Source organism: Papio anubis, chromosome 18 (assembly GCF_008728515.1).
Source record: "Papio anubis isolate 15944 chromosome 18, Panubis1.0, whole genome shotgun sequence".
NCBI lineage: Eukaryota > Metazoa > Chordata > Mammalia > Primates > Cercopithecidae > Papio > Papio anubis.
Genome location: NC_044993.1, coordinates 17,823,119 through 18,104,824, shown reverse-complemented (window position 1 = coordinate 18,104,824; position 281,706 = coordinate 17,823,119). Strand labels below are relative to the sequence as shown.

Here is a 281,706-nt window from a genome sequence, read left to right as displayed (position 1 = left end):
CAGAGCTTGCAGTGAGCCGAGATCAGGCCACTGCACTCCAGCCTGGGAGCACAGCGAGACTCCGTCTCAAAAAAAAAAAAAAAAGAAGTTTTTAAGTTACTAATTAAGTTTCTTGTTATACGTAGCTATTTGATGTTCTATTTTTTTCTTAATTCAGTTTCCAGAAGGAATAGTTTGTGTCTTTCTAGGGATTTTTCCATTTCATTCAAATTATCTAATTAGTTGGTATATAATTATTCGTAGTATTTCCTTCTAATCCTTTCTGTTTCTGTATGGTCAATAGTGATGCATCATGTTTTATTCCTGATTTTAGTAACTTAAGTCCCCTGTCATTTTTGTTTTTGTTGTTGTCATGGTGGTGGTGGGTTCTGTTTTTGTTTTGTGGGGTTTTTTGTTTTGTTTTGGTTTGGTTTGGTTTTTTGTTGTCGTTGTTTTGTTTTTGCTATGGACTCTCACTCTGTCACCCAGGCTGGAGTGTAGTGGTACAATCATGGCTCACTGCAACCCCTGCCTCCCAGGCTCAAGGGATCCTCCCATGTCAACCTCCCAAGCAGCTGGGACCACAGGCCGACGCCACCACACCTGGCTAATTTTTTGTGTTTTTTTTTAATAGAGACAGGATTTCGCCATGTTGCTCAGTCTGGTCTCGAACTTAGGAGCTCAGGCGATCCACCTGCCTCAGCCTCCCAAAATGCTGGGATTATAGGCATGAGCCACCGTGCCCCACCTCCTGTTTTGTTTTTTTCCTGGTCAGTCTAGCTGAAGTTTTGCCAATTTTGTTGCTCCTCTTAAAGAAGCAACCTTTGGTTTTGTTAATTTTGTCCGATTTTTTTCTATTTCTATTAATTTGGTTAATTTTTAATCTTTTTTATTTCATTTTTTTTGCTTGCTTTAGGTTTAGTTTCCTCTTTTTTCTTGAGTCTTAATGCAGAAGTTTGACTTACTGATTTGAGATCTTTTTTCTTATTTAATATAGGCTTCATAGCTATATACTTGGTATTTTTAGTTATATCCCATACATTTTGCTCTTTTTTAAATTTTTCTTAAAGTATTTTCTAATTTCTTTTGTTATTTTGTTTTTAATTAATTGCCTAAGAGTATGTTGTTATTTTGCATGTATTTGCATATTTCCCAAGTTTGCTTCTGTTACCTGTTTCTAATTTCAATTTACTGTATATGACTTCAGTCGTTTTAAATTTATTGAGACTTATTTTATGGCCTGATATATGTCCTATTCTGGAGAATGTTTCATGTGCACTTAAGAAGAATGTGTATGCTGCTGTGGGCTAGAGTGTTATATAGATGTCTGTTAGTTCCCTTTTTCTTTCTTCTTTTGAGACGGAGTCTCCCTCTGTTGCCCAGGCTGGAATGCAGTGGCGCGATCTCAGCTCAATGCAAGCTCCGCCTCCGGGTTCAAGGCGTTCTCCTGCTTCAGCCTCTCCGAGTAGCTGGGACTACAGGCGCCCGCCACCGCGCCTGGCTAATTTTTTTTTTTTTTTTTTTTTGTATTTTTAGTAGAGACGGGGTTTCACCGTGTTAGCCAGCATGGTCTCGATCTCCTGACCTTATGATCCGCCCACCTTGGCCTCCCAAAGTGCTGGGAGCCACTGCGCCCGGCTGGTTCCTGTTAATTGATGGTGTTGTTCAAGTGTTCTGTTTCCTTGTTGATCTTCTTCCTGGCTGTTTTCTCCATTACTGAAAGTGGGATACCGAAGTCTCTTAACTATTATTTTTAAATTATATATTTTTCCCTTCCATTTTGTCAGTTTTTTCTTCATACATTTTGTGGCTCTGTTGTTAAGAGCACATATGTTTAAAATTGTTAAATCTTTTTACTGGATTTACTTTTTTACTATTATAAAATGTTCCTCTTCATCTCTAGGAAATTTTTTTTTGTTTTAAAGTCCATTTTGTCTGGTATTAATATAGCCATTCCAGCTTTCTTATGGTTGCTGTGTGAATGATTTATCTTTTTTTTCCATTGTTTTACTTTCAGTCTATTTAAAATATGTCTCCTATAGACAGCATATAATTGAATCTTTAAAAAAATCTAGTTTGACAATCTCTGCATTATCATGGTTTATAATAATACAATTGTGTTATAAATTGTTGGTTGCACTTCATTGCCTAAGTAAACCTTCAAAGTACAGTGATGCTCATGGAAGCTTCATACTGAGTACTTACGGAATTTCTTTTCCTTGTCCGTATTCCTCATTATCAATGCTGCCATTGTTACAGACCAAAGCCAGTATGCCTCATATTAGGTAGGTTGACTGATTAATAAAATAAGTAGGTTATCTAATTAGCTTTGAAACCGGGGAGTTTAGTGTTGGTGGTTGTTGAGTCATAGTCTTTTGAGTCAGTAAAGTCTAGCCATATGTATTAGAATTCAGAAGAACTTTTTTCCTGTAGTAGAAATATCTTTCTTCTACTCCCAGCAATGTTAAAGTTACAGTTTTGGCTTTAGGGTTGCCAAGAATAACTGCTTTGCGTAGATAATTAACCAGATTGAGTAAAAGAGCAAAAATGAAACAAACAAACAAACATAATTTATTTCTACACTGTGGTAATAATAGTTACCATTTTTGGAGCTCCACATTATTTCTATTATTGTATATGTCTTAATAAGGGAACGGCTTCCTCTCACTAACTTTTAAGTCACACCAAGAAACCTGCTTCTTCCTGAAGAAGTTATAACTTATTTCTAAGCTAAATAATTTTTTAACACAGGATGTTTAGATACCTATTTTCCTTCAGACTGTAATCTAGAATTCGTTGGTAGAAAAACAAAGTGCACAATATATGCTTTTGTAGATACAGTGTTTTTCAGTCTAAACTGTTCATTGAGATATGCTATTTCTCATTTCTGTTTTCTTCCCTATACTCTGAAAATCATAATTATGGACACCATAACTATGAGGTAACCTCCATGTTATACCCTGCTTATATCATGCTTGCTTAAGTTTATACCCTGCTTGTTTAAAATTGGGAATTTTGGCAAGGAGAAGATACTAGAAAAGATGAGTAAAATATAATTAAAAGAATTTTATAGCCCAGACTTCTTTGTAGTGACATTTATAAATAAAACTAGGAAAGGGGTTTTGAGTAATATTTCTAGGTTTCTACTTAATTTTTGGTTGGAAATATTCAGTGTTCCATCCGTTTCTTTGCTTTCCTTAAATAAACAGGACAAAGAGTTCAAATTGTAACCGTTGAGAGTGTTTGTAACTTATATATTACTCTGGAATGTACTTACTTGGTGTAGATTCACAAGAATTTTAAAGCAAAATTAAAAGAGCACTGAACATTAAATTGTTTCTTAAGCAGTTTCTGCCCTTTTTATTTATGTTGAAAAACTATTTAGCTTAAGGGAGAAAATAACATCTCATGGCAATTATTTCATTTTATCTGTTCTGTCTTGGTAATCATTTTATCTTTTTCAGATAGAATATGGCAACTTCCACATGATCTCATTTTAACAATTTTTGTTGGTTGAACCTAATCATCTTTAATGGTTTTATGTCAATTATATTTTCAAAATGGGAATGCCTCATAAAAGTTTTCCTTCCACGTTCCAAATCACTAACACATTTCATTTGAGACTAGAAGGCATCACTCACTGTCCATTCATTAGCTGATGTTTGTTCCTTATCTGCCATCTTTTTGAAATCATATGTTGGTATCCACTGTGAAAGGAACTGGAAGCCACCTTGTCAGTAATATCCTCACTCTGTTGCCTGGGCTGGAGTGCAATGGTATGATCAGGGCTTACTGCAGCCTCTCCCTCCTGGACTCAAGAGATCTTCCTACCTCAGCTTCCTAAGTAGCTGGGACTATAGGCACGTGCTACCGTGTTCGGCTAATTTTTATTTTACCTTTTGTAGAGACCGTGTCTCCCTATGTTGCCCAGGCTGGTCTTGGATTCCTGACCTCAAGGGATCCTCCCACCTTGGCTTCCCAAAGTGCTGGGATTATAGGTGTGAGCCACTACACCTGGCCTAAAAAACATTTTTTTGAAATTTTTACTTATTTAGAGATGTGATCTCACTCTTTTGCCTGGGTAGAGTGTAGTGGTATGATCATAGCTCACTGCAGCCTCAGACTCAGACTCAAGTGATCCTCCCACTTCAGCCTCCAAAGTAGTTAGGAATACAGGCATGCGCCACCACATGTGACTAGTTTTTAAGTTTCTCTCATCTTGTAGAGATGAGATTTTGCTGTGTTGTCCAGGCTGGTCTTGCACTTCTGGCCTCAAGTGATCCTCCTACCTCAGCCTCCCAAAGCACTGGCATTATAGGCATTAGCTACCATGCCTGGCCATCTACTATACATTTTGGAGGTATAATTTACAAATAGTTAAAAGCATAAATTTTAAATATACATACAATGAGTTTTGACAAATGTATACCCAAATGTAAATACTATCCCCAGTTTTAGTATAGAATACTTTCATCACATCGGGAAGTTCCCTTTTGCCACTTGTCAGTCAGCAAGGAAGTGAATGCTTTAGTTACAAACCTGATCTGAATGCCTACTTTCTTGTATCACTGCTACTAATAACTGCCCCAGGCTGGGTCCCCCAGAATGTGGACTCCAAAAGGGAGTTTAGCTTGCAGAGTATTAAGGAATGCCCTTAGGGTCAACACCTATGGAAGACAAGGGAGGAAAGCAAGGGTGGGCAGAGGGAGAAATCAAGCTGCATGAAGGCCAAATGCCAGCCTGGACTCACCCTTCAGGGAACTCTGGGGCTTGACTGGCTTCACAGAATTGTCTGCAGTTGGGGCAAGGGGTCAAGCCTTTATATTTCCATATTTATCAGTCATTGGATGTAGGGTACCCAGAAATGGGACCTGAGGCCATTGTAGAAGGGCCTATCATATGATAGGTATAAACTGACCACTCTCCTGACATCTAGGAAACAAATCCTTCATCTAAGGGGAATCTGGAAAGTTCTTCACATTGTCGCCCACATCATGGTTAAGGAAATTCAAGCTGCTTAGAAGCACAGGTATTCAAGTCTGGAAGGAGGAAACAAGAATTGGAATAAATAATCATTGATAGGTAAATACTAGAAAATTTATAATTACATGTATTTATTTAAAACTTGCTCTAATAATATTCAATTTATTTTAGGATTTATTCATTGAAAAATGTTTGAGAGCTTATATAAATAGAGCCATTTATCTTGTATTTTGGCCACCTGGTTGCTGAATCTTCTATATGGGAAATCCTCTGTATAAGGCCAAGCTCAACTAGCATTATAGAGGCTGAAAATGGAAGCCACTTGCTTTCCCAACCTCCCTGAATGGGATGCAGGCCCATAGCCTCAATTCTGCCAAGCCCATAAAGTTTTGAATCAGACCTGGTGATATGAAAGACTTTAAAAAAAGGTTTTTTTCAAAAAAGCGTTCTCATTTTATTTTTACTTTTTAGGTTTGAGGTTTAGGGATACATGTTCAGGTTTGTTATATAGGTGAACTCGTGTCTTGAGGGTTTGGTATACAGATTAGTTTGTCACCCAGGTACTAAGCATAGTACCCAATAGTTGTTTTTCTGATCCTCTCCCTCCTCCCACTCTCCAGTGTCTGTCCCTCTCCCTCCTCCCACTCTCCAGTGTCTGTCCCTCTCCCTCCTCCCACTCAGTGTCTGTCCCTCTCCCTCCTCCCACTCAGCTCCTGTCCCCTCCCTCCTCCCACTCAGTCTGTTCCTCTCCCTCCTCCCACTCTCCAGTGTCTGTCTCTCTCCCTCCTCCCACTCTTCGAGGCCGATGCCGATCTTGATCTGTTCTGAGATTGTTTTTCCGGAGATTGAAGGCCTGAGATTAGCCGATCTGATGAAATGAAATCTTTATTGACGCCTGATGAAGGCCGACTTGATTTTCGACGACTTTTTATCGATCTTCATGATTTCGAGTCGAAATTTTTCTTTGATCGTTCGATTTCTTCGAGTCGAAATCTAAACTGATGTCGATACTGTTTGATTGAATGACGTTTGATTTTTCTGATTGAAATGCCGATGACACATTTTTCGAGGCTGATGAATGATCTGATTTTGTTTGATTTTCGCCTGATTTTTCTTTTTTCGATCTCGTTTGATTTCGAATGTCGGAAATGTCTTTCTTTCGGATGAATGAAATGCCTTCTTTCCGGATTGGCTGAAATCGACTTTCTTCCGATATCGAGAAACGCCTGACGCGAGTCGAGAGTCTCTTTTCTTCTTCACGATGAACTTTTCCTTCCGACGAGCCGAGTTCTTTTCCGATTTCTTCGAAATGATCTTTCTCGACGAAATGAACTCTTTTTCCCGATTTAGAAACGGATTGTTTTGTTCGAAAACGAGCGATTTTAGTTTGTTCTGACCCTTTACTTTAGGAACATGAGGTATTTGGTTTTCTGTGCTTGTATTATTTGTTGAGATAATGGCCAATTTTAGTTCCACCAAAGTCTTGCACATGATCCTGTTAAGAAAGTATGGTACATTTCGGTGTATATGCACCACATTTTCTTTATTCAGTCTACTGTTGATGTGCATTTAGGTTGACGCCATGTCTTTGCTATTGTGAATAGTGCTGCAACGAACATATGCACGTATGTGTCTTATAATAGAACAATTTATATTCCTCTGGGTATATCCCCAGTAATGGGATTGCTGGGTCAAATGGTAGTTCTGTTTTTAGCTCTTTAAGGAATCACCACACTGCTTTCCACAATGGTTGAACTAATTTACATTCCCTGCAGCAGTGTATAAGCGTTCTTTGTTCTCCACAACCTCACCAGCACTTGTTAGTTTTTGACTTTTTAATAATAGCCATTCTGACTGGTGTGAGATGGTGTCTCATTGTGGTTTGATGGGTTATGGCAGTAGAAACAGTTAAGGACCAACATCCACTTTACAGAGACAGCAGCGTTTGTATCCCCAGACTCCACTTTAGTGGTGTCAACAGTGTAAACACCCAGAGCCAAAGACAAGTTTCCTCAGTCTGTAGAGTGCTTGTTTCTTCCAGTTTCTGACTGGGCAGCCTATCTGCTGAATTACCTGGGATAGGTATCTGTTGTTTCCTCTCCCAAATCCCTAATATAGCCTACCTGGTAACAAATGTTCTAGGCTCTAGGATTATTATGGTGAAAAGGAAGATGAGGTTTAGTGGGAAGAGACTAATGGTGAACACAAAGACAAGTAGACAGTACAATTCCAGAACGTGATAAGTGGCATGAAAGAAATAAACAGGGCAACGTGATAATGGGGGAGTGGTGCTGGAGGTGGTGGGCATTGGCTCCTTAAGGAAGACTAAGAAAGTAAAACAATTGTGCTGAGACCAGTAACTAAGAAGAGTGATTACAAGTGAAGCAGGGAAAGGGTGTGATAAAAAAGAATTTTACAGCCAAAGAAAATAATAATTGCAAAGGTGGTGAAAATCAACTTGACTTACTATTAAAGGAACCAAAAGGAGCAAAGTTGTGAATTATGTTTGTTTAGCCATTTTAATAGTTTTTCTTTTTTAAACAAAAATATATTTTAATATGGAAGCCTATGCTATAATTGATGTCTGTCAGTTAACTTAGTGGTAAGCAACACTGTTTAAACTCAAAAATGTGTCTGATTGACTGCATTAGAATCACCAGGGAAGTTTTCTGTATATACAGATGTATGAGTCCTGCTTATAGAGAATATAATCAGTCACATTTTAAAATCGCTAGTGTTACACTATAATGTCGTATAAGCAGTAGCATTCAGTTTCAGGTAAAGCACACAGGAGTAAGAGTTCAGGACAGTTAGTCTGCATATGCTATGCATAGGTTGTACATGTAAGATTGGTACATGCCCCTTTACTTGACAGACATAAAGTTTTCATCTGACTAAAAACAAAACAAGGCAAAATCAGTTTTTTTTTAATTGTTATTTATTGATTGATTGCTTGTCTTGCTCTGTCACTCAGGCTGGAGTGGTGTCGTGATCACGGCTCAATGCAACTTCCACCTCTTGGGTTCAAGCAGTCCTTCCACCTGAGCCTCCCAAGCAGCTGGGGCTACAGGCACATACCACCACATCTGGCTAATGTTTGTATTTTTTTATAGAGATGGGTTTGGCCATGTTGACCAGGCTGGTCTCAAACTTTTGGCCTCAGGGGATCCTCCCACCTCAGCCTCCCAAAATACTGGGACTACAGGCATGAGCCACCACTCCTGTCTAAAATCAGTTTTTGTTTTTCCACTAAATTTTGCCTTTTTAGGCAGAGGCCTATGCTAGTTGTATTCTACAAGGCAAAAAAAAAAAAAAATTAATTGGAAGTCCAGTTGCTAGGTATATCTTATAAGGCAAAAATTCTAGTAATTCTTAGTAGCTAATAGCCTGAATTCTGGTCTGAGGCTATTGGTAATAAAAGATCAAAGACTTTTTCTTTCATCTGTAAGACATGCCTTTTCTCCAGAGCCTTCATGGATACTATGGATTAACTTCAGGTTTGGCTAATTTGAAGGAAACTCCAGTCCAGCTTTTTATTAACAGATACCATACCAAATAGTTCCTACCAAAGGGTCAATCTAGTTGGATAACTCTGAGTGGAAGGCAAACTATGTTTAAATTATGAAACCATTGATGATTTAGAGTTCTAGGTGAGGACCAGTGAATCTTGGTAGAATGTATGGAGAACATTTTCCCTGCTCTGCTTGTTCTGATTACAATTAGACAATTTTGTCTTCCCGTGTGTAAAATTTTACCAGAAGAAACAAAACCCATACAACATAATATTCAAATGTGAGAAAACTATTTTCCCAGGCCCTGTGCTTCTCAAACTGGTGTCTAGATATCATTACCACACTTCATTCCTCTTAACTGAGGATAAACATTCCACTTCCTAAGAGCATCACTTTCCCTTGATACTTGTAATGTAAAACTTTATTTTCATCTGGAAACAAAAATGCATATATCTTATAGTAGAAAAAATTCTTACATAAAAATATGCTGTTAATATGCGATGATTTTTTTATTGTTTTAAAATAATTTAGTAAATGTTTTAATTTTTTGTTTTAATTATTATTATTATACTATTAATTGTTATAACCACACAAGCAAGCTCTTTGGAGTCCTGAATACTTTCTAAAAGCATAAAGAGGTACTGAAATCATAAAGTTAGACAACTGCTAGAAAAAGACTACTCCCTATCAACTAAACTGGCATTTAAAAAAATTCTCACAACCTTGTTCATGGACAATATCTGTAACTTCTTTTTTCAGTTTGATTTTTATGGCCGGGTGCAGTAGCTCATGCCTATCATCCTAGCACTTTGGGAGGCCTAGGTGGGCGGATCTCTTGAGCCTAGGAGTTCAAGACCAGCCTGGGCAACATGGTGAAACCCCCATCTCTACAAAAAAATACAAAAATTAGCCATGCATGGTGGCATGTGCCTGTGGTTCCAGCTACTCAGGAGGCTAAGGCAGGAAGATTGCTCGAACCCAGGAGGTAGAGGTTGCAGTGAGCCAAGACTGTGCCACTGTACTCCAGGCTGGGTGACAGAGTGAGACCCTGTCTCCAAAACAAGAAAAATCTTAACTAATTTTCACTTTTTATTTTCTTTCAGTTCTGCACAGAGTTCAGATAAAACAAAGACCTAGATTGGGAATGGAAAATAAGGAAACAAATGAGCATACTTCCATTATAAGGGTGTAATGAAAAGTATTAGGAAATCTCAGAGAATATCTTTTGTTTCTATGATTCTGACTTAAAGAAGTAGGATTTTAAGCTTAATATATGTTGAACATTGTTTTTCTTTAAAAACATTTACTTTTTCTTTTTCCTTTTTTTTTTTAAGATGGATTTTTACTCTGTCGCCCAGGCTGGAGTGCAGCAGTGTGATCTCGGCTCACTGCAACCTTCGCCTGCTGGGTTCAAATTATTCTCCTGCCTCAGCCTCCTGAGTAGCTGGGATTACAGGCATGTGCCACCACACCTGGCTAATTTTTGTATTTTTAGTAGTGATGAGGTTTCACTATGTTGCCAGGCTGGTCTTGAACTCCTGACCTCAGGTGATCCATCTGAGTGTTGGGATTACAGCAGGTGTGAGCCACCACTCCCAGCATTTGTTTGTTTGTTTGTTTGAGACACGGTCTCACTTTGTTACCCAGGTTGGAGTGCAGTGGTACAGTCATGGCTCACTGAAGCCTCAACCTCCTGGGTTCAAGTGATCTTCCTGCCTCAGACTCCTGAGTGGCTGAGACTGCAGGTGTGCACCACCATGCCTTGCTAATTTAGATTTTGTAGAGATGGGCGTCTCACTATGTTGCTCAGGCTGGTCTCGAACTCCTGGTCTTAAGCAATACTCCCACCTCAACCTCCCGAATTGCTGAGATTACAGATGTGAGCCACCACGCCCAGCCTACTTTTTTTAAATAATTTTTTTCCCTTTCTTTTTTTAATGCTAATGCATTTCCAGTCTTTAATAGATGTCATGGGGAAATTATTTTGCTTATAATAGAAGTCATGGGGAAATTATTTTGCTTATATTTACTTTGCTTCTAACGCTTCAGGGATGATATTTTATATATAAACATATACATAAATATGTATATATTTAAATATATTTGTTATTTTTTGGAGGGTAGAGACAGAGTCTGCTGTGTTGCTCAGGCTGGTCTCAGACTCCTGGTCTCAAGTGATTCCCCTGCCTTGGCCTCCCAAAGTGCTGGGATTACAGGCATGAGCCACTGTGCCTGGCCCTATATATATATTTTAAAGTGAGGTAAGTACTCTGATTATATTAAAACTTCTATTCAAACTTTCTGATATTATAAAAGAGGAAAGATTGTTTTTGAGAATGAATACCCATTTCATTTTTTCTGAAAGAAAAAATCATTGCTAGTTGCAAGAATAAATATCTCACTAAACCTCTCATGATTCCATGTAGACACTTGGCATTTATTCCACCATTAATTGGGAAATTGTCTGTGGATGCATTTCTTTGCATTTCAAGGTCATGAGTTTTGTTTGTTTTGTTTTTGTTTTTAGGGACTGGGTCTTGCTCTGTCACCCAGACTGGAGTGCAGTGGCTCAGTTATAGCTCACTCCAGCCTCAAACTTCTGTATTCAAATTATCCTCCTGCTTCAGCCTCCCAAGTAGCTAGAACTGCAGGTGCACACCACCAAACTTGTCTAATTTTTAAATTTTTTTGTAGAGATAGGATCTTACTGTGTTGCTCAAGCTGGTGTCAAACGCCGAGCTTCAAATGATCCTCCTGCCTTGGCCTCCCAAAGCGCTGGGATTGTAGGCGGGAGGCACTGCACCTGGCCAAGATGAATATTTTATATTTTAGCTAAGCCGCCATTTTATTCATGAATATTAGGTTTAGGGCATCAGAACATCTGGAAACTGGAGTTAGCTTTTGAATAAGGCCATTTCCAGAATCAGTACCTTAACGTTTTTCCCATTTGTGAAAATGGGAGTCACCACAAAAAAATGCCAGTGTCAATGAGTACTAGTTGGGAGAAGAACAGAGTGGAGGGAAAGTATAAGAGGGTGTAAAAGAAAAAGAAAAAGTCAGGAGTAGTGATGGTAGAGTCTTTTAGTAACATGCATTGAGAATATTTAAAATAATTTAGGGCCAGTATAGGCTTCAGGAGCTAACCAACAAGGCCAGCAAATAAGGCCAGCACATCCCTACTGTGATTTGTTGGTTAACTGGTTAGTCCCTTAAGGCAACATCACCAGAATGCTAGTGGGTAGTGTTGAGAAGAGAGTGAGAGAATATTTGTTGATCATACTAGCCATATCAGATGCTGGTTTGAGTGCTTTGCTTAACTCGGGGTCTTGCTCTGTTACCCAGACGGGAATGTAGTGGCACAATCTTGGCTCACTGCAGCCTTGAGCTCCTGGGCTCAAGCAATCCTCCCACCTTAGCCTCCCCAGCAGCTGGAACTACATGCATGCACTACCACACCCAGCTAATTTTTGTATTTTTTGTAGTGACGGGGCTTTGCCATGTTGCCAAGGCCAGTCTCAAACCCCAGAGCTCAAGCGATCCACCCACCTCAACCTCCCAAAGTGCTGAGATTACAGGCATGAGCCACCATGCCTGACTGGCTTAATTTAAAAAAAAAAAAAAAATCTTGTAAATTTTGGAATAAGTTTATGGAGTTACAGAAAAGTCGCAAAGATAATATAGAGAGTCCCCATGTACCCCTTACCCCATTTCATTGCCCCCCCACATTATCACTGTACAGTATTACACTATACAGTACTGCTTGGTTGCTTTTAATCCTCACAAACAACACTTGAAAGAAGCTACTCACTTTCTAGAGATGGGGTTTCACTATGTTTCCCAGATTGGTCACAAATTTGTTTTTCACAAGAAGAAACTTAAGCCACATTGTGAGGAATAATTTATTTGTTCTTTCAACAAGTATTTGAGTTGAATGGTGGGCATGATTTTGGGGTGGCCATGGGAATACACTGGTAAGTTAGATGGCACGCCTGCTTTCACGGAGTTGTAATATTTATATAATTTATTCTGTGTAATACTTCATTTAGTTTCCTTTTTGTTTCTCTAGGTAGTCATTATAGGAAAAAATGCTGAAATGTTTTATCTTATGTGTAAAGTAATATTGAATATCCCTTGTCCTCACCATTACCCCTGCCCCCATAAGACATGCTTCCTCAAAATTTTGAGCTCTAGTTAACTCTATATCTCTATGCTTAGAGATCTGTACAAAATGCTTTGTAATGTTAACAACGCCAGTTTGCATTTCTGATCATCTGTTTGCCCAGTTATATTTGTTGCTGTTTATATGTCATCCTCCAAACATCCTTTGTAATCTTTTTTTTCTTTTTTTTTTTGAGACGGAGTCTTGCTCTGTTGCCCAGGCTGGAGTGCAGTGGCATGATCTTGGCTCAGTACAAATTCCGCCTCCAAGGTTCACACCATTCTCCTGCCTCAGCCTCCTGAGTAGCTGGGACTACAGGCGCCTGCCACCACGCCTGGCTAATTTTTGTGTTTTTGGTAGAGGCAGAGTTTCACTGTGTTAGCCAGGATGGTCTTGATCTCCTGACCTCGTGATCTGCCCACCTCGGCCTCCCAAAGTGCTGGGATTACAGGCGCGAGCCACTGTGCCCGGCCTGTAATCTTACAACTTATGCTGTATGGGCTCTGTACCTAGTACAGGTTATATGAAAATATAGTTTTCAGCATCAAAAGAACTCTGGGTTGGAATTTTCAGTGAAATAGCCTGTAACTCCTGTTAACAGTAATGGGAGTCCCATGACTACCTCACCACACCCCTTGCTGAAAATGCTACTATTGCTGAGGGAGTCACTGACCTTTGCATCTATTGTAGAGGTATGGGAGGAGCAAGGTGGGAGAAATACCTTAAAAGTAAAAGGTTTGCCACACAGAGACAAAAGAATAATCAGAGCACTTAGAAGCTGGAGGAATCTTATGAAAGAATGGGGAAAAAAGTGAGCTTCTTGTACCAGGGATCCCTGCTGTTCTCTATTTTCAGTGTGGGCAAGCAAACCAGGCCCCTATGGACTCTAATCCTAAAGAATGAATTATAGACTTGAATAGTAATGTGGTAGGGCTAATGATTTCATCAGTGACCACGGTCCTTGTCATTGCTTTTTAGATGTGTGTGTGTTTGGGGGTGCTAATGTATTAAATAACTTATTTGTTTTAAAACATAAATTGTGTTTTTTAATAAATACTCAAGATGAATTTGGCAGTATGAGAAATGCACTTTTATATATATATTTTTGCAGTCGTAGTGACGGAATAATCAAGTAGGTTACATCATTAATTTTTGCAGTCATCTCATGTACTATCCCTCTTAGTTTGGTCCTTTTCCATCAGTCTTTTAGACCTTTCCTCAAATTATTATATTTAAAAAAAGGAATTTTTTTAAATGCTAAGTAATGATATTTATAAAAAGTTACTTTATTCCACTTTTTTTTTTTTTTAAGTTGTTTTGTTTTGTTTTGTTTCTAAGAGTCAGTCTCTCTTTGTTGCCCAGGCTGGTCTCCTCCCACCTCAGCCTCTCAAGTAGCTGGAACTACAGGCCTGCACCACCGCACCTGGCTAAAAACACTGATTTTTTTTTTTACTTTTCTCTCCAAACTTGTTTTTCCATTTTTCTTCCAGCCTCTTGTAGTTCATTTTCATATATTAGTTTTGATTACTTTGTAAAGGCATTCAGATTTCTTTTTGTTCTAATTTATATTTTTTCAGAAATTAGATTTTAATCTTGATATTTTTTAGTTTTGTTTAATGCCTACCTATTATAAATTAGAGATTTATATGCCTTACTTGTCAATGGGAAATGTTATACCACTATTAAGATTAAAAAGCATAGTAATGAATATTTTTACAGATGTATTTGTTGTTCCTCCAGACCAATATCTAAGCTTCAATCCAAAGCTCAGTTTGATTTTAGAAATATTTCACATGTTCTCATACTTCCTTATCCAAACTTTCTGAAGAGTTTCTATGCTTTTCATGTTCTCTGTCTCTGAACTGTACTTTTATAACATTAATGTCCTTAGAGTTGTAGTGTTGGACTAGTTTTCTGGAATCTCATGGTCTTTTTAAACCTTCTTTTGATTCCATACTGTTAGCTTTAGATTTTTCCCAAGTTCATTAAATGGGATCCTTCAGGGAGGTGAAATTGTAGTTCGTGGGAAAATCACAAGACATTATTCAGTCTGTGCTTAAGTATGCGACATGGGCCGGCATTTTGGTGAGGACAAATGAAATATCTCTTAGCTTTAAGGTAAAAACTCACCTCATTCTCTTGATATTCCAGTAAATACCAAGCTACAAACAACCAGACACCACAAGGAAATGTAGATATTGTACTACACTATGAGAAAAGTTCAAAGATGGGCTATTGTCTTTAATTTACATGAAGATTTATGTAAGAGAAATGTATCTGGAGGAGATGGACATCCTCCAAAGAGTGTGTCTTCTACCTAAGAATACCGTTTGCCATTGACAGTAAATAGCAACTTTGACCTAGTTGTGTGTGGCCCAACATGAAACAGAGAATTAGTAATTATCTGTAAATCTGGATTGTCATCTGGATCACTTGTGGTATCAGTCTATATTTTATTCTCCTGCCACTGGGGCATGACCCTTGTGCAGGTGACAGGATTTGCATTTTTGTTAAGCTTGTGACTTCTAAGAAATCCCCTTTTTTACAAAGGGAAAATTTAAGGTCTCCCATATTGTCTTATATGCTGAATACTGCTCCTTGAGTTTAGACTGCCAATTTTGGCCTAATGGTTTTATCTTCCAGAGATCTCAAAAGCAAATAATTCTGCTGCCATTTTTCTTAAATGCCTTTCAAATATTTGGTTGGAAACAGAAGACTGCTCCTATCTTACTCATCTGGGTAAAACTCATTTACTGTTTTTCCTTTTAAACTGTTAGCTCAAGTGACCTTACACACGAGTCCCAGCTGTGCATTAGCATTGCTTGGGGATGTGTTTGTATCTTTTGTCTAAAAATACCCAGCCGGTAGGATTCATGATCCATGAAAGCTAATTGAAACAATTTCTCTTCAAGTTTTGGCAAGCGAAGCATGCATTATAAGCATTAATATCTATAAATTGAATTGTTAATGAATCTAGACACTAATAATGAATGCAATTTTGCAGGCTTAACTAGAAACACTAAAATTATCAGGATCTGGAGCAGAATTTTCAATCATTTTTGCTTATTAAATAGCAAAGCTATGCTTTTAATAAGCTAATCATTTTTATTTGACCCCATAGGAATAGCTCAGTTGATTAGAAACAGGTTTCCTAGTGCAAAACAATGTTGTTTTTCTCTTACTGTTTTAACCACCAAAGCACTGAAATTTTAAGACAGATATTTCATCTCATACTCTGTGTCTTTTAATCACATTTGTACTTGTACGCAATGTTTCCAGAGATATTTACTTACTCCATTTCTCCTCTATTATGCTGTATCTCTCATTCATATATATGTATATAGAGATAGATAGATATTGAAGTTTTTAAAATAATGTCACAATCATTTTTAAAATGGCCTCAATAGGCCGGGTGCGGTGGCTCACACTTGTAATCCCAGTACTTTGGGAGGCCAAGACCAGCGGATCACCTGAGGTCAGGAGTTCAAGACCAGCCTGGCCAACATGGTGAAACACCATCTCTACTAAAAATACAAAAAAATTAGCCAGGTGTGTGGCTAATCCCAGCTACTTGGGAGGCTGAGTCATGAGAATTGCTTAAACCCGGGAGGCAGATGTTGCAGTAAGCTGAGATTGCACCACTGCACTCCAGCCTGGGCAACAGAGTGAGACTCTGTCTCAAAAAAATAAAAAATGAAAAATAAATGGTCTTATTTCACATGTAACATTTTAAAAATTACATCATCAAGGTAATACAGTTTTGAGCTTTATGGTTGCCTTTCTGACTCCATTATTTTCTGAGACTTAGGAAAGGATATATATTTCCATTTGAATATCATCTTCTGAAATTTTTGCATAACACTAGTTTATAGAGCAGCAACATTCCAACATTAAACAACAATGGAATGTTTTCTCCCTAGTGCTTGAGTGACTTTGAGATCCTAAGCCATGCACTTAGAGGCACACTTAGTGCATAGTAGCTGTGTACCAAGTAGTTGCCAAGTTGCCTGAGAGAGTTAATGCACCTTTCTGTGTCCTTTCTCTTACTACCCAGGAATGACTTAAGCACTAGGGAGAATGAAACAGTAATAACTGGGAATATATGGCATCTCTGTATATATTCTCATGGAGGTGCCTGAAATTGGAATTCAAAGTACCTTATCTGATTGCATCTTTCCCAACAAATCTTAAGGATAGTGACAATTATCTGGACTTCAACTATGGGAAACTAAAATGCTGAAGTCTAGAAGTTGAGTCTGATAGTAAGTATGGGTTTTTGCTTTGAAGGTTATGGGTTGGAACTTTCATGGAAGGGTAAAAGGAAAGGGTTGTTAGGATTCTTTGGTATGTTTATTTTTCTTCAATATTGTTGCATATTTCTTTTGACTACCAGGCTGGAGAATCTATAATTCATTTAAGGGAATGAATTCAGGAATTCATACTCATGCGGAATTCCTTAGGTATATAGAGTATATTCATTGCATTACCATTTATATATACCACTTTCAGGATTTGTCAACCAGCATAGATGTGATAATTATAGATATGCACATTTGTTTCTGATAGCTATTCACTTTACTGAACTGAAGCTTCTACTTTGATTCTCTTATAAATGGCTTCATCAAAATGGCAACTGAATGCTTTTAGAGCATTTTGTACTGCATTTCTCAAAATGACTGAATAGGAAAAGCTGCCTCTTTCCCCAAAACCTTCAGAGAACACTCATTTCTTACATATTAAGCTTTTACTACTTTCTGAGATTTTCAATCAAGATTTTAAAGTGTTTTTAAATTGAATTTAGTCTTTTTTTTTTTACCCTGCTATTAATAAAATTTGTGTTGATGAGTTGACTTTTTAAAAAAATCTATAAATCTGATGAAATGAGTCCTTATATTACAGTCTTCCCTGGATTTAACTACCTACTTTTATTGCAAGGATATGTAATTTTTTTTCAAGAGACAGGATCTTGCTCTGTTGCCCTAACTGTAGTGCAGTGGTGCAATCATAGTTCACTGTAACCTCAGTCTCCTGGGCTCAAGCCATCTGCCTGTCTCAGCCTCCCATGTTGCTGGGATAACAAGTATGAACCACTATGCCCAGCCCAAGGATATGTAATAATCTAAGTTCTATCATCAAAAAATATCACCAGAATTGCCTCAGTCACTTGGCAATCATTTTACATGACTTTTTGAAGTACAGAAATAATATATGCTTCTGAATAAGCAAGAGGTTTTTGTTTTTTATTTGCCATTATCTGATCAATTTCATGAAAGTTAATTCCATAGGAAAGTCTTATTAATAGCCTGCCTCAGTCTCCCAAAATGCTGGGACTACAGGCATGAGCCACCAAGCCCACTGCAAAAACCCACTTCTACAAAAATAAAAAAAAAAATTAGCCCTGCTGGGTGATGCTCCTATAGTCCTGGCTATTCTGCAGGCTGAAGCAGGAAGATCACTTGAGCCTAGGTGTTTAAGGCTACAGTGAGCTACAATTGAGCCAGTGCTGTACATCAACCTGGGTGACAGGGTGAAACCTTGTCTCTTAAAAAATAAATACATAAAAAGCAATCGATCAAACATGAATATAAGAACAATTCTTACCGGGTGAAGAGGCTCATGCCTGTTATCCCAGCACTCTGGGAGGCCGAGGCAGGAGGATCACTTGAGCACAGGAGTTCCAGTCCAGCCCTGACAACATAGCAAGACCCTGTATCTACAAAAAATTAAAATATTGGCCTGGCACGACTGGCTCAGGCCTGTAATACCATCACTTTGGGAGGCCGAGACTGGCGGATCACAAGGTCAGGAGATTGAGACCATCCTGGCTAACACGGTGAAACCCCGTCTCTACTAAAAATACAAAAAATTAGCCAGGCATGGTTGTGGGCACCTGTAGTCCCAGCTACTGGAGAGGTTGGAGCAGGAGAATGGCCTGAACCTGGGAGGCGGAGCTTGCAGTGAGCCGAGATCGCGCCACTGCCCTCCAGCCTGGGCAACAGAGCGAGACTCCATCTCAAAATAAATAAATAAATAAATAAACAAACAAATATTGGCCAGGCGCGGTGACTCACACTTGTAATCCCAGCACTTTGAATGGCCAAGGTGTGTGGATCACCTAAGGTCAGGAGTTCGAGACCAGCCTGGCCAACATGATAAAACCCTGTCTCTATTAAAAATACAAAAATTAGCCAGGCATGGTGATGGCTGCCTGTAATCCCAGCTACTCAGGAAGCTGAGACAGGATAATGGCTTGAACCCAGGAGGCAGAGGTTGCAGTGAGCTGAGATCCTGCCACTGCACTCCAGCCTGGGCCACAAGAACAAAACTTCATCTCAAAACAACAACAGATTAGCTGGGCGTGATGGCACATGTTTGTAGTCCCAGCTACTTGGAAGTGGCTGAGGTGGGAGGTTGGCTTGAGCCTGCAAGGTTGAGGCTACAGTGAATCGTGATTGCGCCAGTGCTGTCCATCCTGGGCAACAAAATGAGACCCTGTCTCAAAAAAACAAAATCCAAAAGAACAGTTCTTATTGCAAACTTAATTCTTGACCATCATCTTAAAATATTCCTTTCGTTAAAATAACAATATTTAAGCCTCGTTAGTTTTAAAAGTCTATTCTGTAATTCTCACTGTAAAACTGCAACAACAGGAATGATTTTATGCCAACTCCCAAGCTAATACCTAAAAGTCATATGATTAGACATAACCAAGAATCAGAATTACTCTCTTTAAATCTGCCCTATGCTTCTTACAGTATCTTCCTACACTTGTGTAAGACAAGAGATCAATGGAAGCATTCACATTGATGAGAAACCCAGCCATCCAAACACGTACTAAGATGGCTAAATTATGGGTCTTTGAAATTATGGTTACTTGTTAATATCATCTATTCTTAGAAGTTAACTTAGAAGTGCCTTGAGAGCATTATGTTTCTTGTGTCACCTTTTTTCTGTCATCATGACCACCCATTAGCCTCTTTTGCGTTATGTTGCAGGATTTTAATGTGGGTCCTAAGACTATATCAGTTACAACTTCATCTTAACTACTGTGGATTAATGTAATATTTTATTATTAAACAAGTAGTTCAGCACTAATTAGCTAAAGTCATCAAGGACCCAATTTCTCTCTTACAGCTTCCTGTTTTTCTATCTTTAATGTGTAACTTTTGTTCTTCTAGCCAAAAAAATGGTTGCTCCAACTGCAGCCATTACATCCACATCTCAGGTAATAAGGAGGGAAAAATAACAAAGACAAAAGGCAAAAATCTTCTTGCTAAGCTATATGTTTACTAGGAAAGAGAAACCCTCCTCAAGGACTTTCATTTATTTCTCATTAACTAAAATACTGTTACCTGGTCATCTTTGTGAGGGAATATGAGATGGCAAAATTAAAAAAATATATATTTTTTACGTGTTTTTTTAGTAGCCAATACATTCTTAGGCTTAAAATATCAGAGTGTAAAAGAGTTTAAGATCTCACTTTTGTATCCACATCCCTCTCATTCTGTATCTTGCCCTACCCACCCTCCTCACAACAAATTACCACTGGTATTAATCTCTTTTTTAATCCTTCTAGAGATTTAAAAATGTATATGCCTGCAGATCAAATATGTATTCTTCCCCCCTACTTTTTTTTTTTTTTTTTTTTAACATAAATGGTATATACAGTGAGTATCTTTAACTGGGCACAGAGCAGCCTCAATCAGAACAAACCGAACAAGAGTTTGTTTTCTGTGTTTTTTTGTTGTTGTTATTGTTGTTCTTATTGTTTTTTTTGAGATGGAGTTTTGCCCTTGTTGCCCAGGCTGAAGTACAATGGCGCAATCTTGGCTCACTGCAGCCCCTCTTGGGTTCAAGTGATTCTCCTGCCTCAGCCTCCCAAGTAGCTGGTATTACAGGCATGCGCCACCATGCCTTGCTAATTGTATATTTTCAGTAGAGACAGGGTTTGACCATGTTGGTCAGGCTGGACTTGAACTCCCAACCTCGGGTGATCCACCCCCTGCAGCCTCCCAAAGTGCTGGGATTACAGATGTGAGCCACCGCCCCCAGACTTTTTTTCCTTTTTAAACAGGATCTCACTCTGTTGCCCAGGCTTGGGTGCAGTGGCAGGATCTCAATTCACTGCAACCTCCGCCTCCTGGTCTCAAGCAATCCTGCTGAATAGCTGATACCACAGGCATGCACCACCACTCCAGGCTAATTTTTTACTTTTTTTGTAAAGATGAGGTCTCACTATGTTGCCCAGGCTTGTCTCGAACTTCTGGGCTCAAGCGATCCTACCACCTTGACCTCCCAAAGTGCTGGGATTATAGGTATGAGCCACCACAGCTGGCAAGAGATTTTTAATAAGGAGGAAAGGAGGCTGAATATTGGGAAGACAACTAATAATATCTGTCTGTCATGGACTGTTTTGTTTTTGGTTTTGTTTTGGTTTGACTTTAGTCCAATTGTATCCAGACAGCAGTGAAACCATTGATTCTACTTAGCAATTGACAAAAGCTTAATGTTCTTTAAAACAGATACCTGTGAGTTCTATGTAACACAGTGCCTTGTATAGAGAAACAGATCAATAAGTGTACAAAATGGAGCCCATTTTGTACATACAAAATGGAGTCCCTTCCCCCTTAACTGCTCATCTTCAACTCAATTAATGAAACTACTGTTTGATAAGTTATTCAGACAGAAATTAAGAGGCTATTCTTGATTCCAATCACTTCAGCCTCCAGATGCTTCTCCTTTTCTCATACAACACATCTCTTCAATCAGCAAGTCCTATTGGCTCTACTTTCAAAAGATATCCTCAGCAGCTCACCCGGCTCCACCACTACCTCAGTCCTGGGCCTGGTTGTCATACTCACTTGCCCATACTCTTGCAGTAGCTCCTTTACTTATCTCCCTACTTCCCTTGTTGCCCCCTACAGTCAATCTAACAAACAAAATGACCTTAAAAACATATCATTTCCCTACATAAGACCCTCAAAGGCTCCCAACTGTAATTAGAATAAAACCCAAAGACCCCACTGTGGCCCATGAGGCCCTTGGTAATCAGATGTTTGTCTGCTTCTTCATCTCTTACTACTATAGGCGCTCTTTCTGTTTTTGAACAGCAAGCTTGTTCCTGCCCTAGTGTCATTACATTTTCAGTTCTCTTTGCCTAGAATGGCCTCCCATATGCATATAAGACCCTGTATTCAGAATTCAGCTTATTTGATACCCCCTCATGGCAACTTTAAAAAAAAATCACCTATACAACTCTTCCTGTTTATACTTTATCGTTTTCTATTTCATCACTGTTTTTTCCTTATAACACTCATAACTAATGATGATTATGTGTATACTTGTTAATTTCTGTCTTTCCTCACTAAAATGTAAGTTCTGTGAGTATGAGGACTTTGGCGTTTTTCTTTAAATTATTCAACAAATGTTTACTGAACACTTGGTATGTGCCAAATGCTAGTCTTGGTGCAGGAGTGATAACAATAAACAAAAGAAGCAAAAACAACTTTGGAGCTTTTATTTGTGTGTGGATGTGTGTGTGTTGAGGGATAGAAAATAAAGTTGTAAAATACATAGTATCTTTTTTTAAAATTTTTTTTTATACTTTAAGTTCTAGGGTACATGTGCACAAGGTGAAGATTTGTTACATATGTATACATGTGCCATGTTGGTGTGCTGCACCCATTAACTCATCATTTACATTAGGTATATCTCCTAATGCTATCCCTCCCGCCTCCCCCCACCCCATGACAGGCCCCGGTGTGTGATGTTCCCCTTCCTGTGTCCTAGTGTTCTCATTGTTCAGTTCCCACCTATGAGTGAGAACATGCGGTGTTTGGTTTTCTGTTCTTGCAATAGTTTGCTGAGAATGATGGTTTCCAGCTACATCCATTACCTATAAAGGACATTAACTCATCCTTTTTTATGACTGCATAGTATTCCATGGTGTATATGTGCCACATGTGCTTTGAAGAAAAATAAGCCAGGAAAGAGGGTGAGGACTGTCTGGATGTTGGTGGTTTTCAGTTTCTAATTGCTGTTTTCACAATAGTGCTGTATAACAAACTGCCTAAATATCAATGACTTACAAACACCAGACATGTATGTTGGTGGATCTCCTAGGGTTCTATATGTATACCAGGCTAGATAGGACTCCAGGGTATGGCTCAGGTTCAGGTGTTCTCCACATGTCTCCCATTCTTCTGGCACCAGTGGAATGCCGAATTATGTTATTTTTCCATGGCCAAATGCAGGAGTTCAAGAGAGCAAGCCTAGCAGTGCAAACCATTTCAAGTCTCTACTTGAATCATGTCTGCTAACTTTCCAGCGACCAAACAAATTGTATTGTCAAGGCTGAAGTCTAGAGGCTAGGACATACATTTGGCCACCTTGACACCAGAAATGTAGATATGTGATAATACCACAGAGGAGTGAAACATGGAGACTGATAATGTAATCCAGTTTAAGGTCAGGGGAGTCCTTACTGTCATTTGAGTAAAGTGGGAGGTGAAGGAGAGAATCATCTGGATATCTGGGGACAGAGTGGTCCAGGCAGACATTACAGCAAACACACTGTTTTTGGGGGATGTTTATGTCATAAAAGAGTCATTAGTTTTGGTTCTGAGTTCCCTGATAGAAACCATTAGTTAAAAAGAAGAGGCTGGGTATGGTGGCTCATACCTGTAATCCTAGCACCTTGGGAGGCCATGGCAGGCAGATCATCTGAGGTCAGGAGTTAGAGAGCAGCCTGGCCAACATGGTGAAACCCTGTCTCTACTAAAAATACAAAAAAAATTAGCCAGGCATGGTGGTGCATGCCTGTAATCCCAGCTACTCAGGATGCTGAGTCAGGAGAATCACTTGAACCCGGGAGGTGGAGATTGCAGTGAGCCGAGATCGTGCCACTGCATTCTAGCCTGGGCGACAGAGCGAGACTCTGTCTTAAAAAAAAAAAAAAAAAAAAAAGCTAGGCATGGTAGCGGGTGCCTGTTATCCCAGCTACTCGGGAAGCTGAGGCAGGAGAATTGCTTGAACCCGGGAGGCGGAGGTTGCAGTGAGCTGAGATTGCACCACTGCACTCCATCCTGGGCGACAGAACAGGATTCCATCTCAAAAACAAAAAAAGAAGAAGAAAAAGGACAAAGAGTTTCATACTGCCAGGAATATTTACTGTTTGTCCCAGCTAAAACCTGATCACAATATATTTGAAAGGATTTACTTTTAGAGCACTATGGTCAGAAGTTGGCTTAATTGGAAGTTGTTACTCAGGCTACAGATAAGTTTTAAGGTCCTCTCTGTTCTTTCTCAACTGGATCCTGCTTCTCCCATGGTACCATCTAAGTCGACTGAAAACTCTTCTCAAACCCCTGCTAAGTATGTGTTCCACCACCTCTACTCTGTCCACTTCCTTCTTGTGGAACTTCACTGTCTTCTTTGGGAAACTTCAAATTTCCCCAGACTGGTTCCTTAAGACCTCTTCTTTTCATTTGCGTCTGCTTCTCCGCTCTCCTTTTGGCAGCTTTGTTCTTTCATTCAGTTCCCTTGAGTTGTTGGTATGGTCCTATTTCAAATCCCTACCTCTTTTAGTGCACAGTTATGTTTAAGTTTTACTTAGGTTGACCAATGTAGCTATAGTTTAATTTTCCTTTCCAATGCTATATGATGTATTTATTCTACTGTTAATTAAAAATTAGGCTCTTGCTACAAATTGTTTTTTCTTGCTACAAATAATGCTGATAAAATGCTTTTTGTATGTATATCTGATGCACACACACACTAGTCTGTGTTTATGTGGGAGTGGACTTACTGGGCCAGAGACTGCGTGCATCTTCAGCTTTATTAGAAATGCCAATTTTTTTTTCCCAAAGTGCTTATACTGGTTTTCACTTTCACTAATTGATATGCATGAATTCCTCTCATTCTGACAATATCTATATTTGTTGGGATTTAAAAAAATTTGTTGACCTCGTGGTTCTGAAATGGTATCTTTTGATTTCAATTTGCAGTTACCTCATTAATAATAATGATTGAATGTTTTTTTTCTTTTTTTTTTTTTTCTTTTGGATGAAGTCTTTCTCTGTTGCCTCCCAAGTTCAAGCAATTCTCCTGCCTCAGCCTGCTGAGTAGCTGGGATTACAGGCACAAGCCATCATGCCCCAGTAATTTTTGTATTTTTAGTAGAGATAGGGTTTCACCGTGTTGGCCAGGCTGATCTCGAACTCCTGACTGTGATCCTCCTGCCTCGGCCTCCCAAAATGCTGGGATTACAGGCGTAAGCCACAGCATCAACTATATTGAATGTCTTTTCAAATGTTTATGGCCACTTGTGTTTTCTCTTCTCTGAATAGCTTTTTAACAGTTTTTCTATTCATTTTTCATTTGTTATTAAATTATGGTAGTCATTTAAATATTCTGGGTGAGAATCCTTTGTTGAGTGTGTGTGTGTGTGTGTGTGTAAAACATCTCTTAATTTGTGACTTTAAATTTTTGTGCTTTGTGATGAATAAAAGTTCTTGATTTTAATGTAATCCAATTTATTAATCTTTTTAAATTGTTAATGCTTTTGGTCTTTTGTGTAAGAAATTCTTTCCTGCTGTCATATTATAAAAATTCTGTTATAAATTGTCTTTTACTGTTTTTACAGTAGAAAAATAGTACAGTTCGTCTCTCACATTTAGGAATGTACTCCACCTGGCAGTGATTTGGTGTGAAAGAGTTCTCTTGTTTCTCAGTTGCTGTGCTACTACCACTGTGTCTTTATCTTGGTTCAGTAAATGTTGGTGGACTGGGCGCAGTGGCTCATGCCTGTAATCCCAACACTTTGGGAGGCCAAGGCAGGCGGATCACAAGGTCAGGAGATTGAGACCATCCTGGCCAACATGGTGAAACCCCGGCTCTACTAAAATACAAAAAATTAGCCGGGCGTGGTGGCGCGCACCTGTATTCCCAGCTACTCACGAGACTAAGGGAATTGCTCGAACCCAGGAGCCGAAGGTTGTAGTGAGCCAAGATGGTGCCACTTAACTCCAGCCTGGTGATACAACAAGACTCGTCTCAAAAAAATAAATAAATAAAAGTGTTGGTGTTTGGAAGAGGAGTTTTGATAGGGCAGATACCTTCAGTTTGTCCTTCGTGAGTATATTGGCCATTCCTTGCTCTTTGCTTTTCCATGTACGTTTTATGGTCATTTGTCATGTCCAAGACAAAGGCTATTAAAATTTTTTAATTTATTGGTTAATTTCAGGTAGAATTATTTTTAAAATGTAGAGCCTTTAGGCTGGGCGCGGTGGCTCACAACTATAATCCCAACACTTTGGGAGGCCGAGGGGCACTGATCACCTGAGGTCGGGAGCTCAAGACCAGCCTGACCAACATGGAGAAACCCCATCTCTGCTAAAAATACAAAATTAGCTGGTGCGGTGGCGCATGCCTGTAATCACATCTACTCAGGAGGCTGAGGCAGGAGAATCACTTGAACCCCGGAGGCGAAGGTTGCAGTGAGCCAAGATCGTGCCATTGCACTCCAGCCTGGGCAACAAGAGTGAAAGTCGGTCTCAAAAAAAAGAAAAAGCCTTTTTATCATAAACATGCACTTAAATATTTCCATTTATTTATATCTTTTCTATTGTCTTTTAATAAAGTTTTATAATTTTTAATTCTTTTGTATATTTATTGCTGCATATACTTTTTTGTTACTTAAATGCTATTTTATTATGAAATATTTTAAATATACAGATAAAAGTAGAGAATAGCATAGTAGACACCTATGTGCCTAGTCCAAGCTTTATAAAATATTAGCACTGTGCATTATTCCCTGTTGCTGTTCCTTCTCCTCCAATTACACATTAGAAATACAATTATTGTTCCCATTGTGTACCTCTCCTATTTCATTGTCCTCTCTCCCTCCTTCCCTAGTTGTGTTTCATGAAAAATTTTCATTCTTTTTTTTTTTTGAGACAGGTTCTCACTCGGTCACACCGTGTGGAGTGCAGTGGCGTGATCTCTGATCACTGCAACCTTCATCTTAGCCTCCTGAGTAGCTGGGACTACAGGTGTGCACTACCATACCCAGCTAGTTTTTGTATATTTTTTTGTAGAGATAGGGTCTCACCGTATTGCCCAGGCTGATCTCAAACTCCAGGGCTCAAGTGATCCTCCTGCCTTGGCCTCCCAAAGTGCTGAGATTACTGGCATGAGCCACCTTGCCTGGCCAGAATTTTCATTCTTACACATGTTTTTATATTTCTACTATAAGTGTATTTATCTGCAAGCAATATAAAACTTGTATGTTTTATAATGCGAATGGAATGATGTCCTTTATTAAAGCAGTAGCTTTTTGGTATCAGGAGAAAGTAGTCTTTCAGGAAAACCTTTTTACCTATACTACTGGTGACTTATTTTTCTCCCAGTTTCTCACTGAAATATTCCACCTTTGGAATTTGGATTCTCACTGAAATATTCCACCTTTGGAATTTGGAACTCATGCTATTTTTATTTTCGAGAAAGAAAATAGATTTTCTTTTTCCCTACAGAGGGGAAGGTATAAAATTTTCAAGTGGAGGAGTATACCTGAACCTAATCATGAATGTGATTTTATATAAGTAATATGTAAGGTAAGTATTTTAACTGTATGTTAATGAGATAAAATTTTGCTACCATTGATTTTAGGCATTTTTACCTTTTGCTTCATTGACCCACGATGCTATTTCTTATGCACGTAGGCAAAATAAATAAATGATAAACAGCAAACAAATAAAAGGTAATCTAAATTATATATAATATATTTCAAATCCCCCAAACCAAGATCATTCTATTTTTATATGTAACATTTCTGTTTAACTTTTGCACCGAATATAGAGTAGAAAAAAATAGTTACTTTTTTTGTTGGATAGTTAGTGATGACTGGAAGTAAAGTTGAAGAATTTTCTTGATTGATTTACAAGTCTGATTTGGCTTTTCCCTAGTTGTACATTCATTTTTTGCTAAAGTTTAAATGTGTTGAAGTGCTTTTTGCCTAGTTAAGCTGTATATCAGATCATGTCTGTGTTTCAAGAAATGATACATGGGCCAGGCATGGTGGCTCATACCTATAATCCCAGCATGTTGCAAGGCTGAGGTGGGAAGATTGCTTGAGTCCAAGAGTTTGAGTCTGCGGTGAGCCATGATTGCGCCAGTACACCCTAGCCTAGACGACAGAGTGAAACCGTATCTCTTAACCAGCCGTGGTGGCACACGCCTATAGTCCTAGGTGGCACATGCCACTGCACTCCAGCCTAGGTGACAGAGCAAGACCCTGTCTCAAAAAAAAAGAAAAGAAGAAAAAGAGGTGACACAGGTATACATATTTGCCTTTGTTACCTACTACTGTAATGCTTATTGACATGGTTAAAGGAACCTATTATTACCTTGCCTGAAAGCGAGTGTAATAATTTCCCCATGGGTTAAAGAAAACAATGGAGATTTAAATGGAGTACTTCATGGAAAACTTAAGAATTCTGAAGATAAATTCCAAATACTAAGACTTCTGTCACATCACTTTTCAGTATTAGTGGTACTGTTTTAATAATTTAATTGGAAAGGATTATTTTGTGGGTAATTTTAATAAAACTAGGTGCATTATACAAAGATGAATTGAAATAAGAAGTGACTTTTGGTAGCCTTTTATAAAATATGCTGCCCCAAGATTGATAATATTTAAATTTTTATTTATTAAAATAGGAAAGATACTTAAACCACAAAAAACAAAAGTTATTATTTCAGAAGAAGATAACAAAATCAGAGAGGAGAAAATATTGTAATATCAAATATCAAATCTGGCTGTTTGGAGACCTATAAACAACATCACACTCTCTCCATAGTTCTGCATATAGTAGGTAACTTTAATTTTTAAATCTGGAGAATTTAAACATTTTATCCAAAGGAAAGGTAAATATTTTGATTTTACTTCCTGATGATTGCTTTTATCCGGATTCTTGATACTGAAAATACTATAACAGCAAATTCTGACTGCTGGCTTTTGTGACACCCCTATGTAGATGTGGTCACGCAGCAGTTACTGCACAATCCCTTTTTTCTCCATCTTGGATTGAGAGCAAAGGACACATGGTAGCTTGGCTAGGTAGGATCTGCAGGCTCAAAGAAAGATTCATGAATTTGGGCTGCTGTAGCAGTAAATGAGAAATCCTATGAGCTTGTCCATCTGTACCTTTTTAACCCCCTTGAGTGTATATTTAGCTAAGGACTCCTGCCATGGTTGCTTTAGACACACTGTAAGGTAAACAGAAAAAGGCCACAGAAACTTTTGTTTCTCAGCTATCTTATCTAGATAAACAATGACCTGCTGCCTCAAAGGAGGCTGCTTATTCAGAAAGTCAAACTGTCTAAATAACCAGTCTAGCCCTTCTGACTCCAGTCCTTTTTGCTTTTGTTTTTCCCATTTCTCCCCTTTCCTTATGATATTTATTACCCTTTTTTAAACTTGAGATATTTTTAAAAATAAAAATGTTTACACAGTATTAAATTCTACAGGGCAAAATGGTACCCAGTGAAATATAATACCACCTATATATAGAAGACAAATAGGTCTTCTTTCTGGAAGCAGCCACTATTACCCGTTTCTGCTGTGTATTTCTAGAGATGTTTTATGCATATGTGAATATATAAAAATAAATGCATGCACATATTCTGTAAAAAACACACACCTACACGTATGGTAGTATTCTTTACATATCGTTCTGCATCTTGCTGTTGTAGCTTGATCACAGATCATGCCACATTAGTGCCTATAAAGCTGCCATTTTTTTAAAAACTGAAGCATTGCATTCTGTTATATAGATGTCTGTCTAACAAGTTTCTTCATTTTTGTCACCTAAGTCTTTTTCATTTTCTTGGTTATAAATTCATATCTCATGTATGTCACTGTCAAATAGTGGTTTTATACCTGTATAGGTGTATCTAGGAACTGTAGATTAAAATGTATGTACATTTTATTGGTTTTCTCTGTAATTTCTGTTTTTCTATTTCAATAATTTTCACTCACATATTTTCTTTCCTGTGCTTTCTTAGACTTAAATTTGTACTTTTTAAAACTTAGATGATTGATTTTAAACTTTTCCCCCAAAATAAACATTAAGAGCTATAGATTTTCCTTCAAATACTGTTTTAGCTGCACCCTTAATTTTTGATATATTGTATGTTTATTATTCAATTCATAGCATTTTATACTTTTCTTGTGGTTTCTTATTTGTCCTGTATGTTATTAAGAAGCATATTACTTTAATTACAAATACTTGGGGCTTTTCTAGATATCTTTTTGTAATTGATTTCTAATTTGATTCTGTTTTGGTCACAATACAAACACTGTATGAGCTCACCTTTTAAAGTTTTTTGAGACTTTAAAAAATTTATTGAGATGCAGTAGAAGAATTAGTGAATGTTTTTTCTGCACTTGAATGTATGTTCTGCAGTTTCTGAATTTACTCTTCTAGAACTTAATTAGGTCAAGTTGATTGTTCAAGTTTCTATTCCCTCCCTCCCCCGCTTCCTCCCTGCCTCCCTTCCTTCCTTCCATCCTTCCATCCATTCATCCATCCATCCATCCTTTTTTTGTTTTTACTTATTCATCTTACATAACTGAAACTTTGTACCCTTTGATCTACATACTCTTATTTATTCTAATTTCCTCTTCCCTGCCTTACCCCCCTTCCTTGGTAATCACCCGTTTACTTTTTGTTTCTATGTATTATATATATGTATATTCCAAATTCTACATATAAATGAGATCATGTAGTATTTTTCTTTCTGTGTCTGGCTTATTTCACTTAATATAATATCCTCTGCGTTCATCCCCATGTTGGCATAAATGCAGGATCTCCTTTTTTCAAGACTGAATAATATTTCATTGTGTATGTATATATGTATACCACAATTTCTTTATCCATTCATTCATCAGTGGACACTCCAGCTGTTTCCATCTCTTGCCTGTTGTGCATAAAGTTGCAGTGAGTGTAGGAGTGCAGATATCTTTACAAGGTGGTGATTTCATTTCCTTTGGGTATCCTTCAAATTAAATTAACTATATCACATATGTCTTTACATTCCTGTCATTCTTTGTGTTTTTGTTATCATATATTTTGCTTTGATTTCTACCATAAAACAACTTTACAATGTTTAAAAAAATTAAGGTATGAAAAAAATACATTCTATATTTACCCACACATTTTTCACTTCCAATGCTCTTCATTCCTTGTAGAGATGTGAGTTTACATCTGGTATTTTAGTTCAGCTTGAAAAACTTCCTTTAACATTTTCTGTAGTGACAGCAAATTCTCTGAGCTTTAGTTTGTCTGGGATTTGAAATTCCTAGAAAAATATCTTGATCAAACTACAGATTTTAGGTGACATTATTGTTCTTACATAAAGTAACCAGTTTCCTTGCTTTTTTTAAACCCCTTTTTCTCCCAACTTTCCTTGAAGTCAAATGCTTCATTTCCAAAGTACAAGACGACTGAAACCATTAATCAGTTGAAACCAGTTTGGAAACTAAGGGTTTCAGTAACTCTTTCCAGATGACTTCCTTTCACTGCCTGTCTCCTCTTTTCATTGTGCCAGTTGTTAAGGAATACCAGTTTATGTGACATTTTATGTAGGTATTCTGTTTACAAAACCTCTAATTTTATTACCTGTGAAGATTTGGTATGGTAGTCTCAGCTAACTCATTGCACTAGAGGCCTTTCTAAGAAGAAACAACACTAGAGTGTTGATAAGACACTGCGAGACTAATAGAAGTATTTTTTAACTTCTTGAACATTGTCTGCAGTGATTAAAAGTTCTGTTTTTTTTGTTTTGTTTTGTTTTGTTTTGTTTTTCCAAGAGCAGTTGAGGCCATAAAGAAAAGGAAAGTGAAGGGTTTTAAAGATACACAATATTCATTTCCCTATTTTATAACTTAAGATCTTATCCCTCTCAGTATCAAGATAAATAACTTTAGCAGGAGCATATACAGACCAGTCTTATCTCCATTATCCTTAGAGGACTGCTTTTCAATTGCCAGTCTTCTCTCTCTCCACAGAGAGGTCCATCAGCAAAACCTCTCAGATTTACCTCCAAAATAGATCCCAAACTTGACTACTTCTCCTCACCTCCAGTGCTTCCACTTAGTCCTAAGGTATTTCTTTCTTTCTTTTTTGAGACAGAATGTCGCTCTTGCCGCCCAGGCTGGAGTGCAATTTCGTAATATCAGCTCACTGCAATCTCCACCTCCCAGGTTCAAGCAATTCTCCTGCCTCAGCCTCCCAAGTAGCTGGGATTACAGGCACCTGCCACCATGCCTGGCTAATTTTTGTATTTTTAGTAGAGAGGGGTTTTCACCATGTTGGCCAGGCTGGTCTCGAACTCCTGACCTCAGGTGATCCGCCTACCTCAGCCTCCCAAAGTCCTGGGATTACAAGCATGAGCCACTGTGCCCGGCCACTATTTTTTAAAATTTTAATTCAATTTAATTAATTAATTTAGTGTCAAAGTCTTGCTTTGTCACCTAGACTGGAGTGCAGTGGCGCACTGTAGCTTCGAACCCCTAGGCTTAAGTGAACCTCCTGCTTCAGCCTTCTTAGTAGCTGGGACTGTAGGTGTGTACCAGCATACCTGGCTAATTTTTTATTTTTTGTAGAGACAGGATCTCATTATGTTGGCCAGGCTGAGAGTCCTAAGGTCTCTTGGTCTCTTATTTAGACTTCCCTAATAGCCTCTCAACCTGTCTCCCTGCTTCCACTTTTACCTCCTAAAGGTCTATTCTTCACACAGAAGCTAGGGTCAGCCTTTTATAATCAAAGTCATATTATGTTAATTCTCTGCTGAAAACCCTCCAGTGTTTTCCCTTTATGTTTAGAATAGCAACATTGGTGCATGCTTGTAGGCCCAGCTACTTGGGAAGCTGAAGTGAGTTGGAAGGATTGCTGAAGCTCAGGAATTGGATGTTGCAATGAGCTATGACCATGCCACTACACTTAAGCCTGGTTGACAGAGACAGACCTCATCTGAAAGAAAAAAAAAAAAAAAAGTGGATTGGTCGTTTCAAAATTACTTCCTTTGCAAAGGTTAAAATAGGCGGTACTTTTTTTTTTTTATCATGCTGGCTAACACTAGCCTATTGGAGATTTGGCTATTATCTGTCTCCTGATTTCTTGGAAGGTCAGATAAACAACTTAGTTTTGGCTTAGTGGCATGGAACTTCAACATGAGTAAATCCATTTTGGTTTGGTCTGTTGAGCCTAGTGAAGGAGCTCTGTCCAAAACAATGGACACCTATAAGTTTAATTTAACAACATGTTTACCTGCATTAAGAATATATTATGTGGCCAGGCGCAGTGCCTCACGCCTGTAATCCCAGCAATTTGGGAGGCCAAGGCGGGCAGATCACAAGGTCAAGAGATCGAGACCATCCTGGCCCATCTCTGCTAAAAATATAAAAATTAGCTGGGCGTGGTGGTACGTACCTGTAGTCCCAGCTAATCGGGAGGCTGAGGCAGGAGAATCACCTGAACCTGAGAGGCGGAGGTTGCAGTGAGCCAAGATCACAGCACTGCATTCCAGCCTGGTGACAGAGCAAGACTGCATCTCAAAAAAAAAAAAAAAAAGACAATACATTATTTATTATTTCATTCTGTTTCCACCTTTGTTTTTCCCTCCTTTGTTTCACATTTAATTTATATTCTGTTGTTATTTAACATATTATTTCATTCTGTCTTAAATTCTTTCTGAAACAATTTTGGATATAAATGTGTAAACTTGAAGTTGTAGCATTACCTACAGAAGTTTAACTGGCAAACAAAACAAGATCAGTTCTTTTTTCTGTAGTCTTTTTTTTTGTTTGGACAAGGTCTCGCTTTGTCACCTAGGAGTGTAGTGGTGTAATCACAGCTCACTGCAGCCTCTACCTCCTGGGCGCAAGGAATCTTCCAGCCTCAGCCACCCAAGTAGCTGAGACTACAAGTACGTGCTACTATGCCTAATTTTTTATTTTTTATTTTTTATTTTTATTGAGACAGAGTCTCACTATTTTGTCCAGGCTGGTCTTGAACTCCTGAGCTCAAGGGATCCTCCCACCTCAGCCTCCCAAAGTGCTAGGATTACAGTTGTGAGCCACTGTGCCTGGCCAATAGTTATTATTTTTAATTCAATAGAAAAAAACCATAGTGACATTAATAAGTTTTAATGTAAAAAGTTATTGAAGATAATTTGACTTTTTAGAGTAGTGAACTTCTGTGTGTTTAACACACTTTTTTTGGAACTTTCATTCCCCATTCATATGTTTCACATACCTCTTTGTCCCATGTGTGTACTTAAGGACTACCTAGCTATTCAAGCTGGATACGGTTCCCCACCCACCTAATCAGAGTTCATTTGTCCAAGAGTGGACATATAATTTATTTGGGCCAATGAGAACCTTCCCTGACAATTTTGCATTTGAGACTGAAAGATTATGCTTAAAGTTATAATATGTGCAACTCTCTAGCTCTAGGCAGCCATGTTTTTCTTTATGTGGAAAAAGCCATTCTGCAGTGAGGAAAGATTAAGCTAGCCCATGAAAACAGATGTGATTTTAGAATAAAACCTGCCATAGTCCCAACTGTGTCTTTGTCCACTTTCTTGTCTTTGTATAATACTTTTCAATAAGGTACTCCAGTGTTGTTTTAGTAAATTCCTCTTTTTGCTTAAGCAAGTTCAAGATAGTTTTGGTCACCAGAAGAGTCCTTACTAATAGTTATTTATGGGCAAGGTTGGTAGCAGGAAGTACATGTGGGTAAGGAATCCGTATGCTATCCTAAGCTGCCTAAACCTGGGAGCCTGCTCAAATAGTAGCTTTTATTTCTCGAACCAAATTATGAAGATATGCAAGTTGATGAGTAGTTAAGAGTATGTAACAGTTTTTATCGAAGCCATTTTCTCCAAGCTTAGACTATTTCAGAATTTTCTGTTGTTTAATATTCTCATTTCAATCCAGTGCCTAAGCTTTTATAGGAGGTAATAAAATCAGAGATTATAATGTCAGGCTCTATTTGGTCATTTAGATGAAAGGAAGTCCTTGGAACAGAACAAAGTTGTGTCATGTGACTAAATGTTAGCTAAGTCTCTAGGGACAAAGCTTTTATCACTGGCCGAGTGTAGCAGCAAGAGCTTTCCTTTTCTCTTGCAATCAGCACTTTGTGTTTAATGTTTAAAAATCTTTGGCAAACACAACAGAAGAAAGGTTGTAGATGTTACCTTTAATTGGACTTTAAAAATTAATACAGCATAACAGTGTTCTGGTTTTTGCCCTTTTGCCATTGACCAGATGAAGAGAACCCAGAATACTTTTCTCAGCTCTATCTTTAAAAAGGCAGTGGTATTAAGAAGAAATTATTTGCTCTTAATGGTACTTTGACTAGATGCATTTTTGAGTTTTGTTTTTTGTATACATAATCTATGTACAATAATATATAATGGTTTTTATATAGGAGAGGGATTACTCAATTAAACATAACAGGTGATCACTAGACCTCATTTCTACTCGTCTCAGTTTCTTCAAACAAAGATTCTAGATTCAGGAAAACTGACCAATTTGATTTTTTTTTTTTTTTTTTTTTTTTTTAGACAGAATCTCGCTCTTGTCGCCCAGGCTGGAGTGCAATGGCGCAATCTCAGCTCGCTGTAACCTGTGCCTCCCAGGTTCAAGCAATTCTCCTGCCTCAGCCTCCTGAGTAGCTGGGATTACAGGCACTTGCCACCACGCCTGGCTAATTTTTGTATTTTTTTAGTAGAGACAGGGGTTCACCATGTTGGCCAGGCTGGTCTCGAACTCTTGGCCTCAAGTGATCCGCTGGCTTCGGCCTTCCCAAGTGCTGGGATTACAGGCGTGAGCCACTGTGCCCAGCCGCATATTTGATTTTTATCTGCTCTTCTAAGCCCTTGCCACCTTCTTATGGAGGTACGAATGAAACACTAAAACAGACAATAACAACTAGTCTTGATAATCTACAAAGTGAAATGTTAACTTTCCAGTTTTTCAATTAACTAAAATTAACTAAAAGTTAAAACACATATTTCTTCTGTCTTCAGAATTAGGTTGCTGCCACTAGAAAGTAAACTAGGGTCTTGAGAAAAAATGACTTTTGACTTCTTTTTGGGATTAATGTTCCAAGCCACTAGTCTATGCTATATGTTCTTTCATTAAGAAAGTTTCTCCACCACTTGGGTGCTCTTATGGTTTCCACCAAGACAGAAGAGGCCAGGAAATGAACTTCACTTTTCCCAGGATATCTGCACTAGTATTAGTATTCCTTTGCTGGTACCAGTTCAGTCTGTTCAGAGATCCCCATCTGCTGGTCAAGCCCCCTACACAATAAAAAATAACAGTGCAACAACAAAATACAACATTGGAAAGCTCAGTTGTAATAATACAAATAAAAAACAACCTAGCATAACAACAAATTACATAGCATTTACATTGTATTAGATATTAAATGTAGAGATAAAGTGGATGAGAGGGTGTACATAAGTTACATGCAAAGAGTAAACTATTTTATATAAAGAACTTGGATATCCATGGATTTTGGTATCCTTGAGGGTCCTGGAACCCAGCAGATCCTGAGGGATGAGTGGATTCTACAAGTTCCTTTCTGTTGTTTATAAGCCATCACTCCTCTATTCTTTACTAAAAATAATTTCCAAAGATACAACTAACTTTCAACAATATGACTATTTTTTCATGAGGTCACCTTATACCAATCTCCAAGTTACTCCTTTGTGTTAAATATAAAGCCTCATACTGGGTAGTAGTTCCCCCTAATCTCATATCTTGGTATTTTTCTATAATAAATGCCATCACTGGTCCAGTGGAGATGGGCTCCTGGTTGGGGCTACTTTGCCAGTTTTTCTTTCTTTCTTTCTTTCTTTCTTTTTTTTTTTTTTTTGAGGCGGAGTCTCGCTCTGTCACCCAGGCTGGAGTGCAGTGGCCAGATCTCGGCTCACTGCAAGCTCCGCCTCCCGGATTTACGCCATTCTCCTGCCTCAGCCTCCCGAGTAGCTGGGACTACAGGCGCCCACCACCTTGCCCGGCTAGTTTTTTGTATTTTTTTAGTAGAGACGGGGTTTCACCGTGTTAGCCAGGATGGTCTCGATCTCCTGACCTCGTGATCCGCCCGTCTTGGCCTCCCAAAGTGCTGGGATTACAGGCTTGAGCCACTGCACCTGGCTTGTGTTTTGTTTTTTAGAGACAGAGTCTTGCTCTGTTGCCCAGGCTGGAGTGCAGTGGCCGGATCTCAGCTCACTGCAAGCTCCGCCTTCCGGGTTCACGCCATTCTCCTGCCTCAGCCTCCCGAGTAGCTGGGACTACAGGCGCCCACCACCTTGCCCGGCTAGTTTTTTGTATTTTTTTAGTAGAGACGGGGTTTCACTGTGTTAGCCAGGATGGTCCCGATCTCCTGACCTCGTGATCCACCCGTCTCGGCCTCCCAAAGTGTTGGGATTACAGGCCTGAGCCACCGCGCCCGGCCGCCAGTTTTTCTTTCTTTCTTTCTTTCCTTTTTCTTTTTTTTTTTTTTTTTTTTTTTGAGACCGAGACTCACTCCATCACCCAGGCTGGAGTGCAGTGATGGGATCTCAGCTCACTGCAGCCTCTGCCACCTCCCAGGTTCAAGGGGTTCTCGTGCGTCAGCCTCCTAAGTAGCTGGGATTACAGGCATATACCACACACCCGGATAACTTTTGTATTTTTAGTAGAGTTGAGAGTCTCACCATGTTAGCTGGTCTCAAAACTCCTGACCTCAAGTGATCTACCTGCCTCAGCGTCCCAAAGTGCTAGGATTACAAGCATGAGCCACCACACCCTGCCAGCCAGAGTAATTTTTATCAATGCTACTACTGCACCCTTGGGTTTAAGTCTTCCTTGTGTACTTGTACCACGGAGAATGTTTCTTTCACGTCCCTGGCTCAGTAGTAGACTGTTTTTTTTCTTGTTGCTTGATGCTTGCTAGTCTGGTAGTGGGTACCAAGGTAGATATGGTATTGTCCTGGTTTGACTTGAGCCTTAGGTAGGCCCTTGTGTACCTGAGGCTTGTGGGTGGGAATTTCTTAGTGATTCTGCTGCTTGCTAGCCCTTAGGAGATCTCTAATGTTATAGATCTAGGATAGTTTGTTGCCTTTCTCTGAGTGGCTTAAGGCTTGTGTTCTGTCAAGGGAAGGATCAGGGTGTTCCTGCAGCAGTGACCACTTGCCTCTTCTGAGCCTATACCATAGAGGGAAGCTTTCTCCAGTCTCCCTCTCTGCCCCGGTCTATCTTGTGAGCACTCAATAAAGGTTCATTTGTATAAATTCCCTATGAATCTGTGGTTCACAGGGTTTTTATATTTTTACAGTAGCCCACATTTGGACTTTAGTAGTTTGTTAAAACTTTAGCTGGATTCCTCTTACTAATTTCTCCTATGTTATTTTAGTGTCCTATCCAAAGTAAGTCAGTGCTCAGATCATACATCTCCTTAGAGGCATTTGTTTCTCCTTAGGTTCCAGGTTGGTTTGTTTCCCTGTGAATTTAGCTCCAGGAAGTCCAAGGAAAGTTATGATTTGTACATTGGTCAGTCTTTTCTTGTTAGTTTGAGAGAGATGTCTTTTTCCTAGCTTTGTACATCCTAAGTGAAAGCTGCTTTAAAAAAAAAAAAAAGACAATTTATTTACTCATTATCTCTGCTTTCTTACTTTTCATTGTATTCTACTCTCTTATAGTGTGGCTTATGACACTCTCAAATCTGCCAGAACGTTAACAATAACCTCCTTGTTTGAAATCTAATGGACCTTTTCAAGTTTATCTAGTCTACCTCTCTGGTACATGTGACACTGTTAATCATTCCCACCTACCTTTAAATTGATAACACATTATGCTGCTTTTATTTCTTCCTCTTGCTGTTCTTCTTAGTTTTTAATCTTCTATTTTAAAACAGAAAACCAAATAATATGTTACTTATTTCATATTATTGAAGTAATTTAATTTCTGTTAATACAAATCTTAAAAACATGAAAGAATAAAGAAAAAATCACTCATAGTGCTACCATTCAGAGATGACAACTATGAACCTTCTGTCTAAATAACCAATGGTTTTACTAAGTATTTCACATAAAGACATTTTAAAAATCATGCATTTTGGCCGAGCGTGGTGGCTCACACCTGTAATCCCAGCACTTTGGGAGGCTCAGGTGGGCGGATCACCTGAGGTCAGGAGTTCAAGGCCAGCATGGTGAAACCCCATCTCTACTAAAAATACAAAAATTAGCTGGGCATGGTAGTGGGCACCTGTAATCCCAGCTACTTGGGAGGCTGAGGCAGGAGAATCACTTGAATCCGGGAGACGAAGGTTGCAGTGAGCCAAGTACAGTGACCATTGCACTCCAGCCTGGGCAACAAGAGCAAAACTCCGTCTCAAAAAAAAAAAAAAAATCATGCATTTTAGCTGGCCACAGTGGCTCACTCCTATAATCCCAGCACTTTGGAAGGCCAAGGCAGGCGGATCATTTGAGGTCAGAAGTTAAGAGACCAGCCTGGCTAACATGGTGAAACTCCATCTGTACTAAAAATACAAAACTTAGCCAGGCGTGGGATTAAGTTTTAATCCCAACTACTTGGGAGGCTGAGGTGGGAGAATCGTCTGGACCCAGGAGGTGGAGGTTGCAGTGAGCCAAGATCACACCACTGCACTCCAGCCTGGCAACAAAATGAGACTAAGTAACAAATAGATAAATAAAAATTTAAAAATACATTATGCATTTCATACTTTCATACCTGGATTTTTTTTCAGTAAAGTTTATTTCACATGACATTTTTCTGAGCTATACAACTCTTAAACATTAAAACACTCATCATGCAAATGTATCACGATTTATTGGAACAGTCGTATAACTGGAATTATAGGTTATTTCTAATTTTTCCTGAGAGAATTTAGTAAAAGTTTTTCTATAGATAAACATTACTTACATATCTCTGATTTTTTTGGTTTTCTCAAAGTGACAGTATTGAGTCAAATGTTGTTATATAGTTTTAAAATGTGCTTTTCTGGTTTTTAAAACTACATAATGGATAGTGGTTGATGGGGTTTTTTTGTAACTGCTTTATTGAGATATAATTCACAAATCATTCAATTCACCCATTTAGAGTATAAAATGTAATGGTATTTAGTGTATTCACAGAGTTGGGCAGCCATCACTACAATCAATTTTAGAACATTTTCATTACCTCCAAAAAGAAATGCCCTACCCATATTCACCTCAACCCCCTGCCACCCTCTATCCATAGGCAATTACTAAGTTACTTTCTATCTCCGTGGATTTGCTTATTCTGGACATTTCATATAAATGCGATTATATAATATTTGGTCATTTGTTTGTTTAAACCTACAGATCAATTTTAGAATTGTCATCTTTACTAAGTTGAGTCTTACATTTTATGAACATGGTATGTCTCTATTTAGGTCTTTGATTTTTTCATGAGTACTTTTTAGTTTTCAACATACATATTAGTACCTGTTTGGCTACACTAATACCTGTATATTTTAAAATAACTATTTAAATGGCATTATTATTTTTATTATTGTCATCATCATTTTAGAGACAAGTTCTCACTCTGTCACCCAGGCTGAAGTACAACGGTGAGATCATAGCCTACTGCAGCCTCAAACTCCTGGGTTCAAGTGATCTCCCCACCTCAGCCTTCTAAGCAAGCTAGGACTACAGATATAGACCACCATGCCTGGCTAATTTTTTAATTTTTTGTAGAGATAAGGTCTTGCTCTATTGCCCAGACTTATCTTGAACTTCTGGCCTTAAGTGATCCTCCTGCCTTAGCCTCTAAATGGTATTATGTTTTTAATTTCAGTTTCCAATTGTATATTGCCAGTGTAGAGACATAAAATAAATTTTATTTTGTGTTGACCTGTATCCAGTGATCATGTTTGCTCACTTACTAGTTCTAGCGTTTTGTTGGTTTTTGTCCTTTGTTTTTATAGATTTCTTCGCATTTTCTACATGAGACAATCATGTCCTCTGTGAATGTACAGTTTTATTTCTTCTACTCCAATCCTTATGGTTTTGGTTTTTTTGGGTTTTTGTTTTTGTTTTTTTTCTCTTTATTGATTTGAGTAAGACTTCCTTAGGACTGGTGGTCAGAGTGTTCATGAAACAATGAAATAAAAGGCATCTAGATTGAAAAGGAAATCCCAACTGGTTTTTTTTTTTCTTGTAGATATGGATAAGCTGATTCTAAAACTTACAAGAATGGCAAAGAAACAAGAAGAGCTCAAACTGGTTAGTACTTTTTTTGTTGTTATTGTTTTGAGACAGGGTCTCAGTGCTCAGTCTGTTGCCCAGGCTGGAGTGCAGTGGTGCAATCATGAGTAACTGCAGCCTCAACTTCCTGGGCTCAAGCAATTCCCCGACCGATTAGCTGGGACTACAGATGTGAGTCACCATGCCCAGCGTTTTTTCTTTTTCTTCTTTTTTTTTTTTTTTTTGTTGTAGAGACAGCATCTCACTATGTTGCCCAGGCTGCATTGCATTTTGTACATCTTTATCTAATTACTTTTTTTTTCTTTTCTTTTTTTTTTTTTTTTTTTTTGAGATAGAATCTTGCTCTGTCACCCAGGCTGGAATGCATTGGTGCGATCTTGGCTCACTGCAGCCTCCACCTCCCAGGTTCCAGTGATTCTCTGAGTAGCTGAGATTACAACTATGCCCAGCTAATTTTTGTATTTTTTGTAGAGATGGCATTTTGACATGTTGATCAGGCTGGTCTTGAACTCCTGGTCTTGTGTGACCCGCCCGCCTTTGCCTCCTAAAGTGGGATTACAGGCGTGAACCACCGTGCCTGGTCAAGTCTCCATTATTAGGAGGAAGACAATTAGTCCTTAACTAATAGGTATTATTAGCTATAGATCATCTGTAAATTCCCTTTGTCAGGACCGGTAAGTTCCTTCTATTCTTAGTTTACTGACTTTTTATTATGGAAATAACCTGTGTTTTGTCAAGTGCTTTTCTGCATCAATTGGTTTGATCATGTGGATTTTTTTCTTTAAACTGTTGGTAGACTGATGATTATATTGATTGATTTTTAAATAACAAACTAGCCTTGCATTCCCTAATAAACCCCACTTGGTCATGTTTATTATTCCTTTTATATATTTCTGGATATGACTTGCTAATATTTTGTTGAGGATTTTTGTTTGTTTGTTTTGTTTTGTTTTTTGAGACGGAGTCTCACTCTGTTACCCAGGCTAGAGTGCAGTGGTGCTGCAAGCTCCACCTCCCAGTTTCTCGCCATTCTCCTGCTTCAGCCTCCTGTGTGGCTGGGACTACAGGGGCCCGCCAACACCTCGCTAATTTTTTGTATTTTTAGTAGAGACAGGGTTTCACCATGTTAGCCAGGATGGTCTCGATCTCCTGACCTCGTGATCCTCCCGCCTCGGCCTCCCAAAGTGCTGGGAATACAGGCATGAGCCACTGTTCCTGGCTGAGGATTTTTATGTGTATGCTTATGAGAGGTATTGGCCTGTAGTTTTCTTTTATTTTAATGGCTTTGACTGGTTTTGTCACCTGCAGTGTATGGGATCTGCCAAATCACATTGCCTAAGTGACACAACTGTTATCTAATAACGTCAACCTGATGTGGAGCTCTTTATGCTCTGTGCCCCCCTCAAAAGAAGCAACCTTCCACATCCACTGATAGTGGGTCTGAGCAGTATTCTCAAATACTGCATCTGTTCTGAAGAAGTTTACCACATTTTATACATTTTCATTAGTGTTGGAGGTACAAAGTGCAATACATTTTTCTAATTTGGAGAAGAGATCCAGCATGTTCTATGCTACTGGACCCCTGAAACCTTTATCATTGGGGCAGGATTCTCTATCTTTGTGTTTGGTCTCTTCCTGCTTGGAGTACATTTTTTTTTTCTGCTAAGTATCCAGTATATTTGGTACTTCTGGTGAATCAGGTTTTGATGAATATGATGCCATCAACATAGTGGACCAATATCATGTTACTTGAAATGTTCAGATAGTTCAGGTCCCTTTTGACTATATTGTGATGGCAGAATTAACATAGTCTTGGGAGCAGGACCATGACAGTATATGTCAAGTAGACAAACTATGCTTCACATGCCACATCTGGCCTGTGACCTCTTTTTATGCAGCCCATGAGCTAAGAATTTTTTAGAAACCATTCTAAATGTTTGAAAAAGTCAGAATAGTATTTTCTGGTATGTGAAAATTTTGTAAAATTTAAGTGTCCGTAAGTAAAATTTTATTAGAACACATTCATGCCCATTTGTTTACATATTGTCTATCGTGGTTTTCTTGCTACAATGGGCAACGTAGTTGTGATGGAGACTATGTTGACATTCTTCTCAATTTGCACTCTTCCACAGCACACTACAAGTCTCAGTGATGTAGTCATAACTTAATGACATATCAAGAGTCACACATACCATTGTCATGTGTTTTAAAAAATTACCAGTGAATATGCGTTATGTTAAATCAAGAAAAGAGAAAGTGGATTTGAGTGTTACACTTTTAAGACACAATGGAATGTGGATAATTTTTATTGAATTAGATGTCAAAGTATTGTATTTATTATGCAGTGACATTATAGCTATGCTAAAATAATATATGTCAACTTTACCAGACTAAGCTCTCAGCACAGTGTTTTCAACTCATAGGAAAGCAGTGGTCAAAAAAGGTAGAAAACTTCAGATGGGATATCTCATGAAGCATAATTTAGTCACATACACAGACACACAAATGGGCTGAGTGTGGTGGCTCACACCTGTAATCCCAGCACTTTGAGGGGCTGACACAGGTGGATCACTTGAGTCTAGGAGTTTGAGACCAGCCTGGCCAACATGGCAAAACCCCATATCTACAAAAAATACAAAAAAATAAGTTACCCGGGCATGGTGGCATGTGCTTGTAATCCCAGCCACTTGAGAGACTGAGGTGGGAGGATCACTTGAACCCAAGAGGTGGAGGTTGCAGGGAGTTGATATTGAGCCACTGCACTCCAGCCTGGGTGACAGGGTAAGACCTTGTCTCAAAACAAAACAAAACAAAACACAACAAAAAAATGTAAATGAGGATGCACCAAAGTAAGTTCCTAAGTGGTGCTTTTGTTAGCCAAGCAAGGAAAATCATTTACTGATAGTGAGTTAATTAAATTGTGTTTGGTTGTAGTAGCTGAAGATATATATCCTGAGAAAATTAGCATTTAAAAGATTGTTAGCCTTTCCATAAGGAAAATTGAGGACACTGGGAACACCACCAATGGTCAGTTATAAAACAAGACCAAAAAAAAAAAAAAGAAAAAGAAAAAGGCACATGAGTTCCTTGACTCTTGAATAGTCTCTTTGAGACAACTACAGGCAAAATGTATAAAAAACATTAATATAGTATAACCTGAAGTGGAATCTGCTAAGATGTATTATAACTGTTAGTGGTAAAGATATATGTGAAGCAGAAAAAGACTTAGTTGGACAAATTTACAAAAGCCATATTTAAGCCATAGTTATTCATTGTATTATTTATCAGCAGGTACTTTGTGGAAAATATTTGAATCTCTTTTTTGTGTGTTATTGAACCAGTAGTGTTAACAGTGAACTTCAGTGTTTATGCCAATTTAAACATCATTTGTTCTGTGAATTTTTGTCCAAAAGAGAAGCCGACTATCCTGAATTTATTTACCACACAAAAGTTCAATGCCTTTGTAATTGTAAAGTTTTATTTTGAATTTTTGAGCTCAGGGCCAAGACTGAAACTTTTCTAAGTAAGAAGAATCTCTCTCAAACAATATGTCAGACAATGAATGACTCTGAAATTTTTTTTTTGCTACAGACTTAATAATTATTTTAATTAATTCAATAGCAAATCACAGTTATGTGCTGCAGTAGAGTCATTTCAATGTTAACTCACATTGTTTGAATCAGAACAAGAAGTGGGATCTATCATTCTCATATGAATTCGGAGTGAATATATTTTCCAAGCAATTCCAGCTCCAGCAAGAGTTTTTGGACCTTGATTCAAGTGCAAAGGAAATTTCTATGTTTAAAATCCATTTAACTTTGTGATTGAGCAGCTTCCACCTAACTGTCAATTGGAAGTGATTAATATACAATGTAATGAAATGTTAAACTGCAATTATCAAGAAAAGAATCTAATCTAATTCTATGAATGCCTTCCAATTGATGAATATGCTCAATTAATATCATATGCTCATGACTGATATCAGTATTTGGTAATATGTATCATCTTTGTTAAAGACGTTTTCAAAGATTAAATGTGTAAAATCTCATTACAGATTAGCTTTAACAGGTGTACGTTACAATTAATTTTAATAATTGGGAACACTAACTTTGTACCCCCATTTTAGCAAAATGTTATCTCCACACAAAAAGGATTCTGTTCGTATTAGGAGACTTGTATTTTCAAAAAATTATACTAAAATATTATTAATATGTTTTGAACTTAATAAAAAGTTTGAGAAATGTGCATTTTTTGGATAATACAAATAAGTGCCTTTATCATATCCTCCATTTTGCCTCTTGGCTCACCAAGCTTAAAATATTTACTATCTGGCCTGTACAGATAAAGCTTTGACAATTCCACCATATATTATTTTTTCTCTATATATTAAGTTATATTGTTTTTTCAATGCATCCTTCCTCTGATTCTCCTTTCTTGTGAATAGATATTGAAAAGAATGCAATCTCCAAATCAATAGATGCACAGTATGTACCAAAGGCCGTGTTAATTTACTAATTATAGTTTCTTCTCTAAATACCACATCTGGCACAACAGCTACATTCAGTATTACTGTTTGGCTAAACTTACAGTAGTTCATTGTTTTCTGCCATAATTCATCCAGTTTTTATAGAAATCTGACCTGTGGATTAAATGGGGATGAGATGAGGACTACCTGCCTATATTATTCACAATTCTCCAGAGAAACAAAACCAATAAGATGTGCATATATAAAGAGATTTATTTTAAGGAATTAGCTCCTGTGATTATGGAGGCTGGGCCAGTCCAAAATCTGATTGAGGAGCCCAGCAGGCTGGAGATATAGGAAGGGATTGCATTAGGAGTTATACCTGATGTAAATGATGAGTTGATGGGTGCTGACGAGTTGATGGGTGCAGTACACCAACATGGCACAAGTATACATATGTAACAAACCTGCACGTTATGCACATGTACCCTAGAACTTAAAGTATAATTAAAGAAAAAAAAAAAAAAAGAGTTGCAAAGGGAGTCAGCTGTAGACCCAGGAAGAATTGATGTGCAAATGAGGTCTGAAAGCAGTAGGAGAGAGAATTCCCTCTTGCTCCAGGGAAATCAAGTTTTTGTTCTCTTCAGGCCTTCTCCTGATTGGATAAGGCCTGCCCACGTGATGGAGGGCAATCTACATTACTCAGAGCTCACAAATTTGAATGTAAATCTCATTCAGTAACTCTCTTAGAAACATCCTGAATAGTGTTTGATGAAATATCTAGGCATCATGGCCCAGACAAGTTAACATATAAAATTAACCATTAATCCTATATACTTTACATTTCTGAAGGGACGTCTGATCTCTGCATATCCTTTAGGGATACAATGCTATTTTTTACTTACTATCTGCTATTTTTTACTTACCATTTACGTACTAATGGTTGGGGCATTTTTAGGAACTTTACTAATTAATTATATTTGCTTTGACTCCACAGGTCAGGACACCAAGGTAAGGGTTCTACCAACTGCTACTATGTCCATTCTGGTTTTGTTTTTTATTTTTTATTATACTTTAAGCTTTGGGATACCTGTGCAGAACATGCAGGTTTGTTACATAGATACACATGTACCATGGTGGTTTGCTGCACCCATCAACTCGTCATCTACATTAGGTATTTCTACTAATACTATCCCTATCCTAGCCCCCCACCCACCAACAGGCTCCGGTGTGTGACGTTCCCCTCGCTGTGTCCATGTGTTCTCGTTGTTCAACTCCCACTTATGAGTGAGAACATGCAGTGTTTGGTTTTCTGTGCCTGTGTTAGTTTGCTGAGAATGATGCTTTCCAGCTTCATGCATGTCCCTGCAAAGGACATGAACTCATCCTTATGGCTGCATAGTATTCTATGATGTATATGTGCCACATTTTCTTTATCCAGTCTATCATTGATGGGCATTTGGGTTGGTTCTAAGTCTCTGCTATTGTGAACAGTGCTGCAATAAACATAGTGTGCATGTGTCTTTATAGTAGAATGAGTTATAATCCTTTGGGTATATACCCAGTAATGGGATTGCTGGGTCAAATGGTATTTCTGGTTCTAGATCCTTGAGGAATCACCACACTGTCTTCCACAATGGTTGAACTAATTTACACTCCCACCAACAGTGTAAAAACATTCCTATTTTTCTACATCCACTCCAGCATCTGTTGTTTCTGACTTTTTAATGATCGTCATTCTAAGTGGCATGAGATGGTATCTCATTTTGGTTTTGATTTGCATTTCTCTAATGATCAGTGGTGATGAGCTTTTTTTCATATGCTTGTTGGCCACATAAATGTCCTCTTTTGAGAAGTGTCTGTTCATATCCTTCTCCCACTTTTCAATGGGGTTGTTTGTTTCTTTCTTGTACATTTGTTCAAGTTCTTTGTAGATTCTGGACATTAGCCCTTCGTGAGATGGATAGATTGCAAAAATTTTCTCCCATTCTTTAGGTTGCCTATTCACTCTGTTGATAGTTTCTTTTGCTGTGCAAAAGCTCCTTAGTTTAATTAGATCCCGTTTGTCAATTTTGGGTTTTGTTGCCATTGCTTTTGGTGTTTTAGTCATGAAGTCTTTGCCCATGCCTATGTCCTGAATAGTATTGCCTAGGTTTTCTTCTAGGGTTTTATGGTTTTAGGTCTTACATTTAAGTGTTTAATCCATCTTGAGTTAATTTTTGTATAAAGTGTAAGGAAGGGGTCCAGTTTCTGTTTTCTGCATGTGGCTAGCCAGTTTTCCCAACACCATTTATTAAATAGGGAATCATTTCCCCACTGCTTGTTTTTATCAGGTTTGTCAAAGATCAGATGGTTATAGATGTGTGGCATTATTTCTGAGGCCTCTGTTCTGCTCCATTGGTCTTATATATCTGTTTTGGTTTACCATGCTGTTTTGGTTACTATAGCCTTGTTGTATAGTTTGAAGTCAGGTAGCATGCCTCCAGCTTTGTTCTTTTTGCTTAGGATTGTCTTGGCTATACGGACTCTTTTTTGGTTCCACATGAAATTTAAAGTAGTTTTTTTTCTAATTCTGTGAAGAAAGTCAGTGGTAGCTTGATGGGAATAGCATTTAATCTATAAACTACTTTGGGCAGTATGGCCATTTTCACAATATTGATTCTTCCTATCCATGAGCATGGAATGTTTTTCCATTTGTTTGTGTCCTCTCTTGTTTACTTGAGCAGAGGTTTGTAGTTCTCCTTGAAGAGGTCCTTCACATCCCTTGTAAGTTGTATTCCTAGGTATTTTATTCTGTTTGTAGCAGTTGCAAATGGGAGTTCACTCATGATTTGTCTCTCTGTCTATTATTGGTGTATAGGAATGCTTGTGACTTTTGCACATTGATTTTGTGTCCTGAGACTTTGCTGAAGTTGCTTATCAGCTTAAGGAGATTTTGGGCTGAGACAGTGGGATTTTCTAAATATACAATCATGTTGTCTGCAAACAGAGACAATTTGCCTTCCTCTCTTCCTATTTGAATACCCTTTATATTTTTCTCTTGCCTGATTGCCCTGGTCAGAACTTCCAATACTATGTTGAATAGGAGTGGTGAGAGAGGGCATCCCTGTCTTGTGCCAGTTTTCAAAGGGAATGCTTCCAGTTTTTGCCCATTCAGTATGATATTGGCTGTGGGTTTGTCATAAATAGCTCTTATTACTTTGAGATATGTTCCATCAATACCTATTTTACTGAGAGTTTTTAGCATGAAGGGATGTTGAATTTTATTGAAGGCCTTTTCTGCATCCATTGAGATAATCATGTGGTTTTTGCCATTGGTTCTGTTTATGTATGGATTATGTGTATTGATTTGTATATGTTGAACTGGCCCTGTATCATTCCAAGGATGAAGCTGACTTGATCATGATGGATAAGCTTTTTGATGTGCTGCTGGACTCAGTTTGCCAGTATTTTATTAAGGATTTTTGCATCGATGTTCATCAGGGATATTGGCTTGAAATTCTCTTTTTTTATTTTGTCTCTGCCAGGTTTTGGAATCGGGATGATGCTGGCCTCATAAAATGAGTTAGGAGTCCCTCTTTTTCTATTGTTTGGAATAGTTTCAGAAGGAATGGTACCGGCTCTTCTTTGTACCTCTGGTAGAATTTGGCTGTGAGTCCATCTGGTCCTGGGCATTTTTTGGTTGGTAGGCTATTAATTTCTGCCTCAATTTCAGAACTTGTTATTGGTCTGTTCACGGATTCGACTTCTTCCTGGTTTATACTTGGGAGGGTGTATGTGTCCAAGAATGTATCCATTTCTTCTAGATTTTCTAGTTTATTTGCATAGAGGTGTTTCTAGTATTCTCTGATGGTAGTTTGTATTTCTGTGGGATTGGTAGTGATATCCCCTTTATCATTTTTTATTGTGTCTATTTGATTTTTCTCTCTTTTCTTCTTTATTAGTCTGGCTAGCGGTCTATTTTGTTAATCTTTTCAAAAAACCAGCTCCTGGATTCATTGATTTTTTTGAAGGGCTTTTGTGTCTCTATCTCCTTCAGTTCTGCTCTGATCTTAGTTATTTCTTGTCCTCTGCTAGTTTTTGAATGTGTTTGCTCTTGCTTCTCTAGTTCTTTTAATTTTGATGTTAGGGTGTTAATTTTAGATCTTTGCTGCTTTCTCCTGTGGGCATTTAGTGCTATAAATTTCCCTCTTGCCACTGCTTTAGCTGTATCCTAGAGATTTTGTACATTGTGTCTTTGTTCTCATTGGTTTCAAATAACTTATTTATTTCTGCCTTCTTTTCATTATTTACCCAGTAGTCATTCAGGAGCAGTTTGTTCAGTTTCCATGTAGTTGTGCAGTTTTGAGTGACTTTCTTAATCCTGAGTTCTAATTTGATTGCACTGTGGTCCAAGAGATTGTTTTTTATGATTTCCGTTCTTTTGCATTTGCTGAGGAGTGTTTTATTTCCAATTATGTGGTAAATTTTACAGTAAGTGTGAAGCGGTGCTGAGAAGAACATATATTCTGTTAATTTGGGGTGGAGAGTTCTGTAGATGTCTGTTAGGTCTGCTTGGTCCAGAGCTGAGTTCATGTCCTGAATATCCTTGTTAATTTTCTGTCTGGTTGATCTGTCTAATATTGACAGTGGGGTATTAAAGTCTCCCAATATTAGTGTGTGGGAGTCTAAGTCTCTTTGTAGGTCTCTAAGAACTTGCTTGATGAATCTGGGTACTCCTATATTGGATGCATATATATTTAGGATAGTTAGCTCTTCTTGTTGTATTGATTCCTTTACTATTATGTAATGCCCTTGTTTGTCCATTTTTATCTTTGTTGGCTTAAAGTTTGTTTATCAGAGACTAGGATTGCAACCCCTGCTTTTTTTTGCTTTCCATTTGCTCGGTAAATATTCCTGCATTCCTTTATTTTGAACCTATGTGTGTCTTGCACGTGTAACGGGTGTTCTGGATATGGCACAATGATGGGTCTTGACTCTTTTTCCAATTTGCCAGTCTGTGTTTTTTAACTGGGGCATTTAGCCCAATTACACTTAAGGTTAATATTGTTATGTGTGAATTTGATCCTGTCATGATGATGCTAGCTGGTTATTTAGCCCGTTAGTTGATGCAGTTTCTTTATAGTGTCTATGGTCTTTACAATTTGGTATGTGTTTACAGTGGCTGGTACCAATTTTTCCTTTACATATTTAGTGCTTCCTTCCAGAGCTCTTGTAAGGCAGGCTGGTGGTGACAAAACCTCTCAGCATTTGTTTGTCTGTAAAGGATCTTATTTCTCCTTCACTTATGAAGCTTAGTTTGGCTGAATATGAAATTCTGGGTTGAAAATTCTTTTCCTTAAGAATATTGAATATTGGCCCCCACTCTCCTCTGGTTTGTAGGGTTTCTTCTGAGAGATCCGCTGTTAGTCTGATTGGCTTCCCTTGTGGGTAACCCAACCTTTCTCTCTGGCTGCCCACATTTTTTCCTTCATTTCAACCTTGGTAAATCTGACGATTATGTGTCTTGGGATTGCTCTTCTCGAGGAGTATCTTTATGGTGTTCTCTATTTTTCCTGAATTTGAATATTGGCCTTTCTAGGTTGGGGAAGTTCTCCTGGATAATATCCTGAAGAGTATTTTCCAGTTTGGTTCCATTTTCCCCATTACTTTCAGGTACACCAATCAAATGTAGATTTGGTCTTTTCACATAGTCCCATATTTCTTGGAGGCTTTGTCCATTCCTTTTCATTTTTGTTCTCTAATCTTGTCTTCACACTTCATTTCATTAAGTTGATCTTCAATCTCTGATATTCTTTCTTCCACTTGATTGATTTGGCTATTCATACTTGTGTATGCTTCATGAAGTTCTCGTGCTGTGTTTTTCAGCTCCATCAGGTCATTTATGTTCTTCTCTAAACTGGTTATTCTAGCTAGCAATTCCTCTAACCTTTTTTCAAGGCTCTTAGCTTCCTTGCATTGGGTTAGAACACACTCCTTTAGCTCGGAGGAGTTTGTTATTACCCACCTCCTGAAGCCTACTTCTGTCAAATTCTCAAACTCGTTCTCCATCCAGTTTTGTTCCCTTGCTGGCGAGGAGTTGTGATCTTTTGGAGGAGAGGAGGTGTTCTGGTTTTTGGAATTTTCAACCTTTTTGCGCTGGTTTTTCCTCATCTTCGTGGATTTATCTACGTTTGATCTTTGATGTTGGTGACCTTCAGATGAGGTTTCTGTGTGGATGTCCTTTTTGTTGATGTTGATGCCATTCCTTTCTGTTTGTTAGTTTTCCTTCTAATAGTCAGGCCCCTCTGCTGCAGATCTGCTGGAGTTTACTGGAGGTCCACTCTAGACCCTGTTTGCCTGGGTATCACCAGTGGAGGCTGTAGAACAGCAAAGATTGCTGCCTGTTCCTTCCTCTGGAAGTTTCCTCCCAGAGGGGCACCCACTAGATGCCAGCCTGAGGTCTCCTGTATGAGGTGTCTGTTGACCCCTGCTGGGAGGTATCTCCTAGTCAGGAGGCATGGGAGTCAGGGACCCACTTTAGGAGACAGTCTGTCCCTTAGCAGAGCTTGAGCACCGTGCTTGAAGGTCCACTGCTGTCTTCAGTGGCAGGCAGGAACATTTAAGTCTGCTGAAGCTGTGCCCACAGCCACCCCTTCCCACAGGTGATCTGTCCCAGGGAGATGGGAGTTTTATCTATAAGCCCCTGACTGGGGCTGCTGCCTTTCTTTCAGAGATGCCCTGCCCAGAGAGGAGGAATCTAGAGAGGCAGTCTGGCTACAGTGGCTTTGTGGTGGTGGTGGGCTCTGCCCAGTCCAAACTTTCCGGGACATTGTTTACACTGTAAAGGGAAAACGGGCTACTCAAGCCTCAGAAATGGCGGTCGCCCCTCTCCCCACCAAGCTCGAGTGTCCCAGGTTGACTTCAGACTGCTGTACTGCCAGGGAGAATTTCAAGCCAGTGGATCTTAGCTTGCTGGGCTCCATGGGGTTGGGATCCACTGAGCTAGACCACTTGGCTCCCTGGCTTCAGCCCCCTTTCTAGGGGAGTGAACGATTCTGTCTCACTGGCATTCCAGTCACCACTGGGGTATGAAAAAAAACTCCTGCAGCTAGCTTGGTGTCTGCCTAAATGGTCGCCCAGTTTTGTGCTTGAAACCCAGGGCCCTGGTGGCGTAGGTACCTGAGGGAATCTCTTGCTCTGTGGGTTGCGAAGACTGTGGGAAAAGCATAGTATCTGGGCCAGAGTGCACTCTTCCTCACAGCACAGCCCCTCACAGCTTCTCTTGGCTAGGCGAGGGAGTTCCCCAACCCCTTGTGCTTCCCGAGTGAGGCGACACCCCACCCTGTTTCGGCTCACCCTCCTTGGGCAGCACCCACTGTCTAACCAGTCCCAATGAGATGAGCCGGGTACCTCAGCTGGAAATGCAGAAATCACCTGCCTTCTACATTGATCTCGCTGGCACCTCCAGACGGGAGCTATTCCTGTTCGGCCATCTTGCCAGCCACCCCCCCCCCCTTTTTTTTTTTTTAATACTGCACAGAAACATTCGTAGTTTTTGTTTAGGAACAGGGAAAATAATATTTGGGTTAGTCTCTTAACACAGTAAACTTGCTGTGAGACAGGCTTGGGTTAAGACTCTTTATTATCGCATGCTCCTATGTCTTTTTGAGGCTTTTCTTTAATTATTATTTAATTTACTATGAAACAATTTAGAAATGAAGATCTCAGAATTTCACACATCGTTGGCTGGGTGCAGTGGCTCATGCCTGTAATCCCAGTTCTTTAGGAGGCCAAGACAGGCAGATCATGAAATCAGGAGATCAAGACTATCCTGACTAACACAGTGAATCCCCATCTCTACTAAAAATACAAAAAATTAGCTGGGCGTGGTAGCGGGCACCTGTAGTCCCAGCTACTCGGGAGGCTGAGGCAAGAGAATGGTGTGAACCCAGGAAGCAGAGCTTGCAGTGAACCGAGATCATGCCACTGCACTCCAGCCTGGGAAACAGAGCGAGACGGCATCTCAAAAAAAAAAAAAAAAGAGAATTTCACACATTGTTTTGAATTGGTAATTAATCATCCTTTCCTTTCTTCATAGTATCACTAGTGCTCGACAACAGCCATTCAGTTCTGTGATACTGAAGCGGCACTGTTGTCAGGTAAATACTTGGGGTTCGTTGTCTCACGCCAAGAGGATTAAGAACAAGGACACATGTGGGTGGGTTAAGGAGTAGAAAGTTAAATAGGCAGAAGAAAGGAGGGAGGAGAGAAGCTCGCTCTCTCTTGCAAGAGAGAGGCATCTGAAAAAGGTGAAGTGGAGGACTGCAGCAGATTTTATAGGCAGGCTTGAGGAGGCAGCATCTGATTTAGGTAGAGCTCACAAATGGGTTTGACTAGGTGTGATGTTTACATAGCAATGGGGAAGGCTGGTTGCCCCACCCTAATCTTATGCAAATGAACTTTCCACTTGGCCGACTCCATCTTGCCTGCTTCTTACTGTACACATGGCTGGCAAAAAGAGAAGACGGAGCCACCATATTGAACATGTCTCGTCCCAGGTAGTATATTCCTGTACGCACAACTGCTGGCATTCACCTGTGCAAGCTTTCAGCTTGCTTGTTTATGTCTGCGGCTTAATTTTACAGGTTGCTCTTTGTTAGAAAAAAAAAATGATTTTGGGGCTGCTTTTCATTAAAAGGAAAACCTTACCGAGGACTAACATACCCTCACTATCTGCCCAAGTAATTTCTTTTCAACTCCTGTATCAATACTTACATACTTACCACTTAACTCATTCCTGTTAAATCTGGAAGTATGGCACAAGCCAATGCATTATTTTCTACATGTATTCCATCCCTGTTCAAGTTTTAGCAGTTGCATTACTGCTACAGAATGCCAAAAACACCACTAATTTTGGGGTCCTCGACAGCCAGCCAGTCAGTGAGTGATCCAGAATCTCAGTCTAGGAGCCTGCTTTCTAGGATCACTTCTGTAACTGATTCTTCGGGTCAGTGGGTCCCCTTAGAAGCAGAACTCAAGAAAGAGATTCTTGTGCAGTGATTTATTGAGTGCTCTCAAAAGAAAATGAGAAAAGAAGGAAAAAGAGCAAGGATAGAAGCTAGGCAAAGATGAAGTTTCAAAAGCCTAACTTCAGCTTGATCCCCCAGGGAGCTCTGAGGAGTGAATGGTGCCACAGAATTGTCCCTCTTGAGATGTAATGACTTGGCTTTTGTAAACCCATATTTTCCCTCAACTGTTGTGGACCACCCTGAGACATTTGCTTTTATATCTCAGATATTACTAGGTGAAGAGACTCTCACTGATAGGCTAAAACTGGTAATGGCCAATTTTAATTAGGTTCCTAATATTCTATTGTAGGATTGTACTGTATTTTATTTAGCTAGATCTCCAATTATTAGACATTTTGATTGTTTCCCTTTGTTTCTATCATAAACCACATGGAGATGAACATCTTTCTCTAAATAATTGAGTGTAATTTTAAAAGTATGAACAAGATAACTGGTAAAATATGAAAAAGCCTTCAGCTTGTCAGCTTTCTACTATGTGATATCAGTACTATATAAGGATGAAAGTTGAGTTTTTGTTTAGCAAATGGAAATACATTAAAGTTATGGATATGGAGATGAGAAATGGAAATTAAAATGGAATAAAAAATTATGATAGGAATAATTTGATATTTAAAAATAGAAGTTTAGGCTGGGCATGGTGGCTCACACCTTTAATCCCAGGGCTTTGGGAGGCTGAGGGGGGCAGATCACAAGGTCAAGAGATCGAGATCATCTGGCCAACATGGTGAAGCCCCGTCTCTACTAAAAATACAAAAATTAGCTGAGTGTGGTGGCACGCACCTGTAGCCCCAGCTATTTGGGAGGCTGAGGCAGAAGAATTGCTTGAACCCTGGAGGTTGCAATGAGCTGAGATCACGCCACTGTACTCCCCCCAGGAGACAGAGAGAGACTCCATCTCAAAAAATAAATAAATAATAATTTTTAAAAATAATAGAAGTTTAAATCTATGAGGGAATAAATATAGATCTTATATTTAGGTACTGTTTGGGGAAAACTCTCTAAGCATGTTTTTCCTCTGCTTTCATACCACCACAGCAATCATCGACGCAGAAGTCTTCTGCGACCAAAGGTGAGGGAGTTTTTTTTCACACACCAAGCAGCAGACACCAGCTGAATGTCTGCTAATTAAATTCCAGCACGATCTACCCTAGAGATAGCATCAGATCCCATGGATTGAGGGTTCAGCCCCCAAAACTGAGCCCTCTCCCCACACCAGTGGCAAGTCCAAGCCTCTGGAGCTTCTGGCCAAGCGGCTCACAGAACCCAGGGAAATGCTTACTTTAGTTTATTTGTTTATTATAAAGGATATTACGAAGAACACACATGAAGTGATGTGCAGGGCAGGAAATGGGGGAAAGGGCTTGGAACTTCCATGTACTCTCTGGGCATGCCATAATCTAGGAACCTCCACGTGTTTAGTTATCTGGAAGCTCTTTGAACCCAGTCTTCTTGGTTTGGTTTTGTTTTCCTTAATCCCAAATGTGATAGTACTTCTTGGGTTTTTAATGAAGAATCCTAGGCATGAAATGTGATTGAATAAAAAGGGTACAATCTCATATTAATAGGCTGAATGGGGAAACCTACCAATGCCTGTTTAGATTCTTCTTGGCCTCTCTGTGCAGCATTTCTTCCTCCAGAGTATGGTGCAGGACCTTCTCTGGAATGAGGGTCTTTTGACCCACAATCAGATCAGAGTTCTGCCTTGGGCAGGTAAAGGGAGGACAGGAGAAGGCCAGAGAGACAGATTCTCTGTGCTGATGCTTGCTCCTGAAGCCTGCTCCTGAGGCCTGAAGTGCCCCAACATTATAATGAAAGACAAACAAGGGCTATGAGAGTTATGAGCCAGGAAGCATGGATGAAAACCATGGGTATCTATGACGTATGTAGACATATGTCATAGGTATGTATATATATGTACTCATAACTCTCATATATATACACGTGTGTGTGTGTGTGTATATATGAGAGTTACGAGCCAGGAACCATGGATGAAAACCATGGGTATCTATGACATATGTAGACATATGTCATAGGTATGTATATATATGTACTCATAACTCTCATATATATATACACATATGTGTGTGTGTGTGTGTGTGTGTGTGTGTGTGTGTGTGTGTGTGTGTGTATATGAGAGTTACGAGCCAGGAACCATGGATGAAAACCATGGGTACCTATGATGTATATATCCATATGTCATAGGTATGTATATATACATATGTATATTAATGTATGTAGGTATGTATATATACGTCATGGGTACCCACAAGAATTTTCTGATTTCTTAGAAATTAGAAATAATTTCTAATAGAAATTATTAGATAAAATTAGAAATTATTAGATAAAATTAGAAATAATGAGATATAAGAATTAGCTGAAAAAGCATGTTGCTCCTTGTTATTCTCCTTGACATGTCTATATATACATCATAGGTGTGTATATATATGTACTCATAACTCTTATATGTATATGAGATATGTATGTATATACAGATATATATGAGAGTTATGAGCCAGGAACCATGGATGAAAACCATGAGTAACTATGACATATATATACATATGTCATAGGTATGTACATATACATACATATGTATGTATATATATGTCATAGGTACCCGCAAGAATTTTCTAATTTCTTAACAAATATAATAAGATATAAAAATTGGCTGAAAAAGCAAGTTATGCCTACCGACTTAAGTATGTAAAATCAGATCTATATGCCATAATTGGGCCATAATAAGCAATTTATAAATATGTATACACCAATAAATGAGTACAAGAAACTGTCCCAAAATATGTAAGTTAAGAGGATGGATTAATAGGAAAAAGAAAATTCTGTGGTATGTAAAACTAATGCTGGGATTTAGGTAAAGAAAAAATTGAAGAAAAAAGAATGAATTCTTTTTTCCAAGATTATTGAAGACATGGCAAGATATTCATGTAGGAAAAGAGAAATACTTACAAAAAGTAAATTAGTGTAAGATGGAAATTGATAACTGAAATGTCTGAGATATTCAATTTTTTAAAAATGCATCTTAACTATAGGGATACATATATAGATATATAAACAAAACAAAGTAAATTATTTTTATAAAGTTAATAGCATCAGATGCTCCTAAGGGAGAGAAGAGGTAAGCAATTGGAAAAATGTATTCCATAGCTGATAAGGTGTACTGGTGGTGGTGGTGGTGTTGTTTTCCTAACCTAGGTGGTGGATACATGTATGTTGTTTCTAGTATTATGTTTCAAAACATACTTTTGGAGGTCTAATGTATTTCCTTATAAAAATGAAATTAAAATTGGTTTTAATACCTCAAAAGAATTTTAAATTACCAATAAATTCAAAAGAAATCGCAGTTACAAATATAAAAGAGGAACAAAATAGCTCTTGTTCAGTTCATATGAACCATATTGATCTTGGTTCAACTTACCATTTCCAAAATACTTAAAATAGAAACATTCTAAATTTATCTTTACTCATTTAATATAACAAACTCTTGTCACAGTAAATTGGAATCTAAAATTTAAAAAACTCACTCCACAGCAGAATTTGGAATATGGGATCTTTGACCATTTTACATCATGGGCGTGAGAATAACATCATAATGTTGTTCTTCTATGATGTTATTAATAGAACATATTTATGAAAAAACACAGCAGGGTAGAAAATTGTCAGTAAAAGCTTTGTTATGTACAGAAGCAATCATAAAAGTAATTTAGCACTAATACTCAAAAAAGGATAGCAGTGACCCTGAACATGATTCTGTTGTTAGTCTATCATGCACCACTCCTAAAATAATAAAACAAATATTAAGTGGCAAAAAAGTGGTGGATTCTTAAGATTATAAACATTATAAGCAAGATCATAAACATTAAGCAGCATTAGAGTTTTTAAAAATAAACAAATCATTGCAGAGAAACTTCATTAGTGATTTATAAGAGAGGATACACATCATGTTAATTAAATTTACAGATGATGCTAAATTGGATGGTGTTGACAAAACCAGTAAGGGCAGATAAAAGGGACCTAAAGTGGTTAGAAATATGGGCAGGAAATGAAATGCGATTCAACCTGGAAAAATGTAGCTAATACATCTGGGGAAAAATAATCAGAAACACAGCCATTCAATTGGCAGGATATACAGTATTTGGAAAGCAGTATTACCAAGAGACTTTGAGATGATAGTGGTAGCAAATTATATATGGCCTTGTAATGCAATGTGGCAGTAAAATCAGTCAATGAGATTTTAGTCTGTATATGCAAAAGCTTCACATCATGTGGCTGAAAGATAAAAGTTATTTAAATGGTGCTGCTGAGATCACAAAGAGAATATAAGTTTGGAGCATGCACATGCCCCAAATAAGCAAATTGAGTAGTGTTCAGACTGGAAAATAAATGTATAATGGCCTTCAGACTTTAATCCTTAAAAAATTAAAATAACAAAATGTATATTGTTTGCTCATCTCTGAGTATAGTTATAACATTTTACAAATATTTGTAAGATGCAAACATTTTAGAAGTCAAGACATTTTTAAAGGTAGTATAAGAGTTTATAGTCAAGTAATGGGATGAAATTAGGTAACAGAAATTTAAGACTGAATCCGGGAAATGTTTTCTGACAGTGAAATCTATTAGTCTCTGGAATGGAATCCCTAGAGAGTTGGGGAGAATTTCTATTCCTCTAGTCATTGGACTAGATCAAGACTTGGATAACATATTATTTAAAATAAAAAAAAAAGAGGTAAAAACTGATTTGACCATTTTGCATTCGCTGGGCTGCACACAATGACACTGTCAAATCTTATCCAACTGTCTTATATGGCCTCAGACTTCTCTGACATGCTATGTCCTATCATTAAGTAGCTGCCCATTATTTTTAAAATGAATACTTTATAAAAGACCAAATTCATATTTTCCAGTTCATGGACTTCAATTTCCTAGATTTTTTTTTCTTCCAAGTCATAGGAATGCTAGCAAATAAAACACTCCTCCTTTTCCCTGTTGATGAGATATGGTCTTAAATATTCCAAGCCTTTTGGATCAAATCACATGAGGTAGCTGAACTCTGAAGTCTCACTTACACCAGTGCATTGAAAACATATTTTTACTGCAGTTTTGCAACCACAACTATGCAATATATAAAAATTCATTCACTTCCTTTTCTGGCTTAATCCACAGAGAGATTTTTACCAGATGGTATCCTGGTGATATTATTTACTTTTAGCAAAGCAATATAACTGAGTTTGAAAAATATACAGTAAAGTATGCACTTCATCCCAACATTAAAACATTCTTTCAATTGTACTTTTAAATTATATAGACTCAAGTTTGTCTATAACTTTGTTCTGTGTCCTAACAGCAAAATGAAAGTGGAAGCAGAATACTTTAAAATGGCAAACAAATTTTAACCCAAAATGTTATTCTTTTAAGGAAAACCTAAACCAACCAAACAAAAATTAACATTAAAGCATGTACCAGACTGTAGGCAAGAGGTAGATTATATATATAAATTTACATATATGTATATAAATATACATTGTATATATTTAAGGTATAGATAGGTATAAAGTATATATATTTAATAGTCTTTATATTTCACATTGTTAATCTCTGTTATCATTGTAGAAAGAAGTAAAGAAAATAGAGACTCCTGTTTTCAAAGTAGTTAACATCCTAGCTGGAGAGATACATGTGAGAGGCAAATGTAGGTGGTACAAATGCATATCAGTTATTTAATAAAAGCATTTCAATGGAATTATGCAAATTGGGTAGAAGTTGACAAATAGATTGATTTCACTGTAGTAGAGAATATTTTGAGGTCTAATAAGAGATGATCTGGAAGCCTGGGCAACATGGCGAGACTTTTTCTCTACAAACATTTGAAAAACTAGCAAGGCATGGTGGCACATACTTGTGGTTCCAGCTGCTCAGGAGGCTGAGGTAGGAGGATCACTTGAGCCCAGGAGGTTGAGGGTGCAATGAACTTTGTTTGCACCATTGCACTCCAGCCTGGGTAACAGAGCAAGACACTGACCAAAAAAAAAAAAAAAAATTCTTATGAAATGGTACTACAGAGTTGGGATAAACAGTATATTAGTCAGTGATCTTCAGAAAAATGAAACTAATAGGAGATACCTTTCATGGGATTATGGACACATTGGCTAGTCCAAAATCTGTAGAGCTGGTATCTGCTTTCAAGTCCAGACTAGAAGCTGCTATAGCTCCAGGAAGAGCAAATGGCATAGTTTTGAGTCCCATGAGGCAGGATAATTTTCACTTAGTCTGAGGAAGATCAGCCTTTTGTTCTATTCAGGTCTTGAAATGATTGGATGAGGCCCATCGTCGATTATGTCCTTTGTCTAGTCTACCAATTTAAATGTTAATTTCATCCAAAAACACCTTCACAAAAAGAATAATGTTTGACCAAATATCTGGGCACCCTGTGGCCCAATCAAGTTGACACAAAATTAACTGTCACACAGAGATGGAGAGGAATTTGAACTATAGAGAACAATTCTGTTTTTGAGTAAGGAAATAACATCATAGAGCACTTGAGGACTATTCTAATAGCAGTACATAGAAAAAGTGTGAGAAACAGACTTGACTCAAGAAAAGTTGGTAGCTGTGGAAAGAGCTAGCAGGGAGGAGGAGCTCCAAAATTCATGTCTAAAGGGGAAAGATTATGCCTTGATTATCAGCTAGGACTATAAAGAGAGGCTATTAATTTGAGTTTAAAGAGATATCAGCCTGAGGATTCAAAGTTAAGTTGAAATAGGGAAATTGGGAAGGTTTTGCTTTTTGGATTTCTAAAAAAGATTTATTTTGTCTGCCTCTGAAAAAATAATTCTGAAAACCACAGTGTTATTCTACTTTACCCTTAAATATATTAAAAATATGTTTAAGAGAAATAAATGATCAGTTCTGTTTTTGGGATAATTATAATGTAGTAGAGTGTAATATATCACATATAATAATAGAATATAAATTTTTGATGTTAATAAGCCATACAAGTAGAAGGGTCTGTGGCTATGTAACTACAAGTGAGTTGGAAACTGCCCTTTTTTTCTTAGCCAAGTAAGTGGTATTGAGCCAGGAAAACAGCACTTCCAGTATCACAGATCTAGGGCACCTATTTTTTTATTTGGGGATGTTTACATATTTTTTGTTGTACAAACAAAAATACAAAAATTCCTAATCCAAATAGATAAGGAAAAAAAAAAAAAAAAAACATAAGTTAGAGGTAGATCTTATCTTGACTTTAGAATAATTCTCTTAAAAAAAAAAAAAAAAAAAAAAAACAAAAAAAAGCATGCGGCGGCGCTGTGGCTCACACCTGTAATCCCAGCACTTTGGGAGGCAGGCGGATTGCCTGAGCTCAGGAGTTCCCGACCAGCCTGGGCAACATGGTGAAACCCCTTCTCTACTAAAATACAAAAAAATTAGCCCGGCATGGCAGCATGTGCTTGTGACAGTCCCAGCTACTTGGGAATCTGAGGCAGGAGAATTGCTTGAATCCGGAAGGCGGAGGTTGCAGTGAGCCGAGATCGAGCCACTGCACTCTAGCCTGAGCAACGGAGCAAGACTCCATCTAAAAAAAAAAAAAAGCTGCAACCTGGGCACGGTGGTTCGTGCCTGTAATCCCACCACATTGGGAAGCCAAGGCAAGTGAATGATTTGAAGTCAGAAGTTTGAGACCAGCCTGGGCCAACATGGTGAAACCCAGTCTCTACTGAAAATACAAAAAAACAAAACAAAACAAATTCAGCTGGCCATGGTGATCCACACTTGTAATCCCAGCTACAGGTACTGGGGAGGCTGAGGCAGGAGAATCGTTTGAACCCGGGAGACGGAGTTTGCAGTGAGCCAAGATTGTTCTGCTGCACTCCAGCCTGGGCGACAGAATGGGACTGTATCTAAAAACAAAAAACAAAACAAACAAACAAAAAAAAAGCCCAAATCTAATTACAGAAGCAGAATTCAAAGTTCATAAATAGAATTCAAATGTTTGTATCTTTACTAACACAAGATAATTCTGATACATTATTACATGGTACCCTGCCAACTAACAAACAGTTCAACTTGCAGAGTTTTTACTTTTTACTTCTTTGTAGTTACTCAGTTTTTTGTGTTGCTTCTTGCTTAACTTCCAACTTGATTTCCTCCAAACGCTGGGGAGATTCTTTAGATGCCAATATTGAAGGAAGGGCAGGGGTCTGAGTGGGAGGTGTATGAATCCTACACGCTGCTTCAACCAAGACAGCTCCAGATTATTTTTGTTTCGTTGGCTTCCAAAAAAGATTTATTTTGTCCACCTCTGAGAAAACAATTTTGAAAACCACAATTTTATTTCACTTTACCCTTAAGTGTATTCGAAATATTTTTGTCAGAGATTATATCTAAAAGTAAAGGGGTATCCTAAATAGTCCATAATTTATATTTAGCTCTTAGGAGTAGAACCCTTTATAAACATAAAACTTTGATTCCCCCTTTTTAAAAACAGTATTGAGATTTAATTCACAGGCCATACAATTCACCCATTTAAAATATACAATTAAATTTTAAAATTATTTTTATGTAGTTTTGCAACCATCAGCACAGTCAATTTTAGAACATTTTCATGACCCCAGGAAAACACTCCTTACCCTCAAGTGATCAGTCTCTGTTTTACCCCAACACTCCAAATCCTAGGCAACCTCTAATCTACTTTCTGTCTATATGAATTTGTCTATTCTTGACATTTCATATACGTGGAATTATAATGTGTGGTCTTTTGTGACTGGCTTCTTTCACTGAGCATGTTTTTTTAGTTTCATCCATGTGGTAGCATGAATTGATATTTCATTCCTTTTATGGCTGAATAATATTCCATCATGTGGCTATAACACATTTTATTTTTATGACTTCATTTTTTTTACATTCAATTTATACTCTGATTTTAGAAAACATTATGTGCAAGTGTAGAAGACTACCTATAAGCCATGTAAAATTATCAGTTGATTCAGTTACAGTTACTATGTACAAGGTGATGTGCTAAACATTATAAGAGACACCAAAAGAAGGTAAAATAACTATCTTAAGAATACTGTTTAATGATTTACTGAGCTCCTTGTCATATTTTCTAATATTCTTACTACAATAATCTGTGGATTGGTATCATTGTTGTTAATCCCAAAGAATTAGGACTTGATGCAAGTTATTTAAACTTTCTTTGACTCAGTTTATTTATCTTAGAATGACAATAGAAAAGCATTAATGAAATGATAGGTATAAAATGTTTAAACAGGGCCTAGAACATAATTATTTCTCAGTAAATATTCTATGCATCAGAAAACTAATGTATTGCCCTCCAAGACCACACTGTCTAGTAAGTAGGCACTCGTCACATTTTAGATGCTCAGTAGTCACTTGTGGTTAGTGGCTGTTATGTTGGACGCACAGATAACAGTTTCATCATTGTAGAAAGTTATATTTGCAGTATTATATACTACAGATGACTACCAAACAAGAGAATTTTATGGTCGTGATTTAGATAGCATCACATATGTTCAGAATGGGTTGGGATCTCTTCCTTCTGTAATGATCAAAGCCCAGGGAGGAGATGCTGCTTGAGCTAAACTTTGAAGAATAGATATACCACAAAGAGAGGGGATCATTTCGCAATATCAGGTGCAATATATACATACCAAAAGTACAAGGCACTTAAGAAGAAAAGAATTTATGGGACAGAGTGGTAAAAATAAAACTAGGGACTTAGAAAAGAATTCTAGAGGATTTTGTTGTTTTGTTTTTTGTTAACAGTGAAAGTCATTAACTTTTTGTTTTTTGTGTTGTTTAAGACAAGGTCTCACTGTCTTTGTGTTGCCCAAGTTGGTCTTGAACTCCTGGGCTCAAGCAATCCTCCTGCCTCAGCCTCCCAAACAGCTGGGATTCCAGACGTGAACCACTGTGCCCTGCTGTCATTAATTTTTGATAAGGGAAATTTTATGTCAGGAAGTTTCATCCGACAAAATGGTTAGAATTGATAGGATAGATCAGAGTCTATAAGACTTATTCACAGGATGTTGCTACAGATCAGGTTGGGCCATTAACAGCCTGAATTTATGATCATGTCACAAGAACATACGGTAGATAAATAAAACTATGTACCTACCTTGCACAGGTATTTGTGAGTATTAAAATGTGTAGGCCAGGCGCAGTGACTCACGCCTGTAATCCCAACACTTTGGGAGGCCAAGGCAGTGGATCCCCTGAGGTCAGGAGTTCGAGTCCAGCCTGACCAACATGGAGAAACCCATCTCTTCTAAAACTACAAAATTAGCCGGGCATGGTGGCACATGCCTGTAACCCCAGCTACTTGGGAGGCTGAGGCAGGAAAATTGCTTGAACCTGGGAGGCGGAGGCTGTGGTGAGTTGAGATCCAGCCTAGGCAACAAGAGCAAAACTCCATCTCAAAAAAAAAAAAAAATCTATATTTACATATGGGAACATTGAAGTTCAGAGAGGTTAATGTGAGGGCACTCACTACTTTAAGAATCTGCCTATTATTTCATTATTGGTACAATTCTAATTGTAAAGAATTTGTTTCCCTGTAACTTCACCATCAGTAAAATGTCTGTTCTATGAAGTAAATGAACAATGCCATAACCTTATAACCTCCTTCCACCCAACATTGCCCCCTACCAGAAAGTACTCTTTACATATTTGAGTACTGCTATGTCTTTTCTTAATGATATCTTCTGATGACTCAACATCCTAAGTTATTTCAACATTTCCTCTTATACCCTGAATTTTGTATCATTTACTATCCTGTTTCCCTTCTTTAGATTCACTCAGATTTGTCGTGGCCTCTCTGAAAATGTGGTGCCAAATGAATCTCAGTGTTCCAGATATGGTTTAACCAGTCTAGGATTCAGAGAAACTATTTCCTCTACTGTATAGGCATTTTATATGTTGATGTGTTGATAACTAAAGGGAATCCCTGGAGAAATTTTAAGCAGGAATTTGAGAAATTAGAACTGGTGCCCATTCATTTAGTATTTATTTTTAATTTATACCTACCATAAGCTGAACTCAGAACTACCGATAGATATTTCATGATAGTTGACCTGAAGAGGAAATACACACACAAACACACACACACACACACACACACACAGAGTAGTGTACCAAAGACAGATATTTGGACACAGAATGTTTTTGAGTAACTTTCTCTGGGGAAGAGGAGCTCGGGAAAAAGGATGTGAAGTATCTGAATGAAGCAGACATAAAAGCAAAGAAAGGAGAGAAGTTCGAGAGAGACAAAGAGTTAACAGGGTCTGGAACTTCAAAGAAGCCAAGGAGTTCCGAGAAAGGCTACTGGATTTAGCAGTTATGAAATTCTTGATTGGCTGGGCGTGGTGGCTCATGCCTGTAATCCCAGCACTTTGGGAGGCTGAGGTGGGTGGATCACTTGAAGCCAGGAGGTCAAGAGCAGCCTGGCCAACATGGCAAAACCCCGTCTCCACCAAAAATACAAAAATTAGCCAGGTGTGATGGCGCCTGCCTGTAGTCCCAGCTACTTGGGAGGTTGAGGCATGAGAATCACTTAAACTTGGGAGGCGGACGATGCAGTGAGCCAAGATCAGGCCACTGCACTCCAGCCTGGGTGACAGATCGAGACTCTGTCTCGAAAAAAAAAAGAAAGAAATTGTTGATTGCTTTTTTTGTTTAATGAGATAGAATCAAGCTTTTTAAGAAATCAAAGGTTTAGTGTGAAAAGGAAGAAAGTAGAACTCTTATGAACAGAAAGAGTAGGCTAAAGAGGATAATAGTAGGACACATGTATAGATGTTTTTCTGGGTGAAGTTTGGAATTAGTCAAGGAACTCAGTTGTTTACATGAAAAAATATAATAACCAGGAAAATTCTTAAAAAGTAACATAATGGGCTGGGCACAGTGGCTCATGCCTGTAATCCCAGCACTTTGGGAGGCTGAGGCGGGAGGATCACCTGAGGTCGGGAGTTCAAGACCAGCCTGACCAACATGGAGAAATCCCTTCTCTACTAAAAATACAAAGGTAGCCGGGCGTGGTGACACATGCCTGTAATCCCAGCTACTCAGGAGGCTGAGGCAGGAGAATCGCTGGAACCCGGAAGGCAGAGGTTGTGGTGAGCCAAGGTCGTGCCATTGTACTCCAGCCTGGGCAACAAGAGCGAAAGTCCGTCTCAAATAAAAATAAAAATAAAGTAACATAATGAGGAAAGACTGTCTCACTAAGATACTAAAACATAATACAAAGCTAAATTGATTTAAATTATGTGTAAGAATACATTGATAGGCAGATCAATTGATTGAATAGAAAGTACAGAAGTAGACTCAAATACATATGGAAATTTAGTACATGTTAAAGGTTATGTTTTGAATTGGCATAGAAAAGGTGTATTATGCAACAATAAGTGATAGTGTGACAGTGGGCTAGGCATCTGTACACACACAGAATGCTGGATTCTTATCTCACACCTTACAACAAAAATTTCAGATGAAATAAAGGTTTAATCTTGAAAAATAAAAACAAAAAAGTACTAGATTAAACCCTGGGAGAATTATTTCTTTATTCCAAAGGTGAGAACTCCTTTCTAAGTTGGTCACAAACCTCAAAAGTCACAATGGAAAAGATTAATTAATTTGATTAAATAAAAATATAAAAAATTCATGGTTAAAAAATACTAAGCAGAGCAAAAAGACCAACTATAAACTGCAGGAAACATTTAAAATTCTGTATTGCAAATAAGATACCTTAGTGTATTAGGAGCCTCTACAAATCAATGAGAAATACCAACAATTTCATAAAATAAAAAACAGACAAGCAATGAAAAGGGTAATAAATCTAGTAACTCCTAAAATTTTGATAAGATTGTCATTTTTTTAGAAGAGAAAAGTGAATTAAGACTACACTGATGGACCATTTTTTTAATCCATCAAATGGGCAAAGGTAAAAATTTTGATTAGTTCTGTGGAGGAAAAGCACTCTCACACATTGTGAAATCAGTTTGTTGTAACTGTGTGAATTTATTTCTAGTTTCTCTATTCTGTGCCATTGCTCTATGTGTCTGCTCTTATGCCAGTGCCATGCTGTTTTTGTTACTATAGCTCTGTAGTATATGTGATGCCTCTAGCTTTGTTCTTTTGCTCAGGATTGCTTTAGCTCTTTGAGGTTTTTTGTGGTTCCATACAAATTTTAGTATTATTTTTTCTATTTCTGTGAAGAATGTCATTGGTTTGTATTTCGATAGAGATGGCATTGAATATGCAGATCACTTTCGTTAGCATAGAAATTGTAACAATATTAATTCTTCCAATCCATGAGCATGGGATATCTTTCCATTTTTTGTGTCCTCTTCAATATCTTTCATAGGTTTTCCTTGTAGAGCGCTCTCACTGTTTTGGTTAAATTTATTCCTAGGTATTATTTTATTTTTCATAGCCATTGTAAATGGGATTGCTTTCTTTTTTAGATTGATTGATGTTGGTGTATAGAAATGGTACTGATTTTTGCATGCTGATTTTGTATTCTGCAACTTTACTGAATTTGTTTATCAGTTCTAATAATTTTTGGTGGAATCTTTAAGTTTTTCTAAATATAAGGTCACATCATCTGCTAAGAAGGATAATTTGGCTTCTTTTTAATTTACATGTCCTTTCTTTCTTTCTCTTGCCTAATTGGTTTGGCTAAGACTTTCAACACTGTGTTGAATAGAAGTAATAACTTGAGATTACATTTCACCTTTTCTTTTTCCAAAAAAGGTTTTACAATGGGTCAGCCCAATATGAACTATTGGAAACATCTCTAAGATAAATAAAGCAAATACACACACTATGGAATAAAACAGCATGAAGAATCTATGTTTAAGAGGCAGCTATCTATTCTCCAGAGATTTATGTTACCCTTCCATAGAGTAAAGTTGAATAAGTACCAACTCAGAGACTACACTTCCCAGCTTCTCCTGCATTTAAAATCACTGTTACTCTTGTGGAATATGTGCAAAGTGATCTGATAGGACTTCTGGGCAGGGTGATTAGGAACCAATTATGTCTTAACCTCTCTCTTTTTTTCCTCCATTTGCTGCTAAAGTGAAGACTGAAGCCCTAGGCTATTGCAGAAGTTGGGTGCCTGAAGTACACGTGGAAATATGCCAACTGAGCATTGGACTACCACGTGAGTGCAAACTAAACTTTCATTGTGTTAAACCACTGAGGTTTTAGGGTTTAATTATTGCAACAACTAGCGTTAACTCAACTAAGCAGTATGTTGTCATTTGAATGTATCTGTGGAATGTAATACATGTGTGCCTCTATATGTACAGAGTGTGAGAGAGGGAATACATAAACTGAGAATGGTGTTTCACTCTTGGGATGGATGGTATTCAGGTTCAACATAAGGAGACTTCTCATGTTCTGTTCTTTACACCATATTGTTTGAATGTAATATCTAGCAAAAGAAATAAGGAAAATATTTGACCTTAGAAGGAAAGGAAAAAGTAGGGAGAATATTAAAGATATGAAAGAGACAGAAGGAATAGGGAATACTTGAAGAAGTAATTTCTTAGATGCATTAGGAAAAAAAACTGATTCAAAGACATAGTTAGAGACATAATCAATAGAGATCCCTTATCCTCTGACATGAGAGGTGGTAGAAATAGCAGTTATATTGCCCATAACACGAAAAATAGTGCAAGTGAAAAAATACCGTGACATAATTTCTCACCTGTCAGGTGGACAGAAACCCAAAAGTTTGATAATACATTCCATTGGCAAGCCTGTGGGGAAACAACACTCTCATGTTAGTGGTGGAAGGAACAAGAATATGGTAAAAAACATATCCTTGACCTAGGACTTCCCCTGTGGTTATCTGTCCTGTAGGTCATGGGTATCCTAGCCCTGGGCCATGGATCAGTACCAGTCTGTGACATGTTAGGGACCAGTAGCAGATGAGTAGCAGGCTAGCGAGCATTACTGCCTGGGCTCCACCTCCTGTCGGATCTGCAGTGACACGAGATTTTCATAGGAGCAGAAACCCTATTGTGAACTCCGAACACAAGGGATCTAGGTTGTGCACTACTTATGAGAATCTAATGCCTGATGATCTGAGGTGGAACAGTTTTATCCTGAAACCACCCCCTCCATATGTGGAAAAATTGTCTTCCACAAAACTGGTCCCTGGTGCAAAAAAGGTCAGGGACCACTGCTGTAGGTAAACCTGCACTGGTACAAAATGACAGAAATATACACAGTCATTTATTATAGCATTGTTGGATGAATACAGGATTGGAAATAAATCAAGGATCTAGCAATAAGGGACTGGTTGAATAAACCATGGAACATACTTAAACACACACAAAATAGAGCTATATATACTGGTATGGAGAGATATACAAAACGTATGAAGCTGATGGGGGAAAGGGAAACAATGTATAGAGCAGTGTATATTATTTGTTACCTTTTGTAGGAAGAATGGAAAAACAAGAATATATATTTGTATTTTCTTGTATTTTTGTAAAGAAACTAGAAAAATAAATAAGCAACTAATAAAATGGTTACCTATAAGGAGTTGACAGGAAATATGGTGGCAGGAGTGGGACAAAGATTCTTCTATTGCATTTTTTTGACTGTTTAAAAACCTTTTGTTGTGGACTTTACACAAAAGAAGAAAGAATAGATTAACTAACCTTGATACCCATCACCTAGCCTCAACAATTATAAGCTATATTATTTCATCCATAATCCCACACCCATTTCCCTTCACTAAATTATTTTAAAGTCAGTGTCGGACATCATATTATTTCATCTGCATATATCCACAAATATTTTACTGTGTATCGCTAACAGATAAAGGCTGTTTTTTAAAAAATCATTATCACACTAAAAATTACTGTAATTTCTTATGTCTAATGGAAATTTAAATAATATCTAGTTAGACTACATTTTTGTGACTATTACCTTATATTTCAGCTGCCCTGTTTCCTTCTCTATAGTGTCTAAGTTTATTGTGGATCTTCTTAGTACAATTTAGCAATAAATTTTCTCTTGGAAATAATCTCAATCTCAGAGAAAAGCTGCAAGAATATTACAAAGAATTTCTGTATACTCTTCCCCAGATGCCCAGATTTACCATATTTGTGTTTTATTATCCCCACAGTGTGTCTCTATGTACGATATCATATATTTAATTATATATAAGTGTTATTTTTTTCTGAACCATTTGAGAGTAAGTTGCAGATACAATGCCTCTTTCCCCCAAAATACATTCATTTGTATTTCCTAAGAATATTCTGATATATAACTGTATACAATACTGCTATGAAATATACAAATCTGATTCATATTACACCTTTTTTCCCTTGTGTTTCTTTGCCCTTACAGGAAATAAAATAAAATTTTTTTTCTGGATCAGAGTGCAATCCAGTATCTCACGTTGCATTTATTGTCAGATCGCTTAGTTTCCTTTAATCTGGAACCACCCTTGTTTGTCTTTCGTGACTTTAACATTTTTTAAGTAGTGCAGGCTAGATATTTTGAAAAATATCACTCAATTTGGGTTTGTCTGATGTTTCTGCGTGGTTAGATTTAGGTTATGAATTTTTGGTTAGGATACCACAGAAGTGATTTGGTATCTTTCTCAGTGTATCATATTAGGAGGGACGTGATGTCTTTTTGTTCGCATGTTGACGTTTAATGTTGATGTTAACTTGGATCATTTGGTTTATGTGCCATCTTGTAAATTTCTCCATTGTGAAGTTACTCTTTTCGCTCTTATAATTAACAAGAATTGTTTTGGTAAAATAGTTTGAGATGATGGAGATATCTTGTTCCTCATAAGGTTTTGACCTATGAATTGTAATATATATTGATGATTCTTGACTAAATCTGCTTTTACTATAATACTTGCCAAATGATTTTCTTACCAAATAGTCCTTTCACATTAATTGGCTGGTGTGTTGCTATGAAGAAAAGCTTCTCCTCCTGTCCCATTAAGAAAAAGTATCAGTATGGGCTCATGGATTTCACATTTTTCAATGCTTATATTGTCCCAAATTCAGCCAGTAGAAATCTCTTCAAACTGGCTCCTGTGTTCCTCCAAATGTCCCTTTTTTTTTTTTTTTTTAATAGGGTCTTACTCTGCTGCCCAGGTTGGAGTGCAGTGGCACAATCACAGCTCACTGCTGCTTAGACCTTTTGGGTTCAAGTGATTTTCCCACCTCGGCCTCCTAAGTAGCTGGGACTGCAGATGTTTACCACCACACCTGGCTAATTTTTTTGATTTTTTGCTGCTGCTGTTGTTGTTGTTGTTGTTAATAGAGACAAGGTCTCACCGTGTTGCCCAGGCTGGTCTCGAGCTCCTGAGCTCAAGCGATCCTCCTGCTTCGGCCTCCCAAAATGCTGGGATTACAAGTGTGAGCCCCTGCACCTGGCCCCTATAATTTAAAATATATATATATATCTTTATTGCTTTCTGGTATAACAAAATGTTCCAGACTCATCTTCTACATTCCTTGCCGCAGTTCTTCTATAAGCCATTTCTCCAAGGAGCCCTGGTTTCTTTTAATGATGTAAATCATCATCTGTATACCAGATATACTTACTGTTACCAATTTTCGATTCTTCTTGCCTCAGTGTTGACTTTTAAAGCATATAAATGTATTGTCTTTTTAAAACATTATAATTTTTAAAAATAGACCTGAAATCTCAAATAGATTGCAAAACCGAGTGAATACACCATTAAGAAGAAAAATGTAATACTGTCTGAGGACACAGCCTTTAGAGTTGAATAGTTTAGGGTTCAAGTACACCACCCCCAATTAAGAGTTTTGTAATTTCATTTTATTTACCTGCTAAATGGTGATGGACAACTTCATCGGGTTGTTGATGAAGATTTAATGAGATTTAAACCTAGTGACTCATATTTTACATCTAAATGTAGTGATTGCTTTATGAATAACTATTTATACTTAGCAAGTATTGAACATTATATTCAGGAAGTATTTGTTGAGTTGAATTACAACTCTCAACTATGAGATACATTTCTAGACTTATTAGTAGTGGACTATTTCTAGTATTCCCTAATTCCATGTTATTAATTCGTAGACATGGGGACACAAAGCAAATTGGAATTTCTCTTCAGCTCCAGGATGTTCTGAGTTGATAGAAACTTGAGCCAACAATGTCTAGATCAGACTTGTTAGATATAGATGGAAATAATTTATAAAAACCATTTATTTCAGATTAAACCTGTATCTGCCTTATTACTAAATTTCTGCAGGTATACTATTACAGTATTTTAAACTTTGACACTTTAGGATTCTAGGATGAAAGTGAGAAGCAGGGAGAACAGCAGAATATTGGATTTAACATAATAATGGAACTCATGTAGTTTAGCATAAGAAGGAAAAGACAGGAGCATGTTATTATAAATTGGATTTTCAGTTGGTTCATACATGTCATACAGTATAAAAGTATTCATTTAGGTTCTTATCAACTTCAGGAAGATGGCAAGTTGACTGCTTTTGCAGCTGCATCTGTTATAATTTCTTATTCCCCGATAATTATGAACTATATATACTCAAGATATAATATGCACATGGCACTGATGGAACTATTATGCTATCATTATCAGTAGTATTCATTCCTACCCTGCCAAATCAGCACCATATTGAATGTTTTGGATGGGGAAAAAAGGGACGAGCCAGAGCAGCAATGGTGGTGGTTAGTCACTTATATTGTAGCAAAAAATTGTACTGGAGAAGGACCACTTCCTTCAGCATAACTGTCTATATTTCATAACCTTTGCCAAAAACTATTTGGCCCAGCAAAAATGACTTATCCTAATTTATAAAATGTTTGCCAACATTAATCAGATGTTTCTTCTGCTTCTCTTTATATAGATGACCTTGAAAGGATGTATGCTCTTCAGGTGGATGGAAAGAGATGGAGTGTGTGTATATTTTAGAAATACTGTAGGAGTATAGAAAACATAAATAAAATTTGTGATGGATAGTTGAAAGGTTACCTTCTACAGACATTGTATTAGTCAGGGTTCTCTTAGAGGAATAGAACTAATAGGATAGATATATGTATTATTATCAGGCTTACTTAACTTACATGATCACAAGGCCCCACAATAGACTATCTGCAAGTTGAGGAGCATGGAGAGCCAGTCCGAGGCCCCAGACTGAAGAACTTGGAGTCCGATGTTTGAGGGCAGCAAGCATCCACCATGGGAGAAAGATGTAGGCTGGGAGGCTAGGCCCATCTCGTTTTTTCACATCTGTCTGCCTGCTTTATATTCCCTGGGAGCTGATTAGATTGTGCCCACCAGATTAAGGGTGGATCTGCCTTCCCCAGCCCAGGGACTCAAATGTTAATCTCTTTTGGCAACACCTACACAGACACACCCAGGATTAATACTTTGTATCCCTCAATCTAATCAAGTTGACACTCAGTACTAACCATCACAGACACGCAGGCAAAAGTACAAAAAGAAAAAGAAGGAACTGTGATAGCTATCATTTGAGAACTATGTAATAACTATGTAATGGGATTTTATAAATATCCTGATAATTTTTTAAATGACATAAGTAAGCTAAGGTTTTCTTATATTCCACACTACATGGTGAGGATTGAGTTACTCTTTTTATAGTATCTTTAAGGTTCACAATTAAAATATGAAATCTGCCAGACACAGTGGGCCACGCCTGCAGTCCCAGCACTTTAGGAGGCCAAGGTGGGTGGATCATTTGAAGTCAGGATTTGAGACCCACCTGGCCAACATGGTGAAACCACAACTCTATTAAAAATACAAAAATTAACTGGGTGTGGTGGTATGCACGTGTAATTCCAGCTACTTGGGAGGCTGAGGTGGGAGGATCGTTTGAACCCGGGAGTTGGAGGTTGCAGTAAGCCAAGGTGGTACCACTACACTCCAGCCTGGGTGACAGAATGAGACTCCGTTTCAAAAACTAAATAAAGAAAATATATTATGAAATAGTTATAGTACTGTAAAAAGTATTACAGTATGGCACAAACTTGTGGCAGCATGTGCAGCTGTTCTCAGAAAGCAATGCAGAGTGGTGTGGGCGTGTCATTGCTCTGAACTTTTCAATGATTGCTAATGACTGTTTCACTTGGGCATGTAAAAACCATAAACTAAATTCCATTAATTCTCAATACAAGAAGATGTGTTCATGAAATGTTCAGGTTTTCATTTTCCATTGCTTTTCAGAACCTAGGGAAACCTTGAAATTGTTCCTTAAAATCTGAAACAAGAGTTTAGATGTAGACTTTCATCTTTTGTTACTGCTGACATTATCCCTGGATAATATCATCCATTCTAATAATTTTAACCACAATACATATGTGGTGACTTAAAGCACACCTCAATACCACCATTTTCTTTTCTTTTTTTTTTTCTTTTTTTTTTGTTTGTTTGTTTAGACGAAGTCGCCCTGTTGCCCAGGCTGGAGTACAGTGGTGTGATCTTGGCTCACTGCAGCCTCCGCCTCCCGGGTTCAAGCGATTCTCCTGCCTCAGCCTCCCAAGTAGCTGGGATTATAGGCACATGCCACCACGCCTGGCTAATTTTTATATTTTTAGCAAGGACAGGGTTTCACCATGTTGGCCAGGCTGGTCTTGAACTCCTGATCTCATGATCCACCTGCCTCGGCCTCCCAACATGCTGGGATTATAGACGTGAGCCACCACGCCCAATGCCACCATTTTCTACTGCATCAATACTGAAACAACTAGTGAGCCAAATAGACCATGCTCTTTTATTTCTTCATATTGTTTGCTCTACCAGAAATACCTGATTCTCAGGAGCTCCACTGTTCTAATCCATGTCTTATTTAGTTGACTAACTTTTGCTTATATTCCAAGATAACTTGCACACCACCTCTACTAAAAAGCTTTCCCTGACTACCTGCCAACATCTGTGGACCTTGCACTTCCTGATTTTCTGCATCAAATCTATTCCTGAAAGTATACTGAATAATAAGTTTTTGGATAATAAAAGCCTTCATTGCATTATTTTAAATAGAAAGAAACAGATTAAGCATTCTAATCAACCAGCAAGGATTTGCAGAATGAATAAAAGAGCAAGATCCCACCATATGCTCTCACTAGAGACATGCTTTGGATTCAAAGACACAAAGAGGTTACAACTAATGGATAGGAAAATTTATACCACAGAAACAGTAACCAAAATAGAGCTGAAGTGGGTATACTAATATGAGACTTTAAGACAAAAATTATTATTAAAGTCATAACAGGACAATTTATAATTAAAGTATCAATCCGTCTAGAAGATATAAAAATTACAAACAAATAGGTACTAACACCAGACCCAAAAACATACAAAGCAACAACCAACAGAATTGAAGGGAGAAGAAGACAATAAAATAATAATAGTTGGAGACTTTGTACCCCATTTTCAGTAATAGCACAACTAGGAAGAAGATCAACAAGGAAGTGTCATACAAATACCACTAACTAACATGAACTAACAGGATCTATAAAACACTCCTCACAGCAACAACAAAAGTGTATATTCTTCTCAAGCATACGTAGAATAGTCTCCAGAGTAGCCCATCTATAGTCCATAAAATAAGCCTCAATAAATTTAAATCATTGAAATCATACAAAGCAGGTTTTCCTACCACATTGGAATTAAATTAGAAACAAGTGAAGGAAATTTGGGAAATCCAGAAATATGTGAATAATTAACAATACACACATGACCAATTAATGAAAAATTTAACAAATGAAATTAGAAAATACTTAGAGATGAATGAAAATAAAAGTAAAACACAGCAAAATATATGAGATAGTGTTAAAGCAGTACTTACATGAAATTACTGATATAATGCCTATATTTAAAAAAAGAGTTGAAGTCAATAACTTAATCTTAAGAAGTAATAAAAAGAACAAACTAAACACAGTGAGGCAGAAGAAAATAATAAAAATTTGAGCAAAAATAAATATAATACAGGATAGAAAAACAATAGAGAAAATCAGTGAGACCAAAATTTGCTTCTTTGAAAAGATCAACAAAATGGACAAAACTTTAGAAGACCAACAAAAAAGAAGATTCGAATTATTAGAAATGAAAGAGGAAACAACACTTAAACCGCATGTTCTCACTTATAAGTGGGAGCTGAATGATGAGAACACATGGACACAGGGAGGGGAACAAAACACACTGGACCCTGTTGGGGGTGGAGTTGGAGGGAAGGAGAGCATCAAGGATAAATAGCTAATGCCTGTGGGGCTTAATACATAGATGATGAGTTGATAGGTGCAGCAAATCACCACAGCACACATTTATCTGTGTAACAGACCTACACATCCTGTACATGTATTCCAGAACATAAAATTAAAGAAATGAAAAGGATCATAAGGTAACACTATAAACCACTGTACACCAACAAATTATACAACTTAATGAAATGGAAAATTCCTAGGAAGACAAACTACCAAAGCTGACTCAAGAAAACATAAAAATTTGAATAGACCTGTATAAAAAGTAAAGAAATTTAATTAGTAATTTAAAAAATTCCACAAGCCCAGGCCCAAATACCTTCATTGGTAAATTGTACCATATGTTTAAAGAACATTAACACCAATCCTTTACAAATGCTTACAAAAATACCTGAGTAGGAAGTACTTCCCAACTCATTCTTGTCAAGCCAGTGTTGCCCCAATACCAAAACTGGACAAAGCAAACAAGAAAAAACAGTGCTGACCAATTTCCCTTGTAAATATAAATGCAAAAATCTTCAACCAAATACTAGCAAATCAAATCCAGCCATATTATAATATATATATTCACTATAGCCGAGTGGGATTTATCCTAGGAATGGAAGTTTGCTTTGACATCTGAAAATCAATCTGTAACACATCAAATTAATACAACACAGGACAAGAATACATAATCATTTCAATAGATACAGAATAAGTTTTTGGCAGAATTCAACATTCTTTCATGATAAAATCATCCAGCCAACTAGGAGTAGAAAGACAATCTGCCAACCTGATAAAAAGCATCTTCAAAAACCACACAGCTAACTTACTTCTCGGTGAAATACTAAACGCTTTTCAGGAAGATCAAATACAAGATGATGTCCACTCTCAGTACTTCTATTTAACCTTGTACTAGAAGTTCTAGCCAGAGCATTTAAGCAAGAGAAAGGAATAAAAGGCATCCAGTTTGGGAGAAAAAAATGTAAAACTATTTCTGTTTGCATGATCTTGTATAAGCATACTTCATTTTACTGTGCTTCATAGATACTGCCTTTTTTTTTTTTCTTTTTTAAACAAATGGATGGTTTGTGGCAACCCTGTGTTGATGAAGCCTATAGGCACAATTTTTCCAACAGCATGTTCTCACTTTGTCTCTCTGTGTCACATTTTGGTAATTCTTGCATTATTTCAAACTTTTTTATCATTAAAATATCTGTTATGCTGATCTACGGTCAGTGATCTTTGATGTTACTATTGTAATTGTTTTGAGGCACTACAAACTATGTAAGATGGTGAGCTTAATGAATGTGGTGTGTGTTCTGACTGCTCCACTGGCCATTTCCCTGTCTCTTCCTATCCTTAGGCCTCCCTATTCCCTGAGATACAACAATATTCAAATTAGGTCAATTAATAACCTTGCATCGGCCTCTTAGTGTTCAATTAAAAGGAAGAGTTGCACATCTCTCACTTTAAATCAAAGCTAGAAGTGATTAAGTTTAATGAGGAAGGCATGTCAAAAGCCAAGGTAGGCCAAAATCTAGGCCTTTTGTACCAAACGATTATCCAAATTGTGAGTGCAAGGAAAAATTCTTGAAGGAAATTAAAAGTGCTACTCCAATGAACATACAAATGATAAGAAAGCAAAATAGCTTTATTGCCAATGTGGAGAAAGCGTTAGTGGTCTGGATGGAAGATCAAACCAGTCACAACATTCCCTTAAGCCAAAGTCAGATCCAGATACAAGGCCTTACTTCTCTTCAGTTCTGGAAGGCCACGAGAGGCAAGGAAGCTGTAGAAAAAAAATAGACAGACTGGGTACTGTGGCTCATGCCTGTAATCCCAGCACTTTGGGAGGCCGAGGCTGTCGGATCATGAGGTCAGGAGATCGAGATCATCCTGGCTAACATGCTGAAACCCCTGTCTCTACTAAAAATACAAAAAATTAGCCAGGCATGGTGGCACACACCAGTAATCCCAGCTACTTGGGAGGCTGAGGCAGGAGAATCACTTGAACCGGGAGGCAGAGGTTGCAGTGAGCCAAGATCGTGCCATCGCACTCCAGCCTGGGCCACAGAGTGAAACTCCATCTCTAAATAAATAAATAAATAAATCTAGCAGAGATTGGTTGATGAGGTTTAACAAAAGAAGCAGCCATCTCCGTAACATAAAAGTGCAAGATGAGGCAGCAACTGCTGATGCAGAGGTCTGCAGCAAGTTATCCAGAATATCCAGCTAAGGTAACTAATGAATGTGGCTACATTAAACAACACATTTTCAATGTAGAGGAAACGGCCTTCTATTGGGAAAAGATGCCATCTAGGACTTTAATTGCTAGAGACAAGTCAGGGCCTGGCTTCAAAGAATTAAGGAACAGGTTGAGTCTTGTTAAGGGCTAATGCAGCTAGAGTCTTTAAGGGGAAGCCAATGCTCATTTACCTTTCTGCAGATCTTAGGGCCCTTAAGAATTATGCTAATTTGGGATGTTTGGTGGCTCATGCCTATACTGCCAGCTACTTGAGAGACTGAGGTTGGAGGATTGCTTAAGCCTGGGCCAACATAGTGAGATCCCATCTCTAAAAATAATAATAATAATAAAATAATTATGCGAAATCAACTCTACCTGTGCTCTATAAATGAAACAACAAAGCCTGGATGACAGCACAACTCTTTACAGCATGGTTACTGAATATTTTAAGCCCACTGTCAAGACCTACTGCTCAGAGGTAAAGATGCCTTTCAAAATATTCCTGCTCATTGATGATGGACCTCATCACCTAAGAGCTCTGTTGGAGGTGTACAAGAAGATCAATATTGTTTTCATGCCTGCTAACACAGGAACCATTCTGCAACTCATGGATCAAAAGGTCATTTTGACTTTCAGGTCTTATTATTTAAGAATAGATAGCCATTCCTCTGATGGATCTGGGCAAGGTAAATTGAAAACCTTCTGGAAAGGAACTAACATTCTAGATGCCTTTGAGAACATTTGTGATTCATGGAAGGAGGCCAAAATATCAATATTAACAGAAGTTTGGAAGAAGTTGATTCCAACCCTCTAGGATGACTTAATAGAGGAAGTAACTACAAATGTGATGAAAATAGCAAGGAAGCTAGAATTAGAAGTAGAACCTGAAGATGTGACTGAGTTGCTGCAATCTCATGGTCAAACTTTAATGGATGAGGAGTTGCTTTTTTTTTCTTTTTTTTCTTTTTTTTTTTTTGAGACAGTGTCTTGCTCTGTCACCCAGCTGGAGTGTAGTGACACGATCTCAGCTTACTGCAACCTCTGCCTCCAGGTTAAGTTATTCTCCTGTCTCAGCCTCCCAAGTAGCTTGGATTACAGGTGCCTGCCACCATGCCCAGCTAATTTTTGTATTTTTAGTAGAGATGTGGTGTCACCATGTTGGTCAGATGAGTCTCGAACTCCTGACCTCAAATGATCTGCCCCCCAAATATTTGAAGAATATATTAACACACATGATAAAGTATTTTATTCAGAAAAAGTTAAAATAACCCAAAGGTCCATCAGCTGAAGAATGGAAAAATAAAATGCCACATATTCATACAATAAACATTCTTTGACCATAAAAAGGAATGAAGTAGCATTTTACACTACAGTATGGGTGAATCTTGAAAGCACTGTACTTAGTGAAAGAAGCCAGTCACAAAGGCCACATATTGTATGAGTCCACTTATAGGAAATGTCCGGAATAGACAAAACAATAAATATTTTGAGTCATCGAGGTTATTCCTTCTGTGGCTCATATTGTCCCCATCAGGCCTATCGTCGAGTCCTGTATATTTCCTCTAATTGAGAAACTCTTCCTTTTCCCTCAGTTTATATTTTTCTCTAATGACATGTGCTAGTAATTATTTGAATTTTATTTAAATTGTTTAGGTATTAACTCACTTTATTACATATACTCAAACATATCTACTAGTGAGTAAGTATGATTAGTTCTGTCATTAACAGATATAAAATCAGGCTGGCAAATACTTGGCTGGCATTTCATCATTCCTTTTCCCTAATCTATCCACTACTCTGCTTGTAAGCTCAGATGGCCTAGGAACCTGTCTTGACACAGTCCTGAGCAGTCATTTATAGTCATTCAGAGTTGGGCCATGAGATGAGACCTGTTTGTTGTCCCTAATAGGGAAGTAGGTAATGGCGTAATTAAATATACCTGGTGGTATAAAATGTTTCACTGTCTTTATCTTGTTATATTTTGGGGGGGAAATGTGAGTAAAGGGTAATCTATGTTTGTTACAATTATAAAAAAATGTGGTCTTAAATTTTCTGAAAAGGTAGACTTTTATATGATGATAACAATTGCGAATGATTGGACTTCTATAATACTTTCCTTCAACCTGGAAAATCCTTTTTTTAAATGGTTCCAAAATTTAAGTCATCATTACCAAAAGATGGAAAGAATCTGTTAACTTCCATGGCTTAGGGGCTAAATGGTACCTTCTCCCTTCTTTTGTAATAATGTTTTTCTTAAAGCATTCATCTCTTTTCAATAAGAGATGATTTTGTGTTAATTATTCTACTTGTTTCATTTGTGTCTTTGGTAAGTGGAATAGTGGCAAACAGAATTGCTTCTTTTGAATAGCAATGAAAGGTCAGAAGTGAAGACTTCCTATTTATTTAGCTGTCATACGCTTTACTGATATAAAGGAAAACTGGAAGGATTTTCTTTTAGTGCAGTGCAGTGTGAAAGTTCATAAGGTTAGAAATAATTTTCATCCTGACTTAAAACTCATAGGTAATTTTTTTAAAAGATTTAATTACACTTGTCATTTCTGTGACTTCTACTGAGAAAACAGTAGGGAGACTACCCCACTGAATGTTCTCCCTCATTCCTCAATAATTACTGTATTCTTGAAATGGTGACCTTGTCAGGTGACACTTTAGTGGGAAGGTCAGAGAGCATCTGATTTTTAAAGTGCTTGAATTCATGCATACTAATTTCACCTTTAAAAAATTTTAGCATTTTGACTAAATGAATCCTTTGACTTTTAGTAGTACTCTAATGCTGGCTCAGGTGAATATTATTTGCCCTTGGTATATTGATTGCAAAACAGAAAAATCATTCTGAGAAACTTTGCTGTTTGGGGGAAGTTTAAATTTGTTCGATCATGCCGTTTTTGTGTGTGTTAAAGTATATTTTAAACATACTGAAAAAAGATGGAGAGTAATATAAGCAGTACTCTTAGGCCTGTTACACTGGTTAATAAATTGCCATTTTGTCATGCTTGCTAAAAAATTTTTAATAATAATAATGGTACATTACAGATATAAATCATGTTTTAACAAATCCCCTTATGTTTCTTCTCAGAAGTAAGCTATATCTTGAAGATAGTGGTTTTATTCCTAAGAAATTTTATTATTAGATGTGTATGTATCCAAAAATGGTACATATTGTTGTATAGCAAGTTTTTGAGCTATAAATGGCATCACATTGTGTATGTCGTTTGCAGTTTGCTTTTTTGTCAACATTCTCTTTTCGAAATTCATTTTCATTGACACATTTTATGGTATTTCATTTTAAAAATATGTATCAGTTTATCATTCTTTATTTTCTTTTTTTGAGATAGAGCATCACCTTGCTCCGTTACCCCGGCTGGAGTGCAGTGGCACAATCTCGGCTCACTGCAACCTCTGCCTCCTGGGCTCACATAATTCTCCCACCTCAGCCTCCCTACTAGCTGGGACTACAACCATGCGCCACCACGTGTGGCTAATTTTTGTATTTTTTGTAGAGATGGAATTCCGCCATGTTGTCCAGGCTGATCTCAAACTCCTGTGGTCAAGCGATCTACCCACATCTGCCTCCCAAAGTGTTGGGATTACAGGCATGAGCCACCGCACCCAACCTCTCCATTCACTTCTTAATAAACATTTGGGTAGTTTCCATTTTTTCAACTCTTATAAACAGTGTTATGAATATTTTTTGTCTGTCTCCTTGTGCTTGTATGGAAGATTTTTGCCCCATTGTTAACCTAAGAATGGATTTGCTGGGTATATGTGTATTATAAACTATATTAGATGTTGGCAAATTGTTCTTCTAAGTGGTTATAGCAATTTACATCTGCATCCCCAACCATTTTAAAAACACTTTCTGAGATATAATTTACATGTCATAAATATGCATCACTGGTATATCATGTACAACTCAGTGGGCTTTAGTATATTTATAGTTATACGAGCATTATAAAAATCTAATTTCAGAACATTTTCATTTCATCACCCCCAAAATAAACATTGTACCTATTGGTAGTCACTTCTCATTACTCACCCTTCCATTTGCTCATGCCCTCCAGCCCTATGTCACCACTAATCTACTTGTCTCTATAGATTAGCCTATTCTGAACATTTGCATATATGATACTCTACAGTATACAATATGTGGTCTTTTGTAATTGGCTGCTTTCACTTACCATAATGTTTTTGAGGTTCATTGATGTTGTAGCATGTATCAGTGTTTCATTCCTTTCTCTCTTTTTTTTGGGGGGGGGTCATCTTGTATTATCCTGTTTTCTTTCTCTAGTCATCATTTGATGGTCATTTGAATTGTTTCCACTTTTTTTACGATTGTGAATAATGCTGCTGCAAACATTCGTGTATAAATTTTTGTGTGGTTGACATGTTTTCTTTTCTCTTGAGTATATTCCTAGGAGTAGAATTGTTGGTCTGGGTCATACGATGGCTCTGTTTAACATTTTGTGGAATTGCCAGAAGTGGCTGCACCATCTTACAATCCCACAAGTAATGTCTGAGGGTTCCAGTTTCTCCACATCCTCCCAAATAGTTGTTGTTGTCTTTTTTGTTACATATCCTAGTGGGTATGAAGTGGTATCTCATTGTGGTATCTCTTTTGATTTGCATATCCTTGGTGACTAATCACTAATGAGCATCTTTTACATGCTTATTGGCATTTCTATATCTTTTCTGGAGAAATTTCTATTCAAATTATCTGTCTATTTTTAAAATTGGAGTTTTAGTCTTTTATTGAATTACATGTATCTTTAATATGTTTTGAATACAAGTTTCTTATCAGATATATGATTTGCAAATACTTTTTTCCTGTCAGTTATCTTCTCACTTTCTTGATAGTGTCCTTTGAAGAACAAAAGTTTTTTTCAAATTTTTGATGAAGTTCAGATTTATCAATTTTTTTTATTGCTTGTGCTATCGATATCATATCTAAGGAATCACTGCCTAAGTCGAAGTTAAGAATATTTACTCCTTTGTTTTTTTCTATGCGTTTTACAGTTTTACCTCCTACATTTAGGTATTTGATCCATTTTGACTTAATTTTGTATAGGGTGTGACGTAGGGGACTACTTCATTCTTTTGCATGTGGATATCCCTTTACTACAGCATGATTTGTTGAAAAGGTTTTCTTTCCCCCATCAAATTATCTTGCCATCCTTATTGAAAATCAATTGACCAGAAATATAAGGGTTATTTCTGATATCTTAATTTGTCTCATTGATCTATATCTCTATCTTTATGTCAATACCATACAATCTTGATTACTATAGCTTTGTAGGCAGTTTTGAAACTGGGAAGTATAGATTCTATGCTTTACTGGCCAGGCGCAGGGGCTAACGCCTGTAATCCCAGCACTTCGGGAGGCTGAGGCGGGCAGATCATGAGATCAAGAGATCAAGACATCCTGGCCAACATGGTGAAACCCTGTCTCTACTAAAAATACAAAAATTAGCTGGGTGTGGTGGCAGGCGCCTGTAGTCCCAGCTACTTGGGAGGCTGAGGCAAGAGAATCGCTTGAACCCGAGAGTTGGAGATTGCAGTGAGCCAAGATCGCAGGACTGCACTCCAGCCTGGCAATAGAGCAAGACTCCATCTCAAAAAAAAAAAAAAAAAAAAAAAATCTACGCTTTATTCATCTTCCTCAAGATTTTTCTGGCTATTCTGGGTCCTCTGTATTTCCATATGAATTTTAGGATTAGCTTGTCAGTTTCTGCGAAAAGACATCTGATATTTTGATAGAATTCCTAATGAATCTGTAGATCACAATTTGTGGAGTATGGACATTTAATACTATTAAGTCTTTCAGTCCATCGAAAGACCACTGGCTATCTTTCCATTTATTTGAATCCTTTAAAATTTTTTAATTTCTTTCAATTATGTTTTATAGATTTTATGTACATGTCTGTCCTGTTATTATATTTATTCCTAAGTATTTTATTCTTGTTAATGCTATTGTAAATGCAATTGTTTACTAAGTTTTATTTTCAAATTGTAGTTTATACATTGGTAGCATATAGAGATACAATTGATTTTTATATTTTAGTCTCATGTTCTGCAACTTTGCTAAGCTCATTTAATAGATCTAACAGCTTTTTTGGTTTATTCCTTAGGGTTTTGAATGTACAAGATGCAGTCTAGAGTTTATTCATGCTCTTGAGTTTTTAATTTCAGTGACTGTATTTTCATTTCTATTTTTTTCACATATACCAGTTGTTATTTCATATCCGCCTCTTTCATTTTATAGTTTATTGCCTTTTGCCTGAAATATTTTATATTTCTTTTATTTATGCCTTCAAATATTCTAAACATACTTCTGTGAAAGTCATTGTTAGGCGTTTTCAATTAAACTAATTCTATGTGGAGTTAATTCATTTTCTTTTCCTCTAAGGTTGTTTTTTTTGTTTTTTTTGTTTTTTTGTTTTTTTTGAGACAAGATCTCACTCTGTTGCCCCAGCTGGAGTGCAGATCTCGGCTCACTGCAACTTCAGCGTCCTGGGTTGAAGCTATCTTCCCACCTCAGCCTCATGATTAGCTGGGAGTATAGGTGCATGCCACCTCACCCAGCCAATTTTTTATTGTTTTTTGTAGAGATGGAATCTAGCCATGTTGCCCAGGCTGGTCTTGAACTCCTGCCTCAGCTTCCCAAGGTACTAAGATTACAGGTTGAACCACCACACCTGGCCAGAGCAAATTCATTTTCTGACTGTTGATTAGTTGATTTTGTTTGATACCTTTGTTAGGATTTGATCTCTGTGAATTTTGGTTTTCCGTGCTATTTGAGTGGGAGGTTTTATGCGTGTTTTGTTCTTTTTGTCTTTGTTCATTCCGTCCTGTGATGATCTTTCAATTACCTACAACTGACTTCCCAAGGCTTCTGTCTAGACATATGCTTTATGATGACAATTCAGCTCAGAGTGATACAGATTCAGCCACTGAGCTTTCAAGTGAGGGGAAGCCCCACACCAGCCTCCAATATCAAGCTATATGCTCTCTATTCCCCATTTGTCCAAAACCTATTTAGTCCCCCTTACCATGCTGGAGCCGAATCCTGGCTACCACTGTTTCCCTCCAGAGTCCAGCACACAGTAGCCTCAGCCCTGCACACTGTTTTGCAATTCTGTCTTCATACTGGTCCATAGAAATACATATCTTGTTTGTGAGCCTATTTATGTCTTTTGTTTTTGGTTATCCATTTTTATATTTTATCTCTCATATGCAGAGGGCATATGTCAAATTTTATATCAAATAGTGAAGTCTTTATACCTTCATTATTGGAAACCCAATAATATTTGTTCTGTTTTGTTTTGTTTTTTATAGAGATGGGGTCTTGCCATGTTGCCTAGGCTGGTTTTGAACTCCTGGCCTCAAGCCATCTACCCACTTGGTCCCCCAAAGTGCTGAGATTACAGGTGTGAGTCACTGCACTGAGCAATATTTATTCTTTAGGTTAATTTTGAATTGTCAACAGGGTGAAACTTGTATTTGTTCTTCCATATTGAATGTTATTTTCTTATTATAAAACAAGTCATGCCGGGCGCGGTGGCTCAAGCCTGTAATCCCAGCACTTTGGGAGGCTGAGACGGGCGGATCACAAGGTCAGGAGATCGAGACCATCCTGGCTAACACGGTGAAACCCCGTCTCTACTAAAAAAATACAAAAAACTAGCCGGGCGAGGTGGCGGGCGCCTGTGGTCCCAGCTACTCCGGAGGCTGAGGCAGGAGAATGGCGTAAACCCGGGAGGCGGAGCTTGCAGTGAGCTGAGATCCGGCCACTGCACTCCAGCCTGGGCAACAGAGCGAGACTCCGTCTCAAAAAAAAAAAAAAAACAAAAAAAACAAAAAAAAAAAAAAACAAGTCATATAAAAGGAATATTTTCATTCTCCGAGAGATCCCCCTCCCCCAGGAAAATTCTTTCCATAGTAACTAGTATGTGAATATTTATTTGCTATATGACAAGCACTATGCTGAGCATTTTACCTATATTATCTTATTCAGTCACAATAACCCTTCAAAGTTATTATTATTGGTTTTTTTTAATAGAAGAATAAATTGAATTTTAGACTGTTCAAGAACTTGTCAGTAGTCAACCGAACCAATATTCAAATTCGGATTTGTCTGATTTGAACGCCTGTGCTTTAAATCATTTTTAAATGCTTTTTTATTTTAATTGTTGTGACGTGTGCATTATATTCTCTTCTTCCTTTTGGCAAATTTGTGCAATTTTAATGATGCTTTGGTATAGAGAAATAAGAAACCCGAGACAGGAACAGACTGGATGATTTTCGCATTATCAGAGCTTCAGCTATTGTATAAGGTACCGTAAGATTTCGGAGTATGTTTGAGGAATATTCCCTGAACTAGTGGGATCTTTCATGATAAATTATTATTTTTACTACTGTTAAAATCTTGGAGGTGGTGATGAGAGACTTCTTTTCCCCATCTTTTCATTTTTATTCCTTTTTTTTTGAGACAGAGTCTCACTCTGTCGCCCAGGCTGGAGTGCCGTGGCGCGACCTTGGCTCACCGCAACCTCCGCCGTCCAGGTTCAAACGATTCTCCTGCTTCAGCCTCCTGAGTAGCTGGGACCACAGGCATGTGCCACCAAACCTGGCTGACTTTTGTATTTTTAGTAGAGATGGGGTTTCACCTTTTTGGTCAGGCTGGTCTTGAACTCCTGACCCCATGATCCGCCCGCCTCGGCCTCCCAAAGTGCTGGGATTACAGGCATGAGCCACTGCACCTGGCCCTCATTTTTATTACTTTTATAAGCTGATTTACATAGAGGTGTACTTATGAGTATGTGGCTTTGGGGACTTTTAAAAATAGGATTACTTATTATAATTTCACATTCTAAAGGGAAGAATCATTTTTTCGATGTTAACAGTTCAGACTCTCCATATATTATCATATGTGATGACATTCAAAAAAGAGACGTCCTAATTACAGAAGGGTAAAAGAAAGGGAGAGAGTTGGCATTAATGAATTGAGTGGTGTCTGGAAGTTTTTAGCAAGGTTCCTATATTAGGCATCTATAGATGAAGAATTAAACCTATATCTCATGCCCTGCCAGCGTTTATTAACTAACTGAAATCTGCAAGTATTTCTTTTATGGAGAATGATAGGCAACCTATACTGGACAATTGAACTTAAAGAATAATGATCAGGTAAGTATAGTGTTGAAAAGGATATGAATTTATAAGAAATCAGGAATCAATATAATAGGTGTCAGAATCAAGAGACCAATCAGAAAGATGTATATATGCCAGTGCTCAACTAGGCTGATTATTAGAGTTTTAGGTTCAGTTTGGAGTGGAGTATTGGAAGAACATGATTTTTGTTAGACTTTTAGTGATGAAATAAGTAGGAGAGAATAGAATAATTCTAAATGGGTTGGAACTATCTGTTGAAATGAATCTCCTCTGTGCCTTTCTTCTAATTGTAGGAGATGGTTTATTGGAAATCTCAAGTTTGAGCTACTCAGACTCTGTATCCCATCCCTCTAGGGCCAACTCAGCCCTTCATCCTGTCAAAGCAGATAAAACAGAACAGCTTGCAATTTGCTATAAAGGGGTCCTTGGGATGAAGCATTTTAATGTCCATAAAGAGTAGACAAGACCTTCGTTTTTAAAGACTCCCATGGAACATTTCAAACAGCATGGATTTGTCTTGGTGCCCTTTGCCAAAACTAATAGATTTAGGCTGTGGAGTTGGCGGAAAACTGAGCATTCAGGCCTACTTATCATCCAATAACATTTTACTATGTTTATCTTATTTTAGCCCACATACCCTAAAACTGACAACACATTGAGTAAATAATACTTACATAAGAAACGCTACTAATCTTTAGGCCTATGTCAGTTAAACATAGAAGGAATGCAGAATTACAATAATATTACTTAAAAATAAAAAATCAGGTACAAAGATCTAGTTGATTTAACTTGACTGTTATTTTTGTTTTGTTTTGTTTTGGTTTGGTTTTTTGGGGTTTTTTGTTTGTTTACTTGTTTTTAATTTTATCTCTATTTATCAGCCTGAGGGTGAGCTGCCTTTCTGGTTCAGGTAGCTATTCCAACCAAGAGCCCTGAAGAAGAAATGGCACAGAGGGACTGAAGTGTAGTAAAATACAAAGTATGTTATTTTGAATTCTTCTCATGCTCTGAGAACAGGAATATCTTAAGCTTTGATAGAATGGTGCAATTTTATATTTTCCATTTGACTACTTTAAAAGGTTCATTGTCTTTTAATTAAACGACAGGGGGGAAGAGTGGAGATTAAAAGATATAGTACTATAAAGGGGATGGCTTTTAGCTACATGAGTGAAGACACCACAATAAAGCAAGATGGAGTGCAGCAACAAGTTTTGTGCCTTGAAGCCTCCTCTTGTCTGACTGTGGCAGTAATTTGGAGTTAATTTGTGCAGCTTCTCAATAAAAGACTTTGTGTTTTCTATTCTTTGATTCTTCATAGCATCTCTTCACAGCTGTTCTTTTATCTTTCCTTTTATGTGGTCCAGTGCATCTTATGCAACTAGATGTGATAAGGAGGCAAACCATTTTAGGTGAGAAGCTTGGACCAGGCTCAGTACATGGATATTTTCTATTTATCACCTGCTTTTTATCTTCTACAAAATGACTGTCTCAAGTAACACCGTCCATGAATCTCCCACTGTCTACCCTCGCTGACAAATAGAGGCCCACTTTTCTCCTGTAGTAATTATGTAGTTTTAGCATAGGGTGAATGTTTGGGTTTCTGTATTTGGCAATATATTACAACTAGTAGTTGTCTTATATTCCTTTGTCTGCATGAAGATTTTTTTTTTCTTTGTGTCTGTTTTTCTCCCCTTGCTTTCTACTCCCCCACATGTCCCCAAGTCCTTCAAGCCAATGAGGCTGTGGTGACACCTTCTGGGCAGTGCTGGGAGTGAATTACAGTCATAAGTTCCATGGTGGTGTTAACATACAAAAGATTGGATGTACAATACTAAATTTTATTTACTTCGTTAGAAGAATTGATATTTCATTCTACATGTACTGAGAGTGTCTCGAACTTGTTAAATATCAATGTTATTTCTTAGTAATAAGCAGTGATTTGTAGTTAATTACACAAAAAGCCAATGGGCCTGCATGCTTAATCAATGTAAGAGTATAGTGCCTGGTTGGGCCTGAAAATGAGTGTTAACAGAGAAAATATTAATGTTTTCATGTTATTATAATATCAACACTGTACTTCTGCTTTTTTTTCATGACATAGCAGTATTAGGTTATATGCCAGTGTTTTGTAGCAGTGGGAAAAATGTCCCATAAAGAGTCTCAGTAGAAACAATATCATCCACCTCAACCATCCACTGTCGGAGAGGACAGGATGAAGGTTTCTCCAGGGCTGTTCTTATCTATTCATGTCTTGTGTTAGCTTTAACAGATGTGTAAGGAGTCTTCTATGTGGCCTTTGTTGGAAGCTTGCCTTTTTCTGAACAAACTTCATTCCCTCCACCTCTACTTCAAAGCAGATGTAACTCTTTCTTGTATTAAAAGATTTTAATGCTGGGCGTGATGGCTCACGCCTGTAATCCCAGCACTTTGGGAGGCCAAGGAGGCGGGTGGATCACGAGGTCAGGAGATCGAGACTGTCCTGGCTAACACGGTGAAACCCCGTCTCTACTAAAAATACAAAAAATTAGCCGGCCGTGGTGGCAGGCGCCTGTAGTCCCAGCTACTTGGGAGGCTGAGGCAGGAGAATGGCGCGAAGCTGGGAGGCAGAGGTTGCAATGAGCCAAGATCGTGCCACTGCACTCCAGCCTGGGCGACACTCCGTCTCAAAAAAAAAAAAAAAAAGATTTTAAACGATAACTTCTTCACACAGATAGCATGAAATACAATATGCATTTACTGTTACAAATTTACTTATTTTTTGTTGACCTCTGCTTGGACCCTAATTATGCTAAAAGCTTTAGTTTCTAATGAAATCACTAGATAGTTTTAGCAAAGTTGCCATTACTGTATGTTCAAGAAATTGGCTAATATTAAAATACTTATAAAATACAAAACTTATAAAGTTTGTTATTAAATAATTTTAGGACTCTCAAGAATATTTTCTCCAAATGTAGAGGCACCAGGCAACAAAGGTGTGACTGGCTGTCAGCGTGGCTATAAAACTTCCCACCTCTACAACGTCACCTTAGGGCAATGTCAAAAGGAAAAGCACTAGGCATTCAACTTAAGGGTGAGGATGACCAGTACAGTTGGATATGCAGCCTTTAAAATGGCACCACATTCCTTATCTTAGCTTTTTGCATCATCCTTTGGTCAAATATTGCATAGCCAATGTATAATATATACATTTATGTTTGGTATAGAACCCAGTATTTCTACTATTACTACATAATAAAATAAAAGCAAGAGCACATTGCTTTGTAATTTTGATTTGCAAACAGATGGTAGATAGCTGGAAAATAGACTAGAGCTATAAAAAAAATTGGGAAAAATGCTTTCATGAAATTAAAAGAAAACTGACTTAAAATACTAAGGGTGTGAATGGGTAACAAAATATCATGTAGTAAATGTGAAGATGATGGTTTTATTTGAAGTGGGGGGAGGGAGGAGAAAAGCTAGAAGGAGGCAAAAACACAATTTGGCCTAAAATTGAATTTCTCTGATAAGGCATTTCAGAAGCGGCTTGTCTTATTCACTCAGCAGCAAAATAATCATATGCGCTTTAATAATCTTTATTTTACAGGAGTGCGTTGCCAGGGTAACGGAATGTAAGCAGGGGAACAGCACCTTGCAGATCACAAAGGCAAATCTCTGGAAAGAAATTTCACTGAGTTTCTCTTTTCCTTACCAGTGTAATAACAACTCGTATTTTCCCTGCACTATTTAATAGTCTCACATAAACATTCTTTCCCATTTCCCTTTTTTGTATCTGTTTAAACATGAACAATAGCATAAATCTGAAACTATCGAGCTCAGTGAGCTAAGCAAAAAAACAGATGTCATACCTTTAGCATTTTTATATAATTACTTTTTATTGCTATTTTACCCCATCTCCATTCCTCCTGACCTCATTGTTATTTCCTTCTCTCTGTAAACCAAGCTGATGATAGTATTCCAAGTAAAGGGGGTTTGAAGTAGGAGTTGGTATTTGGCTATATTAATCAAAAATTATTAGCTAAGCTTGCTTGCATGGAGATTCTAAAGAGGCGAAGATTGCAACTGAAGCATCTATTTTTGGAAGAGCATAAATTGAATTATATAAAATGAATTATGTAAAATGGAGTGACAAGCATTCAGGCCAAAAGCTGCAAAAATAATCATTTCTTTATACTTGTGCACATACACAAATATGTATACACACAAAGAAAGGAGTGAAGAAGGAAAAGAAGCAAATTTAGGTTCTTTCAGCTTTCCATTGGACACTGGAACCTCAATTAGTTCTGGGAAATTGTCTGATTTGAAATTAACAAAATGAAAGTTTCCAATGCCTTTCCAAAAGAGATAATAACAACTGGCAATAAGAATGTGCTTACTGATCATTTGATTGGATCAAATTTATAACTAATCTCTGGCTTATAAATATTTGCCTGTCATTGTTTTCGCCAAAGGCCATAGCCTGTGAAGGAGAATGCAGAAAGAAAATAATATTAGACTGTAGAACTGGCAAAAAAAAAAAAAAAAAGGCTTCATAAAATTAGATATGAAAATCTATATTCACATGATGGTTAAAGGTTTGACTTCTGCCAAGAATTTTACATTAATGCTACATCTTAATTTTAACATGCTCACTGTGTACCCAAGTATAGTTCATATAGTTCTTTATCTACGTCTATGGGACAATCAGTAACCACAAGCAAGTGCTCACAAATCAGTTTCTGGATAGATTGCATTGTAAATTATATTATTCTCAGTTTTGATGAAATGTACTAAAGTGTTTTAATTAGTTATTAAATTTTTTTAGAAATTATTCGTTTTTTGCAATATAAACCCTGCACTAATACTTAAAATTCAAGCCAATTAAAGCTACCTTAAAAACAGATAATGGTAAAAGAGCAAGTAAAATTTGAAAAGGCCAAGAAAAGACTTGTTAAAATGGCAAATTATAAGGAAAATGTTCCATAGTGATATAACTAGTGTATTTCTGATGTTCACAAAAATGGAAAAGGGTCATATTGAAATTTTAATAGTAAGATTTCTGATGTTCCAGAAGCATTTCAAACCCAAGTGCTATGGAAGTCAAAGCTCAATTCTCATCAAGCACCATTGAAAGTTCTGGAGAAAAATTTTTAAACCCACCAGAATCCATTTGAAATCATTTCTCCATGTTATAAAACTGTTGACTTAAAATCAGCTCCCAATTTTCATTCTGCATAGAATCAATTTGACACTTTCCTGGAGCCAATATCTTCTTTATATAAAATCTCTATTTGACGTCTATGAGGTTAATTATTTCTTAAGAGCTTATAATACGATAATGTTGCCAAAAGGACAGACATTTTCCTCTCCCTGGGCTCTTGTTTACCTCTGGGTTCTATATAGAGATTCCTCTATGGAAATAAGGTTAGCAGTTTTGGGTGCAGAGTAGTATGAATGTTTTCTTAGCATTTGAGCATTCATCCTTGGTACATGAAAATCATCAATAATTTTACATTTTTATTGTTATGAAGATAGCATATGGTTGGCAAATGAAAACATGTTGGTAAGTAAGTACTGTTCATTTAGTGATCTTCAGCAATAAAAATTTTCAAATTATCTGCTAGCATTTGCTCTTTATTTGGTAAAATAAAATAAAATAAGACAATTCTTTCCCATAACTTCTTGAGTATGGTGCGAATTTGCAACCATGTGTAACAGAATTTTAAAATGGAACTCTCCTTATTTGTTTTAGCTATGGCCCTAAGACAGAAGATTTCAAGGTGAGATATGAAGACACCCTCCAGTTCTTATGTGAGCAGAAGGGAAAAAGCCAGTTATGTGATTCTTAAGCTACTTAATCATGTCAAGGATATAAAAGGATTGAGAGGGTCAAAATTAAGGAAAGGAGGATGTTTGGAGAGAGCTGTTAGTGTGCTAAGTGTCCCATCACACCTCCAAGGGGAAGGAAAGGAAGGTCTCCTTTCATCTGAATCCAAGAGAGGAAGGCTTTAAGAGATGTAGAACTTAGTAAGTGACCCCTTCCATTTAAGACCAGCTAGCTTACACATGCCTAAGAAATCTAAAGAACATGAGACTGATTGGCCAGCTGCTTTGAAGGTGGAGTGACAGGTGTCTGTTAGGCAAATGTTGCTTAAGTGTATGTCGTGGATCAGAGGTGGGCCATATCCACAAAAAAGATGATACAAGGTTGTCTTAACTCCAAAGACTGCCTGCAGGGTCCTAGTGATCCCAAAAGTCAACTGAACTGCCATCTTCTCGGGAGCAGTAAGCTGAGAAGAGCCTCAATTAAATCAAAGGATCTGCAAGTGGGATTCTAACCACCCTGTCTCATGGCAGGTGCCTATAACAGGACTTCAGCATTTTTAGTAGTGGGCTAGACTAGACATATTAATTGCTGAGTATTTTGATTGCCTATAAATGAGTAAAAACATGAAATCTGCCCTAAATTTTATGAACAGACATGGGAAGCTCCATAGAATACATTAAAAGAGATACTGAAAGTCAATAATAAAGTCATTCATTACATAACAACGGTTTTTTAAATTCAAATTAATGATTTTTTATACATAAATGCATGAAAATGTGATCTTGAAAGAAGGATTGTGTGTTAGGAAGTAGCATTGCACATTTCTTTTGACCCCTACTGTATTACCTGTATTTCTGTAGTCAGTATTTCTACCCCTTCTACTTTACCATTCATACTTCAGTGAGAAGGTACTAAAGTCAGGCAAAAAAAGTATTGCGATCAGGAAGATTTTTGTTATATTGTTTTATCTATGTGAATTTATCTCTTTTCCAAAAGCCCTTCTACAGCTTTTCTTGATTTAATAGTTTGCCACTTTTTTTGTCCAGTGCTCAAGTGGGGGGGTATGAAAATCAAGGGGCCTTGATTAATCTACAAACAGGATCACACATTAGTAGATATCTGCAAGTTAATGGTAGTATTTTTAGAAGGATATAATCAATTTCTTAATACAGTATAATGGATTAAATAATAAAAATAGATATTGTGTGTTAATGCAATATTCTAAAGGCTAATGGTCTAAATTATCTTTAATAAATTTTAAACATATAGGAAGAATCTCTAAAACATTATCCAAATAAATATTATTAGCATTATTACTTTCAGGTTGGTTTCCTTGGGACAATCTGGCCTCTGAGTTTTGGTGGGCTGGCTTGGGCTCTAGCTATACTTATACCTTTTATTTAATTTCTTTATAAGAACGTAGACTTCTCAGAATGTAGGAGATAATGACAGGGAACACCGGGTAGAGAGTGAGATACTAATAGAGAGATGTTAGAAAAAGCAGTAATAATAGAACTCTATTTTGGAGAACATATGATATAAAACAGCCAGCCGATGCAATGATGTGCACATGAACAAAAGGAGGGATGATGTGAATGTCTACCTTCATAAATTAGGTCTCACACCCTTCAAGGCGACCCCATAATGTCCTGTATAAAAAGTATTCTTTTCTCTTGACCTTAACAAGCATTATGTATCTTAATTCAGACAGAGAAATCAACGTATTTTCTAATGTCATAAAAAATGCTAAGGGCAGAAATCCAATTATTAAAGGTAGTTGGTCTCGGTGCTTTTATATAGTTTAATTATCCTCATTAGTTGCATGAGACCTTTCCTGTCATTAGCAAAGCGATTTCTATTGCAATCCATGTAAATGGTCAGTGTTTTTTTCGTTTAAAGTTTATGCTTTTTCTGCATACATGCACAGAGCTGTAACTTACTATAAAAATTAGTTGGTACAGATAGTACTAAAAATTGTTATTGAAATATGTTATCAAGGAAATTGATTAAATCTTAATTGAATATTTCTAACAGTGCTTATAATTTTATCACAGTGAAACATACTGAAAAGACTGACTAGTTCAAATCTTGGCTATGCTACTTGATAGGTTTGAGAGTTTGAATCAGTCACTTAACTTTCTGAATCTTTTTTCATTTCACCTATAAAATGGAAATAATATTTCTTCCCCTGTTTAAATGATAATTGTAAAAATCAAGATAAGGCAAGTTGAAGATAAAATCAAGATAAGGAGTACTATATCAATATAGATATAGCTCCATATGTACATATATATGATGTTTTCATTATGTGAAAACATCATATATGAAAAATATATATGATATATAAAGTCATCATCCTTCCATATCATGGGTTCCACATTCATGGATTCAACCAACTGCAGATTTAAAATATTCAGAAAAAAATGGATGGTTGTGTCTGCATTAAACATGTACAGATCTTTTTTTCATATCATTACTATCTAAACAATATAACAATTATTTACATAGCATTTACATTGTGTTAAGTATTATCAGTAATCTAGAGATGATTTAAAGTATATGAAAGGATATGTGTAGATTATATGCAAATACTACACCATTTTATATAAGGGACTTGAGCATCCATGGATTTTGGTATCTGCAGGAGTCCTGGAACCAGTCCCCCTAGGATACCGAGGGATGACTGTACGTGTGTGTGTATATATACAGTCGTCCCTCAGCATCCAGTATATATATTATATATACATATATGATTATTTGTTACATGAAAATATCATATTATGATATTCTTTTTCATTATGATTTTAAATGCACAAAAGTATCCAGTTGTGATTTTTCCTTTCTATTGCTGAGAATTGTTTGTTTTTTTGTGTGTTTGTTTGTGTGCTTGTTTGAAACAGAGTTTCACTCTTGTTGCCCAAGCTGGAGTGCAATGATGCGCTCTCAGTTCACCACCACCTCCGCCTCCCGGGTTCAAGTGATTCTCCTGCCTCAGCCTCCTGAGTAGCTTGGATTACAGGCATGCGCCACCACGCCCGCCTAATTTTGTATTTTTAGTAGAGACGGGGTTTTTGCATGTTGGTCAGGCTGGTCTCAAACTCCTGACCTCAAGTGATCTGCCTGCCTCAGCCTCCCAAAGCACTGGGATTAAGGTGTGAGCCACTGCGCCTGGCCTGAGAGTTGTTTGTTGAATGAAGATATAAATATATTTTCAGTCAATAGGAGAATTCATTGAGTCCCACAATTATGGGCAAGTCATGGATTTTAGGAGAAAATAAGAATTTCAATAGTTTTCCTTTATTCTAGAGGATGGAGTTAAAGTTTTTAGACTAGGAACATAGGAAAGAAATAATCTTATTTAGAAGAATGCTGAAAGAACTATAAGGAGATTTCCTGGATATTTCATTTAGATACGTTAGGTTGCATTTTGGCTTTTGGATAATAGAGCTTACTATCTCAGTAGTAGAATAAAATGAAACTCTTTAAAAAAAAGACAACATTCACGTTACTCATTTTTTATGGAACCCACGTGCCTCCATAGAAGTCTGTTAAAATAAAGATGATATTCCATCTCTAAGAGTGAGAATAATGTAATTCATCACAGATAGAATATGTAGACCCTTAAAAAGCAAGTCTGGGGCTAAACTTAAAACTTAAATTATTTAATTCAACAATGGAAATGATTTTTAGAAATAATGTTTTATTATTAACCCTGAGAATCCCTCCCAACCTTTGTTTGTTCCTCCCTTCATCTCTCCTCTCTCACCACAGGCCCTTGAATCACAAGTGATGGAACATATTTGAGTAATTTGCTGTCAGTAAACTGACAAGCAAGTTACCTTGGCTATAGTTTCAGCCAAGTAATGTGTAACAGTCAAAATATGTTAAAACTTGCAAATAGAGCTCTAACCAGAAATGTTGTCAGCCAAAAATAGGAATAGGTGACTAGAGATGATAGTGAGTACTTGTTCATTTCCCATATTTTAAGACTCATAAACTAAGAACTTTTTATTTAAATTTAGAATACCAGACACAAGGACCTTTTGACATTTTATGCTTAGTTTATAAACAGAAAATTTTACAAAAAGCATCACAATTTTTGTTCTTTAAGGCATACCCTCATAATGCCTTCTTCCTCATTGTAGAATAGTAGAGGCTTATATGAGTCCCCCACCACACACACAAATTAACTTAGAACAGGTATGTATAGGTCAGTGAGGAAGGTCTGAAATAATCCTTTTCAGATTTCATCATTAGTATTAATTAATACACTTTGCAGTGACTTCATTAGTATTAATTAATACACTTTGCAGTGACTTCTGTGTCAATGAGTTAGAAAGCATTTTCCAAAGAAAGGACAAATATGTTCCATGAAGTAGGAATTTACAATTTGGGAGATTATTTCTGTGTTCCTTTTAGGAAAGACAAATTCCCTTTGTTTACTGTCTTCAGCTTGAATTCATATTTTTCTAGCCATAGGATGTGTGTGTGTGTGTGTGTGTGTGTGTGTGTGTGTGTCTAAAATAAAAGGATGTATCATGGACTGAGAGGCAAATATTTATTTGTTAATATGATTGTATTAACCTTCATAGTATGAACCATCTACTTTATAAGTGATTAACTGAGATCTTAGTAAGATAGTAATTATAAGTCTAGCTTGAAGTTTGAATTATTTGATTTTTATTATAGTAGACCATATACCCTGGTAATAATTATGGGGGTCTTGTGGCTATTGTGTCTGAAATGTTTGCTGACTTATATGTGATCTCTTGTCATTTGAGAGTGGATTTGGCATGACCTACTTCAATATAATTCCTATTAGTAACTCCACTGAAGTGTTAAATGATAAATCCTTTGAAATTTTTTCCTTGGGTAATCCTAACTTAACCATATTATGAAAATAGAAATCGCTCTCTAAGGAGGCAAGCGTGCGTGCATTTGTGCGTGCACGCATGCGCATGTGTATTAGCATCTAGTCTTTATGAAGAGCAGCTACTTTGGGCTTCCTTTTGTCTCACAGAATGTTAGTTAAAGCTGCAGTTGACATTTTCCTGCATAATGCAAGGATTTATGAGAATATCTTTTCATTTCAGGGCATGTATGTAAGATTTAAATATAATCACAAGACTTAAAAGAAATGATCCAGTTTCTTATTCTAAAGCAGAATGACAACATTACTTTATCCCACCACGAAGTATCATGATGAGGGTGACATGTTCCAATTGTGATAAATCTTGTCAGAAACAAAATAGTTTGTCTCTAAAATTTAAGTGTATTTACACCTAAGTTTTCAGAATGGAATTGTCTGCAAATATAAGCGATCGACTAATGGTTCTCCATTTAAAGCAAAGATAACTGTTTATCTTAGCTAATTACAGACCACCAAACCTAAGGATATTTTGTAGATCATTATAGCTGAGAAGGGACACAAAAAAGGAACACCAACAAAATTGCATAAAGGAAATGGATTCTTATCATCATTATAACAAAGTGTTTGTTACTGACTGCCTTCTCTCTTCTTTTTCTCCACCTCCACATCTCCCTGGACATCTTTCCATTTCAGGGGAAACTGTGAACATTTTTATGATTTTTTTTTTCTCTAATCAAGCTCCGTTCTCTCTTAAGTGGACAATGACATGATAACTTAGTTGGACTAATGTAATGTTACATGGTGAATCTTTAACTGTCATGCCTATTGAGGGTCTGCTTTTTAAAAATCTCTTTTAGCTGGGAAAGTATTAATTCATAATTTACTGTAATTTTCACAAGGGAAGGTAGAAGTTTCTTTTTTAAAAATAAACCATGATATCTTCAACAGCTTAAATTAGGTGATTTACTTTTTGCTATCATGGTAACCTGGATTCTTCCATCTTTTGAAATGGAAACTGTCCTAACCCCATAACCTCAACATCACTGTGAGTAAAACTCTTTCTAATTATATGACTGTGTAGTGTGCACATTAGCATTGCTAATCAGCTTGCTGCAGTGGATTTGTATCTTCACTACTAATATTCATAGAATGTCCATTGACATAATTGCAGGTCTGTGTCAGTGCTTAGATGCTACTGTATTTAAAACCACAGGTAGGAATTTATTAGTGAATACCACAGTATGTGGAAAAATTTTAAACCCTATACAATTGTATGTCACTAACTTGAGTTTACATAGTTTTATTTATCTGAAATCTTCATGGTACCTAATGCTATAATACACTGGATCTTTAGCTTAAAAATAAAAAGACTCTATCTCACTTGTTTTTGCTGTATTTTTTTCTTCTATGATTGAAAGGCAATCATCTCTTCTGGGGGAAGGTTTTTAAATCTATGTCAAAGAATAGCTGATGATTTCTGAAAATCACTTTCAGAGACCTGTGTGAGATTATCATGATTGTCACAAATGAATATTTATTAAATGTCCATTGGGTTGTTGACATCATACTCGGGTTTGCAGAAATTTCACTGAAGACATACAATAGTGTTGAAGTATAAAGGAGAGAAGATTCCTGTGAATTTTGTTTTATACGTATATAAATATGAAGAAAATTATTGCATAATTAGATGGTATGTATATATTTTAGTAAATATATGGTATATTTCTAATGCCTGTGAAGATGACAGAAATATGAAAGAAGTATATATGGATCAATTTCTATTATTTAGATATATTTTTTATATTTATAACATTAATATTATTCTAATATTTCCTTCTGGAAACTAAAACAAATTTTTATGTAAATCTTCCTCAAAATAAGAAGTTATAAGAATAAAGCAAACTATAATAGCAGTCAATGATTAAGAATCATCTTATGTGCTACCCACATTTGACACTGCCTTATTTAGTGGAAAATGCAGTTGAATATAACTATTGAAAGAAGAAAAGAGTTTAAGATGATAAAAATGATCAAAATAAGATTTTTGCAAACCCATTGGCAGTAAAATGACATAGCAGGAGTTTCATGGTAAAAAGAGGACCAGCAGGTCCACGCAGGGCAAATAGAAGGGAAGAAACTGAATGCAGGATTACCATGACTGGTATAATAGTTAATGTGAGAAAATTATGTTAGTCTAAATGAAGTCCATAAAATATGTCATTCACAAATTTATAATGAGGAATTTGGGAAATCAAAGTTAGAGAAAAATAATTAATGAAGGAAATAAATGCTGAGAAAGAATGGTAATTCATTCATTCAACCAGTCACTCATCACATTTATGATATACTGCTGCCTACCAGACGCTGTGCCACGGGCTATGTGAAGAATAAAAAGATTTAGTAGAGGATTCCTAGACAGACAACTTATTATTAACTTGAAAACTCTCATACTACTACATATTTAGAAATGCTATAATATGCAACAAATATCGTTTTGGTTGTATAGCTGTGCTTACAAGAAAGTAAGGAAAAATCTTAAGACCTGAAAATATAGAGGGTTTAAAAAACAGAGTGGGCAGCATGAGTAGTGACATGGACTACCATGAGAATGGAATGGAGGGATGTCTTGGCCCAAGGATATAGATTTAATAGCTAGTCAAGATTTGGAGACAAGATCTGGGGCCTACATGGTGAACAGAGTTAGAAATGAAACACCAGTATTAAGCAGGAACCCTAGGAGCATTGTCAAATAACAAGATATTAAAAACAAAAACAAAACATCTGCTTTTTAGCATAGACCACAAGGAGAATTTTTTTCTCAACCTAGACCCAGTGTCTAAGTGGAGAAAATTTTAAAAGCTTCCCCATGAATTTCTGATCATGATCATAGACATACCCTTTTTAGGTTTGAGGTTTAAATTTATACTCCTGCCTAGTTTTATACACTGGGAAATCAACCAACATATAGTTACTGAATGTTAATACTCCTGAGGTGCCTTACAGAAACTTAAGACAAAAGCCGTTTTAGAAGGGTGTGTTCTCAACCCAGGCTACACTAGATTCCCTCAGGAAATTCACTGCTCAGCATGGGCTCACTTTCTAAAAGTTACAAAATATGCAAGGAAACAGCCGGTATGAACAAGAATCAGTAGAACCAATATATACCAGTAGTATCCTCTATTAACTTCTGATAATTGAGCACATAATATAAATATTAAAATACAGGCTATTTTTAAGCAAAATATTTATAAAAGAAGAATATCTAAAAAATGAAAAATATGACCAGTGAAGAGAGAATTAACAACTGTAAGATAAGTTTGAGGAAATTATCCTGAAGGCAGTACAGAGTTATAGAAATAGAAAATATGATAGGGAGTTCAGCATACATCTACTAAGAATCATAGATGAAGACCATCAAAGAATGAAGGAGAGAGAATATTTGATGAAGAAGTGATTGAGAATATTTCTTACAGTTTGTAGCACCTAAATTTCTGTAGCAAGATACCTTTTAATTTTAAATACCTGGAATCATTTCTTTTTTCCCAGTTGATGCCTGATTGATATATATTTCTACCTAAGCTATTATTCAAGAATAAGGGCATAATAAAGACATTTCCAAAACAAACAAGAAGTGAAAGATTCCACTTACTTACAGACTCTGTGAAAGAATTACTAAACAATGTATTTAAAATAATAGAATGAGCCTAGAAAATGAAGAGCATTATACTGAGTACACACCAAAAAAAGCCAATCTCAAAAGGCTAAAGTATGATTCCATTTATATAGCATCCTCAAAATGACAATTGAAGGAGAGCATTAGTAGTTGCTAGTGTTAAGGATGGTAGGTAGAAGTGGGCAGAAAGGAGCAGGGGGGTGAGTATAAAGGAATAGCATGAGAAAGAACTTTGTGATGACAGAACATTCTGTATCTTGATTGTAGTGGTGGTTATATGAGTACATGTGATAAAGTGATGTAAAAATTACACAAAAATGTCATATCAATGGCAGTTTCCTGGTTTTGGCATTTTACATAGCTATTTAAGATGTAACCATTAGGGAAACTGGATATTTGGACTTCCCTGTATTAATTTTGAAACTTTTTAAGAATCCAATTATTTTAAAATAAAAAATTTAAAGGGAAAATAGGAGTAAAACTAAAATACTGAACAAGAATACCATGTAGAAAGGAGGAAGACTTTGCTTTAAGAGTCTGAAATTCCTTGTATTGTTTGGAAGGAAGATAAAGGATTGACATTGGGATTTAAATCAGTTTTCAATGGTAAAAGCTTAAGTGAATCTATTAAAAATTAAAATTCCAATGTGTAATTTTCAAACCAGTATAAAGGGAAAATATCAGAATTAAGAACATTTAGGAGATTAATTTTATTTCTGACAATGTGGCTAGGTACTAATACCAACTTCCCAGTAAAATATTAAAAATAATGAATAAGGCTTTTAAAAAAAAAAATTAATTATATTCATGAGTTGGTTAGAAAATAAAGGAAATTCAAACCGAAAACTAAATGAAAGCAAGACCTAAGTCAGGCAAGCAAAACACTGCAGTCAGCTTTCACCTTGAAGACATTTGCTAAAGTGAGCTAGCTATAAGCTTTGGTTTTTGTAATTTTCCAAAGAATAAGAAACAGGAGTTGAAATCCAGGAACTTCTCAAGTAAATGTCTTCTTAAAGCTGAGAACCCAAAGGGATAGAATATCAATGTAAGAGTGAACTAAAAATAAACCCATCCTATACCCGTGTCCTCAAGAGACTGGAAGGAAAATGACTATGTTTAAATATAGTGCTCTATGGAGAGGTTGTGAGTATGTGGGTGGGGGACTCTAGTGGGGAGCAGATACAGCCCCTGAAAATTCATAGTCACAAACCAGGTATAACATGGGTCTGTATCCCTAATACATACTACTCGTGGTCTGAAAATCCTCAAGCCAAGAATTTTAAAGTAAATTTACTTAAAATGTTTTAAGAATAAAGGAGAGGTTTGAAAACAGCAGCAAATAATTTGAAGAAAAACCAGTTTCTAGTAATTAAATTACCATAGCTAAAATTTAAAGCTCCAAGAATGTGTTTAACTGAGATAAACAACTAAGGGAAACTATGTGAATTAAAAGATATATCTGAAGAAATATGTAGTGGAATGTTGTAACAAATATATGGAAAATGTCAAAGTGATTAAGGAACATGGGAAATGAAATGAAAAAATCTAAATTATTACTAACCAAAATTTAGGAGAAGAGACAAAGAATGGAGTAGGGATAATGGCTGACAGCTTTTCTGAAAGACACTAATCTACAAATTCAAGAATCTCAGTTGAATCATAAGAAGGAGAAATAAAGATATTAACTGCCAGGAACATCACTGTGAAACTACAAAACAGTAAGGTCAAGGAGAAGATTTTGAAAACAGCCAAGGGAAAAAAAAACAGATTATCATCAAAGAAACAGCTGTTAGACCAACAGCCAATTTCTTGACACAAACAGTAGAAGCCAATAAACTATAGGATTATATCCTCAGTGTACTGAGAAAAAAAAAAAACTGTCAACCAGAATTGATCAAAAGTATTTTATGAAAACAAGAAGAGAAAAAAAGACATTTTTAGATATTAGAAATGGAGACAATTTGATACCAGCCAATCTTTGCTAAAGAAAATTCAAAAAATATACACTTTAGGCAAAAAAGTAATTTCAAGTGGAAGATCTGAAATTTAAGAATGAATGAGACATAGACAAAATAATAAAATGGTATACAAATTTAAAAATTGTGCAAGATGACACTAGTAAAATATCGTGGTGTTAAAAACAAGTAGAGGCTGGGCACATTGGCTTACGCCTGTAATCCCAGAACTTTGGGAGGCTGAGGTGGTCAGATTACTTGAGGTCACGAGTTCAAGACTCGCCTGGCCAACATGGTGAAACCCCACCTCTACTAAAAATACAAAAATTAGCCAGGCGTGTTGGTGGGTGCCTGTAGTCCCAGCTACTGGGGAGCCTGAGGCAGGAGAATCACTTGAACCCAGTGGGCAGAGGTTGCAGTGAGTTGGGATTGCACCACTGCACTCCAGCCTAGGCGACAAAGGGACACTCCGTCTCAAAAAAAAAAAAAAAAAAAAAAAAAAAAAGTAGAGCTAACATGTATGAGAGCAGAAGCCTATAATGAGGTTATAGAGTGATTGGAATTAAAACTTAAGATAAAGACAGTCATGTAAGTATAAAAGTTTCTTTTCACTAGAAAGATAAGATATTTCTAAATGCACATAATAAGAGGGTGTAAAAATAAATAAAGTAAAGATTGACAACTAAAAGGAGACAAGTTTACCACCAACCTATTTGGAAAAGGTTTGACATATCTTTCAATTTTTACAAGATTCATCTAATATTAATAAATTGATTACTGTATTTAATCACACTTAAAATCAAGAGAAAGGAATAGCTTACATATATTTTGTAGATGTTTTTTTTATTCCCTCAGTACTCAATATAAAAAAAACTTAAATTGGAAAAAACCTTCTCAAGTTAACAGAAGGCAGAAAAAGACAAGGAAGTTCTAAGAAAGAGAAAAGTAAAATAACAAGCCAAAATAAGATGATAGAAAAATACCCAATTATCAGTTTTCAAAACTGTAAAATACACTAATTTACCAAACTAAAAACTAATATTGTCAGATTTTTAAAAATTTACCTAGATTTGGGCACAGAGATTAAGAGTTAAGGAGGCAAACACTAATAAAAAGAAAGCTAATATAATAATATGTTAGACCCAATAACCATACTAGGGCACTAAGCAAGTCTCAATAAAAGCTTAAAAATCAGTTTGATATCTCCAAATAAATACAACAAATTAGAAATGAAAAATAAAAAGATGCTCAAAAGCACTCCTTAGCGTGGAAAAATTTAGAAACACACCTCTAAACTCATGAATCAAAAATACAAATTATAATAGAACTTTGGGAATATTTAGGATGGAATAGTATTAAAAATGTACTATTTTTAAAATTGTAGGATGAAGTTAGGGAGGTACTTAGAGTAAAATGTATAGCTAAATGCTCAGCTCAAAGAGTAAACCTAAAGAAAGTCAAAAAAAAAAAACAAATTAAGAGCAGAAATGGAAGAATTAAAAAACAAGATAGAATTTTAAAATTGTTCTTTGAAAAGACGAATAGACAAAGCAAAATTGTTAAAGAAAACTAATTATTTAAAAACGTAAGGGAATACAATTTACCTAGCTCTGTTCCCCTGGAAACCTGTTTTCTCCTTTCCCCTGGAGTTGCAAATAATATTGGCAGCTGACTTTTGGAATGTGAGCTGTGTTTACCAGGCACTGTTGCTTATGTTAAAAATGATACTTCTTGGGTAAATTGCTTTGGCCTGGGAGGGTTTTAAATAAGCTAGTAATACCTGGTAGGAAATATTCGTGTAGTGACTAGAAGCTATACTTGTGGAATTATTACAGGACATATCAGTGACTTGTGCACCCACATAATGTGATCTTATTCCCTCACACCTGAGATTAGCTGCTTGGTCGCTGTGTGGCCTGTTGTGATGATTACTCCTACTTAAGAAGAATTTCTGACATTGCCTTGTCAATACGCTGTGTATCCTGACCTGTATTCTGCTAAAAAAGAATTTATGGCCGGTGGTCATTTGGGGAGAAATGACACCACTGCTAGGCTGAGTCTTCCCGTCCATGGACACAATGTTTTTCTATTTATTTGTAGTTTTCAACCTACAAGTCCTTATATGTTTTCTTAGATTTACATCTAAGTATTTCACTTTTTAAAATTTTTATTACCAAAAAATATTTTAGAGACAGGGTCTTGCCCTATTGCCTGGGCCGGAATGCAGTGGCTTGATCATAGCTCGCTGCAGCATTGAACTTCTGGGCTTAAGCAATCTTCTGCCTCAGCCTACTGAGTAGCTGGGACTAAGGTACATGCCACCATACCCAGCTAATTTATTTAATGTATTTTTATTTTATTTTATTTTACTTTATTTTATTTTATTTTATTTATTTGTAAAGACAGGGTCTCGCTTTGTTACCCTGGTCTTGAACTCCTGGCTTCAAGTGATTTTCCTGCCTCAGCCTCCTGAAGTGCTGGAATTACAGGCATGAGCCACCACACCTGGTGAAGTATTTCACTTTTTGAAGGATTGTTAATGGTATTGTGTTTTTTAAAAATTTGGTGTCGTGTTCATTACTAGTATATAGAAGTACAGTTGATTCTTGTATGTTTATCTTGTATCCTGCTGAACTGACTTTTACTAGTGTTATGAGCTTTTTGTAGATTCTTTCAGATTTTCTACCTAGATAATCATGTCATCTGCAAATAAGGATAGTTTTACTTCTTCCTTTCCGATGTATATGCCTTTTATTTCTTTCTCATGACTTATCCCATTGGCTAGAACTTCCAGCACTGTTAAATAAGGGCAATGAAAGCAGATATCCTTGCCTTGTTCCCCAATCTTAGAGGAAAAACACAGTCTATGATCATTAAGTATAATATTAGCTGTAGGTTTGTTTTATAGATGTTCTTTATCAAGTTGAGGAAATTCTCCTCTATTTCTGTTATTCTGAGCACTTTATCATAAATGGCTATTGGATTTGTCCTTTATTTGCATCAATTGATATGATCATGTGATTTAGCCTGTTAATATGGAGGTATATATAAATTGATTTTTAAAATATTGAACAAGTGGGCCAGGCATAGTGGCTCATGACTGTAATCCTAGCACTTTGGGAGGCCGAGGCAGGTGGATCACCTGAGGTCAGGAGTTCAAGACCAGCCAGGCCAACATGGTGAAACCCCATCTCTACTAAAAATACAAAAAATTAGCTGGGCGTGGTGGCACATGCCTGTAATCCCATCTACTTGCAGGGCGGAGGCAGAAGAATTTCTTGAATTCGGGAGGTGGAAGTTGCAGTGATCCGATATCATGCCACTGCTGTGCAGCCTAAGCAAAAGAGCGAGACTTTGTCTCAAAAAAAAATTTTTTTAAATTGAACAAGTGTTGTATACCCAACTTGGTCATGATGTATAATTCTTTTTCCATATTGCTGAATTGATTTTTTTTTTTTTTTTGCACCCTTGTAAAAAGGGATATTGGTCTGTAGTTTTCTTTTTATCCTTCTTTCTTTAAAAAAAAAAAAATTCCTGTTTTTGTCTGATTTTAGCATCAGTGCAATCCTAGCTTCATAAAATGAACTGGGAAATGCTCCCTCCTCTTCTGCTTTCTGGAATAGATTATGTAGAATTGGTGTTAAGTATTCCCTGAACGTTTGGTAGAATTCTTCAGTGAAATAATCTGGACACGGAGATTTTTCTTTGGTAATTTCAAAATTATAATTTTTTTTTTTTTTTTTCCTAAGACAGGGTCTCACTCTTTTGCCCAGGCTGGAGTACAGTGGCCCAAACCTGCCCAACTGCAGCCTCAGCCTCTTGGGCTCAGGTGATCCTTCCACCTCTGCCTCCCAGGTAACTGGGATTATAGGTGTGTTCCCCCATGCCCAGCTACCAATTTCTTTAATACTTGTAGGCTATTCAAATTATCTGTTTCATATTGGTGAATTATGATTATCTATTTTTTGAGTAATTGGTCCATTTCATCTAAGTTGTAAAATTCATATGTGTAGAGTTATCTGTAGCTCTTCATTTTTTCAATTTTTTTCAGGGTAGGCAATGATGTTGTTTTATTATTGATGTTGATAATTGCTGGAGAATTGTCAACTTTATAGATATCTTCAGAAAAAGCAGTTCATCATTTCACTCATTTTTTTCTGTTGTTTTCCTGTTTTCAATTTTATTGAGTTCTGCTCTTTTATTATTTCCTTCCTTCTGCTTGTTTTGGGTTCATTTTGCTCTTCTCTTTCTAGATTCTTAAGGTATAGCTTAGATTATTGATTTGAAACTTTTTCTCTTTTTCTGATGTATGTAGTTAGTAATGTAAGTTTATTGTATGCTGTGTACTACCACCAAAACCAAAAAATATATATAATTTTTAAAATGCCATTTACAACAATAAAAGACATTAAGTATAGAGGAATATATCTATAGAAGGTACAAAATTTTTAAAGAACACGTGATAAACCTTACTGAAAATTGAAAAATCAGAATATATGGTCAGAGAAATTATGTTTATAAATTATAAAGATGATGGTTCCCCCCAAATTAGTTCTAATCATCCCAATGAGATTCAAGTACTGTGCAGCCTAAAAGAATGATAAATGCTTATTATAGATACTGTTTCGTACTCATCAGATTAACAAAAAATAAATTATAATTGAAAATATTTATAAGCACAAATGTGGGGGAAAAACTCAAAAACTACAGGTAGTAGCATATACAGGTGCAGTTACTGGGAAGAACAGTTTGACAATATCTAGAAAAGTTGAACATTTTTATATGTCTTTATGAAACTCTCTTATATATCCACACTAACAGTTAAGATTAATGTTCACTTCTGCATTGTTAATAATCATGAAAAATCCAGAAAGCCTAATTGTCCATCCATAAGAGAAGGGATGAATATATTTGGGAATTTTTATTCAGTGGAATACATATAGCAATTAAGATAAATGAACTAGAACTACATGTATCATTAGGAATAAAACTCTAAAACATAATATTGAGCATGAAAATATTATTGCAGAGTGTTTGCAGTATGCTAACATTAATATAAACTTCTAAAATTTGTGAAGCATTCGTGGGAATAATCAACATTAAATTCAGGGTGCAGTTTACATCCTGAGGTGGAGGAAGTTGGGGAATTTCAATAATGCTTAAACTTAGTATTTTCCATAATGCTTAAGCTGCAACTGTAATGTTCTTTTTTAAAAAATTAAGCAAATATAGAAATGTTAAATTTGACAAAACTAGATGGGTATATAGATGTTAGTGGCATTATTCTTTTTACTTCTTTGTTTGCTTGAAATATGTGATAATTTTAAAAACTAAGAATAAAAACAAAAATATTTTGTTAACAGACCCAGAAACCATATGTACAACTTATTTTAACAATAAAAATCCCAAAAGAAAGAGGGGTAGTAAAAATTCTCAAAGATCACAATGAAAGAAAGAATAGTCAATGTAAGTAAACTTAATCAGTTTGTTCCTATGGGGCTAGCTAATAAGTGTTCGATTTATACCTCTCTATTTCAGGTACTGGGTATCTAGGAGCCCACAGGCTGAGCCTCACAGGACAACTAATTCTTCTCTTTTGTTGTTTATTTCTCTTTACCTATGTTCTAATATTTCTCTCTTCTATCTTCCCTAGATGTGATACTAGTCTAATGTTTTGTTCTTTCATCTGTTGATAAGAAGCAGGACACATATCTTTATTTCAATTGATCCCTTTTCTAAGTCAAAGGGCACACACATGAGAGAGTTAAACCAAGTCTCTATGCCTATAAAAATCCTCAAAGAGGGTTTTTTCAAAAAGTAGGAGGTAACATTTTCAGGATCCTCCTGTAGAAGCCGGTTTTCTTCTCCCTTGTATCTCTAGCCTTCCTCACATAGAAAGCTCTCTTTGTTGAAGTTCACTACCAGAACAAGTATGTATGTCAAGTGTTTGTTATCTATTGAAGGAGCTACTAATATGATAATATATAAGCTTAAACACACCTACAAATTATTTGTTAATTTATGTGAGAAAGGATCTAACCCATTTAATGTAATGTATTACATAGATTCATCTGACTATGAAGATTATGTCTGATTCATCTTAAAAACTGAAGACTTTGCTAATGTGTGTCACTGTTTTCTGAGCCAGCACAATAAAGTAATAGAACAAATTTTCAATTAGCAATCATTATATTTAGTTAAGCCCTATATATTTCGTTATCACCAAAAGGCAAATTTATGTTATTTATGTTGGGTGGTAATAAGTATCATAGAGGTGAATAAATCAGGTAAAGGGGGTATAGGGTGCCAGGGGTTATGGTGGTTGCTCTTTTATAATGAGTGGTCAGGAAAAGTTTTCAACTCTGGGGAGAGAATGTTTCAGCTAGAGGGAGCAGCAATTATAAGGACCTGAAAGTGAGAGTATATTTGACACATTCCAGGAACAACAGGCAGATGAATGGAGGCTGGAATAGAGTGAGAGAGAAGAGAAATAGCAGGAAATGAGCAGAAGAGTGGGGATGAGGGAGTTTGGATCAAGTAGGGCCTAGTATTGGCTTTGATTTTGAACGAGACAGAAAGCTATTGAAGCATTTTGATCAGAGGATGGACCTGACCTGACTTCTGTTTTAAAAAGATCCCTTTGGCTATAGAGAAGAGAGGATACCTACTTGCCATTCTACCTTTATAATCTGGGGAAATTAATGAAATAATAATAGTAATGGTTAATTTTTTATGCTAATATTAACTGCACTATGTTTTTCAAGTATTCATTTCTTGCCACAACACTATGAACTAAGATTATAATTATCTCTTATTTTACTAATGAGGAAAGTGAAACACAAAGAGGTTAAGTAAATAGCCTAAGGCCTCGTAGCCACTAAGTAACAGAGGCTGAATTCAAACCCAGGCAGTCAGACTTCATCGCTTCCACTTTTAATTAATGAAAATGCCATACTGTCTGTTCTACTTCAGGGTGGTATTATGAAGAATGCATGGATGTGGGTGTGAGTATGTATATCTTTAAAATGTTAAAATCCACCAAGTATATAAAACCAATGAAGTAATGGAAAGAACAGCGGTGGCTCACGCCTGTAATTCCCAGCACTTTGGGAGGCTGAGGCGGGCAGATCATGAGGTCAGGAGATCAAGACCATCCTAGCTAACATGGTGAAACCCCATCTCTACTAAAAATACAAAAAAATTAGCCAGGAGAGGTGGCAGGCCCCTGTAGTCCCAGCTACAGGCTGAGGCAGGAGAATGGCGTGAACCCGGGAGACGGAGCTTGCAGTGAGCAGAGATAGCGCCACTACACTCCAGCCTGGGCGACAGAGCAAGACTCTGTCTCAAAAAATAATAAATAAATAAATAAATAAATAAATAAATAAATAAATAAATGACTTCTATAAGTAGTTTTAGGGATAGGGGATAGAACTCATGGTAGATTTTTGATTTAAGGAAAAAAAATTGCTTGTAAAAGATGTGTGAAGAGAATATTACATTGAAGGAAGAACATTTCTGAAAATAGTTCATTAAAAGGCAAACTTAAAGGTAAGAAAAGATTAAAATCTAAGTGGTAATGTTTAGTCTGGGTGAGAATTGACTGAAGCTGGATAAAATTAAATTTGAATAAGATCAGCAAGCATCATAAAGAACTAGAAGTGTTTTCGTCATCCTATAGAAAACTGATCCTCTGGTATACCACAATACTTTCTGAAAGTGTCTACATTAGTAATTATTTGCCTGTTTGCTGGATTGAACTGGGTTTTAAAGATCAGTTCCATTTGGAAGGAGAATGTTTCTAGTGGTGGTTTAAGACACTTTTTTTTCCTGTTCGGTATTTAAACTGAGTCATACAATTTGAGACTATTGTGTCACATTTTCCACCTTTCATTCTCCTCAAGAGGCAGTAGTCAGGAGAAACAGGAGTGATGAACATTAGTGGCAGAGTATGTGGTTACAATAGTCAATAAACCACAGGATGCTTCAGATTCTTAAACAGTTAAAAGAAAAAAAAAAAAAAAGCCACTACATAGAGTCCATAGAAAGAGTGATTGTCTAAAGCTGGCACTCAGAGAGCAAGGACCCAGCCATAATTAAAGCTTCCCTATCCCATTGTAACTCCTTTTACATAGACATCCTGAGAGAACCCATAACCTTGACTGTCTGAATATTTTACAAACTAACAAAGCAGTTTTGTAAAGAAATAAACAAAAACAGTCTAGTACTTAATTACAATTGCAACAGTGTTAAACAGTCTTGCATGCAGATTAAAGAAAGCCTTCAGGCTTAGATTTTAAGACTTTAAACCAGTTCATTCTAATCTCTCCAGTCTCTTGTGATGACATAAAGTATCACGTCTTCAAAAATAACTGTTTAGGATTTGTATTTCAAATTTTTATTAAAATTCTTCCTTTCCCCTGGACTGATTTTTAAAGTTTGTCTGAATATATTCCATATTTAATTGCATAACACAGACTGATAAACACTTTTGGAGTGCCAGCTCTTTAACTGAACCTTTAATGGAACAGATATAAGCTGTTACTCTGTGAATTCTAAATTAGCCAAAAAGAGAAAACTGGGAAAATCCTGACAATACCTCAGTTTTAATATATCCCCTTTCTTCATTTCTTCAATTCCAGCTTTTATCTACTTAAATCTAATTAAGTTAGCTTAGATACAGACTTCCTAATAGAAGTAAGGCTTTTAGAAATAAATTTAAAAAGCAGAAGACTTGTTTTGTTTCAGGAATAAGGTACAGAACATAACACAGTAGACAAGGAACAGAAGAGTGAATATGAGCTGAATCGTTTTTAAAACCACAGTCTTCAGGGTTGAAGAGAAGGGAGATGTTGATAGAGCAAATTAAAGAGGATTTTTTGATATGAAAACAAAGTAAAGCTGCTTCTTGAATATATTTAAAATTAGCTCTTTAGATTGCCTATATAAAGCCGATATTTACTGAGCACCTATTATGTACCCAGAAGCACTTAGCTTCTATCAGCTTACTTAATGCTCACAACAACTATATGAGATCTTTAGCATTATTTTCCCTATTTTACAAATGAGTAACTGAGGCCACAAACAGTGTATGTAATTAGATCAAAGTTATGTACTTTGTGAGTAGTATTGCCAGGTTTGAAACTCAGTCTAGCACCAGAGCATGTGCCCTTAGCCACTGTGCTCAATCAACTCTAAATTAGCAATCCTTTACTTCGATGCCATACAGCAAATTTGAAAAATTTTTTTGTATGAGTCTTAGTATATTGTGTATCAGAGATGAAGATACCTTAAACATAAAGATATACCAAGATATGGGACCTATCAGACATGTAATAGCAACTTTCTGAGTTGGGAGCCAGATATGGTGTAAGTGTCATATCTGACTGGTTGAGAAACAGAATGGAGCTTCATTTCATACATTCAAACACATTTTCCTAATCTTTATACTTGTTTTGTTAAGATACACACTATTGAAGCTGTTTTCTAAATTTATCTTTTAAAAAAGTTTTGGAAAATCCTAGACAAAAATGGAAAGTTATTCGCAGCTGAAATTAATAGGAAATATTAACTATGGAGGTATCTGCCTTTAAAAAATAGGAGAATGCAACACATTGAAGATTATCTAATTTATAACAAAATTTAAATGCTAATAATGGTTGTGTTTTTTGATGGAACTATGAATTATTTTTTACCTTCTTTCTGCTTTTCTTTCCAGTTTTTCCTTCATTAACTTGTTTTCCTCATTATACTAGAAGTCACTTTGTTCATAAACTTGAAAGAAGAAATTTAACTAAAGATGATTCCATAATTAATTTATAATTTTTAAAAGGGACTGATTTAGCTTACCAGATTATAAACTCTTTTAGGGAAGCAAATTTCTTCTTCTTTGTAACTTCTCATAATGCCAATTCCTGCAGACAGTAGCAGCATAAGGTGTAATTATTGACAGAAGCCATTACTGTGGACCATTGAATTCACCCTGCCAAGAAGTGAAATGAAATTTAGAAAATTTAGAATTTTCAAAAGGTTGTGTAGAAGAAGCGAGTACTGAGGAATAGCGAGTCACGAAATGTAGGGAACTTAAAGCAGAGCAAGAAAAGCCCAGAAGTATCAGAGCTCCCCATACATTATTATGAAAGTATAGCCAACTTCAATTTCCACCAAAATTTTGCAATTTGCCTAAAGTAGCTCTTATGATTTCCTCAGAGACTTTTTATAAATATAAGGAAGGTAATATCAAAACCAAGCAAGGATAATACAGAAAAGAAAATTACAAACTGTCTTTCTCATGAACATAAATATAAGAATCCTAAACAAAATGTCAGCCAATTGAATCCAGCCATATATAGAAATTATTGTAAATTATGACGAACTGTGATTTATTCCAGAAATACACAGGTGGTTTAACATTTCCGAATAAATGTAATTCACCATATTAACAGAAAAAGGAGAGAGAGAGATCACATGATCACTTTGATAGATTTTTAAAATCTTTAATATTCATTCATAGTAAGACGTAGGAATAGAAAGATTAACTTCCTTAATCTGATTAAGAGGATCTACAAAAACCTACAGCAGAATTCAATATAAAATGCCCACTATCACTACTTCCACTCAGCATTGTATTGGAGGTCCTAACCAGTTTAATAAGTCAAGAAAAAGAAAGCGAAAGCATAAGCATTGGAAGAAGAAAGAAAATTGTCACTATTCACAAATAACCTATTGTATACATTAAAAATCTAAATGAATTTGCCATATTTATGTCTTTGGGATAGGCCATATTTCTTAAACAGAAAAAATAGTACTCTGTCAAGAAAAAATGGATTCATTAAACTTCTGTTTATCAAAAGACGCCCTTAAAGACTAAGAACTTCTGTTCATCAAAAGATGCCCTTAAAAAGAGTAAAAAGGCATACCACAACCTAGAAGATATTTATAAAAGATGATCTGACAAAAGACTTGTATCCACAATATACAAATGACTCCTACAAATCTATAAGAAAAAGTCAGGTAACCAAAGGGAGAAATAGACAAAAGATTTAAATAGATGCTTCACCAAAGAGGATACCTAAGCAGTAATAAACATTTGAGAAGATGCTCACTCTTACTAGACATAAAGGAAGTGCAGATTAAAACAACCAGAACAATTAATATCCCAAGAGTTGGCAAGTAAACAGAGCAATTGGAATCCTCATTCACTGCTAGTGGAAGTATAAGTAGATTTTAAAAACCACTATAGAAAAGTGGCAGTGACTGCAAAGCAGAACATATGCATACCCTGTCCCAGCAGGGTTCCATTCTTAGGTGTGTACATGTCCACCAAATACATGTTTTAGAATGTTTACAACATGTATTTATAATAGCCCAACATCAGAAACAATCCAAATGTTTTTTAGCACTAGAATGAATAAATAAATTGTGGTATAGTCGCGCAATGGAACACTTTACAGCAGAGGTCAGCAGATTTTTCCTGTAAAGGACCAGATAGTAAATATGCTAGACCTTGTGTGCCATGTGGGTTTCTGTTGCAGCTACTCAACTATATTGTGATAGCGTGAAAGTAGCCATAGACAATACTTAAACAAAATAGAATGACTGTTTTGTAAAACAAACAAACAACATTTTATATGTGGACACTGAAATTTGAATTTCATAGAATTTTCACATGTAATGAACTATCTTTCTTTTGATTTTTATTTTTTTTTAAAAAAAATGTAAAAATCTTTGGCTCACAGGCCATACAAAACAGGCAGTGGGCCAGATCTGACCTTAGTTTGTCAATCTCTGCTCTACAGCAATGAGAATGGACAAACTATAACTACATACATCACTGTAAATTAATGTCATATAATTTTAAGTAAAAGAAGCTAGACACAAAAGAGTACATAGTAGAGCATTCTATTTATACAAAGTTCAAAAGTAGGCAGAATTATCTGAGATGCTAGAAGCAAGACAGATACTACCCTTGAGGGAGCTGGTAGTGACTGAAAACGAGCAAAGGGGAGCTTCTGGGTAACTAATAAAACATTCTGCTTCTTGATCTCGATGCTGGATACACAAGTGTGTGCAGCTAGTGAGAATTCATAGCATATTTTTATTTGTGCACTTTTCAATATGTATGTTACTTGAATAAAGACTTCATTAAAATGGGAAGCTATTAGTTATATGGAGTAGGAGAGGAAAGAACAGGTATATGTACAACAGTACTTTTCTACCTGAAAAAAAAAAAAAGAAAGAAAAGGCACAGCAACTAATGACAGATTTTTTTAAAGGACCATTAAAACGTTTAAAAATTATTAGGTCAATAACAAAATTCCAAAACAAAAGTGTGAAGATGAAATGAAATATTGTTATTAAATGGCTGAACTTTTCAACTCCTTTAAACTCTCTGATTTAAAAGATCATTTTTCTGTTTCTTAAGGCAAATAATATAGATAAGACTATATTGCTGAGGAAGTTCCCAAAAGGAAGAAATCAGGGGATCATTTGACATTTCACTAAACCTCTAGCCTTTTCAAGCATCTCTACATATGTACTGATTAGTTTTCTTCTGATGTCTTTGGATCCTGCTAGTGCTGTAGTTATAAGTCAGCCATAGTTGAGTCTCAACTGTGCAGCCTCGAGAAAATATAGCCTTTTCATATTATGCTATAGAACTGAAATGTAATTTTCATTTTTATACCCAGAGGACAAAAAAAAATATCTAAAAAGATATATACTTAAACTTGAAGTGATTTATGTTTCCATGGGTTGATTCCATTGTTTTGGTGGCATCTATGGGAGCTCTAAGAACTTATTTGGGATTTGCCATAGCAGCCAAGAAGAGAGTCCTGTGGCTACAGGACTCTATGAAATTTTACAATTAATGTTTAAATTAAGAAAGTATGGAGGGTAAAGCAAGCTATTATGTAATGACAAAACAATAAAAGAATTTTTACTTTTCATCTGTTTGTCACTCAACTTTGGAATAAGAAAAATAATTGTTTTTTAAAGCTAGAATACCTTACTTGCTGAACTCTATAGCTCCTTGGAGTATTTGCATATTGTAACATTAACATATTTTCCATTGCTCTTATCATTCACCCTCATGGCAACATTACTGATAATTTTTAAACCAAATTTATTTTGTTTAAAACTTGCTTTATGTATATATATTTTGTCCTCTTGAATTGTCATCTTCATTCACATATCAGCACATACAGACTATTCTATCCTGATTTCTGGAATTTTTAATATTTAAAAAATTCTGCTGCTTATAGCTGTGATACCTGGTATTATTTATGGGTTTTCATAAAGGGGGGAGTCAAAAGGAAAAATACAGTACTCTCTGGCCTCTCTCTACCTTCTCCTTCTCTATCCCCCCTTTCCACAGAGGAGTTTAATTTTAAATGATAAATGTGGAAATTAGAGACCATCGAGAAAATCCAATTTGGTGAGGAGTTTTAAAAATCCCATAATAAACGCAGAGTGAAATGTATGATTTAATGCAGGGCACCAATGGCTGTTATTATGGGCTATTAGCAAATCGGGGCTGAGAGTGAATCTTTATCACTTGGTGAGTGCGGGTTGGTCCTGCCTTTCCCTCTGCTATTGATTTGTAGCCGCTTGTCATAATGACACCGGGAAGCAATGAATGGAAGATGTGCTTTTGATAGGATTCAGGGGGGTCTTGGAAGGGGGAAAGAAAATTCAGCAAGTTTTCTATCTCTTCTGCCTGATTAGATTTTTTTTCTTCTTTTAAGAGCTTTCACATTCCAATAAAAATGCTAAATCAGCGCTGTACCAGAATTGTTATGGTGTAAATAGCTAGTCACATTTAAAGGAGGAAAAGATATAGAAATATCAACCAGACTATGTAACGTTAGATGAATTTGACTTTATAGAAATGGAGTTGCACGTGTATATGCTTGTGAACACATGAAGAGCAGTGTGAAGAAGTGTCAGGCATAATACTGTAAGTATACACACTACATCAAGATACACCTATATTTTTGTAAGTATGTGATCATTTGCCTTCAGTATGTGACAGAAGGTGATTTAGCTTTGTATGAATGTGTCCATTTTATGAAGATCAATTCAGTTTTTGTTATGTGTTTATTTTGATAAAGACCACATAAGAAAGAGGTATATTTGTACTGATAATTAAGTAAATTTAATCTCCTGAATCTACTAGTCGTAGTAGAAATTTACTCAACATTTTTCAGATAGGAAAACCATACTGTTTGAAGACAAAGACACTCATGGGGTAATCCAATGAGGGTAAAAAAGATTTCTCTATAGAAAATCTACCTAAAATTTTCTTAGGGTAAGTTAGCTGTCGGCATATGGAAATAGTTATTTGTAGCCCAAGTATGTTTTTTCTATCCCCTTTAAAAGGAAACAATGGTTTTCCTTCCAGGCTCTTTTATTCCAAGACAATGCTAGGCATAAAAGTTCCTCTCTTTACATGCAAAAGTGCATGCATGCAGGCAGTGTGATGTTACAGCAATGGAAAGGGCTAATGCAAGCATGGAGGGAGGAGTGCATTCAGTGAACATGTGACACCATTTTGACAGTTACATCAAATGATAAAATCTGCCTTCTCACCTGCTTTACTTCTCAGGTAGGTCTAGATGAGAGTAAGAAAAGCACAAATATTCCCCCTATAGTAAGTAGAATACCACGGTTAGATACTTATTAACTGCTTGTGGTGATCATTTATCCCTTTATCCTTTCTAGTTGAGGAAGACTAAAAAACTTTAAAATATAATGTTGCATGTAAGCAGAAACCATATATGAAAAATAAATCCCATCTGGATCCTTAAAAACAAACTTAAACACCAGAAGGTCTTCTAATCTATTGAAATATACCATGAAAAAATATATTTGGAGGCCTGGTTTACAGAATTTAATGTCAGGGAACCAAAAAGCAGCTGTGAAAAAAAAAATCAAAACTATTAATCTAAGTGTATTTCTCACATTTGTGAAGTAAAAAGGGCTGTATTATACTCTAGGTATTAATCTCACTAGAAGAGTGTGTGATTTAAAACCAACAGTAAATGAAATGGATGTTCATAGAGATGTGAACCAAGAACAGATAGACTATCTGTAGTTGGAACTTTGTGCTATAGAAGGACTACTTCCCATTAGTCATGCATACCTGAAAGGACTTTATGAGAACTTGCGTCTTTTCAGATGTTGAAACAATGAATGCCCTTTAACAGAGAAGGTTTCCCAGGCAATGCAGATACCAGAGTTCATATACTTCCATACCCCCCCACCTCCCATAAAAGGAGTATGCCTAAATTGTGATAAGTTAGAATGTTGCCATTTATTATGTATCATTTATTAAAAACTAATTAAAGGCAGAAAGAGGCATTTCTCTATTTTTTTCAGTGGCGGTTTTATTCTATGTAATGTAAGTGATTATTATTTGGTCTATATATAGCTGTTTCATACTACAATGAATTACCTGTATTAAAGTAATAATACCATATGTTCCCACAGCTTTTGTTCTAATGTAAAAGCACAATTAATCATTCCAAGAGCACAATGAGAGGTAGTCGTTTCCATATTTCATATATATTAAGTGATTTCCACTGTTATCCACCCAAAAGTAATAGAGTTGAAAATAGAAATGTGAAACATTTCTGTTTTTCTCACCCTGTGGTTATATAAAATATATCTTATTCTATAAATTGACATAAATTTAGAAAATAGTTTTTTCTGTCTATATTTTTATTTACTAGGAAATCTATTAAAAACTATAATAAAGTTTACTGTTGCTTTATTACATCCAGTGGTTATTTCTTCTTTCATAGTGACAGGATGAAAATTTTACTACTATTAAAAATTTTGGCTGGATGCAGCGGCTCACACCTGTAATCCCAGCACTTTGGGAGGCCGAGGCAGGCGGATCACAAAGTCAGGAGATTGAGACCATCCTGGCTCACACAGTGAAACCCCATCTCTAATAAAAATACAAAAAAAGTAGCCGGGCGTGGTGGCAGGCTCCTGTAATCCCAGCTACTTAGGAGGCTGAGGCAGGACAATGGCGTGAACCCTGGAGGTGCAGCTTGCAGTGAGCAAAGATTGCGCCACTGCAGCCAGCCTGGGCGACAGAGCAAGACTCCGTCTCAAAAAAAAAAAAAAAAAATTTACCTTTTGAGGGCTTCATAAATAAGATATAAAAACTATGAATGATTTTTCTAATTGACAGTAACTTGAATAAATACTGAAATGAGATTAGCGTTTGTTTACGAAGCACTTTCAAATATATTAAGTGTTAGTATCATTGTTATGATTGCTTTTATTATACTTGAACAACAGAGTAGTAGAAGAAAAAATAGTACTTGTGCATACATATAGAAGGAGGGAAGGGAGAAACTCAAGACAAGAATAAATTCTTGTTTTTTTTAGAAATAGAAAACTGAAAAGAAAACAAATAGAATAAGATAGAAAGGGAATTAAAAATTCCCAGACATGAAAATATTAACACATAAGAGGTAATAAAAAACAGTAGATTGAAGAAACTGTCAAGATAAATGAAAATGAAGATGTTAAGCAGAATTTAACATAATGTTTTATACATCCATTATCTTCTTTAAGCTTTTGTGGGATAGGAAAAAAAAACATGATCTTTCCCAAAAGTGTACACAGCACACTAAAATTTCTATAAGCTCTGTGCATTATCACACTAATCCTCCCATTATCAACACTCCTATGTGGTTTCTGGCAAGAATTATTGCTCCCGTTTGACAGAGGAGCTGAATCACAGTGGAGAACACTGACTTTTTCAAGGTCAATGGTGAGTCAGGGATAGAAATAGAACCTAGAGTTTTTTTTCTTACTCCAAGTATGTGGCCTTTTTATACCCATTTCTCTGTCTATTTTTGTCTTGGATTTGTTAAGTCCCTGTTCTATTTAGACACCATTCAAGGGATTTAGATAATACAAGTACCTGAAGAGCCATGTTTCAATAATATTTTATTTCTAAACATTGCCCCACTCTGGAAACATTAGGATATGTGCTACTTTTTCTTTGTACCTCTTATATTTTGGGTTGGTATTTTTTATAGATTTGTTTAATCTTTCATATGTTGCACACGTTTAACCTTATTTAGTGTGCATAATGCAGAATAACATTCCCCCACCTTAAAAACAAACTAAAAGAAGAAAATATTAAGCAAATCTAGTGGGTTCGTGAATTCTGATCCTTTCCTCAGTGTTTTTACTTCCTTATTTACCAGAAGACAATTTCAGAGATCTTATTTTTGCCCATGTTTCTGAGCCAAGTGTTTGATTGATCTTCACTTTAATTATTAAAGTGATAGAAATACGTAAACATATATATGTATATAGACATATCACATACTTGTGTTCATTAACATTCTTCTTAGTCCTTTCTTAGTATTGAGCTTTTCATAATCTTTCTCATGCTATGTCTGTAATTCATTATGTAAATAAGCTCTTTTAAAAGAGAAAAAGTTATGCCGAGGATAGAGTGGTAATTTATGAAGTTACTAGTCTCACAGTTCAAATTTCTTGGTGTGTATTAGACAATGAAAACACTGATTTCCTTCATTCCTTTAAATTTCTTTGTACTTGTGTCAAAACTGTTCAGAGGAATATATTGATGTTATGTAATGCTCTCTTTTGAAATATCCCATTTTTCCCCCCTGGAATTTAAAGATACACTCACTTTATAGTCAAGTAATTTGTTTTTCTTATGTTCTCCCTTTTGGATTTTATTAAGCATGAACAAAATCTTGACTGTCACCAGAAATAAAAATTTCAGCACAAATACACTTATGAGAAATTAGGTAAGTTTCCAGAGGTTGAGAGAAGCAAATTATTGTCACCACTATTTTTTTCTGATGGAACAAACTCCTGTTTTCCTAAGTACTAAAATTCTTAGTACATTCTAATGTTAGCAGTGTACTTACATTTTATGCAAATTGTTTTCTTTAAAAACTAGCCTTTGAACAAAAGGCGCATTATTTTTTAAAGTGGATGTCCCTTATTTTATAAAAGTTTTTTAAAGAAAACCTATAACTCTTTAATATAGTGTTATAGTTTTACTTAGCTGACATTAAAAGCCAGAAAATTGTTCTAAAGCGTCATTTATCTTTCTTGGCTGCAATGCCAAGGAAAACCTAAGGTTCCATGTAACCAGAACACTTGATGGGGAAAAAAAAAAAGTTATTTCATGTGCATGCAACACTAGAGGGCACTCTTTAGCAGGTTGCAAGATAGGGACTTTCTTACTGGTATCAAAGCCTGGCTTGGTGATGGAGGTAAGGGTTTGAGGAGTTCAGAGGTTTGGGCAGGTGCGGGGTGAAAAAATGGCATTTAACCTTTTATAATATCTACTCTTCCCAAAAAACTGGAATATCACAATCAATGCCAATAATACTATGTCTCTTAAAACATATTCTTAAAATTGTTCGTGAAGCATGTATTTCTTAGAGATTAATAATCTTAGTTACTTCTGCATAAGTGTTTCTTTATATATGAATTGAATACCACTTATTTAACTTGTTTTTAAAATTAAGTACTGTAAGGTTGTTCACCCTATGTTTTGGTTTACATCAGTATTTTCTACAGCAGATAGGAAAAGTAACAAGTTTTGATACTTTGTGTCTGAAAAAAGAAGTCTATTTTTTATTTTTTTAATTTGAAAAAGCTGAAATTAAAACCAAAGTAACATTTTTTGTCCTCTCTAATAAACCTTTTATTTCTGTCTTTTGATCCACTATAGATGAGACCTCCTTTTTCTTTTGATTTTGCTTTAAAGCAGCCTCTTTGCATATACTAATCGCATTCTCATGCTTATTATTTTATCCTGGTTCACAAAAGGGATATGATCTCTGAATCATGTATTTTCTCTTACAATCTTTTGTTTTTTCCTTCTTTTCTTTTTCTTACATTTCATATTCCCTTTCTTAGTAAACCATGCTGTAAGGCTGCAAGAATAAGAGTACTCTAAAGCTTATTAACCAGTTTTTCTGACATGAAAAATGCTAAATCTACTTAAGCAATTAGGATGTCCAAGCCTAACTATAGTAGAGATACAATCAACAGATCACCAGTATTAAATGATATTTAGAAGGCAGCAACGCGTAGCAGTTAGAGATTGGACTTTTGAGTTAGATCAACTTGAGTTCCTACTCGCTATGCGACAGTGAGCAGTTTTTTATTTGACATCTGTAAGCCTTAATTTCCCTACCCATAAAAATGGGAATAATAATGATAATTATACTTTAACTCAGAGTTGAGGACTGAAGAAGATTTTATATGTGTGTGTGTATGTATGTGTGTGTGTCTGTGTGTTTATATATAAATATGTTATATATATAATTGCACATAGCAAATAGTAAAAACAGTTATGCTGTTATTTATTATTCAGATTTAGCTGAGATCTCTATTAATATTGCCCTGTATGCATTTCATTTTTTTGCAGTACCTTTTAGATACAAAATTTTAAAATTATGTACTTGATTTTTGTTAGCTTTTGAGCAACAACAAAACGATGTACATCAGAGATAGCACTGCCTTGACTTTGAAAGACCTTTGACAATAAAATCCAAGGCCAGGACTAGGGTGAGGCTAGGAAGGTGCTTATATAGCAAAATTTAAGGAGGTACCCACTTTCAGGTGTCAGCTTAGCGCTTACATGACCCTGGGATTGAGAGACTCCTTAAATTTTACACCATAGGCATTTCTCTTACCTCATCCCAGTCTTGGCCCTGATATAAACCTTAATTTTCACTTTGGCTTTTTCCTTAAGTTCATGAAATAAATGCTTATGGAAAAAGATAATTTGCGTATAGCTTAATCAGTCTGCAGAGGCTGGGCACAGAAAAGCTTCAAGAACCTTATTCAAGACCTTCCAAACTATGGATGGACTTGAACACTCAAGGCATCTTTGTTGTTCAGATGGGTATTTGGCTCATAATAATAAAATGCCTTAAATATCTTTAATGCTAAAAATGATACAACCCTTTTTTTCAGGCATATTATGACCTAAAAATTCAACTTCAGTCATTAAATCCTTGTGGCAACTAAACTTATCTCTGGCACAGCATGTTTTAGGACATTCTAGTAAGGTTACCAATCATGTATATTGCACACAAGTCATTTAAGCTGCAAATAAAATAAATAAAATTCGAATCACTGATGTTATATCCAGAAGCTGAAATTGCATGCAAGTTTAGACTATAAATACCTACATTGCAATTTATTGAAGTGACAATTCTAGTATTTGTTCTGGTCATCATTAAGAGTTACACATGTATAAAAATTTTGTATCTGATCAGAGAACCAGCATTCCTGCTCTTAAGAGACATTCTGTCCACATTCCACTCAGTTCCAAAGCACTCCTTATCCTAATAGTGCAAACACTTGCTCTCTTATTACTGCTATAGTTTGGTTTGTTTGACCCCTTCAAATCTCATGTTGAAATTTGATTTCTAATGTTGGAGACGAGGCTTAATGGGAGGTGTTTGGGTCATGGGGGCATATCCTTCATCAATAGATTTGTCCTCTCTGGGGGTAAGTGAGTTCTCATTCTATTAGTTCTTATGAGAGCTGGTTGTTAAAAGTAGCTTGGCACAAACCCCCAGTCCCCCTGCTTTCTCTGCTTCCTCTCTCGCCATGTGATCTCTGTGCATGCCAGCTCCTCTTTAACTTCTGACATGAGGGGAAGCAGCCTGAAGCCCTTAGCAGAAGTAGATGCTGGTGCCAAGCCTCTTGTACAGCCTGCAGAACTGTGAGCCAAATAAACCTCTTTTCTTTGTAAATTACCCAGCGTTAGGTATTTCTTTATAGCAATACTAAGCAGACTAAGACAATAACTTTATTTTGAAATTTAAACTCAGTTAAAGCTTATGTATTTGCCTAATTTGACTTTATTCTTATACTTTCTGGGGACCCCAGTATTTCAATACTTACAAACATAAAGGCACAAGCATTTTTTTAAAAAAGTATAAGCATAAAATAAGGTTTCTTGATTTGATAATAATACCCAAAGCTATCTACTTACAAGCCTTTCCTAGTTCTCTTGATTTTCAAATTCTTGTCACTTAGTAAACTTTCAACTTCTTCTATGGCTATGATCCTTATTGGGTATCGTAAACTGAGTTAGATTTTCATATAGCCCAAGAAAAACGAAGTCTTTTGACATTGATAACTTTCTGGGAAATACTACTTTCTGTGAGTCAAAACTGAAACCAGTTCCTAAACAGAGTTACTGTTGGATGCTGTATTGCTGATGATTATACTTTTTATGGTTTTATGATATGAAGCAATTTAAGGTAACTGAGCGGGAGATTTCTGTCATTTGTGTAAACCAGACTCATTTTATGTTCCTAAAATCTTTGTTCTCCCATAGTTCTATCAAATTAAAGCTGCCGTACTCTGTTCCCACATTATTACTTCAAATATGCAGTGTTGTACTCTGCACACAAGTCTTCACAAGACTTTGACTGTTAAAGTCTTCACAAGACTTTGCTACTGTTTTTGATTTAATATAAGGAGTACTAAGAAAGCAGCCCAGTAGAATAGTCAGGAGCTCAGCCGTATGTTTGAACTCTGGCTTCTGAATAAGTTAAATTACTTCCCAAAGCTTTACCCTCTTTATATGCACCATGAGAATAATGATAGTACCTATCCCATAAAATGATTATGATGTTCAATTAAGATAAAACATTGAAATGCTGATTATTATTTGACATTGGAAGGCTTGTGAGAATTTGATACAGTAAATATGTTCTTTTTTCCAAAAAGCCTTAAAATTATGTGTTTTTACATTTTTTAAACAGTTATAGAATGCTTTCTCCCTTAGGAGATCTCATTTATACTCAGGTTTCCATTATATGCCTTTGATTCTTTTAATTTGCATTCCTTGTTCTTATTCTGTTTCTACATGACATCTCTAAACATAGCGCAAAATTAACATGTCCAAATATGAACTCCTGATCTTCAAATAACCCCCTACTTTAAAAATAAAGAAAAAAATCTGTTCTTTTGTCCCGTATTCCTTACTTTTTGTAAATGACTTAACTAATTGCAGAGACATTAGAATTATTTTTGATAATTCCCTCCCCATGTCTACTTCATCACCTAACGTCCATTTTACCTTACAAATATCTTTTGAATTCAGCCACTTATGTCAATTTCCACTGCTACCATCCTAGGCCAAATTACCATGATGTAATTTGGCCTCCCAAATAACCACAAAAGCTTCCTGTTTTTTCAACATTCGTTCTTACCTCTGACAACTATTTCTCCATATCACAACCAAAGTGATCTTTTAAAAATCTGGTCATTTCTCTCCTGTTGGTGAAACTTTTCAAAGGCTTCCTATTTTCCCTAAAATGAAGACTACCATCTTTAATATGGCATTCTAAGCTAAGCATGATCTGAACTTAGTCTCATGCTCCAACTTCATTACATCACATTCTTCCCCATACTATTTCAGCTACATACCTATTAACTTGGATCTTTGGACAAGCCTTTCCTTCTACCTACAAATACCATTTTCATCCCATTCCTCCCGTTCCTAGATAATCTCTACTCATCCTTCAGATCTCAGCTTAAAATTGAGTTCCTCATGAAAATCTTCCTATACTTTCATACGTTCCCCAGCAAACCGAATCAGTCCCCTACTGTGCATTCAGAGCTCCCTATGTTTTTATAACACTTACACAATTTTTGATAAGATATAGTTACGTGATTAATGTCTATAAACTATGGGATCTATGTCTAGTTTTTCTCTCAATTGAGTAACCTATGCTCACAAAGCTGGCTGGAACATAGTAAATATTGCCAAGTGAGAAAGAGAAAGTCGTCTGACTTGGTAAAATAATGGCAATGTTCTGGATCTTTAGATAGCCAAGAAACCTTAGAAATCATTACATTATATATAATTGTTTTACAGATTAGGAAGCAACAGGCCGGGCACGGTGGCTCATTCTGTAATCCCAGCACTTTGGGAGGCCAAGGCAGGCAGATCACAAGGTCAGGAGAGTGATACCATCTTGACTAACACGGTGAAACCCCGTCTCTACTAAAAATACAAAAAAATTAGCGGGGTGTGGTGGCGGGTGCCTGTAGTCCCAGCTACTCGGGAGGCTCAGGCAGGACAATGGCATGAACCCGGGAGGCAGAGCTTGCAGTGAGCAGTGTTCGCACCACTGCTCTCCAGCATGGGCGACAGGGTGAGACTCTGTCTCAAAAAAAAAGCAACATTTTTGCTGTCATTTGTATTAGCTACCTTAAATTATGCTTGTCTTATTGTACATCATCTATCAATAATCAGGATAGTCTTTGAAATTCTCTGTGTGAAATATTATTTCTTTATTTGTTAATATTTACAGATCTGGTGTATTTTAAAATAAATGGTCACACAAACAAAATATTGTATTCCACCGTCATCCACAAACGGTTATCACATGCTGGTGCTCACTTTACACATATGCCATTTTGGCTGATGCACTCACCCCATGGAACCTATTGTTTGCAAACAGTGCCTAAGGATCCCTATCTTTTTTTGAAGATTAACTCTAAGCAGATCTTGTTCCTTCTTACCATGTGTACATGGGAATTATCAGCCTTAAACATGTATCTTTTTATGAGACCCTATTGAGAATAAGATAGCTCCCTCTGTTTCATTTTCCGAAGAGAAACTTGCCATTGGTGGTCATTCTTCAGAAACAATAGCTTTATCATGACATCTGTTTTTTTCCTAGGGACAAACAAGCAGGTACAATACCTGCCCTTTAAGGTATTGCTTACCTTAAAGGGCAAAATAGAGGAAACAAATAAAAAACAAAGAAGAAAAATCTATGGTCTTCAGTTATCTATGGATATTTGGCTTATCCCGTTGTAAACAATTGGCTTTTAGGTTCCTAATACAGCTCCTAGAATTACTGTTTTAGTCTGTACTTTTTATTTTCACTGACGTGAATTTATCTTTGTCATAATGAGTTGAAAACTCTGAAGACACAAGAAATTGGTTCTCAAACCTACTGATTTACTGTCTTCATTAACTTAACATATTCTTTCATAATAGCTCTCTACATCTAAGCCAAGATTTAAAAAAAAAAAAAAAAAAAAACTAGTTTTCAACCCTGTTACTCATTTTGGGTTTATTTGTTGAGACGCCACACAGATGAATATTAGTTGCCCTTGTGGTTTGGAAGTGCAGAAATACATAAACATAAACTGAGTGTTACTATATTCCTTCAGAATACTGCAAAATAGCAACAACTTTCATTTGTTGTTTCTTGCAGTAGATTTGTTACCTACAAGAGTGTAGGTAAAGATCTTAACATCATGGTTTTTACTGTTTGAGTTACAAAATAATAACCCCCAATCTCAGAGTTGGGTTTTTTCTTTAAAGCTGTTAGATTTAAAACCTTGTTAAATTTTACATCGATTAAATTGTCTTAATATACTTACTTTTCTCTACTGAAACTTAAGGAAGACTGCAAGTAACATTTATAACAATGTACGATTGCTTTACTGAAAATATCCTAGTATTCTGACTCCCAGTGAGAGCGGTTTTGAATAATGCTTTGTGGTGCTCAATGCTATGGGTCCTAGCATCCTAGTTTCCCTTTAATAACACATGATGAATTTAGCATGCATTTATTTATTTAGATAGTTTTTAAACCTGATTTTTTTTTCTCTCGAAGCAACGATTTTTTATTTCTTTCTTTTTAAGGGCAGGATCTTGCTGTGTTGCCCAGGCTAGTCTCAAACTCCTGGATTCAAGCGATTCTCATGCCTTAGCCCCTCATGCAGCAGGAATACATGTGTGTGCCACTGTGCTCAGCTAGTATCTCATTAATTAGTTTTTTTTTTTTTTTTAGACAAAGTCTCACTATGTTGACCAGGCTGGGAAATAGCAATTTCTGAAACTTTACTTTGTTATGTCAAGTAATCTTCTGTCTTGTTTTGTTTCATCATATTGGTTCTGTGTTTACCACTTTCAAGCTTCAAAAGATGCTACTGTCTGGGTGTGGTGGTTCATGTCTATCATTCTAGTGCTTTGGGAGGCCAAGGTAGGAGGATCACTTGAAGCCAAGAGTTTGAGACCAGCCTGGGTAATGTAGTGAGACCCCATCTGCCCCCCAGAATTGAAACAAACTAGCTGAGTGTGGTGGTGCATGCCTGTTGTCCTAGCTACTTGGGATTCTGAGGTGAGAAGATTGCTTGAGCCCAGGGATTTGAGGCTGCAGTACGCTATGATTGTGCCACTGCCCTCCAGCCTGGGTGCAGAGCAAGGCCCTGTCTCTAAAACAAGCAAACAAAATAAAACAAAAAACAAAAGGTGCCCCTGATTTTAGGATTTGGTAAATCAGTTTACATTCTGTAAAAAACCTCCTTTATTCTCAGCTTTCCAGACAGACATCTTAATTGTTTTGAGTTTGTCTTCCCATTCCCTAACTTCTTTGATTGTAGTGACCTTTATTTAATGTTTAACATCTCTGATCTGAACCTAGCATATCAAGCATGAGTGAATCATAGTTACTTTTTGAATTCATTCTTATATGGTATATTTTTCCAATGGTGCCAGGATTTTGTTTTTTAATTATAACTTTTATTGCTCCAACACAGTAAGTTAAACTGTGCAGGGAGCACTTAGTAACTCCCTAAGAAAGTCACACATTAACATAATGGATTATTTTTTGGCCTCTAAAAGTTGAATTGCCTTTATTAGTTAATATTTCTCTAAGTGTTACTTCTGACATTCATTGTCTTTTGAGCATGTAGCTTTAATTCGGATGGAAGTTAGCTTCAAATTTTTACATTTTAACTTTATCTGATCAGTGAGTTGATTTGGTAGATAACGCATTTAAAATAGCATTATAACCACATATGCACTTATTCATACCTAATATACACAATATGTTTCCTCAGTACCTCCCATCTTTGGAAAAGTTTGGAAGAGAAAATTTCAGGGAACTGTGGCTTTTGTTATTGTATAGAGTTATTTGCCTTGATATGTGGATACTTTTACTTCTATTTGAAAGATAGTTATTCTCAACCATTAATCAAATATGGTTTCTAGTTATGTTCAATTACAGTATGAACTAAGTGTTTGCTTTATTTTCTATATCATTTATTTTTATTATACTGGCACTGCCTGGTTTTGAGATGCAGATAGCTGTGTTTCTGTAGTGATGAGAATTGGAGGAATGAGGGAACTTATACACCAAAAATGGTTAAGTTATTCTTTCTTACAAAGAAGCCTCAGAATGTTCCTCTACAAAGAAAGCATCTAGGGAATGTGACATCATCAATATGGCAGAACAGGAGAATCTAGCTTTCATTCCCCTCAAGGAAACACCAGTTTGTGTAACTACCCACAGACGAGAATAGATTTTGTGGGAGCCACAAAATCTAGCTGAGAGTTTTCAGCACACTGGTGGAGCAAAAAATCTGAGAGTGGAAACATTGAAGAGTAAGAAGAGCAATTTCATTTTACTAATATCACCCTTCCTTAAAGTACCACATCTTTGTGCCAAAAGAGGCCTCCTTGACCCACAATTTCTCTCATGAGGGAAAGTGAGAGCAAAGTGAGAGCCTGAGTTACCCAGCCTTGTGGGATGCTGCCTGAGAGTCTCACATCATCTTGCCCCACCCAGAATACCAAGGGGATCTACATGGCTGAATAATCCAATGGTAACTAGGAGTAGGGAGAAGAAGTGAACACTCACAGCAACTGGCATGCAGTTTTCAACGGCCAGCCACAGATATAGTTAACTGGTTCATGGAGTCCATCAAGAGATCCACCCACAAATCCTGCAGGACAACTTTCCCATATACACTCCCAACAAGTTGCTGTGCACCCTTAGGACCCCATTCACCACCACCACCATGGATGGTACCCCATGCGTCCCTGGTGCATGGCCTGTGCAAGCTCCCTCAGACAGTGTATGGATCTCAGTAGCCAATATGTATCTTAAAAGCCTGATCTACTGGTTTGTGAGAAAGCACACAACCTTAAACACTTCAGGGCACAGCTCTGGGGAAAATAAATGAAAGGTTATTGGCACCAGTCCCAGCTTTGTAGGATGACGAGAAGGCACACAGTATTAAGATTTCCCCATAAGAGGAAACAAGAGGAGTGAAGCAAATGCATTCATGGTAAAGGTCTGAGAAACCTTCAGCATCTCTAACCAGGCTCACTGGTGAAAGTCTTTCTCTCTTCATGGTAATCAATAAAGACAGGAAGAGTTGACTGTTTCTTCAAACGTGAAGGCTTCAAGGAACATGAAGATTCAAGGAAGTATACTACTACTAAAGAATTACCAGTCTTTTGAAATTATCTAGTGAGAAGAACAAAAATATAAAAGAATGAAAAGGATGAAGAAAGCATATGGGATGATGGGACACCATCAAATGAACCAAAATATGCATTATGAGATTCCCAGAAGTAGCTCAGAAAGAGAAAGAGGAAGAAAGTGTATTTAAAGATATAATGAAAGATAGCTTCCCAAATCTGGAAATAGAAATAAGCATGCAGTTCCATGAAGCCCAAAACAACTCCAAATAAGTTAAGCATAATGAGGTCATCACTGAGACACATTAAAATCAAATTATCAAAAGTCAAAGATGAAGAGAATTTTGAAAACAGAAGGGGTTTTTGTCACATACAAAGGGCCCATTATAAGACTATCAGCAGATTTCTCAGCAGAAACTTTGCAGGCCAGGAAAGAGTGGGATGATATATTCAAAGTGATGAAAGAAAATAGCTGCTAACCAAGAATAGCATGCCTGACAAAGGTGTCCTTTAGAAATAAGGGAGAGATAAAGATTTTCACAAGCAAACAAAAGCTGAGGGAGTTTATCACCACTAGACCTGCCTTACAAGAAATGCTAAGGGAAGTTCTTCAGGTTGAAATGAAAGGATGCTTATTAGCATCAGGAAAATATACGAAGGTATAAAACTCAGTAATAAAGGTAAATACATAGTCAAATTAGAATAGTCTAATACTGTAATGGTGGTATGTAAATCACTTTTACTTTATGATGAAGGTTAAAAATACAAATGTGTAAAAATAACCAGCTACAAAAATTTAATTGATACACAGTACAAAAAGATGTAAATTGTGGTATCAATAACAGAAAATGTTGGCAGGGTGAGTAAAAGTATAAAGTTTTTGTATGTGACCAACATTAAGCTGCTGTCAGTTTAAAATAGACTGTTATAACTACAAGATGCTTTATATAACCTTCATGATACTCACAAAGCCAAACTCATAATAAATACAAGACAAAGAAAAAGGAATAAAATCATACCACTTTAAAAAAAAAAAAAAAAAAAGCAAGAGAGGAAGAAAGGAACTATAAAATAATCAGTTTTATTCAAATGGCAACAGTAAGTTCTGACCTATCAATTAATTTAAATGTACATGTATTAAATTCCCCAATCAAAAAGCAGAGTAACCCAATGGATTAAAAAAACATGATTTGACTATAGGCTACCTGCAAGAAACTCACTTTAGAATTAAGAAGACACATGGGCTGAAAGTCAAGGGATAGAAAAAGATATTCCATGCAAAAAGTAACCAAAAGAGAGCAAGAGTGTCTGTCTGTCACAGAGATAAAGAATATTTCTGTGTAATCACAAAGGGATCAATTCATCAAGAGGATATAATATTTGTAAATTTATATGTACTCAGTGTTGGAACACTGAAAAATACAAAGCAAGTATTAACAGAATTGAAGGGAGAAATAGACAACAACATAATAGTAGAGGACTTTAATACTCTGCTTTCAACAATGGATAGATCATCCAGACAGAAAATCAATAAAGAAATGTCAGACTTGAACAAATGGACCTAACAAACATATACAGAACGTTCCATCCAATAGCAGCAGAATACACATTCTTCTCAAGGGCACAAGTACGATTTTCCAAAATAGATTACGTGTAGGCCACAAACCAAGTCTTAACACGTTTAAGAAGATTGAAATCATATCAAGTATCTTCTGACCACAAAGCTGTGAAACTAGAAACAGGAGGAAAATTCACAAATATGCAGAAATTAAATAACACACTCCTGAGGGCGGAGCAAGATGGCAGAATAAAAGGCTCCACTGATCACCCCGAATTGCTGGGCTATTGAATTGCTAATGCCACCTCTCTACCTTCCTGACAGTGTTGGCATGGTGCCAAGAGTGTTTCTTTGCTCTGGGAAGAGGAAGAGCACAGCAGTTGTGAGGCACTGAACTCAATGTTGCCCTGTTATAGCAAGGAAACAAAACAGACCAAATTCAACTGATGCCCACCCACAGAGTGAGCATTTAAACCAGCCCTGGCCAGGAGGGATTGACTGATCCCAGCAGTCTGAACTTGAGTTCCTACAAGTCTCACCATTGTGGGCCAAAGCACTCTGGGACTCCAAATAAAGTTGAAAGGCAATCTAGGCCACAAGGACTGCAACTATTAGGCAAGTCCTAGGGCTGAACTGAGCCCAGAGCCAGTGGACTAGTGGGGTATACAGCCTACTGAGACACCAGCCTGAGCAGCTAAGGGAGTACTGACAGCATCCCTCCCCTAATCCCAGGCTACACAGCTTACAGATCCTAAAGAGACCACTTCCCTCCACTTGAGAGGAGAGCGAAGAGTGGGGAGGACTTTGTCTTGCATCTTGTATACTAGCTCAGCCACAACAGGATAGGGCACCAGGCAGAGTCATGAGGCCCTTTTTCAGGCCCTAGCTCTTGGACATTTCTAGACATACCCTGGGTCAGAAGGGAACCTGTTGCCTTGCAGTGAAGGACCCAGTCCTGGCAGGATTCCTCACCTGCTGATTGAAGAGCCCCTGGACCCTGAATAACCAGCAGCAATAACCAGCTACTACACTGAGGACCTTGTGTGAGACTCTTGAGACCTGCTGACTTCATGTGAGACTCAGCACACTTCCAGCTGTGGTGGCTATGGGACAAGACTCCTCTTCTTGAGAAAAGCAGAAGGAAAAGTAAAGGGGACTTTGTCTTGGACCTTAGGTACCAGCTCAGCCACAGGTAGGTAGAGCACCAAGCAGGCTCTTGGACTCTCTTATTCCAGGACTTGGATCTTGAATGGTATTTCCGGACCTACCCAGGGCCAGAGAGGAACCTACTGCACTAAAAGGTCAGTTTCAGACCAGGCAGCATTCACCACAAGCTTGGTGAAGAGCCCTTGGGCCTTAGCGAATATCAGTAGTAGTCTAGCAGTATACCCCATGGGCCTGTGATGACAGTGGCTATGGGATGGGGCCTTTGGAAAGAGAAAGGAAGAGTGGGAAAGACTGTCTTGTGGATTGAGTGCCAACTCAGCTACAGTACAGTAGGACACTAAGTAGACCTTGAAGCTTTTTTATTCCAGTTTTGGTTTCAGGATGGCAACTCTGGACCTGCTTGGGGCCTGGGGAAACTCACTACCCTGAAGGGAAGGACACAGGTCTGGCTAACTTTGCCACCTGCTGATTGTAGACCCTCAGAGGCTTGAGTGAACATAGGGAGTAGCCAGGGAGTGGTTACAGAAGGCCGTGGGTGAGACCCAGTGCTGTGTTGGCTTCCAGTGTGACCCAGCATAGTCACAGGGTCATGGTGGCCACAGGGGTGCTCATGTCACTCCACCCCCAGCTCTAGGTGGCCCAAAACAGACACAGAGAGAGACTCTGTTTGTTTGAGAGAAAATAAGAGAAGAGAACTAGAGTCTCTGCCTTGTAATCCAGAGAATTCTCCCTGATCTTGTCCAGGGCCATCAAGGCAGTACCTCTATGAGTCTCCAAGAACCACAGCATTACTGGACTTGGAGTGCCCTCTAAAGCAGACTCAGCTTTGATCATAACATCCAAGTCCTTTCAAATATTGGGAAAGCCTTCCCAAGATGGATGGGTACAAATGTGTCCAGACTGAGAAGATAGCAGTAAATACCTAAGGGTTCAATGCCCAGATACAGATGAACATCTGCAAGTATCAAGACCATCTGGAAAACATGACCTCACCAAATGAACTAAATAAGGCACCATGGGCTATTCCTGGAGATAGAGAGATTTATGACCTTTTAGACAAAGAATTCAAAATAGCCGTTTTGAGAAAACTCAAAGAAATTCAATATAACACAGAGAAAGAACTCAGAATTCTATCAGACAAATTTAACTGAGAAATTGAAATAAAAAGAAGCAGAAATTCTGTACCTGAAAAATGCAGTTGGCATACTGAAGGATACATCAGAGTCCTTTGATTGCAGAATTGATCAAGCAGAAGAAAGAATGAGTGAGCTTGAAGATAGACTATTTAAAAATACACTCAGAGGGCCAGGCACAGTGGCTCATGCCTGTAATCCCAGCACTTTGGGAGGCCAAGGCAGGCGAATCACAAAGTCAGGAGATCAAGACCAGCCTGGCTAACATGGTGAAACCCTGTCTGTACTAAAAATACAAAAAATTAGCCGGGCATCGTGGTGGGCACCTGTAGTCCCAGCTGCTCAGGAGGCCGAGGCAGGAGAATGGCATGAACCTGGGAGACGGAGCTTGCAGTGAGCCGAGATTGCACCATTGCACTGCAGCCTGGGTGACAAAGCAAGACTGCATCTCAAAAAAAACAAAAAACAAACAACAACAGCAACAACAAAACAGAGGAAATAAAATAAAAAAGAATAAAAAACAATGAAGCATGCCTACAAGATCTTGAAAATAGCCTCAAAAGGCAAATGTAAGAGTTATTGGCCCTTAAAGAGGCGGTTGAGAAAGAGATGGGGTAAAAAGTTTATTCAAAGGGATAGTAGAACTTCCCAAACCTAGAGAAAGATATCAGTATCCAAATACAAGAAGGTTGTAGAACATCAAGCAGATTTAACCCAAAGATTACAACCTCAAAGCATTTAATAATCAAATTCTCAAAGGTCAGGGATAAAGGATCCTAAAAGCAACAAGAGAGAAGAAACAAATAACATACAATGGAGCTCCAATACATCTGGCGACAGACTTTTCAGTGGAAATCTTAGAGGTTGGGAGTGATTGGCATGACATATTTGCTGAAAGGAAAAAAAAAAATTTACCTTAAAATTGTATATCTGGTGAAAATACCCTTCAAACATGAAAAAGAAATAAGGACTTTCCCAGACAAACAATAGCTGAGGGACTTCATAGACACCAGACCTGTCCTGCAAGAAATGCTAAAGGGAGTACTTCAATCAAAAAGAAAAGGATGTTAATGGGCAATAAGAAATCATCTAAAGGTACAAAACTCATTGGTAATAGTAAAGTACAAAGAAAAACCTAGAATATTATAAAACTGTAACTATGATGTGTGGACCACTCTTAAGCAGAAAGACTAAATGATGAACCAATCAAAAATAATAACTACAACTTTTCAAGACACAGTTCAATAAGATATATTAATAAATAGAAACAACACAAAGTTAAAAAGTGGGGGGACTAAATTAAAGTGCAGAATGTTTATTTGCTTTTTGCTTGTTTCTCTGTTGTATACGCAAACAGTGTTCAGTTGTGTTCTGCTTAAAATAATGGGTTGCAAAATAGTATTTGCAAGCTTCATAGTAACCTCAAACCAAAAAAACATACAACAGATACACCAAAAAATAAAAAGTAAGAAACTAAATTATATCATGAAAGAAAATCATCTTCACTAAAAGGAAAACAGGAAGGAAAGAAAGAAGAGAAAACCACAAAACGACCACAAAAATAGCAAAATGGCAGGAGAAAGTTCTTACTTATCAATAATAGCATTGAATGTAAATGGACTAAACCCTCCAATCAAAAGACATAGAGTGGCTGAATTGATTTTTTTTTAAAAAGACCCAGTGATCTGTCACCTACAAGAAACATATGTCACCTATAAAGACACACATAGACTGAAAATAAAGGAATGAAAAAAGATATTCCATGCCAATGGAAACCAAAAAGCAAGAGTAGCTATACTTGTATCAGGCAAAATAGATTTCAAGACAAAAACTATAAGAAGAGACAAATAGGTCACTGTATAATGATAAATGGGTCAATACAGCAAGAGAATATAACAGTTGTTAATATATATGCACCAAGCACTGGAGCACCCAGATATATATACTAAATACTATTAGAGCTAAAGCAAGATAATTAGAGCTAAAGCAAGATATAGGCCTCAATGCAATAATAGTTAAAGGCTTCAACACCCTGCGTTCAGCATTGGACAGATCTTCCAGATGGAAAATCAACAAAGAAACAATGGACTTAATCTGCACTATAGACCAAATGAACCTGATAGAGATTTACAGAACATCTCATCCAATGGCTGCAGAATACACACTTTTTTTCCTCAGCACATGGATCGTTCTCAGGGATGAACTATATGTTAAGTCATAAAACAATATTCAAAAAATATTGAAATAATATCAAGCATCTCCTCTGACCACAGTGGAATAAAACCAGAGATCAACAACAAAAATAATTTTGGAAACTATAGAAACACATGAAAATTAAATAGTATGCTCCTGAATGACCAGTGGATCAGTGAGGAAATTAAGAAGGAAATTGAAAAATTAATTGAAACAATAATGGAAACACAACATTTCAAAACCTATGGTATACAGCAAAAACTGTACTAAGAGGGAATTTTATAGCTCTAAGTGCCTGCCTACATCAAAAAAGAAGAAAAACTTCAAATGAATAGCCTAATGATGCATCTTAAAGAACTAGAAAAGCAAGAGCAAACCAAATCCAAAATTGAGAGAAGAAAATAAATAATAGATCAGAGCAGAAATTGAAATGAAGAAAACAATACAAAAGATAAACGAAACAAAAAGTTGTTTTTTTGAGAAGTTAAACAAAATAGGCAAACCTTTAGCCAGATTAAGAAAAAAAGAGAGAAGATCCAAATAAATAAAATCAGAGATGCAAAAGGAGACATTATAACTGATACCACAGAAATTGAAAGGATCATTAGTGGCTACTATGAGCAACTATATACCAATACATTGCAAAATTTAGAAGAAATGGATAATGGATCATTAGTGGCTACTATGACCAACTACATACCAATGCATTTGAAATTTTAGAAGAAATTGATAAATTTCTTGACACATACAACCTACCAAGATTGAACCTTGAAGAAATCCAAAACTTTAACAGACTAATAACAAGTAATGAGATTGAAGCCTTAATAAAAAGTCTCCCAGTAAAAAAAAGCCCAAGATCCTATGGCTTCACCACTGAATTCTACCAAACATTTAAAAAAGAACTAATACCAATCCTGCTCAAACTATTTTGAAAAATAGAGGAGGAGGGAATACTTCCAAACTCATTCTACATGGCCAATATCATCCTAATACCAAAACTAAAGACACATTAAAAAAAAAAAACTACAGGCCAATGTCTCTGATCAATATTGACACAAATATCCTCAACAAAATACTAGCAAACCAAATTCAACAATGCAATAAAAAGATCATTCATCATGACCAAGCGAGATTTATCCCTGAGATGCAAGGATGGTTCAAAATGTGCAAATCAATCAGTGTGATGCATCAAACTAACATAATGAAGTGCAAAAACCACAGGAGCATTCAATTGATGCAAAAAAGCATAAATTCAACATCCATTCATGATAAAAACCCTCAAAAACTGGGTATAGAAAGAACATACCTCAAGAGAATAAAAGTCATATATGGCCGACCTCAAGCCAATGTCATACTGAATGGGAACAAACTGAAAGCCTTTCCTCTAAGATTTGGATCACCACAAGGATACTCTTTTTCACTCCTCTTGTTCAGTTTAGTACTGGAAGTCCTAGCTAGAGCAGTCAGACAAGAGAAAGAAATAAAGGGTATCCAAACAGGAAGAGAAGTCAAATTATCCTTGTTTGCAGATGATGCGATCTTATATTTGGAAAAATCCAAAGATGCCATCAAAACTGTTAGAATTGATAAACAAATTTAGTAAAGTTGCAAGATGCAAAATAAACATACAAAAATTAGTATCATTCCTGTATGCTGACTGAACAATCTGAGAAAGAAATTCAAAAAGTAATCCCATTTACAACAGCCACAAATAAAATGAAATACATAGGAATCAACTTGACCAAAGATGTGAAAGAGCTCTACGATCAAAATTAGGAAACACTGATAAAAGACATTGAAGAAGACGCCAAAAAAGTGGAAAGACATTTCCTGTTCATGAATTAGAAGAATCAATATTGTTAAAATGTCCATACTACCCAATGCAATCTATAGATTCTATATAATATGTAGACTGCATTCTGTGACATTCTTCACAGAAATAGAAAAAAAACAATCCTAAAACTTACATGGAACTACAAAAGACCCAGAATAGTCAAAGCTGTCTTATGCAAAAAGAACAGAACTGGCAGAATTACTTTACCTGACTGTAAATTGTACTGTAGCGCTATAGTAACAAAAACAACGTGATACGGGCATAAAAACGACACATAGACTAATGGAACAGAATAGAGAACCCAGAAACAAATCCACACACCTACAGTTATCTCATTTTTGAGAAAGGTACCAAGAACATACACTGGGGAAAAGACAGTCTCTTCAATAAATAGTGCTGGGAAAACTGGATATCCATATGCAGAAGAATGAAACTGGACCCCTGTCTCTCTCTATATATACAGAAATCAAGCAAATGGATTAAATAATTAAATATAAGACTTCAAATACGAAACTACTACAAGAAAACATTGGGGAAAATCTCCAGGACATTAGTCTGGGCAAAAATTTCTTTCTTGAGTAATAGCCCACAAGCACAGATAATCAAAGCAAAAATTGACAAATGAAAACATATCAAGTTCAAAAGCTTCTGTACAGCAATGGAAATAATCAGCAAAGTGTAGAAACAACCCACAGACTGGGAGAAAATATTTGCAAACTACCCACCTGACAAGGAATTAATAGCCAGAATATATAAGGAGCTCAAACAACTCTATAAAAAAAAATCTAATAATCCAGTTTTTAAATGGTCAAAAGAAGACATACAAAGGTGCTCAGCATCATTGATCATCAGAGAAATGCAAATCACAACTGCAATGAGATATCATCTCACCTCTGTTAAAACGGCTTATATCTGAAAGACAGGCAATAACAAATGCCAGCAAGGTTGTGGAGAAAAGAGTACCCTCCTATACTTGATGATGTATGATGATGTTGATGAGACTGCAAGTTAGTGCAACCACTAGGGAGAATAGTTTGGAGGTTCCTGAAAAAACTAAAAATAGAGCTACCATATGATCCAGCAATCCTGCTCCTAGGTATATACACAAAAGAAAGGAAATCAGTATATCAGAGAGATATCTGCACTCCTATGTTTGTTGCTGCATTGTTCACAATAGCTAAAATTTCGAAGCAAGTTAAGTGTTCATCAACGGATGAATGGATAAAGAAAATGTGATACATATACACAATGGAGTACTATTCAGCCATAAAAAGGAATGAGATCCTGTCATTTGCAACAACGTGGATGGAACTGGAGGTCATTATACTAAGTGAAATAAGCCAGGCATAGAAAGACAAATATCACATGTTCTTTCTTATTTGTGGAGTCTGAAAGTCAAAACAATAGAACTAATGGAGATAGAAGTAAAAGGATGGTTACTAGAGGCTGGGAAGGGTAGTTGAGGGATAAGGGGAAGGTGAGGGTGGTTAATGGGTCAAAAGAAAAAAAAGAATGTGAACAAGACCTAGTATTTGATAGCACAATAGGGTGTCTATAGTCAATAATAATGTTATTGTACATTTTAACATAACTAAAAGAGTATAATTGGATTGTTTGTAACACATATGTAAATGTTTGAGGGGATATCCAATTTTACATTATATGATTATTGCACGTTGCATGCCTGTGTCAAAATATCTCATGTACCCTGTAAATACATATACGACTATGTACGCACAAAAATTAAAAATCAAAAAAGTAAACACTCAAAACTAAAGAGTCACAAAGAAGAAATCAAAAGAGAAATCAAAAAGTATATTGAGAGAAACAAAAATGGAAACTCAACATACCAAAACTTATGCAGTGCAGCCACAGAAGTTCTAACAAAGAAGTTTATAGGAGTAAATGCCTACATTAAGAAAAAAGAGGCCGGGCGCGGTGGCTCAAGCCTGTAATCCCAGCACTTTGGGAGGCCGAGACGGGCGGATCACGAGGTCAGGAGATCGAGACCATCCTGGCTAACACGGTGAAACCCCGTCTCTATTAAGAAATACAAAAAAAAAAACTAGCCGGGCGAGGTGGCGGGCGCCTGTAGTCCCAGCTACTCGGGAGGCTGAGGCCGGAGAATGGCGTGAACCCGGGAGGCGGAGCTTGCAGTGAGCTGAGATCCCGCCACTGCACTCCAGCCTGGGTGACAGAGCGAGACTCCGTCTCAAAAAAAAAAAAAAAGAAAAAAGAAAAAAGAGAGATCACAAATAAACAGCCTAACTTTATATCTCAAGGAACTAGAAAAAGAAGAACAAAATAATCCCAAAGTTAGCAGAAGGAAGGAAGGAATAAACATCTAGAAGAAATAAATGAAACAGGCTAGAAAAACCATGGAAAAAATCAACCAAAGAGTTGTTTTTTGAAAAGATAATGAAAATTATAATGAAAATCTTTAGACTAAGGAAAAATGAGAAAATAATCAAATGAATAAAATTATAAATGAGAGAAGAGACATTACAGCTGATATCACAGAAATACAAAGGATCATAAGAATCTTCTGTGAAGAAGTATATGCTAACAAATTGAATAACCTAGAGGAAATGGATAAATTTGTAGAAGCATACAAATTAACAAGACCGAGCCTTGACAAAATAGGAAATCTGAATAGACCAAAAACAAGTAATGGGATTGACTAAGGAATGCAAAACCTTTCAACAAAGAGTATCTCGGGACAAGATGATTTCACTAGTGAATTCTACCAAGTATTTAAAGAAGAATTAATGCCAGTCCTACTCAAACTCCTCCAAAATGTGAAGAGGAGGGAACACTTCCAAACTCATACTACAAGGCCGGCATTACCCTGATACCAAAGCCAGACAAGAACACTGCAAGAAAAGAAAATTACTAGCCAATATTTGTAATGAACATAGATGTGAACATACTAAAAGCGAAACTAGTAAACTAAATTTTACAGCACATTGAAAAGATTATATGCCATTGTCAAGTGGGATTCATCCTTGGAATCCAGTCATGGTTCAACCTACACAAATCAGTAAAAGTAATATACCACATTAACAGAATGAAATATAAAAATCATATGATCATCTCAGTAGATGCAGAGAAAGCATTTGATAACATTCAACATGATTTCTTGATTTAAAAAAAACAAAACACCTCTCAATAGATTAGATGTAGAACGAATGTACTACAACATAATAAAAGCCATGTATGACAAGCCCAAGCTAGCATCCTACTCTGTGATGAAAAACTGAAAGGCTTCCTGCAAGATCAGGAACAAGACAAGGGTGCCCATATTTGCCACTTCTTTTCAACACAGTGCCTGGAGGTCCTAGCTAAAGCAGTTAGGGGGGAAAATCCATCCAAATCAGAAAGAAAACAGTAAAATTGTCTCTGTTTGTTAAGTTAACTTAAGGTAAGATAACTTTACCTTATTTCAAAAAAAAACTCCTAAAGAACCCACCAAACAGTTGTTATAACTAATAAATTCAGTAAAGTTACCGGAATAGAGTTATATTTATATCACTAACAACAAATTCTCTGAAAAAGAAATTAAGAAAACAATTCCATTTACAATAACATCAAAAAACAATAGAATACTTAGGTATAAATTTAACCAAGGAAGTGAAATATCTGTAGTACAATAAAATACTGATTAAAGAAATTGAGGTAGATGCAAAGAAGTGAAAAGATACCTCAAAGAAAATGAAAGATATCTCATGTTTGTGGATTGGAAGAATTGATATTGTTTACATGTAAAATTCAGTGTGATCCCTATCAGAATTTCAGTGACACTTTTCACAGAAATAAAAACACAATCTCAAAATTGGAAGCACAAAAGGCCCCAAATGGTCAAAGCAATCTTGAGCAAGAAGAACAAAACTGGAGATATCACCCTTCCTAATTTCAAATTATGTTACAATGCTATAGTAATCAAAACAGCATTTAGTACTGTCATAAAAACAGACCCATTGACCAGAGGAACAGAATCAAGAGCCCAAAAATAAACCCACATATATGCAGTAAACTAACTTTTCACGAGGGTGCTGAGAATACATCATAAGAAAAAAAATAGTCTCTTCAATAAATGGTGTTAGGAAAATGGGATATCCACATGAAAAAGAATGAAATTAGACCTTTATATTACACTATACACAAAAATCAACTCAAAATGGATTTAAGACATAAACATAAGACCTGAAATTATAAAACTCCTAGAATAAAAAATAAGATAAAAGCTCCTTGACATTGGTATTGGCAATTATCTTTTGGATATGACACCAAAAGCACAGGCAACAAATCTAAAATAAGTAGGACTGCATCAAGCTAAAAAGCATCTGCATGGCAAAAGAAACAATTAACAAAATGAAAAAGCCACCTACGGATTGGGAGAAAAGATTTGCAAACCATGTATCTGATAAAGGATAGCTGGGCACAGTGGCTCACCTGTAATTCCAGCACTTTTGGAGGCCAAGGCAAGTAGATCACTTGAGTTCAGGAGTTTGAGACCAGCCTGGGCAATATGGTGAAACCTTGCCTCTATAAGAAATACAAAAATTATCCCGGCGTAGTGGTGCATGCCTGTAATCTCAGCTACTTGGGAGGCTGTGGTAGGAACACCTGAGCCTGGGAAACTAGAGGCTGCAGTAAGCCAATATCACACCACTGCATTCCAGCCTGGGCACCAGAGTGAAACCCTTTCTCAAAAAAGGGGGGCTAATATCTAAAATGTACAAGGAAATCATACAACTGATAGCAAAAATGAAATAACCTGATTTTAAAATAGACAAAGGACCTGCATAAACCTTTCTCCAAAGATAACGTACAAATAACTTTTCAGGTATATGAAAAAATGCTTCACACCACTAATTATAAGGGAAATGCAAATCAAAACTTCAATGAGCTATCACCTAACACATGTTAAGATGGCTACTATAATAGATTAAGAAAATGTGGCAGCCTGGGAGACACAGCGAGACTCCGTCTCAAAAAAAAAAAAAAAAAAAAAGAAAATGTGGCACATACACACTGTGGAATACCATGCAGCCACAAAAAAAGGATAAGTTCATGTCCTTTGCAGGGACACGGATGAAGATGGAAACCATCATTCTCAGCAAACTAACACAAGAACAGAAAACCAAACACTGCATGTTCTCACTTATAAGTTGGAGTTGAACAATAAGAACACATGGACACAGGGAAGGGGATATCATACACTGGGGCCTGTCAGGTGGTGGGGGCTAGGGGAGGGATAGCATTAGGAGAAATACCTAATGTAGATGATGGGTTGATGGGTGCAGCAAACCACCATGGCCTGTGTATACCTATGTAACAAACCTGCATATTCCTCACATGTATCCCAGAACTTAAAGTATAATTTTTTAAAAAGATGGCTATTACAAAAAAGACAACAGATGACAGGTGTTGGCAAGGGTATTGGGAAAAGGGAATCTTTGTATACTGTTAGTGAGAATGTATATTGGTACAGTTATTATGGAAAATATTATGGAAGTTTCTGAAAAAATTAAAAAATAGAACTGCCATATGACCTAGCCATCTCACTTCTGGGTACATATCTAAAGGAAATGAAACCAGTGTCCAAGAGATATTTGCACTTCCATCTTCATTACAGCATGATTCACAATAGTCAAGATGTGGAAACAATTTAAATGTCCAACAGATGAATAGATAAATTATGACATATAAACACAATGTAGTATTATTCAGCCTTAACAAAAAAAAAAAGAAGAAGAAGAAGAAAATCCTGTCAGTAACAACATGGGTGGACCTGGAGTGCATTATGCTAGGTAAAGTAATCCAGGCACAGAAAGACAAGTACTGTGTAATCTCACTTACATGTAGAATCTTTAGAAGTTGAAGTTACAGAAGCAGAGAGTAGAATGATGGTTGCCACAGGCTGGGGAGAGGGCAAAACAGGGAGGTTATGGTTAATGGGTACAAAGTTTCACTTGTACAAGATAAGTAAGTTCTGGTGGTCTACCATATAACATGATGCCCGTAGGCAAATTTGCTAGGAGAGTAGATCTTATGTTACGTGTTCTTACCATACACACAAAAAAAAGCAATAACAGCAACAATAATAATGGTAAAGCAGGCATGAGAAAACTTTAGCAAGTGATGGATATGTTTATGACCTTGATAATGGTAGTGGTTTCTTGGGTGTATACGTCTCCTCAAACTTATTGAGATGTATACATTAAATATGTGCAGCTTTTTATATGCCAACCATACCTCAATAAAGTTAAAAAGAAGCATCTAATGTAATCAAATAGGTTTTCTGGTGGGATATAATTTCATAGAAATTCAAGTATTACCAAAAAAATAATGGTAGGGTTATGGGCAGGGGCATCAGTGGTTTGATTTCTACTACTCGGTGCTTTGGCATCTGTACAAGGTACAAAGGATTTGATTCATAATTTTATTTGACTCACAGTGTGTCTCTGTCGAGTTTGCAAGTGGAACTTCAGGCTCAATTACATGGAAACCAGATGACTGTTTAAATTTGAAGACAGAGAATAGAAAAGGATGGAATTCCAAAGTACTGTATCCAGAACACATAGAAGCTATGACTCACGAAGTCAAGGAGAGATGACTTTTTCTGGCATTTAAGATTATGAACACCTTTAGGTCTTGACCAGTCACTCTCATAAAGAATGAAAATTCATCCTCCCAGGTAGTTAGTGCATAAAAGAAAGCCTTTCCTCAAGAAAGAGCCAACATTGTCTTAATAGCATCCTATTATCTCAAACTCTAGAATGACTATGGAGAGGCAGATTATATTCTGTTTCTCTCAGAGAATATATAGATTAAAGTTTTATCCACTTAAAGCTTTTTTTCTCTTAAAACCATCATCTAAACTGAATTGAAATATAATTTTATGAGAGAAAGAGTTCACAATTTCTAACTGATGAATGGTTATGAATAGCAAAAGCCCAGAATTTTCATTTTAAAAAGGGATTGGCTAAAGAAGGTGATACTATGGGAAGAATATTGATCAAGGAGATAGGAGACCCAAGTTTTAATCTTAATTGTGGTATTAACCAGCTGTGTGAACTTGGATCAATCACTTTACACCTTTAAGTCCTAGTTGCTTTTACTCTAAACTGATAGAATTAGATTAGGTGATCTGGTCTCTAATGTATATGATTCTGAAAGGAAGGGGGATATCTTTCTTTGAAATTATATAGACTTTTTTATCTGATAAGAAAAAAGTCAGAAGAAAATAAAGTGAGTTATATGGATATCTAAATCTAACATCTATTAACTTGGAAGTGAGCATCCATAAAGCCCTTGCAGTTCTCTGTGCTTTGCAGCTCTTTACATTAGATGGAGGTGGAAGGATCAAAGAGAAGTGTACTTTTTGTTCACTGAAAGCTTTTGGCATATACATCAGCTTGAGTTGGTGTGACATTGCTGGCTACTGTGTCCTATTCTTCTGGTCTGGAAATTCATAGCTAACTTAGAGAATTTATAAAGCATTTGTGCTCTCCATTCTTTATCAATCACTGACAGACTCATTGTTTTATAATGTACTTCTCAGCAAGCTGTTTGCGACTCATCGCCTGCTTGCTTTATAGTCTATAAATATTTAATTCTTTAATAAACTGCTTATATGTAATATAAAATGACTGATGCTATTCTCTCTCCTCTTTTAATAGCGCTACTATTTGCAAAACAATTCTTTTTTTTTTTCTAAATAGCAATATGTTTCACAAATGTTTGACTTTCCTTTTTCTAAGTAGCAATTTATTCTGGGAGGTTGGTAGAATGACAGGCAGGAAAACAGCCCCTTACTTCTGGGAGTGCAATATAACTCTTCCCTCATCCTCACCCCTACTAAGCTGCAAATTGATGAGGTAAAGAAGATGGACTTTGAAATTGTGACAGAGAGCAATCGCCTGTCTCTCTATAGACTCAGTGTGCAAAACAGCCTTTAAATCTCTAGACTAAATGTTTACAATGAACAAATACGGTTCCCTCTTTGCTCGACATCCTTTGTCTAGGGGAATCATAAAAAATAGTCAGGGATAATATACCACCACCTTAGTGTGCCCTTCTTTTTAACTGTGTACTTTGTTTTTTAATGTTGGCTGATGTGCTTTCTGTGCCATGAAATAATTTTTCAATATTTAATGACTCATTTTTAAAGTTGGATAAGTCAGATACTTATTGAGTGCTTGTTGTGTGCCCTGCACAGCTGTTAGTATGTTTTCAAGCAAGCTACTATTATTTTTCTATGGTATTTCAATATAATTTATAAAACCCTACAAATTGTGAACTCCCCTGTGCTAAGGCAGGGAGGAAAAATTGGAGAAACCAGAACAAATAACATTTCTTCAGTGCTACCATTAATCAGGTACATTTGATCTTGGAAAAATCGTGCAGAGAGTGGGGATAGAACATTTATTTCCAAGTTTTTAAATCTTGATTTGTATGCTACTTCCATGAGGTATTAGCTGTTACTTTAAGCTTTTCATTTACCCTTTCTTACCTGTAATATGGGCATAAAAATTATGCAGTTTATGTAAACACCTGACATATACAGACATACCTTGTTTTATTACCCTCCTCTGCACTTACAAATATTGTGTTGATTTGTTTTTAACAAATTGAAGGTTTGTGGCAACCCTGGGTGAGCAAGTCTGTGGTGCTCACTTTGTGTCACATTTTGTTAATTCTCTCAATATTTTAAACTTTTTCAGTCTATTATGGTATTCTGTGGTCAGTGATCTTTGATGTTACTATTGTAATTGTTTTGAGATGCTATGAACTATGCTCATGTAAGATGGCTAACTTAGATTATCAGTGTTGTGTGTATTTTGACTGCTTGACCAACTGGGCATTCCCCCATCTCTGTTGCTCTCTTCAGGCCTCCCTATTCCCTAAGACAATATGGATGTTAGACACAACAATATCGAACTTAGACCAATTTATAACCCAACAATGGCCTCTAAAAAGTGTTCAGATGAAGAGTCACACATCTCTCGCTGTAAATAAAAAACTAGAAATGATTAAGCTTAGTGAGGAAGGCATGTAAAAAGTGAAGACAGGTCAAAAGCTAGACCTCTTGCCCTCAACACTTAGCCAAGTATGAGTGCAAAGGAAAAATTCTTGAAGAAAATTAAAAATGCTACTCCAGTGAAGTAGTGAAAGTAAAACAGCCTTATTGCTGATATGGAGACAGTTTTGGTGGTCTGAATAGATCAAATTAGCCACAACATTCCCTTAAACCAAAGCCTAATCCAGGACAAAGCCCTAACTCTTCAATTCTGTGAGGACCAAGAGAGGCAAGGAAGCTGCAGAAGAAAAGTTTCCAGCTCGCAGCCGTTGGTTCATGAGGTTTAAGGAAAGTAGCCATCTACATAATATAAAATTGCAAGATGAAGCAGCAAGTGTTAATGGTAAAGCTGCAGCAAGTTACCCAGAATATCTAGCTAAGTTAATTGATGAAAGTGACTACACTAAACAACAGATTTTCAATATAGAGGAAATAGCCTTCTATTGGAAGAAGATGCCATCTGCGACTTTAATAGCTGGAAAGGAGAAGTTAATGCTTTGCTTCAGAGCTTCAAAGGACAGACTGATTCTCTTGTTAGGGGCAGCTGGTAATTTTAAGTTGAAGCCAATGCTCACTTACCATTCCAAAAATCCTGGGGCCCTTAAGAATTATGCTAAATCTACTCTGCCTGTGGTCTCTAAATGGAATAACAAAACCTGCATGACAGCTTATCTGCTTTCAGCATGGCTTACTGAATATTTTAAGCCAACTGTTGAGACCTACTGCTCAGGAAAAAAACTCCATTCCAAATATTCCTACTATTTGACAATGCACCTAAGTCATTCAACATCCAAGAATTCTGATGGAGATATACAAGGATATTAATGTTGTTTTCAGGCCTGCTAACAGAGCAAACATTTTGCAGCCTGTGGATTATGGAGTCATTTTGACTTTCAAGTCTTATTATTTAAGAAATACATTTTATAAGGTTATAGCTGCCATAGATAGCTGTTCTTCTGCTGGATCTTAGCAAAGTAAATTGAAAACCTGTGGGAAAGGAGTCACCATTCTAGATGCCATTAAGAACATTTGTGATTAATGGGAGAAAGTTAACATGTCAACATTAACAGGAATTTGGGAGAAGTTGATTCCAACCCTCTTGGATGACTTGAGGGGCTCAAGACTTCAATGGAAGAAGTAACTACAGACATAGTGGAAATAGCCAGAGGACTAGAATTAGAAGTGGAGCCTGAGGATGTAACTGAATTGTTGCAATCTCATGATAAAACTTGAATGGCTAAGGAGTTGCTTGCTATGAATAAACAGAGCGGTTTCTTAACATGGTATCTACTCCATCTTGAGATGAAGTCTGCTGTAAACACTCTTGACATTGACAACAAAGGTTTTAGAATATTATATAAACTTTGTTAACAAAGCAGCAACAGGGTTTGAGAGGATTGAGTCCAATTTTGAAAGACATCCTACTGTAGGGAAAATGCTGTCAAACAGCACACGTGCTACAAAGAAATCTTTCATGAAAAGAAGAATCAATTGACACAGCAGACTTCACTGTTGTCTCATTTTAAGAAACTGCCACAGTCCAGTCACAAGAATTGCTTGAACCCTGGGTGCGGAGGTTGCAGGGAGCCAAGATTGTGCCACTGCACTCCAGCCTGGAAGACAGATCTAGACTTTGTCAAAAAAAAAAAAAAAAAAAAAAAAAGAAAGAAAGAGAGAGAGAGAGAGAGAGAAAAAAAAGAAAAAAGAAAAGGAACTGCCACAGCCACCCCAACCTTCAGCAACCACCACCCTGATCAGTCAGCAGCCATCAACATCAAGACAAGATCCTTCTCCAGCAAAAAGAGTATGACTCACTGACGCCTCAGATGATTGGTAGCAATTTTTAGTAATAAGGTCTTTTAAATTAAGGTATGCACATTTTTTAGACATGCTATTGTATACTTACTAGACTATACAGTATAGTGTAAACATAACTTTTATATGCACTGGGAAACAAAAAAATTCATGCAACTCACTATATTGCAATATTAACTTTACTGTGGTGATATAGAACTAAACCTGCAATATCTCTGAGGTATGCCTGCAATAGGCCCTCAAATAATGTCAATTTTCTGAGTAAATGTTACACTCTGAAAGAAGAACTTCAAGACAAATTAAAAAATCAGCAAATGTTAATGCAAAGATGATATTAATTTTATGTAAACAGGGCCTATAATTTCAGTTGTTTATATAATAATAGTGATGGCTACTTTAAGCAATAAACACTTTAAATGGAGGCTCCTTGTTTAACAGACAGCACACATTTGTAAGGAGACTCATTAGGATCTTTTGCTTAGGAGCAGAGAGGTTTTTTGTGCCAAACTGCAGGTCAATCTTTTATCCTTGTTCTTTTAATCTCTGTGATCAATCTAAGTGAGCTAATATGCTTATAAAAATTAAACTATTCTAGCCTCATGTTCCCTGTACCCCTCTTCACTTTATATGATATTACTTCTTATTTTACAGATATGATTCTGTTTTCTTTCATTTAACATTCACATCACAAACAGGCTTCCATTTTACTCTTCCTAAAGCAAAATTGCCTGTGATGCTTTTAGTATAACTTTCTACCCTGTTTAAGTATCATAAATTTAAACCAGTTGAGGTGTAACCTCGATTTTTTCTAATGAGTTCCATTTCCTATGGTGTACTGTCTCATCTGCTTCCAAAATAGACTTTCACCTTTCTTCCTCACCTGATCTATGATCTAAGATCAGTCATTGTCATATCTAATTATTTACTTTGTATAGTATGTTTTATTGAAAGATTATGAAGGTCAGTGGAAAAGAATAGATCATCTTAATAATAAAAGTAACATTTTCATTATCATCTTTATTTATTGAGTTCCCACTATATACCTGGTATCAGCAATTCTATGTGTTGCTTTAGGATATGTAAAAAGTTTTTCATTTAATCTGACTCTATGAGGTTCAAATTCTGAATTCAGAGGTGAGGAAAATGAAGTACAGACAAGTTAAGTTGCTTGCTCAAATTCACACAGCTAGAAAGTAAGTAAAATTAGGATCCCATTATAGGTCCTGTTGATTCCAGAACCTATGCTTTGCCATACCTCCTTTTGAGAAGCTCAGCAAAATGTGTTTTGTTGTTGTTGTTGTTGTTGTTATAACATGATAGGCATGGTTTCTATCTCCATTTTAAGAGTGCCAGTATTCATTGAAAAAAATTAGTATCAGTTCCCTTTCTTGTGATGCCATTCTTTTAAAAGAAACAGTGTATGTAAAAGTACTTTGTACATTGTAAAGTCCTAGACAAATGTAAGGTATAATTATAATAATGGTAATGAATATGAAGCACTTTTATTATAACTGTGTTGATAGTTATGCATTTTATCCCAAAGGCAAGTATGTCTTATTCTGTGTGATTAAAAAAAAAATTCCTGAAAATTTGTAAGTAATTCTACAAAAAAATGTAAAAACATAATACTATTTTTAATGCCCAAAGAGGCTTTTTAATTCTGGGTGAAGCCTGTAACAAGTAAAGAACCAATTTGTAACGTGACTAATTCTCTAATTATCTGTTTAAAATCTTAAATTTTTACAATTAAAGTTTTCAAAGGAGGACATTCTTAAATAATGTTGACTGACACCTATAATCTCTTAAAATACTATCAAAAAGACATCATGGGAAAGCTGCTAACTTATTTTTGAGGCCAGGAAACATCATAATTAGAGCTATATATTACAGAATTCCTAGGTCTGTATTATTCCAAAGCCTGAACTATCATCCCTTCACAATGAAATCCACTAAAATATGGACAAACATATTTCATTAGAAAAATATTTAAATGACTATCTAGAAATCAATTAGTATTTCATATAGGCATTGAACACACGTATTGCACAATACTCAAATTTGGGAGATATTTTGAGAGTCCACATGTTATTTTTCTAGTCTCATTTACTTTCAGATAACATCTGATTCTCTCTATGAAATGCTATTCTTTATTTTTTTAAGACCAATGGAAACTTTTAAATATTCTTCTATAATTCTTATTTTATTTATTTATTTATTTATTTATTTATTTATTTATTTAGAGACGGAGTCTTGCTCTGTCGCCCAGACTGGAGTGCAGTGGCGCGATCTCTGCTCATTGCCACCTCTGCCTTCTGGGTTCAAGCGATTCTCCTGCCTCAGCATCCCAAGTAGCTGGGACTACAGGTGCGTGCCACCACGCCCAGCTAATTTTTTGTATTTTTAGTAGAGACGGGGTTTCACCATGTTAGCCACGATGGTCTCGATCTCCTCACCTCATGATCTGCCTGCCTCAGCCTCCCAAAGTGCTGGGATTACAGGTGTGAGCCACCATGCCTGGCCTTTTGTTTTTGTTTTTGTTTTTGTTTTTGTTTTTGGTCACAGAGTCTTGCTCTGTTGCTCAGACTGGAGTGCAGTGGCATGATCTTGGCTCACTGCAGCCTCCACCTCCTGGATTCAAGAGATTCTCCTGCCTCAGCTTCCTGAGTAGCTGAGATTACAGGCATGTGCCACCACACCCGGCTAATTTTTGTATTTTTAGCAGTGGCGGAGTTTTATCATGTTGGCCAGGCCTCGTCTTGAGCTCCTGACCTCAGGTGATCCACCTACCTTGGCCTCCCAAAGTATTAGGATTGCAGGTATGAGTCACCGTACCCAGCCTGTAATTAATTCTTAATACAGGACATCCCTCACTTCATAAAACTAAATTCTTTATACTGAATTCTTTAAATTTAATCATTTATTTTAACCTTCTGGAAAATGCTGTTTCTACTTCATACAAATCTATAAAATACATGCATTATGTATATATCTATCTGCACATATATAGAAGCACACATAAGCATTGTAATAATTTAGTTACAAGTTTTGTGTTAATCTCAAAGTTGGCCATTTAGTTGCATTCTCTTTCATGAGATTGCATTCTTGACTGTAGACACGGCATTCATAAATGACTATACATTGGCAGTTGGGAGCAGAATTTGAGAGGAAACATGATAGAAAGCACCAGGGTAAGCATAAAAATAGAGACCAGAAGTAATTGCTTCAAAAGGATATGCTATAATTTGCTTGGTCAAATAAGTAGTATATTTCTAGAAATCCTGATTCAGATCCTTTTAAAAAGTGTAGACTCAAGATATAATAATCATGTGGTATCAGCTATTCAAATGCATTCTCAAAATCCATTTTACTAAAAGTCGAATTTTGGACATATTTTTGCTTTGCCTTGCTAATAATCTGCATCCTCAATAGATGAAAGAAATGATAGGGAAACTATATGAACCTAATTTTGATCAACACCTAAGTACTTATAGGTTAAAAACAATTAGAACTCTTAAAGAAAGTAGTCATTCAATTTTAAGGCAAAATAGGCAGGACTGATGAATATTGGACATATTATATAGCTACATGTCCAATAAGTTCACCCCTAGCCACATGTGACTATTTAAGTTTAGTAAATTAAAATTAAGTTAAAATTAAGTTAAAGATTTGGTCCATTGTACTAGCTATTGGTTACCCTATTAGAAATCACATTTCCATAGTTTCCAAAAGTTCTTTTGGACAGTGTTACCATGGACTTGATAAGGCACATTTTAGAAACATTCAGATAAAGGGTAAATATAACTTCATAGACATAATCTCTTAAAAAAAAAAAAAAAAAAAAGGAAGAAAGCTAAAAAATAAATGAAAATAACAATAACACTAAAATTGCACCTAACACATATCACATTGTATAGTTATTGACTTACTGCTTATATCGCAACCAGTCTTTAAAGTAGCAGTGTGTTTGTCTGTAATTGATGAATAAATTAATTCCCCCGTTTTCAGGAAAAGGGAGAGGGGGAAATGTAAAGAAGACCAATGTGATTTTATATTAAATTTAGGTATAAATAATTATATTAAAATATAAGGAGGAGCATATAAGGCCAATAATTTGTGGGTTGCTTCTAGGGAAAAATAAAAGAGACTTGCTGCAGGATTTTGATGTCAAGAGATTACTAAACGAGGCCTGGGCACAGTGGCTCACGCCTGTAATCCCAACAGCTTGGGAGGCGAAGGCAGGTGACTCACTTGAAGTCAGGAGTTTGAGACCAGCCTGGCCAACATGGTGAAACCCCATCTCTACTAAAAATACAAAAATTAGCCAGGCGTGGCAATGTGTGCCTGTAATCCCAGATACTTGGGAGGCCGAGGCACAAGAATCACTTGAACCCTGGAGGTGGAGGTTGCAGTGAGCCAAGATTGCACCACTGCACTCCAGCCTGGGTGATAAAGTAAGACTCTGTCTCAAAAAAATAAAGAGAGAGATTACTAAAAGTGAGAGAAGGAAGGGGAGAGAGAGAGAATTGTTCTTCAGATTCTTTTTCTCTGTCAAGAAGAATAGCCTTTAGGGTAGGAAAGGACAAAACTAGCATTGATTAGTGAGGATTGCAGCACAGGATCAGTCACAGAGATTGAAAGAGAACAACTAATTATTGGAATTCAAGTCTCCTATCCCAGACTTATTATTTTCACAGGTACTATGATAATTTGCCATTGATCCTGAAGAATTACATCTGCAGTTGAGCTTAAGGAATTGCAGACTTAAAAAAAAAAAAATACAGTTTGGGAGAAACGCCAAAAGTCTGAATGAGAGGAGAAATTATTCTCAATTTCATTACTAGGAATAAATACAGGTTCACAAAGAACAAATGTCATCACTTCCTTTTTTGATGGTATTATTTCAGAGAGATTTTATAGTAAGCATATAGCTCAGAGTTTCAGTTTGTCTTTTCCAGAATAAGATCCTAAGCAGAAGTCTACTGAAAGCCTAGTAGAGCTTTCAGTAATCTCATAGTGCTGGGAAGACAAAAATCAAGTGTCAGGATCTGTCACGGAAATGGGACCTAAGAGATGAGATGAACCAGATGCAATGTGAGTCTTAAAAAGACTAACCTAGCTTCGAGCCAGTTTACTGTTTTATTGGATTGGAGTTAATCTGCCCTTGTTCTATCCTGCTACCTCCCAGGTGATATGGTAATTTTTCTTCAAAAGAAGATATCTTACAGAACCTCTAAGATTTTTCACATACAATATGTGGCATCCATTCAATATTTTCTAGGAATAGCAAAACACAGGACCAAAGCTGGGGGGGAAAAGCAGACAGCAGAAATAGATCCACAGTGAAGTGAATCAGATATACTTATCAGATATGGCTCTTAAATAGCTCTAAAATGATAATATATTGGAGAACAAAAGAACTGCAGCTTACAAAAGAAGAATTAAATGTATATTCAGGAACTGAAAAATACAGCAACTTAAATTAAGGCATTTATAAATAGGCTTAATAGCAGATTGGAAATAAAGAGAGAATTGTTGAGTGTGATAAATCAGTTAAAAAATGCTAAAACCAAAGCATAAAGGGATAAAAGGCTGGAAAATAAACAGCATAAATCCCATAGGAGATACATTGAAAATATTTAATATATGTGTAATTGGAATCCTACAAGATAAAAAAAAGATTGCAGTAGGTAATTTTCAAACTGCTAAGGACTAACAGTTTCCAAAAAGGGGAAAGATATTAAGCCATAGGTATCCCAGGCAGGATAAATACCAAGAAAATCACGCCTAGGCACGTTAGTAAAACTTCTGAAGTTGAAAGAGAAAATCTTAAGTGAAGACAAAAAAAGAAGACATGCTACTTGAAGGAAGCAGCAATAAGACTGACAGCTGACTTCTCAACGAAATGATGGAGCTCAAAAGACAATGGAATGACATCTTTTAAAAGCAGAAAGAAAATAACTGCCAATCTAGAATTCTGTGCTGTGAAAATATCCTTGAAAATTGAAGATGAAAATAACTATAGGAAAACAAAAACTGAGAGAACTTATCAGCAGCATACCCAACCTAAAAGAAACACCAAAGGGAGAATTTAGGTAGAAGAAACGTGACCTCAGAAAGAAATGTCAAAATGGAAGAATAAACACAGAGCAGTGCACAAGGTGTATATGTGAGCGAGTCTGAATGAATCTTGACTGCAAAATAGAAAAATGAAAATATCTTGTGAGACTTAAAACATATGAATGATCAAATGCATGTCAATAATAACAAAAGGTGGGAGGAAGTAAATAAAATAATACCAATTTCAGTTCTAGCATTGTGTGGGAAGTGACAAAAGTACTAATTTATAATAGACTATAGTGAGTCACAGACGTATGTCGCAATATTTGGGGTACCACTTAATAGTAAAATAATGTATTACTATCAAACTAAAAGAAAAAATGTAATAAGAGAAGGACTTGGTTAATTATAAGTGATGCAAAAAAGAATTTAAAGAAAACAAATCAGGTAGAACAAATAGGAAACAATAAGATGATATGTTTATAATTCAAAATATATCAGTAATTATGTTAAATATAAATTGACTCAATTTTGCAGTTAAAAGACAAGTTGTTAGACTGGATAAAAGACAGAATCCAATAACCTATAGGCAAAAGAGGAAATTATGGTATAAATTAGAAAGTACTTTTAACCAAATGATAATCAAAACATGACATGTGAAAACCTGGGGGTTGTATCTAAAGCTGTTCCTAGAGGAAAATATATAACCTTTAAATGCATGTTTAAAAGGAAAAAAAGGCTGGAAAAATCATGATATAAATATCTCATCAAGAAACTAGAAACAAAATGTAAAATGAAGCCCAAAGAAAGTAGAAGGCAAAAAATAATAAGAAAAATTAACTGAATGGAAATCAAATGTTTAACTGAAAAAATCAACAACAGCAGAACAACAATGGATTCTTCTCAAATGCACATGGAATTTCAAAAAGATAGACTATATGTTGGGGCATACAAGTCTTGAGTTGAAATTGCATAGAATATTTTCCCTGAAACAGTGGTATCAAGTTGGAAATTTATAGTAATAAGATACCTAGAAAAAAACACAAATATTTAGAAATTAAACAATATACTTAACACCTGTAAAAAAAATGACAAGGGAATTTTTTTTTTAATCTCAACTAAATGAGAATGAATACACATCCTATGAAAATGTGTGTGATGAAGCTAAAGCAATTGTTAGAGGAAAATGTATCACTTTACACATCTGTAATAGGAAATAAAGTGTAAAATTATCTAAGATTCTGCCTTATGAATCTAGAAAAAGGGAAGCAAATTAAACCCAAAGTAAATAGAAGAAAGGATATTATATAATGAGGAGTTGAAATAAAAAAATTAACAATCAGATTGATTCTCTGAAAAGATTAATAAAATTGATTTTAAAAAGATTAAGGAAAAAAACAAATCACCAATATCACAAATGAAATAAGGACATCACCAAAATTCTGACAGATAAGAAAAAGGATAGTAGGATATTATTAACAACTGTATTCCAATCAATTTGACAACTGAGATGAAAATAGACAAATTCTTTGAAAACCCCAGCTTACCAAAATTGACATAAGAAATTAGAAATCTGAATAGTCTAAGATCATTTTTCTAAAATTGAATTTGTAGGCCAGGCCCAGTGCCTCACGCCTGTAATATCATCACTTTGGGAGGCTGACACAAGAGAATCGCTTGAGGCAAGGACTTCAAGACCAGCCTGGGCAACAAAGTGAGATCCTGTCTGTACAAAATATAAAAATAAAAACAAATTAGTCAGGTGTGGTGGCATACACTTGTAGTCCCAACTATTCAGGAGGCTGAGGTGGGAGGATCACTTGAGCCCGGGAAGTTGATGCTGCAGTGAGCTGTGATCATGCCACTGCACTCTAGCCTGGGTGACAGAGTAAGACTCTGTCTCAAAAAAAAAAAAAAAAAAATTGAATTTTTTATATAAAAATTGTCCACAAAGAAATCCCCAGGCCTCATAACTTTACTGGTTAATTCAATTTAGCATTTAAGGACAAAATAATAATCTTATACAAACTTTTTCAGAATATAGAGGAGGGAGACACTCTCCAACTCATTCTATGCTATTAGCAAGACCCTGATAACAATAGCGAAGTTACTATGCCCCCCAAAAAATTATAGACTAATGTTTGTCATGCACATGGATTCAAAAATTCTTAAAATGTTAGCAGGTCAATTATTGTAATATATAAAAAGATTAGTATATCATGATCAATGGGGGATTGTCCCAGGATTGCCAGGTTGATTTAGCATATGAAAATCAGTCATTGTAATTCACTATACTCACAGCTTTAAGCTGTTATGTGTTTCAATAGAGGCTGAAAATGATTTGACAAAATTTAATAACCATTCATGATTTTTAAAAAAATTGTTAGCAGCTAAGGATGGAAGGAAACCTCTTTCACATGATAAAGAGCGTAATTCTTAGTAATGAAAGGCTGAATTCTTCTTCCCCTGTGACCATGAACAAGACAGTGACATCCCCTAAGATTGGAAACAAGGTAAGGATGTTTACAGTCACCTATCACTACTTCTATTCAACATTGTACTAGATATCCTCACCAATGAGATAAGGACAAAGGAATAATTGGCATGATTACTGGAAATGAAGCTGTCTAGTCACAAATGAACTTATTGTGTTGACAGAAAATTGTAAGGAATCTTCGTAAAAAGTATCATTTGTGTAAGATGTAGGAGAGAAATTATATTAATATCTTCTTAATATATTAATAGCTGATAGAATAAACAAGAAAACAGTAACAGTGATTACTTATTCGGGGGTTGGGTGAGGAACTCATGGGTAGAAGAGGGGAAAGACAGAGACTTTTTCCTTTCTACATTTTTTAAATTATTGATACTTCATTGTAATGTATTATTCAAAAATATAACTTATTTTTGTAAAAAAAATACTGAAAGTTGGCATTGCTTCATCATTGTAGTTAAATAATGAGCACCTTTCACTTCCCAAAACCCTCCATACCAATCACAATAGAACTCTCTTATCAGACTATTGATGTCATGCAACACAAAAATTTCAGAATTATACATACATTTTTAATGGAGCCCTTTCATGGGTCTATTATGCATTGACATAAGCTGTAGTTTGACTTCTGATTACAGATCATTCACAGTCTATTCACCATGGATATCTGTTTAACACTTTTCCACTCAGCCTTTTACCTGCATTGCTATTTAATAGTAAAAGTAAAGATTGAATTTTATTTTCTTTTCCTTGTTTTTCTCAAATGGTAACCAACACACTGAAGTAATAATAGTAATGATAGCAGTAATAAAATCTAACACTTATTTAGAGCTTGTTATGTGCAGATACTGTGCTTAATTCTTTACATGTATTCTTTCAAAATTCTATATCCATAATTCTGACAAAAGAGTTGGAAAGTATAAGAGGTTAAATATAAATAATTCAGATTAAATAGCCATTCTCCAAATAATCATCAATTCACTGTACTCTGTAGTTTTGTACACTGTACCAACAGTTGAGAATCGTGTAACAGTTGAAAATTATTGGAAGGGGAGTCTTAAAAGAAACTTATAAATGGAAGTTTTAGAGATTATAGGTGAAGAGCAACAGTATTTAGAACATGCTTATAATCAGACCAGTTCCAGGTCAACATTATGCTATCATAATAGAAATTTATGCAGATATACATATCAGATCAAAAATGTCTTCATGTAATTTAAACAGAAGTATAAAATTCCTTTAGCTGAATTATGAAAGTAATTTGAACTCTTTGTCCACCTGACCAAGGGAGGTAACAAAATCTTTTTTTCCAACTACTGCTTCTTTGACTTCTCTGTTAGTCCTTGGAGACCATGAGTAATAGTCCAAATATTTTATCAGTTTTGAATCCACCCAATAGGCTCATTCACTCTTTGTCCCTCTCTATTCATTGTAAACATGCATTAAGCCACACTGGTAATTTTAACATTCTGAAAATACTAGACAACTGCAGTATCATTATCATGAGAATTAACCAACATAAATATTATCAGGACTCCTTAAGCAGCCAATTTCATCTGCTCTTTAGCAAAGTATACTATGATAGCACCAAGAATTCCATCTTTCACAAATACCTGGATCAGTAGGCACTCTACTGCATCCCCAAATTAGAAGTAGCTGTGCTTTTGGCTTCTGAACTGTAGACAGCTCTGGGGGACAGGCACCAAGTTGCCGCTGCTTTCCTCAGCCTCAGACCTAGAAAGGCCTGTCTCAGTGCTCATTTTGGTATACCCTGATAGCTCCCTACATCAGGAGCCCACATGGGAGACTAACGAAGCAAAGATGGTTTCTGAAAACCTCCTGTACTAAAAATGCCATGCAGTGGCTCTGAATGTACTCCTCTTCGTGTATTCTCTCTTCTCCCCTCCCTTCCATATCCGTGCCCTTGTTTAGTTCCAATTTCCATTAGAAATGCTATTTGGGCAGCAAATTTCACAGATTGGATCCATCTCAATGCTGCTATACAAAGAAAACACATCTGTCTGACTCTTCATTTAAAATAAGGGAAAAAAATTGAAATAACAAAATGCTGTAGTCGCTCTGAGCTGTTTCCTAATGAACCTGTTTGTCCCAAGAGCTGTAGTGAGGAGCTTCTCCTCGGTGAGAATTCTTTATGCATATTAATATTATTCATGTTTTCCATGCGACTCTGTCTGACTTGCCCTCACCCCATCCTTTGAATTCATTTAAATAAAAATAATTTATGTGGACATTCCTTCAGTCAGGATTTTCTCTCCCCCTTTCTTAAAGACATCCATAATATTTCGTTGATGCTTTGTGTCCAAACCAAATCGTTATGCTTTTGCATATCATTAGGGCTTTATAAAGAACAACAGCGACATCTGCATGTGCCGCAGTGCCAAGGAGATAGGAAAAATACGGAAAACAAAACTCTGTATTGGCTTGGAGGCTGTCTGACTCTCTGTCTCCCTAGCAGCCCCTGCCACCACCATGGACAGGAGTAATTGTACAGTGTAATCACATCATGCCTCATCTGCATATTCATAACAGAGACAAAGCTTTGGAGGATAAGGGGGGAGCAGGGGTAATTTAAATATAAAACAGCATCTCATTTCCAAATCAAGTTGTGCCAGTTAGACTGTGCACCAGGCTTCAATATTAAGCCAACATTGTTTTACAGTTTGGAAACTGGAGTGAAGAAGAAGATGGAGAAGAGACTCAAAAAAGAAGGGGTGATACTACATTTTCATTCTTAACTGAGGAAAAACAAAACAAGACAACAACAACAGCGACAGAATAAAAATAAAGTAATATTTGAAGAGTCACCAACAGTGGCTAACCAGCTGCGGTTTTACCAGGAATGAAATAGCCCATTGAGGGAGCTTTAAAAGCCCCCAATTAATATGTTGTGCATGTATAAGATCTACAAAGAACTCACTGTATTCTTTCTCTCCCCCACCAAGTCCCCCCCAATACTCACATAGTCCCTAACCACCACCTTTCTTTCCTGTCGGGTTCAGGGGAAAAAGATCAGAGCTACAAAATGATTGACTAATTGCTTCAAAAGTAACAACATCCCTCTTCAAAAAGAAAGGACAAAAACAAACACATACAAAAAGGTGACTGTTCATTAATGAAGGGATAAATTACCGATGGCTTCTTCATTCTCTTTAGTTCATTACCCCCCAAAAGAAACAAATATAATCCACATGTTAATATTTCTTGTCTTCGTTTTCTTTGTTTCTAATATGATGCTCTTTATTATATATTTCTAAGTGTTGGTATTTGTAGAAGCCTCTGCCACTGCATTCCCCAAAGAGCTACTAGTTTCAACCCACTGGAGTTTATATTCCTTTAATTGTCTAGTGCAGGAACATTTCTGCTGTTTTTTAAAATACACTGCTCTGCAGGAATTAGAAGAATCCAAGGTTGTATCCAACTTCAAAGGTTTCCAAGTCATAATGATTTTAGCAAAAGTAGAAGACAGATCATGGAACAAGTCCCTGTTTGAAGATAAGCATCATAGGGACCTTTTTTTCTTCCCTCTCTCCCCAACTTTGTACTTCTCTTGGCTCTGAATGCCCCTCGCTAACACAGTTTAATGATATGCAAATGAAATATGCATAAAACCATTCTACTGTATGATGATTAAACACTGGAGACATTAACAGCGGAGGCTTCACTCTTTGTAATAATCCTTCCCGACCATCCACTTTGATTGCGGAGTTATGGAAACCCATAGCAGTTGGCAGAGAGAGCGAAAGAGAGAATGAAGGAAAGACGCAGGGACACATCACCCATCTCGGTGCTTCTCCCACTCCAGGAGAGGTCCCCCCCTTTGTACTGCATTCCTATTGCTGTCTTTTGTAATCCATCCATGCAGTCGCACCAGAGCGATTAACGGAAAAAACCTCTTTTCTCTTAATGTTTCAAAGCTCATTAGCCAAACGATTATTCCTCATTAACAGCGAAAGCTCATTCATTAAAAGGAAGAATATGCCCAAAAGATGCCAGCGCAGCTAATCCTGAGTCCCGTAACTGGGCTGTTAAATCCCATACTACTTGTATATTCCATGCAAAAGGGACACGCGCCAATCCACATTTTTTTTAAGAAAGAAAAAACAGTTTGTGTGTTTTGTAAAATCCACAAGAGCAGCAATTAATATTCCCATTGAATGACTTTATTTTTTTGTCTCTCCCTTTTGTTTCCAGCGCCTGCCCCTGGCTCAGCGCCCGGTGCCAACAGAACACCTTTCAGGATCCACAGCAACGCAGACAACGTAAGTACCAGCCGTTCCCTGAAACCCTTTTGCAGATTTTTTAAAAACAACCACCTAAAACATAGAGAGACAAGCCTCTTTCCCCTTCTTCTCCCCTGCATTATGCCACCAGTGTTTCCTCAGTAGCCCCTTCCAAATCCCTCTGCCTTCAAGTTTGTGCATGTCTGTGTGGCATCCCTCCTCCTCCTTCACTCCCATAGTGGATCTTGTAAAAGGGCTTCAGATCGGCCCCATTCATCTCCCTGGTGATAGCAGTGAATGTAGATAAATCTCTGGCTGCCTGCTTGCTGCTGGAGTATGATTTTTATTTTGTCTTCTGTGTATACCTGGGTCAAAAAGTGGGATGTATGCGTACACATACATGCACATACACATATTTCCTTCTCTCTCCTCTGTCTCCCTCCTTTTTCTCACACATGCATACATCCTACATATGTGTATATGCATAAACATATACACCTATATATACATACCCATACCTACAGCACAAAATATATACATATCTAAACGTTTGTCTCAAAATATGCGTATTTATATACACATACAACCTTACACATGTGTTTATATGCAATCGATAGGTGCCTATCTTTTAATTTATACCCGTCTATATCTCCATTTAAATATTCCCTCTCTTCTCCCAGCAGAGGCTGTGTGCAATTGCAATCCAGGATTATACAAGCAGTATTCTTTCCTTATGATTTCTAGTTGTAGACCTTTATGCTCCCTTCTCTGCCTTCTTCGCAGCTGTAGAATTGGCGTCTTTCCCTGAGGTTTTCCAAGTGGCAAGTGGCACAGGCTGTGGCATGTATTCATGCCGCTTCCTATGGCATTTCTCTTCCGATGTCTGCTTTTTCTTTGTTTGTTGTTGACTAGGCTGAATGGTGGGGGTTTTTTTTAAGTTAATTATAAACGAAGTTGAAATAGCAAACAAGCCAACAGCTTGCCCCCCACCAAAAAAAAAAAAAAAAAAAAAAAAAAAAATTAGCCCCACACAAGCGCCTTCTGCTGCAACAGATGCCCAGATCACCTCTGGCACGGGCAAATGGGCAAACGATTTTGGTTTTCAGTTTTTTCTGTTTGTTGCTGTATTTGTTGTTTGTTTTCCTTGTTTCTTTTGATTTTTCGAGGAGTCCAGAATCCCGGCCTCTGCCTGAAACGGAACAGTGTCATGGCGGAGACGACGGCCTTTGTCTTGCTGGGTGTGAAAACATCCGCTGTGCTGGCTCCACTGCGGCAGAATCAAGTTTAAAGGAAAAAAAGTGATTAAAGTCAGCTTTGTGCCTCTGTGGTGTGGAAGACCCCCAAACCCCAAGTAGCCGAGTCCCAGGGTCCGAGGAAGGGCTCATAGTTGGAGCAGCCTAGGCTGTAATCCTGGCACTTGCGCCTTCGGTTGCTGCTTGCTGTTCGCTCCTGGGGGTCTGGATAATCTCCCTTGGCTTTACCGCACTGTCTGGCCCGCATACAGGGCCCCGTAACATATACCCGCTGCTGCTATCACACGAAACTGTGGCGTTGCCCCTGAATGGATGGCACCGTGCCAACTCTTCTGCCATCCGCCCTTGCAGCTTTTTTCTTTTCTCCCTCCCTCCCCTTCTTCTTCTCCTCCTCCCGTCGACTTGACGTTAATTAACACACGGGTTAATTGATTTTAAAAGCCGAAGAATTACAGTTAACTTTTCCCACAGGGTACAGACGCCAGCCGCTTGGCACACACTGCTTTTCGCACTGGTGCAGGGGAGCAGGGAAAGCCCGCAGCAAAGCTAGCAACTGCTGAGGGAGCGTTGCCTGCTTATTGGAGTAGAGCCGATAGAAGTCGACGTGGCATTGCCTCATCCTTTACAATATATATAGCCATTATATATTTTTGTTAAATAATCAAAACACCACCCTGTTTTTCTTCTTCTCCGTTCTCTTTCAAAATAGGAAAACCATTCAGAAGTTTACCTAGAAAGGGATAAAATCCTTCCACCAAACCTCTCTCATCCATAATATGGTTTTATTTCCAATGACAAATAGCTGGTGCCTTAAATTTTTTTATTTTTTTATTTTTTTAGTTACAAAAAGAAAGGCTTACCTCTTCCCTAAAAATTACAGACATAGAAGTTTTGTTTTTTGTTTTTGTTTTTGTTTTTTTTAAGAAAAAGTTCCATAAAGTTTTTCTGTCTCAATGTTTTGTTTTGTTTTGATGTCTGTTGGCTCAAAAGGGTTATTTATGGTGAAGGATTTCAATGAGAAAGTGGGTACATTGTAATTAAGAACAAAATTCATATGAAAGCTCTTTGTTTATATGTCTGTATCTCTTTGCTTTTTGTCCCTTCCCCCCCAATCCTCTGTAGGAAATGAAAGCAACTGATACTGTAGTTGGGAAGAAGACAGGCAAGACTGGGGACTTGATGCTTTCACCTTTTCATGCTTTCATTTTATTTCATTTTGTTTTTTAAAAGCATGCAGCAAGTGAAGCGACAAGAGGAATCCATTATGCAAATCATGTCACTTTGCATAATGTCTCATGACTGGAATATGCAAATGAACTGTATAATTTATGAGTGCCAGTGTCTGTCTAAAAGTGTTTCACATAATTTACAAAGTGAGCCTGAGAGGCATGAGGAAGGCAGCTCTTCTGATTCCATTGCCAGGAAAGCTCTGTATATTTTTCTGTAAATGATCCCTTATAATATCATCAAGTGCTATTTAACATAAATGAAGGTTTCAAATGTACATGAAAGGCAAAGGTTTTCCTCTCACTTCCTTCACCCATTGTTTTTTTTGTCTAACATTTGCAAGAAACTTGGACTCAAAAGCCTTAAATTTTGGATTTACTTTGGAAAAGAAAAGTTATTTGAGCCAAACTTGCTCTTTGTATATGGGTTTTCTTTTCTTACGCAAGGAATGTCTTAGAGAAGCAGACACTATCTATTAACATTTGCCTGAACCTATAGAAAGCAGAAGAATGGGATTTCTCAGTTTGGTTGGTTTTATGTGTGCCCTGTAACATTTTATAAATAATAGTCTCCCAGATATATTAAATATTGTTATGGAAGACTCATACAATCAATATTCTTCTGAAAGTATAATTCTACTTTCAGAATAGTCTTCACAGGAGAAATTATATCCAGTAAAAATCAGATTTCAGTTAAGTGAGTTTAGTTGGCCACTCTATGTCTCATTGTGCTGACTTTTTTGAGTAGGGGATTGTGAACCTTTTGAGAAGTCATAACATCTTTGATAATATGGTCTAATCTGTCCTTGTACTTTTCATTATAATCATAAATTCTGTGAAAGAGAGGTACAGACCATCATGAAAGTGCAAACCACTGATCCTTAACAAAGAGGACATAATCCTTGGAGGGAATGTCAAAAAGACTTTCTAAAGCAAGTGAATTCAAGGTCAAGTCTGAAAGTTGAAGAGAACTTAACAAAAAGAGGGAGTATTTTTCAGATAGAGATTATATTCAGTAAGTCCTGATGCAGAAAAAGAACATGGCTACTTGGAAGAACTAAAATAAGTCCAGTGTGACTACAGTATAGAGAATTGGTTATTGGCTCAATTGGGAACAGATTGAGAGGTAAGCATGTGAAGAGTAACTTGTTCATTATCTGCTTTCATTTGATGGTGCCTAATCTCTTATGTTATTATTAATTATGTGTACCAGTACTTCATTAAGTTCATATGGAGAACTACTTCAGATTTCTGAATCCAACCTTACGTGACATTCCTTCTTTTTGCAAAGTTTTATTTTCAAATAATAGCCATTTAAGAAAACAGGAAAAATGACCCATCTGACGAGAGCAGAATATAAATTATTTTTAAGTGCACACAAAACATGTGCTAAAATAGGCCACATTGTGTTCCCTTTTAAAAAATCAATGAATTTAGAAGTATTCAAGTCAAAGACAAAATATCATCTCTTGACCACAAACAAATTGAACTAGAAATCAACAACAGAATAATATATAGAAAAATCCCAATGTTTTTGGAAATTAAACACATTTCTAAATGGCATGGGTCAAAGAGGCAGTCACAGGGAAATTTTTTAAATGTTTTTAATTAAATGAAAATAAAATTTCTGAGACGCAGCTAAAGACGTGCATTGAGGAAAATATGTTTTAGTGTCTTGTTCTAGAAACCTAGAAAGTTTTGAATCAATAATATGTGTCTTAAGAAAACAAATTAAACTCAAAGCAAGAAGAAGGAAAGAAATAATAAGAACATAAACCAGTAAAGTTGAAAATAGAAAAACACTAAAGTCAGAGTCCTCGAAAGCTGGTTCTTTGCAAAGATTATGAAAATCAATAAGCATCTAGCCCAACTAAATGAGAAAAAACTGAGAAGACATAAATGACCAAGACTAAGAATGAAAGAGTGGGTATCAATCACTAAGGCTGACATATATTAAGTGGATAATAAAAGTAAATAGCAACTTCATCAATACATTTGATAACCTAGATGAAATAGACAAATTCCTCAAAAGACACAAACTACCAAAACTCATTCAAGTAAACTAAACCTGAATAGTTTTATATCTTTAAATAAATAAATTGAGTTTGTGGTTTAAAAACTTTCCTGTAAAGAAAATACCATGCCCAATGGCTTCCCTGACAAATTCTACCAACCTTTAAGGAAGAAATCATACCAATTCTAAACAATCTCAGGAAACAGAAAAGGGAAGAACATTCCCCCAACTCATTTGATGAGGTCAGCATTACCCGATGCCAAAAAACAAAGACAGTGTAAGAATAGAAGACTACAAACCAATAACTCATAAACATAGACACAAAAAGCACAAAATATTAGCAAATTGAATCACATTTGCTAATATGCCCAAAGAATGAGAAATAACAACCAAGCCAAGTTTATTCCAAGAATGCAAGGTTGGTTCAATATACTAAAATCAATGAGATTCATCATATCACCAGGTTGTTATTTTAATAATCATTTCAATGGATGCAGGGCAAAAATGATAGAAATTAATATCCATTCCTGATAAAATATCTTTGCTAACAAGGAATAAGTGATAACTTCCTTTGCGTAATTAAAGGTATCTATACAAGAGAATAACAGATTAGAAAGGAATAGATAAAATTATCTTTATTTTCAGATGATATCATTGTCTGCATCAAAATTCCAAATTTATGAAAAAGTTTCTAGAACTAATAGGTGTGTTTTGCAATGTCATGGGATACAAAATCAAAATTCAAAAATGCACTCGTAATAAATAGTTAGAAATTTTTAAAACAAGTACCATCATAATAATATTAAAAAGCATGAAGTTTTAGGGATAAGCCTAAGAAAATATGTTCAAGGTTTACATAGTGAAAACTATAATACACTGAACAAACAAATTAGAAATACCATGCTCATGGATTGGAAGACTCAATATTATTAATGTAATTTCTCTTTAAATTGATATATATTGAAATTTAATTCAATCTTCATCAAAAACCCAATAATTTTTTTCTAGAAATTGACAAGCTGATCTAAAATGTATAAAGAAAAGCAATAGAAAGCTAAGACAATTTTGTAAAAAGAACATTAGAGGACTCACATTAGCTATGTAATATTGCATAAAGCCACAGTAATCAAACAGTGTGATAATTACATAAGGATAGAGGTAAAGATCCATGGAAAAGAGTAGAGAGCCCAGAAATTGATGCACAATTTTTTGGTAAAGTTTCAAAGGCAATTTGATGTAGAGAGAATAGTCATTTTAATACACAGTACTGGAACCATGTGAAGAGAGACTTGACCCACTCATTATTTATACAAATACTAATCTTAAATGGGTATTAGAATAAAATAAAAACATAACACTAAAATAGTTCTTCAAGAAAAGATAAGTTTTGTGACCTTGGGCTAAGCAAAAGATTTCCCTGTAGATAGCACGGAAAGAACTTACACCACGAATGAATTAGATAAGTTGGACTTCAGCAAAATTGAAAACTTCTACTATCTGAATGGCAAAAAGTAAATGAAAACATAAGCTACATACTAAGATAAAATACTTTCTACCAATAACAAGGAGGAGAATTAAACAAGACTAAAAATGACACAGAAGATAGAATTAGTGGATGAGGACATTTAAACAGCTGTCATAACTGAGTAATGCAGAAACATGTTAAATAGAGACATGAAAGACAAAGATTGTAATTTAACTTGTAGAGAGTAAAAACTACCATGTCTGAGATTAAGAATACCACTAGAGGTGATTGACAGGAGATTGGATATTTTAGAAGAGATTAGTGAAGACGTAGAAATAATCCACCATAACACCCAGAAAACATTGGAATCAATGTGAGCTAGAAGACAATGGAGAAACACCTATAAAATATCAAAAGAAAAAAGTTCAATTAAAATTTTATACACAGCAAAAATACCTTTTAAAAGCAAAGATCAGACCGGGCATGGTGGCTCACGCCTGTAATCCCAGCACTTTGGGAGGCCGAGGCAGGCAGATCACGAGGTCAGGAGTTGGAGACCAGCCTGACCAAGATAGTGAAACCCCATCTCCACTAAAAAAAAAAACAACACAAAAATTAGGCAAGAATGTGGCATGTGCCTGTAATCCCAGTTACTCAGGAGGCTGAGGCAGGAGAATTCCTTGAACCCGGGAGGCAGAGTTTGCAGTGAGCCGAGATCACGCCACTGCACCCCAGCCTGAGCAATAGAGCGAGACTCTATCTCAAACAAAACAAAACAAAAAGGTGAAACAAACTTTTTCAGATGTACAAAAGCTGAAAGAATGAATCATTAGCAAACCTGCTTAAGCCCTGCAGGCAAAAGCAAAATTATACCACATCAATAAAAGGCCTTGGAAATGGTGATTATGTTGGTGAATTTAGAAAACTTTTTTTTATTACAAACATTTAAAAATAATTGATAGCTTAAAGCAAAAATAATAATAATGTATTTGTCTTATAACATGTAAAACTCATGACAACAATAGCATAAAAAGTATTGAAGAAAACAAATGGAAGATTCTATTATAAGGTGTTATACTATACATGAAGTGGTATAATGTCGATAATAGCACTTGAAGGTAGACTAAAAATTAAAGTCTTATTTTTTAAAAACTAAGTTAAATGGCAGTTATGGTTAATAAGCTAACAAAGAAGAGAAAATGAAATTACCAATAATGTTCAATTAATCCAAAACAAATAGCAAAATAATAGATTTAAACTTAATCTTCAATAATCACATTAAATGTAAATGACCTAAATTCCCTTATTAAACGGCAGATATTCTCAGATTGCATTAAAAAATAACAAGACTGATATATAGGCTGCCTACCACCAAACCACCTTAAATATAAATAGTTTAAAAATCAAAGTAGGGGGGATAGATATACCATATTAACACTAATCAAATGAAAGCTGGAGTCAGTATATTAATATAAGACAGTATTATTCAGACCTCATAGAACCAGATCCCAGAAAGATGAAGTTAGCCACTAATGTATTGATTTGCTGTCTTGTGGCAACAAGTGAACCCTAGTTTCTCTTTTAGTTGGTGGATTCTGAGTCAGAACTAACTTAGGTGTGGAAACTGAGCACAGGATTACGACTTTTCATAGTGGCTGACTTCATCTTCCTGCTCATCTAATCTCAGTCTCTTGAATATGTGTTTTATGGATCTGTAAAATATTATATAATTATGTGTGTGGTATACGTTTCCATCATGCACCTGATAATTAAGTGCTGGCACCCAATCTCTGCTATTCCTGGATCATATCATCCGCATTGGTAGAGGAGATTCCAGTTCTGTAACACCATCACCTTCAAAGTCCCCATCTACAGAACAGTCATTACTAAGCTTGATGCTGGTAAATGAAGCAACTTCCAGAACCTTCCAGGGAACATCATGAACTGGTTTTTGGCTTCATATAACACGTCTACTTCTGCATACCCACTTTTCTGAGGTTTTTATTATGCTCTGAAGAGTTTACAACATCATTTAGCATGTCTCTGTTTAATGGGAGCTTTCACTTGTTTGAAGTATACAAGAACCACTGCATCGGTGTATTAAAAACTGATTCCAGCTGGGTGCAGTGGCTCAGGCCTGTAATCCCAGCACTTTGGAAGGCTGAGGTGGGTGGATCATGAGGTCAAGAAATCAAGACCATCCTGTCCAACATGGTGAAACCCCATCTCTACTAAAAATACAAAAGTTAGCTGGGTGTGGTGACGTGCACCTGTAGTCCTAGCTACTCAGGAGGCTGAGGCAGGAGAATGGCTTGAACCCATGAGGCAGAGGTTGCAGTGAGCCAAGATCACGCCACTGCACTCCAGCCTGGCAAAAGAGTGAGACTCAGTCTAAAAAGAATAAAAATAAAAACCTGATTCCAAGGGCCTTTGTCAGAGTGTTAAGTCAGAGTTATGGAAAAGTTTCTTCATTAAGCAGCTTTACATTATACTTCCCCTGGTCCAGCACCCTTAGGATTTACTCCCAGGCATACTCTGCCAGTTTCTGCAGTACTTATTAGCCAGGTACTGCCACTCTATTGGCATTAAATCTCCTTTCTCCCTTAGCAGATCCAAGATTTTCCCATGGGGCTATGCTGAGACTTGACACAAGTTATTCCTCTAGTGGCCAGGGTTTTGAGGTTAAGCTCTAAGAAAGGAAAGCATTATTCTATAGGGTACTTTGAAGTCTCTGCATGGTCATAAGGAAGATAGAGCTCCTATATGCTAATGAGAAAGAATGGGTTCCTTCCACAGGCCCACAAGATTCAAAGTAATATTTTCTATCAGGAACTTAACTTTGGCATAGAAAACTTGGCTGGGATGAGAAAGTAGCCTTCTCTTAAATCCTGCCACCTCTTATCATTAACTCACATTTCTATTCTTAAACCATGTTTGCCTATTAATTTTTATTCTTTACTATAAGTTGGTGTTTAATTGACCTAACTCATCATTCTCTTTCTTCATTAAATCATTGGTACTCAGCAATAATTACCCAGCTTCACAGTCCTCATACCTACTCTCTTACACAGGCTAACACTGTCTTTCTGCTTTGTATCACATTCCCATTTACTGTAGGTGAAAGTCTTATAATTTACACCACAACAACCTGCCAGGGACTCCACAACCTTTTCCATACTATTTTTCCGGTGATCATACTGGTAGCAGCTGTCCTAAGGTAGGACTGTCTAAAGGCAGAGCCCTAAACAGCAATTTTTGTATGAGTGATATATTAAGATACCAGTCTCTTTCAGGAGATTCTTGTAAGGGAGGAAATGAAACAGGATAGGACAGAGAAAAAGTTAAACAAAGATAGGGTTTCAGAAGATGTCTAGCCTCAGCTTAATCCTATAGGGAGCTCTGGAGCATGCATTGTATCCCAAAGCTTGTCCTTATCAGACATAAGGTAGCTAGCTGGCCTGTTGTACCCCACATCAGTCAATCATTGGTTCTGGGCTGCCTCTGGTGGGGTGGCATATCCTAGCCATTCCAAGCAAAGTGGCTTCTGAAGGCTGAGGTGGTGCTCCCATCAGCCAACAACAATCTTATAAGAGGCAAATGTAAGCTATTATGGTCAGTTGTATAGTTGCTATGTCCTGGTTAACAAGATCTGGGCAGAGCAACAATAGCATCTGCAATAGCCAGGTAGTTAATAATTATATGAAGGTATGTTTATGTTCATTCATTATAAAAATGGAAATTAAAACTCAATGAGATACCATCTTTTCCATATACATTTGAAAAAAGTATTTTGCAATTGTTAGGCATAGGATTCTAGTTGATGGTTGTTCACATCTATATCTTTTCTGATTTGCTGTCTATTTATCAATTACTGAGGAATGACTTAAAATTTTCAATTATGAGCAGGTACTTTTTATTTGTCTTCATTTCTATCATTTTTGTTTCATGTCGTTTGAAGTTCTGTTATTAGATGCAAACACATTTAGGAATGTAATGCATTCTTAGTGAATTGAACCTTTTATCATTATGAAATCTTTTTGACTCGTAGTATTTCTTGTTTTGAAGTTTACTTTGGTATTAATTGATTAATCGTGTCTCCATAATACATCTTGTACCTCTGTAGTGGTTTTGGTTTTGGTTTTGGTTTTTGAGATGGAGTCTCACTCTGCCACCCAGGCTGGAGTGCAGTGGCGCGATCTTGGCTCACTGCAACCTCCACTTCCCGGGTTCAAGCAGTTCTCCTGTCTCAGCCTCCTGAGTAGCTGGGACTACAGGCGTGTGCCACCACGCCCAGCTAACTTTTGTATTTTTAGTAAAGGCGGGGTTTCATCATGTTGGCCAGGCTGGTCTCAAAACTCCTGACCTCAGGTAATCCACCCACTTCGGTCTCCCAAAGGGCTGGAATTACAGGCATGAGCCATCACGCCTAGCCACCTCTATAGTTTTTAGTAATGACTACTTAGGTGGTAAACTTATTAGAAGAAACAGGGAACTAGTTAACCTAAAAATCAGAGCATTAGCTGGGTATGCCTGCGTGTACCTGTAGTTGTAGCTACTCAGAAAGCTGAGGCAAGAAGATTGTTGGAGCCCAGGAGTTGGAGGCTATAGTGCACTATGATTGCACCTGTGAATTGCTTCTGGACTCCATCCTGGGCAGCAGAGCAAAACACCATCTCTTAAAAACAAAACAAAAAAATCAAGGCATTGGTTTTCTTCAGGAGGAAGGCTGGAACATGGTATTTGGGAGCCTTTTCTGTCACTAGGTTCTGTTTTTTCACGTAGGTGGTAGTAACACAGGAGTCTGCTTTATAATAGTTCTCTAAGAATTTAATTGTATTTGGTGTACTTTCTATGTGTTTTATGCTTCACAATGAAGACTAAAGCAAACAAATAATGTTTATTATGTCATGCATACAAAGAATATTTACAAAAATTAACCAGATGCTTTTCACAAAGGAAATTTCAATAAATGTCAAAACTGATATCACTCAAATGGTATTTTCTGAGTAACACACAATTATATTCAAAATCAAACATAAAAAGTAATTTTTAAAACCCCATGTAAGTAGATTATATAATGCAAGTAATGAATTAAAATCTATAGTATTAAATATCATTGAGTCTATACTGATTTAAAAAATTGAATAAATAAATTAAGGCAAAAGGACACAGCTTGTCCTTATAGTAAATTCTAATAAATAAACGCAGAAAAATAATGGAAATAGAAAATCACCATTGGTAAATACAGAAATCATTTTTACAGGCAATAATCATCTATGGACGCTAAAATTGAAAAATTATGATTAAAAAGAGATTATTTTTTATATATTTCCTTTTAAAAATCTTATCTCAAATATATTCATGGAAGATATGTATTAATTACAAAGGGAAAAATAGTAACTTTACTGTGGAAAAACAGGTAGATGCCACCTTAATTACATGTTCAGAGTTAATATGAACCACTCTCTTGACATCAGGTACCTCTCGATATTATACACGTAACATCATGTTATGTACATAACTTGGGCTTAACATCGCCTTGGCAAAAATGAGTAATTTCAGTCCAAACATGAGAGAATTTCAGACAAAACCAAATTGAGGGACATTCTACAAATTACCTGTCATGCCTTTTAACCTTTCACCTTGGCAAAAATGAGTAATCTCAGTCTAAACATGAGAGAATTTCCGACAAAACCAAATTGAGGGACAGTCTACAAATGAACTAATCAGTATTCTTCAGGAGTGTCAAGGTCATGGGAAAACAAGGAAAGACTGAGAAACTGCCATTGATTGGTAGGGACTAAAAATACATGATGACTAAAGGCAACCCCTTCTTCCTATACAGACATCTCAGTACAAGGTTTGTCCCTGTGTTAAGACTACGATAACTGTTTTTTAAATCTAGTAGGAGATCCTCTATAAATATACCAAGGGCTTCTCACATTTATCAGTGCCTTATAGCACTGTGGCAAAGACTCCCTTATATGTGCTTGTCATGGACCTTAAGTATGTCAGCATACCATTTCCACTTAATCACAGTTGATAGTCAGCCAGTTCACTGAGGGGTATCCTGCTGGAGAAACGACACAAGACTACAACAGAGGTACAAGAAATCCATGATGATCAACTGTCAAGAACTTAGTCCTTCATTTGTAAACACGAACATACACGTAAAGATCACCAGACATATGAGGAAGATCAGTAAAATGAAATTAGAAAAATGAATTACTGATTCCAGAGGAAATGTAGATGACACAAGAAGCAAATGGCAATTTTTTTTTTTTTTTTAGATGGAGCTCACTCTGTCACCCAGGCTGGAGTGCAGTGGTGCGATTTTGGCTTACTGCAACCTCTGCCTCCTGAGCTCAAGCAATCGTCCCACCTCAGCCTCCTGAGTAGCTGGGACTACAGGCATCCACCATCATGCCTGACTAATTTTTTTGTGTGTTTTTTGTAGGGACAGGGTTTTGCCATGTTCCCCAAGGTGGTCTCCAACTCCTGAGCTCAAGCGATTCGCCTGTGCTGGCCTTCCAAAGTTTTGGGGTTATAGGCGTGAGCCACTGCGCCCGGCCAAAAGACAACTTTAAAAACTTTAGTCTGAAGGCTTAGAGAGAGACTCAAGAGGATTGATATCCACCAAAGACAACTAGAAAGATAACAGATTTCCATGCAAAGCAGAAATCAGCAGGAAAGGTTCAAAGGCATGACAGTTAAAACAGAAAATGTAATCGAATTGATAAAGTGACACATCACTGACTGAATAATATGAAAGGAATCCCCTATAACATAGTGCTCTAGAAATACCACATAGGAGTTGAGATGTAGTTACCAACATTTATTTCATTATTCTGTTTTAGAGCATTCCCTTAGGCTTTCTTAGCCATTCCAGTTTGAAAAAGTTGTTTCACACTATTTTTCTACTATCACTCCAGAATTCATAGACCTAGAAACATTAACAATATCCAAAGTATTTAAACTGGGATATAAAATAGTTTTTCTATAGCCATCAGTTCTGTTCTTATATTTTCATACAACATTTACTGTTGCCTTTTCCAAAGCTGAATGGCTGTTATTTACTTAGGAAAGAAAATATTGTATGAAAACGAGCCCTATAAAAAGTATACCCCTCACTACTATCCCCACTGCAAGTCTCCAGAGTAGCCACTGCTGACAGCTTTCTTTGTATTCTTTTCTGTGCATTGACAACTACATATGCAAAATGTTGAACAAAAATGGGATTGTATTTATTTTTCAGCATCTTGGGGTTTTTTTGTTTGTTTGTTTGTTGTTGTTTTTTTTTTTTTTTTTTTTTTTTTACTCAATAATAAAGCATCAGAATCTTTTCATGCCTATGTCTACATATCTGTCTTCTGGGGGTTTTTTTGTTTGGTTGGTTGGTTGGTTTTTTGTTTTTGTTTTTGTTTTTGTTTTTTTTGAGACAGGGTTTCACTCTGTTGACCAGGCTGGAGTGCAGTAGCATCATTATGGCTCACTGCCACCTCGACCTCCCAGGCTCACGCGATCTTCTTTCCTCAGCCTCCCAAGTAGGTAGGACTTACAGGCACATGCCATCATGCCCAGTTGGTCTGGAACTCCTGGGCTCAAGCAGTCTGCCCAACTCAGCCCCTCAAAGTGCTGGAATTACAAGTGTGAGCCACCGTGCCCAGCCTCTGTCTCATTTTTAACAGCCAGAGTCATGTGCCATATAATGACATTTTAATCAGTGACAGACCACATATACAACAGTGATTCTATGCATATCATGGAGCTGAAAAATTCCTCTCACCTAGTGATAACGTCATCAATGATTACTCAAATGTTTATGGTGATGCTAGTGTAAACCTACTGTGCTGCCAGTTGTATAAAAGTATAGCGCATACAATTATAACAGTACATAATACTTGATAATAAATGACTATGTTACTGGTTTACAGGTTTGTTTTTTTGTTTGTTTGTTTCTTTTTTTGTTTTGAGATAGAGCCTCACTGTGTCACCTAGGCTGCAGTGCAGTGGCATGATCTGCATTCAGATCATAAGGCATTAGATCCTCTTAAGGAGCATGCAACCTAGATCCTTAGCATGTGCAGTTCACAATAGGGTTCACACTGCTATGAGACTCTAATGCTGTGGCTGATCTGACAGGAGGCGGAGCTCAGGCAGTAATGCCTTGCCTGCCACTCACCTCCTGCTGTGTGGCCTGGTTCCTAAAGGGACCAGTGCCAATCAGTGGCCTGGATGTTGAGGACCCCTGCTCTATTATATTTGCGCAATGACAGATTCACCTAACAATGCATTTTTCAGAACATATCCCCATCATAAAGCAATGCATGACTGTACATAGAATTCCACACAATGAATGCATTGTACTTAAACCATTTTCCATTTGATAAACCTGTTTCACTATAGCAATAATTATAATAGTATCTTCAGCTTTCATTCAATCAGTCGTCCGTCTTTTAGCATTACTTTGTTTGCTTTTGATTTGCTGTCCCTGTTCTTAGTATGTTCATCCTTCCTTCCTTCTCCCCTTTCTTTGAAAGTTGTGTTTTTGGTATACTCATTTATTCTTGCTTTTCTTCCTGCTTAATATTCTCAGTTGTGATTCTTGTTGTTACAAACACTTTGAAATTTTAAATTAAATTTAGCTAGAAGTCTTTAAGTTCCAATGAATGGCTAATGTTTGTAGCAGATGCCTTTCAGCAGAATTTGAGAGTGGTGGGACAACCTGGCATCTGAAGCTTCCAGCATTCTGAGACTGAGGAGGAATAATCAAGATTACCAGAGCAGAACCCTCTTAAATAATACAATCGGGACTTGTAATTGGGCAGTTAACTGAAAAAGTTGGTTATAGCTGTGACTAATAAAATGTTAAGACTTAAGCATTTTACTTTCTTTAAAACATAAAACTGCATTTATTCACCAGTCCTTAGATGTAAAGCTGCCAAGATCTTTTCTTCGAGTTTAGATTGTTGGATGGTGTTCTCAGAGCTCTCACAAATATCACACTCTTAATGCATGATGTATGATTTCCCATTTTGATTTCTTCGGAGAAAGAAACTAAAGACATTTTGGAACAATTTAAATATAGAATACTTTTACATATTGACAGTTGTTCTAATCTTTTTCAATGTCTCATCCACAGGTTAACTTTTAGTGACCTCTTTATTGAGTCCTTTTGAAGCATTCTGCTTAGTTTGTTGCTGTTTTTATAGGCTACAGTTCTTTTGCTGCACTCATATTTTATCAATTTATATATAGTTAATTACATTTTGTAATAAAAGTAACAAAACAGGCATAAACAGTATTGGAAACAAACACAATTGATCTTTAGTAAGCTTCTACTTAACTAGAGGAACAAGTATTTGGCCATACTAGAGAAGAGATTATTAGCCATGAGCCTTCAGCAAGGTGGATATGTCATGTTTTTAAAGAGCAAAAGGGCCAGGTGCAGTGGCTCATGCCTGTAATCGCAGCACTTTGGGAGGCCGAGGCAGGCGGATCACCTGAGGTTAGAAGTTCAAGACCAGCCTGACCAATAGAGTGAGCCCTGTCTCTACTAAAAATACCAAAATTAGCCAGACATGGTGTTGGGCGCCTGTAGTCCCAACTAGTGGGGAGGCTGAGACAGAAGAATTGCTTGAATCCAGGAGGTGGAGGTTGCAGTGACCCGAGATCATGCCACTGAAGTCCAGCCTGGGCAACAGAGCGAGACTCCATCTTGGGGAAAAAAAAAAAGCAAATAGTGCCAGGCAATAGAGTGAATCACCTATGTGGAGACTGTTTAAGATAATTTTTACTGTACATTAAGATTAAAGGAGATCAGCAAACTGCACACCGGCAGAACTAGGTGACAAGTAGTCACATAGTTTTCTTGGCTGTTAACACCTGGGTTATTTTCAGGAGTGTATATCATATTTAACTATTTTTTATTGTTATTAGGATGTTGAAGGGAAAATCCATTTTTATCTACCAATACCTGTTTGCATTGTTGGAACATGGCTTGGGTTAAGACTGAATTTAGCCATCCAAAATTGCTTTTTAGTGTGTGCTTAACTGTGAATACTAACGATATATCCCTGCTAATAAGTAAGAAATATTTTATCCCCTCTTTTTAAAATAAATAAGGCTTACCTAAAAAGATCTTAAATCTGCTTTTATTTCCAAAGTATTTTGAGAACTCCATTTGGCAGCAAAATATAAACCAATAAATACACTGCTTTTTCTTAATATAAATCATTTTTAACCTCTTCCTTCAGTGGTTATGGGATATTGCAGTAAAATGCTGAGATCACCTCTCTGTGTTCTCCAAATACCCCGCTTCCTGGCCGTGCACACTGCCTAAGGGTTCAATAAGCAGGTTAATTCTTCCTTCAGGGTTGGCCTGAGGGTTAAGGTTCCTGATGAGCCAAGTAGAGCTTACGAGTAGGAAGAAAGTGAGTGGAGAAAGTGTGCATGAATGATGGGGGAGAAAAACCACTCCCATGCAGCTGAGGTCACACAATGATCTCTATTCTATTTTACATGTTTTATGCGTTTCTATTTTCTTTTTGATGCTTTGTTTTCAGCTTATCTTATGACTCTATTATAACACAGCTCTTTCAACATCTGACAAAGGATTGTTAGGAAAACATTTTCCAGTGTTTTCATATAGCTGTTTTGGTGAAAGTTTTGGATTCTATTCTTTTTTGCTTTTTCATTTATCCTGAACCTGTTTCTTATTTTATATTTTTATGAATAAGATGAAATAAGGGAGGGAATAATTGTGATAATATGGAAAAGTTTATTTTTGCTTGATTATATATTTTTCTATGATATCTCCAATAGTAATAATAATGATGATCACCATATCTGTTGGTATTTTATATATTTTACATATTAACCATTATCCCAATTTTAAACTGACTTCACATTTTACTGATTTTCCTGGCAAAATCAGACTCCCTGAGTTTAAGTCTAATAACTTGTCCCATGTTATGTAGGTAGTAAGCAGATGAGTAAAAGTAGAAAGCTAAGACATAAGCCTCTAAGCCGAAGCTTTTTCCTTCTTTCCAGCATTTCTCAATCTATGAATCCTGAAAGGTTGGGATGTCCCCAGATGTCATCTTATAACAAGTTTTTTATTCTTTCAACAAATATTGACTGAGTGCTTATTATGTGTTAGACACTTTTCTGGGCACTTGAGATACATTATGAAAAAAGAAACATGTTGCTGCCCTGAGCTTAAATGAGCTTACAGTGTTGTGGGAATAGGGGAGATAGACAATAAACAAGTAAAGAAGTGAAATACATAATATGTTAGAAGGTGACAAGTGCTATAAAAAAAGAAAATTCAACAGTTTTAAATTGTGCTTTCATCTTTTTAATTATATTTAACAACGATAATGTGAATAATCTTAGTAACCTCTTATAACAAAATACTCCAGCGTGGGCAAAAAAGTGAGACTGCCTCTTTGAAAAATTAGCTGAGCATAGTGGCACGGGCCTATAGTCCCAACTACTCAGGAGGCTGAGCTAGAAGGATTGCTTGAGCCCCAGGAGGTCAAGGCTGCAGTGAACAGTGTTGATGGCTGCATTCCAGAACAATTATTTGGTGTTTTCTCTAGAAACACAATTATTTGATTGTGTTTGGCTAGATAGAGAATACAAAAAATGTCATCGTACAATGTAAAACTGAAGGTGCCATAGTGGTTTAAAGAGGATTGATCTGTAACATAGCATATGGTAGTAAAGGCAACATGAACCCAAATGAACACTGCTGTCGTTGGTATCATCTTGAATTTGAAATAGTCATTGTATTGCGGAGACCATATTTCCATATTTTTGTATGTGCATATTTGAAATAATTCCATGGTGCCAAATACCCTGTTCCAAATCCCATCAATCAGATTATATAATGCAAATTGAAATAATAGGAATATTTAAACTTATCTTTAAATAAAAGTTCTATAATGTTAACAATGACACTGATACAGTTTGGCTGTGTCCCCACTCAAATCTCATCTTGAATTCCCATGTGTTGTGGGAGGGACCCAGTGGGAGATAATTGAATCATGGTTTCCCCCATACTGTTCTCGTGGTAGTGAACGAGATCTGATGGTTTTATCAGGGGTTTCCCCTTTTGCATCTTCCTCATTCTCTCATTTTTTGCTGGCCATCATCCACATAAGATATGACTTGTTCCAACTTGCTTTCCACTATGATTGTAGGCTCCCCCAGCCACTTGGAACTGTAAATCCAATTAAACCTCTTTCTTTTGTAAGTTGCTCAGTCTCAGGTATGTCTTTATCAGCAGCATGAAAATGGACTAATACAGACACCTTATTAAAATAGGCGTTCAAAGATTGTTTCTGAGCAGGACTTTGTTAAATATAAGTCTGATCATACTGTACTATCAAACAAAGCCTTTACATTGTGAAACTATTTTTTAAATAAAGGTTTAACATGTTAAAGTACATAAATCTTTAGTTTTCAACTCAGTGAACATTAGTGCCATTTTATACAATATACTTCTGTAATGAGGCTGTCCACAGTAGTAACATGAAAATTTTAAAACAGTAAATTTAGAAATATAGAACACCAAATAATAAATCTAAGTTTAGACCCATACCTGAAGAAATACCACCTTACATTAAACCTAACATTAGCAATTTTAGTAAAGCAAAATAATTTATATTATTTTTATTTAAATATTGATTTTATAATTTTTAAAAATTTGTTTTAGTTTTATAGTTATAAGAGCTTAAGAACATGCATTAAACCTAACTTTATGATTTTATGTTTATATGTTTAAAGTAATATAACATTAAGATTATGCAGAATTTCATTTTAAAGGGTCTGTATAGTTCTTACATTTGAGAAACACTTTACTATGCAGCATTGTCTTCCTCTAAGAAGAAATTTATTTGATAAACAATTGATTTATTTGAGTACCTTTAATGAAAAGCTGTAACTGTTCTTGTTTATTGCCAAGTTGCAATTTGGTAGGGTAACGACTTCTATAGAAATATAATCTACATCTATCCAGTCCTCATTTGTGATCCTATCAACAATTAGTGGTTACTCAAGTTGGTGATCAGCCTCAAACTATATTGTCATTACAAAAAATTTACTTTTGTTGGGAAATTTTTATACATATTAATTTTCCTATATAGGTTCTTATTACAGAAACTTTAATCATTCTATCCTTTGCCCTATTTTTATGTTAACATTTTTATAATTCCAAATTCCTGAATTCTTGAATCTAAATTATTAAAAGACTTGATTGAAGTAGACTTAACTTAGTAACCACAACTTATAAGCAATGACTAATCTGTGTTTTCCAGGTCAATTCTGGGGAAGATTTGTGGATGTGAATTGGAGCATGTGTTTACATCATGGCATTGAAAACAATTTTAAATTCAGTATTAGCCATTCCCATTCTTTTTTTTTTTTTTTTTTTTTTTGAGACAGACTTTCACTCTGTCACCCAGGCTGGTGTGCAGTGGCACAAGCTCGGCTCACTGCAACCTCCGCCTCCTGGGTTCAAGCAATTTGCCTGCCTCAGCCTCTTGAGTAGCTGAGATTACAGGTGGGTGCCACCACACCTGACTATTTTGTATTTTTAGTGGAGACAGAGTTTCACCATGTTGCCCAGGCTGGTCTCAAACTCCTGACCTCAAGTGATCCACCCAACTCGGCCTCCCAAAGTGCTGGGATTACAGGCATGAGCCACTGCAACTGGCCGCCATTTCCGTTCTTACCTTACTATGAATATAATTAAAGCCATTACATTGTATACTTTAAGTGGGTAGGTTGTATGGTATGTGAATTGTATTTCAATGAAGCCACTTTTTAAAAATTAGAGCCATGTGGCCAGGTGTGGTGGCTCACGCCTGTAATCCAAGCACTTTGGGAGGCTGAGGCGGGTGGATTACCTGAGGTCAGGAGTTCAAGACCAGCCTGGCCAACATGGTGAAACCCCATCTCTACTAAAATTACAAAAATTAACTGAGTGCAGTGGCACACACCTGTAATCCTAGCTACTTGGGAGACAGGCAGGAGAATGGCTTGAGCCTGGGAGGTGGAAGTTGCAGTAAGCCAAGATCATGCCACTGCACTCCAGCCTGACTGACAGAATGAGACTCTGCCTCAAAATAAATAAATAAATAAATAAAAATAAGAGCCATGTAACAGTCTATTTCTATTTCTATTTACCATCTCATCCTTTGTGATATTATTTTATATGTAATGTATACATTAACCCAAAAGGTGACTGTTATTATATTTCATTAGTCATTTTCTTCTGAGGATAAGAAAAAGTTTATAGTTATCCAAGTATTTACCATTTCATATTTTCTTCATTCTTTCTCATCTAATTTTCCTCAACCTGAAGAATTTGTATTTCTTGTAGAACCATTCTGCTGATAATAGCCTCTTTTAATTTTTTCTGAAAATATATTTATTTTGCTTTCATTTTTTAAGATGAGTTTTTTCCTAGATAGAGATTGTAAGTTTGGCAGCTCCCGCTTCCCTCAGCACTTTAAAGATGTTCCATTATTTCTTCACCTCCATTGTTTCTGATGAGAAATCTGCAGTAATTTCTATAATTGTTCCCCTGTTTATAATGGGGCTATTTTTCCTCTGGATGCATTTCTCTTTATTTATGTTTTCAACTGTTTGGTGAAAATGTGCCTGGTGCATCAGATCTTGTATCTGTAAATTTATGTCTTTCATAATTTAGGAAAAATTTGGTCATTATTTCCTCAAATCTTTTATTATACTGCATTTTCACAGCTTTGAGCATACATTTAAATATAACTTAAACCACTTAAATATAGTCCCACAGAATACTGAGTCTTTCTAGTTTTTTTTTCAATATTGTTTCTCATCTTCAGATTGAATATTTTCTATTGATGTATCTTCAAGTTCACAGCTTCCTTTCTTTGGCTTTCTCTAACTTACTTTTGTTTCCATCCACTGTTTCTTCATGTGTTTAGCAGTTTTTAATTGTGCTATTGTGGAGGCTATGGCTATCTTTAAATACTGTTGATTTTGTTCTAGCAAGAAATTCAAGGGGCTGAGCTCAAAAATGAAACTCCTCCCTGAGCTAAACTCTTTGCTCATTTTTTTTTTAGCCTTCTAGCTGTTGTTTTTTTGCCAGGTCCTCTGCATGTGCATTAATCAAAACCAGCCAAGGTTTTGAGAGGGGTTATATGAAGATTTTGTACCTCCAGGCCCTCAGCTTTCTCCTGTCTGAGGTTTTCCCAAGATTTTCTAGCCATTCCATCAGCCCAAAATTTTTGCCTTTGAATCCTCAAATCAGGTAAGACTATAACTTTCTGCTTGAGTTCCAGCTCTTCCATGTGGTGTAGACTGTCTGGAAAGAGCCTTCAAGTGAAAAGCCAGATGCAGAATCAATGCAATTCCCCTTCCAGTTTCTACCTGCTTTAAGTTGTCCCAGTGCCTTCAAGTAGTTGTTTTTATATTTTTCCCCAGAATTTATTGCTATCTATTGGAAGGTTAACATAATACAAGTCAATCTACCATCACCAAAAGTGTAATGGCATCATAATTTTAAAATTTGAATAACACTTTTGTACATAGAATGTTCCTTTTTCGTGACCTCTCGTTCTTGTCTCATGAATGCAATCAAAATGCTTTCTTATTTAACAATATTGATTATGGGTCTTACAAGATTATTTTTGGCTTCCTGTTCTCTTTTCCTCAATGTTTTTTTTTTTTTTTCTTTATTCAGCTTTTTAGTGTATGAAGAGAGGAACTTTGTTTAGATATCTGGTCCTTGACTTTCCATTTGTATTTGAGGGTGAGGTACTAAAAAGACAATTGAAATCTTCTTGTGCATAAATGTGGATTGTTATCTGTTGAAATCAGTGTTAGACAGAATGAGTAGTCATTTTATTAGGGATCTCCAAATGTCAGTATTACTAAGTCTCTTATTTTATGGTGGTGTTATTTCAGAGAGGATTTTTCTAAGTTCCTGTCTTAAGATTATGAGTTTGGTTGTCAGCATTCTTGGAGCCACAATGGGGAAAGAAGCTAGCATGGTGATATGGTTTGGCTGTGTCCCCACCCAAATGTTATCTTGAATTGTAGGTCCCATAATTCCCACCTGTCATGGGAGGGGCCTAGTGGGAGGTAACTGAATCATGGGGGCAGGCTTTTCCTATGCTATTACCATGATAGTTAATATGCCTCACGAGATCTAATGGTTTTATAAAGGGCAGAAACTAAGTCTAGAAAGTACTTCAAATAAGCCTCACGAGATCTGATGGTTTTATAAAGGGCAGAGACTAAGTCTAGAAAGTACTTCAAACTTATTCACCCTGGTACTATGGGCACACTTAGAGAAAATATTTGTATATGTATGCCCAGATTCAAAGATGTGAGCCTCGTCCATTGGTACATGAAGACCTGGCTGTGAGCCAAAGTCACAAGAAATGTGGGTAAGTACAGCTGAGCCTCTCCCATGCATTGAGAGGTACTCACAGGCTCAGCGCTAAGCAGGCTTGCACTGGGTAGGTTTTCAGAAAAGAGCCATGCCCAATTTATTGTGGCTTATCCAGCAATGACCAAGAATTATGGCATCAGAGTATTTCAATAGTGACAACAAAGAACATTCTGGGGCTGCTGGGTTCTCTTTGTTTCAATAAGGGTATCTTGTGCCAGTGACATTAGTAACAGCTATAAAGAATTCAACTCCTTGGTTGACTGGTCAGAGGATGCTTACCAGAACTGACCTTTTAAGTCTGAATAAGCATCCCTAGAGGTCTTGGAGTTGTCAGCAAAGCAAACATCCTGGGGAGAAAATAAAGGCATAGAGACATTTAATTTGAAAATTAAAAGGAATGTGACATTATTGTGTATCTTAGGCTGATGATAACAGATGTGTGTATACACATATAACAAACATTATATATGGACGGGAAAGTACTTGACAGTGATACCATATCAACAACTGTGTACTTAAAAATTGTGAATAAAGAGCACAGATACCAAGAAGAGACAAATTTTATCCATGAACAATCAGTCCCAGTAAAGATTCCTGAAGTTAACTTTGGATTTTGAAGAGGATGAAGCCTATGTATCTTTATAGATGAAAGAGGGAAGTGATATAAATCCTAGGCTACCAAGCCAAAAAAAAAATCAAGTTGAATTTTATTTATTTAATAACAACTCCGAGACCTCTAGGGATGCTTATTCAGACTTAGAGGTCAGTTCTGGTAAGCATCCTCTGACCAGTCAACCAAGGAGTTGAATTCTTTACAGCTGTTACCAATGTCACTGGCAAATGATCATCAGCAGAAGTCTCCCCGCTGACCACTAGCCACACACACACCCTTTTTTAATGATCTCCCACTCAACACAGTAATGAAGATGTTCTTTAGGCAATGTTATGCCTTATGGCCTAAAAGCTTAGAAGGCAAGAAAAGTCCAACTTGAGAATAGCAAACATAGTGAGCTGCTGAAGTGGAATATCTTTTATGGAAATAAAGTCGTAGTTAATAAAACAGTAGTTCTAATGATGAAGTACCTTGAGTAATGAACTTACTGATTAATAGGCAGCCAGTAGGATACTTGAAATGAAGAATAATATTGTGCAAATATTCTCAAAGTTTAGTTGGTGTAGGAAAAGTCAGATGATGAGAATTTCCCAGCAATTCCTTGTGCAATCATCTACACATGATATAGTTAAGGCCAAATGATACAGTCGGCTGTGTCCCCACCCAAATATCATCTTGAATTTTAGCTCCCATAATTCCCACATGTTGTGGAATGCACCGGGTGGGAGATAACTGAATCATGGGGAGGGTTTCTCCCATACTGTTCTCGTGGTAGTGAATAAGTCTCAGGAGATCGGATGATTTTATAAGCGGTTTCCCCTTTCACTTCGCTCATTCTCTTGCCTGCCACTATGTAAGATGTGCCTTTTGCCTTTCGCCTTTCGCCTTCCACCATGATTGTGAGGCCTCCCCAGCCATGTGGAAAAGTGAGTCCATTAAACCTCTTTTTCTTTATAAAATGCCCAGTCTCAGGTATGTCTTTATCAACAGCATGAAAACAGATTAATACACCAGAGATTTGGGAAGTAGAGGAATTGGAAGCTGGAAGTGGGAGTATGGTGGGACCAAAGTTGTTACAAAGAAAGGATTAGCAGAATTTTCAATTGTAGGTTAAAATAGAATTAGGGAAAAAAATGATAAGACAGCTTTGAGCCTGGAAACACTCAAGATGTTGTCAATAGTGATGGGGAAATTTGTGAAGATGGCTCTTTGGGGAGATGGACTTGTTTTTAAATATGATGTTTCAAGAGTTGTGTGGCATTCAAACTGAAATGTTCTGTGGACAATGGTGGATAGAAGTATAATCGTAGATGGTCGTATGGTAGCCCAAACTTGATAACATCTGAAGCCATAAAACTTATCTAGATCCGGCCGGGCGCGGTGGCTCAAGCCTGTAATCCCAGCACTTTGGGAGGCCGAGGCGGGTGGATCACGAGGTCAGGAGATCGAGACCATCCTGGCTAAAATGGTGAAACCCCGTCTCTACTAAAACTACAAAAAACTAGCCGGGCGTGGTGGTGGGCGCCTGTAGTCCCAGCTACTCGGAGGCTGAGGCAGGAGAATGGCGTGAACCTGGGAGGCGGAGCTTGCAGTGAGCCGAGATCACGCCACTGCACTCCAGCCTGGGTGACACAGCGCGAGACTCCGTCTCAAAAAAAAAAAAAAAAAAAAAAAAACTTATCTAGATCCTCCAGAAGGGAGTATCAAAGGAGTAAGAAATTTGGAATTTAGCCTTGAAAGTGCACAGTTATAGGAAATGAACTAGAGGTGGACACATCAGAGAGAGTTGGAAAAAATTGTTGAATCTCCAAATTGTCATAAATCCACACAATCCATATAATAGACAATGTTATAAATTCATCTCAAAATCTACCAAAGGGGACCTCCAGTAAGCTATTAAGAACCTGAAGACACAGTGTTTTACTCAAGGCGAAGCAAGAGAAAAGACAAATAACTGTGCTGGTTTACACTGAATTACATTGCAGGATTGTACAGGGCTTTCCCAGACAGTATCTTGACTTCTACAACAACTTACTGAAATGATTGTTACTATACTCTTGTACTGATGAGGAACGGAAAGAAGGGGTAATTGTCTAAATTTCTAAAAAATGAAAACAATGTGGAGAAACCACTGAATTTGGACAAGGAGGACATTTGAGAAAAGATTGAGTCTCTCAAATTTCACATTGTGATTGGAGAAAAATTCTTTCCACATAGGCCTTATTTTTTATTTCCTTTTTTTTTTTTTTTTTTTTAAATGAGATAGAGTCTCACTCTGTCACCCAGGCTAGAGTGAATCTCGGTTCACTGCAACCTCCACTCACTGGGTTCAAGCAATTCTTATGCTTCAGCCTTCTGGGTAGCTGGGACTACAGGCACCAGCCACCATACCTGGCTAATTTTCTATATTTTCAGTAGAGATGGGGTTTCACCGTGTTGGCCAGGTTGGTCTCAAACTCCTGACCTCAAGTGATCCGCCCATCTCAGCCTCCCAAAGTGCTGGGATTACAGGCATAAGCCACTATGCCTGGCCAGCCGTATTTTAAAGATGAGAATTTCTGCACTCTTAAAAATCCTTGCTGATAGTAGAAGACTTTCTGTAGTTTGTCATGGAGCAGTCTCCCATGATTCATAGCAGTAATAAGCAAACCAGAGCATCTATGCTGTTTCAATTCTGCCAAAGTGTATTATAAAAAATCAGGTTTGGTGGTGAATAAGCTATCTTAATATTTTATTCAAAATTCATGTATGGGCTAGATGTGGTGGTTCACACCTGTAATCCCAGCACTTTGGGAGGCCAAGGCAGGTGAATTGCCTGAGCTCAGGAGTTCGCAAACAGCCTGGGCAACACGGTGAAACCCCACCTCTACTAAAATACAAAAATTATCCAGGCGTGGCGGTGTGCGCCTGTAGTCTCAGCTACTCAGGAGGCTGAGGCAGGAGAATTGCTTGAACACATGAGGCGGAGGTTGCAGTGAGCCACAATTGCGCCACTGCACTCCAGCCTGGGCAACAGAGCGAGACTCCATCTCAAAAAAAAAAAAAAAAGTATGTGTTTAGCTAGAGATGTTTTATTTTGATATGACTTTATCCTTCTATATGTACTATTCTTGAGGAACATCTCTGTTTTTCCACAAACTACTAATTTAAATTGTAGATGTGGACTGTTTGTAGAAAATAACAAGGGGGAAATATATTTATAAACATAATGAGGAAAATACAACTGTCTACCTTTCATTGTATATTTAAAGATGCTCACAATAGCCTGTAATCACTCCTCTTCCTCTTTCTAAACCCTTCTTAACATTCTCTTCAATTCGTTGTACTTCTCTTTCCCACTTAGAGCACTTTTTCTTCTCCCTCTCCCTCTCCCTCTCCTCCGTTTTCTTCTCCCTTTATCTCTCTGCCTCTCTCCCACTCCTCCTCGCTTCCACCAACCCATACCTTTCTTTGTCTCTCTTCGTTTATGTAAATCTTCCCAGGGTGGATCTACTCTGTTAGCCTGGTCGAAGTGAATCATCAAAGAATAGCACATTAGACAATCTCCTCAGTATGTGGCCACAAGCAACCTCCATAGTGGGAAGATGAGATGTGGGCTAAGAGAGGCTTATTAATTAAATCTTTTTCCTGCTGTAGGCACTGATATGTTTATAGTATATGTGCATATCAATCCATTTCTTTGGTAGGACATTTCATGTAAAATTCATAATTTATTTGTGTACTCCTAGACAGTCGTACCATTCACTACTGGTCTGTCCAAAAATTATTTATAATTTTTTAAAATTATTTAAATCTGCCTTTTTACAGGTGTTTTATATATTTTCCGTTAGTTAAATGACTCTGGGAAACTACTTGTAAACATTGAAAATATAAGATACTCCCATGTGTTATTTATCCAGATTTGCCAGTTGTTTCATTTTGTAGGCCCCAAAGGCTCTAGTTCCCTGAATCCCAAACTGTGTACCAAGACACCCCTGAGCATTACAGCCAACTCATTGCAGGGGATCTGCGGGATATTTTAAATTTTAGAGAGAAACACAGCGACATCTGTTGGGCATGACCTGAACTACCACTACTAAGTTGGGACTTCTTTTCTTTTAGCCCTAGAAAAGCCCTGAAAAAAACCTGTTGCAACACTAAGGGCCTCAAGAACTAAGTTTGGGAATCTCCTCTCTAAGCATTAAAATATCTTTGTATCAAATTATCACTACATATATTTTTTACACAATTGATCAAAATAACTTAATTACCCAAATTTTATAAGTAATTATTAAACAAATATAATTGTTTTATCAAAAGCAATTAAATTTTTAAAAACTTGTTTTAATGCATCTCTATTAGTGAGATGCATAAGACTTGTTTCCCCAATTAGCTCATGTGCCTGTATGTCAATTTTACTGATTGACTGAATGAATTTTTTTAATTTATATTTTCGTTTTGCTGATGTAAGCCTTGAGAAGCCTGTTAGCATAAATAAATAGATGGAAATAGGAGGAGACGTATTATAGCAGTGTCATCATTCTTTGAACTCAACTTTTGAGTAATATACCAAATATATAAGAAAAGAGTTGGGGAACCACCATACTTGTGGAAGAATGTATACTCTAGACTTGTGTTAACCAGTAGCCATTAGTCACCTGTGGCTATTTAAATTAATTAAAATGTTAAATTAAAATTCAGTTCCTCAGTTGCACCAGCCATATTTTAAGTGTTCAATAGCCATATTTAGCTAGTGTGTTTGACAGCACAGATAATAGAACATTTCTTTCATTGTAGAAAGCTCTATTGGATAGTGTTAGTCTAGACATTCTTCTTTTTTCTTTTTTTAGAGACAGGGTTTCTCCATGTTGGTCAGACTGGTCTCGAACTCCCAACCTCAGGTGATCTGCCCGCTTCAGCCTCACAAAGTGCTGGGATTACAGGTGTTAGCCACCGCACCCGGCCAAAAAACCAGGGAGATTTTTAAATTTTTTTTTTAGTATAATTTTTTTTTTTTTTTTGAGACAGAGTTTTACTCTTGTAACCCAGGCTGGAGTGCAGTGGAGCGATCTCAGCTTGCCATAACCTCTGCCTCCGGGGTTCAAGCGATTCTCCTGCCTCAGCCTCCCACATAGCTGGGATTACAGGCATGTGCCACCACGCCCGACTAATTTTTTGTATTTTTAGTAGAGATGGGCTTTCTCCATGTTGGTCAGGCTGGTCTTGGACTCCTGACCTCAGGTGATCCAGCCACCTTGGCCTCCCAAAGTGCTGGGATTACAGGTGTGAGCCACCGCACCCTGGTCTAGACATTAAAGACATCTTCTTTCTCAATACTTGCACCAATATTTTTAATTATTTTCATTTTTAGTACCCCAGAGCTTTTCTACCCCAGAATAAATGCAGCATAGTTTTTTATTTTAGTATGCATGTTATCATACTGACATCTTTTTTAGTAATTTGCCTTTTTTACCCAACTTCATGTGTTCGAAATTCACTCATTGAGCATGTAGCTTTGTTCACTTGTTTTTGCTGTTGAATAGTATACCATTGTATGAATATCCTTTATCAATTTTCACACATGGATAGTATTTTTTCAGTTGTTTTTTGTTATTAAAACAAATGCTGCTGTGAAATTCTTGTTAGAATTCTTGTCTCCCATGGCCCATGTGCAGTTGTCTCTAGGGTATATAACTAGGAGTAGAATTTCTGGCTCATAGAATGTTTGCATCTTCAGCTTTACTGGATAATACCAATTTGTGCTTCAAAGTGGCTGTATTAATCCACACTCCCATCAGCAGTAGGTAAGAGTTCTGACTACTTCATGTATTATTTCAAATTAGATTTGGTTGTGCTTGACAAAAACAAAGACATGAACAAATGAGTAACAGTAACTTCACCAAAAGTACAGTTTATTTCTCTTCATGTAGATAAAGTTCAGAGGTAAACAATTCAGTGCAAGATGGTAGGTCCAAAATCGTTAAGGTTCAAGTTTCCCGTCTTGCTCTACCATCCTCAGGGTGTGCTTTTTCACCTTAAAAGGTGAAATGCTACAAAATTGTCATTTTCTCCCTCCCCACACCCTCTCTTCCTCTCTCTCTCCATCCCCATCCCCACTCCCCTCCAATCCCTACTCCCATCTAAGAGTAATGTGGAAAGTTAGCAACATTATGCCCCTTTACCCCTGATACTTCAATATATATTTTCTAAGAATGGCCCACTCTCTTACATAACCAAAGTACAATTACCCAAATCAGGAAATTTGACATTATATAATACTATTATGCTTTAGCCCATATTCATATTTAGTCAGTTGTCCCAATAATGACCTCATAGCTATCCTCCCACCTACTCAGTCCAGGATCTAATCAATAGTTCGAATTGCTCCAAATTAAATTTAGCTGCCATATTTCTGTAGGCATATTTAATCTATAACATTTCCTCAGATCTTTTTCTTACTTGGCCTTGAAATTTGGGCTTGCATAATGTTTGCTCATAATTAGATTTTGATTAGGCATGTGGGGAAGAAATAGCACAGAACTGATGACATGTCCTTCTCAGCCAACTGTATCAGAAGGCTGTTGATACTGGTTTGCTGTAATATTGGTGATGATAAGTTATATCACTTGGTTAAGGTGGTATCTGCTAGGGTCTTTCCACTCGATAAGTTACTGCTTTTCTCTTTCTAATTAATAGATAATGTATGAGTAGCTACTTTTGAGACTATGTGACGTAAATTTCTCATCAAACTTTTACCTATTAGTTTTAGCAACCTTTTTAAAGTACTATATGACACCACTATTCCTTTTCTATTAGCTCACATTTTACTGTAAGGAAGCTCTTTCCCTTCTCCCTTATGTTTGTTTGTTTTCTTGTTTATATCAGTATGAGTTTACTGACACCAATTTTATTCTATAGGTTATAATCTACTATTATTATTTTGATATATAAGCTGTTCCAAAATTCTCAAGTGGGAGCCCCTTTAAACTGTCTCTTATACTCTTTTGACATGTCCCCATCATTCTTTGAGCATTTCCTCATTTGGTGGAGCAAGATATTCTAGACTTACCTTATATTTCCCTGTACCGGTCTAAAATTAGCCTTTTCTCCATGGAGCCTAATTGCTTTTAGTAGACAGTGGCATTTTTAAACCAAAATCTGTGTACTAAATGTGCTCACTGATGTTGGTGTATCATTGCATCTATGCTCCCTCAACTGATAGAACTAGGAAATTTGTTTTTATAGTTCTAAAACATACATATTTTATATATACCTATATCTATATTTTTAATCATTATTTTAAAAGTGTTTATCTTGATAACTTTAATTCCACTTCAACATCATGGGTTAAATTCTAGTCTTCCCCCTTTCCATATTTGTAGCTCCTGTCTCTAACACCGAAGAAACCTGGTTTCCATTATTCTCAAATGTGTTTATTCATTTGCTCAAGCCTAGACACAGAAGTTAGTTTGACATTATTCACTCAGATTATTACAAAAACCCAAGACTACTAATTAGAATTTAATATTTCATAGTTCTTTTTTGAGATAAAATTCACATACAGTGAAATGTCCATTTTGATAAGTTTATTTTTTTCAAATATATCTATCCATGTAATGCATGTCCCTATTAAAGTATTGAACATCATTCAAGAAAGGTTTTTTTGAGAACCCTTTTTTACTTAGTCCTCCTGATACAATTTTCTGATCTATTTTTCACCATAGATTAGTTTTACCTGTTGTATAACTTTATGTAAATTGAATTATATAGTGTATGTGCTCTGTTGTGTCCAACTACTTTTGCTCAGCATAATGTCTGTGAGATCCATTTATGTTGTTTTGAGCGTCAGTAGTTTATTCTTCATTGCTGAGTAATATTTCATTGTATGAATATACCATGATTAATTTATTCATTCTCCCATTTGTGAATATTTGAGTTTCCATTTTGGACTATTTTGAACAAAGCTATTGTGAATATTCTTGTACAAATCTTTTGTATGTAGGTTTTTATTTCTCTGGTAATTGCTGGACAAAGGGCAGGTGAATAGCCAACTATATAAAAAACTATCAAAAAGTTTTCCAAAATAATTGTGCCATCTTACACACCGACCAGCAATGGATAAGAGTTTGAATTGCTCCAAATCCACACCAACATTTAGTATTTTTAATTTTACCAATCTAGTGAGTATGTACTGGTATCTTACAATTTAATTTTGCATTTCCTTGATCACTAATGACTTTAAGTACTTTTTCATGTGTTTAATGGTCATTTATATCTTTCTTTGTGATGTGTCAGTTCAAATCTTTAGCCCTTTTTAAAAATTGAGTGATTATTTTTAGTCATTGACTTGTGTTTTTTACAAGTCCTTTGTCAGATACATATTTTTCAAGTATTTTTTCTCTGATTCTGTAGCTTGCCTTTCCATCTTATCAATGGTGGGTTTTGTTGTATATTTTAATGATGTCTTTTTCTTATTTTTGAGACAGGATCTCACTCTATCATCCAGGCTGGTGCAATAGTGGCACAATCATAATGAGGTTTTTGTGTTTTTTTAAGGAGATTAATGTTGCTTTTATTTTTTTTTAATTTTTTTATTTTTTTTATTTTTTTTATTTTTATTTTTTATTTTATTTTACTTTTTTATTATTATTCTACTTTAAGTTCTAGGGTACATGTGCATAACGTGCAGGTTTGTTACATATGTATACTTGTGCCATGTTGGTTTGCTGCACCCATCAACTCATCAGCACCCATCAACTCGTCATTTACATCAGGTATAACTCCCAATGCAATCCCTCCCCCCTCCCCCCATAATGAGATTTTTGTTTTTTTGTTTTTTCGTTTTTTGACACAGAGTCTTTCTCCATCACCCAGGCTGGAGTGAAGTGCCGTGATCTCGGCTCACTGCAACCTCCGCTGTCCAGGTTCAAGTGATTCTCCTGCCTCAGCCTCCTGAGTAGCTGGGACTACAGGCGTGTACTACCACACCTGGCTAATTCTTAATTTATTTTATTCCATTTTTGTTAGTAGAGACAAGATTTTATCATGTTGGCTAGACTGGTCTCAAACTCCTGACCTCAAGTGATCTGCCCACCTTGGCCCCCCAAAGTGCTGGGATTATAGGTGTAAGCCACCATGCCCAGGCCTGAAGTCTTCTTTTATAACTATTGCTTTTTGTGTCCTAAGAAATATTTACATGCCCTCCCCATGCCCCAGCACACACACCTGTAAAGAGATTCTCCTGTGATTGTTTCTTAGACACTTGATAATTTTAGCTTTGTCTATAAATCAGTCCCTTCGAATAGCTCTTTTTAAAATATTTGTCCAGAATTTATCATTGTTATCTGCAGAATGGTTCGCCTGATAACAAAATCTACTTTACTAAAGCAAAGCCCTATGTCTTATCATTTTACACAGCAATGTTTATTTAGATATATCCATATCTAATATATTCCTTTTCTGATTGTTTGTGGTTTTGGCTGCCATTTCTTATTGCAGCACATACCTTCTTTCTGGGATCATTTACCTTCTTCCTGAGGTACAGCCCTTAAGAATTCTTCAGTGAGGGTCTGTTGCTCGTAAACTTTGTTTTTATCTGAAATATGTTTATTTTAACCTCAGACTCTAAAGATAATTTTCTGGGAATACAATTATAGATTGTAAATTATTTCCTCTCAGTAATTTAAATATATTATATTCTAGTTTCCAGTTGTCATTGTTGCCATTGAGAAATCAGATATCAATGCTGTTCCTCTCATGGTGAATTGTCATTCTCTCTGATTGCTCTCAAGATTTTCTCATCATGTTTGGTGTTTTGAAGATTCACTCTGATGAGGTATGGTGTAATTGTGGATTTCTTTATATTTATCCTGCTTGAGATCATTATGCTTCCTGATTCTAATGACTCATGCATTCCAAAATTTCTTGAAAATTCACAGTAATTATCTCCTTGAATATTGTCTCTTATTTTCTGTATTATCACTTCTTCTAAAGCTAAGAATATATTAGATTTTTTCATTGTCCCCTCCATGTATTATCATTTCTTTCACGTATTTTTCATCTCTGTGTTTCTGTATGCTTTATTCTGGCTAATTTCTTTAGTTTTATCTTCTAGTTCACTAATTCTCTCTTTGTCTATGTCAAATCTGATGTTTTAGTTATCTATTGAATTTTAAATTTTAATTATTTTTCATAAGCAATTTAGTTGAATCTTTATTTAAAAATCTGCCTGGTTATATTTTGTAGTCCCTTTTTTCTGGCTCATATTTCTATTCCCTCCTTCCATCTTTATACATGTTAAACATACTTATTTTATATTCTAAATTATGTGATCCAAATATTTGAAATACCGTGTTTCTTCATTAGATTTTTTCCCTGTTATTTTTGTTTGCTTTTGCTCATAGAATCTTGTTTACTCGTGGGCTTTTTATGACTTTTCTTTGTCTTTTCTATCATAAGATCATGTAAACTCGAAAATCTGAGCAAATTCTATGAGTTCAGGGTTGAGGATGCATTTTCCTAGAATGGATTTGCATTTTTTTTCACTGCTGAGTGCCTAGAAAGAACTACGAACTGAGGATCACTTTAATTTCTAAGCTTGGATATTTTTTAACCTACATAGATGGCCTGATTTCAATCCCCATGCCAACCTGGCAACTAACCTGTGGTTATAAATTAGAGTGTTCATACATCCTGCTTTGCTCAAGACAGTCCTAGTTAATGCCCTTTGTCCTTGTGTAATTATTAATAATGTCCTCTTCTACTGTCAGGAGAATCCTTGTTTGGATTATCAGTTACATGTGCCCCTATTAAGAGTATTAGGAAGAGAGACTTTTTGCCTGTTCCAACCATACCCAAGACTGAACAGAATTTTTACTGTTTCTCCATTTGCAGGGCAGAATTTGTAGGTTACTCTTTCGGGGAAGGTGTATCTCTTCCAGAATCCTGATTTTAAGTTGGGGTTTGCATTCCAGCTTCACAAATAAGATGCTTTAGGTTTCTGGGGAATTGGCAGTTGCCCTCAGGGCAGCCTCTGGCTTTAGCTTGTTTACCTCTCTGAATTCATGCTTCTGCTTAGTTCTTTGCCTCTAAGGATTTTCCTTTCTTTATTGTGAACTCAGCTATATATTTAAAAGGATGTTGTAAATCTTTTATCCAGAATGTTTAGTTGTTTGTTTGCAAGAAGATTTTTTTTCCTCCTAGAACAAAATTCCTGGACTCCTCATAAATACTGGCTTAGCTGCATTTGGTATTGAAAGAGCCAAGTTTTCTAATGTTAAGTAGCCCAGAAGCTTCAAGGAGAAGGTTTTCTATTTGAAAACTCTCACTTGTCCCACTTTGTTGAAAAGAGATGAACAATTTTCTTGAAGGGAAAAAATATATTTTTATTTTTAAATGTTTTATTTTCTCCAGAAAGGAATGAGAGCATAAAGTATAATCACTTTTGTTTTTCTAATAAAATAAATAGACAAGCTCTAGCATGGGAGATAAAGATACTATGGCTATATGCATTTTATAGATGAGGAAACTGAGGCCAGAAAGGCTAAATAACTTACCCATGACCCACTATTAGTAAGTGATAACACTGGAACCCACACCGAGCTTTTCTCTGATACTCATGCCATTAACAACTACCTCATATGCCCTTTACACAATTATATGCATTCTTCTACCTCATCAACATAAAATGTATGGTCATGGAGAGAGTACTGCTATATTTGTATCTACTAGAGCCTTCCTACTATTTTGCAGCATTGATACATATCTAAAAGCCTCTCCGTAAAGGGTATAAAGGATACACAAGGATAGGAAAAACAAAAGAATGTCAGCTCTGTTACAGATTATTAGTACTATGGGAGAAATTCTGTCCTTTTAATCCTAAATCATAAATGCTTCCCATTTCTCCATCCTTTTCCTCATTCTCTTTCATCTCCCTGGAAAACTCTTCCCTATATGTTTACTTGAAATTTTCTTGCTTATACTTTTAATACAGCTCGAATATTATGTCCACTTTTCAAAAATTTTCCAGGAATTCCATCCTGCACATAGACTTGTTCTGATAGATTAAACTCATTTATCTGTGTTCCTATAGCATTTTTAAATATTTTATGATAACAATCATTAATTATGTTATGCTGAACCATATGAAATCACCATTTTTTTCTAGGTAAAAAAAAATGGTTGAATGTCAGCAATGTCATATGGTGTGACCTGAATTTATTGTGTATATGTATACCCCACTAGATGTAAGGATGGGGCCATGTGTCATTTACCTTTCTTTGTTTCTTTAATTTAGTGTCTGGACATATACTCAAAATATGCTTGCTTAATTGAATGAATGCCCATAGTCTGCAGGCAATATTAAAAAATATTAAACTCTGACATCTACTGCATGGACATTAACCAGTCAAAAAAAGACATTGGAGGTTTTAGTGAACCCTAAATGGGGTTCTAACCAACATTTATTGCTTGAAACCTCTACAACAGTGACACCAAATATCACTCTGACCTTTAATGACAGGGAATCAGAATTTTCTGAAGTAACCAGTTCTGTCTTTGAGCACATTTCACTATAAACAATTATTTCTTCCATTAGACATTACAGACTCTTTCTTAATTTACACAGAGCCTAATTACATACTGAAGGACCTTAGCATAGTCTGTTCTAGATATTTGAATAGGGCCATCATATCTGCTCCTAAGTAATTTCTTCTAAAAATTGATATCCTTGTTTTCTTAAACTAATCCTTATTTTTTGTGATTAATATTCCCCCATTATTGTAGTATTCTCTGTTTTTGCTTAGCTATGATGCTCAGAGCTGAGCTGTGTAGGATATACCAATTTAGGTTATGATTTGAAAGAATGTTGTCCGTGACAGTGGGATTACACTAAGGGATTTCCTGTGGCATAAAATGAGAGTATAAGCCCAATTCCAGGGAGCCATGCTCTAGGAAGAAAAGGCTAGGCAACTAACACTACACGTGTGGTCCTTAACCGTGGCTATGCACTAGAGCTACGTATAGAGCTTTTAAAAACCACAGATTCCTGAGCCTTATGTCAGGCCTACTGAACACAGCAATCTAGATATGGGAGGCAGTATAAAGTAGTGGTTAAGAAAGAGTACATGCTCTGGGGCCAGACTACCTGGACTCAAATTCATACTCGTGATTTTATAAGTTGCTTAAATCCTCTGAGCTTTCTCATCTCTAAAAAGGCATAACAACCTTGAAGGGCTATTGTAAAGATTGAATGAGTTACCATAAGTAAAAAACCTAAAAACCACTTAGACCTGTTAAGTTAATATTAACCATTATTATGACCTATGTGTATTTAAATATTTGCTGCTGATTTTCATGCATAGGCTGAGAAAGCACTGATATAGGACATCGTGTGACAGTATAGTCACCTCTGCCAGGAGGGACAGAGAGCAGGTGATCCTCATACCTTTCGTGAGCAAGAATTCCTCATTCCTAATTCTCTCCTTCCCCATCTGCTTATCGCCACAGGGAACTCACACAGGCTTCGGTTCTCAAGAGGCCATCAAAACATAACTGCTGTGGAGGCAATACCTTTCCTTCCCCTCACTATACTCACTGAATGTTCTGGATCAGTGCGTCTCACATCTTTGGATCTTATAAGCTACTTGGAAAAGTGAGTACACCAACAGATTTGCCGACACATGTTACCAAGCGAGAACGTTCAAAAATTATAATCAAATATAGTCATAAAAGATATTGTAACACGAAAAAAGTGGGAACAGTGTAATATCAGGATAAATAATAAGCCTACCATAATCAAGTTAAACATACATCCTCTCTTTTTATATATGGCTATAGTTTGTTTAATTGCATATCTTTGTTTATTATAAATGGAAAAAATTTATTGTAGTTAACATAATCACTTTCTTTGCCTAAACCTTCACTTGCAGTTATAATTATGGCATATGCACAGAAATCCTCCAAATTTGGTAAATGCTACCTGAATAGAAAAAAAAGGCCAGGCGCGGTGGCTCATGCCTGTAATCACAGCAATCTGGAAAGACCTCGAACACCTGAGGTTGGGAGTTCGAGACTGGCCTGACCAACATGGATAAACTCCATCTCTACTAAAAGTATAAAATTAGCTGGGCGTGGTGGTGCATGCCTGTAATCCCAGCTACTCAGGAGGCTGAGGCAGGAGAATTGCTTGAACTCCGGAGGTGGAGGTTGCAGTGAGCCAAGATTGCACCATTGCATTCCAGCCTGGGCAACAAGAGGTCGTCTCAAAAATAAAAATAAAAATAAAAGTGCCACTCTTGATTATAACTAAGTTTTGGCATATTTATGTTTCTGTGGCTTTATTTTTATTTACTAAGTTGAGTTCATTTTGATAGTCTCTTTTAGCAGAAATTTATGTACCCATATTTTAGAATTAAAAAATAAGATCTATTTTCCTATACAAGTATTTTTTTGTTTTAGCTAATGAAAATTCTGCCAATTAGACACTAGAAAAATATCTGTCAGTAGTTAATGCTAATAGAGACACCAGAGCATTTGCTCCACTATTAATCTATGGATAATGGAAGGCCCATTTCTTAAGTACACACAGAAGAAAGAATAGAAAAAATACTGGCTATGACACCAAATGAATTGCCTTCCTCCCACACTACTGTGCCCTTGTAACCTAGGGCATGTAGAGCAGGCTGGCAGCCATCGCATTACAGATTTAAAAGTGATGGAATCTCTCGGTCCTGTAGCAGGTTGCCTGATGGATTGGTGGGTAATGTACTTGAAGAGTGCATTACCGAGCTCTGGACTAATGGCTACCTCTTGCCTATGGCCTTTATGGTAGATCATTCATTGTGCTGCCTCATCAGCTTCCTGCCAGTCTGTATCTGGCATGAGTACTGCCTGTTCCAAAGCTGATTAATACCCTGGGAATGAGTCCCACTGCAGGTCTCAGAGTGGATTACACAAGGAATGTTCTGGTGCTTGGGGGCAACATAACTTTTCTTTCATGAATAAAACAGAAAAAAATCTTTATATATTGTCAAAGTAGAGGTCTGCACAAATTATAAATTTTCTAAATTGCTGTTGATTACAGTCAGCATGTTAAAGGAATGATAACAGACATTAAATACCAGACTCTTTGATGCTTTAAGCAGCACAAGGTTTCTTCAGATTCAGTTTCCTGAAATTGTGTGTGTGAAATAAGAGCCAAGAAACAAAAGCAAATAACAGAAGACTACATGTAACTCAGGATTAAGTGCAGACTGTAACTCTAGGAGAAGTTGGGGGAGAAGGAAGTTGACAGTGACCAGAGATATAGGAACCATGGAGGAAATGCAGGTTAAGCTGACTCTTTTTTTTTTTTTTTTTTTTTTTTTTGAGACGGAGTCTCGCGCTGTCGCCCAGGCTGGAGTGCAGTGGCCGGATCTCAGCTCACTGCAAGCTCCGCCTCCCGGGTTCACGCCATTCTCCGGCCTCAGCCTCCCGAGTAGCTGGGACTACAGGCGCTGCCACCTCGCCCGGCTATTTTTTTGTAATTCTTAGTAGAGACGGGGTTTCACCGTGTTAGCCAGGATGGTCTCGATCTCCTGACCTCGTGATCCGCCCATCTCGGCCTCCCAAAGTGCTGGGATTACAGGCTTGAGCCACCGCGCCCGGCCCTAAGCTGACTCTTAAAGGCTAGAATTGGGCAGGCAATGGAGAGGGTGGGTATGATAACTCAGAAAATAGCATGAGCAAAAGCATAAAAGTATTAAAGAGTATGATGTATTAATGGGCTAGATAGAAGAAAAGTCTGACTAGAGCAGAGAATGTGGGTTTGGAAGTAGACGTAGTTAAAAAATCAAGCACAGGCTGACAGGGCTTCTGATAGTGGGATAGACTAGCTCACCTAAAAGACAACCTGCTATAATGACCTAGAAATGGTACATATAACATAGAATATATTTCCTTTGGAATATATGGCTGACCTTCTAGAAAAATGAAAAAAATATATATACAGGGGTCAGAAATGACCTAGAAACTTATAATCAGAGTGATAAACACGTGTACCAAGTCTGTGGCTCACCTGAGATGTTGGACCTGATAAGAGACAGAGATTATTAGTCTTGGAAATCTGGAAGCTTGATTTAACACCCATGAGTGAACAGAGAATGAGACCTTGAGCTCACATAGGCCAAGAACTGAGCTACCACTTGCTTTTCACTCCCTCCTTATAAAACCAGCACCTTTAAATCCTTGACTACACAGGGAAATGACAAGGAAGCTTGTCAGTCTTTCAGTGTTTAAAAAAGATGGTTTTTTTTAAACTGAGAGTAATAATGATCAGCTATATATGAGTTTGGGGAACATATTATTTATAGGACCTGCATGGTTTGGGTAATTCTGTAGGCCAAAAAATAACATAAGAAGTTGTCATGGAACATTAAAACCCCTTGAAAGAACTAATACAAAATTCTTTGGAAGGACATTTTACAGATAAAACCCATTGAGGATTAGCTCTTTAGTCAATATTTTATAACACTAAAAGAAACAATCCATAATAAATGGCAATTACTGAACATAATAGCAGAATTAAGCTCCTCAAACAGCCAATAAAAGTTATCTAGAGATATATTAGAACAAATAGAGAGAGCTAATAGAAAGAGAATGACAATTTTTCAGAACAGATGAAAGCTGTGAGTCTTCAGATTCAGGTTACATAACAAAACCTGAGTGTAATAACCTACTCCAAGATACCTTATAGTGAAACTTCAGAATAGCAAAGACAAAAAGAAAACTTTTTAAGTGACCAGAGAATTTAAAAAGACATTAGTGAAAAAGGAATAATAAGATTTACAGCAGATTTCTCAGTAGCAACAACAGAAGTGAGAGGGCAATGGAGTAGTGGCTCCATTGAGGAAATTTGTTTTCCAATGAGGAAAAGAATTAAAACTGTCAACCTGAGATTCTATACTAAATTATTCAAGTGGGAGGATATTAAACATTGTATTTCCAGACAAAACTGAGAGTTTTATGTACTTTCACTGGAAAAAAAATAATGTTCTTCAGAAAAAGAACTCAGAAGCAAGGCGGATAAGGGAAGGAGCAATGCTGAGCAAAGAAAATGACAAACATATGGGTAAATCTAAATAATTTTTAACTATATGAGACAATAATAAGAAGATGGAATCTTGCTCTGTTGCCTAGGCTGGTGTGCAGTGGAGTGATCTCAGCTCACTACAACCGCCTCTTCGGTTCAAGCTATTCTCCTACCTCAGCCTCCTGAGTAGCTGGGATTACAGATGCACACCACCATGCCCGGCTAATTTTTGCATTTGTAGTAGAGACAGGTTTCGCCATGTTGGCCAGGCTGGTCTCAAACTCCTGACCTCAAGTGATCCACCTACCTTGGCCTCCCAAAGTGCTGGGATTACAGGCATTAGCCACCATGCCTGGCCAACAAAAAAGCATTTTTAAAAATACTTTAGCATAATTATTATAATATAATAGCTATATTATATTATATATTAGTATAATAGCTATATTATACTTTAGGAATGCAGTGGCATATACCATGTTCACAAATGGAAATGCTTAATATTGTAAAGATTTAATTTCTTCCAAAATTAACCAATAAATTCAATGAAATTTATATAAAAACCCATGGAAGTTGACAGATTTGCAGTAGATTATAATATCTGATAGGAATAGTGGTCTCCCATACATTTTCCATTTCATTGTTTCCAGGACTATTCTTGCATGTTTGTTTTTGCATATGAAATTTAGTATCAACTTATCTAATTCCATAAAATTGCTTGCTGATATCTTACTGGGATTACATTTAATTTATAAATTGACCTAGGGAGAAATGGCATTTCTGTAATGCTGAGTTGCCCTATCCAAGAATAAGTGATATATTTCCATTTGTTCTACTTTTTCCCAAAAGTCTCCTTTGGAGTCTTTGGGGGAGTGTTTTAACATTTTTTTTCTATGAAGTTTTGCACATTTATTGTTAAACTTACTTATAAGCATTTAGTATTCTTTATTGATACTGTAAATGAGGCTTTCTCTACTGTTATGTCTTCTGTTTATTATTTGTATATATAAGGGCTATTGATTTTCTCTGCTAACTTTAAATCTTGCTACCTCACTGAACTCTTTTATTGTTTGATTTAGTTTTATTATTTATTTTTTCCAAGATTACCCAGGTATATACTATCATATTATTTGCATATAGAAATAGTCTTACTTCTTTATTTATTCAAATGCCTCTAATTGACTTTTCTTGTCTAATTGCATTAGCTAATACCTCTAGTACAATGTTTAATATAATAAAGGTAGTGGTCTTCTTACTTTGTTCTCATCTTAGTGAAAATGTCTCTAGTATTTTCCCATCATAAAATAATGACTTTTAGATTAGGTATATAAGTTTTATCATGGTTACAATATATTCTATATTCAAGAATATATTCTCTGTATTCTTGAGTGTTTTTCTAATGAATCAATGTTGAATTTTGTCAAAGCTTCCTCAATCTATGGAGGTAATCATATGATCTTTTACTTGCAAATATGGCATATGGTATTAATGGATTTCTTTTTATTGAATCAGCCTTGCATTTCTGTAATAAATCCCACTTGATCATGGAGTATTCTTTTCTTAATGTGGTTAATGTGGTGTTAGTTTTGGTTTGCTAATGTATAGTTTCAAATTTTTGCATCAGTATTCATTGGATATGGACACTGGACCACTGTTCTCTCTTTTTGTACTACACAGTTTAAGCATCTCTAATTCAAAAGTCCAGAATCTGAAATGCTCCAAAGTCTTGACTTTTTTGAGTACTAACATGATGTCACAAGAAGAAAACTCCACACTTACTTCATGAGACAGATCACAGTCAAAGTGCAGTGAAAACTTTGTTTCATACATAAAGTTATTTAAAGTGTTATATAAAATTACCTTCAGGCTATGTGTATTAGGTGTATATAAAACATAAATGAATTTTATGTTTAGACTTGGGTTCCATCCCCAAGATATCTTATTGTGTATATTCAAACATTACAAAACCTGAAAAAAAACAAACCTGAAACACTTCTGGTCCTAAGCATTTTCGATAAGGGATACTCAACCTGTGTTTGTCTGGCTTAGATAAAAGGAATTAGAAAGTTTCCTTCCTTTTCAGTGCCTTGGAATAATTTACAGAGCACTGGGATCTTATAAATATTTAAAGGTCTTTAAAGGATTTGTAGAATTCCTACGTGAAAACATGTGAGCTTGGTGATTTTTTGTGGGGTAGTTCCTTAAAAACATACTATTTCTTCTATGAATATTGGTCTGTTTTAGCTAATTCTACTATGTGTATCTAAGTAATTATTCATTTCATCTAAATTTTGAAATTTATTTGTATAGAGGTCTGGAAAATGGTCTCATAAGTTTTTATTTTAATTCCTTCTGTAATTGTTCATAGTACTTTCTTATATCCTTCATATTTCTGTGGTATCAGTAGTAATGTCTCTTCTTTCATTCATAATTTTGAATCTTCTCTCTTCTTTAGTTACTCTTCTAAAGGCTTGTCAGTTTTCATTCAAATCAATGCAATGGTATATAAACAAAAAACAAGAGTTAAAATGTATGAAAGAAGACAAAAGTATTAATTTTGGGAACATCATTGTTTTCCTGAACTTCCTAAACAATTAGAACTAATAAGAAAGTGTACACTTATTAAAGTTAACAAAGTATACACTTACAGAGTCAACATACACAAAAATTAATAGTAATGATTCTGTTCATATGAGGTTCAAGAACAGGCAAAATTAATCTCTGGTGATATAACAACAGGTGCTCTGAGGGAGACTATTGCCTGAAAAGGAGTTAAAGAAAGTTTGGGGTAACAGGGAATGGAGATGTTCTAAATCTTGATTACTGTGTTAAGTAATAGATGTATTAGGTCTAACATTTAAGTCTCTAATCCATCTTGAATTAATTTTCGTATAAGGAGTAAGGAAAGGATCCAGTTTCAGCTTTCTACTTATGGCTAGCCAATTTTCCCAGCACCATTTATTAAATAGGGAATCCTTTCCCCATTTCTTGTTTCTCTCAGGTTTGTCAAAGATCAGATGGCTGTAGATGTGTGGTATTATTTCTGAGGACTCTGTTCTGTTCCATTGGTCTATATCTCTGTTTTGGTACCAGTACCATGCTGTTTTGGTTACTGTAGCCTTGTAGTATAGTTTGAAGTCAGGTAGCGTGATGCCTCCAGCTTTGTTCTTTTGACTTAGGATTGTCTTGGAGATGCGGGCTCTTTTTTGGTTCCATATGAACTTTAAAGCAGTTTTTTCCAATTCTGTGAAGAAACTCATTGGTAGCTTGATGGGGATGGCATTGAATCTGTAAATAACCTTGGGCAGTATAGCCATTTTCACAATATTGATTCTTCCTATCCATGAGCATGGTATGTTCTTCCATTTGTCTGTGTCCTCTTTTATTTCACTGAGCAGTGGTTTGTAGTTCTCCTTGAAGAGGTCCTTTACATCCCTTGTAAGTTGGATTCCTAGGTATTTTATTCTCTTTGAAGCAATTGTGAATGGAAGTTCATTCATGATTTGGCTCTCTGTTTGTCTGTTACTGGTGTATACGAATGCTTGTGATTTTTGCACATTGATTTTGTATCCTGAGACTTTGCTGAATTAGAGACTTAAATGTTAGACCTAATACCATAAAAACCCTAGAGGAAAACCTAGGTAGTACCATTCAGGACATAGGCATGGGCAAAGACTTCATGTCTAAAACACCAAAAGCAACGGCAGCAAAAGCCAAAATTGACAAATGGGATCTCATTAAACTAAAGAGCTTCTGCACAGCAAAAGAAACTACCATCAGAGTGAACAGGCAACCTACAGAATGGGAGAAAATTTTTGCAATCTACTCATCTGACAAAGGGCTAATATCCAGAACCTACAAAGAACTCAAACAAATTTACAAGAAAAAAAACAAACAACCCCATCAAAAAGTGGGCAAAGGATATGAACAGACATTTCTCAAAAGAAGACATTCATACAGCCAACAGACATATGAAAAAATGCTCATCATCACTGGCCATCAGAGAAATGCAAATCAAAACCACAATGAGATACCATCTCACACCAGTTAGAATGGCAACCATTAAAAAGTCAGGAAACAACAGGTGCTGGAGAGGATGTGGAGAAATAGGAACACTTTTACTGTTGGTGGGATTGTAAACTAGTTCAACCATTATGGAAAACAGTATGGCGATTCCTCAAGGATCTAGAACTAGATGTACCATATGACCCAGCCATCCCATTACTGGGTATATACCCAAAGGATTATAAATCATGCTGCTATAAAGACACATGCACACGTATGTTTATTGTGGCACTATTCACAATAGCAAAGACTTGGAATCAACCCAAATGTCCATCAGTGACAGACTGGATTAAGAAAATGTGGCACATATACACCATGGAATACTATGCAGCCATAAAAAAGGATGAGTTTGTGTCCTTTGTAGGGACATGGATGCAGCTGGAAACCATCATTCTTAGCAAACTATCACAAGAACAGAAAACCAAACACCACATGTTCTCACTCATAGGTGGGAACTGAACAATGAGATCACCTGGACTCGGGAAGGGGAACATCACACACCGGGGCCTATCATGGGGAGGGGGGAGCGGGGAGGGATTGCATTGGGAGTTATGCCTGATGTAAATGACAAGTTGATGGGTGCTGATGAGTTGATGGGTGCAGCACAGCAACATGGCACAAGTATACATATGTAACAAACCTGCACGTTATGCACATGTACCCTAGAACTTAAAGTATAATAATAATAATAATAAAAAAAGTAATAGATGTATACTCTACATTTAAGATATGTGAATTTTACTACATGTAAATTGGAGTCATATATATGTAGGCTTTTAAGACTGATTTCTTTCACTTGACAATGTGTTTTTAAAGCTCTTCCATGTATTTTTGTACTTTAATAACTCATTTCTTTTTGTTGCTGAGTAATATTCCATATTGTAAATGTACCATAGTTTCTGTGTCTATTCACACATTGAAAGACGTCTTGGTTGCTTCCAGCTTTTGACAATTGTGCATAAAGCTGCTATAAGCAGAAAAAAAATTATTTCATTATTGTTTCAGAAAACAGCTCTTGGTTTTATTGATCTTTTATTCTATTGTTTTTCTGGTCTCTTTCATTTATTTCTTCTGTGATCTTTGTTATTTCCTTGCTTCTGCTGACTTTAGACCTAATTTGTTTTCTTTTCTAGTTTCTTGGGTATAACCATAGGTTGTTTATTGTGATCTTTCTTTTTTCTTAATGTAGGCATTTATCATAATAAGCTTACCTCTCAAAACTGTTTTTGCTGCATACCGTAAGTTTTGATAGTTGGGTTTCATTTTTGTTTGTCTCAACGTACTTTTTGATTTCCCTTTTGATTTTTTCTTTGACCCTTTGATCGTGAGTGTGTGGTTTAATTTCCACATATTTGTAAATATTTCCATGTTACTCCTGTTTTTGATTTCCAATCATACCATTGGGGCTGGAAAAGAAACTTCATATGATTTCAATCTTAAAATTTTTCAGACTTGTAGCCCAACACATGACCTTCTTAGAGAGTGGTCAATGTGCACTTGAGAAGAATGTGTATTCTGTTGATCCTGGATGAAATGTTCTGTAAATGTTTATAAGGTCCTTTTGGTCTATAGTGTTATTCACATCAGCTGTTTCCTTATTGATTTTCTGTTCTATATATTATTGAAAGTGGGCTAAGTCCCCTACTATTGTGGTAACCTTGTCTCTTTCTCTCTTTATATATTTGCTTGATATATAAACAGTCCTTGATCTCAGATGGCTTAACTTACAATTTTTTGACTTTATGATTGGGTAAAAGTGATTCAGTAGAAACCATACTGTGAGTGCCTAAGTAAAAAACCAATCTGTTTTTTACGTTATGTACAGTATTTAGTAAGTTACATGAGATATTCAATACTTTATTATAAAATAGGCTTTGTGTTAGATGTTTTTGCATAATACAGCCTAATGTAAGTGTTCTGAGCACATTTAAGATAGGCTAGGCTAAGCTATGATGCTTGGTTAGTTAGATGCATTTTCAACTTGCCTTATTTTCAACGTATGTTGAACTTTATCAGCACACAACCCCATCATAAGTTGACAAGCATTTGTATTTACATACTCCAATGCTGGTTGCACCAAACCTTGCATTTCTGCTGTAGACCCAGTAGGTAATTTGTGTCATCTTTTTATTTATTATTAGATGCAATTTGATTAAATTTTGTTTTGAATATTTGCATCTACATCCATGAGGAATACTGGTTAGTAGTTTTCTTTTCTTCTAATGTCCTTCTCAGGTTTGTAATCCTTGTAATTTCCAAGGTAATCCTCGTTTCATAGAGTGAGTTTGGAAGTGGTCTCTCCTCTTCAATTTTCTGAAAAGTTTATGTAGAATTAGTATTGCTTGCTTAAATGTTTGATAAAATTCTCCAGTGAAGTAATTTGAACCTAGAGTTTTCTTTGGGGAAGACATTCAAATCAAATATGATCTCTTCAATAGGGCTTTTGAGTTCTGTATTTCTTCTTGAGGGAATTTTGCTAGTTTGTGTTTTTTTCAGGAATTTTTACATTTGACTTCAATTGTTGCATTTATGACTATAAAGTTTTTAAAAATTATATCCCCTTACTAGTCTTTTTATGTGGAATGTGTAGTGATGTTCCCTTTTACATTCCTGATTTTGGTAGTTTGTGTTTTCTCTCTTTTCTTCCTGGTTAGCCTAGGTATACATTTATCAAGTTTATTGATCTCTTCAACTAACTGGTGTTTGGACTTTTCATTTTCTCTATTGTTTTTCTTTTCTCCTACTTCATTGAATTCTGCTCTGATTGCTGTCAGCTCTTTTCTTCTGTTCATATTGGGTCATATTTGCTACTTTTTTTCTTTTTTCTTAAGGAGTCTGAGGTTCTTAGTTTAAGACCTTTATTTTTTTCTAATATAAACATTTTATGCTATAAATTTTCTCCTAAGTACTACTTTAGAGATATTCCACAAGTTTAGATAAGTTATTCTTTCCTTTTTATCCAGTTCAAAATAATTCCTAATTTCCCTTTGGATTTTTTCGTTGATCCACATGTTTGTTTTTTTATAAGTGTGTTACTTACTGGATATGTGTGGACTATAATATGCATTATTAACTCATCAAAGTTGATCTTGAGTTATTATACTAATTCACATGTAAATTTAAAAGCTTTAATGTTGGCCGGGCATGGTGGCTCACGTCTGTAATCCCAGCACTTTAGGAGGCTGAGGTGGGCTGATCATGAGGTCAGGAGATTGACACCATCCTGGCCAACATGGTGAAACCCATCTCTACTAAAATACAAAAGAATTAGCCGGGCGTAGTGGTGCACGCCTGTAGTCCCAGCTACTCTGGAGACTGAGGCAGGGAAATCGCTTGAACCCGGGAAGCAGAGATTGCAGTGAGCCGAGATCGTGCCACTGTGCTCCAGCCTGGCAACAGAGCGAGACCCCATCTAAAAATAAATAAATAAATAAGCTTTAATGTTATAATTTTATTTATCCCCTTCTATACCTGGTGCTATTTTGTTACATATTTTACTGTACTTTAGAACTATATGTGAAAGTATTATTTTTGCTTTCAAAAATCATTTTTCTATTAAAGGAAGTAGAAAAAAGCATTCTTTTATATTTACCTGCTTTTTATTTTATTTATTTATTTTTACCATTTTCAGTGCTCTTCATTCCTTCCTATAGGTTGGAGTTTCTATTTAGTATCATTTTCTTTCAAGCTGAAAAACTTCTTTTAGCATTTCTTATACTGTAGGTTTGCTCTTAATAGATTGTCTCAGCTTTTGTTGATCTGAAAATATTTTTATTTTGCCTCCATTTTGAAAGCTCTTTTCACTGGCTATCAAATTCTAAATTGACGATTTTCTTCTGTTAGCACTTAAAAAATGTAATTCCATCTTTTCCTGGTTTTCATTGTTTCTCAAGGAATCAACCATATTTCTTGTCATTGTTTCCTTTCTGGGACTTCAATTACATATGTTAACTGCTTTGCTTTGTTCATTGTGGCTGTTTTTATTTTTTTTATTTTTTATTTGCCTCGGTTTGGATAATTTAGCTTGGCCTATCTTCAAATTCCCTCATTCTTTCTCCTGCAGTGTCCAGTCTGCTGTTAAATACATCCGATATGTTTTTTATATCAGATATTTTATTTTTAGTTCTAGAATTTTCATTTGATTCTTTTTGAAATTTCAGTTTCTCTGTTGAAATTACCTTTCTGTTCATAAATTCTACCCATTTTGTGCTCCAAACTTTTGAACATATTTATATTGACTTCAAAGTGCTGATTTGCTTATTATACTATCTGAGGCATCAATCTGTTTGTGAATGCTTTTTTCTCTTGATTGTGCATCACGTTTTCTTGCTTCTTTACATGAGTCGTTATATTTTCTTATATACCAAACATTGTGTATAGACAAAGCATGGGGAGACTTAAGCATGCTTTGCTTTGTTTTGTTTCAGTTTTCCCCCAAAAGGGTAAACTGTTTCTTACGTCTGGCATCTAAAATGAGAGGTGACAGAATTTAAACTTTTTGAGGGGTCAAGTTAATCTGTGAGTGAGCTACAGCCTTAATAAAAATTAATCTCACCTCTGATAGCTCAGTCCTTCATCTCCCAGGCTGCCTCCACTGAGAAACTAATCCCTCTTATTTTATCAGTATTTGAGCTTAGAGGAGGTTGGCCTGTAATTTCACCTATTTTCCATTCTTTGTATTTAGCTTCACTAGAGCTCTATGGCACTAGGTTCCAGGCACCCTAAGAGTGTAAAAGATTATTCAAATTCTTCACTCTTTTAAGCCTGCCTTCACTGTTGCTTTCTCAGCAAAATTTGGGGTAGAGAAAGGATTATTATGCCAACTAAATTATTGGTATGTATGGGGCTCCTCCAGACTTTCAATCTGCCCCCGTCAGACTTCACTATTGCTATTAGCTTGACTGATTACCTTTTGACTCCAAAAAATCTTTTCATCTTTTATAGGATTTTTCTTTCTGCTTACCTTCAAAGGGTTCCTTTTTCTAGAAATGAGTTCATCAAAACTACTTTGCACCCACCAGTCTTTAAGAGTCCCCTACATTAGTATGATTTTTATTTTGTTTGTTTTCTCGTTACCACAGGGCAAAGGCCACCCGTGACTTTTTACAACCTAGATTTAAAAACTATGTGCATTCATTCTTATATGCATTTTATGGCTGACCTCAGAATCTCAAAGAGATCTACAAAAAAAGAGAAAGATTAAGAAACATAAGTGTAGGGCAATGAGTTACTGTTGAAGAACTTTAGGCAGAGTAATGACCTAGCTAGGTTTATGATTTAGGAAAATTCTACAGCAGCTGTATGGTTTCTGCATTGAAGCAGTGAGAGAATAAAGATAACTGTGAAATTTGTTATAAGTGATTGTTACAGTCTGGACTAAAGACAATAACCTTAACAAAATCTATTCTGGAAGAAAGTGAAAGAGAGAACCAGTTTGAGAAATTAAGATCTGTATCTATGGCAGAATGGAGATGCAGAAGAATGGAGATTATTAATGGGAAATAAGATTACAAGATTGTCTAAGGTCAGCTTATGAACTTGACAGAAGGGTTTTAAAATTCTGTAGGTCTTGAGAATTTTTTATCAGAGAATTCTGAATATTAAAGTAGTGTTTTAAAAATACTAGCCTAGAAATGGCGAGGAGAATTGGTTACAGAGGAAAATAAATTTAAGAAAGGGAAACCCATCTGGGGAGTATGTTGGTATAAAACACAGGAGTTACTAAAGGCCTGAGCTAGAGAAGTATAGCAGAAATGGAGATGGAAGAACAATAATGATAAGCAATAATAATCTTAATAAGTTTATTCCTTTCCACATTATAAAGGGGCACATAATTACTAGTCAAAAAATTAACTTGAATCTGTTTCATCATATTCAAAGTTGGTATGCATCTTAGCATTTGGTACCATATAACTAAGTAATTACTCAATGTGCAATAGGAGAATAAAAGAAAAATAGCTGGGCGTGGTGGCTCAGGCCTGTAATCCAGCACTTTGGGAGGCCGAGGCGGGCGGATCATGAGGTCAGGAGATGGTGACCATCCTGGCCAACACGGAGGTTGGTTGTACAGATGATTTCATCACCCAGGTATGAAGCCTAGCACCCATTAGTTATTTTTCCTGCTTCTTTCCCTCCTCCCACCCTCTACCGTCCAGTAAGTCCCAGTGTGTGTTGTTCCCCTCTATGTGTCTGTGTGTTGTCATCATTTAGCGCCCACGTATATGTGAGAACATGTGATATTTTGATTTTCTGTTCCTGCGTTAGTTTGCTAGGGATAATGGCCTCCAGCTCCATCCACAACCCTGCAAAGGACCTGGTGTCATTCTTTTTTGTGACTGCAGAATATTCCAGGTGTCTATGTACCACATTTTCTTTATCCAGTCTATCATTGATGGGCATTTGGGTTGATTCCTTGTGTTTGCTACTGTGAATAGTGCTGCAATGAACATACACGTGCATGAGTCTTTATAATAGAACAATTTATAATCCTTTGGGTATATACCCAGTAATGGGATTGCTGGATCAAACAGTAGTCTTTAGGTCTTCGAAGAATCACCACACTGTCTTCCACAATGGTTGAACTAATTTACACTCTTACCAACAGTGTAAAAGCATTCCTTTTTCTCCACAACCTTGCCAGCATCTGTTATTTTTTGACTTTTTAATAATAGCAAAAAATATGGAATTCTTCACAAATTTGTGTGTCATCCTTGCACAGGGGCCATGCTAATCATACTAATCTCTGTGTTCTTCCAATTTTAGCATATGTGCTGCTGAAGCAAGCACTGAAAAATTATTAATAAGAAACTTTACATTCTTTTTTGTACTGCCTTCAAAATCCAATATATGTTTTAGAGTACCTCTTAATTTGGGTCAGATACATTTAAAGGGCTCAATAGGCACATATTTGCTAGTGACTATCATATTGGACAGTGCAGCTCTAAGGTCATCATCAGACCTGTGTGCTTATCCCTCTGTGGTTCGGTACATCTCCAAATCTGACCCAGTTTTTCATCTCTTCTTATTCTCCCAAATCCTTTTCCTATGTTCTCTGGAACTCATGGTCTGTCATTAGAAAAAAAAAAAAAACTCCTCTATTATTAATCTCATCTCAAAAATGTTCCTTTCAACTTCTTGTTCTAACCCAAACCTGCTTATCCCTTAGCACCCTGCTTCTCGTTCTGCTCTGTTAAAAGTGGTGGCTGCCTCTTCTTACATATCTTCAGGATATTTATGTGGGATAGATGCCTTCCTTCTGCCTCACTGCCCTGTTCAGGCCCTTTCTCCTCCTTCTTCTCTCAAAAACCAAATCCTTTGAATCAGATGCCAATAGATTATGGTACCTGCTGTGTCTCCTTTGTTGTGGTCGTTTGTTCAATCTCCTGGTTGAGCAATTTATGTAGTCAGCATTTGATCGATCCTATTCTTCTCCACCATCACACTTCTCAACATTCTTGGTGACTTCAGCATCTGCCTGATTCTTTTACCTCCTTACTTCCACTCATCTTTTCCTCTATCCGTTCTCAGATACCCACCATACCACATCCACAATCTAGATTTAAGAATCCCATTTAAAAGTGTTTCTAGCTCACTCAAAGTTCAGAATTCATTTGCCAACAATTCTTCAGCCACATTGTACCTACCCATCAACTGATTCAACTTCTTATTTCCTTCCTCATATCGTCATTTCTTATGTCACCAATAATGAATCCCATGGTCCATCACTATAATTAACCTGATGTATATCCCCTTGCGCCTCTTTCCCTTATATGTGCTGTTAACCCTAAAGCTGATAAATCCAACATCTCACCTACTCTCATCCTTACCTGAACAGCTAAATGTGGTTAAGGAAAACATACAATCACACTGACTGGTCTCATTTAAAATTTTTACTACAAATCTTAAACATCCTTGGTATTACTCAGTCTTAGTTGATAACTTAATGTCTTATTTCATTGAGAAATTAGAAACCATCAAAAGAGAACCTATTCCTCCCACAACCAAATCTACCACCTATCATCTCTGCCTTCCCTGCAATTACACTGAATGGCATGTCCCTGCTCCTAAGGCCAGTGCCTTGACTTGGGAATTGGATTCCATCTCTTCCTCAAAGCCTTGGTCCCTGCAATTATATACTCTCTTACACATCATCCTTTTCCTTTTCTATTATAATTGTTCTTAATGGTACACAAACATGCTATGGTTGCTCCCAACATAAACAAAGCCTTTATCTAAATAGAATCCTCCAACTAACACCCCATTTCTCTGCTCTCCTTTGTAACTCATCAATAGAGTTGTCTATACTTGCTGACTCCATTTTATTCACCACCATTTCCCACTTTGTCCTCCAGTCAAGCTTTTGTTCTTGTTAATCCAATGGAACTCTATGGTCAAGGTGGCCAGTGACTTTCATCCAGCCAAATCAAATAACCAATTCTCAGTTCTTATTTTACTCAAACTTTTGATGGCATTTTTTACAGCTCATTATTCCCTTCTTTTTCAAATCTCTGTTTTTGTTGTTTATGGTAGTTTCTGGTTATTCTCCTGTAACACAGATCACTCCTTTTCTGTCTTCTTTGATGCCTCTTTTTCCTCCTCTTGGCCTCTACTTTCTGGAGTACCCCAAAGCAATCCTTAGGCCTTTTATCTGTCTAAACTCACTCTTACAGCGATACCATCCAGTTACATGGCTTGAAATGGTATCTATAAGCTTATGATAACAAAATATATGTTTATCTTCATTCCAGACTTCCTGTGAGCCTCACTCTGTCTACACTTGGATGTTTAATGGTCATCTCAAATTTAACCTGGTCAAACTGAAGCTTTTTATTTCATTTTCAATTTGCTCCCTCTTCTGTCTTCTGCCATTCAGTTAAAGGCTTACTATTCACTCTCTCATCTGATTCCTCTACAGACTGCAAAGCTCTATCTTCAAAATATATCCTGAATCCCTCTACTTCTTACCACCTCCACTGTTGCCATTTTAGTCTAAGGTACCATAATCCATAATCATCTCTTGCTCAGATTTCTGTGATAACTTCATATGTGGTTTTCTTGCTTTCTTTCTGCTACCCCATCCCACCCTTCAGTTTAGTCTGATTGTAAAGTACACTTTAGGCAAAATTGTAAGGTACGTTTTGATTGCTTTCCTCATGGCTAGAATAAAATTCACACTCCTTATCATGGCCTTTAAGTATCTACTTCTCTTGGGTACTGGGGTACTGCCTGTTTCCCCCACCACTCTCTCCCATGTTACTTTACTTCAGACACATTGGCTGTATTTAAAATTTTTGAATATGCCAAACTTGTTCTGGTCTCAAAGCCTTTACATTCTATGTGAAACATTCATCTCCCAGATCTTCACAGGGCTTGTTATTTTACATCATTAATGCCCCAGTTTGAATGTCAGTTCCTAAGTAATAGATCACCCTGTTTCAAATAATTCCCTTTAATAATCTCTACTCTTTTACATGGCTTAATTTTCCTTCATAGCACTTATAGCTACCTGAAGTTCTATTTTTAATTAACTGTTTACTTTTTATTTTTTTAATTATTCACTAGAAAGAAAGCTTTATGAATGAAAGGACGTTGTACTACTCACTGCTGTGTCTCCTTCATCTAGAACACTACCTGGCACACAGTGAGTAGTGAGTAAATGAGTCTGAAACATTTCAGGAAAGAGATCATGTAGTTGATGAAATCAGAATTAGTTGTTTGAATTGTCTTCTAAGCCTTCTAAGAACAAAAGGCTCTAGTACAAAGTAAGCCCTGCAATCTAGTCCATATCAGGAGCTTGCCCCAATGCTCATTAGTGGTTGGATGCAGAAATTCCCAATGATTCCTGCTAATCAGCTAATTTGCCTGTTTCCATCAATAGTTACTGGCTATTTGTTTCCGCTGCCCAGTCTTCACCTAACTTGCCTTACAAGAGCTTGCTTTTAAACTGAGAATTTCTTTGCTTGCTTTGCCATATCCTTGCTTGGCTTTTCTTTCTTTAACAAGCACAACAGCATGCTGCTGCATCTTCAAAGAGTGAATTAATTCTGTCCGCAAAAGGGTCAAGTGCTAGAAAGTGCATAGCCATGCAGTTTGCATGGCAGGATACAGAAGATATGATGCTAATAAGATTCTAAGATGAGAACAGCAGACTGTCTCTGGGGATTCAGATGAAGGGGTCTGTAAATTTTAAAAGAAATGGTCTCCGAAAACTAATGATGTCTGCTTTCCAATTCATTAATAATGTGGAGTGGGGAGATGGGAGTGAGATCCAGGCCATGCTTTGAAATATCAAAATGTAACGAGGAAGAAAACAGTAAGAGCCATCTCAATGGGGTCATAAAGCTGGGAGAAGGAGGCAAACCGTAAGAAGATGTGGTGGTGCTGTATGGAGGGGAGGGAATCAATCCACCCCATGTGTGTATATTTATGTGCATATAGTACCTTTATCTGTACACGAGTAGATAAAAAGTTCTGTTAGAAAAAAATACTGCAACATTGATAAGGCTTTTGCAATTTTCATATTTAAGGTGACTCAGAATATTTCAAGTATTGTAAAAACATGTCTAAGCTGTCTGCCTTTCCATATTTACAAACCCTGCCCTTCACCTCTTTGCATTGCATACAAGGAACTGAGTAATAAGAACCTCAGCCTTGTTTGTAGTTAATAGTGGAAGAAAAAACCTTCAGGCAAAGCCTAATGAACCAAGAGCAATTCTGAGCTCTCCTCTGTAATATCTGCCAAGGCAGTGTCTTTCCAAGGGCTGCCTGGACATATCGTGTGACCTTGCTGCTTTAAATCATTAAAATTTCCCATTACTGGAATGGTGTTTGCATGGAGGGGCTGTTGTGCAGATATTATGGCTGAGTTTCTCCCTGCTGCCTTCCGAGTTTGCTCTAATAGAAAATGCCTCTCTGCGTGAACAGTTCCCGCGAGCTGGGAGGTGTGCAGCAGCAGGAGAGTTTAGCTTTGGCTTTTATTTTGACAAAGCTATCACATTTTGCAGATTGAGGTTATGGTCTTTCCTTCTATCTCTGTATTTTATCTGCATGATATTTTCTGATCTCCCTTTTAAACCCCCATTAGTTACGATTGAGGCTCTAGGGTGGCAGCCTGCCTTGGAGCCATGATATCGTCAGCTTTTCTTATGAGCCACTAAATTGACTGACTGATTCAGTGGGGTTCAGTCATGTGGAACCTTTCCAAGGGGCCTAGACTCAGAAAGGAGACCCCTCTGTGCCAGATAGAGGCCTAGGGGGTTAGTGCAATCCCTAAGGGGCCAACAATTTTAAAAGCAAAAAGAAGTGCTGCCTCATTTTCCAGGGCCATCGGTTCTGTCGGCCACATCCTTCAGAGCTTCCTTCTTCCGCAGGTAGCCTGCTGCACCATGAAGCTATGGACGTTGAAGAAATTGGTGGCATTTCCTAATCCAGGCCGCAATCCCCAGCCCCATTTTACCACCCTCCTAAGAAGCTGTTATACTTTCGTGCAACTCTGATCTTATGATTTTAGCAGAAATTTTCACAATAACAAATGCTTTTGCCTAGAGGGAGTGGAAATATTTCAAAGTACTGGTTATACAGCTGTAAACTGTTTAGAACCAATTGAAAGGGGGAGAGATTCATTGGCTAGCTCTCCCAAGTCTCTAAACAAACCATGGCAGATTGAGAAGTTTTGAACCCAAAGCTAGTGCTCTAATTTCTAAAGCAAGATAGTGTGACCATTTCTTTTTCCACGGCTTTCCTATTTTCAGTGAGACAGTGAATTCTTCCTGATAAATGCTTCTGAAGCTGAGAGGATAGCACAACCACATGCCTCAAACACTTCACTTTGTTCACCTTCTCTTGAATGTGTGGGACGTGGCAGTCTAGAGTGGGGGCTGTCGGGAGAGGTGGTTGTAGAGGTGAGGAATTTATTTCCCCAGGAAATCTCATTAGTGATGCAGTGCCTGTTTTTCATTGAGGTTTCTGCTCCTTAGCTTTGTTTTCAGCTGAGTAACCGAGCCTGAAAGCCGTCTGGTGACTCACAAAAGGTCACACTGAGAGTCGGGGGCACGGACCAGAGCACGCTGCCTACCTGTGATTGATGTGTATTAAAGCTGTCTTGAGCCACTCATAAACACAGCAAGAATCCTGTTCTCTTTTCATCAGTGCTCTTGACCAAGACTTGATTTACTGTTTTGAAATCGGCTGCTGCTTCAGTCCTCTACAATAGCTTCTTTAATAGCTTGTCATAACAGTTGATGACAATTTGGAAAAGCTCACATATTCAATATATTTTTTAAATTGACTTTGCACTATGCCAGGTACCAAGGCTTTATAAACAGTCTAATTGTTCCTTGAGTGTTTGCTGACCTAAAGGAAAGTGTTGATGAATCACACCCTCCTCTTCTATCTATAAGGGTATTGAGATGTGTATTCAATATTGTAGCAAATCACTGTTGAAAATTGGTTCCATGTCCCTGAGGCTACTTACCTGAAAAGGTGAAACAGCAGAAGTACCTGCTAGAGAAGACTGACCAGCTCTGCTATTTCTGGATGAGATTGCTTTAAAGTTTGTAGGAGAAGGGATTGAAATTGGATCAGAGTGTTATAAGTGACAGTACAATTCTCATTCTGGTAAAGAATAATCATCATCATCTATAGCCACTGAGTGGGTTTTCTCAGTTTGATACTTATGGCTATGCTATAATGAAGTTTAAGACTCATGTCAATATGACTGAGACAGTAATTGTATAATCTTAGAAGAAATGTGTGCACGGAATATGTGACTTATCTGAAGTGCAACAACAATTAGATGTAAATATTTCTGATCAGTTTGATTGTTACTTTTTGATGGCCTGCACAAGTTGAAGGGCTCCCTGACTTCCCAATAGCTGCTCTATACCTGTGTCCAGGAATGCCCCCGGGGTGATTTTCAGAACAGGTACAGCAGCCATTCAGAATGGATGCACCACTTGCACAGAACAGATGCTCCCCACAGCAGCCAGTGCCACTGTACATCCAACTGAGTATCAACTCTGCTTCTTACTCCTCTCCATATGCAGAAATCTAACCTATCCTTCCTTGGCATAAGTTGTACTTCCTTCATGAAACCTTTCTTATTCCATAGTCTCCTTTTTTTAAATTCTGAATTCCTACAACACAGCCTCTGCCTCCCAATTGTCCCTATATTGCTATTATTCTACTTTTTTATATTCATCATAGCAGGGTGTTGTGCACATGCAGACATTTCAAAAATATTTTTGAACATGGAATATTCTGGTGAAAATGCCCAGAGATGATGTTTGAAAGTGCTATGTTTGGTATAGGGCTCATTTGAATTTTTTTTGTGTGCTTAAACTTGGTATCCAAGTTCTCCATTTTCTTTTAGAGGAGCCACCTGAACAAAAATTACATTTCAGCAAAGAACTGTAGCATCAGGACACTGTTACCAGTGCCTCTTTTATTGTAAACATTCTTTTCTCATATACTGTACTCTGCACATTTTCCAGATGAGAAACTGCTCCATTCTCTTTAATGTGGAGTGGAATTATGAGTGAGGTCTGCTACAGTAATGGAAGAGTTCAGTTTTCACCAGGTCCTATGGCGAGTTGTATATATTATAGTTGATTCTGTATACAATAGGCCAGAGTTTCAGATTTGTGCAGCATGTAATTTCTCTTCAGAATAGCAAAAAATACATATTGAGATAAATTCACAGGAAGTTCCCCAGGGTTTGGCTTTTTTTGCTAAAAGGTTAATTTCATTATTTGAAACTGGGAATGTGTTTTTTTCTTCCATAAAAATGATATCAAGAGAGACAAGGTTTTAAGCCAGCCCTACTGTGAGTTATTCTCAAAGCCTCCAGCAAAGAAGGGGACCTGAACTCTGCCAAGAGGGTTTTAAAAAAGAAAGACAGAGATGGATCTTTGAGTAAGACTGTGAGGGGAGAGCCCTCAAAGCATTGGGTATTGTCCCCAGATGATGGCTAATGTATTTCTTTTGTAAAGCTGGAGTAGGGTGTCAGGGGTCTTGTAAAGCTAGTGTGAATAAGTGGGGAATTACCAGTTGCTTCTTGGAAACAGCTAGGATAAGCCATGTGTGACAGTAAAACAGACATCAGAACAGAATTAGAAGAGCTAGTTCTAGTCCTGGCTGTGCTACAAACTCTCTGGTTAACCTTGAGCATGTCACTGCACCTCTCTGGGCCTGTTTCCTCATCTACAAGTTGGAGGGTTTCACTATACAAGGCTCATTTCAGCTAAACATACTATGACAATCATCTTTGTTTGTTTGTTTGTTTTTTGAGACAGAGTCTCACTCTGTCACCCAGGCTGGAGTGCTGTGGTACAATCTCAGCTCACTGCAACTTCTGCCTCCTGGGTTCAAGCAATTATCCTGCCTCAGCCTCCTGAGTAGCTGGGACTACAGGCACACACCACCACGCCCAGCTATCGTCTTTTTTATAATGCCATCTCTACTAAATCTCTATTCTGTCCTCCTTTTCATGATGCCTCTGTATGTTCTTATATTTCTTTCATTCTGCTGAATCCAGCCACTCCTTCCACTCAACCCACTCACAGGCTAACAATAATAAAACAGAGAAGGGAAAGATACTTAAACACGTACTGGTTATCACAGCATGTATTTTATTTACTATAAGTATGTCCATGTTACCTCTGTCTTAATCTGAAAGCCCCTGAGAAAAAAGACTATGTCTTTTGTTTATTTCTATAACAGATTTTAAAGCGCCTGATGGATTTGGAAAATATTTGATGAAGACAATGATGCTGACATCTCAAGTTAAAAGGTAGTATTCCTTTTTCTATTATTTTAATATTTCTGAATGCATAGCAGAATATTGCTTCTTGTACATACACTTATCGTTAATTTTTTGCTAGTGCTAATGGATACAATTGGTACAATTGTATGACACTGACAAAGCCACCTGTGACTGTATTAATTTGGTTTGAGTTACATATAGTTTCACAGTGAACTGAAAACCTATTCAGTTATATGCCAGTATGTGTGTGTGATCATCTTCCCTTACAGAAATAAAGGTAGCAGTATTACTTCAAGTTGATTGTTCAGACTTTCTGTCCATATTTACCCAAGACTAGTTTTTGTAGCTCAAATTTTAGCATTTTGTCAGGTAAGATTGCAGGTGGCAGGTGTCACCTAATATTTGGATGAATATTTTCAAAACTCAGTTTTTTCCTATAAACCCCTAAAGGATTATAGAACAACTTCCAAGCCTGTGCTTTCATGAGTAACTTAAGTTCTTAACTGCAGTATCATTGAATGTGAGAAGAATTGCAAGTAATATGCTAAAAAACTTTCAGATCTTTTCTTTTCTTTCACAGCAAAAGGATTATAGCCAATGACATGGCTAGTTACATTTCCCAGCCTTCTTCCCAGTTAATTACAACCACATGAGTAGGTTTTCTCCAGTATGAGTTGGCAGGATATATACCACTTCTGGGCTGGTCTTTTGAGAAATCAGGTGTGCCTTCTCCATACTTTTTCCTTCCACTGGCTAGAGAAAAATCATGTTCTTGTGTGTTTTTCTGCATTAGTGACAGTAAAAAAAAATATTTTCTCATATGCCTCTAGAACACCTCCTCCTTATATCTGGAACACATGACCATACCTAACTCCAAGAATATCTGGGAAATTGAGTATCTAGCTATTTCCACCTCTATGGTTGGAAGTGGGCAAGGGAGAAGGAGGTCAGAAATGGATAGCTAATAAACCATGTCTGCAATAATGACCTAAACACATAATGCAAGAATTTTGAAGCAAAACAAAATAAACACAATTTGGGTGGAGATAATTTAGAAAGTAGCAGAAAATAGTGAAGTAAACAAAGAGCCTGAAAGAACTAGCTAATAGCCATTAGAATAGCTAATAGAAAGAACTAACTGATAGCTAACAAAAAGCCTGAAAGAACTAGCTAATGACTATTAGCTTTTTCAGTGCCTCTTTTATTGTAAACTATGACTATTAGCTACTCCTTTTTTTTTTTTTTTTTTTTTTTGAGACGGAGTCTCACTCTGTCACCCAGGCTGGAGTGCAGCGGCTGGATCTCAGCTCACTGCAAGCTCCGCCTCCCGGGTTTACGCCATTCTCCTGCCTCAGCCTCCCGAGTAGCTGGGACTACAGGCGTCCACCACCTCGCCCGGCTAGTTTTTTGTATTTTTTTAGTAGAGACAGGGTTTCACCCTATTAGCCAGGATGGTCTCGATCTCCTGACCTCGTGATCCGCCCGCCTCGGCCTCCCAAAGTGCTGGGATTACAGGCTTGAGCCACCGCGCCCGGCCTAGCTACTTCTTTAAAAGTCCAACCTAATTGACTTAATGACTATTAGCTAGTTCTTTAAAAGTTCAACCTAATTGTGAAAATTCTGGCAATTCTGACAAAGGAAAACAGAGTCACTAATAAACAACTTAAGGCAGCAGACATAAATGCAGACAAAGAGTTTTTTCCAAGTGTAAAAGAAAGCTAAGTATGCATTAATGCCAACAAATTTGGAAATCTAGAGTATAAGGTTGATTTTTCTAGAAAATGTAAATTATAAACATTGACTCAAGAAGAAGCAGAATACTATCATGGAAGAAATTTTCAAATAGTCAAAGATGTAATCCTTAAAAAGCCTTGAGACTAGATGGTATTGTGGGTAAACTATTTTAAAACTTAAAGAGATAATTCCTAGGATATATAAATTTTCCAGAATAGAAAAAGATAGAAACCTTCCCCATTGGCTGTATATGGCTATCATAATCTTGTTTATAAATTCATACAAATAATAAGGAACAACAGAATAAGCCAATTTATGAACATGTTTAAATTCTAAATATTAGCAAATTAAGTGCTGTTGTGAAAAAAAATAATGTGTTTCTAGCTGATATGAGATTTAAGATCTTAATTGATTAAAATTTTGTTTCTGGAATGCAAGGATAGTTTAACATTAGGAAATCTATTAATTTAATATATTACATTGCCAGACTAAAGTAGAAAACCAGACAGTCTTCTTAAAAGATGCCAAAGAACAGTTTGATAACACTTATTTCTAATTGAATGCAGTTTTAAAAATCTTTTAGTAAACTGAGAAAAGGAAAAAACAAACACCTTTATCCAATAAAGGTTTATGCTAGAAATCTACAATAAACATTATAATTAAAAGTATTTGGCAGAGATGGCTAGCTGTACTCCACTATCTGTTTCCCTGTTCTTCCTCAGTTATATGATGAATCCTGTTTTTAAAGCCAGGCTCCTGACACCTGGAATAAAAATTACATTTCTCAGTTTCCCTGGCCACCAGGTATAGCCATGTGATGAGGCTGGCTAAGTTTGACAAGTTAGCTATAAACAAAGTTATCAAGAATAACTTCAAGGGACTGTCCTTGTCAACAGAGATGAATTTCAAAAGCCCACAATATCAAGTTACAAAAGGCTACAGGCATTGTAATACCAACTGTATAGATGTTTAAAACATACAGCTTAATAAATATGACTTAAAGGTACACATAAAAATATAGAAAATGTTCATGAGAATGAAACACCAATATCAGAGGGAATGGGAAGGGAATGAGATGCGGTAGGGGCATCTTAGCTTTATTTGTAACGTTTTATTTCCTTAAAGCTAACAAAAACAATAGCGAAGTGTTCCAAATCAACTGTGGCAAACAATTAACAGCTAGCTGTTAATGTGTTTTTCTATGTGTATAAATGTTGCGTAATTAAAAAATCTTTAGTTGTATAAAATAAAGGCTTGAAACAAAAGGAAGTCAAAATAAAATATCAGAGGTTTCTTTGTTCTTCTGAAATTCCAGGATGATTGAACATATGTGAGCCTCAGGGCTTGGCCTAATTGCCTCCTCTCCAAGTAAAAAAAATGTCCCAAAGCAAAGGCTAAAGGTAATCACTTTGATATGTCATATCCCAGAGATCATTCTCATGAAGGAATCAATTCAGATGCTCTGTAACTAGCAATAGATTATTAAATGACTACAATCAGAGTAAAACTACCCTTATATTTACTGCAGGGATTCTTTTGCTGAATTTGTCCACTAAAGGTAATAACAGTAGAAAATGAAATGTAATATAGCCCATTCATAAACAGCAACAAAAAGCATTAAATGCCTAAGAATAAACCTAACAAGAATTACACAAGACTATAAAAATTTACCAAAAGTTATAAAAGGTAATCTAAATAAATGGAAAGATACTCTATCTATTCCCTAGATGGAAACACTCAATATTTCACCGGTATTAATTCTCCTCAACTTAATCTACACATTTAAACAAAATCCCATAAAGTGGAACCTAATAATCTAATTCTCAGATTCATCCAAAATAGGATATCCAGGAATACTTTTTAAAAGATAATGAGATCCATATCAGAAATATAAATATATTATAAAGCTTTAATAATTGAAACAGCATGGTATGAACAGCAAAATAGAAAAATAGATGATTCAGAAACATTAATATATATAAAATTTTAATATGTGGTATATTTGAAATCAGCAAAATGAGTAAGAAATGATATATATACAAATATTATGTATATGGTTAGACCCTAACTATAATGTTCACGAATATAAATTCCAAATTGATTACAGAGATAAACCTAAAGACAAAAAATTTACAAAACTATCAGAAGAGAAGAGAGGAATATTTCTCTATTTTATAGTAGGGAGGACCTTCTTAAGTTAAAAACAATACCCAGAAGTCGTAAGTGAAGAAATGTATAGGTTGGATTTCACAAATGGTAACATAAGGTGGGAGAAGATATTTGCAACATGTATAACTGAAAAAGTGTTCATAACCACAACATGTAAAGAGGTCCTAAAAATCAGTAGAGAAAAATTCAATCAAAAATGATAAAAAGATAGAGACAAATACAGAATAATATTAAATAAGAAATAAAATGTTCAAGACTCATGTGAAAATATTCTTCATCTCATTAGTAATCAGACAGAAAGCAAATTGAAAAAAAGGAGTGAGATTTGCCAGTTGAATGGCCAGTACTTTAGATTGATAATTCTCAGTATTAGCAAGAACCTGAGGAAACAAGTACACTCTCATACACCCATTACCTATCTATTCCATTTTCACCCTTGTTCACTCCCGTCTTGCCACACTAGCCACCTTGCTAGTACACACTAGCTCTCTCTCCACCCTTATATACTTTGATTTGCTGTTTCCTCTACCTTGAATCCTCTTCCCTCAGATAGTGGGGTGGCTAACTCCAATACTTCCTCCAAGCTTTTTTTGGTATAATGTACAAGTATAATACTTGTACCACCTAATTTAAATATGCAACCCACCCCATTACTTCCAATACCTCTCAACCTGCTTTATTTTCCTCCACCATGTTAAATAGGTAGTAGGTAGGTAAGTAGCTGCTGAAAAAACATTTTTTGAAAGAAAAAAAAATATGCCACTGGTAAGAGTATAAATTGGTACAAATTTTCAGCACATTTTGCATTGAATTAAATGCTAAAAGAACTAAAATGTGATCCAGCAATGCGGCTACTAGGTATCTTTTCTTAACAAATATATTTGGTCTGGGCACAGTGGCTCCCCTCTGTAATCCCAGCATTTTGGGAGGCCTAGGTGGGAGGATTGCTTGAGGCCAGGAGTTTGAGACCAACCTGGGCAACAGAGTGAGACCTCTATCTCTACAAAAAAAAATTGTTTAATTAGCTGAGCAAGATAGTGCATACCTGTAGTCCTGTCTTCTCAGGAGGCTAGGTGTTAGGATTGCTTGAGCCCAGGAGTTCCACATTACGGTGAGCTATGATTGCACCACTGCACTCTAGCCTGGGTGACAGAGTAAGACCTTGTCTCTAAACAAATTAAGTAAAAATTAAAACATTCGTACACAAGGAGACATGTACAAAGATAAGCAAGTATGTTTTGTGTAATGTTATTTTGATAATAAAAAAGAAACAGCCTAAATATCCACCAATTTGGAAGAGGTTGAATTTAAATATTATATATTTATGTGATACAATACTATGCAGATGTTATAAAAATAAGATGGGCTGTATGTACTTATATGGAAAGATATCTTATGTTGTAATGTTAAGTGGAAATTAAACAAGTCACCAGAAAACATCTAAACTATAATTTTATTTATGGAAAAAACATACTATGCATGCATATGCATATTTATACACACATTTGTTTTTAGATATATAAACACATGCATACATATAAATAAATGGAAGTGCAAATTTAAGATGCACACCAAATTGTTAATAATTTATTAACTTCTCTGTGGAGAGTAGGAGTTTGGGTGTAGAGGAGCTGGTACAGGAGTGTATTCTATATATTTTCCTATTTCAGTCTTTTACAATGAGAATATACTCATGTATTACATTTTTAATTAAAAAATAGAATGTCTCCAAGGTTATCCTCTTCCAATGTCAGTCTCACTCATTTGTATCCTGAAATGCTCTCTTGGGTGGCAGTGAATGAGATGAAGTAATGGCCAGTATGCTGGAAATTGGGTTTAGAAGAGCATTGTGATAGGGAACATTAGTCAGCCACGTGTGCCCCCATAGAAAAAAAAGATTAAAAACCATGTTCCTGCCCCATTGTTTCATTTCCTCCTGCAGCATCTAGAAACAAAAGAAGCCTCATGTTGCCTTCACTGTGGTCACGATATGTCAAAGTACAGGAGGGGGATTTTTTTTTTTTTCCAGCTTAGACACGTTTCATGCCTACGGAATAGTTTATACCTACAGAATAGCTCTTTGTGCTGTATTCTGAGTAATTTTAAATAAATAAATGCTTCCCTGCCAGCATCAAATAGAGTGAAATAAATTGTAGGACTCAGGGTGTGTAAATGAGGATTCTGGCAGTCCCTTCTTTTAACTCATATATGTGGATCAGAATATGTAAGATTATATATGGTACACTGACCTCACATTTGCAGGCATTTATAAACCTTTCCTAATGTGCATTTATTCTCAGTTCTTGTATTGTTTACTTGCAATTTATACACAAACTTATTTGTGCTAACACATGAGAACACACATGCACACCTTCACAAACACACTCACACAGCTAAATTGACTGTCTCACTCCCAGGCTTTTTCTAGGTAATCATTACATTGCTTGACCTTGCATCTATTTGTCATCGACATCCTTTTAATGACTACCTAGGGTTACAACTCACTGGCCCATGGGCTAGTGACAACCTTTTGGGGCATCTCTGTTTAAATCAGATTCCTTTCTTTTCCTTCTCCTTTTCTTCTTGATTTGACAGGACAGAATTGAGTTGATAGGGTATGAGAAGGAGGAGAGTGATTTCCACTTAGATATATTAATAATGATAGAAATAATGAAAATAATGATAGTGATGACTAATGTTATTGAGCACTTACTGTTTGCAAAGCACAATTCTAGGCATTTTGTGCATCTAATTTAATTTATACAGTAACTGTACAAGCCAGGTGTTTTCATTCTTATTACTGTGTCCAGTAGAGAAATTAAATAACTTGTTCGAAGTCACACAAGTAGTAACTGGCAGAGATGGGATGTGAGCACAAGAACAACTATAATATGATAAAAAATCGGAAAGAATTGAAGGCCTGTGTGAATTCATTTTGGTTTTTGGTATTTTTAATTCATTCAATATTTTTAAATTACTAAAATAGTAATTGCTTATAACAAATGGAAACAATAAAATAAGTTGTATCCTGGCAAGACTGATCATCTACCTTTTTATTCATAACCCTGGTCATATCCCTCTACTACCATCTCCTTCTAATGAAACCAGACTTCACAGTTGGGCTGTATCCTTCTGTGCATTTCTTTTTATCCATACCAACATAAAGGTATGCATACACTTACATAGGGGTCTCATTTATTTGCATGTGTGTATGTGATAGCTGTGTTTCCCAGAATTTCTCTCTCCAGAATTCCCTTCCCTGAATGGTTCTGGGCTAGGATTGGCCACGAAACAAATTTGCCTGAGATTTGAAAGGTAAAATAAAGCACCAGGTATGATTAGATTGGGAAGGTTGAAATAAATTCAGGTGTTGTAGAAGCTTACACACATTGCGGATGTGCTGGCTCACCTGGTTGGCATCAGGTCGCATCTGGGCCCACAGATTCTCCAGCTGCCACAGGATTTCCTCTTCCAGCTTCTCCTACTCCTATTCAGGTTCTGCTCCATGACCAAGGGCATCAGCTTCTCCTGCAGGACACCCACATCATAAAAGCTGGAGGTTTGAAGGAAATAAAAGAGCTACCTAGGTTCCCACTTGACCTTAAGGGTTCTAATATGTCCTTGGAATGGCATGTCATTTCCTGTCCATCTTTCCTTCCCAGCTGCCTGCCCTGGAGACGTTAGGCCTAATTCCCAGTGCTAAAGCAACAGCTATACAGAAGCTGTTTAACTACCTTCCACCATTGCATAAGGTCAAGGCTCTATAATAAATTCCTTATTCTATATGACTCCTTGAATTCCTACTTCTCTGATCAAACCCTGACCAATACAGTGCATTGGTGTCTTTTTATCTACTCAGAATCAAATTGTACATGTACTCTTCAACTTGTTTTTTTCACTGATAGATTGTGCATATTCTTAGACGTCAACAGATCTCTCTCCTTGCCCACATCCATTTCTCTATATATGCTTACACACATCACACTAAAATATAAATTTACTTTCATGGTATACATCATACATTCTAAGTTTGCTTTACAATTTATTATTTTTCTTTTTGTCCTTTCTACCCCAATTCCTGCCTTATATCCCACACCCACCCTCTAGACAATTTGTATTAACAAACTTATGCATTCTTCTGAATTTTTCTTTATGTTCATGGATCCATATATTAACTATGAATGCAAGCACTATTGCTTAAGTCAATTATACTTTACTTTCCCCACAAAGCTGAGCTACCAATTTTTTCACATGCTGAATTCTCACACATATTACAATCTATTTCTGAATTTTCTATCATATAATCTATCTTATGCTGATACCATATTGATATGATTACAAAAACTGTATATGTTCATACATACAGTAAATTAAGAATCCTCACACACATACATTGTTCTTTTTCATATCATAGGACATTTATTCTTACGTATAAATTTTAAGATAACAAAAACTTACTTTTTAAAAATTCTGTTAGGATCCTAATTGGAAATGCACTTTCTTTTACATTAATTTGGAGAATTAACATCTTATCATCTTTGATCTCCCTGTCCAAGAACATGAAATGCCTTTTCAATTACTTAGATCTTATTTTATGTCCTTCAGTAAGATTTTATACTTTTCTTCATATAATCCTATGCCCTTCTTTGTAACTTTATTCTTGTTATTTTATGGTTTTTGTCACTGTTGTGGAAAAAATTCTATTATTTTCATTTTGTTTCTAGCTTCATATTGCTAAAATACAAAAAAAAAAACATATTTTTTAAATATTTATCTTATATCCAGCCCTGTTAACCAATTATTTTACTGATTCTATTATTAAGGGTTTTAGTCAGGGAAGCAGAACAACTAATATCATGAAATAGGGTTTAATTGTAGAAAAAATACCTTACATAATTGTGAGAGATGTTCGGAAGTAAGGATTCAAAATGGGGAGTTGGAGGATTAGAGAGAAGTCATTAACAAGCCCTCTTCAAGATATGTTCTTAGAAATCTGGTGCCAGAGAGAAAACATAAAGAGGACATGGCAGAAAAGTTTCTGGAAAGCTGGTACCTCTGCATAGCTCCCACTTGTGGAGCCATCAGTCAGGTAACTGGTGGAGGACCTGGGGCTACTTTTGGTCAGCAGATCTAGCAGTTGGGAAGTAGAGCTGGACATGGAGTGGGGAAAACAATGACAAATGAATTTACTGGCCACTTCTGCATCCATCCTTCATTGTATCTGACTAGGAAAATCTTCAAAGATAATGGCTGTTTTTGCTTCCCAAGTCTCATGTGACCTCTGATTTTTGTCAATTCTTGCACAAAACCATGAAAGAAAAGATTTCTGAAAAACACAGTTCCCATTGTAACTTCATTAACATTAGAACAATCCAGCACACCTGTCTTTGTAGTTTCTTTCCCATGCCTTTCCTGCAGTCACTAATAACACTATTATTAATAAATAATAAATATTTATTATTATTATAAGCTCCAAGACAACATTAAAGTAACAATTAGTATTAGTGACCCTTCCCAAATTGTTTCTGATTTTAATTGAAATGGTCTTAGGATTTTGTTAAGAATGAAATTTTCTTTTGGTTTCTGGAAATTGCCTTCATTATAGCTAAATGGATTCCTTGTACTTATTAAGAATAACTTTGGAATTGTATTAAATGCCTTTTCAACATCTACAGATGTAATAATTTTGGTAATGTAATGAATTATGTTGACAGATTTTCTAATATTGAAATACTCTTTCATTCCCGGAACAAACCCTTCCTGGTCTTACTGCATTATTATTGTGATACATTGCTGGATTCCATTTGTTAGAACATTATAACTTTTGTTTATGTATTCATAAATGAGTTTGCCCTTTTTAGCTTTATCTGTGTGCGTTGTAGAGTATGTTTCTGGGACACTTCGCGCTGAAGACTCAGTAATTTGAATAGATCATTTGCAGCATTAATAGGTGGCCAGCAGGATGGAGAAAGAAGAGGGGAATGTTCACTCTCACAACAGCTTTCCCATTGGTTGACCCCTGTGTCCTGAGATAAATTACTCACTGCACAACTGATCTGCAATTTCTCATGTCTTTCTCTTCAGCATGTTTATTGTTTCATTACATACTTATTAATGGGAAGGACCATCTGCTATGATGTTTTCATATAACAGATTTAATTAGTCATTCATTTAGTGCTGAGAAGATAGAGGAAAGTATTCAATATAAAATGCTCTTTTAAATGCTTTTTCCAAATTCAGTAAGAAACAAATACTATTTTCTGGTCATCCCCTGAACAAAATTAGTATTTAAACATGTTAAAAACATAACTTTGACTCCATGAAGACCTCACTAGGAATCCAAGTTTTTTTCATGTATGTCAACCACAGTGATTTCAGTAAGTTCATATTAGGTTCATTCCATGAGTTTCATGTTATCACTCAATAAAAAATCAAATCTACTTCACATGTTCTCTGAGCAGATTTGCTATTTGAATTACTAAAAGCAAGCAAGGATGTGTGTACATTTAAAATTTATGCAGTTTGCTGTGAGAGAAGAGAAAAAGGCTGCCTTAGTTCTTACTTGCCTTTGTAGGGGATAAGTAGATATAGGTTTGTGGGGCTAATTCCAGGCTCATGTTGGAAGAGCTCAGAAACAGCAAGGACTTTTAGGGGTCAAAGAATCCATAAAGGCAAATTGGTCTGTGCCTGCCTCAAGCTGGGGTGTTAATATTAGTAGACAGGATGCTGTAGAAATGTGAGGGAGAAAACTATAAAAAGTGATATTTAAATTGCTATGAAGCTCGAATTGAGCCCTTTTCCATTATTCCAGAATCATTACTAATATGAGGAAAGCAGAGAGAGACCCAAACCCAATGAAAAACCATAGGAAGCTACGGAACACATGAAAATCCCAGCTGGTGAATAAACTCTATCACGATGGCAAAACAGCGTGAGTGAAAATCTTTTAAACATGCTTCAGCTGCAGGAGCTAAATGTTGAGAAATTCAAGATTAAGATGATGCTTGAGAGAACTGAGGGGCACTCACGTTCACCCCTCTAGGAAAACCCTGCCTGTGCTCTACTGAGTCATACACCATTAGGGTGATAAGGCAAGCTCAGCTGTTAAAGATATGTCTTTCCTATAATGTATATATCAAACAACATGGCAGAGACGTTATGGCTCAGCTCCCTGAATCGAGTTATCTCTAAAATGAAGATTAGATATTAAATAGTTTTATTACTCTATTATTAGAGTTATAACAAATCTAAGTGCTAAATTCCTTTGAATATATTGTCCTTCATGCCAAGCTGGCAATACCATAAAGATAATAACTGAGGTAGAATATTTAACAAATATTTATTGATCACCTACTATGTGCGAAACTACAAAGATAAATCAGACTTGGTCTTGGACTTGCAGGAGTAAAACTTCATGTTCCATGAGGATAATAGATATACATAAATAACACCCACGCTGACTATAACATGGGTGTGTGTAGGGAGGAAGGTGAGGAAGAATGAATAAAGATGACAGTTGGGAAAAGATAGTTTATATAACATTCCAGTGTGGTCTTGGAGTTTTCATCCTGACTGGATTACTAATGAGCTGCGTGACCTTCAGCCAGTCTCTGTGCTTTCGTTTTCTCATCTGTAAAATGAAGCGGTTATTCTGTAATGATCTCTGAGGTCCCCCTTCAGAACAAAGACTCTTTAATTTTATTATCCTATTCACATAGGATAATAAATAAATACATATAATGTAAGAATATAATTGCTTTCAAAAATAAAATTTAAAAATTTTTTGCCATAAAACAGTTTTAGTAGCAGAGAATCTTACATACACTTTATAATGTATGTTTCTTCTTCCTGTAATAGGAACTGTCTATATCAAAACATTAGGAAGTCAAAAGGGAACATCTCTCAAAGTGGCATATTAGACTTTTGGGAAATAAATGTTAAAATATAGAAAAGTACAAAGAATAATACACCAATCACATTCTACACTAAAAAATAAAATATTACACATAAAGCTAAAGTCCTCATAACCACCATTCTTCTGTCCAGTTCTGCTCTCTTCAGTTTCCCGAGGCAACTACTAGATTTTGTTGTTGAGTTTTTGTTTTTGTTTTGTTTTTGTTTTTGAGTTTTGCTCTTGTCATCCAGGCTGGAGTGCAATGGCGTGATCTCAGCTCACTGCAACCTCTGCCTTCCGAGTTCAAGCGATTCTCTTGCCTCAGCCTCCCAAGTAGCAGAGATTACAGGCGCCCACCACCATATCTGGCTGATTTTTGTATTCTTTTAGTAGAGACAGGGTTTCGCCATGTTGGCCAGGCTAGTCTCGCACTCCTGACCTCAGGTGATCCACCTGCCTCGGCCTCCCAAACTGCTGGGATTACAAGCATGAAGCACCATGCCCGACCTTAGAATTTGTTTCAATCTATGCCTCAAATTCATTTTTCTTTTTTTGTTTATTTGTTTGTTTTTGAGACGGAGTCTCCTTCTGTCACCCAGGCTGGAGTGCAGTGGCGCGATCTCAGCTCACTGCAAGCTCCGCCTCTCGGGGTCACGCCATTCTCCTGCCTCAGCCTCTCGGAGTCACTGGGACCACAGGCGCCTGCCACCACGCCTGGCTAATTTTTTTGTATTTTTAGTAGAGACAGGGTTTCACCATGGTCTCAATCTCCTGACCTCGTGATCCGCCCACCTCGGCCTTCCAAAGTGCTGGGATTACAAGCGTGAGCGACCACGCCCAGCCTCATTTTTCATATCTTAACATACATTTATAGGTACATACATAAGCAATACATAGATTACTTGGTATATATTAAAATATTATGTATCCTCTATTATTTTGCTTCTTGCTTTTAATGTTTAATTTTTTTGGACTTACCCATCTGATAGTTTATTCTTTTTCATTGCAGTATAAAATTCAACATAATTTTCCCTTTTTGTGGATTTTTGGATTATTTTCTTTTTTTTATTATTATACTTTAAATTCTAGGGTACATGTGCACAACGTGCAGGTTTCTTACATATGTATACATTTACCATGTTGGTGTGCTGTACCCGTTAACTCGTCGTTTATATTAGGTATATCTGCTAATGCTATCCTTCCCCCCTTCCCCACCCCAAGACAGGCCCCAGTGTGTGATGTTCCCCACCCTGTGTCCAGGTGTTCTTATTGTTCAATTCACACCTATGAGTGAGAACATGCAGTGTTTGGTTTTCTGTCCTTGTGATAGTTTGCTCAGAATGATGGTTTCCCGCTTCATCCATGTCCCTACAAAGGACATGAACTCATCCTTTTTTGTGGCTACATAGTATTCCATGGTGTATATGTGCCACATTTTCTTAATTCAGTCTCTCATTAATGGACATTTGGGTTGGTTCCAAGTCTTTGCTATTGTGAATGGTGCTGCAATAAACATACGTGTGCATGTGTCTTTATAGCAGCATAATTTATAATTCTTTGGGTGTATGCCCACTAATGGGATAGCTGGGTCAAATGGTATTTCTGCCTCTACATCCTTGAGAAATCACTACACTGTCTTCCACAATGGTTGAACTAGTTTACAGTCCCACCAACAGTGTAAAAGCATTCCTATTTCTCCACATCCTTTCCAGCACCTGTTGTTTCCTGACTTTTTAATGATCACCATTCTAACTGGTGTGAGATAGTATCTCATGGTGGTTTTGATTTGAATTTCTCTGATGGCTAGTGATGAGCATTTTTTCATGTGTCTGTTGGCTGTATAAATGTCTTCTTTTGAGAAATGTCTGTTCATGTCCTTTGCCCACTTTTTGATGGGGTTGTTTGATTTTTCCTTGTAAATTTGTTTAAGTTCTTGGTTCTGGATATTGGCCCTTTGTCAGATGGGTAGATTGTAAAATTTTTCTCCCATTCTGTAGGTTGCCTGTTCACTCTGACGAAAGTTTCTTTTGCTGTGCAGAAGCTCTTTAGTTTAATTAGATCCCATTTGTCAATTTTGGCTTTAGTTGCCATTGCTTTTGGTGTTGTAATCATGAAGGCCTTGCCCATGCTTATGTCCTGAACAGTATTGCCTAGGTTTTCTTCTAGGGTTTTTATGGTTTTAGGTCTAACATTTAAGTCTCTAATCCGTCTTGAATTAATTTTTGTATAAGATGTAAGGAAGGGATCCAGTTTCAGCTTTCTACATATGGCTAGCCAGTTTTCCCAGTGCCATTTATTAAATAGGGAATCCTTTTCCCATTTCTTGTTTTTGTCAGGTTTGTCAAAGATCAGATGGTTGTAGACGTGTGGTATTATTTCTGAGGGCTCTGTTCTGTTCCATTGGTCTATATCTCTGTTTTGGTACCAGTACCAAGCTGTTTTGGTTACTGTAGCCATGTAGTATAGTTTGAAGGCAGGTAGTGTGATGCCTCCAGCTTTGTTCTTTTGGCTCAGGATTGTCTTGGCAATGCAGCCTCTTTTTTTGGTTCCATGTGAACTTTAAGGTAGTTTTTTTCCAATTCTGTGAAGAAAGTCATTGGTAGTTTGATGTGGATGGCATAGAATCTATAAATTACCTTGAGCAGTATGGGCATTTTCACAATATTGATTGTTCCTATCCATGAGCATGGAGTGTTTGTTCATTTGTTTGTGTCCTCTTGTATTTTGTTGAGCAGTGGTTTGTAGTTCTCCTTGAAGAGGTCCCTCACATTCCTTGTGAGTTGTATTCCTAGGTATTTTATTCTCTTTGTGGCAATTGTGAATGGAAGTTCACTCATGATTTGGCTCTCTGTTTGTCTGTTGTTGGTGTATAGGGATGCTTATGATTTTTGCACATTGATTTTGTATCCTGAGACTTTGCTGAAGTTGTTTATCAGCTTAAGGAGCTTTTGGGCTGAAACAATGGGGCTTTCTAGATATACAATCATCTCATCTGCAAACAGGGACAATTTGACTTCCTCTTTTCCTAATGGAATACCCTTTGTTTCTTTCTCTTGCCTATTGCCCTGGCCAGAACTTCCAACACTATGTTGAATAGGAGTGGGGAGAGAGGGCATCCTTGTCTTGTGCTGGTTTTCAAAGGGAATGCTTCCAGTTTTTGCCCATTCAGTATGATATTGGCTGTGAGTTTGTCATAAATAGCTCTCATTATTTTGAGATATGTTCCATCAATACATAGTTTATTGAGAGTTTTTAGCATGAAGGGCTGTTGAATTTTGTAGAAGGCCTTTTCTGCATCTATTGAGATAATCATGTGGTTTTTGTCATTTGTTCTGTTTATGTGATGGATTACGTTTATTGATTTGCGTATGTTGAACCACTCTTGCATCCCAGGGATGAAGCCAACTTGATCATGGTGGATAAGCTTTTTGATGTACTGCTGGATTCAGTTTGCCAGCATTTTATTGAGGATTTTTGCATCGATGTTCATAAGGGATATTGGTCTAAAATTCTCTTTTTTTGTTGTGTCTCTGCCAAGCTTTGGTATCAGGATGATGTTGGCCTCATAAAAGGAGTTAGGGACAATTCCCTCTTTTTCTGTTGATTAGAACAGTTTCAGAAGGACTGGTACCAGCTCCTCTTTGTACCTCTGGTAGAATTCGGCTGTGAATCCATCTGGTCCTGGACTTTTTTTGGTTAGTAGGCTATTAATTATTGCCTCAATTTCAGAGCCTGTTATTGGTCTATTCATGGATTCCACTTCTTCCTGATTTAGTCTTGGGAGGGTGTATGGGTCCAGGAATTTATCCATTTCTCCTAGATTTTCTAGTTTATTTGCATAGAGGTGTTTATGGTATTCTGTGATGGTAGTTTGTATTTCTGTGGGATTGGTGGTGATATCCCTTTAACATTTTTTATTGTGTCTATTTGATTCTTCCCTCTTTTCTTCTTTATTAGTCTTGCTAGTGGTCTGTCAATTTTGTTGATCTTTTCAAAAAACCAGCTCCTGGATTCATTGATTTTTTGAAGGGCTTTTTGTGTCTCTATCTCCTTCAGTTCTTGCCTTCTGCTAGCTTTTGAATGTGTTTGCTCTTGCTTCTCTAGTTCTTTTAATTGTGATGTTAGGGTGTCTATTTTAGATCTTTCCTGCTTTCTCTTGTGGACATTTAGTGCTATAAATTTCCTTCTACACACTGCTTTAAATGTGTCCCAGAGATTCTGGTATGTTGTGTCTTTATCCTCATTGGTTTCAAAGAACATCTTTATTTCTGCCTTCATTTCGTTATGTACCCAGTAGTCATTCAGTAGCAGTTTTTTCAGTTTCCATAGTTGAGTGGTTTTTAGTGGGTTTCTTAATCCTGAGTTCTAGTTTGATTGCACTGTGGTCTGAGAGACAGTATGTTATAATTTCTGTTCTTTTACATTTGCTGAGGAGTGCTTTACTTCCAACAATGTGGTCAATTTTGGAATAAGTATGATGTGGTGCTGAGAAGAATGTATATTTTGTTGATTTGGGGTGGAGAGTTCTGTAGACGTCTATTAGGTCACTTGGTGCAGAGCTGAGTTCAGTTGCTGGATATCCTTGTTAACTTTCTGTCTCATTGATCTGTCTATTGTTGACAGTGGGGTGTTAAAGTCTCCCATTATTATTGTGTGGGAGTCTAAGTCTCTTTGTAGGTCTGTAAGGAGTTGCTTTATGCATCTGGGTGCTCCTGTATTGGGTGCATATATATTTAGGATAGTTAACTCTTCCTGATGAATTGATCCCTTTACCATTATGTAATGACCTTCTTTGTCTCTTTTGATATTTGTTAGTTTAAAGTCTTTTTTATCAGAGACTAGGATTGCAACCCCTGCTTTTTTTTGTTTTGCATTCGCTTGGTAGATCTTCCTCCATCCCTTTATTTTGAGCCTATGTGTGTCCCTGCATGTGAGATGGGTCTCCTGAATACACCACACTGATGGGTCTTGACTCTTTATCCAATTTGCCAGTCTGTGTGTTTTAATTGGGGCATTTCACCCATTTACACTTAAGGTTAATATTGTGATGTGTGAATTTGATCCCGTCATGATGATGTTAACTGGTTATTTTGCTCATTAGTTGATGCAGTTTCTTCCTAGCATTGATGGTCTTTACAATTTGGCATGTTTTTGCAGTGGCTGGTATCAGTTGTTCCTTTCCATGTTAAGTGCTTCCTTCAGGAGCTCTTGTAAGGCAGGCCTGGTGGTGACAAAATCTCTCAGCATTTGCTTGTCTATAAAGGATTTTTTTTCTCCTTCACTTATGAAGCTCAGTTTGGCTGGATATGAAATTCTGTACTGAAATTTCTTTTCTTTAAGAAGGTTTGATATTGGCCCCCACTCTCTTCTGGCTTGTAGAGTTTCTGCCGAGAGATCCACTGTTAGTCTGATGGGCTGCCCTTTGTGGGTAACCCGACCTTTCTCTCTGGCTGCCCTTAACATTTTTTCCTTCATTTCAACTTTGGTGAATCTGTCAGTTATGTCTTGGAGTTCTTCTTCTCGAGGAGTATCTTTGTGGTGTTCTCTGTATTTCCTGAATTTTAATGTTGCCCTGCCTTGCTAGGTTGGAGAAGTTCTCCTGGATAACATCCTGCAGAGTATTTTCCAACTTGGTTCCATTCTCCCCATCACTTTCAGGTACCCCAATCAGACGTAGATTTGGTCTTTTCACACAGTCCCATATTTCTTGGAGGCTTTATTCATTTCTTTTTACTCTTTTTTTCTCTTAACTTCTCGCTTCATTTCATTCATTTGATCTTCAATCACTGATACGCTTTCTTCCACTTGATAAAATCGGCTACCGAAGCTTGTGCATGCATCACGTAGTTCTCGTGCCATGGTTTTCAGCTCCATCAGGTCACTTAAGGTCTTCTCTATGCTGTTTATTCTAGTTAGCCATTCATCTAATCTTTTTTCAAGGTTTTTAGCTTCTTTGCAATGGGTTCAAACATCCTCCTTTAGCTGGGAGAAGTTTGTTTTTACTGATCATCTGAAGCCTTCTTCTCTCAACTCATCTAAGTCATTCTCCGTCCAGCTTTGTTCTGTTGCTGGTGAGGAGCTGTTTTCCTTTGGAGGAGTAAAGGTGATCTGACTTTTAGAGTTTTCAGCTTTTCTACCCTGGTTTCTCCCCATCTTTGTGGTTTTATCTACCTTTGGTCTTTGATGATGGTGATGTACAGATGGGGTTTTGGTGTGGATGTCCTTTCTGTTTGTTAGTTTTCCTTGTAACAGTCAGAGCCCTCAGCTGCAGTTCTGTTGGAGTTTGCTGGAGGTCCACTCCAGACCCTGTTGCCTGGATATCACCACCAGAGGCTGCAGAACAGCAAATATTGCAGAACAGCAAATGTTGCTACCTGATCCTTCCTCTGGAAGCTTCATCTCAGAGGGGCACCTAGCTGTATGAGGTGTCAGTTGGCCCCTACTGGGAGGTGCCTCCCAGTTAGGCTACTCCGGGGTCAGCGACCCACTTGAGGAGGCAGTCTGTCCGTTCTCAGATCTCAAACTCCATGCTGGGAGAACCACTACTCTCTTCAAAGCTGTCAGACAGGGACGTTTAAGTCTGCAGAAGTTTCTGCTGCCTTTTGTTCAGCTATGCCCTGCCCCCAGAGGTGGAGTCTACAGAGGCAGGCAGGCCTCCTTGAGCTGCAGTGGGCTCCACGCAGTTTGAGCTTCCCAGCACTTTGTTTACCTACTCAAGCCTCAGCAATGGCGGACTCCCCTCCCTCAGCCTCACTGCCACTTTGCAGTTCAATCTCAGACTGCAGTGCTAGCAGTGAGCAAGGCTCCGTGGGCGTGGGCCCTCCGAGCCAGGTGCGGGATATATTCTCCTGGTATGCCGTTTGCTATGACCGTTGGAAAAGCACAGTATTAGGGTGTGAGTGTCCTAATTTTCCAAGGGTTGTCTGTCACAGCTTCCCTTTGCTAGGAAAGGGAATTCCCCGACCTCTTTTGCTTCCTGAGTGAGGCGATGCCCTGCCCTGCTTCGGCTCATACTCCGTGGGCTGCACCCACTGTCCAACAAGCCCCAGTGAGTTGAACCTAGTACCTCAGTTGGAAATACAGAAATCAGCCATCTTCTGCATTGCTCAAGCTGGGAGCTGTAGACTGGAGCTGTTCCTATTCAGCCATCTTGGAACCTCCTCCCCATTATTATTTTTCTAGTGAAAATATTTTTTTGAATGTGCTTATTGGCCAAGCAGATTTACTTTTCAGTGAGCTGCTGCTTTGTTTCCTTTGCCAACACTTATGTTGTCAAATGTTTTAATTTTCAATTTTATGGTTTAATCTTATTTAAGAAAGCCTTCTTTACCTTGAAGCAACTTTAATAGTTTGAGTTTGTTTTTCCCTTTAGGTCATCAATCCAATATCTGAAAAATATTTTATGTGGGCACTGAGGTAAGGAGTCTATTTGTATTTTTTTCTGTATGAACAGGCAGTTGTCTAAAACCACTTATTGAATAATCTGTTCTTTCACTCAAAAATTTGTGAGGTAGCTTCCTTCAAACACCAAGTTCCCACACATGCTTGGGTCTGTCTCTGGGCTCTTTATACTGATCTGTTGATCTAGCTGACTCTTCATTATATGTTTTTGGTTCCTTGAGTGATTGGCTATATTTAATAAAAGGAAACTAGTTCAATGAGTGTGTTCATTTCTAATACCTCAGCCCAAAGATTTTCCTCCACTGCCCTCTGGGTAGCCAAAGCCTCCTGGGAGCTACTGTGGGGAGATGCCCTCATGGAGTAGGCAAATGGTGGCAGAGCAAAGTGCAACACAGGCAGGTCGGCCACTCCCAAGGTGGCAAGGTGACCAGTTGGCAAGTTCAAGTTGAAGACTGGACAATTTGGTGACAAGATTCTGATTTAAGGAAGTTCTGGGCATTTGTCCTTGCCACTTCAGGATTGGATCCTTCTTTGACCTTTCCCTGGCAGCTCCCAGCCAGTGACCCACACTCAGACCACTCTGCTATTTCAGGATATTTGGGATGGCCTCTCTTTCTCCCTTTTTAGTCTTCATTGCCTCCCTACCATGTCCCTTTTTACTCCTTTCTCCAAAAGTTCTCTTCTTTCACAATAGTCTTTGATGAATGGTTAGAAAGACAGACAGAAATAGAGACTTAGATAACCAAATCTTAACAACAGTAAAACTAATTTCTCCAGGGCAAGAAGGAACTTTCCAGGAACATAACTGCCTGAACTGCATTCCTTGAAAGGCAGGGAAAATATTTTAGCTCTTGCCAGCATCATGGTCATAGTAACTTCCAATTCAGAAAAGAAAAAAAAAACCTTAAATCCAACAACCAACTAATTTTCATATAAAAAGTAGGCCGATATCCATTTTCTGCTCCATGCAATTTAGAAAAATTCAGGATGTAGGATATGCTTTTTCCTTTGGACCTTTCTAACCTACAATGCTAATATAGAAAAAAAAATCACTTTTTCCTTTCAAAAGGAATTCCCTCTCCATGTACACCATTTATCCAAGTCCTTTCTAACTCTTAGAACTCACTTTTCTGAAAGAGAAAGTAACTTAATTGTCTCCCTTTGCATGCAACAATGCACTTCCTGGTGTCACTTTCAAGAGATTCCTAATTGTACTACCAGATGGAACAAGGAAGTTAAAGTTGGGAAACCTCATAACAATTGTCAGATGATTGTGAAGACTGGCATCCCTGAACAGATACTACATAGATCCAACCCCATGGCAACATCCAGAGTATAGATGGATTGGTTCTTGCCTGGTCCCATGATGGTAAAGAGCTGGGCTCCAGGGCTGTAACGTATTTTGGACTTCTTGAAAGACAATCACAATTTAAAATTCAAGTACTATTATTAATTTCTCAGTTTCAATTATTTGATATACTTCATTAAAATATATTCATTTATTTTGTTTCTGTGTATTGTTGATTTTATACTACATGAAGATGTTGATTTACCAGCCTTGGATCTTTTTTCACTAATTACAAGATTATAGAATTATATTTTTACTTTCTTAAATTGAGAATTGGGAAGAGGACACTCTGAATAGTTTTTTAAAACAAACTTTTGATAGCTGGGCACAAAATTTGCCTTTCTCAGATATTTTTTGTTATTTTTAAAAACAGGTATACATAAGTAATTGTAAATATTTGTGCTTACTGATTTGAGTCCATTTACTCTCAACAGGTTTTTTTAAAAAATCACAAATGATGAAATCAAAGATATTTGAGTGAAAATAACATTCCCACTTCTCTCCTTATTTCAGAGGCATTCTCTGACTCAGCCCAGGGGGGCAATATCTGCCCTTCTCTGTTAGTTTTCCGGGGATCTCCTTTAAAAGAACTGTGGCAGAAGACATACAGTAGCCATCTTGTCTGATGGAAATTTTTATGATAAATGTGTTCCCATTGTTCTAGAATTAGAGCAGCATTATAATTTTATTTTACTGACCATTTTTTAGATCATTCTTGAATCTACCCTACTTTCTATCTTCTTTTTCTTATTATTTATCTTAATTGGCTTTCTCTAAAACTTATGAAGAAGTAACTTAGGCCGAGCGCGCTGGCTCACACCTGTAATCCCAGCACTTTGGGAGGCTGAGGCGGGCGGATCACCTGAGGTTGGGAGTTCAAGGCCACTCTAATCAACATAGAGAAACCCCATCTCTACTAAAAATACAAAAGTAGCCAGGCATGGTGGCACATGCCTGTAATCCCAGCTACTTGGGAGGCTGAGACAGGAGAATCACTTGAACCCAGGAGGTGGATGTTGCGGTAAGCCAAGATCACACCATTGCACTGCGGCCTGGGCAACAAGAGCAAAACTCCGTCTCAAAAAAAAAAAAAAAAAAGAGTATCTTGAACTCAACAGGATGTACATACAACATAAAAAGTCATTTTAAAGGATTAGGGAAAAGACATTTTGAGACCTCTGTATATACTTTTTGTTTGGATTTCATTTTGCCCCTAACCATGTTTGATTTCTAACCTAAACCTAAATTTGTTTGTTCATTCGGTAAACATCTATTGGATTCTTGTTCAAGACACTGCTAAGCACTGTGTGTGACATTAAATGAACAAGTCATTGTCCCTACCTTTGTAGAACTTACCACCCATAGAGGAAGTAAAACATTATATTCTGTCTTCCATTATTTGTGTATCAGTTATCTAAAAGAAGCATTAACTAAGGAAGTTTCAAAAAATGAATAAAAAATTTCTAACTGGGAAAACAAGGAAAAGTGAAATTGGGGTACTTCTAAAAGCAGAAATGACAGAGCAAGAAATGGGATGAAAAAAGATAATGGCAAAATAGAAAGGAGGGTGTTTGGAAAAAAAGAGAATATAGTAATTTAGAGGTTGAGTTCTGAGAGCAATAAATGTTTAAACCATTGGATGGACGCTCTTGAGCCCTTGTATTTAATTTGGAGTCAAGTGTAAATCCATAGAAGATTTTAACAGGGATGGCAGGTTGGAACTCTGTTTCAGGAAGATTGATTGGTAGTGTTACTTAAGGTGGTATGGATGTGGTTTGGAGAACTTTTCGGGAGGCTTTACAATATTCTGTGTTTGAAGTAATGAAAGTTAGGCAAAAGGTAGCAGAACAGGGAAGACAGAGGTGATAAGGCCAAATGGGGACCAGTGCCAAGGTGGCAGAAGTAATAAAGTATAATCCAGTTGGATGGATGTTCAAATCCTGGATTTTAGTCCCAATTTAGTTATAATCTTGGGGTTACAAGTTTTCCTGGGGTCCACTTTTAACAAAGTTTGGTAGAACAAAGTGTCACCATAGAATGGCTGTTTTGTTGTCTGACAAAAATTTTTCTTCTTGATGAGAGTGAGGGGTGTTAAAGTATCTTCAGGGAAATGGAGCATGTTAGAGTATCTGATTCAAAGAGAAGCCTGGAGTAAGAACTGCTTTGAATCTTAATCTAGAACGAGATACATAACTTCTCTGAGTCTTTGTGTTTTTTCTGTCAAACAGAGATAATAATACCTACTTCAGGCCAGGCACAGTGGCTCACACCTGTAATACCAGCACTTTGGAAGGCCAAGGTGGGTAGATCGCTGAAGCTTAGGAGTTCAAGACCAACCTGGGCAACGTGGCAAAATCTCCATGAAAAATACAAAAAATTAGCCAGGCGTGGTGACATGCACCTGTAGTCCCAGCTACATAGGAAGCTGAGACATGAGAATTGCTTGAACCCGGGAGGCAGAGGTTGCAGTGAGCTGAGATCACACCACTGCACTCTAGCCTGGGCAACAGAGCAAGACCCTGTCTCAAAACAAAACAAAACAAAACAAAAAACCCTACTTCATAAGTTCTTTGCAAGGATTCAAAAGTGTGTGGGCATGCACAAAATGTGGGGGAAGCATAAGATAACTAAATCATAATCCACTCTGAGAAGTCAGGATGTTGTGCCTAAAATAGAAAAAAATCAAGACTTTGTAAGACCAGCGTGTTATTCGGAAATACAGAGACAGATACTAGAAGAAACAGCTAAACTATTTGAAAGTAGTTGACTTTAGATAGTAGAAGTTGGAAGTAAGAAGAAATGGAACAAAGGACTACTATTTTCTGTTATAATTTGTAGGATATTTTGACTTTCAAAAACATCTACTTAAAAATATTGATAAAAATGAAAATGAAATAAATAAATCATCAAAATTGCATTGAGACTAGGTGCAGTGGCTCATACCTGTGATCCCAGCACTTTGGGAGACCAAGGCAAGAGGATTGCTTGAGGCCAGGAGTTCAAGGCCATTCTGGGCAGCAGAGCAAGATCTCACCTGTATAAAAAAAGGGAAAAAAAAAATTAGGTGTGGTGGCACATGCCTGTAGTGCTGGCTACTCAGGAGGCTAAAGTGGGAGGATCACTTTAACCCGGGAAGTTAAGGCTACCACGAGCTGTGATTGATCCACTGCACTCCAGCGTGGGCAACAAATCGAGACCCTGTCTCAAAAAGAAAAAAAAAAAACATGCATTGAAACTGAAAAGGCCATTGACTGCTGCTACCTAATCATCATGGAAAATGATGTTTAATCAAATTACCTGAAGATTAAGTTGTAGAAAGGACTCAACATACAAACATTTAGCAAGGAGATACTGAGTAATGAAATAGCAAGCTTCGTATTTTTTAAACATTTTCTTTCTTCACCGACAATTTATATAATTTGTCAGTGAAATGCTGTGTTGTTTTGGTGAAATGCTATAATGTGTTTCAGTTGTCATTTTAACTCCTCTAAGTCTTAGGTTATTACAAAGTGGGAGTAATGATTTTACCTTTCTCATTAGGTTGTTGTGTGGATTAAATAAGATGATACATATGCAGTCTTTGACTCTGCCACACAAAAAGGGCTTGGTGAGTATTAGCTATTATTAATGTTTAATAATAATATAACATTAATATTATCAGACTGTTTTCAGTATAAAATACATTTTTATATTTTCAACAAACAAAAATAATTTTTTGAATTTATAACCCATTGCTTTGGACAATGTCTGCGATTGTTAATTGAATTCATTTGCAGTTATTAATATTGACTGGTAGAATTCAATCATTATGGATGATGGTGACACCAAAGTAATAATTTCATGTGGTTTCAATGTAAAGTATTGATCTAATCATGTGACCAATACTGATAATAACCTATAATTATTAAGTACTGAATGGATATTTTAACCTGTATCTAATTGTGACAAATAATTTCTTCTTCCCTTTTATGTATGGGGGCCTCTTTTCTGTGTTTTCCAGGTTTTATAGAGAAGGCAAAGATTTTGAAGGCAGAGGAGACTATCATAGATATTCACAATGGCATCTCCCTAAAGGATTTGAAAGCTTTGCATCAACCAAAGGAAAAGCACCAGTGAGAGTCAAGATACAGTTCCAAACAGGTGCTACTTGTTATTCAAAAGATATCAAGGTCTTGTTCTTATGATGTGTTTAGATCAGTGCCGGAAATGATGAAGACAGAAAGACTGGAAGGAAGAACACAACAGTTTAGTGAGTAGTAAGTATTCTCAGTTAGATCAGGGGTCCCCAACCCTCAGGCCAAGGACCGGTACTGGTCTGTGGCCTGTTAGGAACAGGGCCACACAGCAGGAGGCGATCAGCAGGTGAGTGAGCATTACCACCTGAGCTCCACATCCTGTCAGATCAGCAGCAACATTAGATTCTCACAGGAGCACGAACCCTATTGCAAACTTTGCATACGAGGGATCTAGGTTGTGTGCTCCTTATGAGAATCTAATGCCTGATGATCTGAGGTAGAAGTTTCATCTCAAAATCACATTCCCCCTGACCCCTGGCATCCGGGGAAAAACTGTCTTCCACAAAACTGGTCCCTGATGCCAAAAAGGTTGGGTACTGCTGAATTAAATCATAATATTTAATCCTGATAATAACTCTGAGGCAAGGTTTGTTCAGCCCAATAAACAGCAGGAATATGGGTCAAATCTAGGTTCACAGTTGATGCTTATTCTACAATACATACTGCCTCTTATAACAGGTATCCTAATAAGTACCTTCCTGGAGAGTTTTGTTGCCATATGACTTTTGTGTAGTGTTGTTGTTTTTTTTAAACGGAGTCTTGCTCTGTCGCCCAGGCTGGAGTGCAGTGGTGCGATCTCAGTTCACTGCAACCTCTGCCTCCTGGTTCCAGCAATTCTCCTGTCTCAGCCTCCCGAGTAGCTGGGATTACAGGCACATGCCACCATGCCTGGCTAATTTTGGTATTTTTGTTAGAGACTGGGTTTCATCATATTTACCAGACTGGTCTCAAACTCCTGACCTCATGCGATCTGCCCACCTCAGCCTCCCAAAGTGCTGGGATTACAGGCATGAGCCACTGCACCTGGCCTTTGTAGTTATTTTCTTAGGCCTGTCAGACAATCATCTGCATGCTTGTTATTTCCGAGCAAAGAACTAAGCTTAGGTGATTTTGCTCAGTTATTCTGTATCAGGGATAAGCAACTCTTTCTATAAAGGGATAAATAGTTGACGTTTTAAGCTTTGGGGACCATACAGTCTGTTGCAGCCACTCACTTATGACAGCCATAGACAATGTGTAAATGAATAGGTGAGCAAGGCTATGGTCCAATACAACTTTATTTACAGAAACAGACAGTAGCCATATTTGGCCCATGAGCTATAGTTTGGCCAATCCTTGTGATACATCAAAGACACTCATTTTTTACATATTTTAGTCTACATAGTTTCAGAGTACTCTGTCTCCTGTAATTCTTGAAACTCCCTAGTTCTATATCCTGCAGTAATTCCCCAGTGTCCTTCACCATAGAAGCCTCCATGCTTTATTATAACAGAGCCTTGGAAACAAGGGTGTGAGGCAAGGACTTGTGCCCATCATGGTGAAATTTGCATCATTAGAAGAATGTTTGTAAAGGACTTTAGAGAAGTCCAAGTCAGTACCCCACTGCCTGCATCAGAGCTAGCCCTGTGGTAGGAAATCTCATACAGAGGGTGGGCTCTAATTTCAGAGGATAAGAACCTGGCCTCCCACAGAGGTCTCAGTTGGAGCTATTGATTATATGGTAGAACAAGATGAGATTGACAGCACTTGAGCTACCAGTATCTAAATTCTCTTCAGGGAATTTTATGCCAGTCAGCTGGACCAATATACCCTGCCATGCTAGCAAGTGTCTTGGTTTAAAACCCTCCCCCGCTCCGCAGCTCTACCAAATTATTCATGTTCGCCTGATTTTCTTACTCTTCCATCTTTTCTGGCATTTTTTGTTTTATGTGTGTGTATGTGTGTAGCTGCTTTAGAGACATTCTGCCACCTTTCTGGACTTAGCTAGATCAGGGAGAGTAGGCAGGTTGTGATTGGAATCTTAATAACCTGTCAAAACTGAGCATTTAAATCCTGTTCATGTTATTTTCTGTCCTTCCCATGGAACACAGATAGCCAAGAAGACAAATAAGAGAAGCCCCTTGGTTTTCTTTTTTCCTTGTTTGTATGATCCTGAGGGTTTTGATGAACTGGCTTTTGCAAGTTACATTGTCATTGTTCAAGCCAGCTTCAGCTGATTGATTGGGCAAGGATCCAAGGCATCGAAAATCAAAACAAAACAAAAAAAGAAAATAAAAACTCAGATCAGATCAGCATACATCATAACAATATAATCATTCAGCATCTCATCTGGTTACTTATAATAGGTTGTGCAGTGATATAAATGGAAATAATTTACTCTGGCCACTCTGTGTTACCGCTAAATCATTTATATGCTGTGAAAAGAATTGCAAACTGTTGAGACTCAAAGATCCCCTAACTGCATTCTCCCAATGAATTCTCCACCACCATCCCCAGTTCTATTTCATATTTTAAACATTTTCTTAGGGTGTGAGCTTTATTATCCATGTTCAAATTCAGCAAGACTTACTTGTCCAGATAGATCACCATCAAGAAATACAGTAATGTGAAATTGAGCTACTTCTGACATTTTTATGGTTTGTGATATATGATATAACATGATATATGAAGCTCTTTGTAATAATTTTTAATTTTGAAATAGCTGATTCTTTGGGGATCATATAATACATAATTCCATGGATTTTAGTGATACCATGTATCTATCAAGTATCATTTTAATTGAGCTCTGGTGCTTTTTGTCCTATCAACAGTGAATCAAACAGGAGCCTATCAAATCCTATTGGGTGACAAATCATAGAACAAGAAAAAATTGGTTCATAAATTATGTCTGAAGATAAATAAGATTTAATCCTTGCCTTCAAGGAGCATAGGATTTAATATAGAGAGAAGACACAGAAAACTACAAAATAAAGTAAGAATGGTATAGGCTTTAATAAGAAACATGTCATGGGAGTTGGAGAGAGACAACGGGTAGTTATTATTACAGCAGCTACACTTACTGAGCTACATGTACTTGCTATATGCTGAGCACTATTTTTTATACCTACATGTATTCTTTTTAATTACTTAAAGATACTATCCATTGTACAGATGAAGAAAAGAGGTCCAGAGAAATGAAGTAACTTGGGCAAAATCTACATAGATTTAGATGGTAGACCTGGGTTCAATAAGCACTAATCTGATAATATGGGATATAGGAAGAGTGAGTTGAAAATGATTGTAGTGTTTTGAGCTCCAATAAGTAGAATGAGGAAGTAGGGAGGAGAGTCTCAGGGGATTAGCCAGTATCTCTGGGCACTGGGCACACTGTATACATTTCTCTGTTCCCAGCCCTTATCACACCGTATCTGTAACTATTTGTTTATGGATCTCTCTTCATCATTAATTCTGAGCTCCATACACCTCATGATTTATATAAGCCCAGCACCCAGGACAGTATTCCAGGCATAGTTAAGGCTTCCATAAACACCCCTTTGGAATAAACTTTAAGCATATTAATATAGAAAGTGCCCACTGATTAGCCAAAATATGGCTGTTTATGCAATTGGAAATATGCAGTGGACATTTTTGAATGTTACTAGGTTGTGGAAGTAGATTTTGATTATCAGAAACAAAATTTGAAATCCTGAGAACAGATTAACATTTTGAAACAGGATTCAAAAATTGATATCTTTATTTAAAGGCTGATCAATAATGTCAGATACTCAAGACTGAGGGAGTTTCTAATGGTCTGCAAGAATACAGAGGATATTTGTGTTTTTTTAATTACTCACTTTCTTTTTTTTAAGATGGGGTCTTGCTATGTTGGCCAGGTTGGTCTTGAACTCCTGGCTTCAAGCAATCCTCCCACCTTGGCCTCCCAAAGTGCTGGGATTATAGGCATGAGGCACTATGCCCAGCCCCTAGTTATCCATTTTCTAACTGCTATTGTAAATTATATTTTAAAAGTATAAATGCTGTATTAATTAGAAGTTTTATTAGGCATTATATTAATTAGAAGGTTTACTAGGCATTAGCTTTTGTTTCCTTTAATAAATGTGTGTATACTCCCCAGGGGAAAGGAAAACATTTCCATAAGCTAATCAGTTCAGATGACAATAATTAATACATTAAAATGAGCTAATCATAAACTAACTCATTCAAACCACTCTCATTTAATCACCCAATGTGTAATAAAAATTAAATTTACTTAAAATTTACTATTATAACTTTCATACCAACCACTATGTTACAATGCCAAATATTCTCCATTAAAGATCCCTATTTTTAATCTCTTAGCATTTCCTGTACACAATTCTTTTTAGACAAAAGCATTACATGTTTTGGATAGATTTTGAAATCATTTGGGAGAAATTCAACAGAATGGCTGTTTAGCTTTTTATTTGCATTTGAAATATTTAAAATGTACTCATTATTCAGTCTTCCTTAATGTATTGAATTAAGAAAACTGGGCCGGGCACGGTGGCTCACGCCTGTAATCTCAGCACTTTGGGAGGCTGAAGCGGGCGGATTACAAAGTCAGAAGATCGAGACCACAGTGGTCAACATAGTGAAACCCTGTCTGTACTAAAGTACAAAAAATTAGCCGGGCGTGGTGGCACACACCTGTAGTCCCAGATACTCTAAGAGGCTGAAGCAGGGGAATCGCTTGAAACAGGAAGGCAGAGGTTGCAGTGAGCCGAGATGGTGCCACTGTACTCCAGCCTGGCGACAGAGCAAGACTCTGTCTTAAAAAAGTAAAAAAATAAAATAAAATAAAAATAAGACAGTCGCAGTGGTTCACGCCTGTAATCCCAGCACTTTGGGAGGCCAAGGCAGGTGGATCACGAGGTCAGGAGTTCAAGACCAGCCTGGCCAAGATGGTGAAACCCCATCTCTACTAAAAATACAAAAATTAGCCTGGCGTGGTGGCAGGCGCCTGTACTCCCAGCTACTTGGAGGCTGAGGTAGGAGAATTGCTTTAACCTGGGAGGCAGAAGTTGCAGTGAGCCAAGGTCGTGCCACTGCACTCCAACCTGAGCGACAGGACAAGATTACACCTCAAAAAAAAGAAAAAGAAAACTGACTCCAAACATCCTTGCTGTATTATTTTGAAAATACAATTGTTTTGTTGCTGTTCTTTTTAAACAATCGCAAAAGGTCTCCTCTCCTTAAAGAGCTTTAAACTCAGACCATTGAAGAAAAAGAATAATCAAAGTTACTAACATTATCCAAACATTATTCTTATAATGTATCATAGGAATAAACAAAAGTAGGTTTTGTTAGGCAAGATAAGCCATATCTACTTAGTTATGAAATAACACAATTGACACACTATAATAAATTGTCTCTTTCCATGGATTCTGGGGTGCACACTTCTCAAATTCAGAACAGTAACCTTAGGATGATTATCTTTTAAAAATCTATTCTGCATTCAAACTAGAATAGTATCTTAATATCTATAGGTGGAAAATTTAAACTCACTAGATGTAATAAAATGTAGGTTTTGCACAGGCAAATAAATAATTAATGACATATAAGGCAGTAGTAAAAAATTCACACAGAATGACAAAGAAGTAAAGTAGAAATGGTTAGGATAAAGAGGATATATTGTGAGGCCCCAAGCCACATCTAAAAGTTGATCTTCAAGAAACAAATAGAAGGAATGAAATTTGAAATAGAAGGAATATTTGAAACATGACATCTTGGAAATTTCCAGAATTCAAAAGTCAGCAGTCTTCATGTTTAAATTGTGTCTTGAATAGTGAGCAGGATAAATAAATATAAAATCACATCATATCACATTATAATGAATACCCATAAATACCATCATATAATGGTGTTTGGGAGAAAAAATAGCCAATTCAAAATTTTATACTCAGCTATACTAACATTCAAGGAGGAAGGCAAAAGTACAGATCCTTACTACACAACTAGAAAGGATTCAAGCATATAAGAAGCAAAGTTAGCCAGGCACCGTGGCTTACACCTGTGATCCTAGCACTTTGGGAAGGCAAGCTGGGAGAATCACTTGAGATCAGACATTCAAGGCCAGCCTGGGCAACATAGTGAGACCCCATCCCTATAAAAAATAAAATTAACAGGATGTGGTGGTGCACACCTGTGGTTCTAGCTACTCGGGAGGCTGAGATAGTAGGATTGCTTGAGACTCAGAGGTTGGGGTTGCAGTGAGTTACGATTATTCCACTGCACTCCTGCCTGGGTGACAGAGCAAGACCCTGTCTCAAAAGAAAAAGGAACGAAGACAGGAGGGAAGGGAAAGGGAAGGAAATGAGAAGGGGAGAAAGAAAGAAATGTTAACCCAGAGGGAGGCATGGGACATAAGAAAGTACAACAAGCATAAAAATTGATACATATCTAGTCACCAATCCTAAGAAATACACAGATATACAAGGAGGCATGAACAAGAAAGGCCACTGCAGCGTGTTTGTAATAGTAAAGCACTGGAAACATAAATCTCTATAATTAGGGAATACATTGCAGTATGTTCAGAGTCTGCAATGGGTGCAGCAGCTACATATGAACTAGATCTCTGTCTAGACTGCCCTTTCATTCTCTGTTCAGCAAAATTCTATTAAATCATTAAAACTCAACTAAAGTAAAAAAAAAAAAATTGATACGTATGTTGTTAATTGCCAATTGTAGAAGGTTTAGTGATTTTTTTTGTTTTAAAAAAAGTTAATCCAAAAGTAAGAGAAAAATAAAATGGTAGAGGGTGTTATTTAATGTTTAATGGGCAATTAAAATGCACAAATATCCATGTGATATGTGAGAGGGAGAGATTTGTATCTAATAACTTAATGTTTTAGACTTTAGAAAATTTTATTTATAAATGAATACTTTATAGTTTTCAAACTTGAAATGGAAAAGAATATGAAAATTTTTATCAATATAATATGCAGATTAAAAAAGAAATAAAAGCAAAGTAAATAGAAAATGCAAAATAACAATTTAGAAATGAGTCAAGATATATCAGTAATTACAATACGTGTTCATTGAACATGTTGGATTCAGTAGGTTTCAATCAAGAAATAGTCTTGTATTCTTCCAACTAATCCCCTTCACACTTCTGTCTGATCTACTTCCTCTGAGACAGACCCCACAGGGTTTTTTGTGTGTGTCACTTTCAGGTATTAATAAACAGCCTTCATTTTCAGGTAGTAAAAAATCTAGTCCATTGTAAATCCAGTTTAAAGCTCCTACCCTTCTCTACTCTCCTGCAGCTCAGTTCTGACCCAGACCTGGGAACTTCCAGTGGGGAAGGAGTCTCCTGGTTTGTCTTTTTGTGACTCCTCCCTGCTCTTACTCCACTTCCCTGTTCTCTGGGCTGCCTTTAAAAGAAAATCTACGAAGCAAATATCAAAAGATTTAGATAGAAATGAAAATTAAAATTCTATATATTAAAATTCATGCACTGTAACCACATGGTACTGAAACATAAATGTATACCTTTAAATATATTTTTAAAGAATAAAAAAGATTGTAAAAAAGTAACTTAAGTGTTTGACTCATGAAGCTAGAACAGAATAAATTGAAAAATGTAGGAGGAAAGAAATAATGGAGAAAAAAACAGAAATTGATAAAATTAAAAACAAAGAAATAATACAGAGGATCAACAAGTCAAAAACCAGTCTTTGATAAGACTAAAGAAAAAAAAAAGGCATGTAGCCAGACGAATTAAGAACAGATATAAAAACAAGGATGAATAAAAAGTAGGATTAAAAATAGAATGGAGGTATAAATCTGTAGGTAATTTTTCAATCACTTATGAATATTATGAATAATTGTATGCCAATATATTCAAAAACATTTAAAATGGACTTTTTCTTTTTTTTTTTTTTTTTTTTTTTTTTTGAGACAGCGTCTCACTCTATTGCCTAGGCTGGAGTACAATGATGCAATCTCGGCTCACTGCAGCTTCTGCCTCCCAGGTTCAAGTGATTCTCCTGCCTTAGTCTCCCAAGTAGTTGGGATTACAGGCATGCACCACCACACCTAGCTAATTTTTTTTTTTTTTTTTTAAAGTAAATACAGGGTTTCAACATGTTGGTCAGGCTGGTCTCGAACTCCTGACCTCGTGATCCGTCTGCCTCGGCCTCCCAAAGTGCTGGGTGTCTTGCAGGTCCCTGTGAAGAGACCACCAAACAGACTTTGTGTGAGCCATAAAGCTTTTTAATCACCTGGGTGCAGGCAGGCTGAGTCTGAAAAGAGAGTCAGTGAAGGGAGATGGGGTGGGGCCGTTTTATAGGATTTGGGTACGTAAAGAAAAATTACAGTCAAAGGGGGTTGTTCTCTGGCGTGCAGGGGTGGGGGGTCACAGGGTGCTCAGTGGGGGAGCTTTTGAGCCAGGATGAGCCAGGAAAAGGAATTTCACAAGGTAATGTCATCAGTTAAGGCAGGAACAGGCCATTTTCACTTCTTTTGTGGTGGAATGTCATCAGTTAAGGCAGGAACCGGCCATCTGGATGTGTACGTGCAGGTCATAGGGGATATGATGGCTTAGCTTTGGCTCAGAGGCCTGACACTGGGATTACAGGCATGAGCCACCACGCCCGGCCTAAAATGGACTTTGTCTTAAATTATAAAAATGATCCAGAAAGAAATAAAAATCTGAATAAATGAATAATCATTAAGAAAATTGAATTAGTAATCAACGAATCCATGTAAAAAGGACCAGAAATGACGATTTTACCACACATTTAAGGAAAATTAATTACTATTTTATATAAACTTGATTAGAAAATAGTAAAAAGGAAAAGCAAGATATACCAAATTTTTCTTATGAAGCAGGAATAATTTTGGTACTGATGGAAAGAACTGTGGAAGGAAGGACACTGTTAGACCAATTGCATTTTGACATATAGATTCAAATCCCAAGTAAAACACAAATCAGATTCAGATAGGCAAAGTAAGGTTTGTATTAGGAATGCAAGCATTGTTTAATATGTTAGTATTATTTATTATGTAAACAGAATAAACAATAAAAGTTATACAAGCATCAAAATGATGCAAAGTATTAAATAAAAATAAAACCCATTCAAAAAAATTTTAATTTAGAAACTAGGAATTGAAGAAAATGTCATTAACCTGACAAACAGTATCTGTCAAAAATGGCAACAATCACCAAATAAAACAGTCTCCTTCCCTTCAAAAATATTCATCTCAGTAGGTGCAGAAGAAGTGTTTAACAAAACCCAACATTTGCTCATGATTTTTTAAAAAAGGCATGCTCAGCAAGTTAGGAATAGGAGGGAATGTCCTGTAATTAATAAAGGATATCAACGAAAACCTACAGCTAACATCAAACTTAATAGTGAGAAATTGAAGGTTTTCCTCTTAAGATCACTAACAAAGCAGCCCTTTAACATTGTACTGAGTGCTGGGTGTATTGTCTCCCGCCTGTAATCCTAGCACTTTGGGAAGCCCAGGCAGGCAGATCACCTGGGGTCGGTAGTTTGAGACCAGCCTGACCAACATGGAGAAACCCCATCTCTACTAAAAATACAAAATTAGCTGGGCGTGATGGCACATGCCTGTAATCCCAGCTACTAGGTAGGCTGAGGCAGGAGAATCGCTTGAACCTGGGAGGTGGAGGTTGCAGTGAGCTGCAATTGGCCATTGCACTCCAGCCTGGGCAACAGGAGCAAAACTCCATCTCAAAAAACAAAACAAAACAAACAAACAAACAAAAAAAACACATTGTACTGAAGGCACTAACCAGTGCAATAAGGCACAAATAGGAAATAACAGGCATGCAGAATGGAAAGAATGAAGTAAAATTTGTCTTTATTCACAGATGGCATAATAATGTTTATTGGAAATTCCAAATAATCTACAAAAAAAGGCTCCTAGAACGAATATGTGAGTTTAACAAGTCTTATGTTACCAGGCCAATGTTATAAAAATCAATTGCATTTCTATATAGCAGCAGTAAACAAGTAGAAAATGAAATTTAAAAACAATAGCATCAGAAATCCTGAAATACTCAGAGGCAGTTCTAACAAAATATGTGCAAGATGTGTAGCCTGAAAATGTAAAACATTGCTAAGAAAAATTTAAATATATACAGATAAATTGAAAAATAATACCATATTTATGGACAGGAAGACTCAATATGGAAAAAAATATCAGTTTTCTAATTGGTCTAGAGACTCAATGCAACTCTAATCTTCCAAATCTCAGTAGCTTTTTTCCCCACTATGAATTGTTAGGTTGTTTCTAAAATTTCTTTAGAAAAGCAAAGGACCAAAGGGGAAATACTTTTGAGAAATAGAACACAATTAGAGAACTCATACCATCTAATTTCTAGACTTAATAGAAAGCTACAGTAGTCAAGACATTCAAACTGGTATAAGAAAAGATCTGTAGATCAATGGAACAGGATAGAGAGTCCAAAAATCGATCCACACATATGGCCAATTTGACTTTTGACAAAGGTGCCAAGGCCATTCAATGGAGAAAGGATAGTTTTGCAACAAATGGAGCTGGAACGATTATACATACGTCTGCAAAGAAAAATAATCTCAGCCCTTAGTGCATTTGTATATAAAATTTCTTGGATTAGAAAAAGATTTTTAGGTAAAACACGGCACAAACCATAAAAGAAGAAATTGATACATTGACTTTTATAAAAAACCTTGAAATGTTGCTTTTTAAAATACATTGTAGAAAAATGAAATGATATGACACAGAATGGAAAATATTTGCAAAATGTATTTCTGATAAAGGACTTATATCCAGACTATATTTTAAAATGTTCAAAAGTCAACAATTAAAGAAAAACTTAAAATGGGCAAGAATTGGAAAGACACTACCAAAAAAGATATAGTTGGTAAGTAAGTACATGAAAATATGCTCAGCAGCATCAGTTATTAGAGAGGTGTAAGTTAAAACCACAATGAAATACCATTATATGCCTATTAAAATATCTAAAATTAAAAATATTGATCGTAACAAGTGTTGGCAAGAATACAGAACAACTGAAACTCAAAGAAGGGATATTAGAAATCAGTGGGAGAATGACAGACAGTTAAATTAATTTGATGTACCAATTGGTAATCCATATGAAAAGAAAATTAGTTTTCTAACTAATTCACCAAAAAAAAAAAAAAAGCTAGAGATTAAACACCCAGATATGAGGGATGGAGTAAGCAGAAGCATTAAGCTTCACAAAGAAAATATAGGAGAGTGTGGTAAGAAGGAACATATTGACCAAAATGCCAAAAGCACAAACCAGAAAAGAAAATATTAATAAACTTGTCTACATTAAAACTTTTAAAATTTCCTATTCTACAAAAGACACCACAAACAAAATTCAAAGGTAAGAGATAGGTGAGGCAAGATATCTATAATATATACTATTGATGTATAGTTACAATATACACAAAGAATTTGTAGCCACAATATACACAAAGAATTTGTAGCCACAATGTATCCAAGATGCAATCAACTCTTATAAACAAATAAGGGAAAGATAAATATGCAATAAAAAAGTAAACAAAGGATAAGAATAGACATTTCACAGACTAGACTGAACAGAAGACTAGACTACGATGGCTGCATGAAAACATGTTTCGTTTCAACTAGTATCCCTAGAAATGCAAATTAAGAAAATAATGAAACACAATTTAATTTTTATTAAATGTGCAAAAAATTATAAATTTTGATAGTCACAAGTGTTGACAAGGTTGTGGCATTAATAAGAACTGGTGGGGTTATAAATTGGTAAAACTAGATGGAAAAGCCATCTTTCAATATCAAAATAGTTGAGGAGGATTTACATACTCTGATACAGTTTTGTCACATACAGAGATATATTTAGAATAGTGTTCTTAGTGGTGGACTTATTTGCATTCGGAGTGGGATAGTTCTTTATGTGTTACCACCCAACGCATTGAAGAACATTGAGCATCTCTGGTTCCCAGTATTAAAGCTGGTAGTACTACTGCCAGTAATTTGATAACCCATACTGTTTTTATACATTTCCAAGCACTTCCAAGTTTGGGAGGGGTCCAATACCCCACCTTACTTGACAATCACTACTCTATAATACCTTGTTCATATGCAAAAGGAAACGTTTACAAGACTGTTTGTATCAACATTGCTTATAATGGTAAAACCTGGGGGAAAAAATAACAACTAAATGGCAGTAGAAGAATGGATTAAAAGCATGATTTATTTATATACTTAAAAACTTTAGCTACCATCATCAACACAAAAATGTTCACAGGTGCTAGCAATACCACCCCCCCCCACACCGCCACCACCACCAATGCGAATATGCTCATAGACACCAGCAGCTTCGTCCTCCACCTGACACCACTCCTCAGGTGAACACACACACAGACACCAGCATGCCTGTGCCTTCCAGCATCCCACATCCACCAACATCCTGTGCCCACCAGTGTCCTGCCCCCTGCTGCCACTACCACTGTGAATGCAAGCATGGACACCAGCAACCCCACCCCTGCCAGTGCCCTGCTCCTGCCTTCTGCCACCACCACTGGCACAAGTGTGTGCAGGAGTGCTGCATCCCTACTCCCACCAGTACCCCATCCCAGCTGATGCACACACACCCCACTGTGTTGCCATGGCTGCTAGCATCCAAGTGACCATGGATCCTGCTGCCACCATCTTGACAAAGTGCTTTGGCCAGCACCACCCATTAAAGTGTAGTGACCAACAGATTGGGAACACCTCAGCCCCTCCAGCACAGCAGGTTCCTAATCTCAAGGGGCCAGAGAACAAAGCCAGGGGCCTGGTACCAGCCCCCCAAGAGTTACAGCACACAGTCCATGAGTAGTGAGCTGAGCCTTGGTCCCCTGAAATCTTCCACAAATGAAACCAGTTGACTCAACCCCCCCTTACTACAAGTAAACCCCCAAATACATCAAAGAGGATAAGAGAAAAAAAAATCCAAATACAGTAACTTCAAAGATTGAAGGAATATCAGCCCACAAAGAATAAGTGAACCAGTGCAAGAACTCTGGTAATTCAAAAAGCCAGAGTATCTTCTTACCTCCAAATTACCATACTAATTCCCCAGTAATGGTTCTTAACCAGGGTAAAATGATTGAAATGACAGAAACAGAATTCAGAATATGGATAGGAACAAAGAGCATCAAGATTCAGGAGAAAGTCAAAACCCAATCCAAGAAATCTAAGGAATACAATAAAACAATACAGGAGATGAAAGACAAAATGGCTATTTTAGGAAAGAACAAAACTGATACAACTGAAAAACTCACTTCAAGAATTTCATAAAACAATCACAAGTGTTAACAGCAGATCAACAAACCTGAGGAAAGAATCTCAGAGCTTGAAGACCAGTTCTCTGAAATAACTTAGACAAAAATAAAGAATAAAGAAGAATAAACAAAACCTCCGAGAAATATGGGATTCTCTAAAGAGACCTAATCTGTGACTCACTGGTTTTCCTGAAAGAGAGGGAGAGAAAGCAAGCAAGTTGGAAAAAATATTTGAGGATACCATCCATGAAAGTTTCCCCAGCTTCACTGGAGAGGCCAACATTCAAATTCAGGAAATGCAGAGAACCCCTGCATACTATACAAGACAGCCATCCCCAAGACACATAGTCATCAGATTCTCCAAGGTCAAAGTGAAAGAAAAAATGTGAAAGGCAGCTTGAGAGAAAGGGCAGATCACCTACAAAGGGAACCCCATCAGGCTAACAGCAGATCTTTCAGCAGAAACCTTACGAGCCAGAAGAGATTGGGGCCTGTATTCAATGTTCCTAAAGAAATTCCAACCACAAATTTTATATCTAGCCAAATTAAGCTTCATAAGCAAAGGAGAAATAAGATCCTTTTCAGACAAGCAAATGCTAAAGAAATTTGTTGCCACCAGATCTGTCTTACAAGGGGCCCTTAAGGGATTGCTAAATAGGGAGAGGAACAACCATTACCAGTCATCACAAAAACACACTAAGTACATAGACCATTGACACTATAATGTGACCACTCAATCATATCTGCATAATAACCAGCTAACACCGTGATAACAGGATTAAATCTGCACATATCAATATTAACCTTGAATGTAAACAGGCTAAAAGCCCCAATTAAAAGGCACAGAAGGGCAAATTGGATAAAGAAACAAGACCCAACTGTATGCTGTCTTCAAGAGACCCATCTAACATACAATGACATCCATCATCCATAGGCTCAAAATAAAGGGATGGAGAAAAATCTAGCTAAAAAACAGAAAAAAAGCAAGGGCTGCTATTCTAATTTTAGATAAAACATAACTTAAGAAAACAATGATCAGAAAAGACAAAGAAGGAAATTACATAACAGTAAAGAGTTCAACAAGAAGAGGTAACTATCCTAACTACATGCACTCAACAAAGGAGTACCCAGATTCTTAATCAAGTTCTTAGAGACCTATGAAGAGACTTAGATAACCATACAATAATAGTGGGTGATTTTAACACCCACCTCACAGGCAGATTATCGAGGTAGAAAACTATCAAAGATTTTTGGGACCTGATCTTGACACTTAACCAAATAGACCTAAAAGACATCTACAGAATTCTCTACCCCAAAACAACAGAGTATATATTCTTCTTATCTTTACATGGCACGTACTCTAAAATTGACCACACAATCGTTTTTGGCAAACTCAAAAAAAAAATCATACCAACCACACTCTCAGACCACAGCACAATAAAAATAGAAATCAATATTTAAAAATCACTCAAAACCATACAATTACATGGAAATTAAATAAACAGCTTCTGAATGACTTTTGGGTAAACAATAAAATTAAGGCACAATCCAAGAAATTCTTTGAAACTAATGAGAACAAAGATACAACATGCCAGAATCTCTCTCTCTTTTTTTGATTATACTGTAAGCAACGTGCAGGCTTGATACATTGGTATACATGTGCCATGTTGGTTTGCTGCACCCATCAACTCATCATTTACATTAGGTATTTCTTCTAATGCTACCCCTCCCCCAGCCCACCACCCCTCAACAGGCGCTGGTGTGTGATGTTCCCCACCCTGTGCCCAAGTGATCTCATTGTTCAATTCCCACCTATGAGTGAGAACATGCAGTGTTTGGTTTTCTGTTCTTGTGATAGTTTGCTGAAAATGATGGTTTCCAGCTTCATTCATGTCCCTGCAAAGGACACGAACTCATCCTTTTTTATGGCTCTATATATTCCATGGCATATATGTGCCACATTTTCTTAATCCAGTCTATCACTGATGGACATTTGGGTTGGTTCCAACTCTTTGCTATTGTGAATAGTGCTGCAATAAACATACATATGCACGTGTCTTTATAGCAGCATGATTTATAATCCTTTGGGTATATACCCAGTAATGGAATTGCTGGGTAAAATGGTAATTCTAGTTCTAGATCCTTGAGGAATCGCCACACTGTCTTCCACAATGGTTGAACTAATTTACACTCCCACCAACAGTGTAAAAGCATTCCTATTTCTCCACATCCTCTCCAGCATCTGTTGTTTCCAGACTTTTTAATGATTGCTATTCTAATTGGCATGAGATGGTATCTCATTGTGGTTTTGATTTGCATTTCTCTAATGACCAGTGATGATGAGCATTTTTTCATGCATCTGTAGACTACAGAGATGTCTTCTTTTGAGAAGTGTCTGTTCATATCCTTTGCCCACTTTTTGATAGGGTTGTTTTTTCTTGTAAATTTGTTTGAGTTCCTTGTAGATTCTGAATATTAGCCCTTTGTCAGATGGGTAGATTGCAAAAATTTCCTCCCATTCTGTAGGTTGCCTTTTCACTCTGATGGTAGTTTCTTTTGCCATGCAGAAGCTCTTTAATTAGATTGCATTTGTCAAGTTTGGCTTTAGTTGCCATTGCTTTTGGTGTTTTTGTCATGAAGTCTTTGCCCATCCCTATGTCCTAAATGATATTGCCTACGTTTTCTTCTAGGGTTTTCATAGTTTTAGGTCTAACATTTAAGTCTTTAATCCATCTTGAATTAATTTTTATAAGATATAAGGAAGGGATCCAGTTTCAGCTTTCTACATATGGCTAGCCAGTTTTCCCAGCACCATTTATTAAATAGGGAATCCTTTCCCCATTTCTTGTTTTTGTCAGGTTTGTCAAAGATCAGAGGGTTGTAGATGTGTGGTGTTATTTCTGAGGCCTTTGTTCTGTTCCATTGGTCCATATATCTGTTTTGGTACTAGTACCATGCTGTTTTGGTTACTGTAGCCTTGTGGTATAGTTTGAAATCAGGTAGTGTGATGCCTCCAGCTTTGTTCTTTTTGCTTGGGATTGTTTTGGCAATGCAGCCTCTTTTTTTGGTTCCATATGAGCTTTAAAGTAGTTTTTTTTCCCAATTCTGTGAAGAAAGTCATTGGTAGCTTGATGGGTATGGCATTGAATCTATACATTACTTTAGACAGTATGGCCATTTTCATGATATTGATTCTTCCTATCCATGAGCATGGAATATTGTTCCATTTGTCTGTGTCCTGTTTTATTTCACTGAGCAGTAGTTTGTAGTTCTTCCTGAAGAGGTACTTCACATCCTTGTAAGTTGGATTCCTAGGTATTTTATTCTCTTCGAAGCAATTGTGAATGGGAGTTCACTCATGATTTGGCTCTCTGTTTGTCTCTTTTGATGTATAGGAATGCTTATGATTTTTGCACATAGACTTTGTATCCTGAGACTGCTGAAGTTGTTTGTCAGCTTAAGGAGCTTTTGGGCTAAGACTATGGGGTTTTCTAAATATACAATCATGTCATCTGCAACGGGGAAGATTTGACTTCCTCTTTTCCTAATTGAATACCCTTTATTTCTTTCTCTTGCCTGATTGCCCTGGACAGATCTTCCAACACTGTTGAATAGGAGTGGGGAGAGAGGGCATCCTTGTCTTGTGCTGGTTTTCAAGGGGAATGCTTCCAGTTTTTGCCCATTCAGTATGATACTGGCTGTGGGTTTGTCATAAATAGCTCTTACTATTTTGAGATATGTTCTGTCAATACCTAGTTTATTGAAAGTTTTTAGCATGAAAGGCTACAACTGTTGAATTCTGTCAAAGGCCTTTTCTGCATCTATTGAGAAAATCATATGGTTTTTGTTGTTGGTTCTGTTTATGTGATGGATTATGTTTATTGATTTGCGTATGTTGAACCACCCTTGCATCCCAGGGATGAAGCCGACTTGATCGTGGTGGATAAGCTTTTTGATGTGCTGCTGGATTCGGTTTGCCAGTATTTTATTGAGGATTTTTACATCGATGTTCATCAGGGATATTGGTCTAAAATGCTCTTTTTTTGTTGTGTCTCTGCCAGGCTTTGGTATCAGGATGATGTTGGCCTCATAAAATGAGTTAGGGACGATTCCCTCTTTTTTTATTGATTGGAATAGTTTCAGAAGGACTGGTACCAGCTCGTCTTTCTAACTCTCATAGAATTTGGCTGTGAATCCATATGGTCCTGGGCTTTTTTTGGTTGGTAGGCTATTAATTATTGCCTCAATTTCAGAGCCTGTTATAGGTCTACCGAGAGATTTGACTTCTTCCTGGTTTAGTCTTGGGAGGGCATATGTGTCCAGGAATTTATCCATTTCTTCTAGATTTTCTAGTTCATTTGCATAGAGGTGTTTATGGTATTCTGTGATGGTAGTTTGTATTTCTGTGGGATTGGTGGTGATATCCCATTTATCATCTTTTATTGCATCTATTTGATTCTTCTTTCTTTTCTTCTTTATTAGTCTTGCTAGTAGTCTTTCAATTTTGTTGATCTTTTCAAAAAACCAGCTCCTGCATTCATTGACTTTTTGAAAGGTTTTTTGGGTCTCTAACTCTGTCAGTTCTGCTCTGATCTTAGTTATTTCTTGCCTTCTGCTAGCTTTGGAATTTGTTTTCCCTTGCTTCTCTAGTTGTTTTAATTGTGATGTTAGGGTGTCAATTTTAGATCTTTCCTGCTTTCTCTTGTGGGCATTTAGTGCTATAAATTTCCCTCTACACACTGCTTTAAATGTGTCCCAGGGATTCTGGTATGTTGTGTCTTTGTTGTCATCTGTTTCAAAGAACATCTTTATTTTTGCCTTAATTTCATTATTTACCCAGTAGTCATTCAGGAGCAAGTAGCTCAGCTTCCATGTAGTTATGTTGTTTTGAGTGATTTTCTTAATCCTGAGTTCTAATTTGATTGCACTGTGGTCTGAGAGACAGATTGTTATAATTTCTGTTCTTTTACATTTGCTGAGGAGTGCTTTACTTCCACCTGTGTGGTCAATTTTGGAATTAGTGCAATGTGGTGCTGAGACGAATGTATATTCTGTTGATTTGGGGTGGAGAGTTCTGTAGATGTCTATTAGCTCTGCTTGTTGCAGAGCTGAGTTCAGTTCCTGGGTATCCTTGTTAAATTTCTGTCTCTTTGATCTGTCTGATATTGAAAGTGGGGTGTTAAAGTCTTCCATTATTATTGTGTGGGAGTCTGAGTCTCTTTGTAGGTCTGTAAGGACTTGCTTTATGAATCTGGGTGCCTCCTGTATTGGGTGCATATATATTTAGGTTAGTTAGCTCTTCTTGTCGAATTGATCCCTTTACCATTATGTAATAGCCTTCTTTATCTCTTTTGATCTTTGTTGGTTTAAAGTCTTTCTTATCAGAGACTAGGATTGCAACCCCTGCATTTTTTTGCTTTCCATTTGATTAGTAGATCTTCCTCCATCCCTTTATTTTGAGCCTATGTGTGTCTCTGCATGTGAGATGGGTCTCCTGAATACAGCACACTGATGAGTCTTGACTCTTTATCCAATTTGCCAGTCTGTGTGTTTTAATTGGGGCATTTCGCCCACTTACATTTAAGGTTAATATTGTGATGTGTGAATTTGATCCTGTCATTATGATGTTAGCTGGTTATTTTGCCCGTTAAATGATGCCGTTTCTTCCTAGCATCGATAGTCTTTACAGTTTGGCATGTTTTTGCAGTGGCTGATACTGGTTGTTTCTTTCCATGTTATTGCTTCCTTCAGGAGCTCTAGTAAGGTAGGCCTGGTGGTGACAAAATCTCTCAGCATTTGCTTGTCTGTAAAGGATTTTATTTCTCCTTCACTTATGAAGCTTAGTTTGGCTGCATATGAAATTCTGGGCTGAAAATTCTTTTCTTTAAGAATGTTTAGTATTGGCCCCCACTCTCTTCTAGCTTGTAGGGTTTCTGCCAAGAGATCTGCTGTTAGTCTGATGGGCTGCCCTTTGTGGGTAACTTGACCTTTCTCTCTGGCTGCCCTCAACACTTTTTCCTTCATTTCAACCTTGGTGAATCTGACAATTATGTGTCTTGGGGTTGCTGTTCTCAAGGAGTATTTTTATGGTGTTCTCTGTATTTCCTGAATTTGAATGTTGGCCTGCCTTGCTAGGTTGGGGAAGTTCTCCTGGATAACATCCTGCAGAGTGTTTTCCAACTTGGTTCCATTCTCCCCATCACTTTCAGGTACACCAATCAAACGTAGATTTGGTCTTCTCACATAGTCCCATATTTATTGGAGGTTTCGTTCTTTTCTTTTTATTCTTTTTTCTGTAACCTTGTCTTCTGGCTTTATTTCATTAATTTTATCTTCAATTACTGATACCCTTTCTTCCACATGATTGAATCTGCTAATGAAGTTTGTGCATGCATCACAAAGTTCTCATGCCATGGTTTTCAGCTCCATCAGGTCATTTAAGATCTTCTGTACACTGTTTATTCAGTTAGTCATTCGTCTAATCTTTTTTCAAGGTTTTTAGCTTCCTTGCGATGGGTTTGAACATCCTCCTTTAACTGTGAGAAGTTTGTTATTACCAACCTTCTGAAGCCTAATTCTGTCAACTCATCAAAGTCATTCTCCGTCCAGCTTTGTTCCGTTTCTGGCGAGGAGCTGCGATCCTTCAGAGAAGAGGTGCTCTGATTTTTCAAATTTTCAGCTTTTCTGCTCTGGTTTCTACCCATCTTTGTGGTTTTATCTACCTTTGGTCTTTCATGTTGGTGACCTACAGATGGGGTTTTGGTGTAGATGACCTTTTTGTCGATGTTGCTATTCCTTTCTGTTTGTTAGTTTTCATTCTAACAGTCAGGTCCCTCAGCTGCAGGTCTGTTGGAGTTTGCTGGAGTTCCACTCCAGACCCTGTTTCACTGGGTATCACCAGCGGAGAAAGTAGAACAACAAATATTACAGAACAGCAAATATTTCTGCCTGATCCTTCCTCTGGAAACTTCATCCCAGAGGGGCAGCCGCCTATATGAGGTGTCTGCTGGCCCCTACTGGGAGGTGTCTCCAACTTGAGGAGGCAATCTGTCCGTTTTCAGAGCTCAAACACCATGCGGGGAGAACCACTGCTCTCTTCAGAGCTTTCAGATAGAGATATTTAAGTCTGCAGAAGTTGTCTGCTGCCTTTTGTTCAGCTATGCTCTGCCCAGAGAGGTGGTCTAGAGGCAGTAGGCCTTGTTGGGCTGTGGTGGGCTCTGCCCAGTTTGAGCTTCCTGGCTTCTTTGTTTACCTACTCAAGCCTCAGCAATGGCAGACACCCCTGCCTTAGCCAGGCTGCCACCTCGCAGATCGATCTCAGACTGCTGCACTAGCAGTGAGCGAGGCTCCATGGGTGTGGGACCCGCTGAGCCAGGCACAGGAAAGAATCACCTTGTCTGCCAGTTGATAAGACTTTGGGAAAACCGCAGTATTTGAGTGGGAGTGCCCCAATTTTCCAGATAGTCTGTCACGGCTTCCCTTGGCTAGGAAAGGGAAATCCCCTGACCCCTTGCGCTTCCCAGATGAGGCAACACCCGGCCCTGCTTCAGCTCACCCTCTGTGGGCTGCACCACTGTCCAACCAGTCCCAGTGAGATGAACCAGGTACCTCAGTTGGAAATGCAGAAATCACCTGTCTTCTGTGTTGATCATGCTGGGAGCTGCAGACTGGAGCTGTTCCTATTCGGCCATGTTGCCAGAATCTCTTATAGCACTAAATGCCCACATCAAAAAGTTAGAAGATCTCCAATTAACAACATAGCATCATGTCTAGAAGAACTAGAAAAACAAGAGCAAACCAACACTAAAGCTAACAAAAGACGAGAAATAACAAAAATCAGAGCTGAACTGAGGGAAATTGGGATGTGAAAAACCATACAAAAGATAAACAAACCCAGGAGTTTGTTTTTTGAAAGATCAAATATAATTGATAGACCACTATCTAGACTAGTAAAGAGATGAGATCCAGATAAACACAATCAGAAATGACAAAGGGGACATTGACACCCTACGGAAATTCAGAGAACCCTCAGAGACTATGAGGGTGCTATGAACACTTCTATGTGCACAAACTAGAAAACACAGAAGACATTGACAAATTCCATTTCTTCTCTGGAAGAAATTGATAAATTCCTTTTCTACTATGGAAGAAATTCTATAAAACATAAAACCTCCCAAGATTGAGCCAGGAAAAAATTGAATCCCTGAATGGACAATAATGAGTTCTGAAGTTGAATCAGTAAGAAAAATCTTACCAACCAGAAAAAGCCTAGGACCAGACTAATTCACAGCTAAATTCTACCAGATGTTTAAAGAAAAGCTGGTACCAGTTCTACTGAAACTATTCCAAAAAATTGAGGAGGTATTTGATTGGGAGGTACCTCAATAGGGAGGTACTCCCCCCTAACTCATTCTATGAGGTATCATCATTTTGATACCAAAAACTGACAGAGATACACCAAAAAAAGATTACTTTAGGCCAATATCCTTGATGAACATAGATGCAAAAATCCTAAACAAAATACTAGCAAACCAAATTCAACAGCACATCAAAAAGCGAATCCACCATGACCCAGTAGGCTTTATCCCTGGGATGCAAAGTTGGTTCAATATACACAAATCAATAAGTGTGATTCATCGCATAGACAGAACCAAAAACAAAAAACCACATGATCATCTCAATAGACACATTACAGGCTTTTTAAAAAATTCAGGCTGGGCGCGGTGGCTCACGCCTGTAATCCCAGCACTTTGGGAGGCTGAGGCGGGTGGATCACGAGGTCAGGAGATCGAGACCATCCTGGCTAACACGGTGAAACCCTGTCTATACTAAATATACCAAAAATTAGCCGGGCGAGGTGACAGGTGCCAGCTACTTGGGACGCTGAGGCAGGAGAATGGCGTGGACCCGGGAGGCGGAGCTTGCAGTGAGCCGAGATCACGCCACTGCACTCCAGCCTGGGCAACAGAGCGAGACTCTGTCTCAAAAAAAAAAAAAAAAAAATCAACATCCCTTCATTTTAAAAACCTTTAACAAACTAGGCATGGAAGCAACATACCTCAAAATAATAAGAGCCATCTATGACAAACCCACAGCCTGCATTATACTGAATGAGCAAAATCTAGAAGCATTTCCTTTGAGAACCAGAACAAGACAAGGATACCCACTCTCACCATTCCTATTTGACATAGTACCAGAAGTCCTACCCAGAGAAATCAGGCAAGGGAAAGAAAAAAAAGGAATCTAAATAGGGAGAGAAGAAGTCAAACTATTTCTGTTTGCAGACAATATAATTCTATACCTAGAAAACCTCATACTCTTTGCCCAAAAGCTCCTAGATGTAGTCAACAACTTCAGCAAAGTTTTAGGATACAAAATCAATGTACAGAAATCAGTAGCATTTCTATACATAAAATCCAAGCTGAAAGCCAAAACCCAAAGAATGCAATCCCATTCATAATAGTCGCAAAAAGAATAAAACACCTAGCAATACAACTAACCAGGAAGATAAAAGATATCTACAATGAAAATTACAAAACACTGCTGGAATCAATAGCAAAGACATGGAATCAACCTAGATGCCCATCAACAATAGAATGGATAAAGAAAATGTGGTACATAGACACCACAGAATACTATGCAGCCATAAAATAGAATGAGATCATGGTCTTTGCAGCAACACGTATAAAGCTAGAGGCCAGTATCCTAAGTGAACTAATGCAGGAACAGAAAACCAAATACTGCATATTCTCACCTATAAGTGGAAGCTAAACGTTGAGTTCACATGGACACAGAGTAGGAAACAACAGGCACTGGGATGTACTTGAGGGTAGAGAGTGGAAGGAGGATGAGGATTAAAAAACCATCTGTCACATACTATGCTTATTACCTGGGTGACAAAATAATCTGTACACAAAACCCCTGTGACTTGCAGTTTACCTATATGACAAACCTATATATGTACCCCTGAACCTAAAAGTTAAAATAACAATCCAACAACAGCAACAAAGTGTTGCTACAAGTATCTGTGTAGATAAATCTCAGAAACATGTTGCATGAAAAAGCAAGTTGCAAAATCATATACTTATTGTATCCACTGTTAGTCAACTAATTTAAAATTTATGAAATGCATAACAGCCCTGTATATTATTTATATATATATATATATATATATATATATATATGTACACATGTGTGAGATACATGTAGTGTAAAAGCATAAAAACAGAACCTGAATAGTAGTGGTCACCAATGGAGAGGGAGGGAGAGATGAATAGGATCATGGAATGATGCCAGAGGGCTTCAACAGTACCTATAATGTGTTATTCATGTAAAAGAAAGGAATTAATGAAATAAGCCATAACATTAAGATTTTGTTAAAGCTCAGTGGGCTGCAATTTCCTTCCACTCCTCTGGTTGCCTTGAAGGGGTTTTTTTCCATACACACGCCTCATTTTTCACCACACCCCTTTGTTCTCCCTCTGACATAGAGAAAGTACCCTGATTAAGGCATTTGGAGAGGAACTGAGCATTCCCATCTTAGCCCCATTCTCCTCCTTTCTGGTGTCTTGCCTTCTGCAGATGGCTTGTGCTCTGGTCTGCTGTTGGCTACAAGGTGAGTGTAGTGTTGGAAACCCAGGAAAACTGTCCAGGTAGGTACAATTGCTTAATTCTGGGGTAAAGGGTTATGAAGCCACTTGTCGATCCGCACCCAAACCATGTTTTCCACACTTGCCAGAAATAAGTGGCTATTTAGATCTGCCTGTCTTTATCTCCCTTATTTGGTTTTTAGAACTTGGAAAGGAAGGTGTGTTATGTGTTGCTATGCATACTTAAGCCATATCCTCCAATACAGACTTTATTGGTTGATGCAATTTTGCTCTGTGTTCCCACCCAAATCTTCTGTTGAATTATAATCCACATAATTCCCACATGACAAGGGTGGAACCAGGTGGAGTTAATTGAATCATGGAGGTGGTTAACCCATGCTGTTCTCATGATAATGACTAAGTCTCATAAGATTTGATGGTTTTATAAGTGTCTAGCATTTCCTCTGCTTGCAATTCTCCTTCTTCCTGCCTTGTGAAGAAGGTGCCTGGCTTCCCCTTCACCTTCTGCCATGATTGTAAATTTCCTGAGGCCTACCCTGCCATGCTGAACTGTAAGTCAATTAAACCGCTTTTTAAAAAAAAAAAAAAATTATCCAGTCTCAGGTATGTCTTTATTAGAAACATGAGAATGGACTAATACAGTGAATTGGTACCAAGGTAGTGAGGCACTGCTGTAAAGATACCTGCAAATGTGGAAGCGATCTTGGAACTGAGTAATAGGCAGAGGTTGAAACAGTTTGGAGGGCTCAGAAGAAGACAGGAAAATGTAGGAAAGTTTGGAGCTTTCTAGAGACTTGGAGGGCTCAGAAGACAGAAAGATTTGGGAAAGTTTGGAACTTTGATACTTGTTGAATGGCTTTGACCAAAATGCTGATAGTGATATGGATAATGAAGTCCAGGCTGAGGTGGTCTCAGATGGAGATGAGGAACTTATTGGGACCTGGAGTAAAGGTCATTCTTGCTATGCTTTAACAAAGAGACTGGCGGCATTTTGCCCCTGCCCTAGAGATCCGTGGAACTTTAAACTTGAGAGAGATGATTTAGGGTAGCTGGCAGAAAAAATTTCTAAGAGGCAAGGCATTCAAGATGAAGCAGAGCATAAAAGTTTGGAAAATTTGTGGCCAGGCAATGATAGAAAATAAAAATCCATTTTCTGGGGATAAATTCAAGCTGACTACCCCTGCAGAAATTTGCATAAGTAACAAGGAGCTGAATGTTAATCACCAAGACAATGGGGAAAATGTCTCCAGGGCATGTCAGAGATCTTCATGGCAGTCTCTACCATCACAGGCCTGAGATCTAAGAGGGAAAAATGTTTTCATGGGCTGGGCCCACAGCCTCCCTGCTCTGTGCAGCCTCAGGACATGGTATCCTGCATCCCATCTGCTTCTGCTCCAGGCTGTGGCTGAAAGGGGCCAAGGTATAGCTCAGCCTTTGCTTCAGAGGGTGCAGGCCCCAAGCTTCCATGTGGTGTTGAGCCTGCAGGTGCAAAAAAGTCAGGAATGGAGGTTTGGGAACCTCCGCCTAGATTTCAGAGGATGTATGGGAATGCCTGGATGTCCAGACAGAAGTTTGCTGCAGGAGTGGAGCCCTCATAGAGAACTTCTGCTGGGGCAGTGTGGAATGGAAATGTGGATCAGAGCCACCCCCCCCCCCACCCCCCAGAGTCCCCACTGGGCCACTGCCTAGTGGAGCTGTGAGAAAATGGCCAACATCCTCCAGACCGCAGAATGGTAGATCCACCAACAGCTTGCACCATGCACCTGAAAAAGCCACAGACACTCAACACCAGCACGTGAAAGCAGCCGTGAGGTAGACTGTACCCTGCAAAGCCACAGGGATGGGGTTGCCCAAGGCCATAGAAGCCCACCTCTTGCATCAATGGGACCTGGATATGAGACATGAAGTCAAAAGAGATCATTTTGGAACTTTAAGGTTTAATGACTGCCCTATTGGATTTTGGACTTGCATGGGGCCTGTAGCCCCTTTGTTTTGGCTGATTTATCCTACTTGGAATGGGTATATATACCCCTTGCCTGTACTCTGATTGTATCTAGAAAGTAACTAACTTGCTTTTGATTTTACAGACTCATAGGCAGAAGGGACTTGCCTTGTCTCAGCTGAGACTTTGGACTTGGACTTTTGGGTTAATGCTGGAATGAATTAAGATTTGGGGGTACTTTTGGAAAGGCATGATTGTGTTTTTGAATGTGAGAATATGAGATTTGGGAGGGGCCAAGGGCAGAATGATGTGCTTTGGCTCTGTGTCCCCACCTAAATCTCACTTTGAATTATAATCACCATAATCCCCACATGTCAAAGGGTGGTGGTCGACCAGGTGGAGGTAATTGAATCATGGGGGTTGTTTCCCCCATGCTGTTCTCGTGATAATGAATGAGTTCTCACGAGATCTGATGGTTTTATAAGTGTTTGGCATTTCCCCTGCTTGCACTTCTCCTTCTTGCCACCTTGTGAAGGTGTCTCTCTTCCCCTTTACCTTCCTCCATGATTGCAAATTATTTCCTGAGGCCACCCCAGCCATGCTGAACTGTAAGTCAATTAAAACTCTTTCCCTTATAAATTACTCAGTCTTGAGTATGTCTTTATTAGCAGCATGAGAACAGACTAATACATTGGTTCTACAGTAGATTTTATTTCCATCTTCCTGACTTCTTTGTCTTTCTCAATTGAATCAGAACTTGGCTTAGGAGGATTTATTGGCCCGCTCAAACTTCAACAGTAAATACAAAGATGTTTGTTATGTTATCTTCTATATGTTTTTGTAATGAAAAATATGTTTTAAAACACATATATAAAGATTATAAATAATTATGAATACATATATGTATGTGTATGTACATATCATATATGTAAAATATATGTATTTATGTATATATACATATTATATAAATGTATACTATTATGTGTAAATCTTTATACATATTCTGTGGATATATGTGTGTGTGTGCATATACACACCTCTAAATAGTTGACTTTTTGTGAGACTAGTTTCTCACAATTACTTAAAAACAAGTAGTAATAGTTACTGGAGTAGAAGGACCTGGCTGAACAAGTGCCACTTTTAAAGCAAAGTCAGAAATTCCATGATGAGGAAATAAGCAACTTTGTTTTTTCTACTCACATCAAAAAAATTTAAAAAGCACTCTGGAAGCAAAATACCCATGTGTTGTGCCAACAAGAAATAACTTTGTATCATCTCCATTGGAAAATATAAATAAAATGGAAAATGGGTTTTATAGGTAAAGATTTTAGTTTTTTAATATATATCAGAATCATGAAGCATAAGAGTTAGTAAAACAGGTATGAAAAGAGATGCCTGGTTAAAATAACACTATCCTGGTTAAACCCACTGAACTTGTAATTCCTTCAAGTTTTCTAACTCCTTCCCTTCAATTCTCCTACTTTGTTCTTTTCCTTTTGAACACATTTCTATACTTTCAGGACAAGGGCTTGCCCTGCAGAAAAGAAAAAGCTGAGGTGAAATTAGAAGGTTTAATCAAAGCTTTTCTAGACAGCATGAACAATCAGCAAACATTGAATTGGACAAAATGAAATGCCATTTAAATGGAAACAGCCAGAGCTTGCAGTTTTCCCCAACAAAGAACATGATTCCAAAACTTACTGCCCTTTGTCTCTTGACCACATACATTTTCCAGCATTGAATGTGAGGGAAATTTGGGTTGCTGGCAGAAGGGAGGTTGTGTGAGGGATGGGGGCTGAGTAGGGAAGAGTCACACAACATTGCTTCCTGGTTGCTGCACAGAATGCAAGTCATTATTTTTCAGTGACAGTACCCAGAGACTATTTGAATTTGTAGAGATTCTGCTCTCTGAGTCTTTTTTTTTTTTTTTTTTTTTTTTTGGCACTGGTTTTCAGTTCTTAGAAATTGGCTCATACTTCAGCCTGTAGACACATCCCAATGTGTCATTTTTAACCACTATGGGAGAAACAAAATGTGCTTCTGACTTTGGAAAGGAGGTCAGAGAAGAAAGAGCATGTGTCAGAAGGACTTCTACTTCTAGATGAAAAAATAAGCATAAACTGGTTTCTTTCCCAGCAGGCTGGCATGTTATGTTATATTCTCAGCACTGTAGCTTTATTAATTATGACTCATGGATAAGCATTTGTCAATTAAAAAGGCTGAAATGTGATTGGTTAAGCTGGTTCAATTATATTGCTTCTACAATTGACTATTTTCAAATAACTACCCAAATTTTATAGCCACTAATTGGAAATGCAATAAGAATATATGAAATGTCAGATTATTTCAATAATAAGTCCACAAATTCTTTTTACAGAGCTAAATTTAAAAGAATACATTAATAGCCTTCCTTTTAGACTGTAATTCATTAAAATAGATAGTAATCTTTACTTCTGAAAAGATAGGATTTTGTGGTTTTGAGGGTTTTGTTTTGTTTTTTTGTTTTGTTTTTGCTTAAATGAACTTAAACTCATATTTGCTCATTTCTCATTTAAATGTATTTTACACTTATCACCTTTATCAGAGTACAGCAGGAAACAGGGATTTATCTAAAAATAACGGAGTAAATGGACTAGATATAGATGTGTGGGCAGGGTTAAAGGAAGCAAGAAGAAATAGTGAGGTACCCAGAAACTAGCTACAGTGAAAGCCATCACCACCCATGCCTTAACCTGAAGGGACAAGGGGGGAAATGGTGTTTACCACAGCCCCTTGAAAGCTGAGCCATAGAAGAAGGGCTGTTAGATGAGAGCTTCAGCCATGGACAACCTGGCCCCTGTCACAGAAGCAGAACAAGTGCAAAACATGGATGAAGTAGGAGGAATAGACACCCACATTTCCTCCTACCCTTCCATCTCTTGCTGGTGCCTCCAGTGCATAAGGAAGTCCAGATGATGCAGTTAGTAGAGGTCAGCCTCCCAGACATGGAGCTACAGAAGAGCAAAAAGTGGTCTGGGAATATACAGAAAAACGAGCACACCATCCTTAGACTGTTACATCCATCCACCCATCCATTCACATTTCAGTTCATAACAGAGATCATTGCTAATATTATGTAAGAATATAATAAACATAAATCCCATTTCTCATTCATTCTAAACATTGCATTTCAGCTACACAGTACATCCCATCATCATACATTCTGGCCTCAACCTACTCTTCCCACATCACTCCTACTAACAATTTTGAACTGTATTCTCTAGGTAATAGACAGTAGAAGTCTTTAAAGAGATTTAGGGTTGCATTGTTGCTTGTTTGTTTGGTTAGGAAAATAATTCTGAAAGATGAAGTCAAGTGGGAAGACACTGGTGGCAGGGAGAGTGTTGCTGGCACTCAGCCTGGAGAGATGATGAATGTTTGGACAAAAATGGGGTCAGAGAGGAGAGAGCAGGGCGCCAGATTCAAGAGTTGCTGCTGGGATAGAGTCCTGTAGACTCTATCTTTGGTGACATATTTAAGATGATGAGACAGGGAAAGCAAAGAATCGAGAATGAAGTGGATGCTTCTAATTTTGGAAGCCAGATCCCTTGTGCCATTCATCAAGATAAAGTAAATACAGAGGAGCTGCTTCTGGTGAGAGAAGATATTGAATTTAGTCATAGAAATATTCAATTTGAGATGCCTGAAGGAAATCTGTGGAGGTTAGTTCAATGAGGAGAATTCTGGTCAAGATGAACTCTCTATGAGGTTCATCTTTTGAGTAGCCCCTCCCATACACACACAAACATTAAAAAAGCAACAATTGGATATAAAATGTAAGAGCTACATTTTTGCCGGGCGCAGTGGCTCAAGCCTGTAATCCCAGCACTTTGGGAGGCCGAGACGGGCGGATCACAAGGTCAGGAGATCGAGACCATCCTGGCTAACCCGGTGAAACCCCGTCTCTACTAAAAAATACAAAAAACTAGCCGGGCGAGGTGGCGGGCGCCTGTAGTCCCAGCTACTCTGGAGGCTGAGGCAGGAGAATGGCGTGAACCCGGGAGGCGGAGCTTGCAGTGAGCTGAGATCCGGCCACTGCACTCCAGCCTGGGCGACAGAGCGAGACTCCGTACTTATTCCAAAATTGACCACGTAATTGGAAGTAAAGCACTCCTCAGCAAATGTACAAGAACAGAAATTATTACAAACTGTCTCTCAGACCACAGTGCAATCAAACTAGAACTCAGGACTAAGAAACTCAATCAAAACCGCTCAACTACATGGAAACTGAACAACCTGCTCCTGAATGACTACTGGGTACATAACGAAATGAAGGCAGAAATAAAGATGTTCTTTGAAACCAATGAGAACAAAGATACAACATACCAGAATCTCTGGGACACATTTAAAGCAGTGTGTAGAGGGAAATTTATAGCACTAAATGCCCACAAGAGAAAGCAGGAAAGATCTAAAATTGACACTCTAACATCGCAATTAAAAGAATTAGAGAAGCAAGAGCAAACACATTCGAAAGCTAGCAGAAGGCTAGAAATAACTAAGATCAGAGCAGAACTGAAGGAGATAGAGACACAAAAAACCCTCCAAAAAATCAATGAATCCAGGAGTTGGTTTTTTGAAAAGATCAACAAAATTGACAGACCACTAGCAAGACTAATAAAGAAGAAAAGAGAGAAGAATGAAATCGACGCAATTAAAAATGATAAAGGGGATATCACCACCGACCCCACAGAAATACAAACTACCATCAGAGAATACTATAAACACCTCTACGCAAATAAACTGGAAAACCTAGAAGAAATGGATAATTTCCTGGACACTTACACTCTTCCAAGACTAAACCAGGAAGAAGTTGAATCCCTGAATAGACCAATAGCAGGCTCTGAAATTGAGGCAACAATTAATAGCCTACCAACCAAAAAAAGTCCAGGACCAGATGGATTCACAGCTGAATTCTACCAGAGGTACAAGGAGGAGTTGGTACCATTCCTTCTGAAACTATTCCAATCAATAGAAAAAGAGGGAATCCTCCCTAACTCATTTTATGAGGCCAACATCATCCTGATACCAAAGCCTGGCAGAGATACAACAAAAAAAGAGAATTTTAGACCAATATCCCTGATGAACATCGATGCAAAAATCCTCAATAAAATACTGGCAAACCGGAGTCAGCAACACATCAAAAAGCTTATCCACCATGATCAAGTGGGCTTCATCCCTGGGATGCAAGGCTGGTTCAACATTCGCAAATCAATAAACATAATCCAGCATATAAACAGAACCAAAGACAAGAACCACATGGTTATCTCAATAGATGCAGAAAAGGCTTTTGACAAAATTCAACAGCCCTTCATGCTAAAAACGCTCAATAAATTCGGTATTGATGGAACGTACCTCAAAATAATAAGAGCTATTTATGACAAACCCACAGCCAATATCATACTGAATGGGCAAAAACTGGAAAAATTCCCTTTGAAAACTGGCACAAGACAGGGATGCCCTCTCTCACCACTCCTATTCAACATAGTGTTGGAAGTTCTGGCTAGGGCAATTAGGCAAGAGAAAGAAATCAGGGGTATTCAGTTAGGAAAAGAAGAAGTCAAATTGTCCCTGTTTGCAGATGACATGATTGTATATTTAGAAAACCCCATTGTCTCAGCCCAAAATCTCCTTAAGCTGATAAGCAACTTCAGCAAAGTCTCAGGATACAAAATTAATGTGCAAAAATCACAAGCATTCTTATACACCAGTAACAGACAAACAGAGAGCCAAATCATGAATGAACTTCCATTCACAATTGCTTCAAAGAGAATCAAATACCTAGGAATCCAACTTACAAGGGATGTAAAGGACCTCTTCAAGGAGAACTACAAACCACTGCTCAGTGAAATAAAAGAGGACACAAACAAATGGAAGAACATACCATGCTCATGGATAGGAAGAATCAATATCGTGAAAATGGCCATACTGCCCAAGGTAATTTATAGATTCAATGCCATCCCCATCAAGCTACCAATGAGTTTCTTCACAGAATTGGAAAAAACTGCTTTAAAGTTCATATGGAACCAAAAACGAGCCCGCATCTCCAAGACAATCCTAAGTCAAAAGAACAAAGCTGGAGGCATCACGCTACCTGACTTCAAACTATACTACAAGGCTACAGTAACCAAAACAGCATGGTACTGGTACCAAAACAGAGATATAGACCAATGGAACAGAACAGAGTCCTCAGAAATAATACCACACATCTACAGCCATCTGATCTTTGACAAACCTGAGAGAAACAAGAAATGGGGAAAGGATTCCCTATTTAATAAATGGTGCTGGGAAAATTGGCTAGCCATCAGTAGAAAGCTGAAACTGGATCCTTTCCTTACTCCTTATACGAAAATTAATTCAAGATGGATTAGAGACTTAAATGTTAGACCTAATACCATAAAAATCCTAGAGGAAAACCTAGGTAGTACCATTCAGGACATAGGCATGGGCAAAGACTTCATGTCTAAAACACCAAAAGCAACGGCAGCAAAAGCCAAAATTGACAAATGGGATCTCATTAAACTAAAGAGCTTCTGCACTGCAAAAGAAACTACCATCAGAGTGAACAGGCAACCTACAGAATGGGAGAAAATTTTTGCAATCTACTCATCTGACAAAGGGCTAATATCCAGAACCTACAAAGAACTCAAACAAATTTACAAGAAAAAAACAAACAACCCCATCAAAAAGTGGGCAAAGGATATGAATAGACATTTCTCAAAAGAAGACATTCATACAGCCAACAGACACATGAAAAAATGCTCATCATCACTGGCCATCAGAGAAATGCAAATCAAAACCACAATGAGATACCATCTCACACCAGTTAGAATGGCGATCATTAAAAAGTCAGGAAACAACAGGTGCTGGAGAGGATGTGGAGAAATAGGAACACTTTTACACTGTTGGTGGGATTGTAAACTAGTTCAACCATTATGGAAAACAGTATGGCGATTCCTCAAGGATCTAGAACTAGATGTACCATATGACCCAGCCATCCCATTACTGGGGATATACCCAAAGGATTATAAATTATGCTGCTCTAAAGACACATGCACACGTATGTTTATTGCAGCACTATTCACAATAGCAAAGACTTGGAATCAACCCAAATGTCCATCAGTGACAGATTGGATTAAGAAAATGTGGCACATATACACCATGGAATACTATGCAGCCATAAAAAAGGATGAGTTTGCGTCCTTTGTAGGGACATGGATGCAGCTGGAAACCATCATTCTTAGCAAACTATCACAAGAACAGAAAACCAAACACCGCATGTTCTCACTCATAGGTGGGAACTGAACAACGAGATCACTTGGACTCGGGAAGGGGAACATCACACACCGGGGCCTATCATGGGGAGGGGGGAGGGGGGAGGGATTGCATTGGGAGTTATACCTGATGTAAATGACGAGTTGATGGGTGCAGCAGACTAACATGGCACAAGTATACATATGTAACAAACCTGCATGTTATGCACATGTACCCTACAACTTAAAGTATAATAATAATAAATAAATTAAAAAAAAAAAAAACAAAAAAACAAAAAACAAAACAAAAAAAAAAAAGAGCTACATTTTTGTTTTTAAATGACATAAATACCCAAGAAGCCAAAAAATGAAACAAAAACTCAAATCAGTGAGTGCTGAGAGGAATTGAATCCACAGATCTGGAGAGTTGTAGGTATGGAAAGAGTGATGACTGGGAGGCCAGCCCATAAGGATGATGGGGACCGGGGACTAAAATTGTTGTTCCTTGTGAGGATGGGAATGGGAAATAAGAGCCAAACTCTATTTCTGAAACCAGGGAGCAAGATGGGGACTCCTCACAGCCCAAAAGGTGGCTGTACAAAGATCTGCTAATTCTTGTCTGGGGCTTCAGGAGAGAGCAGACAGTCTCAGTACCAGAAAATAAACTAAATTTTCCACTGACTCAGTGATTAACATGGGGATGTCCCCAATGTAGGTAGTTTTGGATTTGGATCCCTGACGGGTTGCCTGAAGTCAACTACAAACCATCAGGAAGGTCTCCTCAAAAGACCCTGAAAACACAAATTCTGAAACACATCTATGCTAAGAAAAACAGACACAAAAATAGAATCAGAACATGAATTGATTCTGAATGCTACTGATTTAATAATCTGGATTGGTAAAGACTTTGAAATACCACCACATGCCCACTAAAATGACAAAGGCAACACTAAGAGTTGACAAAGGTCAAGCAACTGCTGAAAGGGTGTAAACTAGTTGACCACTTTGGAAAGCTTTTTGGAAATATATACAAATGCTGAATATATGCATACCCTATAGCCTAGTAATTTCACTCATATACCTACCAGAAATGGAGTACCGTGTATGTGTATATGTATATATATATATACACACGAACGGCATTTACAAGAATGATCATAGCATCACTATTCATAAGAGTTGAAAACTGGAAGCAGTACAAATGTGCAACAACTGTAGAATGGATTTTTAAAATGTGATATATGTACTGTACAAAATGGAATATTACACAGTAATGAGAAAAAATGAACTACAACTATATGCAACAACATGAATAAATCTCACAAGCATAATATTGAGTAAAAGACACATAACTGGAGTGAACATGAAAAGAAAAACATTATCTATTACATGAGTTACAATCTCCAAAAGATAAGGGCAGGGGCAGCAGAGAGCAAATTTTCCAGAAGAAATATAATTGTTCTTGCTAATTCAAGATAATTTTCTTTTCCAAATTTTCTTACAGAGAACCCCGTGCAATATAGTAAATGATGTGTAAATAACCATGAGCTATATGAGAGACATATGATAAGGCAATATTATAACATCTCATTTTCCACTGACGACCTGCCAAAAAAGCCCATTTCAGAAAAAGAATGGCTTTTATGGACTCTGAAAACAAGAATGTGAGATCATAGTAATGACAAAAGTCTACAGAATTTTCTTACAAAATCTAAAGTTTTTTAG

The 281,706-nt window shown here is 36.9% G+C and overlaps 1 long non-coding RNA gene and 1 pseudogene across 1 annotated transcript; one reads left to right on the top strand and one right to left on the bottom strand.

The window, feature by feature from the left end:
- Positions 1 to 40,461: 40,461 nt before the first annotated feature.
- Positions 40,462 to 271,172, top strand: LOC103880538. The gene is made up of 8 exons (XR_004179647.1): positions 40,462 to 40,956; positions 68,588 to 68,671; positions 163,295 to 163,362; positions 199,827 to 199,971; positions 222,169 to 222,238; positions 246,298 to 246,364; positions 246,758 to 246,897; positions 270,631 to 271,172. It is a non-coding gene; the product is annotated as an uncharacterized LOC103880538 (long non-coding RNA).
- Positions 214,124 to 214,236, bottom strand: LOC116271414 (annotated as a pseudogene).
- Positions 271,173 to 281,706: the final 10,534 nt, after the last annotated feature.